Source organism: Scyliorhinus torazame, chromosome 12 (assembly GCF_047496885.1).
Source record: "Scyliorhinus torazame isolate Kashiwa2021f chromosome 12, sScyTor2.1, whole genome shotgun sequence".
Lineage (NCBI taxonomy): Eukaryota > Metazoa > Chordata > Chondrichthyes > Carcharhiniformes > Scyliorhinidae > Scyliorhinus > Scyliorhinus torazame.
Window position 1 is genome coordinate 51320484 of NC_092718.1, and position 288358 is coordinate 51608841.

The window sequence follows — 288358 nt, forward strand, 5'->3', positions numbered from 1 at the left end:
AAGCCTTTTACTTTGATGCTCTTTCTCACTATCGTCATCACTATCATCCAACTGTACGTTTCCCTTTACGTCTGCTAAATTTAACTGCCTGTCATGTTTCATGGCCATTTTCTGAAGTTCAAACTCTCTCTCTTTATCTTTTTCCCTGAACTGTATCTCCATTTCTCTTTCTTTTTGATCTGCTAGGGCTATTCTTTCTTTTCTCCTTTCTTCTCTATCCTTTTCCTTTTCCTCTCTCTCTCTTTCTTTTTCCTCTCCGTCTCTTTCTCTTTCTTTTTCCGCTCTCTCTCTTTCGTATTCAAGCTGCTTTAATTCTTTCTCATGTTCCATTTGTTTAATTTGCAACTGAATTTTTGCCATTTCCAATGAGTCAAACTGTATCTCAGGCAACTTTAAATGCTTAGCCACCGCCATAATTACCTCATCTTTTCGCATTTTGTCAGGTAATGTTAACTGCAATGATTTTGCCAAATCTAACAGTCTGCTTTTGGTCTCTGTCCGTAAGGTACTACGTGTGACTGTCTCCACCCCCAAAAACTTCTGAGTCACTGAAAGAGACATTGTCTCCAACACACTCCCTAATTAAACTAGAATACCACACCTGAAAAGCAACCACAATATACTCATCCCTCACTGTCTTTATGTTCATTCAGCCAATCCAATAGATAGACTTTTATCCCCCACGAGCCCCCAATTTGTTATCGGCCAGGGTTTAGAGGACCCCAAAGTATATCGTGGAGTTCACCTGACCCACAACTTTTAATAGATTGTGGTATGGGGAGCACACGGCCCACTCTACAGGTGTGGTACAGCAGAAATGGAAAAGTATTTTTTAAAGCAAAACAATGTTTATTCTATGAACTCAAGTTAACCTTTTTAAAACATACAATGAACATCTTAGCAACCATTAATTCAAATACAACCCCAAAGAATACAACACTACGTAACCCTTTAAGCTTTCCTTTTAACATCCATAAGACTTAAAACACGTTTCAACAGAAGCACATTAGGTTTACATTCAATACTGAGAACATATATAATTCTGAATTCACCAAATGATCAAACGATAGTCTTTTGATGGCAGAGAGAACAGCAGTCCACCTGCTTGGTCTGGCTTCAGCTCCAACACTGAAAATGAAACTAAAACACACCCTGCAGCAAACAGCCTAAAATGAAAGTAAAACGCTGACAGACAGCCCAGCTCCACCCACTCTCTGACATCACTGCAGTAGTAAATGCCCATTTCTTAAAGGTAATCTCACTACAGATATTTGTATACCCACCCATTTATAAACACCCATTTCTTAAAGGTACTCTCACATGACAGCTGTGCATGTTATTTGATTCTTGTCATGATATGCAGACATGCAGATAATGATATACAGATAGGCACAGGCAGGCAGTTAATGAACACAGAGAACAGGACATGACCAATGAGCAGGCAGGATACTCAGGGGTGGTATCTCACTATAAAAGGCACGAGGCACTCACACTCCGCCTCTTTCCACTGATGAACATCTGCAGAGTGAGTCAGGGTGTATTTACAGTATCACACCTCCAACATGTGGCTAAGAGTTAGTCTGGATCAGTCAGACAGAGCAACCGCACTTAGGTTAGCAGAGAGTCGAACTCATAGAAAACTGGGCTAACTGTGCTACTGGTTCAATAAATCAGATTGAACTAACTTCAAGGTCTGGTGTATCTTTTGGTTAAGACTGCATCCAGTTGCAGCCTGTGTTATCCCAGAGTACATAACACGACAATTCTGTGAAGTCGTCCACTTGATTTGGCTAACCTGCATTCTTCAACCAGTATAACCAAAACAGATTAAAAGTTGAGTTATCCCACAGTTGCTTGTAGAATCTGACATAAATTGATAGCCATGTTTGCTTAGATTTGTGCACTGGTATATTAGAAGAATGTGAAATATGCTGACAAATGCAAATGATCCCAGATCCGTATTTCCTCTGTTTTTATGCACCACCAGTACTCTGTAAATCTTCAGGCTCAAAGAAACGTTTACCTGCATGCATAATTGGAATGATATTTGGAGATCACTGTCAGAGCCCAGACCTGTTCTGTGGCCAATGCATGATGATTTTTCTGCAGCCCATCAGGAAGGCTGTGGGCCTTATTTTGAAGAGTGCAGGCACACCTGCCACCTTGGACTCTTGAGAATTGTCATCCTGCCTTTATTAGGCACTGAAATGAAATGAAAATTGAAAATGAAATGAAAATTGCTTATTGTCACGAGTAGGCTTCAATGAAGTTACTGTGAAAAGCCCCTAGTCACCACATTCCGGCGCCTGTTCGGGGAGGCTGTTACGGGAATTGAACCGTGCTGCTGGCTTGCCTTGGTCTGCTTTCAAAGCCAGCGACTTAGCCCTGTGCTAAACAGCCCCTGTGTTGCATCGTCCTGAGCATTGTGCGTCTTTCTTGCATTGTTGTGAAGATGCCGGCGCTGGACTGGGATAGGCACAGTATGGAGTCTTACAACACCAAGTTAAAGTTCAACAGGTTTATTTGAAATCACTAGCTTTCGGAGCGCTGCTCCTTCATCAGGACTTCACCTGACAAAGAAGCTGCACTCCAAAAGATTGTGATTTGAAGTAAATCTGTTGGACTTTAACCTGTGAGACTTCTTACTGATTTTGTGTTGTGTGTGAGCAACATTTCACCTAAAGATGATTGTTTCAAAGTGCTCAAAATCATGAGGGGTCACGACAGGGCAGATAGGGAGAAAACTGTTCCCATTGACAGAAGGATCAAGAAACAGAGGACACAGACTCAATCTGATGGAAAAAAGAAACAATGGCAGCATGAGGAAGAGCATCTTTAGGGAGTGAATGGTTAGGATATGGAATGCACTGCCTGAGCGAGTGATGAAGGCAGATTCAATCAAGGCCATCAAAAGGTGGGCGGGTGGGGGTTGGATGATTATTGAAGAAAATAAATTGGAGCGCTATGGGGAAAAAGACAGGTGAGTGGGACCCCTTACCACTACCTGGACTGGTCTGTGACTTGAGTTCCCCACCATTATGCTTGACCCTTAACGTCCTCAGACCAACTACTGACAGTCAATAAATATCGCCTTGTCAATATCTCCCACATCTCCAGAACGAATTATAAGTGGAATTGCCAAGGCCTTTAAATTACTGCCCATCTACTTAAGTCTTGTTTCACCAAACAGAAGCTGCTTGTGAATTTCAACGCTAACATTTGTTTCGACAGTATAGCCAAAATGTTGAAAGGTCACCATAAATTGTTAAGCTGAATAAGGAGGGCAGGAAAATCGCTGACATCCACAAAAACAACAGCAGCCAGAAGTAAAACCTATGTCGCCGAGCATGAAGAATGGGAGCTTAGCCGCGATCAACATCTGGAAAAATAAAACTGAAAAAATATTATCAAAAGGAAGAAAATTATTTCAATTAAACAAAGGAAGAGGTGGAGGGGGAAGAGAGAAGTCAGTAGCCAAATTCCATCGTTTCCACTATAATCATTTTTAATGGAGATCTATTTTCCTTCAAATGTTTTCATTGCTCAGAATGCATCTTGCAATGTTTGACCTGAACAGTAGATTAGCCAGTGTTCAGTAATTAAAATAAAATAATTTCCCATATTAAGTTAGTAAAACAAATCTACATCCTGAACATATGGCTGCCATAAATGAGCAGGCTGCTTTAGATTCCACTTTACATCAGTAATGTTGATTATTTGCTTCATTTATAGTTTAACATACAATTAGTATTTGATACAGAAAAAGCATCACATTGAACAGAGTCATGTGATGGACGCAGCAAAATTAGTTGACCAAGCCATTCTTACCAGCACGATCAGTTTTGGCTAAAGCAGCTCATTTTCACCTATGGATAACAGCAGCAGTACTCAAGGATTAGCAACCCTCCGCCAACCCTCAGCTGATTGCAGCCGAAGTCATGACCTCAGCGGAGGGAGAGAAATAAGACCATAAAACATAGGAGCAGAATTAGGTCACTCGGCCCATCGGATCTGCTCCGCCATTCAATCATGGCTGATATTTTTCTCATCCCCATTCTCCTGCCTTCTCCCCTGATACCCTTATTAATCAAGAACCTATCTATTTCTGTCTTAAAGACACTCGGTGATTTGGCCTTCACAGCCTTCTGCGTCAAAGAGTTCCACAGATTCACCACCCTCTGGCTGAAGAAATTCGTCCTCATCTCTGTTTTAAAGGATCGTCCCTTTAATAAATAGTTTGGTCGTGAGCATTCCTGATCTCCTATCAAGGAATTGCTGGAAGAGTCCTTGGAGGTGAGAACAGGATTGGGATGACTGCAGGTGGACCAGCATCGATCCTAATTCAAGCCCATGCATAAAGAATAGTCACTTAGTCAAAAGCCTGGTCTTTTCTGTAAAACTATTCGGCCGCCTTAGGACAGGAGGAAGGGAGATATTTATTTTCAAGGCTTATGTTATCTCTGATAGCTTTCCAAGGTCAAGTTTGCCATTGCTGTCATACTGAATGTGTCTTTGATGTTCAAAGTTTAGATTTCCCCCAGTTCTTGGTTGAGGCCTACACCCAATCAATTTTCTACAAAATGAAGAAGCATCTTGCATCGACCAATGAACTATGCCATGTATTGATCTTTTAGCCGATGCCAGGCGATTTGGCCTGGGTATGAGGCCGGGATTCTCCCTTCTAGGGACTAAGTCCCCACGCCGGCAGGAAAACCATCGCCAACGACTCCAGCGTCAACGGGCCCCCAAGGTGAGGAATTCTCACCTGGCTTGGGGGCTAGTTGGACGCCGGAGGAGTTGCCGCCGCTCCAGTCGGCGCCGAAGGAACGGCATGAGTTCACGAATGCACCAAAGGACCGGCATGATCTCGCGCATGCGGGGAACCGCTGGCGTGTTTTGGTGCATGCGTGGGGGGTTCTCTTCTCCGCACCGGCCATGACGGAGCCCTACAGGGGCCGGCGCGGAAGGAAGGATTGCCCCCATGCCACAGGCCCGCCCGCAGATCCCGATCGCGAGCCAGGCCACCGTGGAGGCCTCCCCGGGGTCGGATCCCCCCGCACCTCCCCCCCTCCCGAGGACCGCCCCAGCCGACTTACCTGCCAGGTACCGCCATGTGGGACCATGCGTAACCCATGCCGGAGGGACTGGCCAAAAACGGACGGCCACTTGGCCCATCGGGGCCCGGAGAATTGCCAGGGGGGCCTCTGCCATCGGCCCCAAACCGGTGTGGCGTGAACCCCACCCCCGCCCAAAAAATGTCGCCGGAGAATACGGCAGCCGGCGTCGGCGCAGAGGGATGAGATTCGCGCCGCCCTCCAGGGATTCTCCGACCCGGCGGAGGTTCGGAGAATCCCGCCGCGGTATTTGTGAAAGCGGTCGGAAGTTTCATATATTGGGCGAAATTCTCCTACCCGCCCCGCCACATTTCTGCGCCGACCAGCCGGCGGGAGTCTCCGTAACACCGGCCGGTCAATGGGGTTTCCCATTGTGGGGCACCCCCACGCCGTCGGGAAACCCCCGAGCGCCAGCAGAACGGAGACTCCCGCCGGCGGAGAATGACGCCCATTATTGCACTATATGGGAAAGAAGAGACCAGAAAAAAAAACAACACTGTTGGTGATTTGTGGATCAATTGTTCACGGTATTACAATCTTAACCAGGAAGAGATCCAGGCCTCAGAAATAGGCACAAAGGTGATTAATAACTTGCTGCTGAACTGGTACAAAAATGTAACATATTCAGCCCTTTTGTACGATATCACTTCTGCTATAATATCATATAATCCTTTTCAATCTGCTGTATTAGACGTTTCCTTTTCTGAGTTTCTTTGGATCTTTCACGTTAAATAAAAACGAATAATCCTTTTTGCACAATTCAGAAAGGTTTCGCCACAGAAGTTATCGTTCGCAAACAGCACTGACAACATGTGTGGTGTCAGTAATACTCAGGAGGATAGAGGTTGGATGCTCTAAAAAGCAGACTAGTTAAGAAAGTGAAAAGTCAGTATGCCTGACAAAAATTCTTATTCAAAAATCATCCTAACCCCTGCTAATCATCCTCTCTTGCGCACCCCAAAAATTATCTTCCCCTGCCCAACCCACCCTCCCTGCCCCAGTACCCTCATAACCAAGTTATTCTAGGTCAGATACAAGGTGGGTTTCCTAACCCCCCCTCCCCCGCACCCACCCAACATGCACAGGCAGAGTGTTTACATTTTAATGACCATAAAATAATTGAGGTGCCTCTCCAACACTATCAACTTGCATTTATATAGAAACTTCATCCAGTTTTCAGATGTACACCTACTCATGTTTGCACGTGGTCATCTCAAGGGCAGCATGGTAACATATTGGTTAGCACTGTGACTTCACAGTGCCAGGGTCCCAGGTTCGATTCCCAGCTTGGGTCACTGTCTGTGTGGAGTCTGCACATTCCCCCTGTGTTTGCATGTGTTTCCTCCGGGTGCTCTGGTTTCCTCCCACAGGAAGCATAGGGGGGATAGGTTTAAGGTGCGAGGGGCAAGGTTTAGCGGAGATGTACAAGGTGAGTTTTTTACACAGAAGGTAATGGGTGCCTGGAACTCGCTGCCGGAAGAGGTGGTGGAAGCAGGGACAATAGTGACATTTAAGGGGCACCTTGACAAATACATGAATAGGATGGGAATAGAGGGATAAGGACCCAGGAAGTGTAGAAGATTTTAGTTTAGATGGGCAGCATGGTCGGTGCAGGCTTGGAGGGCCGAAGGGCCTGTCCTTGTGCTGTACTTTTCTTTGTTCTTTGTTCTTTGTCCCGAAAACCTGCTGTTACGTAATTTGGACATTCTGAATTCTCCCTCTGTGTACCCGAACGGGGGCCGGAATGTGGCGACTGGGGGCTTTTCACAGTGCAGTGTTAATGTAAGCCTACTTGTGACAATAAAGACTATTATTATTAGAAGTAGGGATGCGCAACAAATGCTGGTCTGGCCAGCGAAGCCCACATCCCGTAAAACTGAACAATATTTTTTTAAATACCAGAGTCATAAAACTGCAAAGTTTAGCCAACTGAACAGGTAGGGGCTCTGACCGACGATCAAGCAAACTCTTCGATAAAAAAAGTCTCTGTTGTTGTTTTGAGACCGATTCCTCTAAGCAACAACAATTAGCTACTAATTGGCCGAAGGATGTGACTGTTTAGACTACTTCTCCTTGGGGACTGATTGAGCAGTTAGAAGATTTATGTTTGGGTCCAGTTTGATATTTTTAAAGGAATTGGCCACATTAAACGCAGCACCATGTGAACAGCAGACAACTTTCCTCAAGGTACCAATTAGTTAAAGGTCGTTAAAATGTAAACACTCCTCCACTTATTACATAAAACTACCTTGTGCATTAAATAGCATAACATTGCTGTCACCATAAAGCAATATATCATCCAACTTACCATGAGAAATGTCACTGGGAATCTGCCAGTAATTACATAAGAGTTTCAATCCAACCACGGTTTCAAATTACGTTCCGAAACCACTTGATTTCAGGATATGTAACTCATTCTTAAATAGATGTCAACCTACATATAGGATACAATCTTTCACTGGAAGTTCTCAGCGGTTTGGGTTCTGTTACATCGGTAATGGTGAATGTTTCTCGCTCCTTGCTCAGTATTCAAGACCCAGCAAAATCATGCTCAATTTACTATTTTTAAAGATGGTTTGTTTTCAGTGCAAAGGTTTTGTCTGGATGGATATTCTGTTGAATTATATAAATCTGGTCCGAAAGGTGCCTTTAATTCCTTGTGTAGTGAACCAAATTTGTGAAAAACACATTGGATTGCAATTGGACATAGGCATGAACACAAGGCATGTGGCATCACATGGCATCACCTAATATACCAGTGGGACTGAATATTAGGTTTTGGTATAACGAGCAGTAAATGAGTTTCTTCCTATTTGGCCTCCATGACCAAGTCCTATTTCAGCTACAGTGCTGTTCAGGCTGCCTTCATATTATTTCTCATTCAGTGCGTTTTCTCCCCTGCTGGAAACAGTGGGCTGTCAATTCATTCACAAATGCAGCACACAGTGGAACTTTTAACATAGCTGCAAGCATGAAGTTTGCCTGATCCAACATGAAATATTTTTACCTCTGACTGCCCTGGAAGTTGGACAGACCGTAACATCAATATTGCTTCAAGATTCGCAATTAGGAATTGGAACTCTTCCCAGCATTGTCTTCCTCTGCCTGATCAAGTTATTGCTTATTTTCTGGGAGCCATTGAAAACAATTAGTGGGACATTCAGCTATCAGCTTTTGCATGTTTTACTGAGAGAACTTATCTCAGCAGTCAACTAGGATTGACTTGATCGTGTTCAGCTCTTCGGTAGCACAGCTGACTCGCAAGTTAGTGCATTTTGGCAAGAATATTCTGAATTTGGCTCCCTTCCAAAATTCACCTGGCTACATTGTTCTGGTTTATGAAGCTTGTACGATCAGTGCATGGATCATTTATTCCGCAGTAATATTTTTCAAAGAAGATACTTTGTGTGACTGGATGCCGACTAGGTTAAACTACTGCTGTCATCGTGCACAAGATATTTAAGAACATGCTTCAGTTAATGGAAGAGATAATTAATGGTAAGACTCTGGAAGGCTAAGAAAATCTAAGCAGTGTCACAATACCAGTTGGTGTTATAACTGGACGGGAAGATCCCAGAATGGAACCCTGGCTCAAAAGATTATTTACTTTTGTTTTATGAAACGTGAAGTAACAGAGTCACAGGATCACTAATTTCTTTTAAAAACAAGAAAAAAACATTTATTAAACATGAAAAATTGGATTATAATACAATGCTTCTCTACTCTACCTTTAGCTTAACAACTACACACACAGAGTTTTAGGATTGACACAGATTACAAAGTACATTTTAAGCTACAATAGTCTAATTGACACAATGTCCCTTTTAAGCACAAAATGACTGTGGTTCAATACACACTCCGTTCTGAACCCAAGTTAGTGTTTGTGGATGTCTCCTCAGAATTCTCCCAGATGATTGCCACGTGAGGGTTTCCAAACCCCACTCCCAAAAACACGCTTCTTCTCTCATAATAATCTTTCCCTAATCAGTTTGCATTCTGAAATCCAGTCCTGGTTTTCTAAATGACACTGTTAAACAAAGCTTCCACTCAGCTTTTAACAGTATGTCTAATAATAATTATAATAATAGTCCACGATTTCAAGCCAACTACTTTAGGATTTCTTTGCCTTGACTGCTTGTAATTGCTTTAACACTTGGTTCCCGAGCTGTATTAAAATGGCATCAGAAGTTTGTTTTACTTTTAAAGGCTGCTGTCACACTTTAACCCTGGTTACTGCAATTGTCTCTCTCACTCAGGCAGCTTGGTTTACACTTCCTTGAATTCTTCTGAAGATACTTTGGTCTCTGTTCATTTAACTCCAGACTTCTTGGATACTTCCCTTCATTTCTCTCGTTTCTAAAACTAGCTGGACTTTAGATTTCTGGCATCTGTTTTCTTAACCATTGTACTCCATACTCCATTGTATAAATTCTCTTCTAGCAAGGCTGAGAGAGATGCTCCCTTCTAAATCAACTGCTTCTAGTAGATCTATGAGAGCTGCCTTCTCTATAGAACCTTGGTTAGGCCACACTTGGAGAATAGTGTTCAATTCTGGTCGCCACACTACCAGAAGGATGTGGAGGCTTTAGAGAGGGTGCAGAAGAGATTTACCAGAATGTTGCCTGGTATGGAGGGCATTAGCTATGAGGAGTGGTTGAATAAACTCAGTTTGTTGTCACTGGAACGACGGATGTTGAGGGGCGACCTGATGGAGGTCTACAAAATTATGAGGGGCATAGACAGAGTGGATAGTCAGAGGCTTTTCCTCAGGGTAGAGGGGTCAATTACTAGGGGGCATAGGTTTAAGGTGCGAGGGGCAAGGTTTAGAGTAGATGTATGAGGCAAGTTTTTTACATAGATGGTAGTGGGTGCCTGGAACTCGCTGCCGGAGGAGGTGGTGGAAGCAGGGACGAAAGTGACATTTAAGGGGCACCTTGACAAATACATGAATAGGATGGGAATAGAGGGATATGGACCCAGGAAGTGTAGAAGATTGTAGTTTAGTCGGGCAGCATGGTCGGCACGGGCTTGGAGGGCCGAAGGGCCTGTTCCTGTGCTGTTCTTTATATCTCCAATGCTACAAAATTAGTTAAACTAAAACTTAAAAGTTTCTCTACCATACAAGGCCCCAGGTGCTAAGCACCACCCACATGCTGATGTCTTTTATTTATTCTTCAGGCCGTATCCCTCTCTAAGCAGTGTTGGAAGTTAACTAATCCCCGCACATACAAACAACTTTGTCCAGCATGAATCTAACTATAGGTTTCACCCTTCCCAGCACAGAAATATTAAATGAAACCTATAATTTATTTCTCATATTTACCAATATAAATATAAATTCCTTTACACTACCTTTGTTTTTCTGACAACAGACACTCCATTACAATACTGTGAAGTGCTGCACTGTCAGAGGTGATGACATTTGGATTAGACATTTGCTGCGATTTAGCAGCTGCATTAGCCACAGCCGCAAATCCTGTAACGGCCGCTAAATATCGCGAGAGGCCAAAAACAGGATTTGCGCTGGCAAGATCTCTGAACGAGATCTTCCCCCTCTCCTGCTGATGACAGAATCAGGCTCACACCCACGAATGAATGAACATTGCATGAGCGGGCTTAATGCCTCTATTTCCGTCCTCATCCTAACTTCCCATCCAGCTGCCGTGATGTCACAAAAACGAAAACCAGTTGAGATGAACTCGCCAGGGATGCACAGGTGAGTATACCGCCATGGTGGTGAGGGAAATGCCCCCGCACTGGGAGTACCCCTTTGCAGTGTTGCCTGGAAATGCCCCTTGGCACTGCCAGGAGCCCTCTGGGGAGCTCCACTTATCCATTGGGGGGGGGGGATTGTCCTACTCCCTGGGGGGTGGGGGGAACTCGATGTCTATGGGGGAGTCTTTAAAAATGGCACCTTGATCTTGAGATTCCCTGCATTGCCAGCTTTCTAAGACCTCACCCCTCCAACTGACTGTGTGAATCTCGCTTCCCCTCTGAAATTGTACAGAGTGTTGTTCAATACAGAGAGAAAAGCCGGTTGCACAGCCTGCGAGCTTCATACTGGTTTCCTCACCTGAGCCAACATTCTGCGCATTTCTGGGAAGATTCCGGTCACTGAATCTGTCTGCCTCTTCAGGAAGAGAGAAAAGATCCCATGGTTCTATTTAAAAAGGAGCAGGGGAGTTGTCTCCAGGGAGGTCGGGGTTTGTGTGGAGTGGAGGGGAGGCTTGACTAACATTTACACCTCAACCAATACCACCAGAAGCAGGTATCTGGCCATTACCTGCTTGTGGGAGCTTGCTGTGCATAAAATGGCTGCCATGTTTTCTACATTATAATGATGACTACACTTTAAAAGTCCAGCAACAAAAAGTTACGAACAGCAGGCAACCCTTAAGGCAAAATCAACACTTTCTCATTGGAAGCAGGCACAAAATGACTGTGGGATTTTCATTACTGCAGCTTTGTTAAATTACTTCTTCGTAATTGGACTAAAATCTGGGGATTTAGAAGTTTTGCCGAGCGCTTTTATACTATTTCAACCAACTTAAATTGCAAAGGACCCACAATGTTCAATACCGTGCTCATCAGATAGTTGAGGAGACCTCAGTCCTCAGCACCCAATGCACCCAGGGTACATCTGAGCACACTTCACAGTCCAGTGTGTCGGACCCATCGTAAACATCTGGAAAGGTTTTGCCTGATTGCTCTTAGCAGCAAATACTTAAACCTATTCTTGCAAATGTGTTACAATTTTGCTACAAATACTGACCGGTGAAAACAGTTTTCTGAGCCTGAGGAATGCTTATTTCAGGGTGATATGCACAGCTTACAGGGGTGGAAGCCCATGTGAGGGATCCCACTCCCTTTACATTACAATAATGTGCCTGCACAGTCGATCAAATATTGCAGAGGGAGACTATTAAACTATTAAGACCCAGGAAGCTGAGCGGGAAAGTGAACGAAAATTTATTTATGGGCACAGAAATTCTGTCCACGGCAGCGAAAATCTTTACAGAGTACAGTCCCGTTGGGACAACCAACATGCCTTCCCTATCTGGGCCGGCTTTTATACTAGCTTCTTTGAGCGGGGAAGCTCATATTCCATGAGAACAAACAGGAGATCAATCAGGGTCTCCCCATGGGCCTCGTGGGGGTGGGGGTTATTTATTGCTTTCCACACACCCCTCCCCCCAAGCCCGAATGTTCCTCCTCTGCCACAAACTGAGGAAGCCTTCTCCGGCGCTTTGCATCGGTTGTGCTTCAGCCGGTGGTGGGCCTGGGTCGGATGACGTATAGAGGTTTGTAAACTGTCTCTTCCAAGGCGACCTCCGGAGGGAAACTGCTGGGAGTCTGACTCTGGAAATGATGTTGTCTGTGAGTACGGATGCTTCAGTGTCCATCTCCGAGCCACAGTTGTCATCATCTTGATGGCCTGGGCTTTGGGCCATGCCACGTTGCACCTCTTGGCTGCTGAGGTAACAACCTCCCTGGCCAGGGGTACTCTAGATGGGCTCTTGTCTTTTAAGATGGTTGATGTGATATGGGGACTGTTTTCTGCAACACAATTTCCGGGAGCCAAAGAGCACCATCTCCGAAGTTCCAGACATAAATAGCGTTCCCGGGTTGAAAATTTCTCCTTGGTGTCCTGTGGGCAGAATATTTTCTTTGAATTGTAGCATTTTCTGGTCTTTTGTAGGTACGCAGGTGGCCGTTCGGAGGTATCCTTCAAAACACGCTAACCAGTGTTTAAAAGTGGACGCTGATTTTGCCGCATGGGGGCTGATTCGAAGACACTCCGGAGTGATTCGGAGCTCCATGTTTTATAAAGTCTGCGTAATAAATTGTAGCACAATCAATCACTCACGAGATGAGAAGAGAAGGAGTCAATCGATGGCTTTATTACGCAGACTTGTTCCCCAGCAGCTTTTAGCAGGTAGTGGGCCGTATGGTGGTAGGGGTTTACAGAATCGGTACCTGGGATGCCACTAACACAGCGGCTATGCTCCGATATCAAACTACTGGCACTATTTACAATGCCACTTTTACTGGGCAACTGAATTATTTACAGAGGCATTTCTTGCTTTGTTATAATGATTCGATGAGTCGAATCGGTGCCCAGGTCGTCCTCCCCGATTGTCTCAGCCCCGGCGGAGATGCAGGCGCTGACTCGGGCACCGTCGTCTCTGGGAGTGTAACGATGTCTCTTCCTGTTTCACTACCCCAAGGCGGGGCCGGGGGAAGGACCGATCCACCCAGGAAGGGGGCAGCTGTGGGGCACGCCGGTGGGAGGGAGGGGGTGATTGGTGCTGGGGGTGTGTGTGTAGATTCGGCGGTGCCAGGTCCCTCAGAGAGACCGTGTCCTGTCGGCCGTCGGGGTACGCCACGTAGGAGAGTGAATCTCCTGCCGGCCAGGTAATGCCTTCGGTGTCGCACCGCTTCCACTATGTACTGGGCCTCCTTTTCCACTGAGGAGTGGCGGATTTCTGAGGTGTGGAGGGTGCGTGAGAAAAAGGCCACGGGTCTGCCCGCTTGGTTAAGGGTGGCCGCCAGAGCCACACCGAATATGTCGCTCTCGACTGTCGTGTTGGGTGCTCTGCTACACAGACGAACTAACACGGTTGCGGATGGTACAACTCAGTTTTATTACTAACAATATTTACAATGGTAAACTGGTTACTGTGGTTTGTTCATTACCCTTGAATCTGTGGACCTATCCCTAACACAATCTCGGAGTGGCACTCAGCACATGGTGGATGTCTGAGTGGCTTGCTGTAAGCTCTGTGCCCTGAGCTGTCTCCTGCTGTAATGAACAGGAAGTGTCGTGTTCCCCGTTTTATAGTGTGTATGCTCTTGCCTGTGATTGGCTGTGGTGTTGTGTGTGTATTGATTGGTCCGTTGATCTGTCCATCAGTATGCATGTATGTTTGCACCATGATGTTTACCTGAATATCATGACATCCCCCCTTTTTTACAAGAACATGTGCCTATGTGGTTATAAATAGAGATGTGTACTGAGTGCAGTTGAATGTGTGTGTGTGCAATATCTACAGCATGTACATGAGGCTAAACTATATACATGGGGCGATGTCAGGTGCGACATAGCTACGAGGTTGTACCATAAACAAAACACGTGGAAATGTTAAACGTCAAAACGAACTCCTGTAACGACAAGGAAAAAGAGAAACATATTAACACAGTGGTATGATACATCAGTGAGTTCAATGTTCAAACAGGCTCATAAGTCCAGCCTAGTAGGTGGGCGACGGATTTGGGTTGACCGTTAGGGTGGCACACCATTCATCACCTGGATTGACGCTGTTCACTGGCATCGGCTGGTGGGTCCTGCCTGGAGACATCCGGTTCCTATCAATGACTGCAACACGGAAGGCGGCCCAGTCGTCTGTGTCACTGGTTGGATATCGCCTGGGCACGACTCGTAGTACGGAGGGTGAATGGTCCGCACGTCCCTGCGAGGTTGTCAGAATTGGGGAGCGTTGGCAGGTTGAGCTGCTCGACACAGGCAGCGTAGTGGCCCATCTTGCCACAGCGGAGGCATTGTCGTTTTTTTGACTGACGGACAATGCCGCTTTAAATGTACGGCTCCGCAGTTGCTGCACGTTGTGACGTCATGGCGTTCATTGCGCCACCGCGCATGCGCAGTTCGGTCTTGCGTCGAGCGCGCCTGCGCATCACGTCCTTCTGCGTCAATATCTTTTTTGGCGCACACAAACGCGGGAGGCCGCGGAAAGCGCGCAAAATGGCCACCCTCGTCCGGGCCGCAGGCCGGAAGGAACTCGATCGCCTGGACCCGTTCGGCCTCGTAGGATGCCTGCCTTGCCGATTCGGGCACGTAGGACCCCTGCCGCACCGATTCGGCTGCTTGAAATTGGGAGTAGCGGCTGGTCGCGTTTTCATGAAGGACACAGGCTTCGATTGCAGAGGCTAGGGTGAGGCCTTTTATTTTGAGGAGCTGCTGGCATAGGGCGCCCGAGGTGACCCCAAAAACAATCTGGTCCCGAATCATTGAATCGGAGGTGGTGTCGTAACCGCAGGACTGCGCGAGGATACGGAGGTGTTTAAGGAAAGATTGAGTCGAATGATTCGACTCAATCTTGCAGGCGCTGCTGGAAGAGATACCTCTCGAAACTCTCATTTACCTCGACGCTGAAGTGTTGCTCGAATTTGAGAAGGACCGTCTTGTACTTGGTCTTGTCCTCACCTTCCTCGAACACCAGGGAGTTGTAGACATGGATGGTGTGTTGCCCTGTCGTGGAGAGGAGGAGAGCGATTTTTCTGGTGTCCGAAGCGCTCTCCCTTTCGGTGGCTTCCAGGAAGAACTGGAAGCGCTTTTTGAACAGCTTCCAATTGATGCCGAGGTTTCCAACGATTTGTAACGGCTGCGGCGTGCTGACGGTGTCCATGGCGCAGGATGGCGGATTCCTGAGGATTCGTAGGTAGGTCTCACAGTTACCGGGTTCCAATCCTGGTACTATGTCGTGTTGGGTGCTCTGCTACACAGACGAACCAACACGGTTGCGGATGGTACAATTCAGTTTTATTACTAACAATATTTACAATGGTAAACTGGTTACTGTGGTTCATTCATTACCCTTGAATCTGTGGACCTATCCCTAACACTATCTTGGAGTGGCACTCAGCACATGGTGGATGTCTGAGCGGCTTGCTGTAAGCTCTGTGCCCTGAGCTGTCTCCTGCTGGAATGAGTGGGAAGTGTCGTGGTCCCCGTTTTATAGTGTGTATGCTCTTGCCTGTGATTGGCTGTGGCGTTGTGTGTGTATTGATTGGTCCATTGATCTGTCCATCAGTATGTATGTATGTTTGCACCATGATGTTTGCCTGAATATCATGACATCGACTTGGAAGGGGAGGGAATCGTTGATGGCGTGCATCGTGGCCTTTGCGATATCCGCTTTGATGCGGCTGAAGGCCTGGCGGGCCTTTGTCGACAGGGGAAAGACAGTGGACTGAATTAGCGGACGGGCCTCGTCCCCGTAGTTGGGGACTCACTGGGCATAGTAAGAGAAAAAGCCCAGGCAGCATTTCAGGGCCTTGGAGCAGTGAGGGAGAGGGAACTCCATAAGGGGGCGCATGCGTTCTGGGTCTGGGCCTTTTATTCAGTTTCGCACTACGTAGCCGAGGATGGCTAGACGGTCGGTGCTAAACACGCATTTCTCCCTGTTGTAAGTGAGATTCAGGGCATTTGCGGTCTGGAGGAATTTTCGGAGGTTGGCGTCGTGGTCCTGCTGGTCGTAGCCACAGATGGTGACGTTATCGAGATATGGAAACATGGCCCGCCAACCGTACCTGTCATTCATTCGGTCCATCTCCCGTTGGAAGACCGAGGCCCATTAGTGACGCCGAATGGAACCCTTAAAAAGTGATAGAGCCGCCCATCTGCTTCAAAAGCCGTGTATTTGCGGTCGCTCGGGTGGATGGGGAGCTGGTGATAGGTGGACCTAAGGTCCACCGTGGAAAAGATCTTGTACTGTGCAATCCGATTGACCATGTCAGATATGCAGGGGAGAGGGTACGCATCCAGCTGTGTGTACCTATTGATGGTTTGACTATAGTCTATGACCATCCTCTGCTTCTCCCCGGTCTTTACAACTACCACCTGAGCTCTCCAGTGACTATTGCTGGCCTGGATTATGCCTTCCCTCAGCAGCCGTTGGACCTCTGACCGGATAAAGGTTCGGTCCTGGGCGCTGTACCGTCTGCTCCTAGTGGCGACGGGTTTGCAATCCGCGGTGACGGGATTGGCGGGTCAACGTTGAGGGTCGCAAGGCCGCAGATAGTGAATGGGGGTATAGGGCCGCTGAATTGAAACATTAAACTCTGGAGGTTGCACTGGAAATCCAACCCCAGGAGTGTAGCAGCTGGAGTGCACCGTGAGGTTCACGATGCAGAACCCTTTGATCTCTACAGAATGTGATCCTGCTGCCAGGAAAATCTTTTGATTACTCGGGTGAATCGGAAGGGAACAGCGTCTTACCGTATCGGGATGTATAAAACTCTCCGTGCTCCCAGAGTCGATCAGGCAGGGCGTCTCGTACCCGTTTATGAATACCGTCATTGTTGTCGTTTGGTGAATTCGGGGCCGCGACTGGTCCAAGGTCACTGAAGCCAGTCGCTGTTGCTGCATCGGGGGGTTTTCCTCAGGCCCCATGGGGCCGTCCATCCCAGGGTCCTTAGCCGTCAGCCAAGATGGTGGCATCCACGGGTCGCACACGGTCGGGGGTGGACAAGATGGCGCCGCCACCCATTGATCGCACGTGGCCGGAGGAGCATAAAATGGCGGCGGCCATCCCTCCCGCATGGAGTCCGGGACCCAAGATGGCGGTGGCCGCACATGGATCGTTGGGGGAGTTGAGATTGGGGTCCTGGTTCTCCCCCGGAGATTGCAGCGACCCCACGGGCCTGGCGATCCTGGCACTGCTACAAAGTGCCCCTTTTTGTCACATCCTTTACAGAGGGCTGAGCAGGCCGGCCAGCGCAGTCGGGGGTATTTCGCTTGCCCACAAAAGTAGCAGCGGGGCCCACCCGGGTGATCTGGCGCTCTGGCAGCACAGGCCTGCGGGGGAGCAGGGGGTGCTGGGGGTTCGGTCGCGGCGGGGGTCCACTTTGCCCAAGGGGCTGCCACGCGCTCGGGGCCATAGGCACGGGCGTTCTGCGATGCCACATCGAACGAGATGGCAAGGGCCCGTGCCTCCTTGAGGCCTAGTGAGTCTCTTTCCAGCAATCGCTGGCGAATTTGGGACGAAAGCATACCTGCCACGAAAGCATCCCGAATCAGTAGCTCCGTATGTTCATTAGCCGGAACCGGTGGACAGTTGCAATTTCTCCCCAGTATTAGCAGCGCACTGTAGAATTCGTCCAGCGATTCTCCGGAGATTTGCCGTCTCGTCGCGAGCTGGTGGCGTGCGTAAACCTGGTTGACGGGCCGAACATAGAGTCCGCACAGCATGGCGAGTGCCGCCTGGTAATCGTCCGCGTCCTCTATTAGAGTGTAGATTTCCGGGCTCACCCTGGAATGCAGGACCAGCATTTTCTGGTCTTCTGTAGGTACACAGGTGGCCGTTCGGAGGTATCCTTCAAAACACGCTAACCAGTGTTTAAAAGTGGCCGCTGATTTTGCCGCTTGGGGACTGATTCGAAGACACTCCGGAGTGATTCGGAGCTCCATGTTTTTTAAAGTCTGCGTAATAAATTGTGGCACAATCAATCACTCGCGAGACGAGATTAGAAGGAGTCAATCAATGGCTTTATTACGCAGACTTGTTCCCCAGCAGCACAGTTACAGAATGCGGCTGCTGGGAGAACCCGGGCTCTTATACTCCACCTTACTGGGTGGAGCCAGTAGGCGGCTGATCCAACCGGGACCCGGCGTCTATCCACCAATAGCCTCTCGGCATCACAGGGTACCGTAATACCCCTAATGCATACCACCACATGCATGTTTTGCTACAGCTCGACTTTTCTTCCCAAACTTGGGAAAGTCAGACTTAAACGGGTTTGGAGGTGCCGACCTATCAGCAGCTCCGCCGGTGCTTCCCCAGTTATGACATGTGGCATGGTCCTATAGTGAAAAAGAAATCTCATCAGGGAACCCATGATCTGCATCCACATGCCCTTCTTGAATGTTTGCACTGCCTGTTCGGCTAAGCCCTTTGAGGATAGGTGGTACATGGCGGTCCAGATGTGTTTTATCCCGTTTCTGCACGCACATGTGGAGAACTCCTCACTCGTGAACGGGGTCTTGTTATCAGTGCCCAGCACCTCTGTTCATGGAGTTTGGCACAGATCGGCCATGATCTCATTAAATGGCACGACAGGCTCGAGGGGCTGAACGGCCTCCTTGTATTCCTATCTTCCTATGCTGTCCTGCAGGGGGGACCTATACCATTGGGATGGTCTCCACCTGAACCGAGCTGGGACCAGTGTTCTGGCGAAAAGAGTAAATAGGGTGGTCAATAGGACTTTAAACTAGAGATTGGGGGGAAGGGAAAGTCAGGGAACCAAGAGGTGAAGTAATCAGTGGGAAGCGTAGCTGCTTAGAATACAAAAAAGCACAAAAAGACAGAACTCGGGAGAGGGTACGATAGTCCCCATCCCACAAAATATGACACAGTGTATGGAAAGTCTCAGTAAACCAAGGTCCACCACACTAAGAAAACAAAAAGGGACGGTCAATAGAGAATTAAAGGTGCTATATTTAAATGCACGCAGTGTACGGAACAAGGTAGATGAGCTTGTGGCCCAGATTGTGACTGGCAGGTATGATGCGGTAGGCATCACAGAGACGTGGTTTCAGGGGGTTCAGGACTGGCATTTAAACATCCAGGGATCCACAACCTATCGAAAAGACAGAGAGCTGGGCAGAGGGGGCGGGGTTGCCTTGTTAATTAGGAATGAAATTAAATCAATAGCACTAAACGACATAGGGTCAGATGATGTGGAGTCTGTGTGGGTAGAGTTGAGGAACCACAAAGGCAAAAAAACCATAATGGGAGTTATGTACAGGCCTCCTAACAGTGGTCAGGACCAGGGGCACAAAATGCACCACGAAATAGAAAGTGCATGTCAGAAAGGCAAGGTCACAGTGATCATGGGGGACTTCAATATGCAGGTGGACTGGGTAAATAATGCTGCCAGTGGACCCAAGGAAAGGGAATTCATTGAATGTTTACAGGAGGGCGTTTTGGAACAGCTTGTGATGGAGCCCACGAGGGAACAGGCCATTCTGGACTTAGTGTTATGTAATGAGCCGGACTTGATTAAAGATCTTAAAGTAAGGGAACACTTAGGAGGCAGTGATCATAAGATGGTAGAATTCAATCTCCAATTTGAAAGAAACAAGGTAGAATCAGATGTAAAGGTGTTACAGTTAAAAAAGGTAACTACAGGGGCATGAGGGAGGAACTGACGAAAATCGACTGGGAGCAGAGCCTCGTGGGAAAGACAGTAGAACAGCAATGGCAGGAGTTTCTGGGAGTAACTGAGGACACAGTACAGAGGTTCATCCCAAAGAAAAGAAAGGTTATCAGAGGGGGGATTAGGCAGCCATGGCTGACAAAGGAAGTTAGGGAATGTATCAAAGCAAAAGAGAAAGCCTATAATGTGGCAAAGTGTAGTGGGAAGTCAGAAGATTGGGAAGACTACAAAAACAAACAGAGGATAACAAAGAGAGAAATAAGGAAAGAGAGATTTAATATGAAGGTAGGCTAGCCAGTAACATTAGGAATGATAGTAAAAGTTTCTTTAAATACATTAAAAACAAACGGGAGGCAAAAGTAGACATTGGGCCACTCCAAAACGACGCTGGTAATCAAGTGATGGGAGACAAGGAAATAGCTGAGGAACTAAATAAGTACTTTGCGTCAGTATTCACAGTAGAAGACATGAATAATATCCTAACAATTCAGGAGAGTCAGGGGGCAGAGTTGAATATGGTTGCCATCACAAAGGAGAAAGTGCTAGAGAAACTAAGAGGTCTAAAAATTGATAAATCTCCGGGCCCAGATGGGCTACATCCTAGAGTTCTAAAGGAGATAGCTGAAGAAATAGTGGAGGCGTTAGTTATGATCTTTCAAAAGTCACTGGAGTCAGGGAAAGTCCCAGAGGATTGGAAAATCGCTGTTGTAACCACCCTGTTCAAGAAGGGAACAAGGAAAAAGATGGAAAATTATAGGCCAATTAGCCTAACCTCGGTTGTTGGCAAGATTCTAGAATTCATTGTTAAGGATGAGATTTCTAAATTCTTGGAAGTGCAGGGTCGGATTAGGACAAGTCAGCATGGACTTAGTAAGGGAAGGTCGTGCCTGACAAACCTGTTAGAGTTCTTTGAAGAGATAACAAATAGGTTAGACCAAGGAGAGCCAATGGATGTTATCGATCTTGACTTCCAAAAGGCCTTTGATAAGGTGTCTCACGGGAGACTGCTGAGTAAAATAAGGGCCCATGGTATTCGAGGCAAGGTACTAACATGGGTTGACGATTGGCTGTCAGGCAGAAGACAGAGAGTTGGGATAAAAGGTTCTTTTTCGGAATGGCAACCGGTGACGAGTGGTGTCCCGCAGGGTTCAGTGTTGGGGCCACAGCTGTTCTCTTTATATATTAACGATCTAGATGACGGGACTGGGGGCATTCTGTCTAAGTTTGCCGATGATACAAAGATAGGTGGAGGGGCAGGTAGTATGGAGGAGGTGGGGAGGCTGCAGAAAGATTTAGACAGTTTAGGAGCGTGGTCCAAGAAATGGGTGATGAAATTCAACGTGGGCAAGTGCGAGGTCTTGCATTTTGGAAAAAAGAATAGAGGCATGGACTATTTTCTAAACGGTGACAAAATTCATAATGCTGAAGTGCAAAGGGACTTGGGAGTCCTAGTCCAGGATTCTCTAAAGGTAAATTTGCAGGCTGAGTCCGTAATTAAGAAAGCAAATGCAATGTTGTCATTTATCTCTAGAGACTTGGAATATAAAAGCAGGGATGTACTTCTGAAGCTTTATAAAGCATTAGTTAGGCCCCATTTAGAATACTGTGAGCAATTTTGGGCCCCACACCTTAGGAAGGACATACTGGCACTGGAGCGGGTCCAGCGGAGATTCACACGGATGATCCCAGGAATGGTAGGCCTAACATACGATGAACGTCTGAGGATCCTGGGATTATATTCATTGGAGTTTAGGAGGTTGAGGGGAGATCTAATAGAAACTTACAAGATAATGAATGGCTTAGATAGGGTGGACGTAGAGAAGTTGTTTCCATTAACAGGGGAGACTAGGACCCGGGGGCACAGCCTTAGAATAAAAGGGAGTCACTTTAGAACAGAGATGAGGAGAAATTTCTTCAGCCAGAGAGTGGTGGGTCTGTGGAATTCATTGCCACAGAGGGCGGTGGAGGCCGGGACGTTGAGTGTCTTTAAGACAGAAGTTGATAAATTCTTGATTTCTCGAGGAATTAAGGGCTATGGAGAGAGAGCGGGTAAATGGAGGTGAAATCAGCCATGATTGAATGGTGGAGTGGACTCGATGGGCCGAATGGCCTTACTTCCGCTCCTATGTCTTATGGTCTTATGGTCTTAAAGAGACCGAGTAGTGACTTATGATTTGTGATAATGAAAAAGCACCGGCCATTGGCTTATTGATGGAATTTATTTACTGCATATATAACAGCCAAGCCTTCTTTTTCAATCTGCACATAGTGGCGTTCCTTCCCTGATTGATCTCCCCTTTGATCTCATGGAATATGATCTGCCCCATTCAAAAGAAGCGAGTATAAAGGCAGGCCCAGATAGGGAAATCATGTTGGTTGATCCAACGGGACTGTACTCTGTGAATATTTTCCAGCAGGTTCTGGAAGCATATGCGATGAGATGCTCTGTCCCATCGGCCCATCTATGGGATAGTAGCGCCCCGACGCCATATGGAGAGGCGTCACAGGTGAGGATGAGCGGCTGGGATGGATCAGAGAGGACCAGCAGCTTGGAGGACGATAACTGTCTGTTCACTCCTGCCAATGCTTAGAGAACTCCCCTAGCCCACTTCTGGTTCTTTTTAAACAAGACATGAAGAGGTGCCAGCAGGGTGGCCAAGTTTGGAATAAACTTCCTGTAATAATTTACGAGTCCCAGAAATGATCTCAGTTCTGTGGTATGTTCTTTGATGCCTGAACATTTTCCACAGGGTGTAAGTCGTCTTTATCCACCGGATAACCCGGTATGTCACAGCCTTTGCATGGAAAACACACTTGCCTCTCTTCACATGGACACCTACTTGGGAAGAGTGTCCGAGGACCTCTTCGAGATTGTCCATGTGTTCTTTTGTAGTGGTCCCTGTGACGAGGGTAGTGGGTGCCTGGAACTCGCTACCGGAGGAGGTTGTTGAAGCAGGGACGATAGTGACATTTAAGGGACATCTTGACAAATACATGAATAGGAAGGGAATAGAGGGATACAGACCCAGGAAGTGTAGAAGATTGTAGTTTAGTCGGGCAGCCTGGTCGGCACTGGCATGGAGGGCCGAAAGGCCTGTTCCTGTGCTGTATATTTCTTTGTTGTTTGTTCTTTGAGTACTTCATCTAAATATACTGCCACTTTGGGTAGCCCCTGGAGGATGACTTCCATCACCCTCTGGAAAATTGCACAGACGGGAGAGACCCCGAAGGGAAGGAGAGTGTATTCGAACAGCCAGTCTCCCTGTGGCTATTTACTATCACAATGCGATGTCTAATTCAAACTGAAGATATGCGTGGCTCATATCCAATTTGGTGAACGAGCCAGTTTTCCATACAAGTCCTCCACATGCAGCATGGGGTAATGGTCCTCTTTACAATCAGTTTATAATCCCCACAGAGACAAATTGTCCGGCTTCATTATTGGGACAACTGGTGTGACACATTCCATGAAACGCACAGGGCGTATGATGCACAAACTCTCCAAGCGATGCAATTCGTGACCTTTGTGAGAAAAGGTTTACAGGACCGGTCAAACCCTGAAGAATCTGGGCTGGGCCTTTGGGTCCACTTAAATGCATGCCTTGGCTCTTTTTATCTTGCCTAGGTCCTTCTGGAATACCTCCAGGATGGCGCTTATTCTGCCGATTTTGGTTGCCTTGGTTGCGGTGCGTTCTACACCCACAGGCTTGGCAATGTTGTCGAAACTCCCCCTTGTTCTCTGGGAGGTGTCCCGTTGTCCCGTGGTGACCCTCGATTGTTGGGTCCGGCACGGTGTTGTATTTTTGGTTATGGTTTTGATGGTGATCTGGCCATTCGAACACTGCTCTGGAATGCTGCTAGATTCTAGTATGAGGGTTGAGCAACACTATGGACACTGTAGTCCATGGAACCTTGGTGTTCCTGAACACTTTTTTCCATGATTTCACGAGACAGCGCTAGCTCAATGGTTCGCTTCAAATCAAGCATAGGCTTCCTTAACAGCTTTCTCTGCGTGGCCATGTTATTAATTCGGTACACCAGCCAATCCCTCAACATCTTGGAAAAGGATGGCCCAAACTCACAATGCTCAGCGTGTCGAGTCAAAAATTCCAGAACCGACTCACCCGGAGTCCACACAGCACTGTTGAAACATTACTGTTGCATGATTACTGACGGGTTTGGATGGTAATGGTTAGACACCAATTGTATCAATTCATCAACAAATTTAGAACCTGGAGCAGCTGGGTACGTGAGGTTTTGTATAATGCCTAAGGTTGGGGCCCCACAGGCAGTGAAGAGGATTACCTTCTGTTGGCCCTCTCCAGCAATGCCATTGACCTGGAAAAATTACCTCATCTGCTCTGCATACTGGGCCCGATCTTCCAGCTCTGCCTCGAGGCCGCTAATTTCCCGAAGAGCGGCATGTTTAAAAGACAGTCCAATGCGTTGCTGCACAGAAATCCTCCGGAGTGACTGAGATGTCCAGAATCGAAATTAAAGTTTATTTTACCTCGCCGCCAGAATTTTTAAAAATGTTTTTATATAAATTTAGAGTACCCAATTAATTTTTTTCCATTTAAGGGGCAGTTTTAGCGTAGCAAATCCACCTACCCTGCACATCTTTGAGTTGTGGGGGTTAAACCCACGCAGACATGGGGAGAATGTGCAAACTCCACACGGACAGTGACCCAGAGCCGGGATAGAGCCTGGGACCTTGGCGCCGTGAGGCAGCAGTGTTAACCACTGCGCCACCGTGCTGCCTACCTTGTCACCAGAATTCAGACCCAGGAAGCTAAGCGGTAAGGTGAACACAAAGTCTGCCCCCAGCAGCAAATATATTGACAAAATATGGTCCCCTGAGCACAACCCATCTGCCAGTCCCTGTCTAGGCCGGTCTTTATATTAAGTTCTTATGAGCCTCAACTGGGTGGGCCTCCGCCCACTAGTGGGGAAACTCCTATTCTGCAAGTTCCATGGGGAGATCAATCAGGGTATTCTCATGGGGTTATTACAGAGACATTCCCAACCTTGCATTTCTTGTTATTGTTCCTTTGCCAGGAGGCACTCGCTGTGAGAGGCATCCAAATGAAGTGGCCCTTGAGCACTGCTCAAATCACAGCCTCTAACCCTCAAGGTCCATGATCCACTGGAGGCCTTCTCAGAACAGTCTTTGAAAGGCCAAAGTAGGTCCCAACCACAGCAGCCAGTGCTGCTGCTAGAAATCTTTTGGGTATACAGCGGTAGTTGACTCTCCCCTCTCAATTGCAGGAATGTGGCACTGCCACTGGCTGAGGGTAAGGTGGATGAGGGTTTTGGTAGTCAAAGGAGCCACAACCTGCACTTACACATGGAATCTGGCCCTTGAAGTTATTGCTCTTTGAACTGAAACTAGTCCACGTTGCCATCACTCAACCATAGCAACGGGAGGAAACCTTTCTGTTTCTCCATTCCATTTTGAAAAAAAGTATCACAATTACTGGGTTTGATTTTTTTGTTTCCCAGGTGAAAAGCTGAAGTGAAAGTTGACAGTAATAAGAATACTGGTCCAAACTGGTCTTATATATCTTACAATGGAATGCCAGTGAAAACTGGGTAATACGAATACTGGTCTGAACTGGTTTTTCTCCGACTGGGTGCCAGCAGCTATAACCTGCTGCCGATCCACAATTCCAGCTTTATTACCCTGGTGGCTAATTGAAGATCCATCATAATCTCTCCCCACTTTTTTTTATACCATACAGTCTCTGTACATGAGAATAGACACCTTATTCTGTTTTTTGCCAAGTATCATCATACAGAAACAGGTTCTGCCCAACTCGCATGACGGAACTCAGAGTCAACGATTAGGACCTCAGGAAAATATGGGACGAGGTTCCTCCGAATGGATTTGAAATCGGAACATATTGCCTGCCTGTGATTCGGCAGACAACCCACTAAAATAAAAAGCAGGATCAAAAATATTTGTTAATGCAATGAAGTAACGATATTCAAGCCCCTTGAATTTTCCATTCAAATTGGTGCTTGTTCCTAAGAGCCCATATCCTAAGATGATGAAACATAAAACTCTACTCCAAGGCAGTGCCTGTCTTATAAAAGGTTTTCTATTACAGATAACAATATAACAAACAGTAATACAAAGAGTTCAGCTCCCAGTTTGACAAAAGCCGAAAATCAATTGAAAACACTCTTAGAAAATGCCAATAGTCACCTCCAATCAGAAATGTTTAACAGTTCATGGCCATCTTAACAATATATACATGACTGACAAAAGGGGTATTGTCAATAAAACCTTGGCTAACATTTTTTTGAAGTGATAAAGGTTCTCAAGCTACTGATGTTTTAAAACTATTTTCTGTGCAGGGCACAGTTCCAGAGAAGGTTCAGGTTTTGTTTAATCCAGCCGCCATTTGAAATCTCCATTTTGAAAAGACTTCTCACAGATAATCAAGGCTTAATTTTTTTCTCTCACAATGTTGTACTTTGGCATGGTGACTTTGACTTTATGACCCCATTATCTTACAACCAACCTCTTTATGTGCAGCGAGGGAGAAACAAAATCGGTTTGAACCTTCTTCGCTTTTTCAGTTTTCCTTTCGTCTTCTGTGGCGAAGTGATATCAAATCCACATTGCGGTGCCCATATTTTCAGTCAGTCTGAAACTGAAGTGCGCAAACTGAATCCGCCAGCAACTTGGAATCTAAAATATAAAGAAAATTTAAACAAAAGAAGTTTGTTCTGAAGGTAATGGATCACGCTGAATGATCCTGCCTCAATAAACCCTTTTATCAGCAAAATAAAAGTTTGTTTCTTCCCTGTGAGATAGGTAGAAGTAGAAAGTGCGATTAAACCACCGCGTTACACCCAGCGCGGATCTGGGTGCGCTGGTCAAAAAGCGGGAAAGGTCAAAATCGAGATCTGCGCCTGGCATGAATCAGTTTGCCATCTAAACGGCCCGCTCCTGATGGCGAGTTCCGGATATTACCCAGCCGTAACCTCACGGCCAGTGATGGCGCGATCCAGGGGCAAAATTCTCCCCAAACGGCGCGATATCCGCCGAATGGCGCCCAAGCGGCGCCAATCAGACGGGCATCGCGTCGCCCCAAAGGTGCGGAATGCTCCGCATCTTTGGGTCCGAGCCCCAACATTGAGGGGCTAGGCCGACACCGGAGGGATTTTCGCCCCGCCAGCTGCCGGAAACGGCCTTTGTTGCCCCGCCAGCTGGCGCGGAAATGACATCTCGGGGCGGCGCATGCGCGGGAGCGTCAGCGGCCGCTGACAGTTCCCCGCGCATGCGCAGTGGAGGGAGTCTCTTCCGCCTCCGCCATGGTGGAGACCGTGGCGGAGGCGGAAGGGAAAGACTGCCCCCATGGCACAGGCCCGCCCGCGGATCGGTGGGCCCCGATCGCGGGCCAGGCCACCGTGGGGGCACCCCCCGGGGCCAGATCACCCCGTGCCCCCCCAGGACCCCGTAGCCCGCCCACGCCGCCTTGTCCCGCCGTTCAAAAGGTGGTTTAATCCACGTCGACGGAACAGGCAATTTATCGGCGGGACTTCGGCCCATCCGGGCCGGAGAATCGAGCGGGGGGGGCCCGCCAACCGGCGCGGCCCGATTCCCGCCCCCGCCGAATATCCGGTACCGGAGACTTCGGCAACCGGCGGGGGCGGGATTCACGGCAGCTCCCACCGGTTGTCCAACCCGGCAGGGGGTCGGAGAATGACGCCCCTGATCACGATTCCGTGAGATCTCATTAGAGCGTCTGAAATCTTGTAAAAGACCCGGTCTCGTCACAACCCGAGGTGGGCACGACGAGGCCAGTAGATCGCACTCCCGAACTCCGACCCAAATTTGCTGTCTATTTTATATATCTCAGAGAAATGCAGAAATGGCACTAGTTTCTAAGTGTGACAGGTTTATTTACAAGAGGCTGGATTCTCCGATTTGAAGACTATGTCCAGACGCCGGTCTGGGAACTGTGGCATTTTGCAACCATAAAATCAGTGCAAAACGGCCACCGATCCTCAGTTTGGCGGGGGGCTAGCTGGTCGGCACCCAGCTCTAGCTGCCGATACGGCCGGAGAATTGCCGGGTTCGTGGCCGCGCATGAGGACGCCGGCGGCCTGCAGCGGCCGTGCCGTGCAACATGTCGCTGGCCGCATGTGGACCCAGCCTGCCAAATAGTGCCCCCCTTTGGCCAGGCTTCCCATCCCTGGACCCCCTCCCACCAGTGCCCCCAGCCCCTGCCATAGCCTCCCCTGCCCGCGGATCGGCTCTCCCCTGATTGTGGTGGCGCTGGACTCAGTCCGCAGCTGCCACGCCGAGTTCCTGAAAGAAAATAGCATGAGAGACCCACGCCGTCAGGAACTCGGCTGGTCAGGCCGAGGTAGCATCGGGGGTAGGGCCTCAGGTAACGTCCATACGGTGTGCAGTATACTCCTGGAGTACGCCATTTTGAAGGGGGCGGAGAATTGCAAAAACGGCACCGCCCCCGATTTCAGCGCCAACGGGGATTTTCCAGACGATCGCCGAACGCGATTTCGGCGATGGAGATCGGAGAATTCCGCACAGGAATTTTAAAACATCTACACAATCACAAAATGTCTGTACTCATGCTTGCAGCCCAGCTTCTAGAAGCTTCTATGGTGTCTGGTTATTTAGCTTGGAGTCCATACCCAGGCTTAATCAGTCAGGCAAAATGAGCATAGATCAGTCACCAGACACACATAATCAAACACAATTCAATTAAACACACTAAAACTCACCTTCAACCCTTTCCCAGTTGTGGTAGAAATGGGACGTTGGATGGGTGACCAAGCCACTCCAAGCAGGACGGTTCGCACTTTAAATGAACCAGTGAGACAGAGGGCCTCTTTGTTATTCTCCGTTTGAAATGTAACTGTTGACAAATGTTGACCAGTTAAACCCAGCTGAGGCCAGTCAGATCCAGAATGTTGGTGACTTTTCATTTACCAGCTGAATCCAGCATGCCCACCTAGGCAACATCATCACACTCAAGCGCTATTCCTTCTGTCCTCCTTTGACTTCCTCTATGAGGTCTCTCACAAGGCCTCCGGTTGAACCATACAGGCCTCCAATTCACCTCAAGGTCTCAAAGCTCCCACTCAATGTATCCCAGGCAACCAATCCTCCACCCAGACTCTGGAATCTGACCATTCCTTGCACTTGCCCTTTTTGCTGCTATCTCTGCAGTTGTTTTGTGTCTTGCGCACAGCACTTAAGGCTTTTGTTTTAAAATCGGTGACTAACATGGCTGCCTTAACATGTGGTAAGGCTCACTTCCAAATATGGTGTTGAGCTTAAGTTAAATTGATGCCACCTGGGTCTATGTGTACAGACATCCCCCCCCCCCCCCCCCCCCCCCCGGGGGACTGAGACAATCGCTGTCTTTTGTCCTGAAAAGGCCCATTCAGGTCAGGAAATCTCTTCTGGATGGTCTCAAGATGTGAGCATTGACAATTCTTAGCTTGGAATGTGGCAGTATCCATGCTACTCACCAGAACTGACTTTATATTAAAACATATGTTAACTCTATATTAAAAACTGATGAAGCCATGTATTTCTTGTAAACCATAAAATTGATGCTACTTATCGCAATAATGTCTTTCAACAAGTACTGCAGACATTACCTTTGGAAAAGCCCAGCTGCAGTGAGCTTATTAGTCTAATGGCCTTGTCTAGTGGCCTTGCCAACTACGGGAGGCTTCTGTTTGTCTCGAAATGGATGTTGGTGTTAATCTAGTATCTTCAGAAGTAGAGGTCTGCTAAAGCCTCCCTAGAACTCCCTAAGTAAAAATCCTATAAAAGTTTAAGCAAAAAGCTGTGGAGGTAATTGCTTCAAGAGCTGTTTAGAAGATTGCTAAGCATTTACCTGACCAAGCCGCTGCTGTTATCTCAACTCATAGAGTTCTGCTCTTGGTTGAGTATTGAATTCCGAGACTACTAGCCGTTGTAAGTATGAATTGTTCATAGCTTAAGTAACTATGTAGTTAGGGAATTCAAGGGCTGACTCATCTATATCCTGTATTTGCCGAACTGTATCATTTACTAAAAACTTGTATTACCCTTATTCTTTAAATAAATTGTGTATATATTTTACCATACAGATCCGTGTCTATTTTCATAAACAAGTGTGACATTTAACTAAGGCTCATCATATTCTCACCTCTGAGGCTACTGGGGGATGACTTACCCATACCCGGCTCTCAGAATAAGAAAGATTTAGCTGCAGTTAAGGATAAGATAGCCCCCTAAGTGATAGTCTCTCTTGTATACCGAAGGTAGTGAAAGCAAGGAACATTGTTGATACTATAATTAGACATCCCAAACAGCGAGTCTTACTTTAAATATTGACAAGACCTTGTCTGGTAGCTTACAACCTCAACTAATCAGGAAGACCTTAGGTAGAATACTCCTCGACTGTCACAGGAATCTTTTCTTTTATCCTTTTGAGACAATGTGGCAGTTTGAATCCATCTTTTGCAGCATTTTAATGTCCATTCAGCCCTTGAATCCAGATTTCTGGATTCCTCAGCAAGGAACCAGTTTTCCTACCTGTCAACTACTCACCAAGGAGACCAAATGGATTTACAACAACAGCTGGGAAGGCTTTAATGAATTGATCTGAAGAGCTTCAGCCATAGAGAGGCGAGAAGCTACAATTCAAAGCATTTCTTCTCTCAGAGAGCACTGTCACTGTTTGACGACTAAATGTCAACTGCATGGAAGGCACTACACCTGTCTAGCACTTCACTTGCCAACAGCAGCATTTTGAGGTGGGTGGGAGGTTCAATTCAATCCATCATGTCTGCACCGGCCATCAAGAACCTACGTACTCTAACCCATTTTCCAGCATTTGGGCCGTAGTCTTGTATGTTATGGTGCTTCAAGTACTCATCTAAATGCTTCTTAAATGCTGTGAGGGTCCCGCCTCGACCACCCATTCAGGCAGTGAGTTCCAGTTTCCTGTCACCCCCTAGGTGAAAATGTTTTCCTTAAATACCCTCTAAATCTCCCACCCCTCACCTTAAATCTATGCACCCTAGTAATTGACGTCTGTACTAAAGGGAAAAGTTTCTTCCTTTCTGCCTTATCTAGGTCCCTTGTAATTTTGTGCACCTCAATCTTGACCCTCTCAACCTTCTCTGCTCTAAGGAAAACAACTCCAGCCTAACCAGCCTCTCTTCATAGCTGAAATGCTCCAGCCTAGGCAACATACTAGTGAATCTCCTCTACACCCTTTCTAATGCAATCACATCCTCCCTATAGTGTGTCAACAAGAACTGCACACAGTACTCATAACCTCTCTGCTCTTATATTCTATAAGGGCAAGTGTACCGTACCGGCCTCCCCGAAAAGGCGCAGAATGTGGTGACTAGGGGCTTTTCATTGAAATCTACTTGTGCCAATAAGCGATTTTTTATTATTATTATAATACCACATGCCTTCTTAACCACCTTATCTACCTGTCCTGCAGCCTTCACGGATCTTTGGACATGCAACCCAATGTCCCTCTGATCCTCTGTGCTTCCTAGAGGCCTACCGTTTGTTGTCTATTCCCTTGTTAGTCCTCCTAAAATGCAATCTCCCGGAACAATATCTTCTTGGCAGTGGAGTAGGTGGAGCACCTTGCCAATGATCATAGAAGTTACAGTGCAGAAGGAGGTCATTCGGCCCATCAAGTCTGCACCGGCTCTTGGAAAGAACACCCTACTCAAGGTACACACCTCCACCCTATCCCCATAACCCAGTAACCTCACCCAACACTAAGGGCAATTTTAGACACTAAGGGCAATTTAGCATGGCCAATCCACCTAACCTGCACATCTTTGGACTGTGGGAGGAAACCGGAGCACCCGGAGGAAACCCACGCACACACGGGGAGAATGTGCAGACTCCGCACAGACAGTGACCCAAGCCGGGAATCGAACCTGGGACCCTGGAGCTGTGAAGCAATTGTGCTAACCACAATGCTACCATGATGCCCAATGGTTTATAAATTGCCCATCACTAGAAGACCACCATCTCCCCCACCCTTCAGGTATTTGTGTACTCTGTCCTCCCGCAAGGAAAGAAAGCAGAGAGGTGCAACAGTCAGAAATGTCTGGTGGGGCGAGGAAAGAAAGAAATCTTGTTGAGGCATGGATGCAAGAGGGCAATATGCTGAGACTGGGTCTGAGTGGGTGGGAGGGAGGGAGGAGTCGAGTACAGGAAGAGGATTGTCTTGCTGCAGTTATGCAGAGCTTTGCTGAGGCCACACCTGGAGTATTGTGTGCAGCTTTGGTCTCCTGATCTGAGGAACGTTGTTTTTGTTATAGAGGGAGAGGAGTGAAGGTTTACCAAGCCTGACGTATGAGTCGGTTAGAACTGCATTCGCTGAAGTTCAGAAGAATGAGGGGGAACATCATAAAAACATATAAAATTCCAATAGGACTAGACAGCGTAGATGTAGGAAGGATGTTCCAAATGGCGGGGGAGTCAAGAACCAGGAATTACAGTCTGAGGATACAGGGTATACCATTTAGGACTTAGACGAGGAAAAGTTTCTTCACCCAGAGAATGGTCGGCCTGTGAAATTCACTACCGCAGAAAGCAGTTGAGGCCAAAACATTGTATGTTTTCGAGGAGTTAGATATAGGACTTGGCGCGAAAGGGATCAAAGGATATGGGGTGAAGGTTCGATCAGGCTATTGAGCTGGCTGTTGGGCAGCCACTAATAAGCTATTCAAGTTCATCACAGCTATGTGCAATGGCGGCACGCGTAAGGGAAGAATTTCAGCCAAGTTGATCCACGATTTGGGAGAGTAAATCTGTCAAACTGTTCAACATTAATGCTTACTTTATTTAGATGCTACGAAGGAATTTGATCCTGTTCATCATTATGTATAATTATGCCCAGAACCACCAAACTCTTAATCTTGGAGGAGCTCATTTGGTATTTGTTGCACCTAAAGCTCTTCAGTGCAGTATAATTTCCAAAATGAATGAAAGACTATGCCTTACTAATTGAAAACAGCAAGCACTTTACATAAGCTGTAACATGAAATGCAAGAAGGCTAATGCCATGGCAACAGACAATACCTCCTGTCAGTAGTTAATTGCGTTACATTTAGGCATGTGCACCAGTTCAATTTAACCTGATGTTGCTTCACTTAGAGCACATTACACTCAATCAGCCAGTTACCTAAAGATTGCAACGACCAGTTTCTGCAATTCACCTGTGGGTCGTTTGGAAATTAACATTTGACAGAATATTCCTTTTCTTGCAGAGATATTGTAGTTTTAGGAATTATTGCAAATTTGGATTGTGATTACTAATTATTTTCTAGCACAAATGCTGCGTTCTGCATTGCTATTTTATGTCCATTGGTCACTCTCAACTACCTTTTTTGATTTTACAAGCAACGGAGCTCTATAGCCAGGTCAATGGTCGGCAAAAGGGTTGTGCCACTACTTGAGCACAAGGAGAGCACCATCAAGCTGTTCTGCTGCCAATCGGCACCGGAGTAATGTCGCCAATTAATAATGATGCTTTTTAGAGTCGCCAGGTATTAAATGATACCACCACAAGGCTTTACCGGATATCGATCAAAGGACCACACAACCAGTTAGTCAGTTCAAGTTCAAAGATGGTTTATTTACACAAGGATTACTTCGACATGCAACACAAAACACTACAAGTCAAACTACACCTAACAACTACAATGACCTACACTTAACTTCAGGGCAACCGGCTCTATGCAGATGGACAACGCCTTTCTCCGGATCTTGCGTGGCTGGTTGGAAGAAGTGGCTCTGTTTCTGCTAGGCTCATGCATCTGGTAGCGATCGTTGGTCTTGAACTTGTCTGTCTGGTCGTTATGCTGCACTTGGGTTGGCATAGGGCGGATCCAAGAGAGTGCCAGTGCGCCGGGACCAAAAGAGACTGAACACATAGCAGTGTCTCTTTTTATCCTTCAGGGGTTTCGCGCTCTTTTGGGCGGTCCTTAGCTTTGGACCCAATAATTCAGCAGACTTCGATTATTGCCTTCGATTTTGGCCAATAAAGGGCAATAAAGGCAATAAAGGCCTTGATGGCAGGGCGTGTCCCGAGCGGTCACTAATAAACACCCATTTCTTAAAGGTACATGTCTTAAACACCCATGTCTTAAAGGTACTCTCACATGACATCATCTAGTCTGCTCCGCCATTCAATCTTGGCTGATATTTTTCTCTTCCCCATTCTCCACTTCTCCCATAACCTCTGATCCCCTTATTGATCAAAAACATATCTATCTCTGTTTTGAAGACATTCAGTGATTTGGCCTCCGCAATCTTCTGCAAGCTTTCTCTCATTCATTTTTTTAAAAAACCTATTGCACTTCGAGCTTTTCCCAGTTCTGATGAAATATCATTAAACGGGAATGCTAACCCTGTTTCTCTCTCCTTGAACGCTGACCGATCTGCTGAGTAAAAGAAAAACATACATTGAAGCTCTGATTTACTTTTTTATCAATAAATTTAGAGTACCCAATTATTTTTTTCCAATTGAGGGCAATTTAGCATGGCCAATCCACCTACTCTGCACATCTTTGGGTTGAGAGGGTGAGGCCCACGCAGACACAGGGAGAAGCCCCGTTTATGACGGAAAAGGATATCACACGTTCCGAGGGCTTTACAAATCAACTTGATTCAAAGGCACCAAACCATTACAATAGAAGGAACTGCCAGTCCAATGTTGGAATGTACCAATGTGTTAACTGCAGTGACAAAGTTCAGCAATTGGTAACGTACTAACCACAAGGGAGCTTCGCCAGTTATCTATAGAGACTGACAGGTAAGTGCACTAGATTCTGCGGAACTGGTCTGAGGCCTACCGATCTCTGATATCCTTCACTTCATCTTCGAGCACATTAAACCATCCCTCCTCCCCCTCCAGGTCCCTCCAGGTCCCTTACCCTAAAAGGGTGTTATAGACCAGTGATTTCCCTGGAAAGGTCCACAATCACACTTGGCAAAATACTGCAGTCGTTTGCCATTGCAGTCTACAGTCTGCCTGACCAGCAAACTCTCTCCTGTTTTTACCATCTGCCATCAGGTGTACTGGACAGATATATAAACTGATCACCAACTTGCTTGGCCATATCATGAATGCACTTTCCTTGCCATTCAAGTCCTGAAGCGGGACTTGAACCCAGAGCTCCTGGCTCAGAGGCCTCTCTACCCTTTGGACCACAAGACCTCTTGACCTTCTACCATTCCATACAGAATTGAAAGCAATTTTTGAAACAGTAAGTCTTTAGAAATGAACAAATATCTGCTCCATATTTTCTTTGGGCTGAATTAAATATAAAGAAATTAGATATCAGAAATCTGTAGTCACAACAATATTAAAAATATATAGTGAACATTGAAAACATAAAATAAGTTTTCGCCACTTTAAGAACACCAAGTTCCATTTAATCCCAATTCCAAACAGTCAGTGAAGGGGGTATAAAAGAAGGAAAGTCAGCATAAATTCGATTGAGGCATAGTCAAACGGCTCCAACTTCCCAATCCCAATGTGGACCATGAAAAATTAAAAAAATTAAAATCGCTTATTGTCACAAGTAGACTTCAAATGATGTTACTGTGAAAAGCCCCTAGTCGCCACATTCCAGCACCTGTTCGGGGAGGCTGGTACGGGAATTGAACCCATGCTGCTGGCCTTGTTCTACTTTACAAGCCAGCTGTTTAGCTCACTGTGCTAAACCAGCCCCTGTGGTTTATCAGTCGGTTACCATCTCAGTCGGTTGAAAAAAGGTCTCCTGCGGCCTAGACGAAGTGGTCAGGGTACACAATGCATAATGCCGGTGGTAGCTCCACTTCAACCTCATTGCCAGTGTAGGAACCAACAGAGTGAGCACACAGGAACGCACAGTTGGATGTAAAAAGAACACAGGTTTATTCACAATCTCTCCACTCCACAAAGGGCCTCCTTCCCTGACCTGCATTCAGGACAGAGTTCATATACTGAGAGGCTCCACTTCTTAAGCAGGAATGCACACCCCTGTTTTGTATCCCAGGAGGTCACAGGGAACCAAATGGCGCACACCCGGTGACCTACAAGGGGGTCATAACACAGCCATTGCCTGGAGCGCAGCAGTGCTTTTGGGATCACAGGAGTTCCCAATCAGCCCTTACATCATGGCATACCTTAACTAAACAGCCAAATGCCAACCCTCAACCAACACCGGCCGGGGTAAATATTTTACTTGTTGTCAGGCTATTAAATTGCAGTTGCATTTTCACCACAGCATGAGAAAAACTGAACAATTTTCATTCCCTTTGGGCTGAATGGGAATGAAAGGCAAGCGGTTTCTCTTACAAACAAACAATCCACAGTTACTTTTACAGCTGGGGAGCAGAAAACTCAACCCATTAAATCCAAAATCCCCTCCGAGTTGTAGTTTCATAAATACTTTCAACTGTTTAGAGGACATGTGTACCTAATGCCGATAACATAAGGCTGACTTATAAATGGGAAGGCAAAGATTGTCAGTGCAAAAATTAACAAAAATGATTGCAATTTCTCGAAATAATTTATATTTCATTGGCTCCCAGAAATTGTTTCCACAATCATCCACTCTGAATGTTAGCTCAAGAATGACAATTTTAATCAATGTGCATTTGACTGTAACTCGCCAGTCCACTGTTCTCCAATATATTAGTCATCAACCACATGTGACTAATTAGGAATTCCAATGTGGATAACTGTTTTTCTAATTAGTAAATAAAATAATAAGGATGTCACTCTTCAGGCTGGGATCTCAATCCCCACGTGTACCTCAGCTGTTCCTTTGGTGAAATGGTAATACTGTGCAACAGCCTCTCTCATCTTTGTGACTGCTCTACATCCTGAATGAAGGTAATGCTTGCTAAGCAAATATATACACGGGATGTATTCCTAGCTGTTATATAAATGTATGCAAGGACATTTCCACAAATAGTGCATATAACTAGAAATGTGTCCCATAGCCACATTTGTGAGGTGTGAGCAATTTCTATTGGACAGCACCGGCCAAGCGAATGTGCAATATTGATGTGTATTATCAGATAGCTTAATAACTGACCTTAGCTTCAAGTCATAATGGCTGAGAATTGTAATGTAAAATTACAGTATTGCAGATCTTAAACTCTTCTATTTAAAATAAATGGGTTGTTGCTTTTGTTAAGATAGGAGAGAACAGAAGGGTGGCATGGTAGCACAGTGGTTAGTACTGTTGCTTCACAGCGCCAGGGTCCCATGTTCAATTCCGGGCTTGGGTCACTGTCTGTGCAGAGTCTGCACGTTCTCCCTGTGTCTGCGTGGGTTTCCTCCGGGTGCTCCAATTTCCTCCCACAAGTTCCGAAAGATGTGCTGTTAGGTGTTTTGGACATTCTGAATTCCCCCTCAGTGTACTCGAAAAGGCGCCGGAGTGTGGCGACTAGGGGATTTTCAGAGTAACTTCATTGCAATGTTAATGTAAGCCTACTTGTGACACTAATAAAGATTATTATTATTATAGAATTGTTCATGTGTTTTTGCATCCATAATTAGGGTTCGTGGTCTTACATTGAATTAATTGGAATTCTACAACACATAAACAGGCCATTCAGCCCAACAGGTCTATGTTGGTATTCATGCTTCACATAAGCCTCCTATCACTCTCTTTAATCCACCCCTAGCAGCATACCTTTTCCCCCTTTCGCCTTCCTGTACTTATCCCTCCTGTACTTACCCGCCTCCCCTTAAATGTCCTATGCTAATCTCCTCAATCAATCCATATAGTAGCCAATTCCACAATCTCACCACTCTGCTAATAAAGAGGTTTCTCCTCAATTCTTAGCTGTATTTATCAGTGCCTATCATATGTTTATGGCTCCTGGTTTCCACAAATGAAACTATTGTCCCTACATCTACCCTGTCAAACCCAGTCATAATTAAAGACCCCTATCAGACAACTTTGCTGTTACTATTAAGTGGTTATAGTATAACCATCTTAACATGGGCAATTCCTTATTATCATTAATCTTAATCTATATGGATTCAGTTCTTTCTTAATGTTAGTTGTGTCCTTTGTCTCTCCTGTCGTTATGTTATCTCTAAACCTTCTTATTTCTCTATCCTTCCCAAATGTGTAATATCCTGTAATATTTCACTGCCAAACCTGTTCTTTATGAAGCCATGTTTCAATTAAGCCTGCTACATCTGGTTCATCTCTATGGATTACTGCATGACATATCTCATGAAAAACACTGGTGGATTTTAAACTTATCATTTCAGGTGCACTTTACTTCTCGACTCCCAGAGGCAGTGAGAATGCCTGTTTCTCAGCAAATCTGAGTGGTAACAAATGATTTGCTGCAAAGAATCCCTTACCCTGATCGAAGCCAGACTGTGAACCGAAAGCAATCATTGTTCTCCATCCATTACGCATTAATGCATCAAAGCATCTATAGTTGGGGTTATTTAGACATCTGTCTCTGTGGATTGTGTAGGTGTGTAGAATGGAATCTCAGGAGCCAAATCTGCTGAGGTAATGTCCGTGACAGCTGTGGGACATGTCACTCATTGACAGCACCTACCATGAGAGGTCATGTGCTCTGCCTATCACCTTCTCGCCATTGAAAAGCTTTTCGGATTCGGCTTGAAACCTTGGGCCGGATATTCCTCCCTTGCTCGTGAAATGTGAGTCGGGCCCAATCATGGCTTTTGAAGCATACACCTGACTCATGACTGGTTTTACCTGGAATTTCCACTTTTTCAAGCAAGGAACAGGTTCCATGTGCTGTTTGTGAGCTCGAATACAATTACGGAAGGATTGTGGGAGGAGTGAAAGAGGAGTTTGGGTGCAGACGTGGGTTGGTTAGAAAGCCTGCCTCGGTTCTCAGGCACAGCAACCCAGCTCTAAACATCGTACTTATGCCTCCTCAACTTTACTCATCACCCACCCTGTCCCATTCGCCCTCGCCCTTGTGGTCCTGTATCACCCCATGCCCCACAATGCCCCCACGTGTCTTCCATTCACCTAGTATCCAGTATATACAGTTCTCAGGTGTGAAGTAATAGTAATGAGTGCAGGCGAAAAATAATAAACCTGTAACTATCCAATAAAACTCTCATTCAAAACTCTGTTATTTAAAGTACAAAAAGAAACTGTGGCCCCATAGTAAAAAGGCTTAATCTCTTATGAAGTTATTAAGTTGTGTAAACATAGAACTATATATTCTTTGCTTATGTTATTAGAACCTTTTAAAACTGTCAACCACTCCTGCGATTAACTGTGTCAAAGGAGCTGGGAGCTCAAAGGTTTTTGGAACTCAGCCAAACATTCATTGTGACCACAACTATCAAAACATTAATTTTTCAGCTCCAGAAGTCCCGAAGCCAAAAGAACAGATGGTGTATTTTCCATTTCAAAACAGATTTCCAGTCAATCAATGGAATTGAGCATGTGGTAAGATTTTTTCCTAACATTCAATAGCATAGCATTTTCTTTTACGTAAAAGATATCCAGAGATTTAAGCCTCAGTCCGAAACACGCCAGGAGAGTTTTTCAGCACAATTCTGAATGCGTATGGTACTTTACCCATTGTGATAAGCATTGTAATGCATATTAACACTTAGACAATGCTTTGCAGGACAGAGCCGTATGAGCAATAATTGCACTAAAAACAGTGACATTTGAAGTTATAAAAATACTCAAATGTTTACTGATCAGAATATTCCAGACTCCTCAGCAGGCTTCTCCCAGTAGTCACAAACTCTCAAAACTGTCTTTTCTTCAGGGCTTCCAAAACCCGAATCATGAAAATAGCATGGGGAACAAAATTAACATTTTTATAATCCTCACAATGCTGACCCCGACCTCAGAAGAGGAGCATGTGTGTCTTGTACCCAACACCTTCCAAACCAGCAAAAAGGCAAGATGAAAATAGCACTGAAATGGGTAGGCGGAGGAAATTTATTTTTGTAGTCTAAACGTTGACAATGTCAGGTCTCGCGACCCGATTTCCACCTCCACTGGGAGATAAAAATCCGCCCATCATGTCAAAGAAGTTGCCTGGCTTATCGATGTGAAAATGCAGAGCCCCCCACTGTTAGTGCAGACACAGAGAATTACCTCAGCAAAGTCCAATTCCATTTCCCCATTAATGTGCACGTATTTCAAACACCCACTGTCAAGCAATCTTTGATTTATGCAGCAATGGGCAACAACACTAAGAATGGTCCTTTACAGACTCACACGTTTCAGAAACCGGTAAATAAGAAATAGAAGCACAAATAGAAACAGGCTCTCTGGGCTCAGGGATCCACGCAGTCCTCGGCTCAGATTTTCACTCCTGGACCGGGTGCGCAGTGACAAGAAAATATGGGAAAGCACCCGGCTCTGGAAACCAAACCTGTAATAATGGCCACCTGCCGGTTGGATTTTTATTTTGGGGTCAGGGGTGTGGGGTGGTGGGGTCGGGCCCACTGCCCCCGGAATGAATGTAGAGGCTGCCTGCTGGGTGAAGAGGTGGTCTGAGTGGAAGACCTCCCTATGTGCTCAGGCACTGTGTTAAAATACATTTTTTTAAACTGCTCTCCAACCCCCAACCCTCAGCACCCCTCACGCACCTACACACTCCCTATGGCCATCCATGCTAGCTCATGCCCCGCTACCTACCCCATGTGGCCTTTCATACGCCCTGTGCAATTTCATGGCAGCTCATGCTAACCCATTCCCCCCCACACATCATCCAATGCACCAAGTATCCTTTGACAGTTCGTTGACCACTTTGACAGCTTTGGCAGACCTTTGACAGTTAAATGAAAGCTGGACAGTTCTTTGACAGTTCCTTGCCTGCCCAACAGTTCTATGAAAGCTGAACTATTCTTTTGCAGCTGGACAGTTCTTTGACAATTTGATAGTTGCAATGGGTTTGTGGGCAAAACATGCATAGTCACGTTCACTTTCAACAATCCCCAAGGATTTCTTACCTCTCGCAAAGGTGTCCTGGGACCTTACCCAAAAGACACCTTACATATCCAAAGAGGTACCCTGGCTATCCAATTAAATCCACCAAGTTCAGACCTCCTCTAACCTAGCCTAATCCTCACACTCCGGATTCAACATTCCTGGCCTACCAAAATCCGACTTCAGTGGAGGCAGCTGGTGATATAAATGGCAACTTCCTCCATGAATCATGCATGTGCAAACCATGGCCATCTCCAATCCTGCCCTAAACCCACTCCTCTGAAGATGGGAAATGCTAGTTTTGTGGGGGAGGGGTGTGGAATTTCTGCCATTTCTGGGATGTTCAAAAAAATGGAGAGGCTCTTTCTCAAGGTGAAAATCTGGGCCCTAGAGTTTTATGGAAACTAACTTCAATGGATTATTGACTTAAATTGAACAAAAGAGATGTGTAACCAGCAACTAGCCCAATATTGGTCATCTTACACTACCACCAAAAATTAACATTTTGCCCCCTATAGATTCAACAGTGCTGCTCAAAGATTTGATTTCCTCTCGATCTTCCTATGTCTCTCAGTCCTTCACTTGCTTCAATGGACTGTGTCCCACAATGTTATTAACTTGCTTATCAACATCTGCTTGCAGTTTCCAGAAAATATAATACTTCCTTAGATTTACAGAATTATTAACCCACTCTGTTAACTTCGTTTTCCAGCCTCTGGCTGTCAATAACACTTGCTTTTATATTCTCTCTTGCGAATCCTATATCATTGTTGCAGGGTTGATTGGAGCATTTGTTCCCTAAACCTATTTGGAAAGTCTTGGCACCAGTCCATTTGACTTCAGTGTGAAAAGTGCTTCAGATTCCGACAACTCCTTATCATTCCACCACCAGTAACATCCTCGGTGTAGGACAATGTCGCAACTGATATCTCTCCTTCCTTGTTGTTAATTGATTGTGGTACTGTTGCTAACTTTTGGTTGGTTCTTAATTTGGCTCTATTTAATCACGTTTGCTCAAGAGTCGCCAGGTATCTTTCGACACTGCCACAAGGTTCAGAACCGAATACTAATCAATGACTCGATACACCAGTTAGTAAGTTCAAAAGCAATGCTCATTTATTTACACACCGTCAAATCTACTCATGTATAAACTCTACAAAACTAAACTACCACTATTACTAAGGCCTATACTTAGCTTCGGGCACCCATTCAGTCAGAGGAACAATGGCCGTTGCTTGGTTCTGAGGCTGCTGGGTTGAGCTGTTTACAGGGTAGCAACTAGGAGCGTCTATCTCGTAGCATGCGTTGACTTGGAACTTACTTGGTCTGCTGTAGCTGCTAGGCTGGTCTCTCTCTTCGCTGAGAGCCAAAGCCAAAGGAGAGCAGAACTCCCTTGGGGGATACCTTTTATACCCAAAAGGGCTTTGCGCTCTTTTGGGCGGGCCTTGAACTTGGCCTCAACTAATTGGGTCTTTCCCAATCATCGGTATCGATTTTCCTCCAATAGAGGGGTGGTTCCCTGATCGCTGGGCGTGTCCTGGTGACTGTCAGTCTGCTTTGTCTTAGCTTCTTCTGGCGCCGGGGAGTCTGTCCTAACATTGTGTATCTAAATGTTTCCCTTTTGTCCCCGGAGATGGCTCTTTAGTATGTAAATCGTTTGGTAGTTTCTGTCCTGTCTGAGCGTTCAAGGTTCTAATCAACAGACAGGGCTTACACCTGCTTGTTTCTTAGCATTGTCTAATTTTCCCTGCAGTCTTTGCAAGTGTCCATTTTGTAATCGGGATGTGGCCATCCCAGATGGCTACAGTACACAGTTCTTTACCAAATAAACCTCTAATCAAGTGTCACCAGCACTACCCTATTGAAAATTGTGTCGTTAATAAAAACATATTAACTCTCTTTGCATCCTCGACTTATTTAGAAATTTAACAGTCCTAAGTAGAATTGCTATGGCAGCTCATTTGAATAAAGGAGCTGAACTCACATGACTAGAAACATTACTAAAGAAACTTTCAATCAAATTTATTTCCAAATATGTATCAATTCACCTTTATAGGTACAGATGTAGCTTTGGCCACGGTGTCCAATTTACGTTCTTCTCAATAAAAATCAGAAATTGGGAGAAAATGTTTATCACCATTCAATGTAATTTGTTTGCATTCGTATTGAGTATAAAACACTTCCTTGAACATGGTCATCCTCCACCAATCAATTCATAGTTTTTGACCCTGTCTTTTATTTGTTCTTTCACAGGATGTAAGCTTTACCTATGTGGTCCAATATTTAAACTTCCCCAGTTATGAAAAATTGGGATGTGGGCGTCACTGGCTAGGCCTGAATTTATTGCCCATCCCTAATTGCCTGAGAAGGTGGTGGCAAGCTGCCGTCTTAAACATCTGTCGTCTTTGTGATGCAGTTAGACTCACAGTGCCGTTAGGAAGAGATTTACAAGATTTTGACCAGAATACAATGAAGGAACGGCAATATAATTCTAGGTCAGGATGGTACCAGGAAATAAATTTGCGGGTGATTTTGTTCACATGTTTCTACTGCCCTTGTCCTTCCAGGTGGTTTTGGTCCTGAATTTGGTAGGTGCTGTCAAAGGGGTCTTGGTCAGTATCTGCAATTATAGCTGGTACACACTTGTGTCACTGTGCATCATTAGTGGAGGGAGTGAATGTTTAAGGTGGTGGATGGGATGCCAATCAGGTTTCTTGAGTGTTGTTGGAGCTGCACTCATCCAAGCAAGTGGAGAATACCCCATCACAGTCCTGAATTGTGCCTTGTAGATTGTGGACAGGTTGTGGGGAGTCAGGAGGTGAGTAACTATGTTGAGAATTTCCAGCCTCTGACCTTACTATTAAGCTATTTTTCTGATAGGGACGGGTGGTTTTCAAACAGTCGTGCCCGATTGGCTTCAGCAGTCACAGGATGTGGAATTTTACGTTTGTTGAAGAGACTGGAGAGGTCATTCTCAATCTTGCTTTTTGACTTGTAATCACAATATTTATACGGCTGATCTAGCTCATTTTCTATTCAATGGCAACCTTTAGGATGTTGATAGTCGGGGATTCAATGATGGTAGTGCCATTTAATTACATGGGGCGATAATTAAATTCTATGTTGCTGGAGATGGTCATTGTCTGGAATTTGTGGGGTGTGAATGTTACTTACCACTTATAATCCCGAGTCTGAATGATGCAGGTCTTGCTGCATTTGGAAATGGATTGCTTCAGTATCTGAGTCACAAACGGCACTGAACATTGTGCAGTCATCAATGAACAATCCCACTCCTGATCTTATGATGGAATGAAAGTCATTAATGAAGCATCTGAAAATAGTTGAACCTAGGCACTATCCTGAGGAACTCCTATTGCAATATACAGGGACTGTGATGATTAACCTCCAACATCCATAACTACCTTCCTGTGTGCTAGTCATGATTGCATCCAGTGGAGAGTTTTGCCCCTGATTTTCATTGACTTCAATTTCGCTCGGGCTCCTTGATGCCACATGTTGTCAAATGCTGCCTTGATATCAAAAGCATTCAACCTCATCTCACCTCTTGAGTTTAGCTCTTTTGTCTATGTTTGGACCAAGGCTGTAATGAGGTCAGGAGATAAGTGGCCCTCATGGAACCCAAACTGAGTGTCAGAGAACAGGTTATTGTTGTGCAAGTGCCACTTGATATCATTGTCGACGACAACTTATATCATTTTACTGATGGCCTGGGGTAGACTGATGGGATGGCACTTGGTTGGTTGGATTTGTCCTGCTTTATGTGGACAGGACAATTTTACCCATTTTGGGTAAATGCCAGCTGGTTGTAGCTTGTCTTGAGATGCAGTTTGTTCTGGAGCACAGTTCTTCACAGCTATTTCATTGCCACTTAACAGCCACATCCAGCTGTCACCAGTATTTTACTCGGACTGTAAAAGGGCTTTTTGTCGGCCCCTGGGCCCATCGAAGACACTCCCCCTCCTTCAAGGGTTATCCGCCCTTTAGCCCCCCCCCCTTATCGCCATGACAAGTTGGTAGGCCTTGCTGAGACAACGCAGACACGGACCGGACTTCTTGGCCTGGTAAGACTACCTGTAGTATCTGCAGTGGCCATCACTCCCAATGGCGCTGCTGGGATTATAGAGCTGCAGGCCTTTTGATTGTTTGGCAGCTCTGAAAGGCTGGACTACCTACTGCGAGAGGGGCAGCGGTCTCGCCTTGAAGTGATTAACAAGGCTCCCAGTGTTAAATTACTGTGGGGCAGCCATCAGGATAATGGATGGGCTCCTCCTGCAGCTTTCTACCGAAGGGAACTTGGATCACAGAAACCTATACAATCTAGACCTGAAACAAAGAGCTCTATGAAATTCTGCCCATTTGTAAAATCTATTAGCCATTAGAAAGCAGTTATTTGGTGCAGTAGTGGTGTCCGTACCTGAGTCAGAAGTTCAGGTTAAAGGCCCACTCCCATACCTGATGACGAAGGAAGGTGCATTTGTAACATGCCCAAACTTTTAAGTACTTCCAGTCAGGGGCTGGTTTAGCACAGGGCTAAATCACCGGCTTTGAAAGCAGGCCAGCAGCAAGGTTCAATTCCCATACCAGCCTCCCCGAACAGGCACCGGAATGTGGCGACTAGGCTTTTCACTAACTTCATTTGAAGCCTACTTGTGACAAGAAGCGATTTTCATTTCATTTCATTTTCATGTATGCTTGTGCCAAGCAGTAAGAGCAGGTGAGATTCCTGGTCAGCCACTTGCAGGAGGCAAGGGCTAATCATTGCAGTACTTTGCCAAGCAGAACCATGCCATGGATCAACACATGGAAGACCACAGTCGCCAATGACAACTTCGGGCATGGTGACTGAAGAAAAGAAACATTAGCCATTAATCAAAATGACAGCAGATGGTCATTGTTCAAAAGTCAGTTTTACTAAGCACAAGTTCAACAATAGACAAGGCAGAAGAGTTTTACTTATGAACATATCCTTGAGGGAGGTGTGTCTCTGATGGGCCCAAGGGCAGACAAAGTAGACCATTTCCTGTCCAGGTAAAATACCATGATGGCTGGATCAGGCCCTTAAGTGGCCATTAATTAGCACTGAAGAACTGTGCTCCAGAACTAGCTGTGCCTCTAGCCAAGCTGTTCCAGTATAGCTACAACCAGTTGACATATATCTGGAATGGGCAAAAGTGCTCAGGTTCATCCTGTCTGCATGAACAGGACAAATCACCGTTCCATCAGTCTGCTCCAGAACATCAGCAAAATTATGTTGAGTGTCATCAAAAGTGATGCCAAGTGGCAGTTACACAGCAATAACCTGTCACAATGTCCCAGTGACATCATCCCTTTCACACATCCATTGCATATATTGAGAGGCAATATTAATTTTAATAAATCTTTTATTGTTTGGTAACTTGCATTTCCTGGGCCCTCTGCACTTATGACGACAATATGCAATTGTACTCAGTTGCACTATAAAAGAGTGACCCATGGCTGTTCTTCTCACTGACCTGTTAGGCGTGTCCAGCAATTTCTGTTTTTGTTGCAAAGTAGTCTTCTTCAACTCCACATTTATTGTTGTCACACTATATGTCACACTATATTTCCAATGCTATGCAAGCAAACCTTTTTATCATCACCCTGTAACAAGCCAAAATGATCAGAAACCTTCTTTCCATAAGTAATAGGAATCGTGTTGCCTTTTTTTCAATCACAGCCTTTCTTTATGTGTCAGCTAGCATAGCTTTCAGAACAAAATGAAATATAGGAAGTCCCTGCGGCAGCCATTGATTCTTTTGAATTTTAGAAAACCAAACAGCAAACAAATCACAGTCAGCCAACCACTTAAAGCACAAGTTGCCCTCTCTACGCAGGAGTTCGGCTGAACGAAATAGAGCACCTTTGATTCAGTCCTGCCTTCCTGTGGGATAGCTACGCTTGAACAATGAATGGAGGTTTGGTAAAACAAAACGCCTCCAACTTGATCCTTAAGGATTATTCAGTCCTTTGAACCATTTCAGGAGGCTAGTTTCTAACTTAAGTTAGACATAATGATGGACATCACCCAGACAGATGTGAGCCAGATTGTTTCCTGCTGCTCCTAGCCCATTCTTAGGCACATTCTCACTCCATACGCATGTATCTTTGATCCAACAAATGACAAAATTAGTAAGGCTTCCTAATATACTAAAAGTCACATTAACCTGGTCATTGAAATGATGTATTTTCAAGGGAACACTTTGAAAATGGAATGATGAACTACAAACCAAAGTTACAACAATTGGCCATCATGACCCAAATGCTGCAAAGGTTTGAAATCTGGAGGGTGAAATTGGTTACTGCCAATGACTTCACAGCAAATCTGTAGCCCTAAGAACACTAGACATGTTTAAAGAAAAGTGAGCCATGGATTTGCTGTCAGCTCATTTTCTGCTAATGCCATTGACCAATTCTCTCACTTATTTCAGTTTAACCAGTTTTTAGTGCTGTATGAACAGATCGAAGATTAATGCTCAGATCTTGGGAAGTCAGCAGGAAGCCATGTTCAAAGGCAGCAGAGGGCAGAAATCACCGATTTGGTGTTCCAGCCCCATGTCTCTGACCTTTTCATCTGCCTCCTAAGAGTACACAACTGCATCATAAAACCGGATTGCTGCAGTTTATTAGTGTGAAGTTCTTCTGTCCTGAGGCCCGAACTGGCCCTAATATATGGAAGTTCTTTCTCTTCTAAAAGCAGTCATTACCAATTCTAACATGAGGTTCAGTGGGGTTTCTTTCTGAGCTGGCTGTTGTAATGATATGTATATAGACAGGTTAGTGAAGGGTTAGTTATTACATCTCGGCGTAAGTTAAATACTAGAGGGCACCACTGCTTCTCTGTATTTAAGTCAGACCCGGAGGGAATTCTGGGAGTAGATTAGGAGAAAGCACGGTGACGGCATGAGGAGAGGATTAGATTAGACAGAGTTAACATGAGGGTAGACCATAGTGTAGTTAGTGACTATTTGGATTATTGATTACTGATAGACAGATTCAATATCCCTTTATTATTAACTGTAGCTCAGTAGAGTGTGCAAACTTCATTTAATTAATAGTTTTACAATAAATTAGTTTTGTTTCAATCTTTCGATTGGCGGCTTTTTGGTCAACAACGCATCAGATCATTTTGGAAGAAAAGACAAAGAACACAACATAGTACCACAAATGGTGATATAACAACTGTGTCTCTATTTTAATATAAATCCATAAAAATAAAAATGGAATGTAGAATAGGACTCCACAATGACCTGATTGGTGGCATGAAGGTTTCATGATCTATATCTTGGTGAGCAGGGGACAATTTCAAAGTCTGAGGATAACACAAATCTTGAAAGTATAGCAAACTGTGAAGAGGATGGTGGAGGACTTCAAAAGGAGATAGACACATTGGAGGAGTGGGCAGATAGGTGGCAGATGGAGTTCAATGTGGAGAAGTGTGAGGTTGCATTTTGGTAGGAAGAATATGGAGAGACAATCTAAACGAAGGGTAAAAAAATTCTTAAGAGGGTGTAGGAGCAGAGGTCATATATCTGCATAAATCATTGAAGGTGGCAGGACAGATGGAGAGAGAAGTTAATAAAGCAGATCCTATTCTGCGTTTTATTATTAGGGGCACAGAGTACAAGGAGGTTATGCTGACCTTATATAAGGCACTAGTTAGACCTCAACTGGAATATTGTGTACAGTTCTGGGTGCTGCACTATAGGCAGGATGTGAACACATTGAAGAGAGTACAGAAAAGGTTCACAAGAATAGCTTCAGTTAGAGGATAGATTGGAGAGATTAGAAATGTTCTCCTTCGAGAGGAGAAGGCTGAGAGAAGATTTGATAGAGTGTTCAAAATGAGGGACTGGACAGAATAGATAGGGGGAAATTGCTCCAGCTCGGAAAAGAATTGAGAATGAGCGAGCACAGATTTCAAGTGATTTTCAAAAGATGCAAATGTGATGTGAGAAAAAACTTTTTCACACAGCGAATGGTTCGGGTCTGGAATGCACAGCCTGGAAGTGTGGTGGAGGCAGGTTCAATTGAGGCATTCAGAAAGGCATTAGACGATTACTGGACAAGAAACAATGTGCAGGGGTATGGGGAAAAGGCAGGGGAATGGCATTCTGTAACGATGCACGTTTGAAGGGCTGGTGTGGACACGATGGGCCAAATGACCTCCATCTGCACCATATCACTTCTGTGATTCCATGATGATCACGTACCCAATTGTACCTGATGCAATTTAAAATGCAATTCCTAGAAGGTTCAAATCTAAAATAAATTATCTGAACGGCATTGAAGAATGAACGTCTTCATCTTTTCAGCTCAAATTCTTCAGGGGGCACAGGTGCATAAAAGTTTAAAATGCAAGAAATATAGAAAAAATCCATCTGAAAGAAAAAAAAGACCAGCTGAGTGTCAGGTTTAGAATTGGCACAATTTCTACACCTAAGATGATAACACGTCTTTCTCTTTTCACCCACTGACTGACTCACTGTGCATTTAAAATGTTTTAGATTTGAACATACAATGTCAATTCAGAGTAGGAGTACGATATTTGGCCCCTCAAGCCTGCTCCACCATTCAAAAAGCTCATGGAGGGATTCTCCGTCCCACCGCACTCGTTTTCTGGTGCAGCGTGCCCCCGCTAGCAGTGAGATTCTCCATGGTACACTGCCCATTAGTATCTAGAGATGTACAGGTTAGGTAGATTGGCCATGGTACATTGCCCCTTAGTGTCCAGAGGTATGCAGGTTACGTAGATTGGCCGTGGTACATTGTCCCTTAGCGCCCAGAGATGTGCAGGTTAGGTAGATTGGCCATGGTGCACTGTCCGTTAGTGTCCAGAGATGTACAGGTAGGTAGATTAGCCATGGTACATTGCCCCTTAGTGTCCAGAGGTGTGCAGGTTAGGTAGATTGGCCGTGGTACATTGTCCCTTAGCGCCCAGAGATGTGCAGGTTAGGTAGATTGGCCATGGTGCACTGTCCGTTAGTGTCCAGAGATGTACAGGTAGGTAGATTAGCCATGGTACATTGCCCCTTAGTGTCCAGAGATGCGTATTATAATTCTATTATTCTCGGATTCATCTCTGCCTTAAATGGGAGATTTGCTGGGCGGGATTCTCCATCGGTCGACGCCGGAATCACGGCAAGCGCCAATTTCACGCCACATTGCAATTCTTTGTTGCCTCAACAATGGCGTCAATGCATTCCACTCCGCACATATAGTAAATGTTGTTGGATTATCATTAGCAGGCTGGACCCGGTATTCTACGGGGCCTCCGTAATTCTCCGCCTCCACTGGGACTAATTCCCGACGGCGAGGTTCACTTGCGCTTTTAAAAATTGTGAAACAGGCGCCCTGGCTGCTGAGGGGGAGAGAGGGGGCACGGAAAGGGGGCAACATCGCCATAGCTTGCTGACAGTTGAGCCGTTGACCTGGGGGGCTTCAGCCAGGGCTGGGGGAATTGGGGGGAGGTGGCCAGAAGGTGGGCTGTGGGGTTGGGTTGGACGTGTTCCAAATGGAACACCATTTCCACAGCCTGCAAGGCAGCCATGCAGCTGTGTACACTGCTGAAGGTCCACTGTGAACCTAGGGCCCATAGGGAATGGGTCCCCCCCCCCCCCCTCCGGCCACCTCCCCAGGGGCCCCTGGCCCCAGCTGGCCCATCAGCCATATGGGCGTGCTCCACCGCCACAGGTGCCATCTTATTGGCTGGGATGGTGCATGTGGGGAATGAAGTGCGTCTCTGCAGCTGCAGCATGTCAGCTTCCAAGGTGTCAACCGTGAATCCCGCACCATTTCTCATTGGGATTGATTGTGTTCCACGTGGTGCCAGTGCTAGCCCCTCAACAGTCACCAAATCGGTCCAGATGCGGCACCAGTTTTGCTGTTATGGAAGTCCACGAATCCTGCCCCGGTGTCAACACTTAGCCTCAGGAACAGAGAATCCAGCTGCTTATTTTTAAACCGCCCCTAGATCTAGTCTCTCTCACAAGGGAAAACATCCCTTCAACATCTGCATCAGCAAATGCATCAACATTTTCTGGCTGTACTTCAGATTTCCAGTGTCCGCAGACCTTGTTCTTTGATAAGTTTGCTCTCCAGGGTGGTGCCGGCTCCATGGCTTGAGGTCAACTTCTTTTAACCATGCTTTTATAGTGCCAGTTGTTTAGTTTAGATAAGAACAGATCAATATCCATGCATCAGTTTGCCTGCTCGCATTGCTAATTCCCACTCTCTTATCCCTAAGGCAGGATCAGAGACCCAGCTCTCATGGGTTTCCAATGCTGCCACAATCTGACTTCAACAACCATCAGCGTAAAACCATCTTAAGTGTACTTTACCTGTAATTAGAGATTAGTGTCTTTATTGCTCATATGTCACTAAACCTGAGACCAGTCCTAAGTGCTGCTGAAACACACATCACATGGAAGCATTGCTCTGCCTGTTCGCCAATTCTACATCATAAGTTCAATTAAGTCATTTAGGAATACTACAGGACTGCGGAGAGATAATGAAGGGTTAAAATCTGCTATAACACACACTAATGTGCTCAATAATGAGATTGAATTACGCTTGCATAAGTCGTTAAACTCCTTTGCATATCTAAAGGATAACTATTGAATAAGTGCCAGTACAAATACAAGCGAGAAGCACAGCTGCACTGTCAAATGTGAAGTTGGTCCACATGTCCCTAAAATGTTTTCGAATTACTTTCAGCTCACATGTCCAGTTTAATACACTAGGCATCAGCCTAATGGTTTTCCTCCCTATCTGTCTGAGTAAAAATAAGCGCATTTTACTTGCTGCAAAGAAGTGTAGTTTCTTTCTTTTGTTCACTAGCTCTCAATATAAAGGACAAGCATGGATGAGATGTTGAATCAAAGCCCTGTCCTGCCCCTCCCAATGAACATGGATGATCCCAAGGCACCAATCCCAAGAGGGAGCAGAGGAGGTCTTCTTAATGCTCTGACCAATAATCATCCCTCACCCAACACCACCAAAGCAGACTACCTGGTCACTATCATATCGTTGGTCGTGGGAGTTTAATGTGTGCAAATTGGCTGTTGTGGGATTTGAATGGTTCCATTTAAATGTATGCCTTTCTTATTGAAGTGCAGTACCCAAATATTAAACAAAATGACATTTTGGCAGCCACATGTTGGTTGGGGTTTTATAAAAGTGCGGCAAATCGAAGAAGGTCATTCGGTTTAATTTATTGTGATGAATGTGCGATTTTCAGAGATATATTGTGACATGTGTATCTGGAGCAGTAATGGTTAAAAGTCTGGGCTAGTGTGTATGTGACTGCTGCAGTAATGTTTTTTTTAAATCCTGGTTTAAAAGAAAGACAGGCACTTTGGCTGCAGAATGTGCAATTAAGACATTGTAAAAGTAAGATAGTAATTCATTCCAACCATGTATATTATTTACCGAAATTGAGCGAATGGAAATTTGATAATAGAAAGAAAGTAGATAATTAGAGACATTGGACAGGATTCTCCGTCCAGCGATGCCAGAATGGGTGTGAGCCGTAAATCGTGGCCTGCACGGGCGCCCGACAGATTGTCAAGCTCCGGTGCCTGACAGTGGTGTCAATGCATTCTACTCCGCACATATAGCAAACGCCATTGGCATAACGTCAATGGGCCCAAACTGACATTCTCGGGGACTCCTGAAATGCTCCGCCTCCGCCAGGAGGAATTACTGACAGTGAGGTTCACTTGTGGTTTTAAAAATTGGGAAACAGGCGCATTGGCTGCTGAGGGAGAGAGAGAAGGTAGGACATGTTCCCAGAGGCACGATCATGGGCTGCCGGTTCTGCCGCTGGCAGTGCTGGATGGGGGAGGCGACTGCCAGGGCGTTGGGGGGGAGCGGAGTAGCGGGGTCTGAGGCTGCAGTGGTGACAGCAATCAGGGCATGGGGCATGGGGCCGTGGTGACCTCCCCCGGGACTGGGGTATGCATCACGGACCGCCATTGTCATGGCCTACAAAGCAGCTATCTTGCTGCGCACCCCACTGACCGCCTGCCATGGCCCATGGTTGCACAGAGTTACACCGGCCGTATGGGTGCCCCCACCCCACCACCCCTCACTCAGCCCCCCCCTCCACCCCACCAACCAGCCACCAAAAACCAGACACTATCCGCCAGCAGGGCATCACTGGGCCCACCCAAGGGGGACGCCAACAGTAGCTTCTACAGGAGAACATCAGGTGGGGGCCGCAGTGCATGCCTCCGGCAGGTTGGGGCAGTACACCTGCCAGCAGGGATGGGTACCAGGGCCAGAGGCCTGCGCTGTACCGGACACCGACCGGGCCAGGAGTACGGTGTGGAGGGCAGAGTGCCAGGGGGAACGGCCGGGATTGGGTGTGGAGATAGTGGGGGAGGGTTGTGGGGGGGGGGGGATGATATGCAGGGGCAGGGGTTGCAGTGCAGGCTGAGTCCACTGTGTAGCTGTTAGACCAGGTTAGGAACGGGGATTCACACCATGCAAACAATGGACTTCGGAATCCAACCAGGAATGATGAAATGAAATGAAAATCGCTTAGCCCTGGGGGATGCACTGAGATTGTATGAATAGAAACTGCTCAAGGAGAACTCTGCAGCAGTGGAGCCTGCCCAGAGGAACAGGAGGCAACTGGAGAGGATGGAGAGTCGGCCGCCCAACAGGCCGAGGTGGGAAGGAGGCACCGCATCAGGCCTCGTAAGTACCGACTTCTGTCATTCTTGGACCTGCCAGACTGGGCATGCCATTGAAGACAACGGCTGAGCAGAGAGACTGTGCGACATATCTGCCAGATCATGGCACACATGGCACCGTGGGGCAATGGGGGAGGACACCCACTTCCAGTGGCCATCAAGGTGACGGTCGTCCTGACCTCTACACCACGGGGTTTGTCCAGGCGCCGAGTGGGGATCTGTCCAGGAATTCACAGACCTCGGTGCAAAGTGAATCTTTGCCGTCACTGAAGCCCTATATGCTCAGGGCTGAAGCCCAGGCAGCTCAATACATCCATTTCAATGTGGGCCGAGTCTACCAGGATGCCCGGGCAACGGGGTTCGCCGCAATCAACGGGATGCCCCGGGTCCAGGGGCTGATTGACAGGATGCATGTGCCCCTGTAAACACTTGCAGATGACAGGCTGCTCTAGACCAACCAAAAGATGTTCCACTCGGTGACCATCAGCCGCACATCATGCACGTTTGCACCCGATACCCAGGCAGCTTGCACAACGCCTTCATCCTGGCACACTCGACGATTCCTGACATGTTAGAGACCCCCCCCCACACACACACACACAAACACACCTATTCAGTTGGGGTGTTGGCTCCTGGGTGACATGGGTTATCCGCTGCGGTCGTGGATGATGACCCCTATCTGGAGGCCACCAACTGACGCTGAGACCCACTACAACGACGCCCATGCAGCGATCAGGTCCGTGATCGAGCGGTGCTTCGACCACCTGAAGATGCAGTTCAGGTGCCTGGAACGTTCTGGAGGGCCCTCCAGTATGATGCCGAGAGGCTTGCCGCATCGTGGCGGTCTGCTGCATCGTCTACAACATCGCACAGCAGAGGGGTGATGTGCTGGAAAAGGAGGACCTCCAGGCCCTGTCCGGTGAGAAGGATGTGGAGGAGGAAGATGGACAAGACATAAGGCTCAGGCATGCATGGAGGATGATGACAACCCGCTCTGAGATGAGCTCTGGTGCTCGGCATTAATATGATGAGATCTGACTCCTTCCCACGGTAGCACTTTCCACCATCTACCTGGGTGATCCCTGCATGCGAGCTGGCCATTCCATCACACGGTCCCATCGGACCACTGGGTGGCGGTGGTGGGGATGGTTGGCCAGGGTAGGGAGGGTGGAGAGCCCAGGCCACCCACAACGTCCACCCAATCCAGCACCCACACCCCCTCTCTGGCCAGCCCAGACCAGTCCACCCCTCACACCCAACTGACAAAGCTTTGAGGCAGATTGTAACAGGGGTAACAGGTGTTTAATGTGACAATGTATATACTGATTTGTGTCCTAACCCCTATAACTAAACTGTGCCCTGTACCCATTCCAACTTAACTGGCTTCTAACTTTCTGACCATATGGGCCCTAATGCTACATCTAGGTGCGTCCCCAGATGGTACAGCAAGAGTGGAGGCGGACTTGTGATTCCCACCCCTGCGAGCTGGGTCCCCGTTGGCGTGCGTCTTCTGGGGCGACCGGACCTGGAAGGGCCTGTCTGCATCTCAGGTGTCCCAGGTGGCGTGGTGCCAATAAGTTCCACCGGCTGCCTACCAGATGCACCAGGGACAGGATGGAGGGGGGGGGTGAGATGCTGCGGCATTCCGGCACCTCCCTGCAGGAGTCACCGGAATGGGCCCCATCACATCCTCCTCCTTCGGGGTGCCTGATGGCCCATGGGCTACTCCATGGGGTGGGGGTGCGAGCAGAGCTCACCCTTGAGGCTCCCCCACCACCTGGCGCTGCCAGTCCTGGAGGCCTGCTATGGTCTCGACCAGGGTCTGCATGGTCATGGCCATGGAGCACAGGCAGTGGACCATCTCCGTCTGGGACTGCACCACATCACACTGTGATTGTGCCACCACCTTCTGGGTATGTGTCACATTAGCCAGTGACTGCGCCATTTCCCTCTGGGACTGGGCCACCGCCCTCTGCATCTATGCCACATCAGCCAGCACCTGGGCAATGCCGCCGACGTCCCCAGCCATGGCCTGCTGTGGCTCTGGGACATGGTCGCTTGTGTGTCGGTAACCCTGATCTTGGCCTCGGCCTGTGCCTGCACTGAATGCCTCAGGTCTTGGACATGCTGATCCCGAGCCAAAACCGTCACCCCCTATGCCTCCACCACAGCGCCACGCATGCGATGTTGACCTGGATGGAATGCATGGTCGGCAGCATCTCCTGCTGCTGTACGCAATTGGATTTGGGAAGCCAGAGGATTGAGAAGCCTCTAAAAGCGAGCTGAGGACAACTAAAATAGCAATGGGGGGAGGGGAGAAGATGAAATATGAGTGCAAGCTAGCTAGTAATACAAAAGAAGATAGGAAGAGTTTTTTTCAAAATACAAAAGGTAAGAGAGAGGCAAAAATAGACATTGGACCACTGGAAAATGTGGCTGGAGAAGAAATAATAGGAAACAAGTAAATGGCAGAGGAACTGAATAGTTACTTTGCATCAGTCTTCATGGTGGAAGACACCAGTGAGATGCCAGAGCTCCAGGAGAATCAGGGGGCAGAGAGGTGAATGTAGTGGCCATCATTAAGGAGAAGCTTCAGGGGTAACTGAAAGGTCGGAAGGTGGATAAATCACCTGGACCAGATAGACTACACCCCAGGGTGCTAAAAAAGATAGCTGAGGTGATTGTGGAGGCATTGGTGGTGATCTTTCAGGAATCAGTGGAGGCAGGAAGGGTCCCAGAGGAATGGAAAGTGGCTAATGTAACATCGCTGTTTTCAAAGGGAAGGAGGCAGAAGACGGGAAATTATAGGCCGGTTAGCCTGACTTCGGTGATTAGAGTCCATTATTAAAGATGAGATCGCGGAGAACTTGGAAGTGCATGATAAAATAGGACTGAGTCAGCAAGGCTTTGTCAAAGGGGGGTCATGTCTGACAAATCAGTTAGAGTTCTTTGAAGAGGTAACAAGGAAGTTAGACAAAGGAGAACCAGTGGACATGATTTATTTAGATTTCCAGAACGCCTTTGACAAGGTGCTGCATTGGAGACTGTTAAATAAGTTAAGAGCCCAAGGTGTTAAGGGTAAGATCCTGGCATTGATAGAGGATTAGCTGACTGGCAGAAGGCAGAGAGTGGGGCTAAAGGAGTCTTTTTCAGGATGGCAGCCGGTGACTAGGGGTGTGCTTCAGGGGTCTGTGCTGGGTCCACAACTTTTCACAATGTACATTAATGATCTGAACAAAGGAACTGAAGGCAGTGTTGCTAAGTTTGCAGATGATACAAAGATCTATGGAGGGACAGGTAGTATTGAGGAAGCAGACAGGCTGTAGAAAGACTTGGACAGTCTAGGAGAATGGGCAAAGAAGTGGCAGATGGAATACAATGTGGAAAAGTGTGAGGTTATGCACTTTGGAAGGAGGAATGGAGGCATAGGCTATTTTCTAAATGGGGAAATGCTTAAGGAATCAGAAACACAAAGGGACTTGGGAGTCCTTGTTCACAATACTCTTAAGATTAAAGTGCAGATTCAGTCAGCAGTTAGGGAGGTATTAGCATTCATGTCGAGAAGGCTAGAATACAAGAGCAGGGATGTACTTCTGAGGCTGTTTAAGGCTCTGGTCAGACCCCATTTGGAGTATCATGAGCAGTTTTGGGCCCCGTATCTAAGGAACGATGTGCTGGCCTTGGAAAGGGTCCAGAGGAGGTTCACAAGAATGATCCCTGGAATGAAGAGCTTGTTGTATGAGGAACGGTTGAGGACTCTGGGTCTGTATTCGTTGGAGTTTAGAAGGATGAGGGGGGATCGTATTGGAACTTACAGGATACTGCAAGGCCTGGATAGAGTGGACATGGAGAGGATATTTCCACTTGTTTGAAAAACTAAAACCAGAGGACACAATCTCAGACTAAAGGAACGGTCCGTTAAAACAGAGATGAGGAGAAATTTCTTCAGCCAGAGGGTGATGAATCTGTGGAACTCATTGCCGCAGAAGGCGGTAGAGGCCAAATCACTGAGTGTCTTTAAGACAGAGATAGATAGTTTTTTTTAATCAGGGGTTATGAGGAGAAGGCAGGAGAATGGGGATGAGAAAAGTGTCAGCCATGATTGAATGATTGAATGGGGGAGCAGACTCGATGGGCCGAGTGGTCTAATTCTGCTCCTGTGTCTTACGTTCTTATGGTCTTACGGACTCCTCCAACTGCACCTGCAGGTGCTGGATGTTTGCTGACAACCCCTCATGTCGTCCCTTGCTCTGCGACTGCATCTCCGCAATTGATGGGACTGTCCGTTCTAGAAGCCCAAAACCCAGCTGGGCTGCACCTACTTCCTGAGGTTGGCCCAACATCCGACTGTCCGCCCCCTCTGGAGTTCCTACCTCATGCTGCTGCACTGGATCGGCTGTGTGGTGCGCAACAGATAGTCTCCCAGGAGTCTCTTCAGTAACGTGTCCAACTGAAGTGAGTGTCTCAGGGATGGTGGAGGGAGTTGGAGATAGCTGTGATGGGAAATCAGTGTCATCATCCTCGAGCTTTGGGGTCTCCAGAGTCTCAGGCAGAGGGCTGCCATCTAGGCTACTCTGTTTGTCACTGCTCGGCTCATGGTGGGGCGGGGGGGGGGGGGGGGGGGGGGGGGGGGGGGGAACATAAAACAATATTGTTAAAGATTCTGATGCATACTGCTGGGGGTGGGTAGCTGGTGGCCTCAGTGGTCAGGGCACCCGGTCATGGAGGCCGGTATGGGTGCCGGCATGCTGTGCAGGGTGGGGTTCAGCCGCCCTCCAGGTTGGGGGAGGGGTGTCAGGTTACGGGTGTGTGGGACGGGTGTTGGTGCAAGGGGCACACTGCTGCCTACTCACCCTGGCTGCTCTGAGGAGGTTGTGCAGATTTGTTCGGCTCTGGTGGCTGGTCCGGACAGTGTTGCCCATGCCACTGACTGCCTCTGCCACCTGCGCCCAGGCACAGTTTATGGCGGCAGCTGGCAGTCTCCTTCCCGGGCCATCTGCCTCTCCTCGATGGAGTTCAGGAGGGTCTCGAGCTCTGCGTCCTTGAAATGTGGGGCTATGCGTTTTGCTGCCATCTTGTTGGCTGGGATGGTGTGTGTGGGGAATGAAGTGTGCATATGTGGCTGCAGCTTGTCAGCCTCCTGAGCGTCAATCGCGAAACCGGCAAATTCTGGTATCAGGAGAACCTGATACTGATGTAACAACTAATGTATCTATGATGCAATGTCACATGATCAAGTAACCAAAATCTGGAGAGAAACAGAAGTACAATCTCACATAGAGTGCTGAGATGTCTACAGATCTATAAACAAGTGAGAATGGGTTTTATAAATATCATCCATGGTAACAATCTTAGGTGAATTGGCAAATGCTAAAGAAACCCTATCTGGACTCAGAATTCAAGACAAAACATGGTGGCAGCGAACAGAGAGTAAAATACACAGAAGAAGTCCAAGTGAAGACAGCAGACCTGAAAAGAAGAAGAAGAAAAAAGAGTGAACACTCACCTGAGAACAGAGTATTGTGGGTGCAACAGATACAAGCTGACATACAGATCCAGAATCTGTCAGGCAGAAGGCAGAGAGTTGGGATAAAAGATTATTTTTCGGAATGGCAATCGGTGACGAGTGGTGTCCCGCAGGGTTCAGTGTTGGGGCCACAGCTGTTCTCTTTATATATTAACGATCTAGATGACAGGATTGGGGGCATTCTGGCTAAGTTTGCCGATGATACAAAGATAGGTGGAGGGGCAGGTAGTATGGAGGAGGTGGGGAGGCTGCAGAAAGATTTAGAAAGTTTAGGAGAGTGGTCCAAGAAATGGCTGATGAAATTCAACGTGGGCAAGTGCGAGATCTTGCACTTTGGAAAAAAGAATAGAGGCATGGACTATTTTCTAAACGGTGACAAAATTCATAATGCTGAAGTGCAACGGGACTTGGGAGTCCTAGTCCAGGATTCTCTAAAGGTAAATTTGCAGGTTGAGTCCGTAATTAAGAAAGCAAATGCAATGTTGTCATTTATCTCAAGAGGCTTGGAATATAAAAGCAGGGATGTACTTCTGAAGCTTTATAAAGCATTAGTTAGGCCCCATTTAGAATACTGTGAGCAATTTTGGGCCCCACATCTCAGGAAGGACATACTGGCACTGGAGCGGGTCCAGCGGAGATTCACACGGATGATCCCACGAATGGTAGGCCTAACATACGATGAACGTCTGAGGATCCTGGGATTATATTCATTGGAGTTTAGGAGGTTGAGGGGAGATCTAATAGAAACTTACAAGATAATGAATGGCTTAGATAGGGTGGATGTAGGGAAGTTGTTTCCATTAGCAGGGGAGACTAGGACCTTGGGGCACAGCCTTAGAATAAAAGGGAGTCACTTTAGAACAGAGATGAGGAGAAAGTTCTTCAGCCAGAGAGTGGTGGGTCTGTGGAATTCATTGCCACAGAGGGCGGTGGAGGCCGGGACGTTGAGTGTCTTTAAGATAGAAGTTGATAAATTCTTGATTTCTCGAGGAATTAAGGGCTATGGAGAGAGAGTGGGTAAATGGAGTTGAAATCAGCCATGATTGAATGGTGGAGTGGACTCGATGGGCCGAATGGCCTTACTTCCGCTCCTATGTCTTATGGTCTTATGGTCTTAATCCAGACAGCAGTGAGTACAGATCAGAGCCTACAAGGGCGATTGAAGCAGCAACAGATCCAGAGCTTAGGACAAGCACGGAGTCCATATTGCCATTCCCATTAATGTTCTGAAGCAATGAAGACTCACAGTAGATTCAACACTGAAACAATTGGAGGAAGAGAACCAGCCGACGAAGAACAGCTCCAGGTTTGCATAAGGAGGAACAAAAGTATTAGGCCTGTACATTACTCTCTGCAGTCAGGGCTATTGCAGATGATGTAATCACAAGATTGGGAGTCAATGAGGCTTCAAGCTCCCATGAAGAAGTCCTCCAGATATTTGACGCGTACTTCAGTGTTCGAAAGAAATTGATCAATGAGCAAGCAAAACTTAATAAGAGAGAACAAAACTGGGTGAATGCATCGATTAATTCATAAATGACCTGCACTGGCTTTCAGAGAATTGCAATTACAGAATCCTCAGAGATGAATGAATACACAACCTTATAGTAGTTGGGATCTTAAATGAAATTCTATCAGGTCTCTTACAAGCAAGAGAAGATTTAATTCTCAAAAACCACGACACATTAAGGTTCGGAAGCTAAAGAGAGCAGCTATTCATGGGGAATGTGATGTCTCTCGGAAAAAATGAGTGAAGCCATTCAATATGTCGGACCATAAAGAGAAAGCACAGCAAAGCAGGAGCCTTCAAAATTAGCAAAAAGTGTGCCAACTGCTTGTATACTTTGGGAATTGGTCGGTGGAAGACGTTATTCATCCCCAAAAACCTTTTTCACTCATTGGTTAAACCTTATATGGGCGGCGCGGTAGAACAGTGATTAGCAACTGTTGCTTCAAAGCGCCAGGGTCCCAGGTTCGATTCTCGGCTTGGGTCTGCGTAGGTTTCCTCCGGGTGCTCCGGTTTCCTCCCACAAATCCTGAAAGATGTGCTGTTAGGTAATTTGGACATTCTGAATTCTCCCTCCATGTACCCGAACGGGCGTAGGAAGGTGCTGACTGGGGGCTTTTCACAGTAACTTCATTGCACTATTAACCACTACCACTATTACACGTGAGAACACCACCCACCAGGTACGCGGTACATACTCGTGCGACTCGGCCAACGTTGTCTACCTCATACGCTGCAGGAAAGGATGTCCCGAAGCGTGGTACATTGGCGAGACCATGCAGACGCTGTGACAACGAATGAACGGACATCGCGCAACAATCACCAGGCAGGAATGTTCCCTTCCAGTCGGGGAACACTTCAGCAGTCAAGGGCATTCAGCCTCTGATCTCCGGGTAAGCGTTCTCCAAGGCGGCCTTCAGGACCCGCGACAACGCAGAATCACCGAGCAGAAACTTATAGCCAAGTTCCGCACACATGAGTGCGGCCTCAACCGGGACCTGGGATTCATGTTGCATTACATTCATCCCCCACCATCTGGCCTGCAAAATCCTACCAACTGTCCTGGCTTGATACAATTCACACCTCTTTAACCTGGGGTTACCCCATCTCTGGATCTGTAAGGATTTAATCACCTGCTAATGGTCGCATTCCTAGCATTGTTTGGCATCTTTGAATTTGTCTATATATGTGTTTCTGGAACAGACCTCTTCATTCACCTGAGGAAGGAGCAGCGCAACGAAAGCTAGTGACATCGAAACAAACCTGTTGGACTTTAACCTGGTGTTGTAAGACTTCGTACTGTGCTCACCCCAGTCCAACGCCGGCATCTCCACATTATCAGCACTATTAATGTAAGCCTACTTGTGACAATAAAGATTATTAATTCCTGGTCATGGTTCATCAAGGGAAGAACATGGCAATGGAACGAGAGCAGTCCTCAAAATTCTACAAGAAGCAGGTTTGACATTAAATGACAAACTTGATTTTGCAAAGCCTATGATAAAATTATTAGGGCACATTGTTCTGGTATTGGGAATTACCACAGAAAAACCAAAGTGATTCGAGAGTTCGAACACCTAAAAACATTACAAAACTACAAAGATTTCTTAGGATAGTCAATCAAGTAGGCATGTTCCCACCAAACTCGGCAGAAATCAATGAGCTCTTCTGACAACTGTTGGGTCAAAGTCAACAGTGATGCTGGAACATGGACCAGCAAGATGCTTTTGACAAGATCTAAAATCTCCTAATTTCACCAGAAATTCTTGGGCACGATGTTCTCGAGTTGCCAACAATTGTTGCTCCTGATGCATAGTCTACAGGCTTGAGCGCGGTGTTGTTCCAAATTCAAAAAGATAGATAAAGAAGACAAGTTTATTAAAGACCTCAAGGTCTTTCAATGACATGGAAAGGGTACTCAACCATTGAAATAGAAGAATTAGTAGTCATATGGATGTGCAAGACCTTCTCTGATTATGTCATGGGATTAAGGTTTAAAATTGACGCCAATCACAAACGTTTGGTCATAATTCTGAACATAAATGAGATTGCAAAAATGCTGTCTAGAATTCAACGTTTCAGACTGAGACTCGTGAGATATGATTCAGTTACTGAATATGTTCAAGGGAAGTACCAGACAACGGCAAATGCATTATCAGAAATTTGAGTCGAAGGAGACAAACTGGAAGATTTAAATTTTATTGAGGAAGTGGAGGTATATACGTCACTCGTTACTAAAAACTTACCAGCCATGGTAAAAAGATTGCAAGAGATTAAGAAGCACAATTGGAGAACAACAATGTATCCAAGCAAAAAATAATATTGTCAGAGCAGATGACTAACTGATATTCCATCAAGCCAATACTTCACCAATACTTTGAACAAACAAAATGTCCCACACGTTGATGATTTCTTAGCTTTTAACGACTGACTTTTCATCCCTAAAACACTTTCAATTGAAATTCCACAGAAAATCTATCAAGGTCACGTGGGGATAATGAAATGCTGAGTAAAAGCCCTGTCGTCAGTCTTGTGACCAAGAACCTGCCATTCCATTAAAGAGATAATTTCCGATTTTCTCGCCATGTAATGAATGGCCAGTAGCAGAGCAAATCACTGGCACCATTCATTTTTCCTTCCAAGCCATAAGAGAACATGTGAATAGATTAAGTTGAGTTTGAATGCAAAAAGGTTTGAAGTAGTTATTGACTGCTACTCCAGGTGGCTTGAAATGAGTGGCCTGCACAGCATCACATCATTAAGAAGCATCTTCATGACACATGGCATCTCTGACATTGAGGTATCGGACCTCGGTTTACTAATGACCTGTTCTAGAACACGGTGTACGAATATAGTTTCATGCATGTGACACCCAGCTATCCTCAGTCGAATGGAGAAGCAGAGAGTTTGAATAATCAAGAAATTGATGATTAAATAACATTAACTTAGCCCAGCTTAAATGCAGAACCTCACTTAAAAAACAGGACCTAACCATTAATATTGATAGGAAGACAGCTGCGAACACAACTTCCAGCTCTACAACGAACATTACAACCTAACATTGTCCCAGATGATCACGAGAGAATTAGGAAGCACGATGAGCAACAAAGAGAATTCAAGGAATGAATATGAGAGTCAAAAGTGCTGTAGTCTGGGAAGAGAATGTGGATACGAGACCAACAGAAGTAAGGCACAGCAATAGAAAGAGCTCTAAGGGGCCAAGATTGGATAGAGCCAAAATGGATCAAGGAAATATAAAAAGGAACTGAGAAGCCGAATATAATTGGGAAGGAAACCAATGGAACTTGAGACTTATTATCCAAATCTGGATGGAGACAAAGAACCAGAAACAAGTAGAAACTCTGCAACACTCATATTGAACAGCAAATGAGCACAGTTTCCCTCAACCTCAAAATGAAGTCAGGAGAAGATTGATAATATTGGTCAAGGCATCTCAAATACTAACCCTGTGAAGTCTGAGACTTTGAGAAGAGGTGTAGCAAGATGTACATAATTGGGATAAAGACTTGGGAGCGAGATGTGAAGCAAAGGGTTAAACTCAGGAGCAGTCGGTACTGATGCAACTATTGATGCAATGTCACGTGATTGAGTAACTGAGATCTAGAGAGAAAACAGAAGTACAACCTCACATAGACTGCTGAGATGTCTTGTGATATGTAAACAAATAAGAATGTTTTTTATGAATAACAGTCTACGGTAGCCTTCTTAGGGAAATAGGCAATCTCTCAAGAAATCCCAAACTCAAGACAAAACAGGGGCAGTACATGCAATGAAACTATGCACTCTCAAAGCTACAGTTAATTGCAACAAATGGAAAATCACAGGATGGAAGCATTCGTTCTCAATACACAACCCCAGCACTAGCTTGGAGAAGAGAATTAGAATTACACCCAGGATACGTCTCTCACTGTTTACATTAGCTTGCTTCCAGAAAAATAGTTTTTAAATTCATTATTTGATTCCTGGGAGTAAACTCATTGAGCTGCAAACTGATCTAGATACAATACAGTTACTCTTCTGCCAAGCTCAGAAATGCCATCTCTCTACCGGAGGTAAGATTGTTGAGTTGAAATATATCGAAAAGCCAGACTGCTAGAAAACTGAAACTGAGGAGGAAGAACAGATAGAAATGCATTACAGGTCAGTGAGAGGAAATTGGGCTAACTTTTCCACTGAGCAGGTGATGCAACTGAAATTTTACTCTTTCAGATGCTGTCACATCAGATCAGATAGTACCGCCCATATAATTTGCTTAATTGCATGATCCATATATATGTATATCTTACTTAATTTGGGTCTCTAAAATACTGATTTTCTCCCAGTAATCTTGAAGTTAATATGAAGGAGAATTAGACAGAGTGTACAATGGGTGGATGCTTGGAGTATAATTTGCCTCAGACAACAATGAGAGGTAGTATTCTAAGAAAACAATTTGTTGACTTACAATGGCTCCTGGTTCTTTAATGTCCACAATTTAAAACTATTAGCCTCATATTTAACACCCTCTAAGATCTCACTTCCACCTACTTATTAATGTATCCTACAGACCCTGTACCCCTGAACTTTTTGTTCCCCTCACCTTGACTGCCTTTGCATTCTCCCATTCTTTCTTCATAACACTGGCAGCTGTAAGCTCAGCCACCTCTGTCCTTTCTCTAGAATCCCTGGCCTAAATCTATCCATTTTACTCTGTTTGCCTTCTCCTTTAACATCTTCCTTCAAATTCAAGCTTCCGATCATCTCTAATAAGTATTCCATTTTTGAGTTTGCATCTCTGTGAAGCACTTTGGAACCTTCCCATATGAAGGAGGGGCCTGGATAAAAACAAGTTCAAATCACTTAAACCCTGCGAGATTATCATTTAAGCTAGTGAGATGTTTATGTAAAATGTCACATTCTACACAAGACAATAAAAGAATATTCAGTAAAGTCAAAAAAAATGCTGCAAAAAAATCAAGAATTATAAATATCGGTGGTTATTAAATGGTGGTTAAATATATTTATAGAAGAGAAATGTTCTTTCATAATTCTGAGCGTTCAGCTATGAAACCAGGAGAGTCCATTTCAGGAAATCTGCTATTTCCTTTCAGTTCCATTTACATGAGGACATTATTATTTAATATCTTTGTGAAAGACCTCCCATACTCTGCTACAGCATGGGGATTTCCAGGGATGAATTATTATGATTGCTGAAAGGAATTGTGTTCTATAGCCAGCTTATATCTTATAACCATTATCACAATCGCATTTAAACTATTTAATAAGACATATTTTAAATTAGTTTTGAAAAGTCTGATTAAGTCTTAAATGAAGAGACACAGTGAATGTGACAATAGTGCTGTCGATATTGAAGCAATTGTAAAACATCATGAAGTAAACGTCGGGGCTGAATTCCGAGATTGACTACCAGCCGCCCACATGGGATATTGGGACCAACTGCATGTGATTTTCCCCATCTATTATGCATGAAGCATTCTCGGCAGAAGACAATTTCCCAATAAGGGTTGTCAGCACACTCTGTTCCCCACAGACAACACAAACCTGGGGATTCTTCAACCCTCCGCCATACTTTATTGAATATTATTGGTTGATGATCAATCTGGGCTATTTATCAATTTTAACAGGTTCAAGAAAGCAGCTCACCACCACCATCTCAAGGGCAATTAGTATCAGGCAATAAATGCTGTCCTAGCCAGCGACGCACACATCCTGCAAATGAATTGAAAAACAATTATGAGGAAAGATTGAAGGCTGTGTGCAGTCACCTGATAGAAGTGCTTTGATAACAAAAGAGTTTCATAGGACAGGTATAGAGAATCGTGAAGCAGCTGAAACCCAGTCACAAATACAAGAAAGTCACTAATAAATCCAAGAAAGAATTCACCAAAAATACTTGCATGAATAACTGAATTGGTAGTTAATTGAGGAAAAAGTCATACCGTGAAAGAGTTGGAAAGGAAGAAAGAGGTGTAGGGTAGTTGCACTAATTAGAAATAATGCAAAGGCAGTTAAAAAAAAAGGCATTTGTGGTGATTGTTCCTTTAAGGGCAACACAGCAGAATAAGGGTCACCGGGCTTGGGTGACCAATCGGGGCTCAGAGTGTGGAATTACCCCATGGTGAGAACGGCTCAGAGCCAGTGACATTTTGCGAGCAAGCTACAGCCATGTGGCTGCTGTACAATTCTTATAAATACATTTTGTTTTCACCAATGAAGTCAATGAGGTTAACATTCACGTGATATCAGCCTCAGTTGACCAAGTCTCTGTACACGTGTGATGTCAGGGAAATGTGTTTAAATCCTTAATTGAAGTGTGCAATGTAAGCATTCCTCACCCTTCTTCCTTAAGACACACCATTGAGAAGGCTGTTCATCAACCTTGATATTCTAGCAGCATTTGTCTCTCGTCAGTGGTAATAGCGGAAGATAAGATATGCACGGGTGGAGGAGATCCCGAACCATGTCTTCATCTCTGTGACATCAGTACTTTTCATCATTCGCTGGCAAAGTCTTCTCAGACATCACTCTTGTTCCAGAATGGATACTCAATTCCCAGAGCGAGAACATTCCCAGGGTACTGTGAGCCAATGCAGAGATCATGGACTGGCGATTCATAAGTCTACAATGTGCAAGTATAAATGCAAGACTTGCTCTTGCTGTGAGTGATTGGACATTCCCTGAGATGAAAGGGAAGGCTAAGAGAGATATGTCCACATGCCCCCCATAACCTTATTCTTTCTGGAACCTGTCAGCAATTAAAGTGTCGTGGGCACGTCTCTCATGTCTTCCTTTTTCCGTGGCTTTGTCACATTCACACTGACCCTCAGTAGTCTCTTGGAGATCCTGCACCTCTAGATCTTCATCCTTGAATGAGATTTCATCCAACAACCTCAGCCACTTTCTATTGTGCTAGGTAGGGATCCAACCCAGTGGAGAGTTTTCTCTCTGATTCCCTTCACCTTCAATTTTACTGGGACTCCTTTATGCAAAACTTGGTCAAATGTTGCCTTTGGCCAATGTTGCCTTGGTCAAGTAATGCCATGGGCAGTCACTCTCACCTCAACTATGAAGGGGACATAAGCACAAATGTTAATATTACTGGGACTAGTAATCAGAGGCATGGAATAATGCTTCAGGGACATGAGTTCGAATCCCACCATGGCAGCTAAGGGAATTTAAATTCAATTAATTCATAAATTTGGAATGACATAGTTAGCCTTAATAGTGATGACCATGCTGTCGTGCTAATCTCCTTTAGGATGGAAATCTGCTGTCCTCACCTGGTCATGCCTACGTAAATCTCCAGACATCCAGCAATGAGTCTGACTCTTAACTATGTTATGGGTGAGGCGTTTTCAGCACCCCAAAATGTATCATGGAGTTCAACCAACCTCTCCCTTTAATGTATTTGTTGCTTTTCCTAGCACACGGCCTTTTCCCTAGGTGTGGGATTACAATTATGGACACGTGGGTTTTTAAACACAAAACAGTTATTCCATGAACTCAACTTAACATCTTAAATAAACATTGGATCTCATAACACCCCTTACTTCAAAGATAACTCAGAAAATATTGCAACAGTAAATAATTTCTTAAAATGTTCCTTCAAACTTCCAAGAGACTTAACACCTTCAAACAAAATCACATCAGGTTAAAGGCTTGACTTTAAATCACCCAAATGATCCAGAGATGGTCTTTTATGTCAAACATCACAGCAAATCCAGCTCACTGCAAAACACAGACACTCCCCAAGCTCTTTTCAATCTGCCAAACTGCAAAACAGCAACAGCCAGGCACTTTTAAACTGCTCTTAGCAAAACCAGCCAGGCCCTTTCCCAAACTCCAAAACCCATCTGCAAAATGGCTGACCTAAAGCCCAGCTCCACCCACTCTCTTAAAGGTACATTGCTTAAACATCCATGTCTTAAAGGTACTCTCACATGACAACTACCATCTGAAATAGCCTAGCAAGCCCCTGAGCCGCTATGTTTACAGGATAAGGTGGAGTAAGACAGAAGGAAGCTTGCATGGTACATAGACCTCTTAGGCCAGAATGGCTGAATTTTCCAATCAGCTAGGCTCCACTTTACATTTCAGCTGAAAGGAAGAATTAAAACTGTTGGACGCTTGCTGAATATTTTAAGCTAAAGAATTCGTTTGACTCCACAAAATTTACACATTTCACAGAAGGGACAATATGCCACAGTTGCATTACAAAATTATTCTGGGAAAAAGAGATTTCAAATCAGATAGATGTTTTTAATGTCTATTTATGGAACTTTCACTCGGAATTGATGAATTCTGAAATGGTGACTTGGAAGATAAACAGTTCTGAACTTAAACACCCACCATCTATGATTCATACACACAGAAATACAGATTGTGAATTCCCTTTGTCCTCAGGAATCACTGACAGAATTGGTAAGATGAGGGTACGTACAGGTAAAGTAGAAGAGGAGCTGGCCACTGTAAACAAAGTGAAAAGAGATGAGATGTGATCCTCATAAGGACAGTTGTGCCAAATTGCAGGTGTTTCTGAGACGGCGTCATGTCATTTCCTTCACCTACCCAGAGGGGCATCTTCTGTTATGTTTCCCTCTGCCGAATAGGAGCGCACGATGCACCCCTTTGTATCTGCGGTGCACTCTGGTAACAGAGGAGGGAACCACAATTGATCATCGTAGAATCATAGAACTACAACAACAACTTACAACAATAGCTTATATTTATATAGAGTCTTCAATGTAATAAAACATCCCAAGACACGTCACAGGAGCATTATAAAACAAAGCATGACAATGAGGCATTATGGAGATATTGGGCACGATTCAGCAGACCTAAAACTAATTCCACTATCGTGCGTATTAGCGGGGTATTTTCCAGCAGCTGCAGCACTGAGAAAAACCCCGATATTCAACGGCACTTTGCCGGTTTTTTGGCCTTGGGGAGTTTCTCTCTGCCGAGGCCGCATGTAGATTGATTTCCTAGAATGGCTGTCTGCAGATCGGGGCGCCATTTTGAATGGCAGCCCCGATCTTTTCCTCCTCTGCAGGCATCACCCCCTCCCCCCCAAACTTGTCCCCCGCTTTATCACACCCTCAACCCTCCAAACTTCTCCAAGTGCAAGCCCCCCCCTCCCCCCCCCCCCACCTAGTCAGAGCCCTGGCAGAGCCAACCTGGCACCTGGGCACCTGGCACTCCCAGCCTTACACCCTGGCAGTGACGCTAGCACCCTAGCCGTGCCACCCGAGCAGTGCCAGGTTGGCCTGTCTCTGAACATCTGGGGATCTCCAATGGCCTGAGCGATTTCCCCTGAGGTTGCATTACGCGTGGTCCACGTGTGTGTGGACCAGTACTAAATGGCATCTGGCAAGGTCACCCAAGCGCAAGCATTGAGTATGGGGCACCAGGTGAATCCGCATCCGGGTATTTATATCAACCGTTAGGTTCATTTAAACATGAGGGCAAGATCCACATCGAACCGGGTGAAGCGAGTTGGATGATTCGCAATCATTTTTTAAAAACTTATTGTACCCAATTCTTTTTTTTCCAATTAAGGAGCAATTTAACGTAGCCAATTCACCCATGCTGCACATCCTTTTGGATTGTGGGGGTGAGACCCATGCAGACTACAGGGAGAATGTGCAAGCTCCACACGGACAATGACCCGGGGCCGGGATCGAACCCGGATCCTTGGCCCCGTGAGGCAGCAGTGCTAACCACTGCACCAGTGTGCCGCCCAGACCCGCAATCATTTCAAGCTAACACCCTTTCAACCCTTTAGCAATTAGACCTGCAAGCTCCTTGTTATAACATGCCTGCTTAACACTGACTGGGGACTAATGACAATCCCACAATCCTTAGGGAGTATGAGCTTCCCCAATGAGGGGGGCAGAGAAATCATTAGCAGAGCCCCTACATAAATAGAGCTGGCCAGTATGGAACCAGCTGGAGAGAAGTGAGCAGCAAGGGAGTACTGCTGCTGTTGTATATATATGTAATTGTAAATAAATGTTATTTCTTTCTATTCTACAAACTCGTGCTGGAATCTTTGTGGCCCTCACAAAACTCCTGAAGATGTTTTTTATTCATTCACGGGATGTATTGCCAACATCTATTGCCTATCCTTAATTACCCTTGAGAAGGTGATTGTGTACTTCCTCTTGAACCGCTACAGTCTATGTGGTGCAGGTACAGCCACAGTGCTGTTAAGGAGGGAGTTCCAGGATTTTGATTCAGCGACTTTGAAAGAATAGCAATATGGTTCCAAGTCTGGATGGCGTATGACTTGGAGGGAGACTTACACGTTCCCCTGCCTCACAGCACCAGGGGCCTGGGTTCGATTCTGGTCTTGGGTGATGGTCTGTGTGGAGTTTCGACGTTCTCCCTGTATCCGCGTGGGTTTCTTTCGGGTGCTCTGGTTTCCTCCCACAGTCCAAAGATTTGCAGGTTAGGTGGATTTTCCATGGTAAATTGCCCCTTAGTGTCCAAAGATGTGCAGGTTAGATGAGGTTATGGGGTTACAGGGATAGAGCGGTGGAGTGGACCTGGGAGTGTGCTCTTTCGGAAGGTTGGTGCAGACTCAATGGGCCAAAAGGCCCATTGAGTCTGCACTGTAGGGATTCTATAGATCTGCTGTCCTTGTCCTTTGAGGTACGAGAGTTGGGAAGGTGCTGCCAAAGGAACCTTGATGGGTTGCTCAAGATTGCTCAGAGAGGTGTAAGAAAGGAGGTATTCTCAAGAATCCTTTAGTACCACTGTCGCAGCCAGCAATGTTGACATCCTGCAAAGGCTATAACACTCCCCATAATCGAACATTGTCATCCTGTTTGACAAACCATGAATAAAAACCATCTCCTAGGTCCTGTATACAGTTCAATTTCATTGAGCTATTGAGGTTTGATTAAGTTGACCTGCTCTATGCCAGAATCCATCCTCAACAGTGATACAAAGTTGGAAACATAGAAATTAGGAGCTGGAGGAGGCCATCAGCCCTATGAGCCTGCTCCGTCATTTATTATCATCATGCTGATCATCCACCGCAATAGCCTAATCCAGCCTTTCCCCCATATCCTTTGATCCCCTTCGCCCCCAAGTGCTATATCTAATTGCTTCTTGAAAACACACAATTTTTGGCCTCAATGACTTCCTGTGGTATTGAATTCCACAGGCTCAGCACTCTCTGGGTGAAGAAATTTCTCCTTATCTCTGTCCTAATTGGTCTACCCCATATCCTCAGACTGTGACCCTTGACAGATCTCTGCACACAGCCACCATCGGGAACATCCTATCTAGTCCTGTTAGAATTTTATAGGTTTCTATGAGATCCTCCTCATTTTTCTGAACTCCAGCAAATACAATCTTAACCGACTCAATCCCTCCTCATACATCAGTCCCGCCATCCCAAGAATCAGTCCAGTAAACCTTTGATGCATTCCCTCTACAGCAAGAACCTTAGCTAAATAGACCAAAAGTGCACACAATATTCCAGGTGTGGCCTCACCAAGGCCCTGTGTAATTGCAACAAGACATCCCTGCTCCTGTACTCGAATCCTTTTGCAATGAAGGCCAGCATATCATTTGCCTTCTTTATCGCCTGCTGGACCTGCATGCTTACCTTCAGTGACTGGTGTACAAGGACACCCAGGTCTAGTTGCATATTCCCGGCCATTCAGATAATAGTCTGCCTTCCCGTTTTTGCTACCAAAGTGGATAACCTTGCATTTATCCAAATTATACTGCATCTGCCATTCATTTGCCCACTCAACCTGTCCAAATCACACTCAAAAATCTCTGCATTCTCTCACAGTTCACCCTCCCACCCAACTTGGTGTCATCTGTAAATTTGGAGATATTACATTTTGTTCCCTGATCTATTAGATTGTGAATAGCTGGGGTCCTAGCACCGATCCCTGCAGTACCCATTCAATTCCTCCCTCTCACTAAACCTTGCATTCCCAACGTTGCTAGTATCTTATTTCTGTCCTCATTTGTGAAGACAGAACCAAAGAATGTATTTAGTTGCTCAGCCATTTCTTTGTCCCCCATTATAGATTCCCCTGTTTCTTATTGTCAGGCACCTACATTTGCCTTTACCAATCTTTTTCTCTTCCTGTACTTATAGAAACTGGAACAAATCAGTTTTTATGTTCTCTGCAAGCTTACTCTCATACTCTTTTATCCCCTCCTTAATCAATCCCTTGGTTCTTCTTTGCTGAATTCTAAACTGCTCCTTATCCTCAGACCTGTTGTCTTTCTTGGCCAATTTGTATGCTTCTTCCTTGGATCCAATACTACCTCTAATTTCCCTTGTACACCGTGGATTGACCACCTTTCCCGTTTTAATCTTGTGCCAGACAGGAATAAAAAATTGTTGCAGTTCCGCCATGTGTTCCTTGAATCTTTGCCACTGTCTATGTACTGTCTTCCCTTTAACTAATGTTTCCCAATCGATCAAAGCCAATCCACCTACCCTGAACATCTTTGTGGGGGTGAAACCCCCAGACACGGGGAGAATGTGCAAACTCCACATGGACAGTGAACCGGGGCTGGGTTCGAACCTGGGTTCTCGGCTCCGTGAGGCAGCAGTGTTAAGCACTACACCACCATGCTGCCCTTCTTCACCATCTTGATAGAAAAATCTATCATATTATGGTCACTCATCCCCAAGGGGACTCGCGTCACAAGATTGCCAATGATTCCGTTCTCAGTACAAAGTACCCAGTCTAGGATGGCCTGCTCTCGAGTTTATTACTCAATATATTGGTCCAGAAAAACATCCTGGAAACACTCTGTGAATTCCTTCTCCACAGTATTGTGACTAATTTAGTTTGCCCAATCTATATGCAGATTAAAATCAGCCATAATTCCACATATTCCTCTTTCACATGCATCTCTAATTTCCTGTTTAATGCCATTCCCAACATCACCACTACAGTTTGAGGTCATTTGCAACACCCACTAACTTTTTTGTTCCTTGGTGCTTCTCAGCACTACCCACACAGATTCCACATTGTCGAAGTTAATATCCTTCCTCACTGTTGCGTTAATTTCCTCTTTAACCAACACTGCAACTCCACCGTCTCTTCCTCTTTGTCTGTCAAGAACAAAGAACAAAGAAATGTACAGCACAGGAACAGGCCCTTCGGCCCTCCAAGCCCGTGACGACCATGCTGCCCGACTAAACTACAATCTTCTACACTTCCTGGGTCCGTATCCCTCTATTCCCATCCTATTTATGTATTTGTCAAGATGCCCCTTAAATGTCACTATCAGCCCTGATTCCACCACCTCCTCCGATAGCGAGTTCCAGGCTCCCACTACCCTCTGCGTAAAAAACTTGCCTCGTACATCTACTCTAAACCTTGCCCCTCTCACCTTAAACCTATGCCCCCTAGTAATTGACCCCTCTACCCCGGGGAAAAGCCTCTGACTATCCACTCTGTCTCTGCCCCTCATAATTTTGTAGACCTCTATCAGGTCGCCCCTCAACCTCCTTCGTTCCAGTGAGAACAAACCGAGTTTATTCAACCGCTCCTCATAGCTAATGCCCTCCATACCAGGCAATATTCTGGTAAATCTCTTCTGCACCCTCTCTAAAGCCTCCACATCCTTCTGGTAGTGTGGCGACAGAATTGAACACTATACTCCAAGTGTGGCCTAACTAAGGTTCTACACAGCTGCAACATGACTTGCCAATTCTTATACTCAATGCCCCGGCCAATGAAGGCAAGCATGCCGTATGCCTCCTTGACTACCTTCTCCACCTGTGTTGCCCTTTTCAGTGACCTGTGGACCTGTACTCCTAGATCTCTTTGACTTTCAATACTCTTGAGGGTTCTACCATTCACTGTATATTCCCTACCTGCATTAGATCTTCCAAAATGCATTACATCACATTTGTCCGGATTAAACTCCATCTGCCATCTCTCCACCCAAGTCTCCAAACAATCTAAATCCTGCTGTATCCTCTGACAGTCCTCATCGCTATCCGCAATTCCACCAACCTTTGTGTCGTCTGCAAACTTACTAATCAGACCAGTTACATTTTCCTCCAAATCATTTGTATATACTACAAACAGCAAAGGTCCCAGCACTGATCCGTGTGGAACACCACTGGTCGCAGCCCTCCAATTAAAAAAGCATCCTTCCATTGCTACTCTCTGCCTTCTATGACCTAGCCAGTTCTGTATCCACCTTGCCAGCTCACGCCTGATCCCTTTTGTACTAGTCTACCATGAGGGACCTTGTCAAAGGCCTTACTGAAGTCCATATAGACAACATCCACTGCCCTACCTGCATCAATCATCTTAGTGACCTCCTTGAAAAACTCTATCAAGTTAGTGAGACACGACCTCCCCTTCACAAAACCATGCTGCCTCTCACTAATACGCCCATTTGCTTCCAAATGGGAGTAGATCCTGTCTCGAAGAATTCTCTCCTTCCTAAATACCGAATACCACTGGACGTTCAGTTCCCATCACTAGTCGCTTTGCAGCCATGTCTCCGTAATCCCGATGATATCATCCATTCACCTCTATTTGCACGATTAGTTCATCCGGTTTATTGCGGACGTTCTGGGCACAAAGCCTTTAAGCTTGTCTTTTTAACATTACTGGTCATGCTCCCAATATTTTTCACTGTGGTCCTGTTTGAATATGGTCCTTGGTGTCTCTGCCTATCACTTTCTTATTCCCCTTTGTGTCTTTTGTTGTTGTCCTTGTTTCCTCCTCCTTTGACTCCTTGCACAGGTTCCCATTCCCCCCCACCTTTTAGTTGAAACCATTCCCCAGCCAGTCTTGAAAATACTCCCCCTAGGACATTAGTCCCGGCACTGCCCAGGTTTAACCGATCCAGTTTGTACTGGTCCCAACTCCCCCAGAACCGATCCAATGCCCCAGAAATTTGAAACCCTCCCCCTCACATCATCTCTTCTGCCACATATTCATCTGATATATCCTGTTATTTCTACTCTGCCTAGTACGTGGCACTGGCAGTAATCCTGAGGTTCCTACCTTTGAGGTCTGACTTCTCAACTTTCTTCCTAACGCCCAATATTCTGCTTTTAGGACCTCCTCCCTTTTTGTACCCCCTCCAGAATGTCCTGTAACCACTGTGAGATATCCTTGACACTGGCACCTCGAGTCTCGTTTGTGGCCACAGAAACGCCTACCTATCCCCTTTACAATTGAATCCCCTATAACTATTGCATTCCCGCACTTTTTACTCCTCTTTGCAGCTGGTCCAACCTGGAATGAAGAACCTGTCGTATGAGGAACGGTTGAGGACCCCGGGTCTGTACTCGTTGGAGTTTAGAAGGATGAGGGGGAATCTTATTGAAACTTACAGGATACTGCGAGGCCTGGAGAGAGTGGACGTGGAGAGGATGTTTCCACTTGGAGGAAAAACTAGAACCAGAGGACTCCATCTCAGACTAAAGGGACGATCCTTTAAATCAAAGATGAGGAGGAATTTCTTCAGCCAGAGGGTGGTGAATCTGTGGAACTCTTTGCCGCAGAAGGCTTTGGAGGCCAAATCACTGAGTGTCTTGAAGACAGAGATACATAGGTTCTTAATTAATCAGGGGATCAGGGGTTATTGGGAGAAGGCAGGAGAATGGGGATGAGAAAATATCAGCCATGATTGAATGGTGGAGCAGACTCGATGGGCCGAGTGGCCTAATTCTGTCCCTATGTCTTATGGTCTTATGGTGCCATGATTTTAGCTGTTTCTGCTTTCCCCTGCAAGGTCATTCCCCTCAATGGTATCCAAAGCAGTATGCCCACAGGAGATTCTTGCACTGCCTGCCTAGTTCTCTTACTCTACCTGGTGGCCATAAATTTCCTCCTACCTGTGGAGTCTGAGCATGTGACATGACCACCTATCTATACATGATATCCATTACACTTTCTATCTCGCATTTGCTCCACAGCGTCCTCAGCCGCCACTCCAGTTCTGAAAACTGATCTTCCAGGAGCTGTAGCTGGATATACGTTCTGCACTTGTGCTGGCCCCGGACACTGAAAATGTTCCCGGCATCCCACATGGAGCAAGAGCAGCAAAGCCTCCAATGTCAGACACCTATTCATTGACTACAGCTCCGCCTTCAACACCATACTCCCTGCTAAGCTCATATCAAAGCTTCAAAACCTAAGACTTGGCTCCTACCTCTGCAACTGAATCTTCGACTTTCTAACCCACAGACTACAATCAATAAAGATAAACAACAACTCTTCCTCCATGATAGTCCTCAATACCGGGGCCCCACAAGGCTGCGTACTTAGACCCTTACTATACTCCCTATACACACACAGCTGTGTGGCAAAATTTCTCTCCAACTCCATCTACAAGTTTGCTGATGATATGGCCGTAGTGGGTCAGGTTTAGAACAAGGTGAGTCAGAGTACAGGAGGGAGATAGAGAACTTAGTGGCATGGTGTAATGACAACAATCTCTCCCTCAATGTCAGCAAAACTAAAGAGCTGGTCATTGACTTCAGGAAGCAATTTATCGTACAGACCCCTGGCTGCATCAATGGCGCCGAGGTGGAGATGGTTGACAGCTTCAAATTCCTAGGTGTGTCCATCACCAACAATCTGTCCTAGTCCACCCACATCAATGCTACAACCAAGAAAGCAAAGCAGTACCTACACTTTCTCAGGAAATTCAGCATGTCCATATTGACTCTTACCAACTGTTACAGATGCACAAAAGAAAAATCCTATCTGGCTGCATCACAGCCTGATATGGCAACTGCTTGGCCCAAGGCCGTAAGAAACTACAGAGAGTCATGAACATAGCCCAGTCCATCACGCAAACCCGTCTCCCATCCATTGATTCTGTCTGCACCTCCCGCTGCCTTGGGAAAGCGGGCAGCATAATCAAAAAACCCTCCCACCCGGCGTATTCATTCTTCCAACATCTCCATCGGGCAGGAGATACAAAAGTCTGAGAACACGCAATAGCAGATTCAATAGCAGCTTCTTGCCCGCTGTTACCAGACTCCTAAATTACCCTCTTATGGACTGATCTGATCTCATCACACATCTTCTCTATTGAATAGTACTGCACTCCTGTATGGTTCACATGATGTCTGTGTCTATGTATTTACATTGTGTATTCATGTATGCCCTATGTATTTTTCATGTATGGGATGATCTGTCTGGGCTGTATGCAGAACAATACTTTTCACTTTACGTCAGTACATGTGACAATATACAAATATAACATCCAACATCAATGACTTACACATTTAAATTAAACCTTTGGAGGATGCTTGATTTCAGATTCTATGCAATTTGCTAGGGCCCTTCTTTCATGGTCCTCGTTACTACCAATTGTAGCCCTTCCAGATTATATGGGGGCAATTCTCCAAAATGGAGACCAAGGGCGTCATTCTCCGACCCCCCGCCGGGTCGGAGAATGGCCGTTGGCCGCCGTGAATCCCGCCCCCGCCCCTGCCGAAGTCTCCGGTACCGGAAATTGGGCGGGGGTGGGAATCGGGCCGCGCCGGTTGGCGGGACCCCCCGTTCAATTCTCCGGCCCGGATGGGCCGAAGTCCTGCCCTGAAATTGCCTGTCCCGCCGGCGTAAATCAAACCTGGTATTTACCGGCGGGACCAGGCGGCGTGGGCGGGCTCCGGGGTCCTGGGGGGGGGGCACGGGGCGATCTGACCCCGGGGGGTGCCCCCACGGTGGCCTGGCCCGCGATCGGGGCCCACCAATCCGCGGGCGGGCCTGTGCCGTGGGGGCACTCTTTCCCTTCCGCCTCCGCTACGGCCTCCACCATGGCGGAGGCGGAAGAGACTCTCTCCACTGCGCATGCGCGGGAAACTTTTAGCGGCCGCTGACGCTCCCGCGCATGCGCCGCATTTCCGCGCCAGCTGGCGGGGCAACAAACGCCATTTCCGCCAGCTGGCGGGGCGGAAATTCCTCCGGCGTCGGCCTAGCCCCTCAATGTTGGGGCTAGGCCGCCAAAGATGCGGAGCATTCCGCACCTTTGGGCCGGCGCGATGCCCGTCTGATTGGCGCCGTTTTTCACGGCGGCCAACGGCCATTCTCCGACCCGGCGGGGGGTCGGAGAATGACGCCCAAGGTCTCCCCAACTGTTCATGCGCAAAGCTCACTGTCTCACATGTGGCCAGGCTATCAGCACTCTGGAACAGCTCAATAGGCATCAAGCTCGTACTCACATCTTTACTATTGACACAAAACCTGCTGCAGCAAAACTTTGACGTTATTTCTCAATCTACAATATGTCTTGAATTTTGAATACCAGTAGAAGTTCATTGAGAACCATTCGACTATGAGTGGTGCTCTCTGCCAGATGGTGCAAGAACTTTGAACTTTGTCCGAGTGTAGAGCGGTTAAACTACTTGTTGAATAAAAGTTGCTGGAGCTCACATCAAAGAGAGAAATCACTCACATTAATATTGTGTCTTACATATTGTCAGGAACTCCCAAAGAGATTCTAACCAATTAATTACTTTTGGGCAGTCACTGCAGTTTCAAGGACAATGGCAACAGTTAATTTGTGCCGAGCAAGGTTCCTCAAGCAGTAAATGACCAGGTATTCTATTTGCTGGTTGAGAGAGGAAAGTTCATCAAGACAGTGGAAGGCTCCCAGCTTGTCTTCAAATAGATTCAAGGGATCTTTTAGATCATGAAGAAGTCAGACAGGATATCCCGTCTGTGAGGTGAATCCCCAAAGGCTGTTCAAGGTCTATTCAGTTTGGATCAGTGTCGGCCTCAGTCATTCCAAGCAGCAGTCTTGAACCTGCAGTTGAAGACTTAACAATGATGAAACACAACATTATCAGAGATGATCAGGCTGACTAGGCCATGGAAATGCATTAGACTTTCCCTTAGCGTACCAACAGAAATGGCAATTAATAGCCAATTAATGGCCTCCTCCCACCCTTACTGGCATTTTACCCACAGCATGGGGAAGTCCACAGCATGTGGGAAAGAGGGAGGCCTCCTTCGGAGGAGACCCCCACCCCTTTAACCGCCACCAGCCCCTTGAGCCCCTCAGATCTCAGATCTTCAACTTACCAGGGCTCTTCAGCATGGTGGGGCTGCCTGTAATCCCTAAAGTGTTCAGCAGTTTGATTGATCTTTGTTTGATTACGTTAGTGTGTTCTCTGTTCTACTTAAATATACTTACTTGCTTGAGCCATTGGGTACCACTCGAGAGCTCAAAATGAATAACATTCTAGAACGAAGAAAGGTTCGGAGCAGAGACAGGATTCTCCAACCCCCCGCTGGTCTGGAGAATTGCCGGGGGTGGCGTGAATCCAGCCCCGCCGCCTAACGCCAGCTGCCGGATTCTCCGGCGCCGGTTTTTCGGGGGGGGGGGCGGGAATCGCGTTGCATCGGACGGGGGCCGTTGGCAGTGGCGATTCTCCGTCCTGCGATGGGCCGAGTGGCCGCCCATTTTCGGCCGGTCCCGCCCGCGTAAATCAAACCAGGTCCGTACCGGCGGGACCTGGCTCTGCGGGTGGCCTGCGAATTCCTCGGGGGGTGCGGGGGGATCAGGCCCTGGGGTGGTGCCCCCATGGTGGTCTGGCCCGCAATTGGGGTCCACCAATCCGCGGGCGGGCCTGTGCCGTGGGGGCACTTTTCCCCTCCGCGCCAGCTGCTGTAATGGTCCGCCATGGCCGGCGCGGAGAAGAACCCCTCTGCGCATGCGCTGGGATCACGCCAATACATGCGGGCGCTCCCGCCCATGCGCCAACTCGCGCCGGCCGCCGGAGGAATTTTGGCACCGGTTGGCGCGGCGCCAAGCCCTTTGGTGCTGGCTGGCGCGGCGCCAACCCCACCGCCGCCGGTCTAGCCGGAGTGGTTCATGCCACTCCTCGGCGCCGGTACGATCCGCCCCGTCGGTTAGGGGAGAATCCTGCCTTTGTTGAAATCCTATAAATTCTGCGATACTTTAAAGTGCTGTAAATAAACCTGTTGAAGTTTTGAAACACGTGTCAGCTCTGTACTTCTCTGAGATAAATCAGACATCTAAGATATACAGCAAATATAGAACATTTGGTGGAGGGGGCTGGAAACTGCTGTCACATGTATAATCCAGCCTATTCACTCTGTTTCTCTCTCCACGGAGACTCCCTGACCTGTAAAGTAATTCTAGCATTTTCTGATTTTCTTCTCATGATTTGATTCTTTATTTGACCATTCCCCTTTTGTTTTGCTTTGCATCATCATTCCATTTTTAATTAATCCCCCTGCCTCACAGATCTTCCTTTTTGCTCTGTTCTCCTATACCACTTATTCTTGCTTTAAATATGTTAATTTCTTCTAGATCTGATGAATCATCGACTGGAAGCATTGGGAGGAATGTAATGACCCTCCCGTCCCCAACCACGGAAAGAGGGCGAGGTCAAGTGATCGGATGGGAAGGTACAGGGTGGAGCCACCATTGCTTTCCCACCTCTCTCCGATGTGGTCGAGGATCAGAAGGCTCATGGACAGCATAATCACCCAGAGACCAATTGAGACCCTTAAGTGGGTACAAAAGGGCTTCATACTGCTGTTGCTAATAGTTAGCCATGCCACACCACACAGACCCACCAGCAGGAAAACTCAAGTGGGTTGGCCTTGGGCCTAGTAGGGCCCTCTTTTCCAGACTCTATTCCTGATGCAGGCAGCCATCACCGGGAATGGAGGGACCCAGCATAAGATGAACCCTCTGCCGCATAAATCTGCTTCCTTCCCTTCTCTCTGCAGGGCTCCCAGTCTGGCACTGATGAACCCACCCCACTCATTTTTGCTCTTGGATTCCAGCACCAATCCTTGATTTAAGCCGTATTGAAATAGTGGCAATTGGCACTGCTGCCAGAGGAGCTGAGAGCACTGGAGAACTGCCAACGTTGAATTGGCCTGCAGGTCTCAGGGGCGGGGACCTCGCCCCTAGGTACTTGGATTTCCGGGTGGCAATTCCCCTCACAGGAACCTGGAAGCCCAATGCTTGGGATTAACCCCACTGGGTCTCCCGAGAATGGCTGTGGCAGGGTTGCCACTGCTTTTCCAGCCTGTAGATGGGCCCCCTGCCGTGACTATAAAATTCTACCCGTTAACTCTGTATCTCTCTCAACAGATGATGCCTGACCTCCTGAATATTTCCAGAATTTAATGTTATTCCGGTTTTGAGCATGCACAGTTATTTTTCTTTTCTACTCAACATTAATGTTCTGCAGCAACCTCCATTTTACTGAGCAAAGTATGCTAGAAATGAATTTAATGGTTAAACTGGATTTATTGTATGATTGATGTTTCCCCACAACTTGAAAGAAAAGTTATTGATAGTGTAATGTTTACTTTAATGATATATTCAGTCTAACAACACACTCACAACGAACAAGGATCAAAGTTTTATTCCACAGTTCACAAATACATTGTCAATATTATTGATGTAACCATTATTTTTGATGTGCATACTATCATACCCCAATGGATCTGCACTTTCATTGTGATGTACAAGTGACACACACATATGTTTTGAGTGAAGAACAAAGTAAAATAACCTGTGGACTTTTAATTGCAGTACTGTGGCACTTAGCAGCTATTGATTGCATGGCTACGCTAACCTGAATGGGTCACTGTTGCTGTTAATACTTGCTTCTCAGTGAAAGAGCAGCAAATGACATTTTAATGTCAAAAACTGTCATGGGGAATTTTAAGCAGATGTTTTTTAAAAAAAGCTATGAATATAAAGGCCACTGGATAGACAGAAGTGGAAACAGTATTTTTTTTGACTCACCATTGATTTAGCCAGAGACGTACAAAGCAACCAATTTCAAAATGTAGAGGTCAATTTGTAAGGAAAGTTTAAATCCTGTCTGGTGCAGTTAGTTAGAAACATTTGGTGAATTTATCTTTCAAATGTTTTAACTCGCTCGAGCCCTGCCATATGTCAAAGTGACTCAAGGCAGCTGTTTCGCATGCCAGTATTAAATGGGAGCTCTGTCCAGTTTTAAGAACAAATGGTTATTTGCATTCAAACCAATCAAAATATGCTGAAATCAAATCAGACAATGTTCAAAATGCTCAGCAGGTCGGGCAGCATCTGAGGAGAAATGAAACTGGTCGGGATTCTCCCTTGTGTGTCCGCCTCGCTACCGCTGCCAGCGAGGGCGGAGAATTTAGCGCTCAGCCAAATCTCCATTCACTGCGGTGGGAACGGACAATCTCGCCAGCGTGAAGGAATGCAGAATCAAAGTCACTAAGTTGACCTTTCGGGCCGATGACCTTTCATTGGAACACTATTTTAAAGTTGGGTGGTGTGATGTACTAACATTGACATTGCACCTCTGGAATTTAATTCAAATTCATATTTTTCATCATGAAAACTTTCTCAGTCATTAAGACACCCCTTTAAACTTTTCTTTTTGACCAAGCTTCGTTTGGAGCATAGAATCATAGAATCCCTACAATTTAGAAAGAGGCCATTTGGCCCATTGAGTCTGCACCAACCTCCCGAAAAAGCACCCACCTAAGTCCAATCCCTTGCCCTATCCCTATGACCCAGCGAGGCTTTGGACACTTAACAGGGTCAATCCATCTAACCTGCACATTTTTGGACTGTGGGAATAAACTGGAGTACCCACGCAGACATGGGGAAAATGCGCAAACTCCACACAGTCACCCGAGGTTGGAATCGGACCCGGGTTCCTGGCATTATGAGGCAGCAGTGTTAACCACTGTGGTACCATGCCGTCAATCTGAGCTAACATGTCCTAATGTATCTTAGTGTCAAACCTGCTCTGATAGCACGACTGTGAAGCACCCTGGGACATTATGCTATATTAAAGGTATTAGATATTAAGGGAGGTAGTGGCTTAGTGGTATCGTCACGTAGACCCAGGGTAATGCTCTGGGGAACTGGGTTTGAATCATTCCATAGCACATGGTAACATTTGAAGTCAATAGAAGTCTACTGATGTCCATGAAACCATTGTCAGTTGTCATACAAACCCATTTGGTATGCCAATGTCCTTACTCTGTCATCAATACCTGGTGTGGCCGACATGTGACCCCTGATCTACATCAATGTGGTTGACTCTTAAATGGCCCAGCAAATCACTCAAGGGCAGTTTGAGATGGGCAATAAGTACTGACCCAGCCTGTGACACCCACAATCCCATGAATGAATAAGGAAAGAACCGGTAAATTTCTCTTCGTTTTATCTCATTGGAATGTTGCCATGTTCCAAACGGACTCGAGGCAGGTGCTCTACAAGTTGATATTGTTGTTGCTGTTGTATCATTTCAACCAGTTCCCACAGGCTACTGCTCCATGGTACAAAAACATTGATAACTGAGCATGTATTGGCAGTAAAATTGATTCAGTCAGGCCATACGAATGTTTGGCGTGAGAAATAGCAACATTAACACTCGTGTAGCATGATGTACTCTTGTTACACAGAGGTGGCAATCTTTACTCTGCCTTTGCTCAAGGCAAGTCTGCCCTGCAAGAGTTTAATACTGTGACCAAGTAACAAAGGTGAAAAAAGCATTCAACATCAGGGTATTGACATCCAAAACATTACTGATCACAGAAATTTGACAAGGAAGGCAGAATTTGAAAACAAAACTACTGAATATTTTGAACCATGGACAACATTTCCAAAGGAATAAATACATTGTAATTATAGCTGTACTGAGACAATATATTGTCCATTATAGCCAAAGATTGTATCGACAACCTCACTCACACAGTCTATTGATAGATTGTATCAGATTCCTTTCTCCTCTATCTCATGGAGGTGCTAATCAATTTGGCTTTCTGTTAGCCCAACAAATTAACCTGTTAACTCCTTAGCTTTTATATCTCAGATAAAGCAGAGAATGTGCATTTCTTTTCCCCCAAGCACATTTAATTATTGGTGAATATCTTTATAATTTTCAGAATCTTATGACCAGATTTTCACAAATGTGCCAGATTAAAGAGCGACAATCATCATTACAAAAGTATTTGGCATATTTAAAAAACGAAAAGTCATCGGCCGGAATTCTCAGGCCGTTGGGATTCTCCTTTTACGTAGTGGCATGCCCCTGCCTGTGCATTTCCTGGCGGCGTGGGGTGGCTTCAATGGGAAATCCCATTGACAAACGGCAGGAAGAGAGAATCCCACCGTCAGTGAATGGTGAGCCGCCGAGAAACTCATGTCTAGGGGACCAGAGAATCCTGTCCATTATAGATTTCATTGCAGGTGCAATCTTGGGCAATTGCTATGACAGTAGCATACAGCATCAACTGTATGGGCAGGATTTTATGTTTTCTGAGGTGTCCCAAATGTACCCACCAGAAAGGTAGGTGGCAAGCTCATCCCCTTTTCTCAACGAGTTGTGCCTTAGCCAGTTTGTGCTCAGAGGGGTGTTAATTGGTTCAGGGCGGCACCTCTGCCAATCAAATGGCTGCATTTTTTTCTGGTCCCCATAGCACCAATCAGAGTGGGGGTCATTGCTGGGACTGCTGCAGGCCCCAACAGAAATACCCGTTAGAGTTAGATGGAGAGGTCAGTTGTAGGGGTTCTTGGCAGGGCCAGGCTAGGAGGCTCCAACGCGATGGGTGAGGTGGTGGTGTGTACTGGGGTCAAAAGGTCAGAGTAGAGGGGGAAAACGAAGTGGGGGAGCAGAGCTTTGGGGGGCATCAAATGGGCCCAGTCTAGAAAATACCCCTCCTTCCCTGCCAATAGGACCTGACGGGCTCCAAACGAGGCTGCTGCCTCGGGCTGCCACAGGATAAAGAGGGGTTGGGGAGAGGCCCCTGAATGGTCATTATGTGACTCCTTAAGGATCTCATTGGTCAAATCAAAAGGGCTCGTGGGCAACCTCGCAGCTCCCCCACCATATGTAAAATTGCAGTGGGGTGGGGGGAATGTCAGGGGAGGGTCTCATGGCATTATGCCCAATATTTGCCCTTTGCCCTCCTGCCAACCCACCATAAAATTCTGCCCTATGTTTCTCATGAATCAAATGAAGATCACACATATAACTTTAATTTAAAACTATTCTTGCATTTCATTAAACAGTTTGACCAATGGTATTTCCAAATCACATGTCGGGATTGTTTGCCTCGTGTCAATGCACTATTTTTCATTCCTGTCCATCATCCCTTGACTCAGTAGAAACCAAAATGGTGAACCGCTTTATTTTGTAACAAGCGAGAATCTGGAGGCTGAGTGCTACAATTCAGTGGCCAGTCTGTGATATATAAAAATCTATACAGGCGGTTACATAGATCACACTGTGTCAAGTCCCCTAGTGATTTTTTGTAATGATCGGCACAGAAAACAAGTCTACCCTAGAGGAACAGAGCATGTCATTTAATGAAATGCTGTCTGTTATTAATGGAGTGCTGTTGGATTGAAACAGAATCTGGCCTAGGGGAAAGGACAGTACTTGAGTCTTGAGTTAAGTGTTTTTGTCCTTCTAGCTCTATTTGTCTGAGAAGGGGCAGCTAAAATAAACTCAATACTTTTAATCCAGTGATGCTTTCTGTTGTACTTTGTCCCTCCAAGGTTCCATTTAGGAACAGATTAATTGAAAAGCTTAGAGCATCAAGGCCTTACTTGTATTCAAGCAAAGTCATCTGTAGTTCATACAACAACAGTGATTCATCGAATACTGAAGGCCATACATGTCTATCTCCCGATTTGTTTGATCTGTTTTTTTTGAAGAAAGATGTTCAAGTATTCATCAATTCCCATTGGCCAATAATGTGGTGGCAATATTTTTCAAAGGCTTATTGTAGTTGGAGAAAAAAACCTTGGACAATTCAAATTATTGAACATCAACAAGTTTGATGGAATTATGACCACTGCCTACATTGAATCAAATCTTGATTTATGCATTGATTTTAAAAATATAGCATTTATTTATGTAGCTCCATCCACAACCTCAGGATGTTGCAAAGCAATGTACAACCAATTAAGCATGTTTAAACTATAATCACTGTTTGAACGGAGAGAATGCAACAGCCAATTTATGCGCAGGAAGGTCCCACAAACTACCAATGAAATAAATCACCAGATACTCCTCTATAAAAAAAAATGTAAACTCGCCATTGTCACAGTTGACCATAGGCTGCTTTCCCCTTTGAGGGGCTGTAGTGAAGTTGATGACGGATAAATGTTGGGCAGGTCACTGGCAGAACTTCCAAACTCTTCTTTGAATAGTATCGTAGAGTCCTTTATGTCTACTGTGAGAGAGCAGATAGGGCCTCAGCTTTATCCAAAAGACACGTTTAAACGTTGAATGAGAGGTCACACCTCTGAAGTTGACCATAAGCAGATAACCTACTAACTTGTTGATATAGGAAACTTAGACTAACCCAAGGCTGATACCTATTACAGCATATATTGGTTCATATTTCATATGTTGAAATATAACGACAAACAGACTTACTTGTACTTGATAACTTGCCAATTTACATGTCAACTTGGCGCAGCTGTAGCACACATCCCTGTACGTTAGACTTGAGCCCCAATCCAGATATTTGAGTATATAATAAAGTCTAAAAATAAGGCAGAGAGACTGCTTTGTGGAAGAGATAGTAGAAAAGGCCTGAAACTAGAAACCCCGCCCACAAACACGGCACCTGCCATTTCCGTGGGGATGGGAATCAGCTTGGTTCGGGACTCACAGATACACGATTCGCAGAGATACATAGAATCATAGAATCATAGAATTTACAGTGCAGAAGGAGGCCATTTGGCCCATCGAGTCTGCACCGGCTTTTGGCATCCTACCCAAGTCCACACCTCCACCCTATCCCCATAACCCAGTAACCCCACCCAACACTAAAGGCAATTTTGGACACTAAGGGCAATTTAACATGGCCAATCCACCTAAACTGCACATCTTTGGACTGTGGGAGGAAACCGGAGCACCCGGAGGAAACCCACGCAGACACGGGGAGAAAATGCAGACTCCGCACAGACAGTGACCCAAGCCGGGAATCAAACCTGGGACCCTGGACCTGTGAAGCAATTGTGCTAACCACTATGCTACCGTGCTGCCCTTTGTTGCCCATAGAAATCAGCAGTGCTTCCACTCATGTGATTCTGGTGTGAGAGGTGTCTGAAATGCAACATGTACAGATTGGACCTGATAGGAACAGATCTGAACTTTTGTGGGTTCGTTTGGACAGGCAGGAGAGCCTTTAAGGCGAGGTAAAGTACTCCTTTTGATATGGTACCCAGCCACCTATGGGTTAGGTCAGGTGTCCTCTGGGAGAGGTCTACTGCCCTTTGGAAGAGGTATGGTGCCATTTGGGATCCTAAAAGGAGGCATGAATGTGCTTAAAAAGTGTATAACCTCATCAGAACTGTTTAAATCATTGTACCTGTGAAAAACAACTACCAAAAGTGCTGAGGTGATCTGTCAAGAGGAACTGTCAAGCTGTCAAGGCATTTCAACCTCCCATCATTAACTTTGTTAATACCCACACAGCATTGTTTTTCAAATAGTTATAGTAGGCTGCCTGTAATTTCACAGTTTGATTGGCAACTCCAAGATATTATGAAGTCTTTGAAATGGGACTATAAATTTGAATGTGTGCTTTTATAAGGGATTACGTCATTGATTGAAGTCTTTGTTGGTGTAAGAGATAATGCACTTGGAGGTAAATATAATAAATGGGCTTTTATGAATGAGAGGTTTTTAAAAAGTTAAAGGGTGGGATTTAACTAAATCGGAACAAAGTCACGTAACCCGTGCATTTTTACCCAGCACTCACAGCGCCGGGAAACACAATGCTATATAATGGCACCCCGGTTATAGCGGGCCTCAGCAGGGAACGTGCGACCAAGGCAGCACATAACCCAGGGAGCTCTGCTCACTGGAACTCCTCAGAGTTGTGACAGCGGGCCGCCAGTTAAAAATGGCGTCCTGAACACAGGAATCCCTGAAGTGTATTCGGGTGCCAAGCTGGCAGTACCGGGGTGACACCAGCAGTGCGAGAGTACCATGCTGATCCCCGGGGAGACCCTCACAAGTGCCATTCTGTCTGGTCTTCATTCGTAGAGACCAGTACTGAATGGCGCTCACCCAAAGTCTCTGAGGCAAAAAGGATAGATCCCAATGCTTCGGGCACCTCAGCAAACTGCACATTAAAGTGAGACTAGCTGTCTTGTTTTAATATGCTGATTTGCCTAAACGTGATCCTGCCCACAGAGAGCAGGGTCTCCAGGCTTCTATCGGACACACTGTGCCATGGTGAGCAGCTTTTTGGGTGCAGCATGGCCACTAGATCATGCCCATAGTCTGCATGAACACTAGGAACTTTATTTTATGCATCTCAACATGGGTTCTGAGGTCTTCCCACGGCTGCCATGGTGGGTTCGCATGAGTTGGTACTAAGTTGGTATAGGGGCTATAAAGGCTTATAGGGTTGGGTCACGGGCATGTGGTAGCATGCGTGGAGCATATGAAGAGGAGAGGAGTGCATGCGGTGAGGGTTGGAGGACTGTTAATTTTTTTCAAACTATGATACAGTGCCGGATCACCAAGGCAGGCTTTCCACCCAGCCTGCGTCCAAACCTGGCATCCCCTGCCCTTGTTCGGGGGTCAGTCGAACCCAAATCCCAGGTAACCCCACCCCGCAAAGAAAATACCACCATCTGGGCCACTTTCTCCCAGATCAGGGCTGCAGAGTCGAGAAATGTCCTGATCTGGGTGCAAAACTTCAGACCTAAGAGTCCAGGGTGTAGTGAGAATAAATACCGTATAGCTGGTGGTACTGCCTTTGGACAAGTGTCAAACCGAGCCCATTTCAGCTGAAGTAAAGGATCCCACTATCTTTTTCAAAAATCAGTAGGGGAATGGTCCTGACCAATATTTCTCCCTCAAGCAACCTCACCAAAATTAGGCATACATGTTATTTATCTCATTGCTGTCTCTAGGGTCTTGTATGTAAAAACGCTGCTGCATTTTCCTAAAAAAAAACGAAGTGGGCACATTTCGAAAAGTTATTCATTGCTTGTAAAGCACTTTGGCACACACTGAGGACACAAATGCTATATAACTGCAGGTTGTTTCCTTCATTTGGAGAGAAAAGAAAGCCATGTTTGCCATGAAGGATATCTGCCCCCATGACAAGAGCTGGATTGGAAAATTTGACCTCCCTCGCTTTGCGCAGCTGGCTTTCACAATCGCACATTTATCAAAATCCCAGGGCGGCATGGTGGCGCAGTGGTTAGCCCTGCTGCCTCACGGTGCCGGGGACCCGGGTCACTATCCGTGTGGAGTTTGCACGTTCTCCCCATGCCTGCGTGGGTTTCACCCCCACAACCCAAAGATGTTCAGGTCAGGTGAATTGGCCACGCTAAATTGCCTCTTAACTGGAAAAAAAATGTAAAATGAAAAAACCCCATTAAATAAGATTTTAGGAACAGAACAGTTTGGAGGTCTAACTCTGATCAGGCAAATGCTGAACTTGACATAATGAATACATTATTAGAGCATTGCAAATATGTTTAAGAAACAGCTTGGCTCTGTCAGAGAAAAACACAGCAAATTTTGGACTCTCAAAATTAGACAAAGCAAATGTCTGATTATAATGTTAATGGAATTGAATCCCAATTCCCATTTGTTCCTTCCACTATCAAAGAAACAATTGACGTGTATTTTTCTTTAGGCTTTAAATGTAATGACTATAGATAAGTACATTATTAAGCAGTAATTGCTGATTCAAACATCAATGCCTTCAATGTTTGCCATACATTTCAAAAAAATCTATGCAGTCGCTAATGAAAAAATGATTGTTAAAGCCCAATTAAGGAGAGCTTTCTACAAGCTTATCTAAGGTAGCAGGGTCATTTGAGTCCTCTAGCATTGGCCATTCCTGTCCTTTTGCAAGTTGGTTCAAGGCTGTCATAATATCCACTCATGTGTATAATGAGATGCAGACAGGCAGTGATTGACATATAGGATGACCAGTAAGCATACAACACAGCACAGCCAATCACCAGACAGGACACTACCACTATAATGCCAGAGGGCACTAGGTTTCCTGCTCTCTCGGGACCCAGCTACTGAGACAGTCAGAGTCCATGAGCTAGCAAGCACAAACACTATGCGGTAGCTAGTAAGTCTGGTCAGGTTATTACAAGGTCATTAGTCAGATCAGTATTGTGTCGACCCACAGCTGAATATGTACAGCAGTTCATCTAGTTGAATAAAACAGTGTTGGATCTTCTCCTGTGTTAGACGTCTGTTTCCAACTTCCCTGCATCGAGTGCAGTCTACATCGAACCAACCTGCCTAACATATCATGGCACCAGAGTGATATTGATCTTGACGGACCTACCTCGAGTGAATCAGCATCGACCAGCAAACAGCCATCCAGCGAAATGGAAAACATCCAGCCTCCTCCGCAACTCCGCATCTCCGGCAACCTCGGCGCAAACTGGAAAATCTTCAAGCAAAAGTTCCTCTTGTACATCGAGGCCTCCGACCTCGAGGCAGCATTGGATGCCAGGAAGATTTCTCTCCACTGCGGAGGACTACGCCATCCATATCTACAATTCACTTACGTTCGCCGACAGCGAAGACAAAACGAAATTCAAAACAGTCCTGCTGAAGTTCGACAGCCACTGTGACACTGAGGTGGATGAGAGCTTTGAATGGTACATCTTCCAGCAGAGGCTTCAGGGTAAGGATGAACCTTTTCAGTCCTTCTTGACCCATCTCCGCATCCGAGCGCAGTCATGTAACTATGACTCGACGGCTGATTCCATGATCCGGGATCAGGTCGTTTTCGGGGTCCACTCCGACTCCCTGCGGCAGCAGCTCCTTAAAATCAAACAGTTGACCCTCTCTGTCGCTATCGAGACGTGCGTTGTCCATGAGCATGCCAAGAATCGTTACTCCCACATCAGGGCGGCAGAAACTGAAAAGCTGGCAGAAAGGGGGGCATTGCACAGATGCAGGGCCTGAGCATCGAGGAGAGTGGCCGTTTTGCGTGCTTTTCTCGGATCCCTGCACATGTGCGCCACAACCGAGTGGACGACAAAACAAAAAACCCGACTGCGCAGGTGCGTACGTCGGCCGACCGCACTGCGCATGCGCAATGCGCACGGATCACGCTGACATCAGAGTCATGACGTGTCCGAATTGTGGCTCCACCCACATAAAACGGCAATGTCCGGCAAGAGGACGCCGATGTCTCCAGTGTGACAAGCATGGCCACTACGTAGCCCTCTGCAGATCCGCTCCACCACTCAGCAGCCAGCAATCCCAGCTGCGGCGCAGAAGTATCCGCTCAATACAACAAGGCATGCCAGATTCTGATCCCGACAGCCCAACGGACCCTGATGTTGACTGCCTCAAGTCTCCATATCGGGTGGGCATCATAACCACACATGAGCTGGCCTCCACCACACCTGCGCAACGCCTCTCGATCCTCAGTGTGGATCCTGACGATGAGTGGTGTGCTGTCCTCACAGTTAACAAGGCTCACATCCGATTTAAACTGTACACCGGCGTGTCTGCGAACCTCATCTCACAATCCGACCTCGCCACCATTCGAGCCCGACCAAGCATTCTTCAACCGGCCTGCCAGCTCCTTGACTACAATGGAAATGCTATAGCTGCCAGTGGCTCATGTCAACTAGGGGTATCCAACAAGGCGATCAAGGCAACGTTATGATTTGAAATCGTCAGGCCTGACAGGGCGTCCCTGCTTGGTGCTCGTGCCTGCAAACTCCTGAACCTGGTTCAGCGAGTCCACACCATGTCATCTTCACCGGCGACGACCTCGCCCGATGGAAATTTGCAAGCCAACATAGACGACATTATCACACAGTACCACAGTGTATTTGATGGAATGGGCACGCTCCCGTACCTATACAAAATACTGCTCAAGCCGAACGCCACCCCTGTAATCCATGCACCACCCCGGGTGCCAGCGCCCCTCAAGGATCGTCTGAAAAAGGAACTACAGGACCTCCAAGACCAGGGCATCATCTCGAAGTTCACGGAGCCAACAGACTGGGTCAGCTCCATGGTCTGCGTAAAGAAACCATCAGGGGAGCTCCGCATTTGATTTGATCCCAAGGATCTAAACCGCAACATCATACAGGAGCACTACCCGATCCCGAAGCGTGAAGAGTTAACCAGTGAGATGGCTCATGCCAAATTCTTCACTAAGCTGGACGCCTCCCGGGGCTTTTGGCAAATACAGCTGGACGCATCCAGTCGCACATTGTGCACGTTCAACACCCCGTTCGGCCGCTACTGTTACAACCGCATGCCTTTCGGTATCATATCTACCTCCGAAGTGTTTCATCGCATCATGGAGTAGATGATCGAGGGGGTACGGGTATACGTGGACAACGTGATCATCTGGTCCACAACGCCCCAGGAACACATCGCTCACCTCAAGCAGGTCTTCCAGCGAATTCATGAACATGGTCTCCAGCTCAACAGGGCCAAGTGCTCATTTGGTCAATCTGATATAAAGTTTCTAGGTAACGACATCTCGCAGCAGGGTGTGTGGCCAGACGCCGACAAGGTCTTTGCGATCAACGCCATGAAGACCCCGGAGGACAAGAAGGTGGTCCTCCGCTTCCTCGGGATGGTCAACCTTCTCAGGAAATTCATTCCCAATATGGCATCCCACACCACGGCCTTCCGCCATCTCGTCAAAAAGTCAATGGAATTCCAGTGGCTGCCCACACATGAAGCGGAATGGCGAGAGCTGAAGGCAAAGCTCACCACAGCCCCAGTTCTAGCGTTCTTCGACCCAAACAAGGAAACCAAGATATCAACTGATGCAAGCCAGGACGGCATTGGGGCGGTACTCCTCCAGCGAGATAACTCCTTGTCCTGGGCTCCAGTGGCATGTGCCTCCAGGGCCATGACGGCCACTGAGCAACGGTATGCCCAGATCGAAAAGGAGTGCCTGGGTCTCCTGACAGGAATAGTCAAGTTTCATGACTACGTTTACAGCCTGCCGAAATTCACAGTGGAAACGGACCACAGGCCTCTGGTCCACATAATCCAGAAGGATTTAAATGACATGACACCTCGGTTACAGTGAATTCTTCTTCGACTCCACCGCTATGACTTTGAACTTGTCTACACGCCAGGCAAAGAGCTAATCATTGCTGATGCCCTATCCCAGTCCATCACCACACCATGTGAACAAGTTGACTTCATCTGCCACATAGAAGCGCAAGTGCAAGTGTGTGCCTCCAATCTCCCAGCCTCTGACGAATGGGTTATCCAAATTCATGAGGAAACGGCCAAGGATCCTTTACTGCAGTGTGTGATGCAGCTCCTTACCCATGGCTGGCAGAAGGGACAATGTCCCTGATTCTTTAATGTTAAAGACGAGCTGACGGTTGTGGAGGGAATCCTTCTGAAACTCGACAGGATTGTTATTCCTCAAAGCATGCAGGCTATGGTGCTGGGTGAACTCCATGAGGGTCACCTTGGAGTCGAGAAATGCCGACACAGAGCTCGGGAGGCGGTTTACTGGTCCGGGCATTAACTAGGATATTGCCAACACGGTCCTCAACTGCCCCACCTGTCAGAAGTTTCAACCGGCTCAACAGAAGGAAACACTGCAACAGCACGAGATCGTGAGATCTCCGTGGTCCAAAGTAGATGTAGACCTTTTTCACGCCAAGGGGCGTGACTACGTACTCCTGGTTGACTACTTCTCCAGGTACACAGAAGTGGTGAAACTGTCCGACCTCACATCGAAGGCGGTCATCAAAGCCTGCAAAGAAACGTTTGCCAGGCACGGGATACCGCTCACGGTAATGAGCGACAACGGTCCATGCTTTTACAGCAAAGAATGGTCTGATTTTGCACAGTCCTACAACTTCCGTCACTTCTAGTCCCCACTACCCGCAATCAAACGGGAAGGCCGAGGAAGGGGTCCATATTGTCAAGCGGTTGCTGTGCAAAGCTGCAGACTCAGGCTCCGACTTCAACCTGGCAATGCTGGCATACAGGGCAACCCCACTGTCCACTGGGTTGTCTCCAGCGCAGATGCTCATGAATCGCACTCTGAGGACCATCCATGGCACAGCCATCCATATTCCAGACCTTGACCACCTCACGGTACTGCAAAAAGTGCAGCAGTCCCGGACCCAACAGAAGGCCACATATGATGCTCATGCCACGGACTTACCTGAGCTGGCTCCAGCCGATCGTGTTCCCGTCCAGTTGCCTGAGGGCGGTTGGTCAGCCACACCTGTTGTTGTCAAACAAGTTGCCCCGAGGTCTTTTGTTGTTCGCATGGCTGATGGCTCCCTGCTACGGCGCAACTGATAGGCATTGCGAAGAGTTCCACGCCCACCACCTGACCGCAGTGCTCCGCCGGCTATCATGCTTCCTCCGGACGTACCCTGCCACGAGGCCACCGATCTGCCAGCGATCCTGCCGGCCACGCAACCACCGCAATGCAGCGATCCGACCTCTCCACGTGCAGGCGGCTCCTGATCCACCTCTGCGGCGATCGGCAAGAATTTGTCGCCCACCACAAAGACTGAATCTGTAGACTTAACTTTTGCAAATTTTTGTGACTGAATCCATCAACTTAACTCTTGTAAACATTGCTGAGTTTGCAAAGTATCTGCACTATCGATTCCTTCCCATCTACATACGTTTGTTCAATCACCGTTTGTATAGTCAGGATATATATATATGTATATATACACACCTCAGTATTTATTTAACTCAAAGAAAAAAGGGGGGAGATGTCATAATATCCACTCATGTATATAATGAGATGCAGACAGGTAGTGATTGACACATAGGATGATCAGTAAGCACACAGCACAGTGCAGCCAATCACCAGACAGGACACTATCACTATAAAGCCAGAGGGCACTAGGGGCGGAATTCTCCCCCCCTACGCCGGGTGGGAGAATCGCCGGGGCGCCACGCGAGTCCCGCCACGCCCTCCCGACGCCCGCACGTGATTCTCCCACCCCCCCAAACCGCCGCGGCGCGAATCATGGCTGGCCGCTGGGAGAATCGCCGCTTGCCGTTGGTAATGGGCGAGCGGCGATTCTCCGGCCCGGATGAGCTGAGCGGCCTGCCCAACATGACAGGTTCCCGCCGGCGCCATCCACACCTGGTCGCTGCCGGTGGGAACAGCGCGGGAATGCTGGGGGGCGGCCTGTGGGTGAGCAAGGGGGGTTCCAGCACCTGGGGGGGCTCAAAAGGGGTCTGGCCCGCGATCGGTGCCTGCCGATCGGTGGGCCGGCCTCTCTGAAGGAGGACCTCCTTTCCTCCGCTGCCCCGCAAGATCGATCCGCCATCTTCTTGCGGGGCGGCCGCGGGGAGGACGGCAACCGCGCATGCAGGGGTGATGTCATTTACGCGGCGCCGGTTGCGTCATTTACACGGCGCCGGTCCTAGCCCCCCGGGGGCGGGGGAATAGGGGGCTGGGAACGGCCTCCGACGCCGGAGTGAAACACTCCAGGGGCGAAGTTCTCCCCCAACAGCACGATGTCCGCCGACTGGCGCCAAAAACGGCGCCAATCAGACGGGCATCGCGCCGGCCCAAAGGTGCGGAATGCTCCGCATCTTTGGGGGCCGAGCCCCAACATTGAGGGGCTAGGCCGGCGCCGGAGGGATTTCCGCCCCGCCAGCTGGCGGAAATGGCATTTGTTGCCCCGCCAGCTGGCGGAAATGGCGTTTGGTGCCCCGCCAGCTGGCGCGGAAATGCGGCGCATGCGTGGGTGCGTCAGCGGCCGCCGACAGTTTCCCGCGCATGCGCAGTGGGGAGAGTTTCTTCCGCCTCCGCCATGGTGCACAGGCCCGCCCGCGGATCGGTGGGCCCCGATCGCGGGCCAGGCCACCGTGGGGGCACCTCCCGGGGTCAGATCGCCCCGCGCCCCCCCCAGGACCCCGGAGCCCGCCCACGCCGCCTGGTCCCGCCGATAAATACCAGCTTTGATTTACGCCGGCGGGACAGGCAATTTCTGGGCGGGACTTCGGCCCATCCGGGCTGGAGAACTGAGCGGGGGGTCCCGCCAACCAGCGTGGCCCGATTCCCGCCCCATCCCAATCTCCGGTACCGGAGACCGGCGGGGGCGGGGGCGGGATTCACGGCGGCCAACGGCCATTCTCCGACACGGCAGGGGGTCGGAGAATGACACCCCAGTTTTCACTCCGGCCTCGGGACTTAGTCTCCCGATGGGAGAATTGCGCCCTAGGTTTCCTGCGCTCTCGGGACGCAGCTACTGAGACAGTCAGAGTCCATGAGCTAACAAGCACAAACACCGTGCGGTAGCTAGTAAGTCTGGTCAGGCTACTACAAGGTCACTAGTCAGATCAGTATAGTGTCGACCCACAGCTGAACATGTACAGCAGTTCATCTAGTTGAATAAAACAGTGTTGGATCTTCTCCTGTGTTAGACGTCTGTTTCTAACTTCACTGCATCGAGTGCAGTCTACATCGAACCAACCTGCCTAACACATCAAAGCCCAGTATGGGTCCTTTGCTCAGGGCTATGAGCCATGGCCAAAAGTAGTAGAACCATAAGAACATAAGAACTAAGAGCAGGAGTAGGCCCCTTGACCCTGCTCCACCTTTCAATAAGATCATGGCTGATCTTTTTGAGGACTGAACTCCACTTACCCGCCTGCTCATCAGAACCCTTGATTCCTTCACTGTCCAGCGAATCTTCGGTGGTGATGGCAGAAGAGCGTAAAACCTTAAGACTACTGGCTCACTGGCTACTTACAGTCAGAGAATCCATTAGTCAGAATTCAACCAACCCGTTCACTCAGGTACAAATCCCATTATGGTCCCTAATTCTCATGAAAGGGCCATAACGGGATTCGCACCAACGATATCTCAGTTTCAGATAGTCACCATCCCCTGCCATGTGAAAGAGCGTGAACCTGATTTCCATAATTTTTCATACATTTACAGATACTTACCAGGCTTGACGCCGTAACGTTCACCCACACCTTATCCTCCCACCCAGTCAGCATGGCATCATGCTGGTGCAAATCACTGCTGGTTTTCAAAAACTAGAACTTGGGTGCGATTCAGTGGACAGAACCTAAAGTCCACCTTCCACCCAACCTTCGCGAGGCCATTGGGACCTTCCCCCCCCCCCCAACCTACTTCTAATGGGAAATGTCCCCCCAGGCCTGACCCATGGCAGTGTCAACTTATCACTCGGGCACCCTGCCACTGCCAGCCGAGCACCCTGGCAGTGCAAGGGTGGCAGTGGCAGGATAGCAGGATAGCGTACTTGAGTGGCACTGTCAGGGTGCCAGGCTGGCAGTACCAAGCTGCCCAGGTGCCAGGAGAAATGCCAAGGCATTAGCCTGCCTTGTCCATGACCTCTGATGGCCTGCGAGACCCCAAAGTGCCGTTACACCTGGTCCACGTTTGAGGAAACCAGTGATAAACGGTGCTCTAGCAAGGTCTCCCAGGCATGGCTGTTGACCCCTGGGCGTTGAGAGCAGAAGGCGCCTGGGTGTTTAAAAGAGACTATAGTTCATTAAATTTGCTCATCTGGATCACCCGCAGCAAGGGCAAGATTCAGATTGCGCCAGGATCGGCCCGGTGCAGAGCCCAATTTGGGCTCTCGCGTGATTCCCCCCCTTGTGCCGGGAGCTACGTGGTCGCTGCATCGCACCCCTAGTCATGGGCACGTCGGAGGTATGGAAGTAAACATACCCTTTAGTTGGTGAGGGACAAGACCGTGTAGTGCTCTGGCAGTGTCAGTGTGCCAGTGGAGCAGTCCCAAGTTTGCACCGCCAAGGGCAGGCACTCTGGGGAGCCCCATAAAGGGGTTCCTCTCATGTGTGTGGGGGGCGCGGGCCCATTGGTTGGTGCGGAGTGCATTGCAGTGGGGGGGAGCCAGAGACAGTGGAGTAGTGCAGTGCCAGTGAAGGAGAGGGGTGGCTGTGCAAGTGATAGGGGGGGTAAACTCTGAAGCTGGTGGGGGGAGGGGCGGGGTTAGTCAGGTCACACCAATTCTTGCGTGGTGTGGGGGAGGGGAAGTGCCTGAATTGTGCTTGGCTTCCCGCATGTGAGGATTGGAGGGTTTTCCCCTTTCTGCCGGGGGTCCCGATCTCCATGGGGAGGGCAATCCCGATCCTGGGGGGGTGGGGGATTGGTCCCATTTTCCATGAGGGGGGTGGAAGTTGGAGGGTGGCCTTTAATGTGACTTTGAGATAATGGGCGACCTGATCGCAAATGTCAGGTTTCGCCGGTGTGTTTAGGCACCGCCCCCTCGCTGGCTTTCTGATCCTTGCCAGCACTTTGAAATTGTGCTCCGTTAGCAGTAAGACCGGCGAGAATTAACCTCGTAAAGTAACATGGGTGGAGCCAGTTTTGAAAGGATCAGCACTGTGCCATCAGGACGTTCAACCCATCTCAGAGGCTGGGGCCGGAATTCTCCGGTCGTTTGCGGGCGGCGGGATTCTCTGGTCCTGTTGGCCGAGCCCGCCGCCCCCCCCCCCCCCCCCCCCCCCACGCCCCACCCCAGATGCCCCTGCCAGTTCCATCAGTGTGGGGTAGCTTTAATGGGAATTCCCATTGACAGCGCGGGAATAGAATATCCTGTCACCAGCGAATGGCGCAACACCTCCTGCTGCCGTGAAACATGGGCGAGATTCTCCGACCCCCAGCCGGGTCGGAGAATCGCCGGGGCATGGCGTGAATCACGCCCCCGCCGGTTGACGAATTCTCCACCACCGTATATTCGGCGGGGGCGGGAATCGCAGCGCGCCGGTTGGCGGGCCACCCCCCGCGATTCTCCGGCCCGGATGGGCCGAACTCCCGCCGCTAAAATGCCTGTCCCACCGGCGTAGATTAAACCACCTTCCTTACCGGCGGGACAAGGCGGCGCGGGCGGGCTCCGGGGTCCTGGGGGTGGCGTGGGGCGATCTGGCTCTGAGGGGTGCCCCCACGGTGGCCTGGCCCGCGATCGGGGCTCACCGAGCCGCGGGCGGGCCTGTGCCGTGGGGGCACTCTTTCCCTTCCGCCTTCGCCACGGTCTCCACCATGGCGGAGGCGGAAGAGACTCTCTCCACTGCGCATGCGCCGCCCGGAGGTGTCATTTCCGCGCCAGCTGGCAGGGCACCAAAGGCCTTTTCCGCCAGCTGGCGGGGCGGAAATTCACCCTGCGCGGGCCTAGCCCCTTAAGGTTGGGGCTCGGCCCCCAAAGAGTCCGCATCTTTGGGGCGGCGTGATGCCCGACTGATTTGCGCCGTTTTGTGCGCCAGTTGGCGGACATCGCGCCGTTTCCAGAGAATTTCGCCCCATATGTCTGTGGAACGGAAGCAAAAAATAATTAATCAATTTATCTTATCCAGAGTCAAAGCATTTCATATCCAACACATTCTTTCTGAATTTGCTGTTGCTGCAGTTTACAAACAGGGTTCAATGAAACAGCAAATGAGATGGACAGTTGTTAATCTGGTTTTTTGGCAGCACTGATCAGAGAATGACCATTCACTAAGATAGCAGAGGAACTCCCTGCCCTCCTTTAAGTGCTATTATGGAATGTTTTACATCCAGTTGTAGACACGGCCCAGTTTAACATTTGTCGAAAAGAGGATGCTGGAAATACACAGCAGTTCTGGCAGCATCTGTAGGGAGAGAAAAACAGAATTACCATTTCGCGTTCTTTTGGCTCTTCATCAGAACTAAGATGAGGGAAGACCTCTTTATACTGTAGCTGGAGGAGATTGCAACAAGAGCATATCAATATTAACAAGAGATAGATGACATTCATATCCCTACCTACCATCACAGAAATCCATTACAAGTTAGAGATAGTACGAGCTTCTAGAATCAAAGCTGAGTTCCCCTTTCAGTGAGGTTTCCATCAGCTTTAAGTAATGGGAAGAGGATGATCCATGAGTCATCTTTTGCAGCATCCCATCTTTCTGCAGGATGCTCTCCTCAAGGTGGATCACATTAGGATGCAGTGTAGTTATTATAGAAAGCCGCTGATTCCACTTAAGAAAAGTGATCTGGATTGATCGCTGCTGGAGAAACCCTAAGGCCGTAAGACGTAGGAGCAGAAGTAGGCCATTCGGCCCATCGAATCTCCTCTGCCATTCAATGAAATCGTGGCTGATCTGATATAATCCTCAACTCCACTTTCCCGTCTTATCCCCATAACTCTTGATTCCCTACTAAAAATCTGTCTATCTCAGCTTTACATTAAAGCTGCATCAAAGAACGTGGTGAGGATGGAATGGTTATTAAGGAAGTAGATTTGATGATGACTGCCGATTCAGGGATCACCCTCACTGTCAATGCTTCAGTTACTTATAATAATCTTTATTAGTGTCACAAGTAGGCTACTGTGAAAATCCCATGGGCACCACACTACTGGACCTGGAGGGAACCCACCCAGACATGGGGAGAACATGCAGACTCCACATAGACAGTGGCTCAAGCCGAGAATCAAACCCAGGACCCTGGCACTGTGAAGCAATAGTGCTAACCACTGTATTACCATCACACCCATGGCTTCCACAATGTGGATTGTGACTACATGATGGCTCTGTTAGGCTGGCCAAAGTTTCACCTCCAACTCGCTTTGGCTGCGTGGGTTTTCTCCGAGTGCTCCGGTTTCCTTCCACAGGTTAGGTGGATTGGCCATGCTAAAATTGTCCCTTCGTGTAGTTTAGGTGGGGTTACGGGGATAGGGTGGGGAAGTGGCCTTGGCAGGGTGATCTTTCAGGGGGTCGGTGCAAACTCAATGGGCCGAAGGGTCTCCTTCTGCACTGTGGGGATTCTATGATTCTCTGACAAGGTGCGGTGGTGGTGGGGTGGGGGCTACGGGTGGGGAGGAGTGTATTGAACTCAAAGTTGAGTCTTGAGGGAAATGGATGCACTGATGGTGTTCCTGGCCTTTCAGAAATCAGTGATGCTGAGGTTTAGGTCTTCTTCTAAGCTTTCATGGTGAACCGTAACCCCTTCAAAAACCACTGATTAGGCCATGTTGTGTCGGTATCACACCCATTTTCACCTTAAATTGTTGTTTGGTCCCTAACAACTGCACTGAGCCCTCAGGCAAATATTCAAATAACACTGCAACCTGTTTTGGACGGCCTTGCTGGCAAATCATTTTGAGATCCATTTGAGTCAGGGTGATCGCAATTGATTGATTTTTTTTGTTTTTAAAAAAAATCTTCCACCTTTTGCCAAATTCTTCAGGGGCAGGAGAACAAACATTGCAATCAGAAGCAGAATATATGGGCTGGCTTTTCCCTGTGAACTTCTGAACCCTGATGAGAGAGAATGGGTGGAATTCACCCATCTTGCCCATGGCGGGTTTGATGGTGGGCGGGATAAGAAAATTCAATGCGAGCTGAAAAGCTGGAACCCCACCGGCGTCAAAACATTTTTTAATTCCCCCAATAGCGGGTTAATGGCAGGTCAGTTTTCCCACCTCCTAGTGGAATGAACAATATTGGCCTTCATTTGCATCTCATAAATGCTCATTAAAATAGCGGATCACACCAACGGTGTCAGACCCTTTTGAAAAATAGTGGCGTGCACAAGACAGACCTCAGCTCACACGAGATTTAGAGGTGAGTGCAACATACATAGCCGATCTGCCGCAGCACTGCATCACCCCAGATGCACTGAACGCCACTCCGCTGAGGAAGACTGCTTCATGCCCTCCAGCTCCATGTTGAGCTGGTATTTGTGGGCAGTACTGTGCTGCAGGACTCACAGACCCTTGGCTCCAACGGTCCAAATTTCAACTGGTGGCAGGGTGCAAGGTAAGGTGAGGGTCGAGCTGACGAAGACAACAGGGGCAATATGGAAGGAGGGCTTTGAAAGGGCATGGGCTAGAAGGGCTAGAGGGAACAAAGACAATCAGAGGTTGAAGAAGGTGGATGAGGACAATGAACAATTGATGGCAAACGAAAGACCGAGGAGAGGGAACCAACAAGGTTGCATGAAATGCTCACAAACAAATCAAAGGGATTGATTACTGGAAGGATTGCACAAAGAGTCCAGTTTGGATGGGTTGACGTCCATGTGGGGTATAGGCACCTCGCAGGTAATAGACTCAGGGAGGATGGTTGAATCAAGGTACAGATTTCTTCATGCGACTTCTAGCATTTCGTCCCTGGGTTCCAGACATTCTGCATGGTCTTGTGAGGGCAGGTGGGCTGGAGAGAGTGATATGACATTGATAAGGACACTGGGAGTCCACAAAAAGTAAAATAAGAAGCAAAGTTTTATTTACACAAACAATACGTACACCACCCTGTCTGTTCCATGCGGATATTATAATGAGTGTTCTGGACTGGTGTTTATATATGGCACCGGGACTTTCAAACCTGCGAGCTGACAGCAGCCAGGTGAATGAGCTGCCAGCTTGCCAGGTGATTTAGTGGGGAGCTCACACATGCATAATTAATGAGGTTCCAAGCACAGAATTTGGCATGGGATCCCGCCATTGTAGCCAGCAAGAAAGATACCACCAGAGCCACCCGCCATCCCGCACTTTGTGCAAAATTGGAGAATTCCACCCATAGTCACTCAATGGCACAGCCAATGAATGGACAGAGGATAGACGTGCTGTCCAACTAAGTACGGCGGGCAGGCTGTCAAAGCTGGAGGACCAAACAGTGGCCTTCCAGCTTGAAGACAACAACAAGATCACATGACAGGTAAGTGAGGGGGAGACTCTTCAAGATGGAGGTGCCCTCTCTCCAATTATTTTGACTTTTGAATTAAAAATGGCTTTGCTCAAGGCCAGCATTGTTGGGCAGCATAGGGAAATCATAGGAGGGCCTCTACATCAATCTGGAGTGCTGGCTAACACTACCCACCCCCATCCTCCACCCCACCATTTACCATGGGGAAACCGCCTCGAGGAGGGGAATAAACTGTTGAATTATCTCCGGCTTCTTCCGGAACCTGGAGGCTGAAAATCCCAGTTGGCCTCCTTCAATTGGTCTCAAGTGGCCACCGTGTTTGGGCAAGTACCAGCATTAACCCCACCCCAACCATTCCACTTCCAGGAAAATGGGCCAGGGGCCGTCTTGAGCTGGGGAATCATTAATTTTAGTGATCGCCTGTCTCTATTTCAGCCCCCAGCATGGGTTCAATATCCAGGTTTATTGGAGCCAAGGACTTTCCCGTCCAGTAATGGATACACAAAGAACAAGAGTCAGAGAGCACTATAAGACAGAAACTATGGACTGAATTTTTCAGCACTTCCTGCAGGATCTTCCAATGGTGAACTCCTCAGCGGTGGCAGAAGGTACAAGGCATGCAAAACGGCGAGGACATCGGCACGACCGGAAGATTCCATCCCATGTCAAGACCGGAAGATTCCATCCTATGTTAATATAATTGTCTCAAACTAAGCTTACCTAGTAACTGAGATCCCTGTTTCACAAACTCAATATTAATAACAGAGTGATATTGTTTTTTGTGATGGTAGCCTATAGGACAGTGAAGCACTAATGCCAAACACTCATAAATGCATTTATGTATATGAGTTACTGAGTGGAAAAATCAGTCTGTTAATCCAGAGTCGATTCCATTATAACCAGAGATAGTATAAAGGCAGGGTTTGAGTCTAATGAAATGTTAGATATATCAGGGAAGTTTTATCAGATACCAACATCTTTTGGAACGATGCTCCAATAAGTATGATAAATGTATTTTCAGCAACTAAAATAAAGATTCTTGACAATGTTACAGTACATATACTGGTACTCCAATGTAAATTAGTAGTTTTCGATGCTCTGAGCTGCAATATTTGGGTCTCGTGTGAGCAAACATCCGTTTTGTATAGGTCTGTAATCACACAAAACGGCTAGTGCTGTTCTCCATTCTACATAACTGTACAATACCAATCTTTTCTGACTGATATTCCACGCATTAACATTGGTAACCTAAAGCTATTCTAAGCCATGGATTCATGTCAGCTATGTCCAGTAGGAGATTGCTAACAATTCATTTTGTATATGACCCTCAACTGCCCTGATATTTGACTCACATCAGATGTCGTTAGGTGTGATTCTAAACCTATGCTTTCAAGGTAAAGAGTGATGACATATAGTAGCCCAGTGTATCATCTAGCCCCAAGAAATGTTTTAGAAAAAAGCATCTTTAACAAGAAGTAGTTTCTTACCCTCTAACCCACCATGGTAATAATGACCTTTAAGTAAGAGCTACAGCTAGATTGCAAGCTTTTTGTTGCAGGATGTGCCATGGAGCAAGTGTTATACTAACATTTTCGCTTCCTCAGGCTATCAAATGAAAAAAAAGATATAAAACCTCTTGTCAGTTTGCATAAAGGTATCATGGGTCAGTTTTAGCTCTCCTGTAATAAATAGCTTGACAGATTTATGGATTTAATTATTCTGTTAAGTCAGTTTGACTTCTTTCTGGATAAAGAGATAGAGCTGTACATCAGCAGCAAAGATGAAACTTTACATATTATTTAATTTGCTTTTAGTAAACATTTCTTTCCATTTAACAAAATTTCGGGGCTGTCAAACATCAGGGCATTTTTGCCAGTGTAAGTAATCATTTTGATTCTTTGCTGAATTTATACTGGGAGAACTTCGATAAAACCTGCTTTGTGCAGACCCACCTTGCAAAAGTTCAGGCTTTATTTTATTTCACCAATGGTTATCCATTTAATTGCGATTGCATCTTTTAAATGTAACCTTCGACTTGTTTCTTGAGGGGTTCAAGCACCTCATATTTGTGTAAACTAATTCTGAAGCGCTTGACTTTTTATTTTCACGATAACCTCACATGAAGCAGGAACAATAAATAGCCTACGGTCATGGCAGTGCTTCCCTACCCTCAGCCCTGACGAGAAAAATATAAAGGTGGCATATTTATTGCAAATTAGACAAAGGGAGTTGGAGATGAAAATTTGGCCAGCCTAACAGAACCATCATGTAGTCACAATGCACATTGTGGAAGCCATGGGTGGGATGGAAGCACAGTGCCAAGGTTCTGGGTTTAATTCTCGGCTTGGGTCACTGTCTGTGCAGAGCCTGCATGCTCTCCCCATGTCTACATGGGTTCCCTCCAGGTGCTGTAGTGTGTGACTAGAGGTTTTTCACAGTAACTTTATTGCAGTGTAAGCCTACTTGTGACATTAATAAAGATTATTATAAGTGATTGAAGCATTATTGACATTGCGGGTGATCCCTGAATCAGCAGTCACCATCAAACTTACTTCCTTCACAACCACTCCATCCTCACCACGTTCCTTGATGCAACTTTAATGTAAGCCTGAGATAGACAGATTTTTAGTAGGGAATCAAGAGTTATGGGGATAAGGTAGGAAAGTGGCATTGAGGATTATATCAGATCAGCCACAATTTCATTGAATGTCAGAGGAGACTCAATGGGCCGAATGGCTTACCTCTGCTCCTATGTCTTATGGCCTTACGGTTTCTCCAGCAGCGATCAATCCAGATCACTTTTCTCAAGTGGAATTAGCGGCTTTCTGTAATAACTGCACTGCACACTTCCTAGGACCTAATGGATTCAGAAAATCATGTTGTACATAGTCCAATGCAGTGCTCTGAGCATCATTTGCAAACACTCCATGAAAAGCTATTAGCCTGGCATCGCAGTAATCCATGCAAGTTCTTGAATAGCCTTCTTTAAAAGGATGTATTTTTGTATTGCACCACCGTAAAACCATTTCTTTCATGAGCAACCTCTCTTCATTTTCATGACTGTAAAGGATTAAATATGAATGAATCCAAGAGTATTGGGACTATTCTTCAGTGATATTTTGGTCAGATTCTTGTTCCATAATTAATTATACATTTGAACAGTCTTAGGTTTGTAGTCAAACTACTGTGTTTATGAGTTGACAGTCAAAACAACCTACCCTACTTTTCTACACAATTTCTCCTTTTATCTTCTTGCCCTTTGACTATTGTTGTATTGATTTTCAAAATTGCCGCCACACATTTATTCCTTTTTGTTTTGGTAAGAGTTTAAAACAGTAACGTATTGGTACCTTATCATTGTAGTGTATTTAATAGATGGAGCAGTTGAAAATGGGTTTTGCCTCTTGGAGCCCAACAATAACTCAGGCCATTTTGAAGCAAAAATGGGATCTATCCACTTTTTAAAATTATTTTTTATTTTTGGGACGTGGGCATCACTCATGAGGCAACATTTATTGTCCACCCCTAGTTGGGCTGAGATTATTAAGAGCCGACCCCATAGTGTGGAACTGGAGTCAGATATTGGAGGGACCAAACTTACTTCCTTCCCTTAAGTGAAGCAGTTGAGCTTTTGTAACAGTCCTTCTAGTTATTTCCTGGTGCGAGTTGCAAAGTTTACTATTTTTTTTGTTTGAGAAGAATTTTAACTCAAATTCTGTGTCTTTTTATTAATGTGCCATTGCCACTAGGCTACCATGCTCTATAGGTCTCCAAAGGACAGTATATATTTCCAGGACAAAAGCAGATAAATCCCAAGGAAAAATAAATCATGTTGCATTTGCAAGCAATTGATCCATCTCCTTGGAGAAGAACAATCCTGGTATTGCTCTGAGGTGAAAGTATGAACAAACAGAATGAATTATGCAATCTCTACAGTGCAGAGGGAGGGCATTCAGCCTGTCGAGGAGCTGCCCTATCCCCATCTAACCTTTTTGGATACTAAGGGGCAATTTAGCATGGCCAATCCACCTAACCTGCACATACCGTGGGAGGAAATCGGAGCACCCATAGGAAACCCACGCAGAAACGTGAGAGAGAGCGTACAAATTCCACACAGATGATCACCCAAGACCGGAATTGAACCCAGGTCCCTGGCACTGTGAGTGAGAAGCGCTGCCATCGTGCCACACAAACCCTGCCTTCAGGTTCCGTCCCACTCAATTGATCAAAAATGTCCCAACTCGCAAGGTTGAAGTCTTTCAGAGGACCATTCAAAATCTGGGAATGAACATTTGTCCTTGTTAGGACTGCTTTCTTGTGCTAATTCATTTAATTACTTTAAACACCAGAGCTCACAGGCATCAATTGCAACAACGGCAGAGATTTTTAATGACCACATGCTACACAATCCAACATGTGTACACAGACAAATTGTGCCGCACAATTCCTGCATGATTACACAACTAAAAATGGCATCCCGATCGCCGAGGCCCAGAAAAACATCCCCCACCTACCCCCAGTCGAAGCGCAATATGGGAGGGTGCGCCGGACCCCCCAACACCCGCGACGAGCAATCCTGATGCGATCGCGCGCGCGCAAACAATACCAGCTTCATGGCACCATGGCAGTGCCCCTTCCAGCTGGCAATGCCACCTGGGCACCTTGGCTGTGCCAGGCTGGCACTCAGGTTGCACTGTCAGTGTTCCAGGCCTCCAGCTGCGTGCCTTTTGGGCTGGGTAGTACCCCTGCACTGCTGGTGCCACCTGGGCAACCTGGCAGTGTTACCTGGTGTTCAGGTACTCTCCCATAGTGCGTTCAAGCTGGGGAGAGGTTGGGGATCGCTTCAGGGGCCTCAGAGATCAGAATGACATTTAAAAAGGGCGACCTGATCTCTTGCTACACTGGGGAGTTCCGGCAGATCTCCCCACTGTACAAAACAGAGCTATGTGAGGCCTTGGCTGCGGGTTCCCTGTTCAGGCTCCTTACATAACGCGAGGCGCCTTGAATAGCCATGTGTTTCCCGGCACTGCGTGCGCTGCAGAACATGCGGTTAACCGCATTCGCAAGGAGACTTTGTTCCCATTTGGGTGAATCATGCCCTTAGTTATATTTTTGGGCCTTGGGGAGTTTCGCCCCGGTCTAACCCACACTTAGAAATTATTCTCAGCATGGGGAGTCGAACCTGCCGGTGAGACCAGCTCCTCAGAAATCTGGGCACCATTTTGAAATGGTGCCCAGATCTATAAGTGAACTTGAGAGACCCCACACCCCCACCCATGGATGATGCCACCCCTGAAGAGCTGGGCATTATTCCCACATCCTCTCCTCCCTCCCCCATGGGTTGCTGAGCGTCACTTTCATGACCCCCCATGCTCCCTTTCAAGGCCCCACCTCTTTCAGGACCCTCCTACACCCTCCCAACCTTTATGAAGCTGTGGGTTCCTTCTGCACTCGTTTCGTACGCCCACTTCACCCCTCCCACCATTCATACACGCCTTCACCCCTCCTTTCATGGCCCATCTTAGGCCCTGACCCTTGGCAGGGCCAACCTGGCACCTTGCACCTTTGCAGTGCCAACCAGGCACCCTGGCAGGTTGGCACTGCCTGGGTGCCCTGGGGAGTACTGCCCTGCCCTGTCCCCTGGGGGACCTGAATGGCCTCTAAGTCCACCGGAGTGGCTATCATGCCTTGTCTCCGCTTGTGGAGACAATATTAATTGGCGCCAGGTTGAGCCTCCCCGGTGTGGCCGGTGACTCTCGGACGCCGGGAGAGTGTGGCCTCAAATAGGCCGTGCATATTTAAATGTGTCTAATGGATAACTTAAGTATTATTGTCTGGATCACGCCCAGCGAGGGAGTAATCCAGATCACTCCAGGTGCCATGGGCCAAGTGACTCGCACATGGTTTTGCGCACAGTGCAAAGCCCGATTTGGGCCTCTTGGCGCAATGCTGGGCACAACGCAGTGCAAAGATTTTTACAATAATAATCTTTATTATTGTCACAAGTAGGCTTACATTAACACTGCAATGAAACTACTGTGAAAATCCCCTAGTCGCCACATTCCCTACCTGTTCGGGTACTGTAGCCATCTGGGATGGCCACGTACAACTAGGTACAGAGAAACTCGCAAAGCCTGGCGGGTAAAATGGACAAGGCAAGACTCAGGCAGGCTCAGAGCCTGAAATGTATATTTGCAAGCAAGAAGTCCAGACGGTATCGAAACTCCGACCAATTAGCATTTTGATGGGGCCGATTAGCATTTGATGGCCCATCTTCACCAAACAAAGGACCGGTACAGTCCCAGACATTTTGGCGCCACTCCCTGTTCAAGGGAAGCGTAAACACCGGGGTCATTGACCGCTTGGGACATGCCCAGCCTTCCAGATCCCCGCCCACTTATTGGTTAGGAATCGAACAGAGTGATCAGGGATCACCCAATTAGTGGGGCCCAAACTGAAGGACCACCCAAAAGAGCGTGAAAACCCCCAAATATAAGAAGAAGAGTTCGCCATATGTTCATCCTCTCTTGGACCTGCCGCCCCGGCCACAACCATTTCCAATTGCAGCAACACCAGAAACAAGTCCAAGTTCAATGCTCGCTACCAGACGGATGAGCCTAGCTGAGCAGCAGTTACTTCTCCAGACTCTATAGATCCAGAATCGAACAGCGGCCACTGTTCCTCTGACCTAAGCCGGGTGCCTGAAGTTAAGTACAGGTTGTCTTAGTCGATAGGTGTAGTTAACTAGTAGTGTTTATGTTGCATGACTAATTGTGTGTAAATAAAGTACCCTTAACCTTGAACTAACTAACTGGTGTTTGGCTCTTTGATCGATAGCCGATTGTACCTTGTGGTGGTATCATTTGATACCTGGCGACTCTGAGCATTAGGATATAGATATCAAAAGAAAGGAGGGCAAACTCACTGATTGCCATAATTGGAACAGAGCCATAGAAAAAGACAGGAAAAGAAAGTCGCAACTTACACTGAGGGAGAATCCAGAATGTCCGATCCACCGAACAGCAAGTCTTTTGGGACGTGTGAGAGGAAATCACAGCACCCAGAGGAAATCCACGCAGACGTGGGGAGAACATGCAGACTCCACACAGACAGTGACCCAAGCTGGGAATTGAACCTGGGACCCTGGCGCTGTGAAGCAACAGTGCTAACCACTGTGCCACACCCAATCCTGTGTTTTCAGCCACTAATCATTTTGTTGCTGTGGTTCTCTGGCCCACTTGAATTCTTAAATCATTTTATTTGGAGGGGGCCAATGATCAGGAAGCATGCATTTAAGGTAAAGGCAGAAGGTATAGAGGGGATGTGAGGAAAAACCTTTTCACTCAGACGGTTGTGGGACTCTCTGGAATTCACTGTCTGAAAGGCAGGCAGTGGCACAGACCCACATTTAAGAATTTAAATGTGTATTTGTGATGCCAGGGCATAACAGGCTATGGGTCAAGTGCTGGAAAATGGGATCAGAATAGCTTGGTTGCGATGCTGGCAGTCCTCAGGTTCCCAAGTGCCAGGTTGCCTGTGCCAGGGATCGGGCCTGGAGACGGGTCCTTGCCCATAAGATATAGGTGAGGTAGGGCTCAAGGAACCCAGAAGAGGTAAGTTGGGCAAAGTGGAGGGGTCCTGAGTCTGCGCTCAGGGGGTCGAAAGATCTAAAAATGGCACCCCGACCCACGAGTAGTCACCGTGCACTGGCGAGCTGAGCAGGAAATGGTTTAAAGATTCGCTTCAATGGGGAGTTCCTCACCGAGGCCAAAAAGCACAGCAAAGTGCTGTTAAATAGCAGGGTCTTTCTCGTCGCTACACTGCCAAGAAACATCCTGCTAAAAGCACCATTCAGTGAACTTTAACTTGAGTCCACTAAATCAGGCCCTGTGACCAGATGAAACATAGTGACCAGAACATCATCTTCTCAGACTTTCCAGGCATGGATGAACGACTTTCACAAACTCCTTCAACCCCTCATCCTTGCCTTCGGTCTGCGACCCAGTTCAGCAAAATTGAAAAGCTGTTTTAACAAACAGTGGGAGCACACAAAGAGTGCGAACCCACATTCTTTGAAAGCAAATCTGATGAAACGGCTTCTGGGTTTCAGGAGCCTCCGTGGCAAATTGGCCATGAAACGTATAGAAATAGCTTTCATGCCTTGTCTGTTTTCTTGACTCATAGTTACGGCTGTTTTCACTGTCACAGTTGAAGCTTTCAACGTCTAATTGTCTATTGGAATTCCAAAGGTAGTCAGCCGAGCATGGCAGTCTAGGAAGAATCCAATTACAATGTTGCTGGTATCAGTTGACACCTGCAATTATAGTTGAGCAACTTGTGGAACATTGTTTGCAATGGGATATGGTCATCTTTCAGGTTGTGGCTGGCAATGCCTGCACGACACATTGAAATAGGCTCCATGCAGGGAAACAAAGATAGCTTTATACACAAAGTAATTGGCACTATTGCTTTAAATTGTGCTTTCAAAGGAACACAATATCTTGATGACTGAAAGTTTACGCTCTTAGGGGTATATTGCTTTACAAGAGAATTTCTTAAGGTGACTTCCAAATGTGAAGCAGAGTATTGTAGAGACAGTAAATGGCACACAGAGAGAAAAAAAACTAAAGTGCCTTCAATGTACCCAAAGTGCTTTACAGAAAATAGCCAGAGCAATGGATGCCAAGTCAAGGGAAAGAGCTAGGGAGAGGCGACGAACAATCAGGAGATAAATACAACTCTGGAAGAGGATTTTAGGGATGAAGAGAAATAGAGTGGCAGAGGGATTTCAGGGGCGTCATTCTCCAACCGCCCAGAGGGTCGGAGAATGGCCGTTGGCCGCCGTGAATCCCGCCCCCGCCGGTTGCCGAAGTCTCCGAAGGGAGAAAAGTCGGCAGGGCGTTAATGGCGCCGCTGCCGCGGAGAATGTCACGGGTCTGCGCAAGGCAGCCGATTTTCGGCCTGCCGATATTCTCCCTTCCGGATGGGCCGAAGTCCCTTCGACATGATGACCGTTCACGTCGACGTAAATTAAACCTCCTTTTCATCAGCGTGACCCTGTGCTCCAGGTTCACGCCGACCAGCGTGGAGGTGAGTGACGGCCTGGGGGGTTGGCTCTGGGCAGGCGATGACGTGGCAGGAGTCTGAATGCTTGAGGAGAGGTGTGTCTCGGGTTGTGTGTGTGTGTGCGGCGGGGGGGGGGGGTGGTGGATAGAGTAGGCTGGGCTCCGGGGGAGTGCCGGGAGGGGGTCCGTGCCGGGCAGGGGGATGGGGGTGTCCGTGCCGGGGTGGAGGTTGGGGGGGGTCCGTGCCGGGGAGGGGGATGGGGGTGTCCGTGCCGGGGTGGAGGTTGGGGGGGGTCCGTGCCAGGGAGGGGGATGGGGGTGTCCGTGCCGGGGTGGAGGTTGGGGGGGGGGTCCGTGCCGGGGTGGAGGTTGGGGGGGGTCCGTGCCGGGGTGGAGGTTGGGGGGGGTCCGTGCCGGGGAGGGGAACGGGGGTGTCCGTGCCGGGGTGGAGGTTGGGGGGGGGGTCCGTGCCAGGGTGGAGGTTGGTGGGGGGGGTCCGTGCCGGGGTGGAGGTTGGGGTGGGGTCCGTGCCGGGGAGGGGGATGGGGGTGTCCGTGCCGTAGTGGAGGTTGGGGGGGGGTCCGTGCCGGGGTGCAGGTTGGAGGGGGGTCCGTGCCGGGGAGGGGGATGGGTGTGTCCGTGCCGGGGTGGAGGTTGTGGGGGGGCTCCGTGCCGGGGAGGGGGATGAGGGTGTCCGTGCCGGGGTGGAGGTTGGAGGGGGCGTCTGTACCGTGGTGGAGGTTGGGGGGGGTCCGTGCCGGTGTGGAGGTTGGGGGGGGGGTCCGTGCCGGGGAGGGGGATGGGGGTGTCCGTGCCGGGGTGGAGGTTGGGGGTGGTCCGTGCCGGGGAGGGGGATGGGGGTGTCCTTGCCGGGGTGGAGGGTGGGGGGTGGTCCGTGCCGGGGTGGAGGTTGGGGGGGGTCCGTGCCGGGGAGGGGGATGGGGGTGTCCGTGCCGAGGTGGAGGTTGGGGGGGGTGGTCCGTGCCGGGGAGGGGGATGGGGGTGTCCTTGCCGGGGTGGAGGTTGGGGGGGGGTCCGTGCCGGGGTGGAGGTTGGGGGGGGGTCCGTGCCAGGGTGGAGGTTGGGGGGGGTCCATGCCGGGGAGGGGAATGGGTGTGTCCGTGCCGGGGTGGAGGTTGGGGGGGGGGGGGGTCCGTGCCGGGGAGGGGGATGGGGGTGTCCGTGCCGGGGTGGAGGTTGGGGGGGGTCCGTGCCAGGGTGGAGGTTGGGGGGGGGGGTCCGTGCCGGGGTGGAGGTTGGGGTGGGGTCCGTGCCGGGGAGGGGGATGGGGGTGTCCGTGCCGTGGTGGAGTTTGGGGGGTGGGTCCGTGCCGGGGTGGAGGTTGGGGGGGGGGTTCCGTGCCGGGGAGGGGGATGGGGGTGTCCGTGCCGGGGTGGAGGTTGGGGGGGGGGGCGTCCGTGCCGGGGTGGAGGTTGGGGGGGGGGTCCGTGCCGGGGTGGAGGTTGGGGGGGGTCCGTGCCGGGGAGGGGGATGGGGGTGTCCGTGCCGGGGTGGAGGTTGGGGGGGGGGGGGGGTCCCTGCTGGGGAAGGGGATGGGAGGGCAAGTGAGTTGGTCCACCTGGCCAGGTGTCAGCCTCCAACAGTTGGACCCATGCGGTCCATGCCACCTGGCTGGGGGGAGGAGGGGATATGGGCAATGATGACATGTCGTCGTTCCCCTCCCCCCACCAGGCCGTCATGTTTTCAGATCATCCAGCGATGCTGGCCGCCGTGGTGGCAGCCGCTCATGTCTATGTTGCCCTGGATGAGGAGGAGGAGGAGGAGCGTGCCCGAGAGGCGGTGCAGGCTGCTGCAGAGGGGCAGGCGGCAGCCGCCCAGGCTGGAGGGACACCCGACCGACAGGACATGGATGGGGAGGAGGACGTCGCGGCCCCACGGCAACGGAGGCACCCGAGGGCGCCCCGTGTGTACCGGCCCAGGCAGTCATACCAGGACCTCACGGACAGGGAATGCAGGAGGAGACTCCGGATGAGCCGGGAAACCGTGGCACACATCTGCCACCTGCTGGCACACCTGCCACCGCGTGGCACTGGCGGGGGACACCCTCTCCCCGTGTCCGTCAAGGTTACGGTGGCCCTGAACTTTTATGCAACCGGGTCATTCCAGGCACCGAGTGGGGACCTGTCCGGCATATCGCAGACATCGGTGCACCGGTGCATCCGGGCAGTGACAGATGCCCTATATGCCATGGCGCACCGCTACATCCGCTTCCCCGTGGACCGGGCCAGCCAAGATGGCCGGGCCGTGGGCTTCTCTGCCGTGGCCGGGTTCCCCATGGTCCAGGGCGCGATCGATGGGATGCACGTCGCCGTGCGGCCACCTGCAGATAACAGGGCCGTGTTCACCAATAGGAAGGGGACATATTCGATGAACGTACAGGTGGTCTGCCACCACCGCATGATGATCCTGCACGTCTGCGCCCGTCACCCAGGCAGTGTACACGACTCATTCGTGTTGTCGCGGTCATCCATCCCCGGCATGTACGAGGGACGCCATCCCCGGCTGAGGGGCTGGTTGCTGGGCGACAGGGGCTACCCATTGCGATCGTGGCTGATGACGCCTGTACGGAGGCCACGCAATGAGGTGGAGAACCGCTACAATGATGCCCATGTAGCGACAAGGGGAGTGATAGAGAGGTGCTTTGGCGTGCTGAAGATGCGTTTCAGGTGCCTGGACCTCTCTGGGGGCGCCCTCCAGTATCGGTCAGATAGGGTCGGCCGCATCATTGTGGTGTGCTGCGTCCTGCACAACATAGCCCAGCAGAGGGGCGATGTGCCGCAGGCAGAGGAGGGCCAGGTGGAGGAGCAGCAGGAAGAGGCGCAGTCCTCCCCAGATGAGGGGGATGGGGTAATGGTCAGGGCAGACGGGGTAGACACAGGCGGGTAGCTGTCCACCGTTACCGGCTGGCCCAGCGGGCACGGGACAGACTGATAGACGCCCGCTTCACTGACTAGATGGGCGTGGGAATCGGGTAGTATGGCCACAGACCGCACACCATGGCAACAGCCGACCACCCACACCCCCCACCCATCCACCCACCCAGCACCCTCACCCCCCTCCCCAACCCCACCCACCCCACCTGCATGCACACCACCCCCCCCCACCCCCCCCATTGCCGATCCACCTGCGGCACAACGGGCCGGGCTCACACAGTTGCGGATGGACGCGTGTCTATCGCAGGCCATGGAGGATGATGACAACCCGGTGAGCTCCTGGCTCTACATCGTTGGACTATGTCTGACCCATGGCCACAGTACCACCATCCACCCGGACCATCCCTGCATGCGGCTGTGACACTGCAGCGCACGGTCCCGTCCTCTGCCCGGGGGATGTTGATGGCGGCCCAGGGGGAAGGGGGCAGACTCACCTGGGGCTGAAGTAAGACCACCCCTCACACACACACTTGTGCTCAACGTATATGACACCCCCGCACACTTTGGACAGAGCACAAAGGCAGCTTCTGTAGGTGTAACATTGACTTTAATAACCAAAGGAGTTCATGCACGTGCCCTAGCCCCTAAAACTCATCTGTGCCCTGCAACCGTGCCAACTTACTCAGTGTCTAATTGTTTGGCCTTACGGGCCCTTTGACTACGTCTACGTGGTTCCCCAGACGGTACAGCAGAACTGGAGGTGGACTCCTGTGATTCCTGCCCTCTGACACTGGATCCCTTTGGCGGCCGTTTCCTGGGGCGTCCTGGCCTAGATGGGCCAGGCTGCGGCCCGGGCGACTGGGATGGCGAGCTGCCAGCCTGTCCTGCCCGTTGCCCACCCGATGCACCTGGGACGGAAGGGGGGGAGTCCGAGGTGTCGCGGTGCACCGGGACCTCCCCTACAGAGGGAGCCGGGACGGACCACACCACCTCCTCCTCCCTCGGGGTGCCCGATGGCCCCCAGGCCTCTACATGGGTGGGGGATGTGAACGGACTGGCCATCCGACGCCCCCCCGACATCTGGCGCTGCCAGTCCTGGAGGCCCGTGCTGGTATCGACAGGGGTCTGCAGGTTTGCAGCCATGGAGCCCAGGGGGTTGGCAAACCCTGTCTGTGACAGTGCGACGCCGGCTCGCACATGGCCACTGGCGCCGATGCCCTCAGCGATGGCCTGCAGAGACTGGGCCATGGCCTGCAGAGACTGGGCCATGGCGTGCTGAGACTGGGCTATGGCGTTGAGCGCCTCTGCCATCTGGCGCTGGCCCTGGCTCATGGCCTCCTGTGAGAGGGCAGCCATTTCCTGGGCCACAGATGCCGCCTGCATGGAAAGCCCCAGGCCTCGCAAACCGTTCCCCATGTCTGACACCGTCGCACCCATTGCCTCCACCGCGGACGTCACCCGTGCGGTGTCGGCCTGGGTGGCATGCATGACCGGCACCACTTCCAGCTCCTGGACGCGGGTGGACTCCTCCACCTGCGACCGCAGCCGCCGCAAGCCGCCCGTCACCCTCTTCGCTTGTCTCCGGGTCGGTGGTTGCATCGGATCTATGTGTGGGTGTGGTAACTCCAGGAACCCGGGATCCATCTGGGCGGCAGATGTTCGCTTGGGCTGGGCTGCCCTCCGACCGCCCGGCCCCTCTGCTGCTCCTACCTCCACCTGCTGTACCGGGACGGCTGTGTTGTGCGCACCAGTGAGTGTACCAGACGCCTCATCACTAAAGTGCCCAACCGAGGTGAGTGTTTCTGCGATGGTGGAGGGTGTTGGTGACAGCAGTGGCGTTGTGTCGTGCTCTTCGTCCCACTCTGAGTCCATGGCACTTTGGGGTGGGGGTTCGTCTCCACCCAAACACTCTGTGTCACTGTCCGGTATTTCATCTTCCTGGGTAGTGCTGTCCCGGGTAGTGGTGTCCCGGGTAGTGGTGTCCCGGGTAGTGGTGTCCTGGGTAGTGGTGTCCTGAGTAGTGGTGTCCTGGGTAGTGGTGTCCTGGGTAGTGGTGTCCTGGGTAGTGGTGTCCTGGCTCGGATGTGACGGGGGCCTGTGGCTGCCCCCCTCATCGCTGGGTTGTCGCTCCCGCATGTGACGGGGGTGTCGTCTCCCTGTTGCTCCAGGTCTCTCCGTCTCCCGTGGTGTGCGAGGGGCATCCTGCGGGCGGTCTGCATCTGCGGGGATGGGTGCCTGGACGTTTGGTCCTGCGATACACAATGAAGCATGCATGGTTAGACATCAAGCAGTGATCAGGTGATACGGGGGAGGGGGATATAGGGGAGGGGGGATATGGGGACGGGCTGTCGGTGGCTCACTTGCTACTACGCCCCCGACCTCTGCATCAGCAACCTCCCGGTCCTCAGGTCCACCAGCCAGTTCCGGGGCCCTTTCCTCATGTACGGTCAGTGGCCTCTCATCAGCGGGGCCTCCTCCAGTCCTCACATGCTCCCTATTGTTGTGTGCGCGCTTCTCCTGTGGGGGGGGGGGGTGGCAGGGGTAGAAGGCAACACTTTTAGGCAGGTATATGAATGCACGCCATCGGTTGCGCGTGCATTGCAGAGGTTAAGGTTAGGGCTGGATTCACTTGGGGATATGGGGGAGGGGGGGATATGGGGGAGGGGGGATATGGGGGAGGGGGGGATATGGGGGAGGGGGGATATGGGGAGAGGGGGATATGGGAAGGGGGATATGGGGGAGGGGGGATATGGGGAGGGGGGATATGGGGGAGGGGAGGATATGGGGAGGGGGGAGGGGGGATATGGGGGAGGGGGGGATATGGGGGAGGGGGGATATGGGGAGGGGGGATATAGGGAGGGGGGACATGGAGGATGGGGGATATGGGGGAGGGGGATATGGGGGAGGGGGGATATGGGGAAGGGGGATATGGGGAGGGGGGATATGGGGGAGGGGGATATGGGGGAGGGGGGGATATATGGGGAGGGGGGGATATGGGGGAGAGGGGATGTGGGGAGGGGGGATATGGGGAGGGGGGATATGGGGGGGGATATGGGGGAGGGGGGATATGGGGGAGGGGGGATATGGGAGAGGGGGGATATGGCGGAGGGGGGATATGGGGGAGGGGGGATATGGGGAGGGGGGATATGGGGGAAGGGGGGATATGGGGGGAGGGGGGATATGGGGGAAGGGGGGATATGGGGGAGGGGGGATATGGGGAGGCTCACCCTGCCTGCTCTGACGAGGTCGTTCACCTTCTTGTGGCACTGGGTGCCTGTCCGTGGTGTCAGGGCCGCAGCGGTGACAGCCTCTGCCACTTCCCTCCACAGACGCCGGCTGTGGCGTGGGGCAACTCTGCGGCCGTGCCCGGGATACATGGTGTCCCTCCTCTGCTCCACCGCGTCCAGCAGCGCCTCCACATCGTGTGACTCGAACCTCGGGGCTGAGCGGCGGCCAGCCATCCAGTCGGGTGTTGCGGTCGGGTGTTCCGGTCGGGTGGGGGGGAGCAGCGCGGCCTTATGAGCCGTCACGCCGTGCGGCGCGTATGACGCTGCACGGCGTGAACCACTGACCAAGCGCGGATCCCGTTACGTCGCTGCTAGCCCATTTCGGGCCGGAGACTATCGACCCATTTTTCTGACGTGACGCAAGTCGGATTTGCGCCGTTTTTTGCGCCGATCAGCGGACTTTCCGCCGATAACGGAGAATTTCGCCCCAGAAGTCTCAGCGAATAAACCTAATGTGACTCAAAGCACTGCCACCAGTGAGAGGTGCTACATTTGGCGGCAGAGGTGGAGTATCAAAGAATATAGCAGGAAATGTGAGTCCAAACATCTAGTGAAATGTTATTTGAATTAATTTCCTTGTACAAAATGTAACTGATTGAACCACACAATCATGAATGGTTGATTCAAGGGGGTGTCATCGGAAAGTTCCCAAACCCTGATACCATGAACGCTATTAGCTTCAAGATGCCATCAAGAATTTCCTCATGGCTCAGATCGGAACTGGGATAACATTAAGCAAAACAAACCAAAAATTCCAAATTTCATCCTTCATCTGCGCTGAGTTATCTAATCTCAATCAAGGTAGGAGCTGGAATATATTAATTTAGCTCAGGGGTCCTCGAATTATAGTTGAAAAATCAGTTCCCACTCCTGACTAGTATCCAGTGAGTTACCAGGTGAGAACGCAATCAAGATGGACCCCAATATCCTTTACCTTAAATTACATTGAATGTACAGCACAGAAACAGACCATTTGGCCCAAATAGTTCAAGCCAGTGTTTATATTTCACACGAGTCTCCCCACACCTCACTTCGTCAAAGCCCATCAGTGTAACCTTGCACCTGGCTCTTATGAATTTATCTAGCTTCCCCTTAAAAGCATCCCTGCTATTCCCTCCTTAACTACTTGGGGAAATGTGTTCCACACTCCCATTACTCTATGGGCAGAGAAGCTTCTCCTGAATCCCTTATTGGATTTATTATAGTCAAATAAAACCCACACGAAGATATTTTTAGCCAGCTGAGTAGGCAAACAGAGAATTTAATATTTCATAGCTCACTTCATGGCATATCACATCTTGGGCATGATTTAAACATTTCTAATTGTCATTTTGGGCGAATTTGGTGTGTTTCTCATTGACCTTTTGGTGAGATCCACACCAGTATTCACCCACACACTTAGGGAGCGATTTAACGGAAATAAAACAGAGGGCTGGATTATTCGGCCGCGCCCGCCGCAAGATCACCATGATGGGACGGGATCCAGTCACCTGAGGTAGAAATTGCTAGGCAGGCGTGGCCAGAAAATCCCGCCCAGAGCCCCATGTCGGGCCCATTTAGCCGGGTGTTTCAAGGCACTTGCAGTTCTGTCATGTGAGAGTACCTTTAAGGAATGGATGTTTATAAATGGGTGTGTATATAAATATCTACAGTGAGAGTACCTTCAAGAAATGGGTGTTTCCCACTGCAGTGATGTCAGAGAGTGGGTGGAGCTGGGCTGGCTGTCAGCTTTTTACTTTCATTTTTGAGCAGGCTGCAGGGTGTGTTTTAGTTTCGTTTTCAGTGTTGGAGCTGAAGCCAGACCAAGCAGGTGGACTGCTGTTCTCTCTGCCTTTATTTGGTGAATTCAGAATTATAAATGTTCTCAGTAGTGAATGTAAACCTAATGTGCTTCTGTTGAAAGGTGTTTTAAGTCTTATGGATGTTAAAAGGAAAGTTTTAAGAATTACTTAGTGTTGTAGTCTTTGGGGGTTGTATTTGAATTGATGGTTGCTAAGATGTTCACTGTATATTTTAAGAAGGTCAACTTGAGTTCACAGAATAAACATTGTTTTGCTTTAAAAAATATTTTTCCATTTCTGCTGTACCACACCTGTAGAATGGGCCGTGTGCTCCCCATACCACAATCTCTTAAAAGTTGTGGGTCAGGTGAACTCCATGCTACACTTTGGGGTTCTCTAAACCCTGACCCAGAACAGTGCCAAGAATGATCCAGCTATTAAATGGGACTCTGCTTCTGGGCCTCGGTGAGGAATGCCCCACCAAGGCAGCACTTAGTCCCATTTTCTGCACTAACGAGCGTCGCTTGCCAGTGCAGAAAGAAAGCGAGACGCCATTTTTAAATGCTGCCCCATCTCTCGACGCCAATTCAGACTTCAGAACCCCCCAACACCCAATTAGGGGGTCATTAAGATTCCGGCACCTCACTTAATATGGGCAGGGCACCGCACCAGCCCAACCCTGCATGGGCAAGATGTCACCAGGGCAACGTGGCACTGACAGCCTCACACCCTGACAGTGCCCAAGCCAGCATGGCAGTGCCACCTGGCACCTTGGCATTGTTAGGATGCCAGGCTGGCAGTGCCAAGATGCCTGTGTGGCATCAAGGGTGCCAGGGTACCACCTTGCTGAGAAAACAACCCCCCAAGGGCCCTCGAGCGCCCCAAGTGCCGGTACGCCTGGTCCACGTTTGTGGAAACCAGTGTTAAACAGCGCCCACTTGGGGCCTCCAAGGCAAAGTAGTTTGATCATGAGTGCTGGGTAGATCCAGCATGCACATATTCAAGTCTGGCTAACTGCTCACTTGAATATGCAAATCTGGATCCCACCCATTCATGATGCTTCACGAAATATCGTTAGATCTCACAAGGCGTGACAAGACCAGTAAATCTCGCAAGAGGCCTCGCGGGGGATTTAACAGCCTTGTCGCGTCCCGAGTCAGGTGCGACGAGGCCAACAGATCGCGCCCTTAGTCATCATTTTCGACCTTGGTGAATTTCTCCACAGTGCAGCCGACACTTAGAAATGTTTTCAGCAATGGGGAGCTGAACCTGCTGGCAAAACCAGCTCCTCAGTGATCGCACCGCCATTTTGAAAGGCATGGCTCAGCCTGTGATGACCATGGCTGAGGACCTTGACATCATGTCCCAGTCACTGAGGGACATGTCCCATATGGAAGTGAACATTGCCGAGGCACTGTAGAGCACGCTCCAGTTACTGAGGGATGTGGCCCGGCGCAGGTGGACATTGCCGGGGCACTGCAGAGCGTGGACCAGTCACCAAGGAGCATCGCTGGGGGTGTCAACACCAATGTGCAGAGGGCTGGCAAGGCCAGATGACTCAGATACCTCAGGAGCTCATCCCAGCTGCCCTTCCATCCCATGGAGACCCCCCAGGGCGCAATGGGCATAGCCAGGGAGGTGGAAGCATTGGAGGCCAACCCACAGCCTGCCAACAAGGAGACAATGGCGGTTTCCAGTTCTTCCAAATGCCCCCTTCTGACACTGGTGTATTGCAAGGGCAGTGGGCAGAACAGGGTGGCACAGCGATGCCAGTGACAATGATAAGTCAGGGGCTCAAGGGCCTCCAGAGGACACTCGCCAAGGGCATCAAAGGCCACAGTGCATAAAAGCAGTAGGCTGCCTCCACCTCTGATGTGCATCCTGGGGACAAACCTAGCTATAGCACTAGACCACATATGAGCAAGAAGAGAACGAATCACTGACTGGGCACTTGGGGCACTCGGGGGGAGCGGCGGGGGTCACTATGTATAGAATGGGGAAATGGGAATATCAAATGTGCACTATTGAAACATGTTACACCTGATACTAGTGAAGCCTCTGTCACATCAATCTGCACAGCGGGCCTGCCTGCTCCCCCATCCCTGTCGCCCTCCACTCCCCCACCCCCACCCACCCCCAGGCACAGTGGTCCAAGATCAAAAGCTCCCAATGTAGACCACGTTCAGAGGATGGGAGTGAATATTCTGGCTCCACCTGCGAGTCCGCCCCAGGATCATAATCTATTCCCTCTTCCTCAGCCGAGGCTGCATGTCCCACCTCCTCCTCCAGCATGTTGAGCCGCTGTTCTGCCATATTTGGTGAGCACAGCACACCACCAGAAAGCAGGAGACCCTCTGGAGGGTGTACTGTAGTGCACCACCAGAGCGGTACAGGCATTGGATCAATATACTGAACTAACAGTGCACCACTCAATGGCAGCACAGGTGGCAAAATGGGCATCATCATAAGGTGTCTCTGCCTCGATCTCCGGCTTCCACACTGGCATCATCAACCAGGACCTCAGCAGGCACGCCTTTCCCCCCAAGAGCCAACTCGTCATCGAGGCATAGTCCTCGAATACACCATGGATCTCCGCGTCTCCCAGGATGTCACTGTCATGCACGCTCCCTGGGAAGCGTGCATACATGTGCATGATCCGGAGCAGGAGGTCACACATGCGTTGAACATTCAGGGAGTGGAACCCCTTCCTGCTAATGAAGGTAATCCCTGATGCCCCGGTGGGCACAAGGTGACACGCATGGCATCAATTATAATTTTATAATAATAATCCTTATTGTCACAAGTAGGCTTACATTAACACTGCAATGAAGTTCTGTGAAAAGCCCCTAGTCGCCACATTCCGGCGCCTGTTTGGGTACACAGAGGGAGAATTCAGAATGTCCATTTCACCTAACAGCACGTCTTTCGGGACTTGTGGGAGAAAACCGGAACACCCGGAGGAAACCCATGCAGACACAGGGAGAAGGTGCAGACTCCACACAGACAGTGACCCAAGCCGGGAATCGAACCTGGGACCCTGTAGCTGTGAAGCAACAGTGCTACCGTGCTGCCCACCTCCTGGACCTGCGGCATCCTGGCAGAGAATCCTGCTGCCCAGGCATCTTGGTGGGCTTGGTCCAGCTCAAAGTTAATATAGTCTGATGGCCAGGCATACAGGGCAGCCGTGACTTTATGAATGCACTTTTGGGATGTATCTTGTGATATGCTCCTCTCACGAGCGCTGGAATGAACGAGCTGCATAGAAGTTCAGGAATGCGGTGAACTGAGTTAGTAGCCTCCTTCTTCTCCTCCTCCTGGGGTGCCAGGCCTGTGAGGACATGGCGCAGGTGCCGCGCTGTCTCTTTGTTGAGATGGAGTATCCCGCAGCACATGCTGTCCGTTGAAAGACCAAGGACACCTGTACACCTTGGGTCGTAGCTGGCGTCTCCCTCTGGGTTCTTCCTCGGTCTGATGGGCAGCCGGGTCTTCAGGGTGTGCAGACGCCCTCTGCACATGAGGTGCCACCTACAGGCTGTGTTGACGCTGCTGCCACCTTCTCGGGTATCTGGTTGCCTGGGTTGCCACCAGCACCGTGAGACTGACATCACCAGCCTTTTTGCTGTATTTGTAAGGAATTAGAGAAGGAGACAAACCAACAATCAGTCAGGGCTTCCAAACCCCCCCCAATCCTCCCCACCCTTACGTGTCCTGCCTTCTCTCAGAGTGCCATCCAGCGTGCCAGTAGTGCTGGAGAACCTCACTCTGCACACTCACCCCTGGTCACAGCAAGAGCACCTAGACCCTACACCCCTGCCAGGTACATTAGGGAGACCATACTCAGGTGCCCTCCCCTGATCCACACACCATTACCCTTTGGGCATGAGGATATCCCTAGTGCTGAGTGTTTGATTGTTGGCTGCTGCCTCTATGGTCTGATGCTTTTAGAGATCAGGCAAACTGTTCAGGCTTCAAAGTTTGATTTAAATGCAATGCAATAATCATCGTCTGAGACATGGCATGTGTACCCACGAGAAGTCACTTGAGAATATTTTGTTGATTGAACGGTCAACAGTAACAAAGATTTGAAAATCAACTACGTAACATTCCACACATAGCACGAACCATTAAACAACAAGGAAACATCACTGATTCCTATTGGTTCCAATACAAAGCTATATCAGCTCATTATCATAGAATCATAGAATCTAAGGCATGGAGACAGTCCTTTCGGCCCAAACTGTCCATGCCAACCAAAAAGCCCATCTACGCTAACCCCATTTGCCTGCATTTGGCCTATATCCCTCTAAACCTTTCCTATCCATATATCTGTCCAAATGCCCTTTCAGTGTTGTCAATGTCTCTGCATCAACCACTTTCTCCGGCAGCTCATTCCACATACGTACCACCCTCTGTGTAAACAGATTTCTCCTCAGCTTCCCATTAATTCTTTTCCCTCTTAACCTAAACCCATGTCCTCTATTTCTTGATTCTCCAACACTGGGAAGAAGACTAAGTGCATTCATCCTACCCATGCCTCTCATGATCTTATACACCTCCATAAGATCACCCCCTCTGTCCCCTGTGCTCCAAAGAAAAAAGTCCTAACCTGTCCAATCTCTCCCTGTGACTCAGTCACTTGAGTCCTGGCAACATCATTGTAAACCTCTTCTGCACTCGCTCCAGTTTAATGACATCTTTCCTATAGCAAGGTGACCAAAACTGAACACAATACTCCAGGTGTGGCCTCACCAACGCCCTGTACAACTGCAACATAATTTCCCAACTTCTATACTCAATGCCCTGACTGATGAAGGCCAGCATGTCAAAAGTCTTCTTCACTGCCCTATCTATCTGTGACACCCACCTTTAGAGAACCGTGCACCGAACTCCAAGGTCACTCTGTTGCACGATACTCCCTAAGGTCCTGGCATTCACTTTGAAAGTCCTACCTTGATTAAACCTTCCAAAATGCAACACCTCACATTTATCTGCATTGAACTCCATTTGCCATTTCTCTGCCCAATTCCCCAGCTGATCAAGATCCTGCTGCAATTTTTGATTACCTTCCTCACTGTCTACAATACCATCTATTTTAGTGTCATGTGCAAACTTACTGATCATGTCTTGTACATTCTCATCCAAATCGTTGATTTAGATGAAAAACAGCAATGGGCCCAGCACTGACCCCTCAGGCACACCACTAGTCACAGGTGTCCACCATTACCCTCTGCTTCCTACCATCAAGCCAATTGTATATCCAATTTGCCATCTCTCTCTGGATTCCATGTGATCTGACCCTCCAGAGAAGCCTACCATGTGGAACTTTATCAAAGGCCTTACTGAAGTCCATGTAGACTATGTCTACTGCTCTATCCTCATCAACCTTCCTGGTCACTTCATCAAAGAACTCTAACAAATTTGTACGGCATGATCTCTCATGCACAAAGCCGTGCTGACTATTCCTAATCAAACCCTGTCTTTCCAAATGCCTGTATATCTTATCCCTCAGAATCTCCTCTCGTAACTTACCCACCACAGATGTTTGGCTTACCGGTCTACAATTCCCAGGTTTTTCTTTGCAGCCTTTCTTAAATAAGAGCACAACATTTACTACCCTCCAGTCTTCTGGTACCTCAGCCGTGGCTAATGATGATGCAAATATCTCAGCCAGGGCTCCCCCAATTTGTTCTCTAGCCTCACGCAGTGTTCTTGGATAAACCTGGTCAGGGCCAGGAGATTTTAATACGTCCATCATCTCCTCTACTGTAATGCGAACTGTCCCCAATATATCGCAACTAACCTTCCCAGATTCCCAAGTCTTCATGTCTTTCTCCATGGTAAACACAGAGGAGAAATATTCATTTCACCCACCTCCTGCAGTTGCACACATATATGTAAGTTATCTCATGCCCTTTTTTGCCCTCCTAATTTCCTTCTTGAGTATACTTCTGTATCCCATGTACACCTCCAGGGAATCCCTTGATTCCAGCTGCTAGTACCTGAGTCAAACCTCTTTTTCCTAGCCAGGGTTTTGTCATCCAGGGTTCCGTACTCCTGCCAGCCTTGCCCTTCACCCAAACAGGAACATATAGACCCTGAACTCTCGCTATTTCACTTAAAGGCCTCCCACTTGTCGGAGGTCCCTTTGTCCCCAAACAAGCTACTCCAACTGACCCTTGCAAACTCCTGTCTAATCCCATCAAAACTCACCTTACCCCAATTTAGAACTTGCACCTGTGGATCATGTTTTGTCCCTTTCCATAACTATTTTAAAATTAATAGAACTGTGGTCACTGGCCCCAAAGTGGTCCCTCACATCAGTCCCTTGCCCTGCCCTATTCCCCAAAAGTAGGTCAGGTTTTGTCCTTTCCCGAGTAAGATCCTCCACATGCTGCCTGAGGAAATGTTCCTGAACACACTTAACAAATTCCACCCCATCTAAGCCCTTAACACTATGGCAGTCCCAGTCTACGTTAGGAAAATTAAAGTCCCCCCTACTATGACAACCCTATTACTCCTTCAAGTCTCCCCAATCTCCCTGCATATTTGTACTAATTTCCGTTGACTATTTAGGGGCCTATAGCACAACCCCATTAAGGTCACCATCCCCTTCTTATTTCTTAGTTCCACCCACAAAGCCTCGCTGGACGATCCCTCAGTTATTTCAACTCTGACTACTGCCGTGATGCTCTCCTTAATCAAAAATGCAACTTCCCCTCCTCTCTTTCCTCCACCTCTGTCCCATCTAAAGCACCTGTACCCTGGAACATTAAGCTGCCAGTCCTGTCCCTCCCTTAGCCATGTTTCAGTTATGGCTATAATATCCTAGTTCCACTTACCTATCCATGCCCTGAGTTCATCAGCCTTACCTGTCAGCCCTATTGCATGGAAATAGATGCAATTTAATCCAACAGGTTTTCCCTGCTCCCTGCTGTGCTTCTGCCTATCACGTCTATTCAGCTTGCCATTGCTGAGTATTGCATCTCCTTTCAGCCCCTATTTGCTGAGCAACCCATCCCCTGCCAATCAAGTTTAAATCCTCCCGTGTAGCAGTAGCCAAGATGCCCCCAAGGATATTGGTCCCTCCCAGTTATAACAAAAAAAAAAAATGGTTTCACCCCTTGCAGGTTCCTCAACAGAAATGGAGGATAAGACTGAAAATGTGTTATCATGTTCAGAACCGTGTCATAGAAATGATCCATTCATCAATGTGTGACTTGTTCCACATATCAGTGCCATTTTCCATCCTGGAGCCACAGCTGTGCAGGCCCTTCCAATCTCCCCGGACCCAAATCCTGGCATCCACACATTCCACTGGCGCTCAAGGTATAGTTAAACATCCTTGACTTCCAGCATGTTTAACCCACAGTGGTGTGCCAGTTACATGCAGCACTTACCACACCAACAACAAACGCATCAGCCATCTGTGAAAGCATTTCTTCAATGGCGTCATCAGGTGGCCCGTTTGGATCAATGTCATGCACCAGGTCTTGCAGCGTCTTCTTGCTTCAAGCCGGATTGTCTTCTAGACTCATACGTCCCACTGAGCCCGGTGTCCCAGGACCCAGGCATCTTAGAAAAAATTGTCCTTCTTTCCGGCTACAAAGAAGGAAGGAAAAAGCAACAGCAGCGTCCAGGATTCTAAAACCACCAGCAGCAAGCAGCAAACACAAGCTGCAGCTGTGAAGTGTTCTCCCAACTAACAAGGCCAATTCCTTATTCGCAATAGCCTTCAGCTGCGAAGCTAGAGGCTGCTCACAGTCAAAGGGAGTTAAAGTTACCTTCAGCAAATAAATAATAACAGGGCTCTGTTCTAGAAGAGTTTGATAGGACAGACAGGCTGGAGCTGTGGTTGCCCCTGTTATGGGTCTCCACAATATTTAAAGATGGCTTGAAGGCCTCACAGATGAAAACCCCTCACCTCTAGGGACAACCACCAACCTGGAAAGCTTCATCCCCATGACTAAGTCCAACCTCCCTGAGGTGTCTTCAACCCCCCAGTGGCAGCAGCTCCAGTGCCCTTGAGTTATATGCAGAAAAATGGAAATAGCTACTCACCTCTTCAGCTCCCCTCAGCAGCCATTGCGCCAACTTCACGTTTTTAAAAAGGAGTACAAATCGACGCCCACATGATTTCTCGCTGGGGAGCCGGTTAATTCCTGGGAGGTCATTACATTCGACTTGAATCCCGCTAATGAGATGGAAATCGATGCAAATGAGGGTTAATGGTATCTCACCATCAGCTGCAGGGGCCGTTTAGATAGCAAACTAATTCGCACCCTACGCAAATCCAGATTTTGGCCTATCCCGCTATTTAACCAGTGCACCCAGATCTGCAGCGGGCGCAGTGCGATAGCTAAATCACAGCCATTGTCTCTCGCTTTCTCTAATGGAGAGAGATGCCTTTGGTCTTTTGTGAATGATGGCTAATTACTTTATCTTAATGAAATCCCAAAACGTGACTTAGAAGTGCAAATAGTATTTAATAAAAGGCCAGAACATCACTGGGTGATGGTAATATATTGATTGATTTAAATAGGCATCCACTATTCAGAGATGTGGATTGAGCAAAGGTGCACAATTTTCAAGATCTGTCTGACAGCCTCATCTATAACCATAGATATCAAGGGGGCAACAATTAGTTGATTAATCAAACATTAATTGACTACAGCTGTAGACAATTAAAATTTTATTACAAATTAGTTTTAAGATGCGTCTTTTCCCTTGCCCAACCCCCTTGCCAAGGAGCTGTTTTATTTACACCCATTTCATACCACTTTCTTGCTCTAAATGCAATAATAACCATGTCACTCAGATTACGTGAAATCACTTTGATTTTTCAAAACAATTATACAATAGTAACATAATATTGACATCAAAACTTCAAAAGGTGAAATAAGTTTCAGAGTGCCATGAAATAAATTAGCAGACATTAATAATCATCTCACTAAGCCCCACGGGATCTTTATTTCTGTTGTTTCTACAAAGCATCCTTCCTGTAATATGTTTTGAGAAGGTTTGTGCTTTATCTTATTTTAACATATCGAGCAGATCATTTGATGATCAGTCATCCGTTAAGACATTGTTCTATGTGAATGATTCATATCTGGACAATTTCACAAAGTGAGACCTCAAATGCAAAATACTTGACTGGATATTTTAGAATTATTAAGCATCCTTAAAGGCAGATTTCAGATCAAAAAATATTTTATTGGATGAGAGGTATTTTGGGATGTCCTGAAGACAGGAAAAGCTATTTGAGAACAGTGGCCCGAATCTTCTGAGAAGCTGCATTCGTCATCGAACTGCTGCTCCTCGCCAACCACTCCCCCGACCCAACCCCCCCGGCTCTACATTTCTTGCCGTGGTCTCTCATCCACTAGGCTTTCCCAGAAATGTAGAGCCTAGTGTCCGTCAAAGAACCACATTAGATCGCACTAGCATCGGGGGGGATATGGAGGAGGGGGTCGGTTCAGAGGGACCAGACCCGGGGAATCAGGTCAAAGGCTGCCAGCATGTGGGGCTAGATCTGGGGGCTTAGGTCGGGGGGTGTCGTTTGGGGGAGGGGGGGGCGGTTGTGTGTGGGCTGTCGTTCAGGTCTGGGCATAGTCAAGTTGGTGTGGGGTCAGGCCTAGTCGGGTCAGTGGGGTCAGTCGAGGAAGGGGTGGGGTACACCATGGGGGTCAGGTGCTTGTTTGTAGGCCTGGGAGGTCGGTGATGTATCGTGAGAGGCTCAGTCTGGGTGTTTCAAATAGTTACTCTAGAGTTAGAAGTGACTTTGTTTCCTTCTAAATCTTTCAGAGTAACTATGAGAGTAAAACATGGGGAGGCAGTGGCGTAGTGGTATTGTCACTGGACTAGTAAACCAGAAACCCAGGGTAATGCTCTGGGGATCCAGGTCTCAATCCCGCCACTTCAGATGGTGAATTTTGAATTCAATAAAAATCTCGAATTAAAAGTCTAATGATGACCATGAAACCATTGACCAATTGTCGTAAAAAACCCATCTGGATCACGAATGCCCTTTAGGGGAGGAAAGCTGCCATCTTTACCTGGTCTGGCTGACATGTGACTCCAGACCCACAGCAATGTGGTTGACTCTTAACTGCCCCCTCAAGGGTAATTAGGGATAGGCAATAAGTGCTGACCCAGCCAGCAATGCCCACATCCCATGAACAAATAAAAGAAACTGGCAAAACCACCCAAAGTAAGCAATTTAAATCATTTGTCAGATGTTTCCCATTGTAGCACAATTGTCTTCTGGGCAATTGCTGGGTAAACCCTTACCTGGGAATTTCCTACAGGGATTCTCCAGCGCATGATTAGGATCTCCGCCAGCACCCCCCCCAAAACACACAAATCCAACATTGGAGAGCCATATGCACCATACTCTTTTTTGGCACAAGCTGCCATATGAGATAAGTATAAAGGTAAGTGGAAAGGGTGAGTGAGGTGGTTGGTGGGCAGGGTAAGGAGGTTGTTGAGGTGATAAGTGGATAGGATGGTAGGTGACCTGGGGAGGTAGTCAGGTCAGGTTGGACGGGGTAATCATGTTGGGCTCTAGTCAAGTCTTGCCAGGTTGGGTGCGGAGTAGTTAGGTTCAGGCAGATAGTCGGGTTCGGGGATTGTTGGGAGTCACTGGTCGAGAGGGTAGGTTGTGGGGGTAGTCGGGAGTCGGGGTGGGGGGGTAGTTAGGGGTCAGTTGCATGATTTGGTGGGAGCAGGTTGGTGAAGGGTGGTCAGTTCTGTAGTTACCGAGGATTTACACTGGGATTTTTCTGTTTAACATTTCCTGGACAACTATCCCGGTAAGTACATTGGAACTGTCCAAAGTCTCTGACGCTCAGAGACGTCCAGAGGGTCCTGGCAAGCAGGGGAATTTTCTATTGGAAGTTCAAACTTACTGGACAATTCCCACGGAGGTCAGTGCGTTGAAACGCCCACAGGTTCCTGACCTGACGATCCGGAGAATGGAAAATTTGGACAATTGACATCTATTTGCCACGTCTCCATTACTTCTTTAGGAAGCAAAATACTTAAGTTAGATAACTACAATAATTACGGATATTGAAATACATAAAGAGAAAAGAAGTGTAGTTGACTGGATCAAATTCTGGAAAACTTGTTTTGTTTTAATGACTGCTGGACTTTAGATTGTTACTGCTTCAAAATAATAACGGTAATAGAATTTGACTTTGAAAATATCATTTTAGGGACCTTCAAATCATTTGCTTGAAATCTTATCTCCTTCCAGCTCAGCAACGAGGTTCCTGAGTAAATGGGTTCAATTCTCTTCTCTCGCAAGTCGGGAAGACATTTCATAAAAGCCATGGATCTAAAGCCCCTTCGTACAATTTCAAAATTGCAATATCTCAGTTTTATTTCAACCTGGGTGGTCTCATTAATACTTTGTCAAGTCACAGTGCCGGCTGACGGATAAAAAAAACATTTGTCAAACTGAAAAGTAAATAAAGACATTTGAGATTTACCAGAGGTGATCTTAAAAGGGTTTCCTGACTGTGAAAATATATAGGATTGATGTAGCAACATTTAATAAGATTATATCTTGCTTCAATTTGTTTCTAACAGAAATGTAAGCTACAGCATAGATTTCCAATGAGCAATAAACTCAAATACCGAACAGCTTTTTAAAAAAAACCTGGGCGTTACATAACACTATAATATCATTTGGGCATTATTTCTAATCTTAAATAAATATCATCATCTGGCTCCAGGGAATATGTTGTGTGCGCAGAGGAATGTATTCCAGCTCTTGGATCGCACTAGAACTGCTGATGTTGGAATATAGATTAGAGGGAGCAACAGAAATACTCAGCAGATTGTGATTGTCTTAGTTTAGAGCCGATAGGGCACTCAAGATGCGAAAACTGTCTCTTTTAATTTCTCTTGCATTTAGAAACGTCCCACCTCTCCGCGTACAGATGTTTTGACTAGCAATTGCACTTAAACTGGTCAGATCTTTGGATTAATGATGGATAATTTGCCGCAGGTTGGTATCGCTCAGACTCAGCACTCTCTCACACCAGCCCCGCTGCCATATGGGCCGAGGCAGCTGTTCCGATTAGTTTCTATGCCCAGATGTGTCAGATGAGACATCTCCGTTAATCCACAGCGGCACTGGTACTCTGTGGTGTACATCATACTGTTTGGCAGCTAATTACTTTGATGGTGTGTAGAAATGAGAAACTGCATGTTGTAAAAAAGGACTTTTACAAACAGCAGAACGCCAGCTGTCACTGGATAGCCCCGTGTTACGTGATTGATGTGATTTGACCACAAACCTTTCTTCAGCCGAGCATCCAGATTATACAGTTCAAACAGATTTTGCTCAAAGTAATGTTTGAATTAACCTGTTAACTTTGAGGCAACTTATGTGCCGTTTGTTAAACCCAACTTTTAACTTAAACAGCCTCAAACGGACTAACCCAGTGCCATGCGTAAAATTAGCTTCAGTTTTGAATGGTTCGGGTAATTTAATCAACTGAAGTACACACTACTGTTTAAATCTTAATTGTGCAATAAAAGTAAACTCACTTTAATATTTGAGTTAAGCTAAAAACAAATAGCAGAGGTTCTTGTGTAGGAGGGTGGCATTCGATTAGTAGCTGCTGTTTTACTCAACTGACGCAGGGTAAATCTTTTTAATAAAAACAGTAAATGTTGGATAAACTCAGTAGCTCGGGCAACAGCTGTGGATAGAGAAACAGAGTTAACATTTCGAGTTCCGTATGATTCGTTTTCAGTACTAAAGAGAGGGGAAAATGCGATGGATGTTATGCTGCGGGAGAGGAAATCCTTTTAACTTCAATGTAGACTTGAACAAGTTTGAATCCCCTCTGTCTAATGGCAAAGGGGGGTAAGTTTAGCTCCGCGGGGCCAACAGCACAGTTTCAATTCCCATACCAGCTGAAGTTATTCATGAAGGCCCCACCTTCTCAACCTTGCCCCTCACCCGAGGTGTGGTGACCCTCAAGTTAAATCACCACCAGTCAGCTCTCCCTCTCTCAAAGGGGCAAGCAGCCTACGGTCAACTGGGACTACAGCAACTTTACCAATGGAAAAACTGAACAATTAGCTCCAAATATGAATTCATCGTGCCAAAAAGTATAATTTCCTGTCTCCAACAAAGAAAACACCAATGAAATCTTCCACATTGTTTCCTGGTCGAGCAATTGTTGATTACAAGAGGGCAGCACGGTGGCGCAGTGGTTAACACTGCTGTCTCACGTCGCAGAGGTCCCAGGAACGATCCCGGCTCTGGGTCACTGTCGTGTGGAGTTTGCACATTCTCCCCGTGTTTGTGTGGGTCTCGCCGCCACAACCCAAAGATGTGCAGGCTAGGTAGATTGGCCACGCTAAATTGCCTCTTAATTGGAAAAAAATAATTGGGTACTCTAAATTTAAAAAACATATATTGATTACATTCTTGTTTCTGTTTCTCTGTAGGCTAAATTTAACTCGGAACAGAATATTTATTAAAAATCACACATGGAACACCCTATTAAGAAAAATGATATTGAATCCTTTGGATACACCCATAGTGATTTACAGCACTGTCTGCTCAATGCTGTATCAATGTAAGAAAGAATGGCAGTCAACAGCAGTAGCGGCTCAGCAATGGAATGGGGTGCCCTGACAATACATGAATGAACTGTGCTCATCCACCCTTCCCCGTGTTAACATTGGATGACCGCAGCCCCTTTCTGCTCAAGGTCGCAGGGTACTATTGATTATACCCCACAATGTTATGAATGATGAACCGTGGTTTGAGCAGACCCCCATCCCAGGAACTCGCCTGACACCATCACACTGGGAAACAGGACAGAAGCTTTGTCCCTGCAGGTTACCAGAAAATATCAGTCATTTTTCAAAGACGTACACACCAGCTGGACTGAACGCAGCTTAGAGCAAACATGTGGCTTGTGGGACAGTGATTTATTCACTTTTTGTCAGGTAATACCTTCAAACGGACAGTCCTGGTACGCGGACCCAATGTATGCATGCAGAACTAATGCAAACTGAAGTTTAGATGTGAGATGTTAACTTTAAGCTCGTACCATGCTCAAGGTAAATGTGCATCATAGCCAAACACATTGCTTTGCATTCAGTCACCAAAGAGTCTAGTTAAAAGTTTACAAAATGACCAGTGGATGCAAGCAAACAGAAGAAGATCGGAATAGAGTTCACACGACAGGCAAATCATAACGAGCAGAAAAATATCGTGACAAAATGAACTGCTGAATAAAGCAAGTTGACTTGTGAAATATGAAAAATATTTCATGCATGACTTTGGTGTTTCAGCTCATAAGCCAGAATTATTTAAATTGATTCTTCCGGGGGCGGGGAGTAAAGAAAACAACTGCACCCACGACAATTTGGTCGTTTTCGGGGTCTCAAGGTGCTTCAATGGAGATTAATCAGGCGACAATGAATAACAAGAAACGGAAAGAGATATCAGCCAAAAGAAACAGGAGGGAGATGGAACGATGGGGAGGTTTAGGGAGGGAATTCCAAAGCACGGGGACCAGGCTGAGGTCATTTTTCCAATGGTCGGGCAAAGAGATGAAAAGGAGACCATACTTGGAGAAACAATGAGTTTGGAGGACCTGAGAGTGCATTATAGGGCTGGAGGAGGTTACATAGACAGGGAGACATGAGGTCATGGAAAGATGAGAATTTGGAGATGTAAAAGAAATATGGAGGTGTAGAAGTGCTGGCTCCCAATGACTGGCGACCAAGGAATAATAACAACAATTGTTTATTCAGCACTCTGAGCAGCTCTTACATGCTCCTGCTCTGTGGGCACTCAAGGGAGAACGCCTGCACTCCCTTCACATGACCCTTTAGGTAGCCACATCATCACGTCATCACATGACCACTCGACCTGCAGAAGGTGTTGAGGGATAAGGAGTTAATGTGGACCAATGAGAGCAGAAATAGTATGAACGGTATTTGGTCCAGGATTGGATAGCAGAATTTTGGGTGTGCTGGTATCTATTGAGGATGAAGGATGGGAGACTGGCTAGAAAAACATTGAAATAGTAGACTCTCGAAGTGAAACAGGCAATGAATGAGGGTTTCTGTTGAATTGGACTGAGGCAGGGAGGGGTGAGGCTGGCAATGTTCTAGAGGTTGGAAGTCCGAGGAGGCGATCTTGTTGACGGAGCAGTTTTCAAGTTGGAAGCTCGTGCAAGTTTCAAGAGGATGTTAGGGTTGTAAACGGTGCATTTCGGCCTGAGACAATGGTTGAGGAAGGGGTTGGAATCAGTGGCAAGGATATTGAATTGTGTAACATCCCAAAGATAGTGGCATCAGCCTTTTCAACAATTAACTGGAGGAAATTGATGCTCACCCAAGGCTCGATACTGGACGAGGAGTCTGAGAGTACAGTTGGGGGAATCCAAAGGTAACGGCGCAAAGGCGGGAAGAGAAACGTTGTTGAAAATACTCTGGCTACAATCAGATAGGTTAAGAACAGAGCAAATTCAAGGCACTCACTGAGTTAACAACAACGGGAAAGCGTTTGGAGGACCATGTTTCTGATCACATGAAAGGCTGCTGAGAGGTTAAGGATGATGAGATGGTGGAAAAGAATATCATTTGTGACTTTGTTCATGGTCTCCTCAGTGTTGTGTATTATTCCATTATCTGTATGCTGTGGAAAGAATGAGTCTGAAGCAAGCCTGTACCTTAAGATCGATTTATTTCCAAGGCTGCAGGGTAAAGCCACAGACTCTTTCAATCCCCCCCCCCCCCCCCCCCAACACCCAACACTCGAGGAATGAAACCCTAATAGTTACCCAATTGGGGAAAACTGCTCTGGATCAACAAATTAAAGCGTATGCTCTATTGCAACACAATTCCAACATGAAGACTATGGCGAAGTGAAAGAGGTGATTGAAGAGATGCAAACTTGAAGTTGCAGAAAAGGTGGCCACGGATTTCGGAGATGACAACAGATTCAAGGACATCAGACAGGGAAAGAAGGTTGAAGGTTGAGCTGTAGATATCATTGCTGGTGGAGTTAAGGGTGCATTTTTTGAATGGAGAGTAATAATAATAGTTTTGAAAGGGAGTACATGAGAGGGTGTGTGTGAGTGAATGTGGGGAATAAGAGTGAGTGAGTGAGTTTGGGAGAGAGAGAATGTGAGGAGGTGTATCTGGTTCATTTGCAGGATTCCCACTCACCCTCTTTCCAACACACTAATACACAATCAAACCCACTCACAAAATGGGTGACGGTGAGGAGCATCAAGAGATTAGGAATGGGCTAGACAGACTCTGTCCCTCTCACACTCTACTGTTGAGCATTATTAATTTCTTCTTTTAAAATCTCCATTTATTGCTTTGACATTCTATGTTTTGCTGACTAAAACAAATGCAACAGTATGGTGACGTTGGGCAGTCATATCTTACAATTGGCGGCAAAATGGCAATTGTAGACCGACATGTCTGGTGCCAGCTGATTTCCCTTGAATCCCTTCTCTAAATATTCTTTGTTTGAAGCATTAGATACCATGATAAGGAAACTTTGAAAGAAGCCACCTCATATTGTACTAAAACGCCTTGCATGATGGCACAGTGCTGTTGCCTCACAATGCCAGGGACCCAGGATCAATTCCGTCCTTGGGTGACTATCTGTGTGGAGTTTACACATTCTCCCTGTGTCTGCGTGGGTTAGATGGATGAGAATTATCGGGATAGGGCGAGGAAATGGGCCGAGGGAGGGTGCTTTTTCGGAGGATCGGTGCACACTTGATGGGACAATTGGCCACTGTAGGGATTCTATGGGAGCCAATAAAGCAATTGACAATGCATTTTTAAGAAGTCACTTGCTAACAGGAGTTGATGTCGTCTGCCCATTATAAATGAACAGGCACAGTCTTAAGTGGCAACTATGCTTGAACCAAGAAAAAATCAAGGGCTGAATCACAATGCCATCATTATTATGGAATATGGATGTCAACTGAGGTTTGTGCTAGTGCGAAACTAAGAGCAGAAAATAGTACAGCACACAAAACAAACAGGGAACCAGTAACTCTGGTAACACATGAGGTTTTGGCTTCTATTTGCTCGGCTACTGTCAGAAGGTGCCATTTTTGCTAAATGGAATTGCTGCTCCTTTTAAAATTATTTTAAATTCCTCAACACTGATGTTGTAATTGCAGCTCGCACGTTTTCAGTCAAATTACATGAGCTGCTGCAATTATATTGTTAATGTCTTGTTCCTGAGGTATTCACATCCTGCCTAACAGTAAGAATGGTAATCTACAAACTCTGTTTAAATGCGTAACCAGACAGAACAGATTGAAACCAACTTCCTAAGCAGGCTGAGATGCATGAGGTAAAAAATCTAAGCTTTACAATTTGCAATCTCTGTGTGGTTTCTTTCTTAAAATGTCTCCATAAAAGATACAAGAAAGAGACATTACAGGCATGCATGGGTACAACAAGGCCTGTGTCAAAGGAGCAATGAGAGGTTCCTGCAATAGCGCAGACAACATTATAGACCAACGAGAGAGATTCCATGTATTGAACCTCCATCTCTATTTTTAAACTCAATAAGTAGTGTGCTATGCAGTAGACATGACCATCATTTTTTTTTTACTGTCGGTAATACATCTTTTATTCATATTTTATCATGACAGCTTACTGGCCTTCACATTCTAGACTCTGAACTCATAGAACAAAGCATGCAACGAGGTAAGAATTCATGTCAATTTGTCCTCACCTTGATAGGCTGAGCTTGGATCTAGCAATCGCTCCAGTGCAGTGTGACATTATGCAGAATGTCTAGAATAGAAAGAATTAATGTAATATCATAATTGACCACTAGATGGAGCTAGATGCAGAACTATATAAAGCACTGACTCCAGGCTTCTGGGAGAGAGCTGGAGTGAGTGCAGAGAGGTCCAGAGAGTGCAGATTGCAGTTATAGGTAGAGTGTAGGGACTAGTGTTAGTAGAGTGTAGATTAGTGGGCCACACAGCTGGTTTGTGATCCAGAACAAGGCCAGCAGCATGGGTTCAATTCCCATACCAGCTGAGAATTCTGAATTCTCCCTCTGTGTACCCAAACAGGCGCCAGAATATGGTGACTAGGGGCTTTTCACAGTAACTTCATTGCAGTGCTAATGTAAGCCTACTTGTGACAATAAAGATTATTTATTTATTATTAGATTATTGCTTGCTATAGGAGTAAGTGGTCGAGCTTTAATAAGCAGTGTAATAAATGTTAGCTTTGTTAGCTTCTGTGGTCTTTGTGAACACTACGACATCCATCCGGACAATAAGAATCACAAATAACACGCCAGGCAGCACTGAAGTAGTTCAGCAATGTTGGACGTGCCGCCTTTCAGATGAGATGTTAAACCAAAATCTTGTCTGCCATCTAAGGTAGCGTTGAATGTCCGATGGCTTTATTGCTACAAAAGTATTAAAATCTTTCTCCCTGATGTCTTACACAATATGTCTCCCACATTAAGCATCACTGAAACCAATTGTATGATCATTATCACTGCTGCTTCTGGGAGCTTGCCATGTGCAAATTAGCTGCCATGTTTCCTATATCACAATAGTTACGACACAACAAGTACCTCATTGGTTGCGAAGTGCTTTCAGATGTCCTGGTGTTTTGAAAGGCATAAAATGTAAACTAGTATGCAAAGACGTGCAGGTTAGATAGATTGGCCATGATAAATTGCCCTTAGTGACCAAAAAGGTTAGGAGGGGTTACTGGGTTACGGGGATAGGGTGGAAGTGAGGGCTTAAGTGGGTCGGTGCAGACCCGATGGGCCGAATGGCCTCCTTCTGCACTGTATGTTCTATGTTCTAATAATGAAAGGCCATTTGGCCTTCTTGAGCCTGTTCCTTCAAAAAGACAATGTATAAGTTGCATTATCATGAATTCTGTTAAGTTATTTGATCTCTGAAGGGAGGAGAATGCCAATGGAGATAAACGTCTGTGAAAATTCCTCCTCCTCCAATATCCTGACAGTATTGAAGTGAAACCTTTGGAAATTAGTCTCACATTACATTATTCAGATCTGCCCTTGGAGATACATATCGCATCTTGGCAACAAAGGAACATTTGTTGGATCATTTAGCCCTAGCCTGGCAATCATCTATTTCAGATATTAGACAGCACTTTGTAAAGGAGGTGAATTGATCCTGAATTCTAAGAGTCATCAATCTTGGTTTAAGTCTGCAACCACAGTCATCTGAAGGATATTACACTTAATAATAACTCTTACAGCAAACTACACTTTCACATTCTTCAAAGGAAATGACATTTAAAATGCTTATATGAATATTAGACAGTTTTGAGTCATTTCTTCAGGCTCAACTTTCCAAAAATGGTATGATGGTTCACACGGAATGCAAGTGATGGTGTTGAGAAGTGCACTCACGAAACAAGATGCTTAGCTCATAGAGTCACAGAGTTTTACAACACAGAAAGAGGCCTTTCGGCCCATCATATCTGCATCGGCTATCAAGCACCTATTTATTGTAACCCCATTTTCCAGCACTTGGTCCATAGCCTTACGTGCAAGGGCATTTCAAGTGCTTATCTAAACGCTTCTTAAATGTTGTAAGGGTTCCAGCCTCTACCACCCTTTCAGGCAATGAGTTCCAGATTCACAACACCCACTGGAGTAAAACGTTTTTCCTCAAATCTCCTGCCCATTATCTTAAATCTTTGCCCTCTGGTTATTGACTCCTCAACTAAGGAGAAAAGTTTCTTCCTAACTACTCTGGGCTGGGTTCACTGATCACTGGTGCCAAAATCACATCCAGCGACGGGTGGAGAATCCCCGATTATGACGAAATCGGGGGTGGCGCGCTTTTGCGATGCTCCGCCTCCTGGAAAACGGCGTACCGCGCGCCATCCATGGCCTCCGAACGTTGGCTGAGGCCCGTCCCGTGATGCTCCAGCCCCGACCAACTGAGTTCCCGACGGCGTAGGACATGTGTGATCTCACCCGTCAGGAACTTGGCATGGCTTCTGCGGACTCAGTCCAGTGCCGCCACAGTCAGGGGAGAGACGATCCGCGGATGAGTGGGGGCATTATTCGGAGCTGGGGACACTGTGGTGGGGTAGTCCGGGGCGCATGAGCCAGTCGAAGTGGGGAACTATTTTTGTGGGCCGGGTCCGTGGGCTGCGTCCGACATGAAGCATGGCGCGGCCACTGCAGGCCGCCATTGTGCGCATGCATGACCAGGCACCCAGCAATTCTGCAGGCCGTATCAGCAGCTTGAGCTGGAGCCTGGCTGCTAGCCCCACCCCCCCCGCCCCCACCCCCGGAGCAGGTAATCAGTGGCCGTTTAATAATAATATAATAATTGCTTATTGTCAAGTAGGCTTCAATGAAGTTGCTGTGAAAAGCCCTAAATTCCCACATTCCGACGCCTGTTCAGGGAGGCCAATACGGGAATTGAGCCCGCACTGCTGTCCTTGTTCTGCATTACAAGCCAGCTGTTCAGCCAACTGTGCTAAACCATCCCCTTTTGTGGCAGGTTACCTGGCGTAAAACACCAGTTTTCACGCCGGAGTGGGGAATTAGTCTCCAGAACGGAGAATCCAGCCCCCTATTTATGTCCTGTTAGGGGATAACCAAGATATAGAGTGGGATTCTCCAGACCCGCTACAGCGAATGAGAAATTTGACTAAGCGCCAAATTCTCCGTCCTCGCTAGTAGCGGTAGCGGGGCGGACTTGCAACGAAGAATCCCAGCCATACTGCGGGCTGCACAGGAACAGCCAGTGGTATCAGGGAATGGTGGCATCATAAATCTCAAATCTATCTTGCAGCCCATTGGTCAAGAGGGATTGGCCCCTGCTTACACCAAGGGACACAGTAATGCATGAAGTTGTAATATCCCCCACTGAACCTACGGAGTGGGAATGCTTGTCTTCCCCGTGCTCCTTGCAGAGTACAAGCTCTCCCATTAGGGGAGGGATATCTTAATTAAACAATGTATATTTGGTCGGCCAATAAGACACCGACCAGAGAGGAACCCGGTAGGGATCTACCAGATAGTGTACTTATCGTTCCTGTAAATAAAACTTTGTTCTTATTTTACTCGGTGTGGACACCCATGTCCTCATTAAAGAAGTATTGAATAATTCCTACAAAGGTGATATAGTAGTGAAAGATATTGAGCACACCAGCGATTTGCCTTACCCATACAGAGCATAAAACTACTGACACTCTTAAAATCCACCTTTGCTAGTGTAGATCTAAAATAGATCTTTCTTTAATCCAGTCTATATTTAGGGTTGACTTGTGGACCTGAAAACTCTACAAGGTAAACAAAGCTGATAGATTTGCGGCCAAGGTTTATTTCATTTCATTCCCTTTCTCAGTTCCCTTTTAAAGCTTTCCGCAAGAAATAGCATTCAGCTGCAGTGAGGTTGTGTGGCCTGGTGATTATAATCCATGCTTTATGTAAGTCTTGTGCTTTATTAAGACCAGGTTTCACCTGGTCCTAATAAAACCAAGAATGCAAAGCATTAAAGGGCAGTAACACCGAGATTGAGTGTCAGCACAAATTAGACATGCGAAAATCAGGTACGCTGGGAGTGCAGGTGTGAGCCTCCCTCGGACAGAGAAGCAAATGAAAAACATTGACATCAGCACAAAAAACCCAGTTATAAGAGCTGAAAATTGTGCCCTGTGAGTACTGACACAAAACAAAGAATGGACGCAGGGGAATTTATAAAGGCCCTCAGAACTCCAGCATAATTGCAGTGTGTATCAGCAACACAGGGTGAATGGTAAATAACCAAACTAGACTGTTAAAGTCATTCAAGTGTGCGGAACAATAATTCCTAACAATGGTGTTCACAGCCACTGGACGCTTTACCAGTTAGCTACACGTCTTTCGAAAACAAAAGCAAAATACATCCAAGACAAATAAATACTCACCATTGCAGATATTTCCAGGATGTTCTGACAATGTGACAATATATAATTCTTTAAATTCATAAGGGGCAACAAATGTGACAGAAAATAATATTGTACAAAAGCCAATTGGCCTAAAAGAATCAAATTAGCTTAATATGCTATCTGGGAGTAGTCACCAATATGTACATTCGTACAAGGGAAGACAACGTCAAGCCATCACTGACAAAAACCACCATGGGAAACGAATGAGGAAGAAGAACCAGGCAGTGAACAAGAACTCTACCTTTGGGTAGAGCACATCTACCCATCCATCTATCCGTCCATGTTTGAACAGGCTTTGTCCATTCTTGAACTTACAGCAGGATTTAAGCATGAGTTCAGACCATAAGACCAGAATCAGGCCACTCGACCCATGGAGTCTGCTCCGCTATTCAATCATGGCTAATATTTTTCTCACCCCATTCTCCTGCCTTCTCCCTGATAACCCTTGATCCCCTTATTAATCAAGAACCTATCTATCTCTGTCTTAAACACACTCAGTGATTTGGCCTCCACAGCCTTCTGCAGCAAAGAGTTCCACAGATTCACTACCCTCTGGCTGAAGAAATTCCTCTTCATCTCTGTTTTAAAGGATCGTCCCTTAAGTCTGAGATTATGTCCTCTGCTTTTAGTTTTTCCTACAAGTGGAAACATCCTCTCTACATCCACTCTATCCAGGCCTCGCAGTATCCTGTAAGTTTCAATACGATCCCCCCTCATCCTTCTAAATTCCAACGAGTACAGACCCAGAGTCCTCAATGCCCTTCTGTGCTTCAGTGAGCTGGTATGAAGCCAGTAGGGCTTTTGAGATATGCTGAGTGTCAGTAAAGACAAAATATAACTTCCTTGGCAGGGGACTGTCGGCTATAAATGTCGAAAGTTGTTCACTATTTTAACTGATTAAGTGGACAGAAGGTGACAAGTAAAAGATACAAGGAATTCATTATAGGCCCTCGGTATAATAAGAAAGGGCTTATAGATACAGTAAACACCTACTTGAAGCTTTTAGATAAGTAGCGGGATTGTCCCTCAGTGGGATCCTCTGTCCCAGCAGCAGCGCACCCACGCGTGCACGTTTCCCAACAGCGTGGCGTGGCCCACAAAGGGAAACCCCATTGGCCGGAAGTTTAATTGTTTTTTTAAACTCAGGTAAATACTCCTAGCCTGAAGTTAGACCTTTTGATTCCTCAAACTGTTCTGAAACCTTTGTTGACACATTTAGATTTTCAATATCGTGCAATGTGATGTTTTCAATGAAGCATTCATTCCTTTGTTGCGGGCACTCGTTTAATAAAGAGGAGCTGGTGTTGTTAAATGTCCAAATGGAGAGAGATGTCACTTCAAAAGGTTTACAGGAGCCAATGCTGCTGGATGCCCTGCTGAGTATTACTATCATTTTTTGTTTTCGGGATCTTTCTGTTCTGTGTCAAATACCTGCAACTCCTGAAGTTTACTTTTGTGTTCAGAATTGCGCTTGTGAATTGTGAACCCTTATTGCAGCGAGGAATGTGGTCAGCACAGTGTGTGGAAATGGACTGTGTTCCATTTTGGCCTTGAGCATAAATTATAGGCCAGGATGCAGCTCACTGAAGGAAATTGGGCTGTGAGAATCTCACATTTGCAATAGGGCCTGTTCAATCTTCAGTCCAGGTACATTAATGGGTGGTATGTGCATCAGGCCTTTACAATCCTTTCTACTGGTCTTTGCATAAGGATTTTCCTCAGAAGATTCTCCCAATTGGCTGATGCAACTTTGCCAGAAGACCAACAGCAGCACTGGCAAAGGGAGGGTCAGCACCGAGGGTGCATGCAGCCTGGCAGCTTTCAATGCTTGGCCTGGTGCCAGGCAAGGGGGGGGTGTACCTCCTTTACAGCCCCTGTGCTCATTATTGGAAGCCGCCCTCCCAAGGCCACACCAACCCATGTTTCCCTTCACCGCCTGCCCCGGTGACCTCGGGCCTCCACCCCATACCACCCCCCCCCCCCCCCATCACAATCCTCCCCCCCCATCACAGTCCGCCGCAGCAGGAGTACTTCCTTTTCCCTTACCCCAACCCCGCCCTCCCCCACCATCACTTACCTTCAAACCACCTCCATTTATTTCCATTGGGGGACTGGCTATAGTTCCAACAGTGGCCTCTGCTCTCGGTGGCACTGTTGGGATGTAGGGGCTGCCAGCCATTTCATTGGCTGACAGATGACGGAGAGAGGCCTTACTCCCCAGATGGGGTGGAAGTCCCTCCTGAAGCCAGTTAATGACCCAACGGCTGTTAAATGGCTACGGGGAAAGCCGACAAAGCAGGGCAGTCTCACCATTGACTTTTAGATTGGAGGAGATGGGGACCCCACCCCGGCATAAAATCCATTTCAGAGAGTCATTCAAATTCACACAACAAGACCATTCAATTTGTCATAAGAATTTCAAAATTATTATTATTATAACTTTCTGCATTTTCACCATACTTTCATGAAGAAACTCAAATCACTGAGCATTTCTGCTACTGCTATTTTACCAAACACTTGAGTGAATCATTAACTTCAGCTCAGAGAACATATTTTCTTTCAGATTTCAATATGTTAGTTACACTTTGCACTGTATTCAAATTCTGTCAATAAACCGTCATCTTAAATAATGCAAAGACAAAAGGCATTTGACAACAAGCAACAAATACCATTGACTTTGCATCAAAATTGGCTTTGGACAGTGGGGTGATAAAATGAGGATGTTTAAGAGGAACTGATGGGGTGGGTGAACAGGAGCTATTTTTTCTGGTGGGGGAGTTCTGAGCAAAGGGGAATAACCTTAAAATTAGAGCTTGGTCATTCAGGGATAAGGTCAGCAAGCAAAAGGTCATGAAAATCTCGGACTCATTTCCCCAAAAACCTGTTGAAGCTGAGACATTAATTGAAAATTTCAAAACCAAGATTTATAGGTTTTTGTTAGGCATGGGTATTAACAATTCTGGAATCGAGGTAGACAGGTGACGCTTTGACGCAGGTCAGCTGTGACCTAATTGGATTGCAGAAAGGGAACGAGGGGCTGAATGGCCTCCTCCAGTGTTCCTCTGCCATGCAAACAAAAACAAGGGGCGGGATTCTCCGACCCCCCGCCGGGTGGGAGAATCGCCGCCCCCACCATCCCCCTAATTCTCCCGCCCCCCAAAAACCAGCCCGGTGTGAGTCGCGCCGCCCGCCTCGGAGAATGGCGCAACTCAATGGACGCTGGGGCTGCCCGAAATCTCCGGCCCTCGATGGGCCGAAGTCCCGCCCATCTGTCGCCAGTCCTGCCGGCGTAAATTGGAGTAGGTCCCTTACCGGCGGGACCTGGCGGTGCAGGCAGTCTCCGGGGTTCGTGGGGGGGCACGGGGGGATCTGGTCCTGAGAGGTGCCCCCCCACGGTGGCCTGGCCCGCGACCAGGGCCCACCGATCCGCGGGCGAGCCTTTGCCATGGGGCACTCTATCCTTCCGCACCGGAGGCCGTGGTCCTCCACCATTCCCGGTGAGGAAGTGAATCCCTCTACGCATGCGCGGGGATGATGCCAGCACGCACTGACGCACACACGCATGCACCGACTCACGCCTGCTGGCAGAGGCCCTTCGGTGCCGGTTGGCATGGCACCAAGCCCCTTTCCCGCCGGCCGGCGGGGCGCCAACCACTCCGTGGCGGGCCTAGCCCCTGAAGGCCCCGCCGGGTAGGGGTGAATCCCGCCCAAAGTGTTTATTTAAATGCGTCCATATTTTAACAGAAGATTCTTTGGGGTACAACTAAAAAGGTTTAGATCTGAAATGTTTAACAAGCTTTTGTACCTATTAAACAACTGGTAGCCGGTGTGAGAAATGGACTGAATTCTTCAGTGCCGCAGCTGCGTGTTTCTCAGACGCGTGCCATTCGCTGGCGGCGGGATTCTCTGCTCCCACCACTTGTCAGTGGGATTTTCCATTGAAGCCACCCCACTCCGCTGGGAAACCCACGGGGCCGGGGGGGGGGGGGTGGGGGTGCACAACCAGCAGGAAAAGAGAATCCAAATGGCCGGAGAATTCCAGCCATAGAGCAAAGGTTTCACGAACTGACTCAGAACCCAGGCTGGGATTCTCCCCTACCCGGCGGGGCGGGGGGTCCCAGTGGGATGGAGTGGCGGGATTTCTCCGCACCTTTAGGGGCCAAGCCCTCACCTTGAGGGGCTGGGCCCGCGCCGGAGTGGTTGGCGCGCCGCCAGCTGGAGGGAAAGGCCTTTGGCGCCACGCCAGCCAGGGCCGAAAGGACTTTGTCGGCCGGCGGAAGTCCGTGCATGCGCGGGAGCGTCAGCGGCGCATGCGCAGGGAGGGGGTGTCTCTTACGCGTTGGACATGGCGAAGGCTGTGGCCCCAGTCTCTCAACAAATGAAATAAGCAGCACCAATGCAACTAGCTGGCTGTTTGGCGTGTTGATTAGCATTCCCATCGGTGTCATCTCAGTGCTGTAATTTAAAATGTTTTCACTTTTACTTTCTCGCTCCTGAACCAGTGGTGCTGGAAATGGAAGGAAGAGATTTCACATTTAACAGTGGCATCCTTTGCCAAAATTCCCAGCTGGCTGATGGCTACATTTTCCCCCATGCACCTAAAGGAACTCAATTAGGATTGCCTAACAAGCACTTGCTCATATACAAAATAATTCTTGAAAACGTTCATGGAAATATGTGTAGATATGGCATGACTAGAGTTACCATTCAGTCATAGACAAGTCAAAACTCCACAATCGTAGGAAGACTGCTGTGAATGTTCTTAATTAATGAGGCAAATATAGGAGATATTTAACTGTTGCTGGTGGATGAGGTGAGCTGATCACAAACCTGCCTTTATAAATCCATATATTTTATACATTTGATTAGTAAACCTCAGTTAAGGCGGAAGATGAACTCTTACCCTTTATAAATCATGTTGTTAAGCAACTTGTGTTTTTTATCAAGTTAAAAACAGCTAATGTGCACCAGGAAGACCTTTTATAAATCATTGGATTTGTATATGGTGTAAACCTTTATCAGCTAGCACTGACTGTTCACATTAATCTCTTTGTTATATCTGTTGGACAACATTGGGGTCTTGGTTCTGTCAAATTGTAACTACAGTTACTTATTCAGGTTCAAGTCAGATGTGAAATGAGACAACAGTAATCAGCTATTTAAAGTGGCAGCTTAAACTGATAATGAAAGGTCACTTGATTTTACCAAACCGTTACACATATCTTTTCACATCCTTTCATAAGGTGGAGGTGTGGGGATATGGTGGGTGCTCTTTCCAAGGGCCGGTGCAGACTCGATTGGCCTAATGGCCTCCTTCTGCACTGTACATTCTATGATTCAATGATCTATCTTTGTCAATATACATTACATATTGACTTCGATCATATTTATACGTTCTTTATAAAATCAGTAACTTATCTGTACTGTCAACACCTCAATTTTAGCATCCTCATCCACGTGCCGAGATGCAAAAAATTGTCCCGCCGTCGGGAAATGGAGACGGGATCTCATGTTCCCCACTTTCACGGTGGGTTAATGGCGGCTCGGCCTTCCCGCTGAAGCTCATTGGGCACCAAATTTATATCCCATTCATGCTCATTAAAACCCCATCAGACCAGAATCTTCGGTCTCCATCAAATCATCCCATCCTCTAGTGTGAATTTACGATGTTCCACTTCACCACCTGACAGACATAGCGTGCACCTGGTGAGCAAGAATTTTAAAGCATTTACCAACGGGTCGATGCTGCCTGCAATACTGGAGATGACTTCAGATATGCTTGCACAGGGAAGGCACAAAGTAGGGGGAGGGGGGTTCTGGGGGGAGCGGGGGAGGAGTAAGACATGAAGGGGCTAGGGAAGGGAGGAAAGTAGTAAAGGAAAGGTGGAGGGAGGGAGGCATGAATGGACAAGGGGAGAGAGGCAAGTATGAAGGGATGAAAGGCAGGTATAATGCTGAAGGTGTTGGGGGGTAAGACAAGATGGGAAAAGTGGGGAGTGAATGCAGAGGGGGCCATGGGGCCATAGTGTTTCAGATGGATGAGTCCATTGAGTCAATGTTGGAATCTTGGAAGGAGAGCTGAGGGTGCTGATGATAGGAAGCGATGGTGACAGAGTGGGGAAAGCAGGAAGTGTAGGGTAATAGGGTCAAGGTTTGGGTTTGCTGGGTGCAGTTTTCATCCAGAGGATAATTGAGGGGGACAAGGATGGTGACATGGACTACAGCAGTGGGGAGGATCTTGGTGGGCATAGGAACAGTGATCGGTGTAGGCTCAATAGGGAAGGAAGACATGTTCCAGTTGACAGTTATTGGTTCCAAGGCAAGAGGGTAAAGTTTACTGAGAGAAGAGTGAAGGTCACATTGGGGAGATCGATGGTGATGGGGGATGTTGGTAGGTGACGGGACAAGGGTAAAAGGTGGTGGAGTCTCCCCTAGATATATGGCATGCACCATCTCGAGACAAAACCAACTCCAGAAAAAGGCAACGCCCCCGATGTCCAAGTGTAAAATATCAAAATTTAAGGAGGATCTTCTGAAGTGCATGGAGCTGAAAATCAGCACAACTTGCCAACTAAAGGGAAATCCTAATAATCATGTGAGACTGAAAATAGCTTTTTACTTTGAGGTGAGATTTTTACTTTGTAATTCCTCACTATCTGGTGAAGCACAAGACAGCAGGTCTGGCCCAGTGCATTCTCATCATATGAGATCCCCTCAGCAAGGTGTATAGCCATCATTCACTCTGAACTACTTGACATTGGCTCCAGTCAGGGGTAGGGAAGGAGGGAGGGGGGAGGGGGTGTCTACAAGGATGATGTAGGTGAATGGCAGCCAACGCTCAACTGCAAACCTCCACCCTCCCAGGGGAATGGACCAGCTTGACAAGGGCTCATGTGGTTCGTCTTTTTATTTTGTTAAGGTCCCTCTATAGCGTGTCAGCGGTAATGGAGGCAAGTGGAACAGTGTCAGTGGGTGTTCTCTCACACATACCAGTCATCACACTTATCAAAGAGCGATGTGTCCATATGAACCATGTATTAGGGGGAAGAAGACCCATCCTTGATACCCCCTGGGTGGGGTAGACGGGCATGATCATTAAAAGAACTAACAGGAAGAATGAATCCAGGAGTAGGGAAACAATTGATAAACAATGCAAGCTAACATATATTTATAAGTGCCAAAACTATATACAATGACTGAAAACACATGCCACCAGTATTAATTCAATTCTTCTTAATTTTCCTAAATCTACTATTTCATCTGGGTGCATTCCCAACATCTGCAGCAAAGGTGGAGGTAGCCTGCTGACTACTATGCCCTATTGTTTGTGATGACATTGCTGGGCGCCCTCTGGAGCTCTGAGGTCTCCCACTCAGAAGCATCTGGCCTCAGAGGCTGGAGCTGGTGTGGTCACAGGCAGAGGGGATTGGGAATGCCTGGATACCCTTGGAGGATGACCCCAGGTTGCCACTTGACGCTCCTCCTCCCTTTGAGTGCCTCAGGGCCTCTCCCTGATTCCTTGAGGAGGAGGTGGGAACCTGAAAGGAGGTTGAGACGCTTTGTTCCACTCTTGCATAGCTGCTGCAGAAGCACACCCATGGCTAGAATGGAGGGCAGGCTCAGGCGCAGATTCACCAGAAGCTAAGAAGACCAGGGTCTCCATGGCCTAGTCCTGCTCCTAATTCATATGCTTGGATGGCACCTGCCATCCTCTCCATGGAGAATTTCATGCACTCACATGATGAAGGCACAATATCAGAGAGTAGACGGAGGGACTGCTCCATCCCTCATGCCGCTTTGTTGAGGGACTCTGCAACCACTGCCTGATGTTCCCCTGCGTCTCTTTGATGTTCCAGCACCTTTACCACAGCTGCTTCCAGGGACTAGCCATCTGACTCAGACTTAGGGGCAACCTCCCCAGCTGTTCTCCAAGTGTCAGTGAACTTGGCTGTCACTGCTTCCACCTGCTGTGGACATGCGTCTGTGCCGTGAGCAGCAGACTGTATTGGTCAGGCATGGGGGGTTTGGTGGGAGGTTGTTGGGGCGGATGTCAGTTGGCTGGGAGGTGTGGAAATCAGGTGCTCAGTGAGGTGGTGATCAGTTGGGGGGTGTACAGTAGGGACGTGAGGGTGTCATATGTTTGGGGGTTCCAGGTGTTTGGGAGGGTAGGCAGTAAGTGGAGCTGCGGGTCAGTTAACCAGGGGCTCGGTTTGTCAGGGTGGGTGGGGAGGGTCACATGATGGTAGGGGTTTGGGGGGTCCGGTGGTTGGGGGGCTGATAAGTGGGTGGGTTGTCAGTGGGTTGGACGTGCAGTCACTTGGGATGGGTGGTGTTGGGGGGGAGGTGGGGAGTCCTGTGAGGGTTTAGTGGCAGGGGACAGTGCTATAGTTACCCGGGAGTTAGAATTGATTTTAATTCTAACTTTTTCTGGGCAACTATTCTGGTAAGACAGTCTGAACTTTCCAAAGTTTGCTATTCGAATCGTAATTTCCAATAGTTCCCAGTGCAGGGAAATTCCCAATCAGAAGTTTGATCTTCCCAGGCAATTGCCTTGCAAACCTTACCCCAAAACTTCCAGGGATTGCAGTGATTCCCCAGTTCATCTTTCGGTAACTCCCACCCCTTCCACCTCCACATCCACCCACACTCCAGTTACAACGCCTCAGAGCTTGGAGGTTACGGGCCCATATTTTAGTTTTGACTACATTTAAAATAAGCTACCTCTGTGCAATAATTGTGATAATTGTTCTGTCTTTTTGAGCTGTCTTGTAAATATGTATAACATACAATGCATACTGAGCCCCCTGCTGCAGCCCACTTCTAACATTTCAATACATATTGCATCCTCACCAACACAGATGCCCACCTTCAGCCAATTTGATATCCTTCACGTGATATCAAGAAATGACTGCGCACATTGGGCACAGTAAAGTCTAGGAGCCTTGATGACTTACTGCGGATGTAGGGAAAACTTTACGGTAAACTTGAGCTCCAGAACTAACCCCGAGCCAATCTGCTCCAGTGCAGCTACAACACTGGCATCTACGTGGCAAAGAGGAAAATTACCCAGAAATGCTCTGTCAGCAAAAAGCGGGACAAACTCAACACAAACAATTACCGCCCAACCAGCCTATTCTCAATCATAGTAAAGTCATGGAAGGTATATAAACAGTGTTATCAAACGGAACTTACTCACCAATAGCGTGCTCATGATGCTCAGTTTCCACAAGGACCACTTGACTCCTGACCTCATTACAGCCTTGATCCAAATGTGGTCAAAAGAGCTGGATTCTCGAGGTGAGGTGAGAGTGCCTGCCCTTGACATTAAAGCAGAATGTCAACAAGTGTGGCATCAAGGAGACACAGTAAAATGAGGTCATTGAGTAAATTGAAGGAAAAACTCTCCACTGATTGCAGTCAGACCTAGCACAAAGGAAGATGTTTGTGATTGTTGGAATCTCAACTCCAGGACATTTTCACATGTATTTCTTAGGGTAGTGTCCTAGGCCTAACCACCTTCAGCTGCTTCATCAATGGCCTTCCTTCGATTATAAGGTCAGAAATGGGGATGTTTACTGATGATTACGCAGTGATTAGTTACAATTCCTCGGGTAATGAACATAGAACATAGAACATACAGTGCAGAAGGAGGCCATTCGGCCCATCGAGTCTGCACCGACCCACTTAAGCCCTCACTTCCACCCTATCCCCGTAACCCAATAACCCCTCCTAACATTTTTGATCACTAAGGGCAATTTATCATGGCTAATCCACCTAACCTGCACATCTTTGGACTGTGGGAGGAAACCGGAGCACCCGGAGGAAACCCACGCAGACACGAGGAAAACGTGCAGACTCCGCACAGACAGTGACCAAGCTGGGAATCGAACCTGGGACCCTGGCGCTGTGAAGCCACAGTGCCATCCACTTGTACTACCGTGAAACAGTCAGTGCAAGCATACAGAAAGACCTGAACAGCATTCAGGCTTGGGTTGATAAGTGGCAGGTAACATTCACACCATACAAGTATCCAAACAATGATCATCTCCAACAATAGAGCATCTAACCACTCTCTCAATGTTCAACAGCATTTGCATCATTGAATCCCTCACTATCAACACCCTGCGGATCACCAGAAATATATCTGGATCAGCTCCATTCAGTGGCTACACCAATCATTTTCATGTCAGGGTCGCGACCTGCTGGTCGGTGTCGGGAGGGTCGCGGGACCATCGGACGCGGTGTTCCCGATCGCAGGAAGAAGTGCCCAATGGCCGCAACCAGCTTTCAAAAATGCCAGCCACGATTGGCTTTCTGAATGCCAGCTGTCCTGCGCATGTGTGCCCCATCAGCAGTGTGCAGGCCTGGAGCCCAGCGATGAAGAATGCCTCCTCCTGACGTCAGCGTTCTGACCCAGGAACAGATTCTTTTAAAAAATCGATGGAGTCTTCACTACAGAAGTTGCGGCAGAGAGAAGGTCACATGTCCCATACACTGACATCACGAGCTCTGGGCGCGAGAGAGATACACTGACATCACGAGCTCTGGGCGCGAGAGAGATACATTGACATCACGAGCTCTGGGCGCGAGTGAGATTATTCCATTTTGTAGCTGATGTGAGGTCCAGGACCTCTGGTGAACAACCCTTGAAGAAGAAGCTGAAAACAGGAATAAAGCGGTAAAAAGATGATTTCTTGAGGTATGGGTTTATTAACTGTGCCACTGCATGTAAAGTTCATGGGCTGGATTCTCCGAGCATCCGCGCCAAAATCACGATCGGCGCAGGGGAGGAGAATGGCCGTTTATGCCGATATCCGGTCCGACGCCGCTCCCGCGATTCTCCCGTCCCCGAACTACGGTGCGCGGGTAGGGGACATTGACAGAGGGCCCCCCCCCCCCATGATTCTCTGAGGAAAACTGTCCGAGTTCCCGATGGCATGGTTCTAACCACATGTTGGCCGTCGGGAATGGCCAGTGGTGGCTGCAGACTCAATCCGCGGCCGCCCTGGTGGAGGGCGGGGGTTCCTTCACCGGGGGGCCCTCATGGCAGCCAGGCAAGCAATTGGATGGTACTAATCCGCGGGCTCGCGCGATCTCGGGGGGACCTATTTCTTGCATTAGGGTCCACAGTGCAAGTCCGCCATGTCGCACGGGGTGGCCGCCGCAGGCTGCCGCCATGTGCATGCGTGGACTCCCGACCGGAAATGCAGGGCCCCGTATCCACAGCCAGATCTGCGAGAAGCAGTCCGGGGCCCTGCGAGCTTCCTGCAGGTTGGAGAATCACTCTGGACTTTCTTAAGGAAAGTCCAGAATGAAACATCGGGGGCGTCATTCTCCGCCGGCGGGAGTCTCCGTTTTGCCGGCGCCCGGGGGTTTCCCGACGGCGTGGGGCTGCCCCACAATGGGAAACCCCATTGACCGGCCGGTGTTACGGAGACTCCCGCCGGCGGGTCGGGGCAGAAATGTGGCGGGGCGGGTAGGAGAATTTCGCCCCGGGTTTTGACGCAGGCATGGGGACATAGTCCCATTTTTGGAGAATACAGCCCCACGTGTGTTACATGCAGGGAAATTCTGGCAAATCAAAGATCAAAACCCTCAAAACTTCAAAGGCAGTTCAAGACTAAGCATAGCGAGTTCGAGAACAAACCTCTTGATTTTCTTTCAACAGATGCAGTGAGATCTTAAATCATCAGTTGAAGTCCTTAGCAGAAATGTAACATTGAATGGTAAAGCAAGTGAGATCATGAGGACCAAGCAGGCTCACCTTTCACATTAAAGGTAAGCGAAAATGGTGGGTCGTGAAGTTCGGCTGGCGTGGGTCATGAAGGTCGGTCGGCGTGAGTCGCGAAGGATGGCCGGTTGGTAAAAATGGATCTGGACAAAAAGGTTTGAAAAACAGTGGGTTACAGGAACAGGTTAGATACTGAGTATTCTGTGACTCATGGCTCATACCCTGACTCCTCAAATGTAATTCACCATCTACAAGGCAGAGGTCAGGAATGTGGTGGAATACATTTGCTTGGATGCGTGCAGCACTAATGACACACAGAAAGTCTGACACCATCCCAATCAGCACCCCGTCTGCCACCTTATTCTCCCTCTCCACTACTGACGCACAGTGGCAGTGGTGTGTACCATCTACAAGATGCATTGCAGTTCCATCATTGTTGTTCCCTCACAATCTTGGAATTCCCTCCCTAACAGCACTGTGGTGAACCTATACCACAGGATCTGCAGCGGTTTAAGAAGGCAGCTCTCCACCACCTTCTCAAGGGCAATTAGGGATGTGCAACAAATGTCGGCCTTGTCAGCAACACCTGTATCCCATGCAGGAGGAAGAAAAATTATCCATGTACAAACTTATACAATGTAAATATGGGCTTCCCCAGGTTTTTCAATTTCTTCCCACAGTTCAAAGATGTTCAGGGCAGGTGAATTGGCCATGATAAATTTCCCCTTAGTGTCCAAGGATGTGCAGTTTAGGTGGGGTCGCGGGATTGGCGGGGAGTGGAAGGTCTGTGTAGACTCGATGGGCCAAATGGCCTCCTTCTGCACTGTAGGATTTCTATGAAATACCAATTATATGATCTTGCCAATGTGAGATTTCATAGAATTCATAGAATTTACAGTGCAGAAGGAGGCCATTCGGCCCATTGAGTCTGCACCGGCTCTTGGAAAGAGCACCCTACCAAGGTCCACACCTCCACCCTATCCCCATAACCCAGTAACCCCACCCAACATTAAGGGTAATTTTGGACACTAAGGGCAATTTATCATGGCCAATCCACCTAACCTGCACATCATTGGACTGTGGGAGGAAACCGGAGCACCCGGAGGAAACCCACCCACACAGGGGGAGGATGTGCAGACTCCGCACAGACAGTGACCCAAGCCGGAATCGAACCTGGGACACTGGAGCTGTGAAGCAATTGTGCTATCCACAATGCTACCGGAATGCTAGAGGAATCTCGTTGAAATTATGCCATCAGACACAAATATATGTAGCTGCTTAATGTATTCAAAATTTCTCCTTACATTGCTTGAACATAAGTAAAGGTTCAATGCATTTAACATTTGAAGTCCTTGGCAAATAAAGTCACATTTATTATAATGTCAAGGTTAGAGAGGGTACAGATGAGATTTAGCGAGAATGGTACTATGACTTCAGTTCTACGGAGAGACTGGAGAAACTGTAATTGTTCTTCTTTAAGTAGAGAAGGTTAAGGGGAGATTCAATTGTGATATTCAAAATTATGAAGGGCTTTGCTTGAGCTTTTTATTCATATATAAAAAGCAAGAGGGTGGCCAGGGAAATGATTGGATAACTTAAGGACAGTGGGGGGAATCTATATGTTGAGCCAAAGGAATGGGTGAGGTGCTAAATGAGTCTTTTGCATCAGCGTTCACCAAAGAAAAGGACTTTGTGGAAGATGATCCTTGGGTTGGGTTTGAGGATAGTCTGGGTCATGTTGACATCAAAAAGGAGGAGGTATTGGTTGTTTTAAAAGATATTAAGGTATATAAGTCTTCTGGGCCTGATGGGATTTACCCTAGAATACTGAGGGAAGCAAGGGAGAAAATTGCTAGAGCCTTGACTGACATCTTTATATCCTCATTGGCTACAGGTGAGATCCCAGAGGATTGGAGAATAGCTAATGTGGTACCGCTGTTTAAGAAAGGTAGTGGGGATAATCCAGGAATCTATAGGCCGGTGAGCCTCATTTTGGTAGTAGGTAAATTATTGGTGAGAATTCTCAGGAACAGGATTTATACCCATTTGTAAACAAATGGACTGATTAGGACTAGACAGCATGGTTTTGTGAAGGGGAGGTCGTGCCTTACTAACTTGATCGAGTTTTTGAGGAGGTGACAAAGATGATTGATAAGGAGAGGGCAGTGGACGTCGTTTACATGGACTTCAGTAAAGCCTTTGAAAAGATGCTGCATGGCAGACTGGTACAAAAGATGAAATCACACAGGATCAGAGGTGAGGTGGCAAGATGGATGCTGAACTGGCTCGGTCACAGAAGGCAGAGGGTAGCAGTAGAAGGGTGTTTTTCTGAATGGAAGGTTGTAACGATTCCATAGGGATCGGTGCTGGGGCCTCTGTTGTTTGTAGTATAAATAAACGATTTGGAGGAATATGTAGCTGGTCTGATTAGTAAGTTCGCGGATGACACCAAGGTTGGTGGAGTGGCAGATAGTGTTGAGGATTGTCAGAGAATACAGCAGGACATAGACAGGTTGGAGACTTGGGCAGAGAAATGGCAAATGCAGTTTAATCCAGACAAATTCCAATCCCGGCGGATTGGAAATTAGCAAACGTGACACCACTTTTTAAAAAACGAGGTAGGCAGAAAGCGGGTAATTAGAGGCCAGTTAGCTTAACTTCGGTGGTAGGGAAGATGCTGGAATCTATCATCAAGGAAGAAATAGTGAGGCATCTGGATGGAAATTATCCCATTGCACAGACGCAGCATGGGTTCATAAAGAGCAGGTCATGCCTAACTAATATAGTGGAATTTTTTGAGGACATTACCAGTGCGGTAGACAATGGGGAGCCAATGGATGTTATATATCTGGATTTCCAGAAAGCTTTTGACAAGGTGCCACACAAAGGTTGCTGCATAAGATAAAGATGTATAGCGTTAAGGGTAAAGTAGTAGCATGGATAGAGGATTGGTTAATTAATAGAAAGCAAAGAGTGGGGATTAATGGATGTTTCTCTGGTTGGCAATCAGTAGCTAGTGGTGTCCCTCAGGGATCAGTGTTGGGCCCACAATTGTTCACAATTTACATAGACGATTTGGAGTTGAGGACCAAGTGCAATGTGTCCAAGTTTGCAGAAGACACTAAGATGAGTGGCAAAGCAAAAAGTGCAGAGGATACTGGAAGTCTGCAGAGGGATTTGGGCTAGGGTCTGGTAGATGGAATACAATGTTGACAAATGTGAGGTTATCCATTTTGGTAGGAATAACAGCAAAAGGGATTATTATTTAAATGATAAAATATTAAAACATGCTGCTGTGCAGAGGGACCTGGGTGTCCTAGTGCATGAGTCGCAAAAAGTTGGTTTACAGGTGCAACAGGTGATTAAGAAGGCGAATGGAGTTTTGTCCTTCATTGCTAGAGGGATGGAGTTTAAGACCAGGGAGGTTATGCTGCAACTGTATAAGGTGTTAGTGAGGCCACACCTGTAGTATTGTGTTCAGTTTTGGTCTCCTTACCTGAGAAAGGACGTACTGCTGCTGGAGGGTGTGCAGAGAAGATTCACTAGGTTAATCCCAGAGTTAAGGGGGTTGGATTACGAGGAGAGGTTGAGTAGATTGGGACTGTACTTGTTGGAATTTAGAAGGATGAGGGGGGATCTTATAGAAACATATAAAATTATGAAGGGAATAGATAGGATAGATGTGGGCAGGTTGTTTCCACTGGTGTGTGAAAGCAGAACTCGGGGGCATAGACTCAAAATAAGGGTGTTGGAGGGAAGAAAAAACTCAAAGTCTGTTCTCGACCTCGTGGTGTTGGTAAAACTTTGTTTAATTCGGAAAAACTGTGTGCACACAGGAGAGATAAATTTTGCGACTATCCTGTTGCTCGCAAAAGTCAGCTCTGCCTGTCCTCAGAATTACATGCATATATATTTAAAGTTCTTCGGAGTCACAAGCAGGTATTGATGTCACTCAATCATTCGGAATAATACAAAGTGATCAGTATGCGTATTTTCTGGTCCCCGTAATGGGAAAACGATTAAAGAATACAATGTTGCCTTATAATCTCATGGGTTTGTGCTTAACATATTTAACTTGGAGAAGAGGTGCAAATGTGTTGGACAATGGATCCCTTAGACTTACTGGGACCTCCTGTGTTTCCCTTTTCATATTCAAATGCTCTGTGAGATGATTAAATCATTTACAATGTGGGTGACTTTAACCCCTTGCTTGCTGGTTTTGCTTGGTATATGTTTAACCCCTTGCCTGCTGGTTTGCCCTTGACCTGTGCTATTACAATACTTTGAGATATCTTTATTATACTAATCCTGACACATATAGCAATTTCTTCCGCTAACAAAGGGGAAGTAGATTTAGGACTGAGCTTAGGAGGAACTTTTTCACCCAAAGAGTTGTGAATCTATGGAATTCCCTGCCCAGTGAAGCAGTTGCGGCTCCTTCATTAGATGTTTTCAAGATAAAGATAGATAGTTTTTTGAAGAATAAAGAAATAAAGGGTTATGGTGTTCAGGCGGGAAAGTGGAGCTGAGTCCACAAAAGATCAGCCATGATCTCATTGAATGGTGGAGCAGGCTCGATGGGCCAGATGGCCTACTCCTGCTCCTCGTTCTTATGTTCTTAAATGTGAGGTAATGCATTTAGGTAGGTTTAACATAGAAAGGAAATATACAGTAAATGGCAAAAGTCTTAGGAATGTAGAAAGTCAGAGAGATCTGGGTGTACAGGTCCACAGATCTTTCAAAGTAGCAACTCAAGGTAGTCAAGAAAGCATATGGAATGCTTGAGTTCATTGGACAGGGCATTGAGTATAAAAATTGGCAAGTCATACTGCAGTTGTATAGAACCTTGGGAAGGCCACACTTGGAATATTGTGCACAATTCTGGTCACTACACTGCCAAAGGATGTGGAGGCTTTGGAGAGGATGCAGAGGCGGTTTACCAGGACATTGCCTGGTCTGGAGGGTGTTAGGTATGCGGAGAGGCTGGTTTTCATTGAAACAACGGGAGGTTGAGAGGGCGACCTGATAGAGGTCTACAAGATCAAGAGAGGCATGGATAGAGTGTATGGGCCCACTCTTTCCCAGGATGGAGGGGTCAGTCACTAGGCGGCACAGATGTAAGGTCCGTGGGGCACAGTTTAGAGGAGATGTGCGAGGTTTTTTTTACACAGAGTGGGGGTGAGTACCTGGAGCATGCTGCCAGGGGAGGTTGTGGATACTTTAACGGCGTTCAAAAGGCATCTCAACAAATACATGGATAGGATGGGGGTAGAGGGATACGGCCCTAGGAAAAGCTGAGGGTTTTAGCCAAGGGTGGTTTCATAACTGGTACAGCCTTGGCGGGCTGAAGGGCCAGTTCCTATGCTATATTTTTCTTTGTTCTTTGTTCTCATAATGAGAAACTATTTCCCGTGGGTCAGCAGTCAGGGAATACAGATTTAAGGTAATTTGCAAAAGAACCAAAAGAGATAAGAAGAATTTAATTTTAACACAGGGAGTGGTTCTGATGTGGAATTAACTCTGAAAATATGGTGGGAACGGTTTCAAACCATCAAAAATAATCAGCCAACTACTGAAGGGGAGGAATTGCAAGGTATTGGATAGGAAACAATGGAGTGGGCCTACTTGGCTAGCTCATTCAAATTGTCACAGATGTAATGGTCCTCCTCCTTCAATTCATCATTCTGTGATTCCATTACCTTTGAAATGACAGTGAAGTTTTATGCAATCTCATTGGTCAGTAGTATTCCCCTGGCATTTTGACTGTTAATTACAATTTTCAACATCTCATTGGCTGTCTGGAAGCAGGCCATTGCCTTGGTTGTTGTGTTGCGATTTCGAGAAGGCTTTGGGCCAGCGCTAGTTTGAGACTAGATTAAGGGAGGCGAGGTTGGGGGAGTGGGGGGGTTGCGCAGTGGGAAGGGGGTGCGATTGGCCGGGAGGGTCAGTGGGCTGCTGCAACATATGCACCAATGGCTATTGGTCCCTGGTAACCATGCAACTATTTCCATAGAAACCACTGTCAATTGATTTTTAATGCTTTAATTGGTCACAATTTAACTGAGAAATCTCATCTACCTTTGTTCCCATAGAACCCTACTGCTTACATTCACAGGCAGGTGTCCTTAGAGAGGGAGCACACAGCCTCCGCCGGCATGATCGAGGCCTTCTGTGGTCGGGGGGAGGGGGCAACACCATGGGGATTGGGCTGTTCTATCAAACCCTTTAATGACATTTTATTTTGGTGTTTTAGGTTTCCTTTAGGATTCCGTTTGTTTTGATAATTAAGGGGCTGCCTTTTGATTTGTCCCTTAATTTGTTAATTCAGTTCAATTGTTTTACCCCAAAAATAATGTAACCCAACTGCTGTAGTGAAAAAGGGCATTAAAATGATAAAATAACATAATATAGTGATGTTTACTGAACTTCAAGTATGCCATTGCTGCATAACCATTGTTACAATTAGACCAGACATTGGGAGGATTTGCTCAATATTGTATTTCTCTTTCTTAGAAAATTGATTATAACATTAATGCCTGCATCTCCCATGGAGTTGCTTTACCGTGCTGCCCATTTTTTAAGGATTGTCCCCTCAGTTTGAGGCTGTGCCTTCAGGTTCCAGTCTCTCCTACTGGTGGTAGCATCTTCTCCACGTCCACGCTATCTATCAGACCTCTGCACACAATTAAGGGCTGCACAGTGTGGTGGTGTCAGAAGGATGGCGCATGCACAAATTTCAAATTTCTGCAGTCCCAGGGAGTGTGTTAATCGGCATGGGGTGTCCATAGGAAGTGTTGGGCCATATTCATGGCGATCCCCATCGCGCCTCCTCTCCTTGAGCAAACACTCTCAGGGCATCCCTGTCAAAGGGACTTGGGAGTCCTAATCCAGGATTCTCTAAAGGTAAACTTGCAGGTTGAGTCCGTAATTAAGAAAGCAAATGCAATGTTGTCATTCATCTCAAGAGGCTTGGAATATAAAAGCAGGGGTGTACTTCTGAAGCTTTATAAAGCATTAGTTAGGCCCCATTTAGAATGCTGTGAGCAATTTTGGGCCCCACACCTCAGGAAGGACATACTGGCACTGGAGCGGGTCCAGCGGAGATTCACACGGATGATCCCAGGAATGGTAGGCCTAACATACGATGAATGTCTGAGGATCCTGGGATTATATTCATTGGAGTTTAGGAGGTTGAGGGGAGATCTAATAGAAACTTACAAGATAATGAATGGCTTAGATAGGGTGGATGTAGGGAAGTTGTTTCCATTAGCAGAGGAGACTAGGACCCGGGGGCACAGCCTTAGAATAAAAGGGAGTCACTTTAGAACAGAGATGAGGAGAAATTTCTTCAGCCAAAGAGTGGTGGGTCTGTGGAATTCATTGCCACAGAGGGCGGTGGAGGCCGGGGCGTTGAGTGTCTTTAAGACAGAAGTTGATAAATTCTTGATTTCTCGAGGAATTAAGGACTATGGAGAGAGAGCGGGTAAATGGAGTTGAAATCAGCCATGATTGAATGGTGGAGTGGACTCGATGGGCCGAATGGTCTTACTTCCACTCCTATGTCGTATGGTCTTAATGTTTGCTTGTGGCTATTGTGATTAAGAGAATGCCATTATATGTTTTCTCCAGGCTTGATGGATGGCAGACAATGTCTAGTTTGCACAGGAGCGGCCAACAATTTACTATCGCTCCTTGTTCAACAGACAGCCCTGCAATTATTCCTTGCAAAAAGGCATGTTTTTCAAGCTAACTACCTGTAGTAATTCTGGTTACAAGCAGCATGCTGGTGTCCATGACAGAGAGTGCAGTATCTTGCCTTAAACCTCTGCTTTCTTTTACATATGTTATCATTTAAATAATCCACAATGGCTGAGTACAAATTAATACAGTTTCACATTTCTTCCCATCTCACCCAGCTGTGTTGATTTCAGCAATGCCATCTCAAGTCCTGGCATGTTTACATAGGCAGTTTCCATTTTAGTTTGGATTTTAGTTGTCTGTATTTGCAAAATTGGGTCCGAGGGGGTGGGCATTTCGGGGGAGTATAGAGTCATAGATTTTACAGTGAGAAGGAGGCCATTCGGCCCATCGAGTCTGCACCGTCCATTGGAAAGAGCATCCTACCTATGCCCACACCTCCACCCTATCCCCACACTATCTCCGTAATCCCACCTAAGCATTTTTGGACATTAAGGGCAATTCAGCATGGCAAATCCACCTAACCTGCACATCTTTGGACTGTGGGAGGAAACTGGTGCACCCGGAGGAATCCCACGCACACACGGGGAGAATCTGCAGACTCTGCACAGATAGTGACCCAACCCTGGAATCAAACCTTGGATCCTGGAGCTGTGAAGCAACTGTGCTAACCACTGTGCTCCCGTGGTTAGTAGGGGGAGTTGGGGTTCAGAGGCTAACTCAAATGTGGGGCTTTTGTAAATTATAATGGTATGTACAGATTTGTTTATGTTTATTTTCATTGTCTATGAAAAAAAAGTCAAATAATATTTTTGTTTTTAAAGTGTGAATTTTCAAATTTACAACAGAGAAAATATTTACACAAATATCGCACCAAAAACATGAAACAGGAAGTAAAGTTCTATTGTGAAAATTTATTGCAGTTATAAGATTTTGTTTTTAGCATATTAAAGGTACATAACATGGGTAGGTGACCAATTGGGAATCTTTAAATATACAGATGAACCCCCTGTGACATTGCGCCTGGCATTTGAAAAGTGGAGCTTGGATAATGATCAGAGTTGAAGGAGTCAAATGTTGATGGGATATTACAATTAGTCTCAAAAAGTTCCAAAAACCGGTTTGACAATTGTAGGCATTCCAGAACAGAGATTTTGCAGCAGGCGGGAGGGAAATTCAGACATCCCTACTGAAATCTAAGTTTGTGAAAGAAGAGGGTGACAAACCCAATGGATGGAGGCCTGACTCAGCACAGCCCACTGTTGGAGAGAGGTTGAGCGGGAAATCCCATAATGAATGATGGCTTAGAATGTTGAGACACAAAAATCATGAAAACGGAAATTCAACTTTTGCACACAATATTGTTCATATATTTTCCAAATAAGGGGCGATTTAGCGTGGCCAATCCACCTACCTTGCACATCTTTGGGTTATGGGGTGAGACCCACGCAGACACAGGGAGAATGTGCAAATTCCACATGGGCAGTGACCCAGGGCCGGGATCGAATCCAGGTTGGCGGCGGCATGAGGCAGGAGCGCTAACCTCTGCCTCACCATGCCGCCCATCACAATATTGCTCATATAACAGAATGTGTAATGTACATAATGTAGTAAATATGTGAGAAAAATTGTAGAATGTGGCTTGGGTTATCAATGCGGATCCAACTGTTCTATGTCGATGTTTATGATCCACATAAACCTCCCATGTCTCTTCATCTAACCCTATCAACATATCCTTCTATTCCTTTCTCCCTCATGTGTTTATCCAGCTTCCCCTTAAATACATCAACGCTATTTGCTCAGCTACACCTCAGGGAATGCCACATTCTCACCACTCCTTTGGTAAAGACGCATTAGCGTATACTAAATACATAATTACAACTATGTAAAGCATCATAAGCCATGTTGTACCTTCTTGTCAACTGATGTTGTCGTTCTGCGTAGTGAACATCACATCCAGTTGTTGAAGCAGCTTCCGGAACATCAGGTCTTCACTGCCTCCCGCAGTCATTAACATTCTCCTCACAGCACTCCATCCCAGCCACGGAGTGTACAATAAGATTCAATTTAATTACTTCAAAATCAGCATTATAGAATCATTTGGTATAATCTTCTGTGGTGCCCTCATCTTGTCTATACCTAGGAGTGCCCTGACGTAAGGAAAGTTGTTGCCACTTGTCATAATATGATCTGCTTGAAATTAGCTTTGCATATGACAGGAGTGTGTGCGAAAGCAAGATGCTATATGTTATAACCTGCCTACTGACGATTGGCTGGGGACTAATGATTATCCCACAATCCTATGGGAGTATGAACTTCCCCAATGAGGGGGGCGGAGAAACTCCTACTATAAATAAGCTGGCCAGTCCAGGAACCAAGAGGAAGGAGAAGGTAGCAAGGGAAGTTACTGCTACTACTATGTATATATTGTTATAGTAAATAAACTTTATTATTTTGTATCCTTAAAACTCGTGCTGGATTCTTCGGGGCCCTTACAAAACTATAGAACGTAGAAAATGTATGCCACAGTAAGAGGTAAATTGGCCCATCATGCCAGATGTAACAGAATGATCCAGGCTCGCCCGACTTTCCAGCTCTTGGCCCATGGCCCTGTAGATAAAAAACTTCAAGTGAGCATTGCAGTATTTTTTAAATGCAACGAGGGTTTCGGCCTTTACCTCCCTTTCAAGCAAGTGAGTCCTGGTCCTCCACCACCCTCTGGGTGAAAACAATTCTCCTCAAGTCCCCTCTAATCCTTTGACTGATTGCTTTAAATCTATTCCTCCTCGTTATTGACCTCTCTGCTCAGGGAGAGAGCAAAAAGGCAATATTTACTTGTCACCATCTGAGCCTCATAATCTACTTAAATATTTGATGTTTCATTAAAATCACTCAATGGTTCCCTCCCCAGCACTCATTACACCACTGGATAGCTCTCTCACCATATTGTGGGAAAGTGCAGAATCTAATGCTGGTTTTTAATATTGAGGTTTAGAGCTGGGATATAGGCAGGGGGGGACTTGGTGGGAAACAGCTGCATATGTTTTTTCCGTAAGTGATGAAGATCTGTCTTGTCCCTCGGGAATTGAATTAAACCCACTGCTGCTTCCCATCTTTTATAAATAAACAATGTATTTTTTTAAAAACTGGGAAGAGTGAGATTTAAACTGAACTTTTCAACTTGATGCAGATTTGGTATTAGTGGCTATCATTTCTGTCAAAAGATGAGACTGAAGTGAGACAAGTCTAACTTCCTCCACTTATTGCAAAACCAGAAGGGTCCTCTGTAGATGGGCTAATTGGTCTTTGATGCCATCATTGTGCCCGTTATATCCATTCTAACCTTAAGCATGATCAGGGAAGCTGTGGCAGCTTCGATGCTGGACTAAACCTGTGGGAACAGCAACCAGGGCCAGATAAGCTTTAACATAAAATATCATAGAATCCCTACAGTGCAGAAAGAGGCCATTTGGCCCATTCAATCTGCACCGACCCTCGAAAAGAGCGCTCTGCCCAGGTCCACTCCCCCATCACCCCACCATATCCCCGTAACCTAACCTGTACATCTCTAGACACTAAGAGGAACTTTAGCATGGCCAATCCACCTAACCTACACATCTTTCGACTGTGGGAGAAAGCTGGATCACTCGGAGGAAACCCACGCAGACACGGGGAGAATGTGCAAATTCCACACCGACAGTCACCCAAGGCCGGAATCGAACTCGGGTCCCTAGATTTGATTCCGGCCTTGGGTGACTGTCTGTGAGGCAGCTGAGCTAACCACTGGGGCACTGTGCTGCCCCGGTATCCTTTATACCATTTTCTTCTGGGACAGGTAGAATAGCAGTGGAAGCAGAAAAACCAATGGAGCCTGGCCATTAACATCATCCATGCCTGTGAGCCCAGCTGGGAGTATGAATCAATCCCACTGTTTCAACTGGAGGGGGTGATTGCTCCCCCAAATTCAATTGCTCATGGTCTCCGCCAACGTTAGCTTCCATGCACATTGCATTGAACAAATCTTGACTTGACAAAATCTGTGGCTAACATCATAGTTTGAACAACAAACCTATATATTGGAGTTTACATTGGCAATTGTATGCAATGTCTTCAAAAGGCTCTAAACCCTCAGAATTGGACAGAAATCTGCACTTTTATGTCAAGTAACTTAGGAAGAAAGCACTGTAAGAGTTATAATTATACAGAAGCACGAATAAACCAGCGGAGCCCAACTTGCACCAATTGAACTATCTTTTGACTTCAATGTAACAAAATGCTTCAATATTCTCATTGTTTTTTCCACCCCCTGATTCCACTAACTAAAGTTATACACCACCATGAGTATTAGGCCCAATGGACTTGTCGCCCACAACTGCAACACAAATCTAATTGGATGGGTTAACTGAAGAAAATAATTGCCAGGTGCAGTTTTATTTATTTACAGGCTGTTCTGCCACTGTAGACAGTTCTGTCATTCAAATCCACCTTCGAAGACAAAGAAACTGTAACCCAGGTACCTCATTTGAAGCTGTATTTGTACCTGTGGGGCAAAGTAAATCTGCTTCAATAGCTAATTCTTCCAACTGTGACACCACAATTCGACAACATTTAGAAATAAGGCTCTGATTATGTCCTACAATTACAAACTCCTGCAAAAGGAAGATGTCTGCCAAAAAATCAATATGAAGAGAGGTGAGGTACATCCCTTTGAAGCAAGTACCGACACTCTAGATTCACTTGTGCATTTGTTACTGCCTCCAAAATACAACAGCCAAAGACTTTTCTTCAGTATTTGCTACAAAAGTCCCATTCAAAATTTATTACGCTACTTGTCCTAGCTAGGATTTAACATTCAAAGATCAGAGTTCTGGGCGAAATTCTCCTCAAACGGCGCGATGTCCGCCGACTGGCGCCCAAAACGGCGCCAATCAGACGGGCATCGCGCCGCCCCAAAGGTGCGGAATGCTCCGCATCTTTGGGGGCCTAGCCCCAACATTGAGGGGCTAGGCCGATGCCGGAGGGATTTCCGCCCCGCCAGCTGGCGGAAACGGCCTTTGCTGCCCCGCCAGCTGGCACGGAAATGACATGTCGGGGCGGCGCATGCGCGGGAGCGTCAGCGGCCGCTGACAGTTTCCCGCGCATGCGCAGTGGAGGGAGTCTCTTCCGCCTCCGCCATGGTGGAGACCGTGGCGGAGGCGGAAGGGAAAGATTGCCCCCACGGCACAGGCCCGCACGCGGATCAGTGGGCCCCAATCGCGGGCCAGGCCACCGTGGGGGCACCCCCCGGGGCCAGATCGCCCCGCGCCCCCCCCAGGACCCCGGAGCCCTCCCGCGCCGCCTTGTCCCGCCGGTAAATAGGTACTCTAATTTACGCCGGCGGGACAGGCAATTTATCGGCGGGACTTCGGCCCATCCGGGCCGGAGAATCGAGCGGGGGGGCCCGCCAACCGGCGCAGCCCGATTCCCGCCCCCGCCGAATATCCGGTACCGGAGACTTAGGCAACCGGCGGGAGCGGGATTCACGGCAGCCCCCGGCGATTCTCCAACCCGGCGGGGGGTCGGAGAATGACGCCCAAAGTGCTCATAGCATGGAGTGAAGCTTGCCCAGAGAGTACACTTTAATTTTCCATTGAAAACAAAAACTAAAACCTTCCCAAGTTCTACTCCTAGCATGGCAGCTCCCTTCTGGCAGCCCTGGCATACACACTTCCCTACACAGGCTTTCGTCAGAATTGAGACTGTGGCGAATGTAAGGAATTGTTATATTTTATATATATTTTTTGCAGTAATGTTATTAAAAACCTGGGTTAAGATGCATTTAGACAATATGACTGCTAGAGCGGTGCTTAAGTTGTCATAAGAGTGGGGTAATCATTGATTTGCAGGTGACGTGTTCTGCTATTAGATTTTGAGAACCTTTTACTCGCTTACAGATAGCTAGCTAATGGAATATTGTTTAGGTTTGAAGAACCCCTGAGTGTCAATAAATTATGAGCGATTTTGTGTTTGGTCCTGGCTAAAGAAGTCAATGGGCATCTTGTAAGAAGTGACAAAAGACTGCCTTATGGTTTGGGTACAGATGATGCAGTTATTGGGAGGAGCCAGGTCTATCTGAAGAATCAGTAGGTCCTCGAACTCTAATTTGGGCAGAAGTATTTCAGTTTGATCTTGAAAGATTTTCTCTCCAAAGAGTCTGCACAGAGAAAATCAAGTAAAACCCTGGCTGTTAACTTCATTCATGAGTGGTATTCAATTTGTTGGTTTGCTCAATTGAAATATAGTGGCAGATTTAGGAAATAAGTTAAGTGTTCTTTTACTTAAGAAATGTTGTAACTGTCAACTGTAAATATATTTATTTGTTGCTAATGTGTTAATTCTGTGATTAAATTAAAGTTTGTTTTGACATAAAATATACCAATGGTCAGTGTTATCATTCCAATGGTGCAGTAACATTTCCTCACAGTTTTACAAATTGAAAATAGTTGCATTTTCATTTTGCATCTTAATAAGAAAGAATCAATCCTCGATCGATCACAAATATGCCTAAACAACACTGTTTAGTTTGTGGTTTGTAGATCCTGGACTAGACCTTGAATCCTGCATAAACTTGAGCTCATCCAAAACTCTGGTGATCACTTCTTGGCAGGGATTGTCAATCGCTCATAAAAACAAAGAACAAAAAAAATTACAGCACAGGAACAGGCCCTTCGGCCCTCCCAGCCTGCGCTGATCCAGATCCTTTATCTAAACCTGTCGCCTATTTTCCAAGGACCTACTTCCCTCTGTTCCCTGCCCGTTCATATATCTGTCTAGATGCATCTTAAATGATGCTATCGTGCCCGCTTCTACCACCTCCGCTGGCAAAGCGTTCCAGGCAACCACCACCCTCTGCGTAAAAAAATTTCCACGCACATCTCCCTTAAACTTTCCCCCTCTCACCTTGAAATCGTGACCCCTTGTAATTGACACCCCCACTCTTGGAAGAAGCTTGTTGATATCCACGCTGTCCATACCTCTCATACTTTTGTAGACCTCAATCAGGTCCCCCCTCAACCTCCATCTTTCCAATGAAAATAATCCAATCTACTCAACCTTTCTTCATACCAGGCAACGTCCTGGTGAACCTCCTCTGCACCCTCTCTAAAGCATCCACATCATTCTGGTAATGTGGCAACTAGAACTGCACGCAGTATTCCAAATGTGGCCTAACCAAAGTCTTATACAACTGTAAATAGGGCAGCACGGTAGCATTGTGGATAGCATAATTGCTTCACAGCTCCAGGGTCCAGGTTCGATTCCGGCTTGGGTCACTGTCTGTGCGGAGTCTGCACATCCGCCCCGTGTGTGCGTGGGTTTCCTCCGGGTGCTCCAGTTTCCTCCCACAGTCCAAAGATGTGCAGGTTAGGTGGATTGGCCATGATAAATTACCCTTAGTGTCTAAAATTGCCCTTAGTGTTTGGTGGGGTTGCTGGGTTATGGGGATAGGGTGGAGGTGTTGACCTTGGGTAGGGTGCTCGTTCCAAGAGCCGGTGCAGACTCGATGGGCCAAATGGTCTCCTTCTGCACTGTAAATTCTATGATAATCTATGATAATGGTAACATAACCTGCCGACTCTTGTATTCAATACCCCGTCCGATGAAGGCAAGCATGTTGTATACCTTTTTGACCACTCTATCGACCTCCGTTGCCACCTTCAGGATACAATGCCACCTTCAGGATACAATGGACCTGAACTCCCAGCTCTCTCTGTACATCAATTTTCCCCAGGACTCGTCCATTTACCTTTACCTGAATGCTCGTAGTATTCGGAATAAGGTAAATGAGTTGATGGCGCAAATCATCGTGAATGACTATGATTTAGTGGCCATTACTGAAACATGGTTAAAGGATGGTCACGACTGGGAGTTAAATATCCAAAGGTATCAAACTATTCGGAAGGACAGAGTGGATGGTAAGGGAGGTGGCGTAGCTCTGTTATTTAAGGATGACATCCGGGCAATAGTAATGGATGACATCGGTGCTATGGAGGATAAGGTTGAATCCATTTGGGTGGAAATCAGAAATAGTAAGGCGAAAAAGTCACTGATAGGAGTAGTCTATAGGCCACCAAATAGTAACATTATGGTGGGGCAGGCAATAAACAAAGAAATAACTGATGCATGTAGAAATGGTACAGCAGTTATCATGGGGGATTTTAATCTACATGTCGATTGGTTGAACCAGGTCGGTCAAGGCAGCCTTGAGGAGGAGTTTATAGAATGTATCCGCGATAGTATCCTGGAACATTATGCAATAGAACCTACGAGGGAACAAGCGGTCCTAGATCTAGTCCTGGGTAATGAGACAGGATTGATTCAGGATCTCACAGTTAGGGATCCTCTCGGAAGGAGCGATCACAATATGGTGGAATTTAAAATACAGATGGAGGGTGAGAAGGTAAAATCAAACACTAATGTTTTGTGCTTAAACAAAGGATATGACAATGGGATGAGAGAAGAACTAGCTTAGGTAGACTGGAAGCAAAGACTTTATGGTGAAACAGTTGATGAACAGAGGAGAACCTTCAAAGCGATTTTTCACAGTGCTCAGCAAAGGTTTATACCAACAAAAATGAAGGACGGTAAAAAGAGGAAAAATTGACCGTGGATATCTAAGGAAATAAGGGAGAGTATCAAATTGAAGGAAAAAGCATACATAGTAGCAAAGATTAGTGGGAGACTAGAGGACTGGGAAATCTTTAGGGGGCAACAGAAAGCTACTAAAAAATCTATAAAGAAGAGCAAGATAGATTATGAGAGTAAACTTGCTCAGAATATAAAAACAGATGGTAAAGTTTCTACAAATATATAAAACAAAAAAGAGTGGCTAAGGTAAATATTGGTCCTTTAGAGGATGAGAAGGGAAATTTAATAATGAGAGATGAGGAAATGGCTGAGGAACTGAACAGGTTTTTTGGGTTGGTCTTCACAGTGGAAGACACAAATAACATGCCAGTGACTGATGGAAATGAGGCTATGACAGGTGAGGACCTTGAGAGGATTGTTATCACTAAGGTGGGAGTGATGGGCAAGCTAATGGGGCTAAAGGTAGACAAGTCTCCTGGCACTGATGGAATGCAACCCAGAGTGCTAAAAGAGATGGCTAGGGAAATTGCAAATGCACTAGTGATAATTTACCAAAATCCACTGGACTCTGGGGTGGTCCCGGCGGATTGAAAATTAGCAAACGTGACACCACTGTTTAAAAAAGGAGGTAGGCAGAAAGCGGGTAATTATAGGCCAGTGAGCTTAACTTCGGCAGTAGGGAAGATGCTGGAATCTATCATCAAGGAAGAAATAATGAGGCATCTGGATGGAAATTGTCCCATTGGGCAGACGCAGCATGGGTTCATAAAGGGCAGGTCGTGCCTAACTAATTTAGTGGACTTTTTTGAGGACATTACCAGTGCGGTAGATAATGGGGAGCCAATGGATGTGATATATCTGGATTTCCAGAAAGCCTTTGACAAGGTGCCACACAAAAGGTTGCTGCATAAAATAAAGATGCATGGCGTTAAGGGGAAAGTAGTAGCATGGATAGAGGATTGGTGAATTAATAGAAAGCAAAGAGTGGGGATGAATGGGTGTTTCTCTAGTTGGCAATCAGTAGCTAGTGGTGTCCCTCAGGGATCAGTGTTGGGCCCATAATTGTTCACAATTTACATCGATGATTTGGAGTTGGGGACCAAGGGCAATGTGACCACGTTTGCAGACGACACTAAGATGAGTGGTAAAGCAAAAAGTGCAGAGGATACTGGAAGTCTGCAGAGGGATTTGGATAGGCTAAGTGAATGGGCTAGGGTCTGGCAGATGGAATACAATGTTGACAAATGTGAGGTTATCCATTTTGGTAGGAATAACAGCAAAAGGGATTATTATTTAAATGATAAAATATTAAAACATGCTACTGTGCAGAGAGACCTGGGTGTGCTAGTGCATGAGTCGCAAAACGTTGGTTTACAGGTGCAACAGGTGATTAAGAAGGCAAATGGAATTTTGTCCTTCATTGCTAGAGGGATGGAGTTTAAATCTAGGGAGGTTATGCTGCAACTCTATAAGGTCTTAGTGAGGCCACACCTGGAGTATTGTGTTCAGTTTTTGTCTCCTTACTTGAGAAAGGACGTACTGGCGCTGTTGGTTGTGCAGAGGAGATTCACTAGGTTAATCCCAGAGCTGAATGGGTTGGATTACGAGGAGAGGTTGAGTAGACTGGGACTCTACTCGTTGGAATTTAGAAGGATGAGGGGGGATCTTATAGAAACATATAAGATTATGAAGGGAATAGATAGGATAGATGCAGGCAGGTTGTTTCCACTGGTGGGTGAAAGCAGAACTAGGGAGCATAGCCTCAAAATAAGGGGAAGTAGATTTAGGACTGAGTTTAGGAGGAATTTCTTCACCCAAAGGGTTGTGAATCTATGGAATTCCTTGCCCAGTGAAGCAGTAGAGGCTCCTTCATTAAATGTTTTAAAGATAAAGATAGATAGTTTTTTGAAGAATAAAGGGATTAAAGGTTCTGGTGTTCGGGTCGGAATGTGGAGCTGAATCCACAAAAGATCAGCCATGATCTCTTTGAATGGTGGAGCAGGCTCAAGGGGCCAGATGGCCTACTCCTACTCCTAGTTCAAATGTTTTTATATTCTTATTGACCGTATATTCCGCTCTTGAATTAGATCTTCCAAAATGCATCACCTCGCATTTGCCTGGATTGAACTCCATCTGCCATTTCTCTGCCCAACTCTCCAATCTATCTATATTCTGCTGTATTCTCTGACAGTCCTCCTCACTATCTGCAACTCCACCAATCTTAGTATCATCTGCAAACTTGCTAATCAGACCACCTATACCTTCGTCCAGATCATTTATGTATATCACAAACAACTGTGGTCTGAGCACGGATCCCTGTGGAACACCACTAGTCACCTTTCTCCATTTTGAGACACTCCCTTCCACCACTACTCTCTGTCTCCTGTTGCCCAGTCAGTTCTTTATCCATCTAGCTAGTACACCCTGAACCCCATACGACTTCGCTTTTTCCATCAACCAGCCATGGGAAACTTTATCAAACGCCTTACTGAAGTCCATGTATATGACATCTACAGCCCTTCCCTCAACAATTAACTTTGTCACTTCCTCAAAGAATTCTATTAGGTTTGTAAGACATGACCTTCCCTGCACAAAACCATGCTGCTTATCACTGATAATTCTATTTTCTTGCAAATGTGAATAAATCCTATCCCTCAGTATCTTCTCCAACAGTTTGCCCACCACTGACGTCAAGCTCACAGATCTATAATTCCCTGGATTATCCCTGCTCCCCTTCTTTAACAAAGGGACAACATTAGCAATTCTCCAGTCCTCCGGGACCTCACCCATGTTCAAAGATGCTGCAAAGATATCTGTTAAGGCCCGAGCTATTTCGTCCCTTGCTTCCCTCAGTAACCTGGGATAGATCCCATCCGGACCTGGGGACTTGTCCACCTTAATGCCTTTTAGAATACCTTCCTTATGCCAACTTGACCTAGAGTATTTAAACATCCATCCCTAGCCTCAACATCCGTCATGTCCCTCTCCTTGGTGAATACCGATGCAAAGTACTCATTAAGAATCTTTCCCATTTCCTCTGACTCCACACATGAATTCCCTCCTTTGTCTTTGAGTGGGCCAATCCTTTCTCTAGTTACCCTCTTGCTCCTTATATACGAATAAAAGGCTTTGGGATTTTCCTTAACCATGTTAGCCAAAGATATTTCATGACCCCTTTTAGCCCTCTTTTTTTGGGGGTATGAAGAGAAGTGCTGTATCTTTCAGTGACTCATGAACAAGGGACTGTTTAGCAAGGGGCTGCTTTAGCACAGTGGGCTAAACAGCTGGCCTGGAATGCAGAACCAGCAGTGTGGGTTCAATTCCTGTACCGGCCTCCCCGAACAGGTGCAGGAATGTGGCGACTAGGGGCTTTTCACAGTAACTTCAATGAAGCCTACTTGTGACAATAAGCGATTATGATATTACAAGGACATGTTAGCTTTCAGTGACTCATGAAGAAGGACACCTTTGTCCCAGCCTCTGTTTTTCTGATAATGCACTCGAATGGCGCGGCAGTGTCCTGGGATCCACCAGGACCCACTGGCAGTTTCAGGGTAGAGAAAGTTGGAAACCTGCTCGCTTCCAACTGACTGCCCATAAAGCTCCTTGAGGAGTTTAGAGGGTAAGAAGACGAGTTTCAAATCACGAATGTTCCAACCCAAACAGTTTGGTGCACGTAAGAGAGCAGCTGTTGGATTGAAGCAGGAAACAATTAAGTAATAACTTTAATAATCAAAGTCTTTTGTCATCGGGTGATTTTGTACCAGACCAGGCGCTGCACTTTCCAGCTGGTCATTTGGTCACTTTTGTACTAAGTGATGCTGATAGCACTCTGATGTGTTCATTCCTCTCTTCTGCAAGGCTTCGGCAGGTCTTATCATGGCTGCCATCTTGCTTTGACACTCACACTCTGTAGGAGGCTCTCACCTCCTGGTACAACTCAGAACCGCTAATTTGGCACCAGCTGGCCACCAGCCCAATTAAGACATAGACACTTGAAGATTGTGACGCAGATGTTGTGTGCGATCAGGTCACAGAAATTATTCAAGTGTCATGTCCCCCACCAGGTTTGGAAATCCAACACTTTAACTCACTCCAAGTTCCATTCACCCATTTACTTGGTGACCTACAGTTGGCAACACGTTGAATTTAAATCTTTATTTTTAAATCCTACCCTGGCCTCTCCCTATCTCTGTAACCTCCTCCAGCGCTAAAATGCTCTGAACTTGCTGTCTTTCTCCAATTCTGGCCTCTTTGCTTCGGATCTGTTAAGATTCCTAGGAGCCTTCACCTTTGCCAGTTCAATGTCAGGTATGGAGTACGGAGTCAAAATTTAAATTCTCATTGTTTGCAAACCTCTCCATGAACTCATCCCTCCCTATCTCTATAATTTCTTCCAGTGGTACGCCCTGTAAGAACTCTGTGTTCTTCCAAATCTATTCTCTTGTGGGTCTCCGATTTTCAATGTGCTATCATTGACAGCTGTGCTTTCTGTGGCTGCTGCATTGCTTGCTAAACCTCTTTACCTCATTATTCTACTTTGAGATATTTCTGAAAACCTAACCCTTTGAGAAAGCTTTTGAACACTGCCTTAATATCCACTGTGAAGCAGGATTCAAGCACATGGAATGAATGAAAGTTTGAGGACAGTTATCTTTTATTGTACCAACATCAAGCCTATGAACACATTTGTAAAGGAACAAATTCTGAACAATGGGTGACTGTTGCTCGGTATTACAGAATATAGAAAAATGATTCACAGCTCGACTCCCTGTCTCAAATCAAAAGTGTTGCAGGTTTGATCATGGTGGGAGGCATGTGTGCCTTGAGTTCTGGAGGAGTGCTGGATCATGATCCCAAACCTTCACCATCTATCCCTTAATCCCATGCGTTGTGCAGCACGGTAGCATGGTGGTTAGCACAATTGCTTCACAGCTCCAGGGTCCCAAGTTCGATTCCCACTTGGGGCACTGTCTGTGCGGAGTCTGCATGTTCTCCCCGTGTGTGCGTGGGTTTCCTCTGGGTGCTCCGGTTTCCTCCCACAGTCCAAAGATGTGCAGGTTAGGTGGGTTGGCCATGCTAAATTGCCCTTAGTGTCCAAAATTGCCCTTGGTGTTGGGTGGGGTTACTGGGTTATGGGGATAGGGTGGAGGTGTGCGGTTGGGAAGGGTACTCTTTCAGAGAGACGGTGCAGATTTGATGGGCCGAATGGCCTCCTTCTGCACTGTTAATTCTATGATAATTTGCAAAATCAGTTTGGGTTTAAAACTGGACTTAACACATAGCAGTGCAACACAACTGAGAGCCTGCATACTTGTAGCACTCCGTTAGTTCCCCTCAACCACGAGAGGCATGTTACCTTGCCAGCCAGACAAACCAGCAGTATCTCCAGTTTCTGGGGGCTCCTTAGACACAGGGGTATTGCTGTTCAGACAGGCCTCGTGGGTCCCACTGGGTGCCCACTCCAGTTCTCCTCATATGGTCTCCGTAGGCAATGGCAGAGGCCTTAGGCTGATCTTACTCTGACTGCTGCTCTTGCTTTAGTCTCGCACCTCATGACCTCTGGCTCTGCAACCCCCAAACATGTCAAGGACATGACTCCCTCCACTGGAGGCGCCCACAGAGGCCCACCAATTGCCCCAGCAGGTGCACTCCCCCACTATTAGCATCTAATGGCGGGGGCTGAGCTAACAGAACTTCCCAGTAGGCAGGGGGAATACCCCAAAGAGGCCAGTACACAGCATCTGCTATTGCTCCCAAGTTGGATGCCGGAAGCAGGGTCCAGCGTGACTTCCTCAGCAACAACCTCTGGATTATCGTGCTGGCTCTAATGCAGATGATATAGTGGATTGTCATGGGCAACAACTGCTGCCAGGGTACCTGCATGATTTGTTGTGTATGGCCGCACAGAAGCTGGACGTTGAGGAATGGACTCTATCCTTATGCTGCTCTGAGATTGAAGCCCTTGCCGCAGCAGCTGGCAAATTTCAGTGAAAACATCCTGGTGGAAGGGTGGATGTCACATGTACTGATCCTCACTGAGGTTCAGGAAAGAGGATTGCTCCCTCAATACCCTGGGTGGATATGGGCCTCCTGCTGGGAACCCTTCTCTCCAAACCCCCCCCCTGGCTCCTCCTCCATCTTCCAGCAGTTTGTCCTGTTCTGTGCTGCCACTGCTTATTCTCCCTGTCATGCTGCAGGTGAAGGGGGGTGCAAACTATGTCTGAAAGCAAGAATCCTGTGCAGGATCTTTAAAATTGGAACAAAGTAGGAAAAACAGAGGCTGGGACAAGGGTGTCCTTCTTCATGAGTCACTGAAAGCTAACATGCAAATGCAGCAAGCAATTAAGGTAAATGATATTGTTATGACTGGACGGGGAGTGAGCTAGCTCTCCTATTCAACTCTCTTGGTTGGTTGCAACAAAAGTTTTTAAAATTTATTTTCCCGGTAAATGCCTTTTCTGATCCAAATGTATTGATTCGTTAACAAGGAACCAATCAAACCAGGTTTTCTTGAGTTAGGGAAAGATTACATTTACTGGTTACTAAACCCAAGGAAAAAAATAATAAAGATGCAATGACACACATTAACACACACACAGATATTAGATTAAGAAAATTAGAATCCAATAAAAAGTCAAAAGGAAATATGATTCGTTTTTGCTTGTCTTTGAGGTAGAAGTTGTTGAACATTTTGCCCTCTTTACGTTAGTTAGTTTCTTGTGGAATTATGGAGTTGACTTGGTTCATGTCTGCACTACTGTTGCAGACACACTTTTAGCATCAATGAGAAAGGGAGAGGGAGATTTTTTATTGATCTTCTTTAGACAATTTCTTACATGTCTGTGGTTAGCTGGTGAAGTTGTCGGTAAATCTCACAATTTCCCATTGTTGTAACAGTATGTTGGCCTTTATTACAAGAGGATTTAAGTGTAGGAATAAAGATGTCTTACTGCAATTATACAGAGCCATGGTGAGACTGCACCTGGAATACTGTATGCAGTTTTGTACACCTCACCAAAGGAAATATATACTTGCCAGAGAGGGAGTGCAACAAATGTTCACCAAACTAATTACTTGGATTAAGGGATTGTCTTCTGAGGAAATATTAAATAGACTGGATCGTTATTCTCTGGGGTTTGGAAGAATAAGAGGTCATCTCATTCAAACATACATTTTTACAGAGCTCGACAGGGTAGATGCAGGGAGGATGTTTCCCATGGCCCGATGGTGGGGCGGTGTCTGGAGCCAGGATGCATGGTGGCAATAGCTAAGGGAAGACCCTGCACAGCCAGAGCCTGCCCCAGAGCAGTAGGGACCAGCCAATGAGACTAAAGCGGCAGCCATCCACCTGGTCGAGGAGAGGGTGCGAAGGTGGCGCCGCATCAGGCCACGTTTATGCCATCAATGCTTGTCCTTCGAGGAGGTGCCGGATGACATGTACCGCAGACAACTCCAGCTCACCAAGGAGACCATCCGACTACCTGTGCCAGGTGGTGGCGCACCTACTACCTCAAGGGTTAGGAGTAGGACTTCTTTCCCGGAGGCTGTCAAGTTGATGGTGACCCTCAGGGCAGCACGATAGCATTGTGGATAGCACAATTGCTTCACAGCTCCAGGGTCCCAGGTTTGATTCCGGCTTGGGTCACTGTCTGTGCGGAGTCGGCACATCCTCCCCGTGTCTGCGTGGGTTTCCTCCGGGTGCTCCAGTTTCCTCCCACAGTCCAAAGATGTGCAGGTTAGGTGGATTGGCCATGATAAATTGCCCTTAGTGTCCAAAATTGCCCTTAGTGTTGGGTGGAGGTGTTGACTTTGGGTAGGGTGCTCTTTCCAAGAGCCGGTGCAGACTCAATGGGCCGAATGGCCTCCTTCTGCACTGTAAATTCAATGATAATCTATGGCTAATCTAGGACAAAAGTTCGGCACAACATCGTGGGCCGAAGGGCCTGTTCTGTGCTGTATTTTTCTATGTTCTATGTTCTATGTTTAAACCTCTGTGTTTCTAGCTCGTTCCAGGGCTCAGGTGGGGACCTGTGTGGTCGGCCGCGCATAAATGCATCCAAGATGTGACAGATGTCATATGCCCCATGACAGCAACCTACTTACATTTTAACCTGTACCAGGCCCACCAGGATGGCCAGACTGCAGGATTTGCTATCACTGCTGGAATGCCCCAAGTCGAGGGAACGTCCCTTCACTGTTTCAATGTGATATTTCTTTTTTCTATTTTCCCCACCAATCATCCTTTGGCCTTCTGTGTTTCATCGACCCTTCTGAATTAGGTGGAGGTTTGTGCAGTAGGTCAATAGGAACATGCAGAAAGCCAGGAGGCAGAAATGGCTTCTATACCATCACTCTGAGGAAGGTATTTCCAAGCTGGAGCCTCCAACGGGTTCTGCACCAGGCCAGGCATTTCAATACAATTTGAACTTTTTGTGACGTTTCCAGCTTGTCCAATCTCGTCTGGCTTCCCCAGAATCCATCCTTGATGCACTATCAATTACGACGAGACGAGAGTAGAATGTAATCAAGGCTTTATTACACAGAGATGTGTGGCCTCCTACAGCAGCTTATGAAATGGCTGCTGTTCGGAGAGCCCACACATTTATACTCCACCTCCTGGGCAGAGCCAGCAGGCAGGGATCTACCCCTGTACCTGTAGGGGCCTTACTGTAATACCCATATATACAATATAATACAACAATGGTGACTACCACAATCCTCTGACTGGCCAAGCGGGAAACAGCAAACAACTTAAATTGTATTTATCAAGGCAAGCACAAACAGCAGAGAAAGGGTGAGTGTGAAACCAAAGAGAAAATGCTGGAAAATCACAGCAGGTCTGGCAGCATCTGTAGGGAGAGAAAAGAGCTAACATTCGAGCCAGCTTTGACAAAGAGTCATGAGACTCAAAACGTTAGCTCTTTTGTCTACCTACAGATGCTGCCAGACCTGCTGAGATTTTCCAGCATTTTCTCTTTGGTTTCAGATTCCAGCATCTGCAGTAATTTGCTTTTATAAAGGTGAGTGTGAGGCCTGGGAGGGAGGGACAGCAGGGCCTGAGAGGGTGAAAGATCAGGGCCTGGGAGGGAGAGCAGATTCTGGGAGGGGGTGGGGGAGAGAGGGGCCTTGGAGGGAGGATGGGAGAGCGGCTCCTGGGAAGGAGGGAGGGAGAATGGGGCCAGGGAAGGGGGGAGAGCAAGACCAGTGAGGGGAGGAGAGTGGGGCCTGTGAGGGGGCTGTTCAAGCCTCGGCAAAAGAGCAGTGAAACGTGTGGGCCTTGGGATGAGTGTGTGAGAGAGGGATAAGTGTGTGAGAGGGGGATGAGTGTGTGTGTGAGGAGGATGAGTGTGTGTGTGAGGGGGATGAGTGTGTGTGAGGGGGATGAGTGTGTGTGTGATGGTGATGAGTGTGTGTGTGAGGGGGATGAGTGTGTGTGTGAGGGGGATGAATGTGTGTGAGGAGGATGAGTGTGTGTGTATGAGGGGGATGAGTGTGTGTGTGAGGGGGATGAGTGTGTGTGTGAGGAGGATGAGTCTGTGGGTGAGGGGGATGAGTGTGTGGGTGAGGGAGATGAGTGTGTGTGTGATGTGCCTTCAATAAGCACACGACGAGTGATGAATGTAACTGAGGCTTTAATAAACTAAACAGCTAGCCTCCTGGCCTCTGGTCCCGAACTGGGGCGGAGGCGGAGACTAGCCACCTTTATACATGAGTCCGACGGGAGGAGCCACAGGCGGAGCCAGCTGGAACAAGCCCAGGCATGTACAACACAACACAATGCAACACAGTGGTTTACCACAGTGTGTGAGGGGGATGAGTGTGTGTGTGAAAATCCAGCAGACCAGCATCACATTTCTCATTTGACTCAAAGAAGCAATAACACTCTGCCCATTAAAAATGACAAAAAGGTAAGACAGAAGTGTTTTTCACAAGAGAACTTTTTAATTATCGTAAATTTATGCATATAAGAAATTAGGCTTTTGTATGTTTGTACCTATTGAGGGAAAACAATCACTCTTTTGTGGTTTGGCTCTTCAACACAATAAGAATGTTTTGCAGGCGTTCCTTCAGCACTCTTGGGAGGCCAAAAGGGTTCTGCAGCCAGGAAAATTTGGGAAACCCTGCTCTTGGCTACATTTGAACAGAGGGCTACATTTTAGCTGAGCTCCCAGACCTATATCCAACACCACTAAGCAGCCCATTGCGATTTTTCTGTTGAATCACGTAAACAAACCTGTAGGCTAATTTTACCATGGGCTTCAGGACCCTGATATTTAAGACCTAATGTGAATTCTTGCTGACAGAGCAGCTTCCACCACCCCTCCTGCCCCCACATTGTGAGGAGGTCACCAGCTCAATGGAGCAGCCCAAATTATTCACCCGGAGGGGTTCCCCACTGCTCTGAAGGATTCAGCATCTTTTCCCAGAAAAGTGTTACCTTTAAATACACGCCCCGAGGGTGCCTCCATGTTAAGATGTCTCAACAGTGCCCTCGAATTTTCTGGGAGTGAGACGAGTGGCTCAATGTTCCATGAGGGAGCCTCCTAATTGCCTGGCTCTGCTCTTGGCATCCCATTAATGATGGGATTGGGCTCCTAATGCTGACAGTCCAATTTGGGCTCTAGAGCCTTGGCAGACCCACTCACGGAGGTGACCACTGCTGAGGCATCTTAAAATGGAAGCACCCTCGGGCACTTATATAGAAAGTTAACACTTTTACAGACAAAGGTACGCAATCCTTCAGAGCAGAGGGGAATCCCCCCGGGGCAATTGTTTGGGTCGCCCCATTGAGCTGTTGACGTCCAGGGTGGTGGGGTTGGGTCATGGGGCACTCTGTCAGCAAGGTCACAAAAATACCCTTGTATGGGGCCTTAATTGACTACGCAGATTGTGGAGTCGACAGACAATCATATTCTCAGCCCACAGGGGACAGTTCACTGCCTGCAGGAATATATTGATGAACCATCCCGCTGCTCACCCACTATTTTCATGGCCCTTCAGCTTCTGTGCATGGAATATTCAACCCTTTGTTCCTTACCAGTGTTATGACCGTGAAAGGCTTTTTCAATTGTTGCTAGGAGACAGTCTTTCCAAAATTATGAGGTGAAATATTACCATTGATTCTGAGGACAAACATAGTTTAATCTTTGAATTTGCTGTGGCCTATGATTATTCGCTCTCACTGGTCATGCTGTATATTGTTAGGAGCAGCACAATTCAATTATCAACTGAAAAGTACATTTTCCTCTGTGTGCAAAGTTCCTTTACGAAGCTGCAATGGTTTAAGTGAAGAATTTCCCTTTCATTCCACACACGCAGAGGAGAACATTCCTCTTGTTGTTATCTGGTTCGAGCAGGGTATACTTTTACCTTGTCTGGCCTCCAATTGAGAAAAATCAAATCAAATAGTTTCAGCATCTCTCAGGTTCCAGAAACGGGCTCATCCTCTGAAGAATTAGAAATTGACTTCCGGCTGTAAACCCTGAGCGCACTCATCAGTGGTACAAAGGTCATTGCCCTGTAGAAATGAGTTGAGAGAAAGTCACCCTTTTCAACTGACAAATGGCCACTTGTGATATAAGAATAAAGTATTATTGACTGCTAACCCCGCTGTAACCTCTTATCGATTGAGTACATTGACAGAACTTTTCAGAACATTATTCTATTCACACAGGAGTTGTGAAGAAGAATATCAGGGCTTAATCCTGTCCTGGTATGACAGTAAATAATGCTTGGTCTGGAGCGCATATTGATGAACAGCAAGGTGGCACAGTGGTTAGCACTGCTGCCTCACCACGCCAGGGACATGTGTTCAATTCCGACCTCGGGTGACTGTCCGTGTGGAGTTTACACATTCTCCCCGTGCCTGCGAGGGTTTCCTCAGAGTGCTCCGGTTTCCTCCCATAGTCAAAAAATGTGCAGGTTAGGTGGATTGGCCATGTTAAATTGCCACTTACTGTCCAGAGATGTGCAGGCTAAGTGGGGTTGTGGGGATAGGGTGGTGAGTGGGCCTTGGTAGGGTGCTTTTTCAGAGGGTTGGTGCAGACTCTATGGGCCGAATGGCCTCCTTTTGCGCTGTAAGAATTCTTTGATTCTATGGAACTATCTTCTATGTTTTTATTATGCAACTTAACAAGTTTCACATTTTTAAGGTACACCTGTACTCATAATGGCCCCCATCTACTCCTTTGCTTGCTTGCATTCTCTACATATATGCCAGCGTTTTCATCTATAGCAGTTCAATAGATCTGCATCTTAAACACTACACAATGTGTTAAATCATTGCAAATGCTATCCACGTTCAGGTAAAAAGAATGGGCTTAGCGTTTTTAAAAGTTACAATACATACAGTAACATGTTTAAAAGATAGAAGGTGCAACAAAAGGCGACCATCTTGAAATATTTTCATGTCACTGTGTTCATAAAAAGCGAAAGAATTTATATAATAAATATATTGGGATTTTGCTTTCATGTATCCATTTCAGTCGTGATGCCTGTTCAGGGGCGGTATGGATTTCTGGAAGTTGCCAACTTGGTCAAATATTTGGCATTTCTGATTCGTTGTGTACAATAAAATTCTCAGCATGAAGCTAGAAGTGTGATAATATATTAAAGCACAACTGCATGAGGTCTACAGTGATCTCCCTTTTATTCTCATTTCACATCAAATTCCCAATGGAAATAAATGCAATAATTCAACCACGCTGAATGGAAATGGCTCTCAAAATATGATTATCCAGAAAAAAATCTAGTACAGTTCTGAAGTGACACAGGTTTGTCGAGCAATTTGCTTTACTTACGAGTGAAGCTTTGAAGCATGAAAATGGATTAGAAACAAATGCTAAGCTATAGATGTTCAAAATTGATTCAGAGCGGGTAGATTTTTGTGATATGCAATGTGATACCAGTTATTTCCATCCATGAAACAAAAAAGGTACCTCCCAATACTTGCTGAGGAACATTAAGTCATTTTCCCACTCGAGACTTACAGATTGATGGCTTGGAGCTTTGCAGTAGTAAAGATGGTGAAACAATCAGCACTCACCAGCATTACCCTGTGAAACAACAGCTATTTCTGGTATGCACATGTGAACAATCAAACTCGGAAATCCAGACATTGCCATCAGCGATTCTCCGCTCATTCAGATGGTGTGCTTTTGAAGTCCTCATCTGATGCGAATCTCCACTTTTTGCACATCTAATCCTGCTGAAAAAGGTACGCCCTGTTGAATGAGGTGGAACTGGATTTGTACCAGTGTTATACGTCAGAATTATTGATGAATGACATCTCTGGCCCTGAAAAACAATCTTTGTAAATTGTCAAATTTCTCCACAGTAATAAAAAAAATCCATAGATTTTTAATTTTTTTATGTTTGTTTATGATATTTACCTTAATTGCGTGTATATGTCCCAATCTTTATTTGACTCTGTAAATTGATTAAAATATGAAGGATAATTAGTACATTTTAATTCCTGGTTTGCTGTCTGTGAGAATTTGTCGCTGTGATTGACTGCTTCACTTGATTAATGACATCACTTGTGGCTAGACACTGGAGATCCCCGATTGGCACTCGAATGAAATTTAAATTTGGAACAGTGAAATTCAGCGAGATCACTCGATCCTTGTGGGCTGCTTTCTTTGAAGTCAGCTGCGAGCTCCATCATTGCAATGCTGACTACAAAATATGGGCTGTGGACATGAAATGTCGGCAAAATTATGATTGCAGTGTCAATGTCCCCTTTAACAATCTTATTTCTTAATTTCTCCCATGTGCTAATTTGGATTGAATGTGCGCAGATAGAGGAGTGAAACTGCTAGAGACTGAAAACCAACTTTCTTGGTCAGAAGTTATTGGGAAAGAGCAAGCCCTTTTCCTTGTTAAGGTGCATTAAGGATTAGATGCCAATTGTGGCCACATTTGACCAGAAAGATCAAGAAAAAAAATGTAAATGGAGAAAATGAAAGCTGGGTTTGGGTTAGAATAGAAACCATTTATTGGAGAGGAAGGGTTATATTAGCATAGCTTTTATAGAATAGATTCCAAAGGAGATGGCGGCACCAGTTTGCAAGTTGTACCAGTTTTAGGAAAGTTAACACTTGTAAAAATTCGATTATTTTTATTTGTTTGACCCTGAGCATATGTTGTTGCTGTTGGGCCACACAGACTGTGATCCATACATGGGTTAACGGACAGGGAACTAATGACATCGGGAAAATTGCGCCGTGGATTTTTTTGCTTTGCTGGTGCAACGTCAGAGGAAATTTCAATTCCCTGTGGCAACGGGGTTTGGGTTAAATGAGTAGCGGGAGAAACTCTGAGAAGATTCATCCCCCATTTGTTGGCACAGCATCTCTCCTCTGGAATCCCATTGTTCATATGTAAAGTGTCAGCTAAGTGAGTCAGAGGTTTGTGGGTTCAAATTCCACTCCACTTGAACACAAAACCTAGCCTGACACTCCCAGTGCAGTATTGTTGGCAGGTTAGCTCGACAGCTAGTTCATGATGCAGAGCGAGGCCAACAGTGTGGGTTCAATTCCCATACCGGCTGAGGTTATTCATGAAGGCCCTTCCTTCTCAACCTTGCTCCTTGCCTGAGGTGCGGTGATCCTCAGGTTAAATTACCACCAGTCAGCTCTCCCCCCTCAAAGGGGAAAACAGTCTATGGTCATCTGGGACTATGACGACTTTCTCACCTTTAGTACTGTTTGCATGTTGCACTGTTCAGGCCTGTCTTTGTGAAAATACATTAAATTAACACCCTATCTGTGTTCTCAGATGAATGTAAGATAGTCCATGGCACTATACAAAGTAGAGAGGGAGAGTTGTCCCTGTCTTTTGGCTAATATTTAGCACTCTACCAACATCATTAAATCAGATGAGTTGGTCATTATCACATTGCTGCTTGTGAGATCTTACTGTGCACAATTTGGCTGCTCTGTTGCCTACATTATGACCTCATTGGCTATCATTCAAAATGTGACACTCTATGGTTTTGAAACAGATGACATTGGCTGGGATTTTCTTGTCCCGCCGGGATCTTCTGGTCCCGATGATAGGCAATGACTTTTGGCTAGTCTGCCACTTCCTCTGCCGCAGGACAGCCATGGTCGGACTGGAAAATCCTGGCCATAAATACAAGCAGCAGAATTCTCCATCAGCGGGATACTCCAGTCTGCCGTCAGCGCACCCATGCCCCTGGGTTTCCCGACGGCATGGGGTGGCCACCATGGGAAACCCCATTGGCCGGCTGTGGAAACGGACAGTCTCACTGCCGGCGGGGGCGTGTCGTGCAGGAAAACGCAGCAGGCGCACCGGAGAATTCCGCCCAGGTTCTTTCTTTCTAATTAATATTCACAACCAGTTTATTGCAAAAAGGAACTGTACACACAATCCTAGGTTTGTAACTGAACAGCTCACGCAGCGAAGGCTCACACACTGATGGACAGTAGTGTTATGATTGTGTTTCACTGTCTGTGCGGAGTCTGCATGTTCTCCCCGTGTGTGCGTGGGTTTTCTCCGGGTGCTCCGGTTTCCTCCCACAGTCCAAAGACGTGCAGGTTAGGTGGATTGGCCATGATAAATTGCCCTCAGTGACCAAAAAGGTTAGGAGGGGTTATTGGGTTACAGGGATAGGGTGGGAGTGAGGGCTTAAGTGGGTCAGTGTATACTCAATGGGCCGAATGGCCTCCTTCTGCACTGTATGTTCTATGTTCTATGTTTCAGATTTACAGGGGATGTACTGCTTGACCATCCCGTCATCTAGTCGGCCTTAAATATATTAGTGATAAAAAACAATGGCCTGGATTCTCCGTTCTGGAGCGAGAATCGCGACAAATTTGCGCTGCCACTGGGATAGCAAACAAGAAGGTTATGCTAATGGACCGCACGCTGCCCATGTGCACCCCGCCCGAGTCCTGAATCATCAGGCGTCTGATTTACTGGGGTCAGAAAGCCCGTTGAGAGGCTGACAAGCTGGAGAAGCTTTTAAGCTCTCCACGCAGCCCACACTCTTATTGCAGCCAACAGGATGGCAGCTAAGAGACTCGCTCCCAGATTTCTGGGTGCCGCCATCGAGGAGAGCCATTCTTCACCAAGGTGGGGAGGACACAGCAGCTAGCAATAATGAACAAAGCCTGGGAGGGAGTGGAAGGAGTAACCCCCGACACATGTCCTGGCTTCTGTAGCCAGGTGTCCTGCTCGCACATGCCACCAGCTAGAAACTCTCCCATAAAACTGGCATGCTGGCATCTCACTAGTCCTTTATGTTTCCCCAAGGATAAAGCTGGCCATAATCGGAGGCAGCATCAGAAGACAGATGGGGGCATCACAAAAATCGGGTGCACATCCCCTTTGAAGAAAGGGCCATAGAACTCACTGTTCCAAGGAGAGGGCAGTATCTCACATGGAGTTCGGTATGTGGCGAGGAAGTGAGAGTCCAATGCAATTCAGAGGCGAAATTCTCCGATAGCGGTGCGATGTCCGCCGACCAGCGCCAAAAACGGCACAATCAGAATCCTCCGCCCCTTGACCGTCCGGGCCCAACCTTGAGGGGCTAGGCCCGCGCCGGACTGATTTACGCCCCGCCAGCTGGCGGGAAAGGCCTTTGGTGCCCCGCCAGCTGGCGCGGAAATGACATTACCGGCCAGCGCATGCGCGGGAGCGTTAGCGTCCGCTCACGGCATCCCCGCGCATGCGCAGTGGAGGGAGCCTCTTCCGCCTCCGCCATGGTGGAGACCGTGGCGAAGGCGGAAGGAAAAGAGTGCCCCCACAGCACAGGCCCACCCGCGGATCCCCGATCGCGGGCCAGGCCACCGTGGGGGCACCCCCCGGGGCCAGATCGCCCTGCCGCCCCCAGGACCCCGGAGCCCGCCCGCTCCGCCTTGTCCTGCCGGTAAGGCAGGTGGTTTAATCCACGCTGGCGGTTCAGGCATTCCAGCAGCGGTGGAATTCGGTGCCGGAGAATTCGGCAACCGGCGGGGGGTCGGAGAATCTCGCCCCAGATGTTCCTACCTCATGTGAGTCTATCCTCTCCCACAGACCTGTCCTTCCTAAGATCTGGCCCCATGGCTTTTGTCTTCATCAGACGATGCCGGGCCTTTTGGGGTCACACTCCCCTCCAGAACCTCAGAACACACCCGAGCAAACCTCCAGGGAAGACACTGACTTCTCAGCACAGCTTTCAGCAGCACCATTGACCACCTCAGTGGCCTCCTGGGTCACCCTCTGGTGAGCACCATACAGGCTGCAGCATTTCAGGTGGAGGCAAAGTCTCCCAAGGGAGAGGACGGTCGGAGGGTCAGAAGACAGATGTCGTGCCTCTGGAAAAGATGATCCATCTCTGGTGCAGATGCAGGTCCTGAATCTACAGGAGGGATGCCATCAATGTTCCAGCACCTGCAGGAATAGCTGGAGGAATCCAATCGCCTTCAGGCACAGGAGATGTTACCGACAATGTGCGGAATCCAGGCCAACGCCGAAAATGTGGCATCCGCGATGGAAGGCCTGGGGCAAGAAGTCAAATTCATGTGTCAGGATGTCCAAGGCTTGGGGCAGAATGCGTTGCCCATAGCTGAGCCGCGGGACAGGAGGGCCCACCCATGGGCAGACATTTGCCAGGTGCAGATGGGCATTGCTGTGGCGCGACAGAGATTGGCTCATTCACAAACGGTCATGGCTGAGGGCATCGAGAGCATTGGCTGGGCTCTGACTGGCCTTAGCCAGTCGCAGAGGGACATGACTGAGGAAGTGAGGGACATGACCGAGGCTAAGAGAGACATGGCTCACTCGCTGAGTGGCATGTTCCAGTCACAGAGCTCCATGGCTGAGGGCATCGACACAATGGTTTTGACGAGGGTGGGCCTTTAGGAATGGCAGGGCCAAGTGGTGGTGAGGCCTCTGGAGCTCAACCTGGATTCCCCTCCATCACATAGAGTAGCCGGGGGGGCGGGGGGGGGGGGGGGAGCGGTGGGGGAGGGGGGGTGCAAGCGAGCACCCCTCCCTCCCCCTCCCCCCCTTCCCCCCCCACCCACCCCCCTGCCCCAAGGGAGGTGAAAGTGATGGGGGCTGACCTGATGCCTCTCGCAGAGGAGGTGCTGCAACATCTCAGCCCTTACGATTCCCTCCGCACCACACCACCTGACACTGCTATGTCTCTGCTGGGCAACAGGCAGAGTAGAATGTGCGATTGGACCAGGGTTTCCTGGGGTGGGTGTGGGGATCCTCCCATATTGCATTCTGGCTGTGGGTGGGGGGGGGGGGGGTGGAGGGGAGGTGGCGTCGGGAATTGTCTGGGGGGCCTTGGAGATCAGGAAGTAGAGCACCCCACTGTACAAGACCATAAGACATCGGAGCAGAATTAGGCCACTCGGCCCATCGAGTCTACTCCGCCATTCAATCATGGCTGGTATTTTTCTCATTCCCATTCTTCTGCCTTCTCCCCATAACCCCTGGTCCCCTTATTGATCAAAAACCTATCTATCTCTGTCTTAAAGACACTCAGTGATTTCTCCTCCACAGCTATCTGCAGCAGAGTTCCACAGATTCACCATTTGGCCTTTTAGAACATACCACTTTCCTCCAGGGAGTCTCGTGCCTCTTCGCTTTTCAGGCTGAGCCCTGATTCCAGATTCAAGCCGCAGTTACATAATAACTGCAGTCCTCATGCAAAGCAATACCATTTTGCTTGGACGCTGCAATTACATAGCCGTAGCTGTATTCACTGGAAAGATGACAAGCTTCTTTAAACCGCAGTAGTATTCATTTTCCTGTCTGGAATTGCAACTCACAACCTACTGTATCCGCTTTTAATTGTGACCAATCAGACTCCACACAATTAGATTTTAGAGAAGGGTAAATGTGTTGTCTGACCAAAACTCATTTTATAATATTTCAGTCATGATGGGGCTGACACCAAATTAAGACCTGTGGCTAAATTTGACCTTATCTGGGCAACATTGCTTTGGGGACAATTCGTCCTTATAGCCCAAAACATCTTCAAGTGGATAGCAAGCACCACCTGTTACTCCCTGGTCAAATCGTCCAGCGTCAAAGCCGGCATCTCTCAACATCTTGGATTTTATCCCAGTTTTGGCCTGGATCACTGCCACTCAGTTTTCTCTCAAGCGTTTCTCATCACTTATAAAATCAACATGAATTTAACGTTGCCAAAATTCCCTTTGATTAGGTAGGGTTGCGGGGGAATGGGCCTGGGTAGGATGCTCTTTAAGAAGGTCGGTGCAGACTTGATGGGCCAAATAGCCTCCTTCTGTTCTGCAAGAATACTATGGTTCTAAAGTGCATGCGAATATTCAGTGGTGCTTGTTTTACAACCCCTAATTGGGCTCCAAGTCTCACCCCCAACCTTTCACTAAAGAATTTCCTCTCTGATTGTTCAGTGGATCATTGTACGACTATTCTTTTCCATACTCCTCACAAAGCTTCATGTCCGAGTGTGACAATTATTTAAATAATTTTAGAACCACGCAATGTTTGAACAAAGACAATGTTATAGTTACACTTATCAGAGAAATTGTCCAGTAATGAATAGTCTGACTCTAACTATGAATAATCTAAAACCCTGCACAGGCCTCCAAAGATGCTTAATGGAATTTTCCATTTTTTTCCCCCAGAGTGTTGGCTCAGGCGAGGAAAGGGGTGTGTAGCTCATGTGTCGCTGCACTGTCAACTTTTCCTGCCATATTTTTGAACACTTTGAAAAAGAAAAGTCTGGAGGTGTGGCTTATGTCATCACTGTGGCAGGGTGAGGCCGGAGCAATGCAGCAGCAGGGAATCCTGAAATTGGGGCGCCATTTTTAATTGGCACCTCATCCTCCGATATAAAAAAAGGAGCTTCCCACACATGCACAACGGGAACCAACCTCTCTACAATAGAGATCCCCAGAGGGCCCCCTGGCACTGTTCCCTGGCATTGTCACCCTGGCATGTCCTCCCCCCCCCCCACCCCACCCTGGGGTTATGGTTACATGTGTTCCCCCGTTGGGTTCTCTTCGACTGCTTTACATTTTTATGAAGCAGTTGTTAAACCTCGCCGACATGACGTCACACCAGGGAGGGGGTAATTCGAATTGTTGGGGGGAACGGTATGGCAGGAAAGCCCTCTACTTATATGGAAATGTATTAAAATGAGGTTCCTGCCCTTTCTGGACAGGAATCTTGTTACATCACTGGTGAGGGGCTGGCAAAATTAGAAATTGAGATCATAGAATCATAGCATCCGTACAGTGCAGAAGGAGGCCATTTGGCCCATCGAGTGTGCACCGGCCCTTGGAAAGAGCACCCTACTTAAGCCGACGCTTCCATCCTATCCCTGTAACCCATTAACATCCACCTAACTTTTTGGGCACAAAAGGGCAATTTAACATGGTCAATCCACCTAACCTGCACATCTGCACGTCAGACAGAATCCCATTTTCCGATTCTTGTCAGATTTTGCGCCCACGTTACCATTTGTGATCACGGTGGACTTGGGCGCAAATTTACACCCACTGTCTACAGATTCTGGCACACCATGGCCTGCTTACTGGGCCTTGGTTTTGCTCAGTCATGGATTCAGATTTGAATGAGGCCAATAAGTCCATAAGAATTGACCACATTTTCTGTCCAATCTTGTCACCATGTAGCAGCCCTTCCCCATTTCCTGGGTGAAGTCAAATAAAAAATCAATTCAGGAATCCTCGCTCAGCCCTTCAACCCTATCTCTCACAGAGGATCCAGGAAGCCCCAAATAATTTTCCGGAATGAATAATCCTATCTTCGATAAGGTGCGAATTCCATCCAGTGTCTTCGTGAAGGACTGTAAACAGTCAATCTTCACTGGCTGTTTATTTCGAATCACTGATTCACCACAGTGCAGAAGGAGGCCATTCAGCCTATCAAATCTACACTGAACTAGGCCCACGCACCCACCCTATTCCTGTAACTCAGCAACCCCACCTAATGTTTTGGACATTAAGGGGAAATTTAACATGGCCAATCCACCTAACCTCCGCATCTTTGGACTATGGGGGAAACCAGAGCACCCGGAAGAAACCCACACAGGCACAGGGAGAACGTGCAAACTCCACACAGACAATGACCCAAGGCTGGAATTGAACCTTGGTCCCTGGCACTGTGGGGCACGTGCTAACCACTGTGCTGCCCCAGTCAGCAAAACCAACTTCTGTTCAAATCAATTTGGAACTTTGGAAATTTGATGTTACAATCAGCCTTAATCAATCCTTCTCCTTCAGGTACCATGCCGCCATTTTAAAAGGACTCACAGGTCGTTAATCAACCAGTTTGACCAATGTTACAAAATCACCTTCTGTGACCATTAAATCCTGAAGTGGGACTTCAGCCACGAGCTTCTGATCTAGAGGTAGGGATGCTACCCGCTGTGTCGCAAGACTCTTCTTCATCTGCATATTATTTATTCTATTCAGACTATAAAGTTAATAAAATATGAAAATTAAATGAAAATCGCTTATTGTCACAAGTAGGCTTCAAATGAAGTTACTATGAAAAGCTCCTAGTCGCCACATTCCGGAGCCTGTTCGGGGAGGCTGGTACGGGAATTGAACCGTGCTGCTGGCCTGCCTTGGTCTGCTTTAAAAGCCAGCGATTTAGCCCAGTGGGCTAAACCAGCCCCTATATCTATCAATTCATAAAACACCCATGGATCGACACTACTAAATGTTTCAAGATAATGTACAAAATATGCCTACAGAGTGCGCGAGGTAGATGTTGAATATTACTCTGTCTATATGGCTTGTGCTTCCTGTCGTAACCGTATCCTGAGATAACTGCCTCTTATTCGTCTGATATTTCCATTCTCTAAGCTGTCCACAGCTTCTCTGAGGGACATTCTCCAGATGATGTTGAATTTTCGGGAGGCTTAGGACTGCCTAAACGCATTTGATTTAGATCCCAAAATATCATAAAAGCTGCCTTTCCATCTGGATTTCAATTAGGTTGCGGGGTTGAAAGGTTTATTTTATTACTCTTCCTTCATATCTCACTTTGCCCACTTGGTCAATATAACTGTTAAAATGTACACATTTGCAGAATTTGAAATATGAGCATAAAGCTGAAGTGAAGGAGTGTCTCTCAATCCACATTTGTTCTGGGTCAACTGATCTTGGCCAGCACTCCAGTTGGAGGTGTGACAAGGGGCTTCAATGACCCCAGTCATAGAATTTATAGAATTCACAGTGCAGAAGGAGGCCATTCGGCCCATCGAGTCTGCACCGGCTCTTGGAAAGCGGATCCTACCCAAGGTCAACACCTCCACCCTATCCCCATAACCCAGTAACCCCACCCAACACTAAGGGCAATTTTGGACACTAAGGGCAATTTATCATGGCCAATCCACTTAACCTGCACATCTTTGGACTGTGGGAGGAAACCGGAGCACCCGGAGGAAACCCACGCACACACGGGGAGGATGTGCAGACTCCGCACAGACAGTGACCCAAGCCAGAATCGAACCTGGGACCCTGGAGCTGTGAAGCAATTGTGCTATCCACAATGCTACCGTGCTGCCCAGTCTGATTCCTGCCTCCTGACTCTTGCTGATAAGCATGTGTGTCTGGACATTTCTCTCAAAATAAAATCAAGCTTTATAAATTCAAGCCTGCTAAATACTTAGGACTGATCAGAAAGAGTCTTATTTTATCACTAGGCTCAACGCGTTTACAATAAATAGGCCCATCTACAGGGGTAAAATAATGCCAATCAAAAAGCTTGGGCTTTACTGTCCAATCTAGTTGTCTTAACTTTGGTTCATTTGGTAACATTCTTGCCTCATCGTCAGAAAGTTGCGCTGTTAAGTCCCATTCGAGAAGCTATAAGCAAAAAATTTAGCCTGATAGCTAGGGCAGTGTTGAGGGAGCATCCAGGTGACCAGCTCTGGCTAAAAGAATTAAGAGACATTTTGCCGGGCGGTGGGGGTAAAGCGGAGGTGGTGCTGCTGACATGACTGTGGGATTTGGATGGGGAGTGTTTGGTATAACAGGAAAAGTTGGGGTGGTACGGGACAATGAGGTGAGGGGACTGGCGGGGGGAGTTGACGAGACCTGAGGAGCAGAGGGGTGAGGGTTGGGGGAAGGGGGAGTTGTGGGCAGGACTGTGCTCCCGTAGCCCGCCTGGAGCCCAAACTTCCCGCCTGCCAAAGCTAAAGCGTGAGCCACTGCTCCATCTGCTCCCGCGTGGCTGTGTGGGCTACTGTCTGCACACGCGAGGCAGCTTAGTGTGTACGCGCAGGCAGGAAGGATGTGGACACATGTGAAATCTTGGACAACACACATCCCGGGAAGGCCTGAGCTGGAACAGGGGACACAAAGCCAAATTCCGAGATGCTTGGTTACCCTGGATGTGTCCTCAGATAAGATGCGGTACTGAGGACCAGTCAGTTCTCTGAAGTGAAAACAATCCATGGTCACGGTTTAGAAAAAGAACAAAGGAGTTTGCCCCAGTGTCCAGGACAGTCATCCAGCCATTATCACATCACAGTTTGCTGCGCACAGATTGGCTGCTGTGTTTCCGACATTGCAATAGTGACTGCACATCACGAGGTGCTGAGTCGGTTATAAAGCACTTTACAGCCTGCGGATGCGGAAGGCTCTATATAAATGCATGACTTTCTCCTTCATCGCAAAGACGAAAAGAAACCGTTTGAACAAGGTGGCTAAGGACAGACGCCAGCTGTGGAACTTTATCCAGTGTGAGACACCCGCTTTGGGAGATAACAATGTAGGGCGGGAGGTGTGGAAACCTGGCTTGGAGTAGTGAGGACAAGAAATAAAATTCAGTTTTGAATTCCAATTTGAAAAGTGTAATGACTTCATCACCGGTTTAATTGGGAAATCCAAGAACCATGCCGGTTGTCTGAAGGAGCGCTGCATCTCTGCAAAACAGTGCAGAGAAACTAATGAAGTTCTGAGGTATAATTGAACTGAAGAACATGGATTGTAACCAATTACTGTTAAATGGCCTATAATGAGCAGGTGACACATCTCACTGTTTCCAAATGTAATCTTGCCGGACAGGATGTTTTCCCTTCCCCCAAATGGAAAGATTTAATTCAGCAGGTTTACAGCTTTTAATTACAGGACAAAAAGAGCATTCAAATGCAGAGCTTCCAAAGGACAATTTTAAAAGCTCCACAATCTAGCCACCCTTTCCCTTTTGGTTGGCTATATTTCAAACTCCATGAGAGAAATATGTTCCTGTTCCTAATTTCCCACAAGCTGAATTATAATAAAGGTTGTGGTTCAATTTGGAGTCACTGTTTTACAGGTAAGATAAGACTAAGAGTTGAATGTTAATTAATTTTTTTAAACCTTCTGCACAGTCCTGAAATGATGACAAGAGTTAGCTTTGGTTCCTGAGTAGCATTCGGGTCTTTGAGCTGGAGGGATGTGTGTTAGCGCGACACTCAGAAGCCAGCAAATAGAGGCAGTTAAGAAAAAAAATTGTTCGTGGGACGAGGGCGTCGCAGACTGGGCCAGCATTTATTGCCCATCCCTAATTGCCCTTGAGGGGGCAGTTAAGAGTAAACCATGTTGCTGTGGATCTGGAATCACATGTAGGCCAGACCAGGTAAGGACGGCAGATTCCCTTCTCTAAACTAAGTGAACCAGATGGGTTTTTAAAACAATCAACAATGGTTTCATGGTCATCATTAGACTTTCAATTCTAGCCAGATTTCTTATTGAATCCAAATTTCACCAGCTGCCGTGGCGGGATTTGAACCTAGGTCCCCAGAGCATTACTCAGGGTCTCTGGTTTACTAGCCCAGCGGCAATACCACTATGCTACCGCCTCCCCGCCAGTGGGGTTCTCACGTCCGGTTGAAGTGGAGCACTGATCCTATCCCGCCCATTTCGCAATGTACCTGGCAGGTTGTCTTGGCAGAGTGAGGTAAGTCATGTTAACATCAGTCCTTGATATGGACAGAAGACAATCTGGTGACTGGAAATGAGGTGGAAGAAATAGCTTGCCCAGCTTTGACAAAGAGTCATCCAAACTCAAAACGTTAGCTCCTTTTTCTCTCCACAGATGCTGTCAGACCTGCTGAGATTGTCCAGTATTTTCTGTTTTTGCTTCAGATTGCCTCTCTTCATCCGCTCAGAACGGAAGAGAGAGGGGAAAAAAATCATTGCGAGATTTCTGGTTCACAGATTAGGAAGTAAGGCTTTCACCCACACTATACCTTGCCACTATCTAACTGCAACCCCCACCCCATCGGGCGGTTATTTTATTTCCTGTCATAAACCCATCTTTTACCCCGCGTAGCTCACCTGCTGTCCAATCATTGCGTTTGCTGCTTTGATACCTTTGATCTTTTATTTCCTGTTCACGTACCTTCACCCCACTGACACAGTGAGCACTTCCCTTTTCTCTTATTAATTCAGTCCCCGCAGGATCCCCTTTCCCCAGTAAATGCACAGTTCGGCCTCTTCTTGCCCATTGCCCTATAGCAGCATGGAACCCCATGAGAATGGCTTCAGTCTCACGGGAAATGGCTGGACCCATGTGAAAGCACAGTCTCACAGTATTTGCGGGATTCATGATGAAGCCAAAGATCAAAGGAAGCTGGCTGACAGACAATGTTAATAATCATAGTTGAAAATTTGCAAAAAAATTCTCAATTGACTGGTTGCTGCACAAGATGTGCTTTCGCATTGCATACTACATTGATCTGATTTAATTTGAAGCAATCTATCGACTGTTTCACTCCATCATTTGTAATAAGAGTGGTCTTCCGTACATTGCTTGTAGCTGAAGTGATATCACTGGAGGGGAATGCCTCAGGGGTCTTAAGTTTGCAGAATTAATGAATATCTATGAAGCTCACAGCGGACTGTTTTCTCATTTAGGTTCGATTCTCTCCTCATTTAGGTTCCTTGTTTGTAAACTGAAAGAGTTTTAATGCAGAAAATCCTCAGATGTGTTGTACACAAGGATTCTGATTTGTGGTATTATGCTGGGACAGAGAATAGAGGGTTTTGTTCTATTCTTTGGCATCCTTGTGTAAGGAGTGGGCCTTTCATTCTCTCTTCTCTATGGCACTCAATAGTGCCAGCATTAACTGCAAACTGCTAGCTGCAAGTTCTTTGATGTGGGCCCTAGTCACTGCCACAGATGGGCCCTCATTGGAGGGTGATAGTAGAAAAATAAGGGTATGTGTGGGAGAATATGGGATGAAAGCAGGGGCCAGCCACAATTTGAACAGAACTTTGCCTGTTCATTCTTCCGACCCTGGCTTCTGATTTTTGGAGGGCGGGGCATAGTGTAATCTGTTAGATCTCTACAACTGACCATGAAAAAACCTTTTCTACATAAAACGCCTATTGTTCCTTTTATCCTTACAATTCTGGAATGAGTCGGTAAGGATAGAGGAGCAAGGCCGCGTTTACATTTTCCATTTTTGTTTTTACTAGTACTCATCAAAAAAAAGAATTAAACCAAGGGGTACACACACTCATCATGTACACAGAGGCAGGTCAAAGAAGTGAACTATTCACACCATTCTAATTCGGTCATTCATTTTTGGTCAACTATCTGATTTAGACTCAGCAAATGCAGCATTAGGTGGTATCATATAATCCACGTGTCATTAACGGAATCATACTTTGATGAAATTAGTTTAATCCCATTGTCAATTTCGGCCTAGCAGGTTAATTCTACCATTTGAACTTCTCAAACAACTTCAGCTAGCTGGAGTGGAATTAATGTGGAATTTTATATCTGCAAGACTGCTGTTAATTATTCAGATGAAGCACACATTATTCTGATGAGATGTTTATAATATATCAGACTATTGGTATAGCATTTTATTTCCATATTGTGGAGGATTAAGTCACTTCAGGACATTGAAACATTTATATTGATTACCCATTAGGCCTTTTACTTCACATATTATTGTTTATTCAATGCATGAAGCATGTCAAGGGGGTGGATCATATGGTTCCTCACGATGTTGGACGTGTGAATATTGTATGTTATACACACAGCCTATAACAGGTGCAGTGCAGAATTACCTTTCAGAAATCATAGTTTGCCCAAATCATCACCATAATTATCTATAGTGAGGTTGAAGATCAATAAATGAAATGTTTGACACTAATAGCACTTAATATACACTCACCAACTAGTCCTTCTGTTGAATCCATCTACAAATGACTTATCATGATCTTTATCCTTGCAACCTAACCATTTCTCTGGGATGTCCATTGACTATTCTAACCCAGGGGGTTAAATGTCTGCCAACTAAACAGGTTCAGTCATCTGCATTTTCTGACCTGATTTTTGGACAGTTTATAGATTGTGTTTATAGACAGCTTTGACAGTTTACAGACAGTTTATGAGTCATCCAGACTCAAAACGTTAGCTCCCTTTTCTCTCCACAGATGCTGTTAGACTTGTTGAGATTTTCCAGTATTTTCTGTTTTTGTTATAGTTTGCAGATCAGATAGCTCCAAGGGTGAAGACCTTTAATGCAGATTTACACCCATTTCTCCCCAGATCGCTGTTCTGATTATCTGATCACGTTTGCAAAGTATTGTGACGGTGCCTATCATTTTGTAGGTGGGTGTACACAAATGAATACACAATGACATGATAATGTTTTGCATCATATTCATTTATTAAACACAGGTAAGTGTCAGCCAGAGTGTTAGTGGATGGCAGTCTCACATCTGGGTCAGGATGTTGAGGGTTAATGTCCCATTCTAAAGATTTAAGATCAAAATCTAGCCTGAATTCCAATTCAGTACAGAGGGTTAGAGGTAATGGGTGGGATTCTCCATCCCGGGATGCCCGGATTGCGTTCCCCAATGGGACGGAGAATCGGGGAAAATCGGGATTGATGCCGGGCGCCAATCCAAACACGATGCTCCGACGCCACTACTGGAAACGTGAATGAGGTCCACAATGCCTGCCGATGGGGAGATGTAATTAAATGCAAATGGGTCTTAATGACACCTTTGCATCTATTTAGCTGGCCCGGCGCACTATGTTCAACCTCCCGTGATTCTCCGGGACCAAGAATCACGTGGGTGCGGACCATTTGTGGTTACAGCAAACATGAACCTAATGTGGTGGACCTTACAGTGGGCCAAGGGGACAACGGTTGCTCCCTTGGCCAACCGCAAGGTCCACCATGCCAGTGCCACGCTGGTAGAGACCATCCAAGCCCATCCGAGGGCCAACCCCCCAAAAATGTACTGCCTGTCCACACCCCCTCTAGCAGACCCCCCCACAGAGATCCCTATAATATGAGCCCCCTGTAATAGGGAGATTCCCCCAGGGCCCCTGTAATAGGAGAACCCCTATACGGATCCTGTAATATGGAAAGACTCCACAGGGAACCCTGTAATAGGGGGATCCCCACAGGGACTCCCTGCCTAAAGGAACCCCCTTCCACAGACTCCCCCCCCCCCCACACACACACGCAGACCCCCCAGAAAAAGGACCACATCAAAGAGATTTAATGCTAAGTGCATTCCAATAATTCAAGGGTGTGATTTCACGGCACTTACCTCTCTTTGATGTGGTCAACGTTTACAAACATTGGGGTTTCACCACTTAGGCCACTGAAGTATGAAAGGGTATGAATGGATCAAAGCTGCAGATGGTTTTTAACAAGCTGTCAGTCACAAACCATACCTCAAAAGCTATGAATGGCTTGCAGCTAATGGATCTGTGGGAACCAGGCGCAGACACAGCTGCTCTCCTTCGAGGAATGGACATGTAGTAAGGGCTATAATGCTTCCATTGCCCCTGTCTAGACTGCTCTCTAGTTCCCAGACAGGGGTCCCTTTTCCAGGGGAGAGGGGGTTTGGGGTCTGTGGAGAGGGTTCCTTTAGGCAGGGGAGCCCTTGGGGTTCCCTTATTACAGCGGTCCCTGGTTGTCCCCCTATTACAGTAATCCCTGGTTGTCCCCCTATTACAGGGGACCCTGGGGAGTACCCCTATAGCAGGGGTCCCGAGGGGTGGCCTATTACAGGAATCCCATGGGGGACAGGTTGGGGGTAAGGGGGTAAGGGGTCTGCGTGTGTGTGTGGGGGGGGGGGGGAGTCTGTGGAAGGGGGTTCCTTTAGGCAGGGAGTCCCTGTATTTGGGGGTAAGGGGGGATTCCAGATTGGGTCACCCCCATACTTGGGGGTAAGGAGTGGCAGGCCGTGGGACTCACTATCAGTCCGCCTGCTCAAGATGTGAGCCCAAAAGTGGGATTCCCTGGGAATCCCTCGTATTCCCCGCCATGCATAAATTTGCATGGTTCCTGGACAAGGAACGCATCATGAGGTGAGCTAGGCAGACGAGGCGATGCACTTGGGAAGATGTTGACATTCGGGTGTCCCAAGACCTGGGAGCTGAGCTCGCAAAGAGAAGGGCGAGCTTTAATAAGGTCAAGTCGGCCCTGTACAAGAAGGGCGTAAAGTTCGGATTACTGTACCCGGCACGCCTATGGGTGACCTATGGGAGCCGTGAGTTGTACTTTGGCTTGGCAGAGGAGGCAGCGGACTTTATGAAGGAGAATGCACTGGCAGGGGAAGGAGGACATAAGAACGTAAGAACTAGGAGCAGGAGTAGGCCATCTGGCCCCTCGAGCCTGCTCCACAATTCAATGAGATCATGGCCGATCTTTTGTGGACTCAGCTCCACTTTCCGGCCCGAACACCATAACCCTTAATCCCTTTATTCTTCAAAAAACTATCTACCTTTATCTTAAAAACATTTAATGAAGGAGCCTCTACTGCTTCACTGAGCAAGGAATTCCATAGATTCACAACCCTTTGGGTGAAGAAATTCCTCCTAAACTCAGTCCTAAATCTACTTCTCCTTATTTTGAGGCTATGCCCCCTAGTTCTGCTTTCACCCGCCAGTGAAAACAACCTTCCCGCATCTATCCTATCTATTCCCTTCATAATCTTATATGTTTCTATAAGATCCCCCCTCATCCTTCTAAATTCCAACGAGTACAGTCTCAGTCTACTCAACCTCTCCTCGTAATCCAATCCCTTCAGCTCTGGGATTAACCTAGTGAATCTCCTCTGAACACCCTCCAGTGCCAGTACGTCCTTTCTCAAGTAAGGAGACCAAAACTGAACACAATACTCCAGGGGTGGCCTCACTAACACCTTATACAATTGCAGCAGAACCTCCCTAGTCTTAAACTCCATCCCTCTAGCAATGAAGGACAAAATTCCATTTGCCTTCTTAATCACCTGTTGCACCTGTAAACCAATTTTTTGCGACTCATGCATTAGCACACCCAGGTCTCTCTGCACAGCAGCATGTTTTAATATTTTATTATTGAACTTGGATTGAGGAGGACTGAACTATGTTGTGAAAAACTTTGGGTTTATGTTGTTCAGATTTCTTTCGTTTGTTCCGTTTTTTCAGTTCTGTTTGAGGTAAGGTTGGTATACAGTGCTTTGTTAAGGGATGAGGGGTGAGTCTCTGTGTTTGGACCTTGGGAGGGATTGTTTGTTTTTACTTCTTGCCTTTTTTTCGACTGTTTCAACTAAGAGCAGGGGGAGGAGCATCAGTGGGGGGTAGGATGCTAGGCGCCATGGGCGGGGGCTGCCAGACTAGCTGGGTGGGCTAGTTCATGGAAGCAAAGTGGGGGGTGAGCTGAAGATCGATGTGGGGGGATGGAAGAGGGAGTGGGAGTGAGGGAGTTGGGTGGGGGAATTAGATTGTTGACGGGGAGGGGACTTTCAAAGTGGAGGAGGAGGAGTGTTGATGATGTTAGTTGCCCGAGGGCGGGCCAGGGGAAGTGCGGGACTTGGGCCGCAGACTGGCCTGGAGAGGTTATGGTTGATCGGCAGGGGAGGGGCGCGGGGTGCACCCCGACCAGGCCAGTCATGTGGAACGTTCGGGGACTGAATGGGTCTGTCAAAAGGGCCCGTATGTTCGCGCACTTGAGGCAACTGAAGGCGGACGTGGTCATGTTGCAGGAGACACATCTGAAGATGGGGGACCAGATTAGTTTAAGGAAGGGATGGGTTGGGCAGGTGTTCCATTCTGGATTAGACTTTAAAACGAGGAGGGTGGCAATCTTGGTTAATAATCGGGTGGTATTCGAGGTGGGGAATATAGTAGCGAATATAGAAGGGGTAGATATGTTACGGTTAGTGGGAAGTTGGAGGGGATGGCCATGGTATTGGTAAATATGTATGTGCATAAGGTGTATTCCCGGATAAACTTCTTTGTGATGGACAAAACGCTGCTGGCTGAGGTGGTAGATGCTGAATATTCAGCAGTAGTGGTGTCAGACCACGCTCCGCACTGGGTAGACTTGCAAGTTACCAAAGGAAAGGTCCAGCACTCGCAATGGAGATTGGATGTGGGGCTATTAGCAGAGGAGGAGGCATGTGTGTGGGTGAGGGAGGCCATTCGGGGATATATAAAGATAAATGACACGGGTGAAGTTTCGGCCTGGGGGGTTTGGGAGGCACTGAAGGCGGTTATTAGTGGGGGGAACTCATCTCAATTTGGGCCCATAAGGAGAAGGCTGAGTGGGGGGAGTTGGTCAGACTGGTAGGCAAAATTTTACAGGTGGACAGGAGGTACGTGGAGTCTCCGGATGGCGGGCTTTTGAAGGGGCGTCAGAGACTGCAGCTGGAATTTGGGCTCCTGTCCACGGGTAAGGCGAAGGGACAGCTGAGGAGGGTAAAGGGGGCGGTGTATGAATATGGGGGAAAAGCCAGCAGGATGCTGGCGCACCAGCTGAGGAAACAGGAGGCGGCGAGAGAGATTGGGAAAGTGAGGGGGGGAAGGTGATTCTAGATCCGGCGGGAGTGAATTATGTGTTCCGGGAGTTTTATAGTAGATTGTATAAATCGGAACCCCCAGCCGGGGAGGAGGGTATGAAACGATTTCTGGGGGGGGGCTGGAGTTTCCGAGGATAGATGAGGAGTTGGTGGAGGATTTGGGAGCCCCAATTGGGGGTGGGGAGGTTATGGACGGGCTGGAGACGATGCAATCGGGTAAAACCCCGGGACCAGACGGAGGCCCGGTTGAGTTTTATTAGAAGTTTTCTGGGCTGTTGGGGCCACTCCTGGTAAAGGCTTTTAATGAGTCGAAGGAGCTGGGAGTGCTCCCCCCAACGTTATCACAGGCAATAATTTCCCTTATTTTGAAGCGGGATAAGGATCCGGAGAGCTGAGGTTTGTATCGGCCAATCTCCCTGTTGAATGTGGATGCAAAGCTGCTGGCAAAGATCTTGGCCACACACATAGAAGATAGTGTTCCAGGGGTAATAGGGGATGACCAGACGGGATTTGCTAAGGGACAGCACCTAATGTCAAACATTAGGCGGCTCCTAAATGTAATAGTGATGCTTGCAGAAGGGCGCGAGGTCAAGGTGGTGGTGGCTATGGATGCAGAAAAGGCCTTTGATCGGGTGGAGTGGAAGTATTTGTGGGATGTCCTGGGAGGTTTTGGGTTCGGGCAGGGATTTGTGGATTGGGTCCGGTTGCTATATCAGGCACAGGTGGGGAATGTAAAGACAAACCGGGTTCGATCAGAGTATTTTAGTTTGTGTCGGGGGGCGAGACAGGGGTGTCCAGTCTCTCCACTACTGTTTGTCCTGGCCATACAGCCTTTGGCAATGGTGCTGAGAGCATCAAATATTTGACGGGGATAGTGAGAGCGGGGGTGGGGAGGGGGGGAGGGGTGGGGGGGTGGGGTGGTGGAACATAGGGTCTCACTCTATGCAGATGATTTGCTCCTTTATAAAAAAGACCCGTTCAGGGGAATTGCAGGAATTATGCGGATACTGGAGGAATTTGGTTGGTTCTCAGGTTACAAACTGAATATGGGCAAGAGTGAGGTTTTTGCGATCCAGGCAAGGGGGCAGGAGAGGAGACTGAGGGAGATGCCGTTCAATGTGGTGGGAGGGAGTTTTAGGTACCTGGGGATTCAAGTGTCAAGGGACTAGGGTCAACTTCATAAACTAAATTTGGGCAGGTTAATTAAGAAAATGAAAGGGGACTTCCATAGGTGGGACATGCTCCCGCTGTCATTGGCAGGGAGGGTACAGACTGTGAAAATGACAGTCCTCCCGAGATTACTGTTCATGTTTCAGTGTCTTTCACTCTTCATCTCCAAGGCATTTTTTAGGAAGATGAATACGGCGATCTCGGGTTTTATATAGGCTGCGAAAGCCTTGAGGGTGAAGAAGGTCCTTCTTAAGTGGGGATGCGGGCAGGGGGGCTTGGCCCTTCCGAACTTTATTAATTACTACTGGGCGGCCGATATATCGATGGTTAGGAAATGGGTAGTGGGGGAGGGGTCAGAGTGGGAGCGAGTGGAGGAGGCATCGTGCAAGGGCACATGCCTGAAGGCTTTGTTAACGGCACCTCTGCCATTCTTGCCAGCTCGATACTCCACAAGCCCAGTGGTAGTGGCAGCCCTGAGAGTGTGGGGACAATGGAGGCAGCACATTAGACTGGAGGTGGCGTTGGTGTGGTCGCCAATCTGTGATAATCACCGGTTCGCTCCGGGAGGGCTGGACGGGGGCTTCAGGTGGTGGCAGCAGGCAGGGATTGAGAGGTTTGGGGATCTCTTCATTGAAGAGGGTTTCCTGAGCCTGGAGGAGCTAGAGGAGGAGTTTGAGTTGCCGGGTGGGAACGGATTCCAGCACCTGCAGGTACGGGATTTTGTCCGGAGACAGGTCCCGAATTCCCTCGCCTCCCACTAAGGGGACTACAGGATAAGGTGATGTCCAAAACAGGGGTTGGGGAGAGGAGGGTCTCAGAAATATAAAAGGAACTGATGAAGTGGGATCGGGTCTCAATTGTGGAGGTGAAGAGGAAGAGGCAGGAAGAGCTGGGAGGAGAGTTGGAAATTGGGTTATGGGAGAAGGTCCTGTAGAGAGTCAATGCATCCTTAGCCTGATCCACTTCAAGGTGGTCCACAGGGCTCATATGACTGTGGCCTGAATGAGTAGGTTTTTTGAGGAGGTGGAGGATAGGTATGGGCGGTGTGGGGGAAGTCCTATGAACCATGTACATATATTTTGGACGTGTCCAAGGTTGAGGGCATTTTTGCAGGGATTTTCAGATGTCATGTCAGAGGTCTTGGAAGGGAGGGTCGGAAGATTCGGGAGCCCAAAAGGGGAGAGAGGCTGACGTTTTGGCCTTTGCGTCCCTGGTGGCCCGGAGTTGGATTTTGCTGGGATGGAAGGACTCAGAGCCTCCAAAGTCGGAGGTTTGGGTCAGTGACATGGTAGGGTTTCTTAGGCTAGAGAAGATTAAGTTCGTCTTAAGGGGTTCATTACATGGGTTCGCTCGGATGTGGCAGCCGTTCATTGACTTCTTCAAGGAAAATTGACCGTCAGCGGGGGGCGGGGAAGGGGAGGCATGGAAGTGAAGAATAAGGGGAGGGAATCTAATGTACGGGTAGTTAGGATTTAGGCCTGGGGGAAGTTGAGTGTGTCATCGTGGGTTTTTTGCGTGTGATGGATCTCTCTGTTGCTTAAAATGTAAAAATGTTAAAATTAGAAATGCCTCAATAAAATATTTTCTCTCCCCCCCCCCCGCCCCCGGCCAACAGCACGGCTCTCAGCCCAAGTGTGACAGCGTTGGACACAGTCCGCAGCCGCCACGACAGGTTCATGATTTGTGTGACCACATGTGTCCCAAGCCATTGGGAACTCGGCCCATCGGGGGCGGAGCATCGTGGGTGGGCCGGCCGATGTGGCGCCAATGGCATTGCGACTGCGCATGGCACGCGTCACGATGGCGCCATTTCGGAGGGGCACAAAGCATGGCTGGCTGGCATCAAACCGGCACTGGCCCCGATTTCGGCGTCGTGGCCCATTCTCCGCCCGATCGCCGAATCTGGGGCGAGATTCTCCGACCCCCCGCCGGGTCGGAGAATGGCCGTTGGCCGCCGTGAATCCCGCCCCCGCCCCCGCCGAAGTCTCCGAAGGGAGAAAAGTCGGCGGGGCGTTAATGGCGCCGCTGCCGCGGAGAATGTCACGGGTCTGCGCAAGGCAGCCGATTTTCGGCCTGCCGATATTCTCCCTTCCGGATGGGCCGAAGTCCCGTCGACGTGATGACCGTTCACGTCGACGTGAATCAAACCTCCTTTTCATCGGCGTGACCCGGTGCTCCAGGCTCACGCCGACCAGCGAGGAGGTGAGTGACGGCCTGGGGGGGTTGGCTCTGGGCAGGAAATGGCGTGGCCGCAGACTGATTGCCTGAGGAGAGGTGTGTCTCGGGTTGTGTGTGTGTGCGGCGGGGGGGGGGGGGGGGTGGTTAGAGTAGGCTGGGCTCCGGGGGAGTGCCGGGAGGGGGTCCGTGCCGGGGTGGAGGTTGGGGGTTGTGGAGGGGGTCCGTGCCGGGGTGGAGGTTGGGGGGGGGGTCCGTGCCGGTGTGGAGGTTGGGGAGGGGGTCCGTGCCGGGGTGGAGGTTGGGGGGGGGGTCCGTGCCGGGGTGGAGGTTGGGGGGGGTCCGTGCTGGGGTGGAGGTTGGGGGTTGTGGAGGGGGTCCGTGCCGGGGTGGAGGTTGGGGGGGGGTCCGTGCTGGGGTGGAGGTTGGGGGTTGGGGAGGGGGCCGTGCCGGGGTGGGTGATGGGAGGGCAAATGAGTTGGTCCACCTGGCCAGGTGCCAGCCTCCAACAGTTGGACCCATGCGGTCCATGCCACCTGGCTGGGGGGAGGAGGGGATATGGGCAATGATGACATGTCGTCGTTCCCCTCCCCCCCACCAGGCCGTCATGTTTTCAGACCATCCAGCGATGTTGGCCGCCGTGGTGGCAGCCGCTCATGTCTATGTTGCCCTGGATGAGGAGGAGGAGGAGGAGGAGGAGGAGGAGCGTGCCAGAGAGGCGGCGCAGGCTGCCGCAGAGGGGCAGGCGGCAGCCGCCCAGGCTGGAGGGACACCTGACCGACAGGACGAGGAGGGGGAGGAGGACGTCGCGGCCCCACGGCAACGGAGGCACCCGAGGGCGCCCCGTGTGTACCGGCCCCGGCAGTCATACCAGGACCTCACGGACCGGGAATGCAGGAGGAGACTCCGGATGAGCCGGGAAACCGTGGCACACATCTGCCACCTGCTGGCACACCTGTCACCGCGTGGCACTGGCGGGGGACACCCTCTCCCCGTGTCCGTCAAGGTTACGGTGGCCCTGAACTTTTATGCAACGGGGTCATTCCAGGCACCGAGTGGGGACCTGTCCGGCATATCGCAGACATCGGTGCATCGGTGCATCCGGGCAGTGACAGATGCCCTTTATGCCATGGCGCACCGCTACATCCGCTTCCCCGTGGACCGGGCCAGCCAAGATGCCCGGGCCGTGGGCTTCTCTGCCATTGCCGGGTTCCCCATGGTCCAGGGCGCGATCGATGGGATGCACGTCGCCGTGCGGCCACCTGCAGATAACAGGGCCGTGTTCACTAATAGGAAGGGGACCTATTCGATGAACGTACAGGTGGTCTGCGACCACCGCATGATGATCCTGCACGTCTGCGCCCGTCACCCAGGCAGTGTACACGACTCATTCGTGTTGTCGCGGTCATCCATCCCCGGCATGTACGAGGGACGCCATCCCCGGCTGAGGGGCTGGTTGCTGGGCGACAGGGGCTACCCATTGCGATCGTGGCTGATGACGCCTATACGGAGGCCACGCAATGAGGCGGAGAACCGCTACAATGATGCCCATGTAGCGACAAGGGGAGTGATCGAAAGGTGCTTTGGCGTGCTGAAGATGCGTTTCAGGTGCCTGGACCTCTCTGGGGGCGCCCTCCAGTATCGGTCAGATAGGGTCGGCCGCATCATTGTGGTGTGCTGCGTCCTGCACAACATAGCCCAGCAGAGGGGCGATGTGCCGCAGGCAGAGGAGGGCGGAGTGGAGGAGCAGCAGGAAGAGGCCCAGTCCTCCCCAGATGAGGGGGATGGGGGCAATGGTCAGGGCAGACGGGGTAGACACAGACGGGTGGCTGTCCACCGTTACCGGCTGGCCCAGCGGGCACGGGACAGACTGATAGACGCCCGCTTCACTGACTAGATGGGCGTGGGAATCGGGTAGTATGGCCACAGACCGCACACCATGACAACAGCCGACCACCCACACCCCCCACCCATCCACCCACCCAGCACCCTCACCCCCCTCCCCAACCCCACACACCCCACCCGCATGCACACCACCCCCCCACCCCCAATTGCCGATCCACCGGCGGCACAACGGGCCGGGCTCACCCAGTTGCGGGTGGACGCGTGTCTATCGCAGGCCATGGAGAATGATGACAACCCGCCTCCGATGAGCTCCTGGCTCTACATCGTTGGACTATGTCTGACCCATGGCCACAGTACCACCATCCACCCGGACCATCCCTGCATGCGGCTGTGACACTGCAGCGCACGGTCCCGTCCTCTGCCCGGGGGATGTTGATGGCGGCCCAGGGGGAAGGGGGCAGACTCACCTGGGGCTGAGGTAAGACCACCCCTCACACACACACTTGCGCTCAACGTACATGACACCCCCGCACACTTTGGACAGAGCACAAAGGCAGCTTCGGTAGGTGTAACATTGACTTTAAAAACCAAAGGAGTTCATGCACGTGCCTTGGCGCCTAAAACTCATCTGTGCCCTGCACCCGTGCCAACTTACTCAGTGTCTAATTGTTTGGCCTTACGGGCCCTTTGACTACGTCTACGTGGTTCCCCAGACGGTACAGCAGAACTGGAGGTGGACTCCTGTGATTCCTGCCCTCTGACACTGGATCCCTTTGGCGGCCGTTTCCTGGGGCGTCCTGGCCTAGATGGGCCAGGCTGCGGCCCGGGCGACTGGGATGGCGAGCTGCCAGCCTGTCCTGCCCGTTGCCCACCCGATGCACCTGGGACGGAATGGGGGGAGTCCGAGGTGTCGCGGTGTACCGGGACCTCCCCTACAGAGGGAGCCGGGACGGACCACACCACCTCCTCCTCCCTCGGGGTGCCCGATGGCCCCCAGGCCTCTACATGGGTGGGGGATGCGAACGGACTGGCCATCCGACGCGCCCCCGACATCTGGCGCTGCCAGTCCTGGAGGCCCGTGCTGGTATCGACAGGGGTCTGCAGGTTTGCAGCCATGGAGCCCAGGGGGTTGTCGAACCCTGTCTGCGACAGTGCGACGCCAGCTCGCACATGGCCACTGGCGCCGATGCCCTCAGCGATGGCCTGCTGAGACTGGGCCATGGCCTGCAGAGACTGGGCCATGGCCTGCAGAGACTGGGCTATGGCCTGCTGAGACTGGGCCATGGCCTGCTGAGACTGGGCCATGGCCTGCTGAGACTGGGCTATGGCGTTGAGCGCCTCTGCCATCTGGCACTGGCACTGGCTCATGGCCTCCTGTGAGAGGGCAGCCATTTCCTGGGCCACAGACGCCGCCTGCACGGAAGGCCCCAGGCCTCGCAAACCGTTCCCCATGTCTGACACCGTCGCACCCATTGCCTCCACCGCGGACGCCACCCGTGCGGTGTCAGCCTGGGTGGCACGCATGACCGGGACCACTCCCAGCTCCTGGACGCGGGTGGACTCCTCCACCTGCGACCGCAGCTGCCGCAAGCCACCCGTCACCCTATTCGCTCGTCTCCGGGTCGGTGGTTGCATCGGATCTATGTGTGGGTGTGGTAACTGCAGGAACCCGGGATCCATCTGGGCGGCAGATGTTCGCTTGGCCTGGGCTGCTCTCCGAACGCCCGGTCCCTCTGCTGCTCCTACCTCCACCTGCTATACCGGGACGGCTGTGTTGTGCGCACCAGTGAGTGTACCAGACGCCTCATCACTAAAGTGCCCAACCGTGGTGAGTGTTTCTGCGATGGTGGAGGGTGTTGGTGACAGCAGTGGCGTTGTGTCGTGCTCTTCGTCCCACTCTGAGTCCATGGCACTTTGGGGTGGGGGTTCGTCTCCACCCATCCACTCTGAGTCACTGTCCGGTATTTCGTCTTCCCGGGTAGGGGTGTCCCGGGTAGTGCTGTCCCGGGTAGTGCTGTCCCGGGTAGTGCTGTCCCGGGTAGTGGTGTCTCGGGTAGGGGTGTCCTGGGTAGTGGTGTCCCGGGTAGGGGTGTCCTGGATAGTGGTGTCCTGGGTAGTGGTGTCCAGGCTCGGATGTGACGGGGGCCTGTGGCTGCCCCCCTCATCGCTGGGTGGTCGCTCCCGCACGTGACGGGGGTGTCGTCTCCCTGTTGCTCCAGGTCTCTCCGTCTCCCGTGGTGTGCGAGAGGCATCCTGCGGGCGTCGCATGCTGGAGGGTCCAGGTCTCTCCGTCTCCCGTGGTGTGCGAGAGGCATCCTGCGGGCGTCGCATGCTGGAGGGTCCGGGTCTCTCCGTCTCCCGTGGTCTCCGAGGGGCATCCTGCGGGCGTCGCATGCTGGAGGGTCCGGGTCTCTCCATCTCCCGTGGTGTGCGAGAGGCATCCTGCGGGCGTCGCATGCTGGAGGGTCCGGGTCTCTCCGTCTCCCGTGGTCTCCGAGGGGCATCCTGCGGGCGTCGCATGCTGGAGGGTGCGGGTCTCTCCGTCTCCCGTGGTCTCCGAGGGGCATCCTGCGGGCGTCGCATGCTGGAGGGTGCGGGTCTCTCCGTCTCCCGTGGTCTCCGAGGGGCATCCTGCGGGCGGTCTGCATCTGCGGGGATGGGTGCCTGGACGTTTGGTCCTGCGATACACAATGAAGCATGCATGGTTAGACATCAGGCAGTGATCAGGTGATACGGGAGAGGGGGATATAGGGGAGGGGGGATATGGGGACGGGCTGTTGGTGGCTCACTTGCTCGTGGGGCCCCGACCTCTGCATCAGCAACCTCCCGGTCCTCAGGTCCGCCAGCCAGTTCCAGGGCCCTTTCCTCGTGTACGGTCAGTGGCCTCTCATCAGCGGGCCCTCCTCCAGTCCTCACATGCTCCCTGGTGTTGTGTGCGCGCTTCTCCTGTGGGGGGGGGGGGGGTGGTGGCAGGGGTAAAAGGCAACAGTGTTAGGCAGGTATATGAATGCACGCCATCGGTTGCGCGTGCATTGCAGAGGTTAAGGTTAGGTCTGGATTCACTTGGGGATATGGGGGATATGGGGGAGGGGGGATATGGGGGAGGGGGGATATGGGGGAGGGGGGATATGAGGGAGGGGGGATATGGGGGAGGGGGGAATATGGGGGATATGGGGGAGGGGGGAATATGGGGGATATGGGGGAGGGGGGATATGGGGGATATGGGGGTGGGGGGATATGGGGGAGGGGGGAGTATGGGGGATATGGGGGAGGGGGGATATGGGGAGGAGGGATATGGGGGAGGGGGGAATATGGGGGATATGGGGGAGGGGGGAGTATGGGGGATATGGGGGAGGGGGGATATGGGGGATATGGGGGAGGGGGGATATGGGGGATATGGGGGAGGGGGGATATGGGGGAGGGGGGATATGGGGGAGGGGGGATATGGGGGATATGGAGGAGGGGGGATATGGGGGAGGGGGATATGGGGGAGGGGGGAATATGGGGGATATGGGGGAGGGGGGATATGGGGGATATGGGGGTGGGGGGATATGGGGGAGGGGGGAGTATGGGGGATATGGGGGAGGGGGATATGGGGGATATGGGGGATATGGGGGAGGGGGGATATGGGGAGGGGGGATATGGGGGATATGGGGAGGGGGGATATGGGGGAGGGGGGATATGGGGGAGGGGGGAATATGGGGGATATGGGGGAGGGGGGATATGGGGGATATGGGGGTGGGGGGATATGGGGGAGGGGGGAGTATGGGGGATATGGGGGAGGGGGGATATGGGGGATATGGGGGATATGGGGGAGGGGGGATATGGGGAGGGGGGATATGGGGGATATGGGGAGGGGGGATATGGGGGAGGGGGGATATGGGGAGGGGGGAATATGGGGGATATGGGGGAGGGGGGATATGGGGGATATGGGGGTGGGGGATATGGGGGAGGGGGGAGTATGGGGGATATGGGGGAGGGGGGATATGGGGGATATGGGGGAGGGGGGATATGGGGGACATGGGGGAGGGGGGATATGGGGGATATGGGGGAGGGGGGATATGGGGGAGGGGGGATATGGGGGATATGGGGGAGGGGGGATATGGGGGAATATGGGGGCTATGGGGGAGGGGGGAATATGGGGGAGGGGGGATATGGGGGATATGGGGGTGGGGGGATATGGGGGAGGGGGGAGTATGGGGGATATGGGGGAGGGGGGATATGGGGGATATGGGGGAGGGGGGATATGGGGGAGGGCGGAATATGGGGGATATGGGGGAGGCTCACCCTGCCTGCTCTGACGAGGTCGTTCACCTTCTTGTGGCACTGGGTGCCTGTCCGTGGTGTTAGGGCCACAGCGGTGACGGCCTCTGCCACCTCCCTCCACAGACGCCGGCTGTGGCGTGGGGCAACTCTGCGGCCGTGTCCGGGATACAGGGCGTCCCTCCTCTGCTCCACCGCATCCAGGGGCGCCTCCACATCGCGTGACTCGAACCTCGGGGCTGAGCGACGGCCAGCCATCAAGTCGGGTGTTGCGGTCGGCTGTTCCGGTCGGGTGGGGGGGAGCTGCGCGGCCTTATGAGCCGTCACGCCGTGCAGCGCGTATGACGCTGCACGGCGTGAACCACTGCGCAAGCGCGGATCCCGTTACGTCGCTGCTAGCCCATTTCGGGCCGCAGACTATCGGCCCATTTTTATGACGTGACGCAAGCGGGATTTGCGCCGTTTTTTGCGCCGATCGGCGGAGTTTCCGCCGATAACGGAGAATTTCGCCCATGATTTTGGTGTCGGCAACGGAGAATCTCATCCACAGTCTTCCAAACAGAAAATCCCACCCAATGTCTTTCTGATGAGATGTTCGAACAAGGCTCCATCTCGCCTTTCAGCTGGATGTCAAAGATCCCAGAGCAATATTCGAAGAAGAGCAGAAGAGGTCTTGCTAGTGTCCTGGCCAATATTTATCTGCCAACCAACATTTAAAACAAACTATCTGGTCAGGATTGTCTTTGCTGTTTGTGGTGCCTTGCAATGTGCAAACTGGCTGCTGCATTTCCTGCAGCACAATATTCATTACACCCCAAAAGTCCTTCAATAGATGCAAAAGACTTCGGGACACCCGAACATCCCCAAAAGTGCTACTTAAATGCAATGGTTTCCTTTTTTTGTTCACCCATCCATGTAAACTGGGCAATCAGTGTTTCAATGTACTGAGCTACTATCAGAAGTCAGTTTAAAGAAACCACTGGGCTGGATTCTCCTGCCTCCCAGCCAGGTGTTTCTCAGTGGCGGGAGGTGGCGGGATTTTCAGTTCCCGCCGTTGTTAATGGGAATTCCCATTGAAACCACCCCATGCCGTAGGGAAAACCATTGGCGGGGGTGCGTTGCCGGCAGAATCAGAGAATTCCGCCACCAATGAGTGGCCAGAGAATTCCGGCCCATTAGCAACAGTGCAAATTCATCAGGCCAGTGCTGGACCTTCCCTCTTTTTCAGGATTCTGCTGCCATAGGGATGCCGTGGGATTTTCTGTGAGAATTCCTCTGTAGGGAGGAGTTTACAGCCCTGTTGCGGTGGGGGAGTTGGGTCATAAAATGCAGCGAGCCAATCAAACGTCCATTAACTGCGGCGTAAAAACCACACTGGTGGGAGGGGCTGTAAAACACCGCCCTCTATCTCTCTTTCTTGAGAGAAGAGGAGGGTGATTGGGAGTGAGGGGGTGCCAGGCAGATCAGGATGCAACTGTGGCACCTTATAACAAAGCATTGATACCTCCTGTATGAGAACATCTATATAGAGGGTCAGAGGAAAAATGCCAAACAATATGAACAAACTTGCATTTATATATTGGCCGGAATTCTCTAGTCATCACAATTCTCTTTTCCTTCTGGCCACGCACACCCACCCATGGGTTTGCCAGTGGTGTGGGATGGTTTTAATTAGAAATCCCATTGACAAGTGGCAGGAGGGTAGAACAGTGAGATAATTGTTGGATCACTGGTTGGCTGAGGGATAGGCTTTGGTCACCCCATTTGGGATCTTTGTGTCCACCTGAGGGGGTAGACAGATTGTCGGTTTGAACCTCATCCGAGATGGTTGACTTTGTTGTGGTTTCAAATTTCCCCTCTCTCTCTGCTCCTGACAGCCTTTGACTCTCTTGTCTGTTGAAAATATGTCTAATTCTGCTCTGAATGAATTCAATGGCTCAGTCTCCGCTCTCTGGGGAAGAGAATTCCACAGACTAACTATCCTCCAAGAGAAATATAATCCTCCTCACCTCTGTCCCAAATGGGAGACTTCTTATTCTTAAACTGTGCCCTCTAGTCCGAGTCTCCCCCACACGTGGAAACATCCTCCCGGTGTCGACCCGATTGAGTCCTCTCAGGATCTTATATGTTTCAACAAGGTCACCTCTCATTTTTCGAAACTCCTATGGGTAAAGGCCCAACCTGTTCAACCTTTCTTCATAGGATAAGCCCTTCAGACCATCCTCTCTAGCATCATTGCACCTCTACACAATCCTTGGACTCCAGCACAGACATAATGAGCTACATGGCTCCACAGTGGTTAATAGTGTGCAAACCAATGGTACTTTGAATGCATACTTCAGGTTATATACCTGATTTGCAGATTTGTGCCTTTTCTCCTTATTTCGCCTCACATTTACGAGTGCCTTCCCTTTGCACAGGAGCACACAAATGTGCCATTTATGCCACTAATGATTTGAGGGAGATGGTGGTGTTGTGGTATTGTCACTGGACGAGTAATCCAGAGACCCAGGGTAACACTCTGTGGACCGTGTTTTTAATCTCACCAAGGGAGATAGTGAAATTCAAATTTAATAAAAATCTGGAATTAAGAATCCAATGATGACTATGAAACCCATTGTCGCAAAAGCTCATCTGGTTCACTAATTGCCTCTAGGGAAAGAAATCTGCCGTCCTTACATGGTCTGGTCTAGCCTACATGTGACTCCAGACCCATAGCAATGTGGTTGACTCTTAAATGACCTCTGTTCCAGGACAATTAGGGATGGGTGATAAAAATGCTGGCCCAGTCAGCAACACCCACAACCCATGAATTAATTTTTAAACAGCATTCCCTCTCTGAACATATGGTGAGATAGGTGCTGAGCTCTCCCAGTCTACTGATTTCCTCTTTGCCTCTGCAATTCAGTGTCAGTTGCTTAAGTATTTTCAGGCTCCCATCCCTTCACTTTCCTCCACCAGTTTTCCTAGCTCCTGGTTCTGCTTTTCACACAGCAGCAGTGTGCAGATCGGTCAGCATGCTTTAAAATCAGAGATATCTCTGAAATGAATAAAGGAACTTTAGGTATCTTTCCCAAATGTCCAGGCTGCACCCCTTCAAGGACATATTTCAATGTAACTGAGGCAGAATGGAAAAGAAATTAGGTCTACACAAATATCCAACAGGATTGTGAAACTGAGCCTAATAAAACAAGTAATTAATATGTATCAAAACCTCATGTATAGCGGCCATTGCCATCATTAATTGCAAGTCATTGGCTTATACTGCTGTTCCCATCAACACCAATGCGTGATTCTTGGTGAACGCTCTGCCCTGTTTTCCTTGAGGCAAACCAGATGTAGCTGATCTTGTAAACCTTTCATAATGGCGCTGTCTTGGCTTTTAATGTCACTTCCACCGTAGACATTTGTGCTGACCTGTGCAAACACCGGTTGTTACAAAGTGACCTGTTGTAAATTAGGGGCAAAGTTCAGGTGACAAAGGGCAGAGGTGAGGCAGCTAAATAAGGATGGCGGCCTTGTTGGCTGTTTTAAGTGACCTTCCCTGAGTATGTGTGAGCACTGCTTTTGTTTCTATTAGCACTGGTATGGATTCAACACAACCAGAGGCGAAAGGGGTCACTGGCATAAGTGTTGGGAAGCAAAGAAAGATCCATAACTGCTTACAGACTTGCCCCAGTGACAACTCCTTTGACACATTTTCAAACTAAATATTTCAGATGTAGTGCCCAAAGCCTCCAGGGGATGGAATCTAAGGACTGCTGGGAAATACAGTACTTGTTTCAGCAATCAATTATTAACACAATCATTACAGAGCATATTATCCATTCTTAACACTCTTAGTTATATAGCAGATTGTTCAAATCAGTGCATACAATATATAACTTTTAAAAATATCTGCCAAGCACCTGAGGTTGTAGTGTTCTTACAATTCAGGAGGAGACGAATATGACAAGCAGATGTGGATTCGCCCTGCTTATTGAGAGGGAAAATTTTATTATTTTTATGCAGGCCGAGAAAGCAGTGCTGATTATTTTGCATTGGTATTTGTGGGAAGCTGTTCTGTGTGCCAATTGGTTGCCGCGTGTCCGACATTGCCACAGCGACAAAGGCTCAGATCATTGCGCGATGGATAGCCTTTCCATCATGGCAAAATGTTGGACCACTCCGGATATCCAGTCCCCGTGAATGGCGCATCCTGGGCTGGATTCTCCGGTCGCCGACGCCATAATTGCGTTCAGCGACCTGGCGGAGATTCCAAATTCCTGACGAAATCGGGGACGGCGCCGCTTTCGCGATGCTCCTCCCCCTCCAAAGCGGCATACTCACAGAATGCGCCGCGCCACGTATCAACAGCCTCAGGACATTGCCTGAGGCCCGCCCCCCGATGCTCTACCCCCGACCGGCCGAGTTCCCGATGGTGTGGGTCACTCATGGTCTCACCCGTTCGAACTCGCTGTGGCGGCTGCGGACTCAGTCCAGCACCGCCACAGTCGGGGGAGGACCGATCCGCGGGCAAGGGGGGACATTATTCAGAGCTGGGGGCACTGTGAGAGGGTGGTACGCAGCGCGCGAATTGGCCGAAGGGGGGGACTATTTCATGGGGTGGTCCGTGAGATGCTGCCGCCATGAAGCACGGCGCGGCCGCTGCAGGCTGCCGCCGTGTGCATGCGCAGCCATGGGCCCGGCAATTCTCCGGTGCATATCGGCAGCCAGAGCCATGTGCTCTACACTGCTGTCCTGCTAGCCCCCAGCAAAACGGGGAATCCATGGGCGTTTTGCGTCAACGCCACCATTCCCACACCGGCATGGGGTCATAGCCCCAGAATTGGAGAATCCAGAACCCTATTTTCATAGGAGCAGGCCTGGAGACGGGTCGGAATGCACAGTTTACGGAGGCAACTGGCCATTTAAATCACCAGCTGCCTCCACAGTAGGACAGCACGGTAGCACAGTGGTTAGCATGGTTGCTTCACAGCGCCAGGGTCCCAGGTTTGATTCCTAGCTTGGGTCACTATCTGTGCGGAGTCTGCACGTCCTTCCCGTGACTGCGTGGGTTTCCTCCGGGTGCTCCGGTTTCCTCCCACAATCCAAAGATGTGCAGGTTAAGTGGATTGGCCATGCTAAATTGCCCTTGGTGTCCAAAAAAAGTTAGACTGGGGATAGGGGATAGAGTGGAGGTGTGGGGCTTAAGTGGGGTGCTCTTTCCAAGGGCCGGTGCAGACTCGATGGGCCTAATGGCCTCCTTCTGCACTGTAAATTCTATGTCCACTTAAGTGGGATTTTGGTAAGCCAGGGGTATGAAATCCAGAGTGTGCAGATGAGACCTGGTCTGAACTTGGTGGATTCATTTGGATAGCCAGGGATATCTTCCTTTTGGATAGGTAGAATACCCAATTGGATATGTTCCTGGGACACCATTGGGAGAGGTGAGTCTTCCTTAGGGAGAGGTAAGATACTCATTGTGATACGTAAAGAACCCATTGGGAGAGGTAAGGCACCCTTTGGGATTATTAAATATCAACACGATTGTGCATAAAAGTGCATAAACTCATTGGAACTGTCAAAACTGCCAAAGAACTTTCAAAACTGTCAACGTTGTCAAAGAGCATGCAACCTGTCAAAGAATTGTCAAAGCTGTCAAGCTTGTCAAAGAACTGCCAGGTTGTCAAAGAGCTGGTGTCAGAGCTGTTAAAGCTGGCAAAGAACTGTCAAAGGATATTAGATAATTTGGCATGGAGGGGGTAAGGACAAAGGGTGTTGGGTGGGAGCCATAGATTGGCATGAGTTGGCACTAAGTTGGCATAGGGGCTGGAAAGGGCCATGAAGATGTGGGGGAGCTTAAGGGGAATGACAGGCCATGGAGGTGGGTAGATAGGAATACGTTGGCATAGGGCATATGAGGGGACATGGGGATGTGGCCAGGGGCATGCAGTGGCATAGGTTGGCATGAATGCGGCATGGGGATTGTACGGGGATGAGGGGTGTTGAGGTTGGAGGATTGTTTTTTGTTTCAATCTTTTTTAAATTTAATTCAGCAAAGTACTGGAGCAGAGAGGCAGGCTTTTTACCCAGCTTACCTCTGCACCTGGCAGCCTTCGCACTCATTCTGGAGATGACAAGCCCGATTTATAATCCACCCCATCCCCCAGAATGAAAACCTGAACTGTGGGTGACTATTTTTAAAGGTCGAGTTCACAGAGCTGGAATTCTCCCATCGCTATCCACCTGATCCAGGAGGAAAAATCTGCACCTAAGTTGCAATATGTTTTCATTGGCTGTAAAGTGTTCTGACATGTCTATGGATCCTGAAAGGCGCCAGACTAATACTAGTCTTTCTTCTTCTCATTCTTCCTATTTTCTTCCCCTCTATTCCTCTCTCTCTCTTTCTCTGTCTCTTTTTTTCTTTATCTCGCTCTTTCTTTCTTTCGCTCTCTATTTTTTTTATTTCTCTCACTTTTTCTCTCTCTCTCTGTCTCTATTTTCTCTTTCTCGCTCTTTCTCTCCCTCTTTCTCTCTTTCCCTCCTATTCACTTTCTCTTTCTCGTTCTTTCTCTTTATCTCTCTCTCACTGTCTCTCTTTCTCACTTTCTCTCTTTCTCTTTCCTTTGTCGTTTTCTCTCCCTCTCTTTCTTGTTCGCTGTCTCTATTTTCTCTTTCTCTCCTATTCTCTTACCCTCTTCTCTCTTTCTCTCTGTTGCTTTTTCTCATTTCCTCTCTTTCGCTTTCTTTCTCTTTCTTTCTCTCTCACTCTCTCTGTTTTTCTCTCTCTGTTTCTTTCCCTCATCTCACTTTCTCTCTTTCACTCCCTTTCACTCTCTGTCTCTCGTTCTCTTTATCTCTCTTTCACTTTTCCCTCTTTCGCTCTTATTTTTTCACTTTTTCTCTCTTTCTTTCCCTCTGACTCTCTTTCTCTAACCATCTTTCTCTCTCTCTCTTTTTCATCCTTTACTTCTTTCACTCTCTTTTTCTCTCTTTCTTTCTTCATTAGATGTCAGTGACCTAGACTTTTTCAGTCTGTGTAACGGTAACTCTCCCCTTTCAAGGGCAAAGATATGGACACAAACAAAATATGGGAACTTTCTGTCCATGCATCATACCTAAGGTGGGGAATTTTGGCCACCAGGGTGGCCAGTCCCTTCCCGCCCTCAAAGCCCAGAACCTACCTCACTCAGGGATCCCATCACTCTGCTACCACCGAGCATGGGTCGCACCCAATTGGATTGACCAGTAGCCCCCACAGGACAGCATTCCTGTCCACTGAGGCATGGAAGTCTAATCCTCAGCCTGTTGACATCCCCCCCCCTCCCACCCCCACACGCACTCCCCAATCCCCCAACCACCATCACCACCACAACATGTTATTGCTGCGGGGCAGGCTTTTTAACAACCCGGTACATTAAGGACCAACTTGTCTTCCAGAAAGAGGTGAGCAATATGCTGCTCACTCCACCCCACCCACTCTGCCCCCCACCCCTCAGCCCTCCCTCACCAACCGCCTATAAAATCCAGTCCAAAATGTTTCTTAGTTTCACTCTTGAAATGTGTGGCTCTGGCTTTTAGACTTTTAGACTAGCTTTTAGACTCTCCAGCCCTCGCCAAACCTCTGCCATGTTGGATAATGAGTGCACCAAGAGTTTGAGTAATAGGAACTAGTCAATAAAGAGTGGCTATAGCGTCAGAGGATCGTAGCATGAGTACCATTCCAGTGAAAACCTGGAGTTTGAGACATTGTTATTGAGAAGAGGGAACTTCGACAGTAAGGGAGACAATTATAGGGAAGTTGAAAATGAAGGCCAAAAACTACACTGAATTTCGAAGAGATTTTGGAATGTTGTATCTATTACATAAACCGGTTAAGATTAAAAGTCTATATAAAATCAGATAATATAACAAGCCAGATACAATGGGAGGTTTTGTTCAGTCTGTAATAGTAATATTTAAGAGAATTGTTTTTATAAATATTCGCTTGGTAATGCAGGACTTGAATATTTGCTGAAAAGAGACATACGTTGCTAAAGTCTTGCACTCATCAGGACAAATGCAAGAATACCAAATTTCAAACAACCACAACAATTTATACTACAGGATAAAAGGGCACTGGTTGGTTGGTAAATCAATTCTGATTCTGCTTCTGCTACAGTTGTGTCTTCCTAACAGACTAATATCTGTATTCCACCAACATTTATATGGGTAGCACTAGTTAAACCAGATATAACCTGCTGAGTTGATATCCTTATAATGAAAATTTATAAATGGAAATAATCTAAAGATTGGTCTCGAATATTCCCAGTTATGGGACCATGACTATTTCCTTTGGCAGCTTGTTCCATTGTGGGATTGCCCTTGGGAAGAAAGATCGTTGATTCACTGTCTTGGAAACAAATTGTCTTTGTCATATTTGTGAATGGCTACCTCATGTGAGTCATAGAATCATAGAATTTACAGTGCAGAAGGAGGCCATTCGGCCAATCGAGTCTGCACCGGCCCTTGGAAAGAGTACCCCACTTAAGCCCACACCTTCACCCTGTCCAGTAAACCATTAACCCCACCTAACCTTTTTGGACAGTAAGGGCAATTTAGCATGGCCAATCCACGTAACCTGCACATCTTTGGACAGCGGGAAGAAACCGAAACACCCGGAGGAAACCTGCAGACACAGGGAGAATGTGCAGACTCTGCATTGACAGTGACCCAACCCAGGAATCAAACCTGGGACCCTGGAATTGTGAAGCAACAATGCTAAACACTGTGCTACCGTGCTGCCCAATGTGTTGCCATTACTGGAGGGTGCCAGCTATTTATTTCTGCCAATTCCCACCAGTCCATTCCATATTTTATAGAAACTTGTCAGTCTATTTTTCTCCTTCCTTTGCTCTAGTGATTCTTATTCTAAATTTTTGATTGGCCAAGGCATCGCCATGGTAAAAGCAAAAGAGAGCCCCCCAAAATCACCGGTAAGGCACAAGGCTTGAACATATGCTTTTAGTTTGCAGAAGCCTGGTCCCTGTGTATGCATGTTACCTTAGTAACATGTTTCGCTTTTCAGCAATGTCCTATTTCTTTATAATTCACTATCTCAATTCATTTCCTGCTCAATAATCAGGATCCACCCAATGAAGAAGAATTCATTAAATTTGCAATCAAATCTTCCTACAAGATTCAGTTTCTTGAATCACGTAAAGAAAATGCTGAAGTAATTGTAAAATAGTCACTGAAGTCAGGCCGACTGCACAGTTCAATTGGGAATTAGCCATGTCTAAGGCAATAGTTCATCAATGGGTTATTTCTTCATTTGGAATAATTTTGTTGCACTGTTAAATGTCCACCATTGCTTAACAGAAGCACTACGTTCCAGCACAGTGCCAAGTTGTCTCACATTTTTCACATCTTGCCGCTTAGTATCTAGTTCTTTCCTGTCTCACATCCCTTCTGCTATTTCTCTCTCATACTCTCTCCTATTATTGTTTCCCCTTAGAATCCAGAAGGAAGCCATTTGAACCATTGAGTCTGCACCAATCCTCCGAAAGAGCACTCTACCTAGGTCAACTCCCCCGTCCCATCCGCATAGCCTTGCACTATGATCATAGCCAATCTACCTAACCTGCACAACTTTGGACATTAAGGGAAATTTAGCACAGCCAATCCACATAACCTGCACATCTTTGGACTGTGGGAGGAAAACGGAGCACCTGGAAGAAACCCACGCAGATATGATGAGAACGTGTAAATTCCACACAGTCACCCAAAGGCGGAATCGAACCTGGGTCTCTGGTATTGTGAGACAGCAGTGCTAACCATTGTGCACCATGCCGCCCCTCTGTTTCTGAAACTGAGATTTGTTATTGAGGTAGCTTTTTAATTTTGCTTCATTCAATAGTGAGCCTCTGTGAACGTGCCTACTTCTGAACAGGTTGGTTTGGGTCAATTATTTGCCCATTTCACAGGTATATCTCAAACAGGTCGTATCTCAAAAAACGATGAAACAGTCTACAGAAGGGAGATAGATCACTTTGTTTCATGGTGTACCGAAAACAACCTCTCTCTAAATGTTGGACAGACCAAGGAACTGATCATCGACTTCAGGAAGTGTAGCATGACACACACTTCCGTCTGTATCAATGGCTCCGAAGTGGAGATTGTCGATAGCTTTAGGTTCCTGGGGGTCACCATGACCAACAGTCTGTCCTGGTCCACTCAAGTAGATGCAACAGTCAAGAAAGCCCAACAAAGTCTCTACTTCCTACGGAAGCTAAAGAAATTCGGCATCGACTCTCATGAACGTCTACAGATGTGCCATAGAGAGCATCCTATCCGGCTGCATTACAGCTTGGTATGGCAACTGCTCGGCCCAAGATAGCAAGAAACTGCAGAGTGTGGTGAACTCAGCCCAACGCATCACATAAGCTTGCCATCCTCCCATTCATTCTGCCTACACCTCCTGCTGCCTCAGGAAGGCAGACAGCATTGACAGAGACCTCACACCCAGGTTTTGCCCTCTTCCAGGCACTTCCATCAGGCAGAAGATACAGAAGTCTGAAGACCCACACATCCAGACATAGGAACAGCTTCTTCCCCACAGCTACTAGACTCCTCAATGACTCTCCCTTGGACTGATCACTATAAGAACACTATTCACAACGCCCTATGCTGCTCTTGTTTGGTCCTTATTCCGCACTGTAAACAATCACTACTTGTTGATACCATTTGTCAATGTTCTCTGTTGATTATTCTTTTGTCTACTATGTACGTACTGTGTACATTCCCTTGGCCACAAAAAAATACTTTTCACAGTACTTTGGTACATGTGACAATAAAAATAAATGAATCAATCAATTTAACAGCTCAACCAAGCAGCTAATCTTCATGTGGCAGCCTAGAATGAGGCTGTTAAACCTTTTGAGGCCAAGAGTTTTGAATGGAAGCACTACCAGAAAGGCGCAATGATATAAATTGCATTCAGAGGGCAGCATGTTGGCACAGTGGTTAGCATTGCTGCCTACGGCGCTGAGGACCTGGGTTCAAATCCTGGTCCTGGGTCACTGTCCGTGTGGAGTTTGCACGTTCTCCCCATGTCTGCGTGGCTTTCACCCCCACAACCCAAAGATGTGCAGGATAGGCGGATTGGTCACACAAAATTGCCCCTTAATTGGAAAAAATAATCGGGTAATCTAAAAAAAAATTTTTTAATTGCATTCAGTTCCCGGCCACTCGGAAGAAGTGGCCACACTCCAACATGTAGACACAGTCAAGGAAAGAGTTAGGAAGGGTTAACATTACCTATTTCAAATTTCAGAACTTTCCCATCCACCATTTGACTGGGCAACTGTGATTAAAATGTGTAATTTCAGGGCAGCATGGTGGCGTAGTGGATAGCACTGCTGCCTCACGGCGCCGAGGTCCCAGGTTTGATCGCGGCTCTGCGTCACTGTCCGTGTGGAGTTTGCACATTCTCGCCATGTTTGTGTGGGTTTCGCCCCCACAGCCCAAAGATGTGCAGAGTAGGTGGATTGGCCACACTAAATTGCCCCTTAATTGGAAAAAATGAATTGGGTAGTCAAAATTTTTATTTTTAATGTGTAATTTCTCAGGGCCCATTCATCACAGCAGAAGTACTCGGTTAAAAACACATTTCATGGTGACATCTGGACATGTTTCCAGACTCGCTATGGCAGACTACCTGTGAAGCCACATTAATCGGTCAGCACTTTCCCATCCATCAGGATCCAGAGATCCAGATGCATTTTCCAAGGTCTTTCCGGATTTCAGCCGGATTGATTTTAAGAGCTCGGCGAGAAAGGTCCACAACTGCATATCTCTCTCTGACTGTGGCAGAGAAAGACACAAGTTTCAACTTCTCGAAACCCACAAGGCACTTATCTCTTCATTGCATGTGTGCTCTTCTTTAAAGTCAAGTGACCACTACCCACTTTGTCAAGCCAGATCAATTGATACAGTTTGCAGCGCTCCCACCCAGGTGACAAAGAGAGCCCTCAAACCTCATCGGATTTAACAACTTCCCCAGGGCTAGCATTTGCAACTATGTGGTCTTGTTTTCCCCAAATGTAAGCCCTCCCGCCCCGACTCTTGCAAAGCTTTTAATCCCTTTGAATGTGCAGCTCATTTATGACAACAGGCTCGGCTTCTTGTAATTCAGTTCATAACATGGGAGGTCCCATGATGTTTTGTCACATCAGACTCTCAGTATTGTTACAACAATTGAAAAAGGGATAGAAGGGAGGCTCAAGATTCATCCTTATAGGACTACAAGTGCTGCAGAGATCTACGATGAAACACAGATGAAGACACATCACCAATGAATTGGGATATTCAAGGAAGGGTTCAGTTTCTGGATGGATACAGTGCTGCTTCCTCTCACCAACCTCTCTATGCTGCATTGAAATCCTTACTCCTCACAGCTATCGCCTCCTACTGGTATCATGCCCTAAGAGGATGTTGGGGACCTTGGACTTCCATTCAATAGGCCCATGATTGTGCTTGGCAAAGTACTGTGATGCTTTGCCATTGCTATCTGCAGTATGGGCTGACCTGGAAACTCTTCTGCCATCAGGTGTACTGGAAGCATTTAGAGGTTGATAATCAACCGGTTGGCCACATTATGAAGGCACCTTCTGTGGCCATTAAGTCTTAAAGTAGAACTTGAAGCCAGAGCTTCTGGAGCAGAGGTCGGCACATTTCCAACTGCGCCACAAGACATCCCAAAGCAACATTACACCCCAATCCTGAGCATCAAGATCAGCACATTATCCATTTCCCATTGCCAGACAAGAAAACCAAACTCCAAACAATGCTTACATCAAATATTCAAGAAAACGTTTACGACTATTTACACAAGAATTATTTGTTTCTGTTCCCATTTGCACTCCATGTGGTCTGATGCACTTTTCTCTGCCCGATTCTGGCACTCCTATGTACCACCCAATCACCTGTCCTCTGCAATGTTGACAGCCGTTATAAGGTATTTGGTTGACTTTCGTACCTGATTCTTCAATGAAGTGAATGGTTTGCAGCTGCTCCTGGAATTGCCATTTTCTGCAGGCTCAAATCCTGTCAGACATTAGCGCACTGTAGAGTACCTCAACTATTTGCTGCACATAGTTGGAGATGCCATACTGAACTTTATTTTGTGTCTTGCCCACTTCTCGCGTCCGTCTCTTCGGGGCTAGGTCCCTTGGATCATTATCCATTTGCTCTGCAACAAGGGGATGATATGTCTTATGCCTCTAATAGGTACATCAGGTTGCACTTCATACCTGCAAGCTCTGCTGATCAGCTAGCCGAACGTCTCCTCAAGAGACTCACTGTCAAGTGTTACAGTACCCAGACCAGACCCCAATTTATATTAGGAAACCGGAGGAGACCCCAACAATCTTTTAATTTTGTAAACTGTGAGGAAACGAGACTTAATTCCAGGAGTGATTCCACTGACAACTAGGGATCTTTTGTATTAAAATAAACTTGATTATTACCACAGGACTAATTCCATTAACATCCAAGGGAAAAACAGCTTTTCAATTATCAGTTGAACAGTTTTTATAAAGAATAAAGAAAGGTCTTTGAGTTTATTTTGCCATCTACTTCTATCCTTTCAATTGAACAAAATCCACTCACACTAGTCAAATGCAACATATTAATAAAGTTAACACTCAGTGGCTTACAGATTTAATTCACAAAGGTCTTGGGAGAGAAGCTTCAGAGGTCATTCTGAAAAACACACCTCCTTTCTTCAGAAACCAGAGCAGAACTCTGAAAATTGAAACTAAAAACAGTAGAAAAGGGGCAGAGCTGAAAATGAAACTCAAAACCAGACCCAGAGCCTCCCATGAGTGACATCATGGCCTACAGATGTCCTGCAATCAATGAAAGTGGTAGTTGACTAAGAGACTGGAGATACAGAAAACAGTAAATAAGAAATGATGAATGTTCTGATGCAACCCTAGATACACAGAGACTCCTACACTCCAATTTCAAACTGCCAGACTGGAGTTAAAGCCAATTATCATCTTTGCTTCCTCTTCATGTGTTGGTTAATGTCAGGTGATGTTGTCTGTCCATGCTTTTGGGTTTCCTACCATCGAGTGCTATCTTCGCTACAGGAGAAATGCTCAGTGATAATTGGATCTTCCAATTTCGCCTGTGTCAGCTCATCTGCCGCTGAAACCCTCATCGTGTCTTCATTACAGTTGGACTTGACTGTTCAAACACATCTCCAGCTATCTCCCACATTCTATATCCCATAAACTTGAGGTCATCCAAAACTATGCAACTTGTATCTTTAACTTACATCGAGTTCCCCTGTCACACCTCTGCTCACAGTCCCCTCATTGAATTCTTTGAGGATGTGGCAAGACACATTGATGAAGGTCGGGCAGTGGATGTGGTGTATATGGATTTCAGTAAGGCATTTGATAAGGTTCCCCATGGTAGGTTCATTCAGAAAGTCAAGGGGCATGAGATACAGGGAAACCTGGCTGTCTGGATACAGAATTGGCTGGTCGAAAGAAGACAGCGAGTGGTAGTGGATAGAAAATATTCCGCCTGGAGGTCGATGACCAGTGGTGTCCAACAGGGATCTGTTCTGGACCTTTGCTCTTTGTGTTTTTCAACACTTAGCCTCAGGATCAGAGAATCCTGCCCAGGATTCTTGGAAGTGTGGAGGAACAGAGGGATCTTGGGGTCCACGCACATAGATCCCTCAAAGGTGCCATGCAGGTTGATAGGGTTGTTATGAAGGCGTATGGTGTGGTAGCTTTCATTAATTTTTTAATAATTGTAATTAATAATTTTTAATTTTAAAAATTAAATTATTTCAAAAATTATTATTAGGGTTGTTATGAAGGCGTATTGTGTGTTGGCTTTCATTATCTGGGGGTTTAAGTTCAAGAGCCGCAAGGTTTTTCTGCATCTTTATAAAACCCTGGTTAGACCACATTTGGAATATTGTGTCCAGTTCTGGTCGCCTCATTATTGGAAGGATGTGGATGCTTGGGAGAGGGTGCAGAGGAGATTTACTCGGATGCTGCCTGGACTGGAGGGCATGTCCTATGAAGAAAGGTTGAGGGAGCTAGGGCTTTTCTCACTGGAGCGAAGAAGGCAGAGAGCTGACTTGATAGAGGTGTACAAGGTGATGAGAGGCATGGATAGAGTGGATAGCCAGAGACTTTTCCCTTGGGTGGACATTGCTGTCATTTGGGGATTCAATTTTAAGGTGATTGGAGGAAGGTATAGGGGAGATGTCAGGGGTAGGTTCTTTACACAGAGAGTGGTGGGTGTGTGGAATGCACTGCCAGCAGAGGTGGTGGAGTCAGAGTTATTAGGTACATTTAAGCGACTCTTGGACAGGCACATGGACAGCAGTAAATTGAAGGGGTGTAGGTTAGGTTGATCTTAGATTAGGATAAATGGTCGGCACAACATCGTGGGCTGAAGGGCCTGTAATGTGCTGTACTGTTCTATGTTCTATGTTACATGTTCTATGTTCTGTGTTTTTTGTTCTAAGTTCTATTTCTGGCTGTCTCTCCGTCTGATTCGCCAGACTCGCGGCGTAGTTTCTCAGCCCTAACAAGGGGGGGCTGCTTTTAAATGTTCCCTCACCACTCACTCCAAGTAAACACACAAGCATGGTAGCGTGCAGCCCTGCTCCTCTCTGTGGCAATGCTGACCTGGTCAGGATTCTCAATGCTGTCAATGCAATTGGGGCAACCTGCTCCCCCAACAGGGTTGGAAGACCAACAGCAGGGTCAGTAATGCCACCTGGGAAGCAGTGGCAGCGGCTGTCTGTTCGGGCAACATGGCATGGAGGAGGAACGCCAATATCAGAAGAAGACCAAAGACCTCCCCCGAGCTGCAAAGTTAAGTTATCACCTCTCTCCTGGTATCAGTTCCGCCTGGCTCCCTTCAGATTCCTAGACCCCTTCCTCGCAAATCACTGGCTGACATCTCGCATCCTCCCCACATCCGATCCTCACATTTGTACCTCAGAACTTACTGGCACCCACCAGCACAACCCATTCATGTCCAAGTGCGGTACCCACACATGACACCTACTATAGATACCCCTGATCCATCAAGCGTGTGGCTCACAATATCCTCTCTTTGTCCTCGCAGGAGAACTTAGCCCACAATAAGCAGGAAAGGGCCAAGACGGGGTGCAGAGTCCCAGAGATCTAAGTACTCAGCCCCGATGAGAAACGGCCCTGGAAATCCTGGGATTAAGCAAGGAGAGCAGTCACCGACAGCGAGGTTGGCCTGCACCAGAGAGGTGAGGATCCACTGACCCTTCACCCAGGTGACCTGCCTCAAGTGAGTACTTTGTGTCAGACAAAATGATCCTTCTTGCTCACTGACTACTGTTCCATTGTCTCGCAGGGTCTCCATCCAATGAGGCCAGGCCATCTGGAATCATTTCCCCCACCACCACCCAAGGGACCTCAGAGGAGAACTCTGAGGAGACCATCAACGAGTCATCCGGGAAGCACAGTGGCGCAGTGGGTTAGCCCTGTTGCCTCATGGCACCGAGGTCCCAGGTTCGATCCCGGCTCTGGGTCACTGTTCCTGTGGAGTTTGCACATTCTCCCTATGTTTGCATGGGTTTCGCCCCCACAACCCAAAGATGTGCAGGCTAGGTGAATTGGCCAGGCTAAATTGCCCCTTAATTGGAAAAAATTGATTGGGTACTCTAAATTTATTTTTAAAAAGTCATCACAGCTATCACACCCCACCTTCCACCCATGTAGTCAAACACACCTCGGTGGGCAGCACTAGTGGACAGGCTTCCGGGGCACAATCTGGTGAGCACCACATACCTGCTGATGCACATCAGGTGGAGGCAGGAACATCCAGTGGAGACAGGTGTCGGAGCTGTCTTGCACGCTCCTTGGGTAGCGGGCACACTCGTGCATGATACGGAGGTGGTGGTGGCACAGAATCTGAACATTCAGGGAGTGGAACCCCTTCCTGTTAATAAAGGGTTCTCCCGAGTGCCCCGGTGCATGCATGGTGAGATGTGTGCCATGTATTGTCCCATGGACCTGGGTATCCTGGCGATGGTGGATAATCCTGCAGCCCGGGCATCTTAGTGGGCCTGGTCCAGTTCAAAGGTGATTTAGCTGCTTGCCCGAGCATACAAGGCATCGGTCATCTCCCGGATGCACCTGTGGGTTGCAGCTTGTGAAATGTCGCACAGGACCCCGATTGAGTCCTAGAATGAGATGGTTAAACAAAGGTTCAGGGCTGCAGTGGCCTTCACAGCAACGTGGAGCAGCTGTTCTCCTCCTCCAAGGGATGCCAAGTCTACGAGGACGTGGTACAAGTGCCCCACTGTCTCTTTGTTGAGACGCACTCTCCTGCGGTACATGCTGTCCATCATCTCATCGAAAGACCAACGACTCCTGAACACCTAAACACGTGGGCGGCATGGTAGCACAGTGGTTAGCACAGTTGCTCCAGAGTCCCAGGTTCGATTCCTGGCTTGGGTCACTGTCTGTGCAGAGTCTGCATGTTCTCCCCGTGTCTGTGTGGGTTTCCGCCGTGTGCTCCGGTTTCCTCCCACAGTCCATAGATGTGCAGGTTAGATGGATTGGCCTTGCTAAATTGTCCTTCATGGCCAAAAAGGTTAGGTGGGGTTACTGGGTTACAGGGATAGGGTGGGGTGCTCTTTCCAAGGGCTGGTGCAGACCCGATGTGCCGAATGGCCTCCTTCTGCACTATACATTCTATGAAAACCTTTGGCTGTCACTGGCCTCCCACTCTGCATTCCTCCTTGGCCCGATGTGCAGCCGGGTCTTCAGGTATTGCTGCGGCCCCTGCACATGGGTGCTGCCTCCAGCCTGCAGCGTCGCTGCTGCCTTCTCCTGCGCCTGGCTGCCTGGGCTGCTACCAGCAACGCGATGGCAGCCACTGCGGGACCTACGCCTCCATCCATTTTGATATCTGTGAAGAATTGGAGAAGTAGAGAGAACGATAAACAATTAGGTCTTCCATCCTGGGACCCTCAAATCCCACAAGCCTCACCCACCCTTACGTGTCCAGCTTTTTCTCAGAGTGCCATCTAGTTGTGCTGGCAAACCTCGCTCTTCACACTCACTCCCGGCCACATCAGGAGCCCCTAGACTTCAAACCCCAGACCTCTGACGGGCACATTAGGGAGACCGTGCTCAGGTGCCCTCCCTGAATCCACACACTTACCCTTTGGTCACGAGGATATCCACACTGCTGAAGCCCTGTTCTTTAGTGTTTGTTAGTTGGCAGCTGCCTCTGTGGTGCTGGCACTTCTAGAGTTCAGGCACACTGTTCAAGCTTCAGCATTTAATTGAAATGCGATGCAAAAATCATCCTCTGACACATGGCACGTGTACCGTCAATAAGTTACTTGAGAGTTGAGGAGTGTGAAGTTCTCTCACAACTAACAAGGCCAATTCCTCATTTGCAATGGCCTGTAGCTGTGGAGCTAGAGGCTGTTCACAGTCAAAGAGAATTAAAATTACTTTCAGCATAGAACCGAGAGCAGGACTCTGTCCTGGAAGTGTCTGGTAGGACAGATAGGTTGCATTGTGGTTGTCCCAGTTCTGGATAAGATGACTTGAATGCCGCACAGACACATAGCCCCTCACCTGCCCAGCCCAGGGGAAACCCCCAATCTAGAACGCTTCAGCCCCCCAACGAAGTCCTACCCCTGATGGGTCCCCCACCCTGCCCACCCCCACCCTCGAGCACTTGGGCAACGACTCCAGTTCTCTTGAGCTGCATGCCCAAATATGGAAATGACTACCCACCTCCTCAGATCCCCTCAGCAGCCATTGCACCAGCTTCACATTTTTAAAAAGGAGTACTAAACAATGCCCGCATGATTTCTCGCTGGGATGTTGGTTAATTCTCGGGAGGCTGCTGCATTCGACTTCAATCTGGCTAATGAGAGTGAAATGAATGCAAATGAGGGTTAATGATATGCACTCCATTTTTGGGTGCGATCTGGACCTCGCCATCAGGAGCGGGCTGGGTGAATTGCAAACTGGTTTGTACCCAGCGTGAATCTTAATTTAAGCCTTTTCTGCTATTTACCCGGTACGCCCAGAGCCGCGTTGGCCACAACGTGCGTGGTTAAATCGCACCCATAGGATATCTTGGGATTCTCTCTAATCCTTTCTGTCCCCTCTTTGCTCTCCTAATTGTTTTCTAAAGTTGCCCCCTGCACTTTTAATACTCCACTGATTTGCTCCCTTTGTACCTGCTAAAAGTCTCTCTTTTATTTCTTATCCAGTACTGAATATTCCTCGACAACCAGACTTCTCTGAGCTTGATGCTCCTACATTTCACCCAAAGGGGCACATGTTGGGCCAGTACTCTCCCCATTTCCTTTTGGACAACCCACCATTGCTCTGCTATAGATTTCCCCACAATAAGCTGTTCCCAGTCTATTCCGGCTTGGTTCCTCAGAATTAGATCCAGCACTGTGTCGTCCCTTTTGGACCTTCTGCATATTGATATCAAAAGCTCTCCTGAATACATTTCAAGAAACCCCCCTCTAAATCCTTTACACTATGACTGTCCCAATTAATTTTGGGGAAGTTGAAATCCCCCAGTATCCTATTATTATTATTGCACACCTCAGTGAATTGTCTACATGTCTGCTCCTCTATTGAGCGTTGACTGTTTGGGGGGCTATAATACAGTCCCAGCAATGTGACTGCCCATTTTTATTCTGCTCTACCCACAAAGCCTCATTTGAAGACCCTTACAAGATACCGTCCCTCCTTACTGCGGTAACTGATGCCTTAATTAATAACGCAACACCACCTTCTCGTCCTCCCCTGTCTTGCCTGAATATCAGATACCCCGAAATGTTGAGTTGCCAGTCGTACCCCTCCCTCAACCATGTCTCTGTGATGGCAACAACATCACAATTCCACGTGTTAATCCATGCACCTAACTCATCAGTCTGACCTATAGTACTCCAAACATTAACATAGAGGCCATCCAGCCTTGCCTTACTCTCTTGGAACTCAACATGGCTGAACTCACTCTGTCTTCGTTTCTTCACTATAGTATGGACTGTCCCAATTGTACTCACATTCTGTGTCCCCTCCCCCTGCTAAACTAGTTTAAACTCCTCCCAGCCAAGCCACTCGCAAGGACGCTGGTACCATTCTAGTTCAGGTGCTGACTGTCCCACTTGTACATGGTCCACTTTTTGCAGAAACTGTCCCAGCGTTCCAGGAATCTAAACCCCCCCCCCCCCCCCGCACCTTTAGGATACCCTGCAGCCGTTATGACATCCCTGACCCCAGGGGGGCAACACACCACCCTGGAGTCACATTTGCAGCCACAGAAACACCTGTCTGTTCCCCTAACTAATGAATCCCCTAATGATATCTCTCTTCCCTCTTCCTTTCTTCTTCCTCCCTCCCTGTACAGTTAGACTGCTTGTGGAGCCAGAAGCTTGGCTCTGACTGCGCTCTTTTGAGGAGCCAGTTTCATCAGTTTCAAACCATCATCAGTTTCCAAAATGGAAAACTGATTTGAGAATGGGACCCCAGGGGACTTCTCCGCTACCTGCCTGTTTCTCATGGACTGCCAGGTGGTCACCCTTCTTTTCTCCAGTCCCTTGAGCTGCAGTATTACCACATCTCTAAACGTGCTAGCCACGTAACTCTCAACCTCGAGGATGTCTCCAGCCACTGTTCGAGATCCGAAACCCGGAGGTCAAGTTCCTGCAATTGGGAGTGCTTCGCGCACATGTGGTCATCTAGGATGCCGGCAGGATCCATCACTTCCCACAACATGGCAGGTCACACATTCCATTCGGTTGCCCACACCTGCCATGTCTTAAACTTAAATGTACTTTGTCTTACTTGCTAACATGTCAAATGTCTTTGGGCGCGATCTATCGGAAGAAGCACTAAGTGCAATTGCGAGCGTGATTTACCGGATGCTTCCCGACGTCCGGCCCTGCGAGGCCATGACCAGTATCTAACGTCAATTAGGGCTGGTTATGATCCCCCACGGGCTTCATGGCAGAAATAGCCGTCCCGCCAGCTGATTCGCCTGGACCACGCCCAGCAGCTCCCCGCATCTCCAAATCGGAGATGCCGACCTAGCCAAACTGCTGGATGCAGTGGAGTCGCGACGGGACAACCTGTTCTCCCAAGGGGGTCGGAGGGTCAGACAGAGGTCAGCTAATGCCACCTGGGAGGCAGTGGCAGCACAGGGAATGTAACCAGGAGGACTGGCATCCAGTGCCGTAAGAAGTTAAACGACCTCCACGGGGCCGCACAGTGAGTTAGCATCGGCCCCCTGGTACTGCACAACCCCCTCCAGCATAATACCATGCCTGTGCCCCAGCACACACTGGCACACTCCAGCACGACTCATCCATTCCCAGCAGTGGTGCCCATGCCTGTCTCCCGTGAGAGCCCCACACCCCCACACCTCCCCGCAATGCATGAAGCGTGCGGCTCACTGTTCCCACAGGAGAAGTTAGCCAGCAATAGATGGTAAAGGGCCATGATGGGCAGCAAGGTGCCAGACATCACAATACTCTTCATCCAGATTACCTGACATAAGCGAGTTTTGCATGTCAGACATAACGATCTTTCCCTCTCACTGACCACGTGTCCATTCTCCCACAGGATCCCCATCTGATGGTGCCAACACATCGGGGTGCACCCACAACCCCTCCACCCCTCTCTGCCCCCCTCCCCACCCTGCCAACCGCCTTCCAAGAGAACACCTCGGAGGAGAGCTCTGAGGATGCCACCATCGAAGTGTCACAACTGTCATCCCCACCTTCCAAAAGCGCAAAGATACACACCTCGGTGGGCAAATTACTGGACAGGCTTCTGGGGCAGGATTTGTTGAGCACCACACAGTTGCCAATGCACATCAGGTGGAGGCAGGAACGTCCAGGGAAGACAGCAGTCGGAGATCTACTGGTTCTCAGGATCCAGCTAGGTCCCAGTCCGATGCCGAGGTTCTGTGCGTGATTATCCCAGAGCTGGTACAGACACTAAGGTGCAGCCATGAGATCCAGGAGGGGATGTCAGCGCCACCCTAGCAGGTCCATTGCCAATTGGTGGAGTCCCATAGAGTGCGAGCACAGGAGATGGTGCCGGCAATGCGTGGCACCGAGGCCAACACTGCGAGGGTGGCGACCGCAATGCTGAGCTTGTAGCACGAGATCAGCATGAGTGGTTGTGTCCAAGGCATGGCTCAGTCTGTGATGGCCAAGTCTGAGTGCCTCGACAGCTTGTCCCAGATGCAGGTTAGCCTTGCCGAGGCACTGCAGAGCCTGTCCCAGTCTCACATGGACATTGTCGAGCCACTCCAAAACGTGGCTCAGTCACAGACGAGCATTGCCGAGGGTGTCAACATCATGGTGCAGACAATAGGGAACCACCAGGACTAGCAAAGCAAGTTGACCCAAGGTCCTCTGGAGCTCACTCCAGCTGCCCCTCCATCCCCAGGGGACCTCCAGGGTCCTAAGGGCACTATCCAGGACAAGGTAGCGCCAGAGGCCGAACCGGAGCCTTCCAACCAGGAGGTGACGGCGGCCTCCAGCTCTCCCGAGTTCCCCCCTCAGCAGGGCAAGTGCCACCAGCATGTTGGCTGAGGCTCTCCTGCCCCAGGCCCTACAGAGCACGTGGAAAATAGCAGGCTGCCTCCACATCTGATGCTAATTCCTGGGAGACCTAGACATAGTGGCAGAGCACAGAAGGCTACGATGATAGAGGATCACATAGAGGAGAGGAGCGGCACCATTATTGGCTGAGGCCATTTAGGGTTTCAATTGTACACCATTAAATCACGTTACACCCGAGACATGTGAAGCCTCTGTCTCATTATTCCACACTGAGGGACAGCCTGCACCCCACCCTCTGTTGCCCTCCGCTGTTCCAGCCCCTGGGGCAGAGATGGAGACGTGAGGGCAGGTGGGGGAATGGTAAGGCCAGGGGGAGGTGGGAAGGGAGAGGGGAGGTGAGGTGACGAGAATTGCTTGTGAATGAGTGTGGTGAATGTATTATACCAATAATCCACCAGTGTATCAGTACCATGCTCTGCCTTTGTATTTGCATCTATGCTATGTTGTTGCCCTTGTGGGCTCCACCTATGGGCCATTGTATGGCATTATCCATAGGGGAACATTTTGGGACATGTATGGGCTCTGTCCATGGCTCCTCCCCTTGAGGGGGGGGGGGGTATAAAGAGTAGTCGACCTGTAGACGGCGCACAGTATTGTATCAGTCACAGGCAGGCACTGTTCTAAGTTGATTATAGCCACAGTTTACTTTTACTCTTGTCTCGAGTGAATTGATAGTCGCATCAATTTAATCAACTTAAACGCAACTATGGAATCGGCCCTCAAACCTGACCGACTGGAACTCGATCCGCAGGCCGCGAAGGCGAAATACATTTTTTCACACTGGCTTCGATGCTTCAAGGCCTATCTCACAGCCGCCTCCACGCCTTCCGTCACTGACGAACAGAAGCTGAGCCTCCTCCACGCACGGGTGAGCCATCGAATCTCTGTTCAACTCGACGAGGCCTCCTCCTACACAGTTGCCCTCGCGATGCTCGAACGCCTCTATGTACGGCCCATGAACGAGGTCTACGCACGACACATCCTCACCACTCGCTGCCAGCATCCCGGGGATTCGCTAGATGACTAACTACGCGACCTCAAAGCCCTTGCACGCAACTGCAATTACCGGGCCGTTACGGCCACTCAGCATATGGAACCCGCCATCCGAGACGTCTACGTGGCGGGAGTCCGGTCTAATTATGTGAGACAGAGCCTACTCGAAAAGGAGGCCCTGGACCTGGGGGGCTACCCTGCTATTTCTGCGGCCAGTCCCAACACCCCCGGCAGCACTGCACGGCCCGCAACGCGATGTATGGCATCATCCATAGGGGAACATGTTGGGCCATGTATGGGCTCCGCCCATGGCTCCTCCCCTTGGGGGGGGGGGGTATAAAGAGCAGTCGACCTGTAGGCGGCGCACAGTATTGTATCAGTCGCAGGCAGGCACTGTTCTAAGTTGATTAAAGCCACGGTTTACTTTTACTCTTGTCTCGAGTGAATTGATGGTCGCATCAATGAGGTTCTCCTTGGTCCTCCAGGAATGCCGGGCACTAGCCGCTTCCTTCTGCCCTCCATCCACTGGCTGCTGCCGCAGGTCATCCCCGGGCTTGTCCTCCAGCCCCTCCTGGTCCAACCCCTCCTCTTCCTCGTCCTCACATGAGGCCGCATGTTCCTCCTCCTCCACCTCCAGCATGTTGCCCCGCAGGGCACAGCAGACAACCACAAAGCGGGGGGTGTACTATAGTGCACCACCAGAGTAGTTGAGGCATCAAAACTGCTGTTAGAGCAGTCTGATGCACTGCACAATGATAACTCAGTGGCCACATGGGACTTGTATCGGGTTTCCGCATCGGTCTCCGGCCTCCGTACTGACGTCATTAGCCAGGACCTCAGCGGCACACCTTATTCCCCAAGACCCAACCCATCATCCTGGGGTGTTCCTCGAAGGATGTCGGGATCTCCAACTGCCCTAGGATGTCGCTGTTGTGCACACTCCCGGGGAAACATGCACACACGTGCATGATCTAGAGGTGGTGGTCACACACAAGTTGAACATTCAGGGAGTGGAACCCCTTCCTGTTAATGAAGGGCACTCCCTGAAGGCACATGCATGCCATCTATTACCCTCTGGACCTGGGGCATCCCGGCGATGGCAGCGAATCTCACTATCTGGGCATCTTGTTGGGCTTGGTCCAGGTCAATGTTTATGTAGTCGACTGCCCAGGCAAATAGGGTAACCTTGACTTGACGGATGCATTTGTGGGCTGTAGGTTGATATATGCCACACAAGTACTTTTTCCAGCCCTGGAATAAACCCAAAGGTCAGGGCAGCGATGACCTTGATGGCCAGCTGGAGCAGGTATCCTCCTCCTCCACTTGTGACAAGTCCATAAGGACAAGTCATAGGTGCCGCACTGTCCCCTTGTTGAGGCAGAGCCTCCTGCAGCACATGCAGTTTGACATCTCCTCAAGTGACCAGCGCAACACCTGTTCAACTCCCCTTCTGGGTCTCTTCTTGGCCTGATGGGCAACTGGATCCTCAGAGTGTGGGGCGGGTTTATGCACATGGGTGCCACTTCGAGTCTTTGTCAGCATTGCTGTCGTCTTCTCCAACGTCTGGCTGCCTGGACTGCTATCAGCACTGCGAAGGCAGCTGCTGCGGAGGCTACAATACCATCCCTAATGTGATGTTTGTAAGGAATTGAAGTAGGTGAGAGACCGACAATCAGTTATGACTTCCACCCTGGAACCCACAGTCCCCCAAGGCTCCCTCATCCTTACGTTTCCCGCCTTCTCGCAGGACGCCAACCAATGAGCCAGTTGTGCTGAGCACCCAGCCCTGCAGAGGCACCCATGGCCACAGCAGAGGTCCCTGGGCACTGGGCCCCAGACCCCTGCTGGGCATGTTACTTGGACAGGGATCAGCTCCAGAGTGCCTGGGCTGATTGCCCGATTTCCAAGATGGCTACTCACCTCCTCAGATGCCCACAGCCATTGCGCTAGCTTCAGCTTTTTAAGTAGGTGTGCTAAAGGGGCCCGGGTGATTGCTCACTGGGGAACCTGTTAGATCACGGGAGGCTATGAGGGGTCCATCCTGTCAACCATATGGAAATTGGCCACAATTGGTGTTAATTGGTTTCTTGCCACGTTGAGCCTCATGCAGAACCCGCCAACGGGAGCAGGCCGGTGAGATCGGAAACCGATCGCAGCCCAGAACAGATCCCGATTTCAGTCTCTCACGTGCCGGGTGCAACTCAGCTGTTTGATCACACCCTTAGTCTTAAAAGATACTCCTCTTACATTAATTAGTCTAATTCTACTTTGACGTACTTATCCTTGTATTACTTATTATAATTACTTATCACTTTACTATATTAAGCTGGCTCAGACTTTTACTTATTCCCGGTGCTTCTCTGTTAATTTTTTTCAACTACAACTGATTGCAGGACACTAGACTGCTTCACTGTGATGCTGACTGCAGGACATTGTTCCCAGACTGCTTCACTGTGACGCTGACTGCAGGACACCATTCCCAGACAGCTTCTTGTGAAACTGACTGCAGGACACCATTCCCAGACTGCTTCACCGTGACGCTGACTGCAGGACACCATTCCCAGACTGCTTCACTGTGACGCTGACAGCAGGACACTGTCCCCTGACTGCTTCACTGTGATGTTGACTGCTGAATACCATTCCCAGACTGCTTCACTGTGACGCTGACTGCTGAATACCATTTTCAGACTGCTTCACTGTGACGCTTCTGCAGGACACCATTCCCAGGCTGCTTCACTGTGACGCTGACTGCAGGACACCATTCCCAGACTGCTTCACTGTGACGCTGACTGCAGGACACCATTCCCAGACTACTTCACTGTGACGCTGACTGCTGGACACCATTCCCAGACTGCTTCACTGTGACGCTGACTGCTTAATACCATTTTCAGACTGCTTCACTGTGACGCTGACAGCAGGACACCATTCCCAGACTGCTTCACTGTGACGCTGACTGCAGGACACCATTCCCAGACTGCTTCACTGTGATGTTGACTGCTGGACACCATTCCCAGACTGCTTCACTGTGACGCTGACTGCTGAATACCATTTCAGACTGCTTCACTGTGACGCTGACTGCAGGACACCATTCCCAGGCTGCTTCACTGTGACGCTGACTGCAGGACACCATTCCCAGGCTGCTTCACTGTGACGCTGACTGCAGGGCAGCATTCCCAGACTCCTTAACTGTGACACTGATGGCTGGACACCATTCCCAGAGTGCTTCACTGTGCCCTAACTGCAGGACACTGTACCCAGACTGCTTCACTGTGACGCTGACTGCTGAATACAATTCCCAGACTGCTTCCCTGTGACGCTTTCCGCAGTACACCATTCCCAGACTGCTTCACTACGCGCTGACTTCAGGACACAATGCCCAGACTGCTTCACTGCGACGCTGACAGAAGGACACCATTTCCAGACTGGTTCACTACGACGCTGACTGAAGGACACCATTCCCAGACTGCCTCACTGTGATGCGAACTGCAGGACACCATACGCAGACTGCTCCACTGCGACGCTGACTGCTGGACACTGTTCACAAACTGCTTCACTGCGACACTGACTGCTGGACACTGTTGCCAGACTGCCTCACTGTGACACTGATTGTAGGACACTATTCCCAGACTGCTTCACTGCGACCTGACTGCAGGACACCATTCCCAGACTGCTTCACTGCAACACTGGCAGCAGAACACTATACCTTGACTGCTTCACTGTGACGTTAAATGCTGGACACCACTCCCAGACTGCTTCACTCTGATGCTGTCTGCAGGACACCATTCCCAGACTGCTTCACTGCGACACTGACTGCAGGACACCATTCCCAGACTGCTTCGCTTCAACGCTAACTGCTGGCCACCATTCGCAGACTGCTTTGCTGTGACGCAAACTGCTGGCCACCATTTCCAGGGAACTTCACTGTTGCGCTAACTACTGAACACCATTCCCAGACTGCTTCACTGGGATCACTGCTGGACACCATACACAGACTGCTTCACTGCGACCTGCGTGCTGGACACCATTCCCAGACTGCTTCACTGCAACACTGACTGCTGGACTCCGTTCTCAGACTGCTTCACTGTGACCTGATGCAACCATCAATTCACTCAAGGACTCGTGTCGGAGTAAAACAGTGGTTTTAATTAACTATCAACTTTGCCTGCCTGCGACTGGTACATACTGAGGACAGTCCCACAGGCCAGCTACTCTTATACTCCTTCAAAGGGGCGGAGCCCGCACATGCTCCAACATCCTCCAACATCTCCCCCTGTGGGTGAAGCCATACAATGGCCCACAGATAAACCCACAGGGTTAATAACATAGAACATAACTGGTGAATTAACTGTATTTACAAACATAGAACATAACTGGTGAATTAACTGTATTTACATTCACCACATTCACCCCCTGTAAAGAAAAATAAAGTCCGGCGGGGGTGATGGGTCACAAGTTCAGCCGGTCCGGTGCCCGGATCGTACGCTGACCGCCGAAGCACTGGTGTTGCAGCCGCTTCAGGTGGCTGGGGAAGTGGGTCCGGTGCAGCCCCAAGGGTGGACTCCGGGAGCGGCTCTTCCTGAGCTTCATTCCTGTGGACTGGTGTGCCGGGTGGAAGGGAGCGCGGGAGCCAAATGGGCGCGGGGGCGCTGGGCATGGGAGAAAGAGCGGGGTACAGCGCGGGGGGTACTGTGGACGTAGTGGTGGCGGAGCCTGCGGGCGCAAGGTCTCGGAGGGAGACGGTATCCTGTCGACCATCGGGGTGCTCAACATATGCGTAGTGTGGGTTTGAGTGCAGGAGCTGGACCCTCTCGACCAGGGGATCGATCTTATGGGTCCGAACGTGTTTCCGGAGGAGAACTGGACCCGGTGTCATCAGCCAGGGTGGGGGCGAGGCCCCTGAGGTAGCCCCCCTAGGGAAAATAAACAAGCGGTCATGAGGAGTCTGGTTTGTGGCCGTGCAAAGGAGGGACCTAATAGCATGGAGCGCATCGGGGAGGACTTCCTGCAGGTGGGAAACCGGGAGATTCCTGGACCGTAGGGTCAGTAGGACAGTCTACCAGACCGTCGCATTCTTCCTCTCCACCTGTCCGTTTCCCCGGGGGTTGTAACTGGTAGTCCTGCTCGAGGCGATGCCTTTACTGAGCAGGTACTGACACAGTTCGTCGCTCATGAACGACGAGCCCCTGTCACTGTGGACGTAGTTGGGGAAACCAAACAGGGTGAAGACACTGTGCAGGGCTCTGATAACAGTGGGGGTGGTCATATCGAGGTGCGGGATGGCAAACGGGAAACGGAAGAACTCATCAATAATATTGAGAAAGTAGGTATTGCGATTATTCGAAGGAAGGGGCCCTTTGAAATCGATACTGAGGCGTTCAAAGGACCGGGACGCCTTCACCAGGTGGGCCTTATCTGGTCGATAGAAGTGCGGCTTACACTCCGCACAGATTTGGCAGTCCCTGGTTACAACTTTGACTTCCTCGGTGGAGTAGGGCAGGTTGCGGGCCTTGATATAATGGGCGAGCCGGGTGACCCCCGGGTGGCAGAGGCATCGTGGATAGCCCGTAGTCAGTCCTCTTGCGCGCTGGCACGTGTGCCGTGGGACTGGGCACCTGGGGACTCGTTGAGCTTCCCAGGACGATACACTATATCGTAATTATAGGTGGAGAGCTCGATTCTCCACCTCAAGATCTTATCGTTCTTGATTTTACCCCGCTGCGTATTGTCGAACATGAAGGCTACCGATCATTGGTCGGTGACGAGGGTAAACCTCCTACCAGTGAGTGCCTCCAGTGCCGCACGGCTTCCATGATGGCTTAAGCCGCTTTTTCGACCGAGGAGTGTCGAAGTTCAGATGCGGTGAGAGTGCATGAAAAAAACGCAACCGGTCTGCCTGCTTGATTGAGAGTGGCGGCGAGAGCGACCTCTGATACGTCGCTCTCCACCTGAAAGGGGACGGACTCGTCCACCGCGGCATCGCGGCTTTGGCGATGTCCGCCTTGATGCAGTTGATGGCCTGGCGGGCCTCGGCTGCCAGAGGGAAGAGGGTGGCCTTAAATAGTGGCCGGGCTTTGTCCGCATACTGGGGGACCCACTGGGCGTAGTAGGAAAAAAATCCAAGGCACCTCTTGAGGGCCTTGGGACAGTTGCAGGAGGGGGCGCAGATGGTCAGGGTCAGGCCCCAGGACTCGAGGATGGCTAGCCTGGTGGTGCGGAAAATGCATTTCTCCTTATTATAGGTGAGATTAAGTTTTTGGGCGGTGTGTAGAAATCGGTGGAGGTTGGCGTCGTGGTCCTGCTAATCATGGCCGCAGATGATGACGTTGTCCAAGTACGGAAACGTGGACCACAGCCCGTACCGGTCCACCATTCGGTCCATTGCTTGTTGGAACACCGAAACCCCGTTCGTGATGCCAAAAGGGACCCGGAGGAAATGAAAAAGGCGGCCGTCTGCCTCAAACGCCGTGTAGTGGCGATCCTCCAGACGGATTGGGAGCTGGTGGTATGCAGACTTCAGATCCACCGTGGAGAACACGCGGTAGTGAGCGATCTGATTGACCATGTCTGCAATCCGGGGAAGGGGGTACACATCAAGTTGCGTAAACCGGTTAATGGCCTGGCTGTAATCAACCACCATCCGGAGCTTCTCCCCGGTCTTGACGACCACCACCTGAGCTCTCCCGGGGCTATTGCTGGCCTCTATGACTTCTTCCTGCAAGAGATGCAGGACCTCAGACCTAATAAATATTCTGTCCTGCATGCCATATCGCCTGCTGCGAGTGGCTACTGGCTTGTCATCAGCGGTGAGATTAGCGAAGAGGGAAGGAGGGGCGACTTTCAGAATGGCTAGGCTGCACACAGTGAGTGGGGGCAGGGGACCGGCAAAGCTCAGTGTCAGGCTCTTGAGATTACATTGAAAATCGAGCCCTAAAAGGAAGGGGGGGTGGCGCAGAGGTCTGGGAGCACGTACAGCTGGAACTTAGTATACTCAGCGCCCTGTACCGCTAAGGTTACCGTAGTGCACCCTCGGATTTGTACCGAGTGCGACCCAGAGGCGAGGGAAATTGTTTGTTGCTCCGGGAATATCAGGAGCGAGCAGCGGCTTACCAGATCCAGGTGGATGAAACTCTCGGTGCTCCCGGAGTCGAACAGGCAAGGTGTCTCATACCCATTAACCCGGACGGCCATCATTGAGCTCTTGAGGTGCTTGGGTCGCGACTGGTCCAAGGTGACTGTGCTGAGTTGAGGGTAACCGGCGGCGTGGTCGGCTGTGCTGGGGCGGCCCCCCGGTGACTGTCTGAGCAGATCGTACGCGTCGAGCGGTGCAGCAGATGGCGTCCAAGATGGCGGCCCCCGTTGATCAAGCATGGCGGGCGTCGAGGAAGATGGCGTCCAAGATGGCAGTCCCCATGGATCGCACGTTGCCGGCCGCGTGGGGGAGAATGGCCAAAACGGCAGCCCCCGTGAGTCGGGCCTGAGAGTCGGTAGTCCGGGTCTGAGAGTTCGCGTGCTTAGGCTTGGCGAGGCAGACCTTGGCGAAGTGCCCTTTTCAGCTGCAACTGTTGTAATGCGCGTTGCGGGCCGGGCAGTGCTGTCAAGGGTGTTGAAGCTGGCCGCAAAAATAACAAGGCAACCCCCCATGATGAGCAGGTGGGCGCGCACCACAGGCCTGGGGCAGTCTCTGGTAGGGAGCCCATGAGGGGGTCGCGTGTTCGGCAGGAAATGCAGTGAGGCTCTGGAAAGCGACCTCCAGTGAAATCACCAGTTTCACCGTCTCGTCCAGGTCCTGGGCCCCTTTCTCGAGCAGTCGCTGCCGCACAAAGTTTGATCTGACCCCCGCAACGTAGACGTCTCGAATGGCTAGCTCCATGTTCTGAGTGGCCGTAATGGCCTGATAGTTGCAGTTGCGCGCGAGGGTTTTGAGGTCGCACAGTTGTTATCAAGTGACTCCCTGGGGCGCTGGCCTTCTGCTGCAGCTGGCAAAATGACAGGGCACTGGAGGTCATGCATATTTATACTGTTCTCCGTGGGCGGAGCCAGCCGGCAGGAGCTACCGGCGAGCCTGTAGTGCAGGTCCTACCTTACATCTCCTATTACAGTGGATCACCACAGTTCCCAGACTGCTTCACTGCGACGCTGACTGCAGAACACCATTTCCAGACTGCTTCATTGCGACGCTGACTGCAGGACACCATTCCCAGATTACATCACTGCGACCTGACTGCAGAACACCATACCCAGACTGCTTCACTGCAACGCTGACTGCAGGACACCATTCCCAGACTGCTTCACTACGACGCTGACTGCAGGACACCATACGCATACTGCCTCACTGTGACATGGATTGCAGGACACTTTCCCAGACTGCTTCACTGCGACCTGACTGCAGGACACCATTCCCAGACTGTTTCACTGTGACACGGATTGCTGGACACTATTCCCAGACTGCTTCACTGCAACACTGGCTGCAGGACACCATTCCCAGACTGCTTCAAAGTGACACTGACTGCTGGACACTGTTCCTAGACTGCTTCACTGTGATGCTGATACACCATCAATAACACACGACGAGTGATGAACGTAACTGAGGCTTTAATACACTAAACAGCAAGCCTCCTACCTCTGGACCCAAATTGGGTCCGGAGGCGGAGACTTGCCACCTTTATACATAAGCTCCTGGGGAGGAGCCACAGGCAGCGCCAACCTGGACAAGCCCAGGCATGCACAATACAATACAATGCAATACCGTAGTTTACCACATTCACCCCCTGTTTAAAGAAAGTCCGGCGGGGATGAAGTGGTCTTATAGGCCAAGTCTGTCGGGGGCGTTGACTTTCTGCCATGATCGCCTGAGTCCCAGATGTGATGTGGGCGCCGGTGTTGAGACCTGCGCGTCCGGGAGCATGTTGTCTTCTTCTTCACCCAGATGTTGAGTCGGCGAAGGGGGGGAGCGGTGTATGGGTGGAGTTGGTGGTGCTTGTCACCGGTGGGCCTGCGGGTGTTAGTTCATGAGGGAGGTGGGCAAGGATGGGGGAAGATGGTGTAGGGTGGGGGGTGGTGGTGATGGTCGCTGGGGAACCTGCAGGTGTCAGAACCCGAAGGGAGACCGTGACCTGCCGTCCGTCCTGGTGTGCCATGTAGGCATACTGTGGGTTTGCATGGAGGAGCAGGAACGTCTCGGCAAGGGGGTCGATTTTATGGCTCCTCACATGCTGCCGGATAAGGAGGGTCCTTGGCACTGTCAGCCAGGATGGAAGCAAGACCCCGGAGGTGGATTTCCTGGGGAAGGCAAACATACGTTCATGAAGAGTCTCGTTGGTGGCTGTACACAGGAGCGACCGGATGGAGTGGAGCGCGTCGGAGAGGACCTCCTGCCATCAGGAGACTGGGAGACTTCTAGACCATTGGGCCAGAAGGACGGCCTTCCAGACCGTTGCGTTCTCCCTCTCCACCTGTCCGTTTCCCCGTGGGTTATAGCTGGTCGTCCTGCTGGAGGCGATGCCTTTGCTGAGCAGGAACTGACGCAACTCGTCGCTCATAAAGGAGGAGCCCCTATCACTGTGGATGTAGGCGGGGAACCCGAACAAGGTGAAATGACTGTGCAGGGCCTTGATGACGGTGGCAGAGGTCATGTCAGAGCAGGGGATGGCGAAGGGGAATCATGAGTACTCGTCAACGATGTTGAGGAAGTACATGTTACGGTCAGTGGAGAGGAGGGGCCCTTTGAAGTCGATGCTGAGGCGCTCAAAGGCAGGAGGCCTTTACCGGGTGTGTTCTGTCTGGCAGAGAGAAGTGTGGTTTGCACTCCGCGCAGACCTGGCAGTCCCTGGTCACGGACCTGACCTCCTCGATGGAGTAAGGCAGGTTGCGAGCCTTGATGAAGTGAAAAAAACGGGTGACCCCCGAGTGACAGAGGTCGTTGTGGAGGGCCCGGAGACGGTCTACTTGTGCGCTGGCACATGTACCGCGGGAGAGGGCATCTGGGGCCTTATTGGGCTTCCCGGGTCGATACAAGATATCGTAGCTGTAAGTGGAGAGCTCAATCCTCCACCTCAAAATCTTGTTAATCTTGCCCCGCTGTGTGTTATTGAACATGAAGGCAACCGACCGTTGGTCAGTGAGGAGAGTGAATCGCCTGCCAGCCAGGTGATGCCTCCAATATCTTACAGCTTCTACGATGGCTTGGGCTTCCTTTTCGATGGAGGAGTGTCGAATTTTGGAGGCATGGAGGGTATGGGAGAAGAAAGCCACGGGCCTGCCCGCCTGGTTGAATGTAGCGGCCAGGGCAAAGTCCGACGCTCTCCACTTGGAAAGGGATGGACCCATCCACAGCGTGCATCGCGGCTTTGGCAATATCTGCCTTGATGCGTTTGACGGCCAGTCGGGCCTCAGCCGTCAGGGGAAACATGGTGGATTTGATCAGTGGACGGGCCTTGTCCGCATACTTGGGGACCCACGGGGCATAGTACGAGAAGAACCTCAGGCATCTCTTCAGGGCCTTGGTGCAGTGGGGGAGGGGGAGTTCCACATGCGGTCAGGGTCGGGCCCTAAGACTCCGTGTTCCAGGACGTAGCCGAGGATGGCTAGGCGGGTTGTGCAGAAGGCGCATTTTTCTCTATTATAGGTTTGGTTCAGGAATTTAGCGGTGTGGAGGAAGCACCGGAGGTTCTCGCCATGGTCCTGCTGGTCATGGCCGCAGATGGTGACATTGTCCAAGTACGGGAACGTGGCCCGCAGCCCGTACTGGTCAACCATTCGGTCCATTTCTCTTTGGAAGACCGAGACCCTGTAGTGACGCCGAAGGGGACCCTGAGGAAGTGGTAGAGGCGGCCATCTGCCTCGAAGGCAGTGTATTGGTGGTCCTCCGGGCAGATAAGGAGCTGGTGGTACGCGGACGTCAAGTCGACTGTGGAGAAGACTCGATACTGCGCAATCTGATTGACCATGTCAGCTATGCGGGGGAGGGGGTACGCATTGAGCTGCATGTACCGGTTAATGGTCTGGCTGTAATCGATGACTATCCAGTGCTTCTCCCCAGTCTTGACGACCACCACTTGGGCTCTCCAGTGGCTGTTACTATCCTCAATGATCCCCTCTCGCAGAAGTCGCTGGACCTCCGACCTGATAAAGGCCCTGTTCTGGGCACTGTAGCTTTCTGGTGGCGACGGGCTTACAGTCCGGGGCGAGGTTTGCGAAGAGGGAGGGTGGGGCGACCTTAAGGGTGCGAGGCTACAGACGGTGAGGGGGGGGCAGAGGTCCGCCGAACTTTAAGTAAGGCTCTGGAGGTGGCACTGGAAGTCGAGCCCAGGTAATAGGGCAGCGCAGAGATGGGGGAGGACGTAGAGCTTAAAGTTAGTGTACTCTATGCCTTGTACAGTAAGTGTCGCGACACAGTACCACCGGACTTCTACTGCGTGGGATCCGGATGCCAGGGAGATTTTCTGGGTCGCGGGTAAAATTGGGACGGAGCAGCTCCTTACCGTATCTGGGTTTATGAAGCTGTCTGTGCTCTCGGAGTCGAAAAGACAGGCCTTCTCGGGCCCGTTGATCCGGACGGTCATCGTAGACTTTGCGAGGTGGGGCGGCCGGGACTGGTCGAGCGTGATGGAGGCGAGCTTCGGAAGGCGGTCGGTAGGCCGGTCGGAGGTAGCGGTGACCAGCGTACGGTCGGGCAAGCTGGGCTCCCGAGAGGCTGTGGAGTGGTCCCAAGATGGCGGCCCCCATGAGTCGCGCGTGGCAGGTGGCATCGGCGATGGGGTCCAAGATGGCAGCCCCCATGGGTCTCGTGTGGCGTGTGGCAGCGACGATGGCGTCCAAGATTGCGGCACCCTTGGGTCGCACGTGGTGGCCGATATTGAAGATGGCGGCGCCCACGGGTTGCACATGGTGGGTAGCGCGGCAGATGGGGGCGGCCCTGACAGGCAGCAGGCATTGTTGCTGGACCTAGAAGGTTTAGGGGGGGAATCGGGCCTGGCTGGCTTTTGCAAAGTGGCCCTTCTTCCCACAGCCGTTACAAGTTGCGGTCCGTGCCTGGCAGCGTTGTCTGGGGTGATTACTTTGGCCGCAGAAGTAGCACCTCGGGCCTCCGGCGTTGGCGGGCCGCTGCGCAGTGCAGGCTTGCGTCGCACCTGGGTCGGTTGATGGCTGCGCCCACGAGGGTGCTGCACGGTCGGAGGCCCCCATGTTCTGGGACGCCACCTCCAGCGAGTTGGAGAGTTGTACTGTCTCTGGGAAGCCGAGTGTCCCCCCTTCTAGTAATCACTGGTGGATATAGTTAGAGCCCATGCCCGCCACATAAGCGTCCCTGATCAGCAGCTCTGCGTGCTGGGTAGCTGATTTCGTCCGGCAGTCACAGTTCCGGCAGAGTATGCGCAAGGCACGCAGGAATTCAGCATGTGATTTCCCAAGAAGTTGCCGTCTCGTGGTGAGGAGGTGCCTAGCATACACCTCGTTAACGGATTTCACGTATTGTCCTTTTAGCAGCGTTATTGTCTCCGCGTATGAGGAGGTGTCCCTGATGAGGAGAAAGACTCTTGGGCTCACCCGTGCGTGGAGGATCTGCTTCTTCTAGAGGTCTGTGCAGTTTTCGGTGAAGGATGCGAGGTACGCTTCGAAGCAGCTTAGCCAGTGTTCAAACGTTTCTTTAGCGTTGGCTGCCTGTGGGTCCAGCTCCAAGCGATCAGGCTTGAGTGATGAGTTCATCTTTAGGAGTTTAGTGTATTAAATTGATACACCATCAATAACACACGACGAGTGATGAACGTAATTGAGGCTTTAATACACTAAACAGCAAGCCTCCTGCCTCTGGACCCAAACTGGGTCCGGAGGCGGAGACTTGCCACCTTTATACATAAGCCTGAGGGGAGTAGCCACAAGCGGAGCCAGCCTGGACACACCCAGGCATGCACAATACAATACAATTCCATACAATGCAATGCCGTGGTTTACCACACATCCCCAGACTGCTTCACTGCGACCTCACTGCTGGACATCATGCCCATACTGCTTATCCGTGACCTGACTATTGGACACCATTCCCAGTCTGCTTCACTGCAATGCTAACTGCCGAACACCGTTCTCAGACTGCTTCACAACGACACTGACTGCTGGACTCCGTTCCCAGTCAGCTTCACTGGGAGGCTAACTGCAGGACACCATTCCCAAACTGCATCGCTGTGATTAAAGCAAAATATTGTGGATGCTGGAATCTGAAAAAAAAGATAACGGCCAGAATTCTCCGAGCCCGCGACGGGTAGGAGAATCGCCGCTGACACCAGAAATTCCCGCCATGCCGCTCCGACGTCGGGACGCGATTCTCTGGCGACCGGAGAATTGGCGCTCGTCGCGTGCGTGCGGTCAACGCGACGCTGGTTGGGGGCCGCTGATTCTCTGCGATCAACCAGCCGAGTTCCGCCAGCGTGGTTCCAACCCGGTTCCACCCGGCTGGAGCTCGGACCCGCGGCCGCGCTGGCCGTCCTGGTGGGGGGGCGGGGGGGATTAGATTCCGGGAGGTGCCTCCACGACAGCCAGGCCCACGAGCGGGGGCTACCAACCGGCGGGCGTGCGCAATCCGGGGGTCCTACCTTCTTCCGCGCTTGGCCGCTGTATCACTATGCCATGTTGTGCGGAGCCAGTGCGGAAACGGCCACCACACACTTGCACCAGCGTGGAAACCGCCGCTGCGCACATGCATGGACCGGTGCCGGCAATGCAGGGCTGCGTCTCAGCGCTGGAGCGGTTTCCACGCTGGTGCAAGCGTGTGGTGGCCGTTTCCGCACTGGCTCCGCACAACATGGCATAGTGACACAGCGGCCAAGCGCTGGCCCCCTGTGGCCCATAGAATCGCTGGGCCATGAGGCCCGTTGACGCTGGCATGAAACACTCCAGTGTTTATGCCGGCGTCAACACTTAGCCGGGACTTTGGAGAATCCTGGCCAACATTTTGAGTCTGGATGATTCTTTGTCAAAGCTGGAGAGAATTGGAAATCGGTACAAATTTATTTTGTTTTGGGGGGCATGGAGCAGTGGGGCTGGATAGAGGACCAGAGATAGTAGGGATTGACAAAGATGTTTTGGACAGAAAGATAAAGGGAATGCAAATGTCAGAGATAATGACTAAGAAGGGTGCTGATAGTGGCACATAAAGAGATCAGAATGTGTCAATGGCAGAACAAAGGTGAGCAACGTGTTAAAGGACAACACTGAACAGGGAACAGATGGCCCAGATGGGGTGGCGTGGGGGAGGAAGGACAATGGTGAGGGAAAAACAGGTCGATGGAAGAGATGATAGAAATGAAACTGGGGTGAAGGTGGAGGAGAGAGTTCACAGTGAGAAGTTGTTGAACTCAATGTTTAGTTCAGAAGACTGTAACGTGTCTAATCAGAAGGTGAGGTGCTGTTCCTACAGTTTGCGCTGGGCTTCAATGGAACAATGCAGCAGGCCAAGGGTGGGTATGTGGACATGAGAGCAGGACGGTGAGTTGAAATGGCATGCGACAGGAAGGTCAAGGTCCTGTTTGCAGACAGAGTGAAGGTGTTCTGCAAGGCAGTCATCCAGCCTGCACTTAGTCTCTCCAATATAGAATAGGCACTAGTAGGATCAGCGAATGCAATAGACTAGATTGAAGGAGGCGCACGTGAAGCACTGCCTCACCTGAAAAGAATGTTTAGGTCCTTGGATGGTGAGCAGAGACAAAGTAATGGGGCAGGTGTTACACCTTCTGCGATTGCATGGGAAGGTGCCGTGGAAGAGGGAGAGGTTTTGGGGGTGATGGAGGAGTGGATCAGGGTATCCCGGATGGAATGGTCCCTGCAGAATGCTGACGGCAGGAGTGAGGGAAAGATGTGTTTGGTGGTGGTATCATGCTGGAGTGACAGAACTGACGGAGGATGATCCTTTGAATGTGGATGCTAGTGGAGTGAAATATGAGGACAAGGGGGGAGCCTATCTTTGTTCTGGGAAGGAGGTGCATGTGAGACATGTTAAAGGCAAAATTATTGAGTCAGAGAACAAGTTCAGCCAGACGGAGAGTGATGGTGAATGGGAATTTTTAAGGCCTCTGTTGAGGAAGAAGCGGAGAGCCCTCAGATCATCCTGGTGGGGAATGAAGGTAAAGAGTGATTGGACCTCCATGGTAAAGAAGAGGCGGTCAGGACCAAGGAACTGGAAGTTATTGAAATGATGTAGGGCATCAGAGCAATCACAAATGTAGGTGGGAAGGTACTGGACAAGAGGAGCGATAGGAAGAAATGGGTTCGCCGGGCAGCAACAGGCTGACACGATGAACACAGGATTAAACCTATTAACATCCGAAGAAAAAACAGCATTTCAATTAACAGTGTTATGAGCCAGGGTTTAGAGAACCCCAAAGTGTATCATGGAGTTCACCTGACCCACAACGTTTAATAGATTGTGGTATGGGGAGCACACGGCCCACTCTACAGGTGTGGTACTGCAGAAAATGGACAAGTATTTTTTAAACAAAACAATGTTTATTCTATGAACTCAAGTTAACATTTCTAAAACAAACAGTGAACATCTTAGCAACCAGTAAATCAAATACACCCCCAAAGAATACAACACTAAGTAATCTGTATGCTGTCCTTTTCCACCCAAAAGACTTAACAAACCTTTAAACATAAGCACATCAGAGTTTACAGTCACTACTGAAAACATTTATAATTCTTCTGAATTCACCAAATGATCCATAGATAGTCTTTGGATGGCAGAGATCAACAGCAGTGCAGCTCACTTTTAACTTCAGATTAAGCTCACTGAAAAACACAGACACACCCAAGCTCTTTTTCAAACTGAAACCAAAAGCAAAAGTAGAGCTCAGCTCCACCCATACTCTGACATCACTCCAGTAACATGAGCAGCTCCATTTCTTAAAGGTACATTTCTTAAACACCCATTTCTTAAAGGTACTCTCACATGACAACAGTTAAACAGTTCTTAAAACTGTAGTTTCTCATCTACTTCTAAACTTTCAATTAAGCAACATCCACCCACACAGGTTAAATGCCACTTATTATTAGCGTTAACACTCAGTGGCTTACAGATTTATTCACAAAGTCGTTGGGAGAGAAGCTTTCAGAAGTCAGTCTGAGAAACATACCTTCATTCCTCAGAATCCAGAACAGAACTTCAAAAATGAAAAACAAAACTCAGGGCAGGGATGAAAGTGAAACTAAAAACAGACCCAGCCTCTCCCATGAGTGACATCTCAGCCTGCTGAGTTGTTAACCCCTTATTCACAGCTTTAGCAAACATATAATCTGGATACCTTAACCCATGTTCTTTTAATGACATTACTGCAACTGACACATAATATAATACATATAAAAGTTACCCACAACCATCAGAAGTGACAATACCGCCTTTTCCAAACACGCTTACTCTCCTTCATTCACTCAAAACCTCTCCAAGTGACTGTTACTTTTTCCCCTGATTATCGTTTTGATGTTAAACTGACCAACTGCTGTAAATGTCAATGCACATTCTCCTGAACAAGGGTAATACATTTGTCACCATCCAATTCTTTAGGGAAAACTGGAAGATTCAAGCAAGGCATTTCTCTACCCATACCTCCCTTAGCAGCCTGGAATGCAAGTCATCCGGACCAGGCAACTGCCCTCTAAGCATAGCCAACCTATCCAGTACATGCTGTCCGTTAATTTTTGCCCCATCCAGGGGCTGGATTCTCCATTATTGAGATTATGTCCCACGCCGGCATCAAAACAAAGGAGCTTTACTCCTCCGATATGGCCCCCATGGCCTCCGATCGTCCCGCCCCCGACCAGGGTGGCCGCGGACTGAGTCCACAGCTGCCACGCGAGTATCTCGACCTGCAATAGCAGGTTAGTTCCACGCCATCGGGAACACGGCCAGTCGGGGGCAGAGAATGTCGGAGTGGGCCTCTGTCAATGGCCTCGACGGCGTGGCATAATCCCCGGTGATGCCGATTTTTGGTGCCCAGAGAATCGCTGAACCGGCACCGGGCCCGATTACGCCGTCAAACTAGATTCTCCGCCCAGGCGCCGGCCGAGGTTTTGGCATCGGTGTGCGGAGAATCCAGCCCCAGAACTTCCACCATCTCTGCTTGAACCTAAAAAGTCCAATCAGCAACCACTGTGAGTATTATTTTTTTATAAATTTAGAGTACCCAATTCATTTTTTCCAATTAAGGGGCAATTTAGCGTGTTCAATCCACCTAGCCTGCACATCTTTGGGTTGTGGGGGCGAAACCCATGCAAACACGGGGAGAATGTGCAACTGTGAATATTATTAAATATCTTCAAAGTGTTTGTTCTTAATCTGCAAGGTTCTCAAAAAAGACCCAGAATATTTAACATTTGCTACTGAATTAGTAGCCCAGAAGCCTTGTGCGACAACCTTTGACATGAAAGCAATACAGTAAGGAAAACATTTTAATTTATTAAAAAAGCCTGGGGAATCTGCCATTGTGTTCGAGAATGTTTGAAAAGCACTTTTAAGAGTTTGCATCAATTGTAAAGGGATCAATTGGAATTATTTTGGATAATAAGAAATATTGGTCCATGTGACTTGCTGACCCATGACCTGGAAGTTGGACAAACAGGAAGGAAGCTAAGAAAGAAGCCATGTCACTGGCAGATACAAAGAAGAGCTGCAGACACAAGGACACACAAAGGAAAACTTCAAGTGGAGGACGTATGGAAGGTGAACGTATACAGCGTATAAATGAAAACACAAATAAAAAGCAAACGAAGACAGAAAAATGAACATAAATAATTTGTGTGAAGAGAAGAAACCAATTACTCTCAGGAAGAGTTCAGTTTTTCTCTTTGCAGAAAAGGAGACAGGCGATACAGTGTGAGCTGGCTAAAACAGATTTAAAATCTGAAAAGCTGTGCAAGGGATGATCCACTAGCTCATGGAGTCTGCAGAATACGCGCTTCCCCAATAAGGGGTGGGGGACCCTTAACTAAGTCAATATGCCTTAACTAAGTCAGGCACCAACTAGACAAGAGTCAGTAGGGAACTATTGGAGCTGTGTACATAGTTAACATGTTAAATACAAGTAAGTTTGGGGGGGACTGGCCCTATCGAATTTTAGGAACTATTATTGGGCGGCAAATATAGCTATGATCAGGAAGTGGGTTGTGGGGGACGGGTCGATGTGGGAGTGGGTGGAGGAGGCCTTGTGTATGGGCACAAGCTTGGGGGCAATGGTAACTGCACCTCTTCCATTCTCGCCGGCTCGGTACTCCACAAGCCCGGTGGTAGTCATGGCTTTGAGGGTGTGGGGATAGTGGCGGAAGCATATGGGAGTGGAGGGAGTGTCGGTATGGACTCCAATTTGTGGTAACCGTCAGTTTGTGCCGGGGAGGCTAGATGGGGGGTTTTGGAGGTGGCAGCGAACTAGGATCGAGCGGATTGGGGACCTGTTCATTGACGGCAGCTTTCTGTGCTTGCCGGACCTGGAGGAGGAGTTTGAGCTGCCAGATGGGAATGGGTTCCGGTATCTGCAGGTGAAGGACTTTGCACGGAGGCAGGTTTTGACCTTTCCGCTTTCACTGCCTCAGGAGATACAGGACAAGGTAGTTTCAAAAGTGGGAGTGGGGGAGGGGAAGGCCTCAGAAATTTATAAAGAGCTCATGGAGTGGGATAGAACCTAGATAGGGGAAATAAAGCAGAAATGGGAGGATGAGTTGGGCAAGGAACTCGAGGCAGATCTGTGGGAGGATGCTCTGAGTAGAGTCAACGCGTCGTCATCGTGTGGAAGGCTCAGCGTGATACAATTTAAGGTGGTCCACCAGGCCCATATGACTGTGGCCCGGATGAGCAGGTTCTTTGAAGAGATGGAGGTTGGTGTGGGCGGTGTGCAGGAGGGCCTGCAAATCATGTCCACATGTTTTGGGCATGTCCGAAGCTTAGGGGATTCTGGCAAGGATTTGCCAATGTCATGACCACGATACTAAAGACAATGGTGGCGCCGAGTCCAGAGGTGGCGATTTTTGGAGTGTCGGAAGACCCGGGGGCAAGGGAGGCTGACGTTTTGGCCTTTGCCTCCCTGGTAGTGCAGAGACGGATCTTATTGGCATGGAGGGACTCGGAGCCCCCGACATCGGGGGTATGGGTTAGTGACATGGCTGGGTTTCTCAGGCTTGAGAAGATCAAGTTCGCCCTGAGATGATCAATGTTAGGGTTCGTCCGGAGGTGGCAGCCGTTTATCGACTTCTTTGGACAAAATTAAGCTGTCAGCAGATACGATAGTGGGGGTGGGAGGGGGGTAGGGAGGGGTGGGGGGCAGAAGGGGAGATAGCTTAGGTGGGATCAGTGAGAGGAGGAGGGGGCACTGGGGAACTGTGTGTGTGTAAGCCATGTTGGCTGGGTATGGTTGTTGGTTTGGGGGGGGGTGTTATTTACTATGTTATGTTTGCTTTCGAAATTGTTGTAAAAAAAAATTACAAATGTTTAAACAAAAATACAAGTTTGGTTATCTCTACAACGTGTTGTGGACTCCATTCATTGCCCCTTACAAAAGTTGTGTCAGGCACATTTTTGTTGTATCGACTATTGAAAGTGAAATTTATCTTTTTATTTGAAGTATCATTTGCCTGTAATTTGCATAGGCGCTAAATCGTGTTCAAGTAAACCTTGATGGCAAGTTTTTTATTTAGGGGTTATTCAGAAGGTTTGGTTATATTAGTGAACGGTTTTCTCATGGGGATCGTAAAACTGTACTGATAATCTGTCGATGTAAGTTCAAATTGCAGAATTGCTGCTGGGGAATTCAAGTCCAATTCATCAGAAACAAATCTGGAACAAAAAGCTGAATTAGTTAAGGGTGACCATAGAACTATCAGATTGGCAACAAAACCCTTCTGATTCACGAATGTCCTATAGGGAAATAAATCTGCCTTCCTAATCCGGTCTGGCCTACAAATGACTCTAGGCCCCAGCACAGTGGTTGACTCTTAATTGAAATGAAATGAAAGATTAAATGAAAATCGCTTATTGTCACAAGTAGGCTTCAAATGAAGTTACTGTGAAAAGCCCCTAGTCGCCACATTCCGGCACCTGATCGGGGAGACTGGTATGGGAATTGAACCTTGCTGCTGGCCTGCCTTGGTCTGCTTTAAAAGCCAGCGATTCAGCCCTGTGCTAAACCAGCCCCTTGCCCTCTGTAATTGAGCCAGGCACTCAACTGTATCAGAAACAGGTATAAAAAAAACCTGGACTGCAGTGAATCAAGAAGGTGGCTCACTACTAACACCTTCTGAAGGCAATTAGGGATGGGCAATAAGTGTTGGCCTTTGCTGGTGATGCCCACATCCTGTGAATGAATAAAATAAAACATTACAACGTCCCTCAGAAATTCTGGAGTGCTTCACAAACAGCAAACTACCTTTTGCAGAAAATAAAAATCATAATTCTGTAATAATGTTTAAACTATCAACTGGAGTCCATAAAATGAGGGTTAACAGTTCTGGAACTTTCCTAACGTAAATTATTTGGTGTGCTACATCTGCATTGATATCAACTAAGAAGAAGTTCCAAAATTGCCGCACTTTGATAAACCTTAACATCATAGAACCCTGGAATTATTGTGCAGTTAATTAAATAACATTTCAGTGGCAGCTGGTGGAGTTCTGGCCACTTGGTAATGTTGTGTGGCTATTGCAAGTGACTTTTGTACAAAATGTTGTAATTATTTTAGATGGTGACAGGAAATTACTTGCACCTCCAGTAGAAGGTGAACCTGCACCTTGAGAAGAAGGTCAATGAGGACCTCCAGCCTTTCCAAAAAGTGATCATCTAGGGCTGCACGGTAGCACAGTGTGTAGCACTATAGCTTCACAGTGCCAGGGTCCCAGGTTCGATTCCCGGCTTGGGTCACTGTCTGTGAGGAGTCTGCACGTTCTCCCTGTGTCTGCGTGAGTTTCCTCCGGGTGCTCCGATTTCCTCCCACAAGTCCCGAGAGACGTGCTGTTAGGTGAATTGGACATTCTGAATTCTCCCTCTGTGTATCCGGAATGTGGCGACTAGGGGATTTTCACAGTAACTTCATTGCAGTGTTAATGTAAGCCTACTTGTGACAATAAAGATTATTGTTATTGCTGTTATTGTGTGAGAAACAGAGGTGTAAAGGCTCAGAAGTCCATCAAATGGTAAGGTATTTGATCACTCAACAATCAAAGACAAATAATTGATTAAACAATTTAATTGAAGGTAAACAGGAGAAACCCAAACCTAACAGTGAGACATTTTATCCTGTCTTTACTTCAACTCAATACTTGCTTCGTTTTATTTTAAATAATGTACATTCCAATGCAATGGGAATAGGAAATTTATATGTCTTTTTTTTTCTCTCCTCCTTAATTTTCATTTCCTCCTGCGTTTTTGACATTTTCGCCCTCCCCACAATCTGTGCCGGTAAATAGTTAAGGCCCTTGAGCAGAGCCAAGGAGCAGGAGGAGGAGGAGCATTCTCAGAGGCAGAGCGGAGGCAGCCGAGGAGAAGGCCAAGGAGGAGCCTTTTGACAGATGGAGTTAGGTTCAAAAACTAGGATGTGGGGAGCAGTAGAGGAAAGAATCTCAGCCGTTCCTGGTCTCGGAGACTGGTTACCCCTCTTGTCTCCACCAACCCCTGACACACTTACACCCTTCCTCGCCTCACTCCTCCCCTTAGCCAATGTTGCTGTATACTGAGATCATTCAGAAATAATAGTCATGATTGATATAAAGAACCATCGTAATAAAGAAATATTATCCAGGCTTGTGGAATTCGGGGCTAAGTTTTGGTCTTCCACAGTTTAAAAAAATGACAGCATTATTGCTTAATTAATTTCCCATTTTCAGCTTAACTCCTGGCTAAAGCACAGAGTAATCTCACCTCATATGATAAATAAATGTTCAATGTAGAATAAAACGTACGTCGCCTTGAATCTCAGTTACTGTCCAGATAAAGGTTAATATAAAAAACAGAGTTTCATCATCATCAAATGTGTATAGTGCAAATAAGTGTGCCTCCCAGCTATGACCTTTTAGATGTTTACGATGCCAACGATCTATTGTGGAGAAGATCTTCAAAGGGTTCTGTTTTGTTGCAACTGTACCCAATATTCGGTGGTTAAAAATAAACATGGAATTCTGGTCTATTACCAGGGAGATGAGATTGCCACCTATAAATGGTGTAGCACAGACAGTGAGAGAGTCACAGGAGAGGGAAAGACTTCAATTGTACTTCCTGTGGGGCATCTAATAATATTATAGTACTGTATTTCCACCCCCTCCCTCTCCAATAATTGCTGATTATGTTGGTCGTATGAGCCAGCACGCCCGCCTTGCGTTGCTATGGAGTGAAATGCATGCTTAGCGGGGGAAGGAGCGCAAAGGAATAAGTGAGCAAAGAGGTTTAATTTGGGGAGGTTAGAATCCTGCAGGCTCGGGGTCGGAGGTGAAGCTAGAGCTTGCCTCGAACTGAATATGCAGAAATAAAAGTAAATTGCTTGCATCTGGTCCTGACGCCAGCCAAGCGCCGTGATTGGTGCGTCAGTGTGCTCTGCACCTCATCTCTGTTGTGCAGAGGCTTTGACATACCGAAAGCTTGTAATTGGAGTAATTCCGAATTAATGGATGTAAAATATTTCGGAGCTTGGGATAACACATGACAGCTGGCATGAATACTGCTGGTTTATGAATGCAGATGGATTGCACGGAATACAAGCAATGGTCAAGTGTCCCTGAACGTATTGATAAGATTTTTCTAAAAGACAATGTTTACCATTATGGCGCTTTTGAATTTTTATATTTGTTTAGCATTCTTTGAATGAATGTCACAAGTAGTAATAGAGCAAGTTTGATTTACGCTTTGAAATATATCCTATCCTGAATAAATCCCTTTGCTCCATGCCAAATACACTAAGGACAATTGTGTTTAGTAGGCATGAGGTGAAGGCCTAAAATGTCATCAAAACTTTTTCATAAGCCAGTGTTTATATTTTGCAACCCTGAAGATTCCTGTCAGACAATAACCTGACAGAACAAAGGCCCAGGCATCCATTTTAAAATATTGCATTAGAGCAGAGTGAAGTAGTTAATAATGTGCATTCCACATACAAAACTCTTCAACTTGAAAAGATAGAAATAGAATTATTCCTGCTTAGGGGTGTTTTACAGATAAATTAATCATATCTTTGTTATTTAGTATATGAATAACAACGTGTTACTTCAGCCTATGACAGTGAAGGAAGCTTTGTTCCAATTCTCTTTATGTCCGACTGCTTCACTAAGTGCTGACAATGCCACACAACAGAGCAATCGGGAGAACTAGTTAGATTCCATTTCAAAATGGCAAGACATCAGACTCACTCTATATCATTATTAGCATACACTAACTTTGTCACAAAGCCCACAGAAAAATAAATGTGATTGACGCAGATGTGTTTACATGCAGTGTATTTTCTTCGCATGTTTCTGTCATCTGCCGAATAAACTGACAGCAACGAACTGCCACTCAAATCATTACATGGAAAATGCTTTTGTACTCACTGTTAGACTGTCTAGCGATACTAGAAAGGGAGGAACAGTATTCTTTCTGAAAAACACGTTTTACATTATTCACTTGTTAAGATGCAATAATCTTTTGCCACAGTTTGGCTAGATTTCAGGCAAACCTTATATATCTGAGTAACACAAACACACACACACAAACAGATATGGACATGAACACAACCAGAGCTCACATTCTTGCTAAGAGTCTAATGGATGACTAGTTTGGCAGCGATTAAAAGTGACCCATTTAGGTCAATGAAAGGAAGAATGTTACTTTAAATAATAACACTGCAAGCATGAGATGTTGCTACTGATATGCTGGAAAAGAAATCTCCAGTGAATCATTAATATTGCACTTGGATTTAACATTGTATGTTATGTTATTGTTGGCACAGGCAATGAAAAAGGGGATGCTTAGCAGTCGGCATTCACTCTCCTACTCTTGCTCACTTCAAAGGATTGAGGAAAGGATATTTTAAAATCTGAAGTAAAGCATGCATTTGGGAAACATTTTCCTTCATTAGAGTTATACTTAACATTTTTAAGAGTGACCGAGGGTAATGATGTCCTTAAAGGCTCGTCAATATAATCTGCGGTGTTTCAAAATGGCTGATTGCTTCCATGTTTCATACAGTGCTCTCATTCAGATTCATGGCAATATGAAGGGGAGGCTCCAGTCATCTAAAGATGTTCATCCTCCACATGTCACTTGATTGGGAGTTCTTCTAGTTCCTTTGTAGATTGCTCACATCTAATGAAGAGATTTAGGGCAGAATTACTCTTCAAAGATCTGTGACTTTCACTCACATCATGAATCGGGCCATGTTTGGCTTGAAAATGAGGATAACAATATAATAGACTTCTCCCCTATAACGATTGAACTGGAGGGGTGGCATGAGATAATTCTATGCTACACAGCACAAATAAATGGGACACCATTAACAACCATACATGATAATACATGCACACCAGCCCATTACTCTTCAGAGCAACACAACAGCCATTTAAGATCCGGGTGAAGAAGGCATGTTTTGTGAAGTTTACTAGCATCACTGTACTTTAAAAACACAGTACAGCTTATCATTGGAGTTTCAATGAGGGATGAATCAATAGAGAATGAACGTTTGTCCCACCAGTCTATTAGCATGTGGCAGATAGTGTGGGCGACACTGAAACAAGGAAGATAAACTGTGGAGAGAACTGTGCGGTGCAAGCGAAGAAGGCTTCCTGTGGGAGACATAATGCAAGTGGACTGTAATAATACATTATATCGATGCCACTGTCTGTAATAAATTTGATCACAAACTAAAAATGTATGCTAACTTTTCTCCTCATGCTGTGAAGCCAAGGTAATTAGCTAATTCTTTGACTTCAGCATTACTTTGAACAGTTGCTAACTTATGTTGTATGATGTAAACTAAAAATAATGTTACACCTCGGCACTTTAGACTAATGATTATTCAGTCCACCTAATTTCTCTTTGTGCTGCCTTGCTTCCTGAAGCATACTGGATTGGTTATTGGCAGGTAGCTGTCAATAGCTAGACCCGAGAGAGCTTGCTATTTGCACATTGACTGATCAAGTGCTGTTTAATAGACATATAATTGTTAACAAATAACCTTCGATAGACTGTCAGACTTCTGCCTTTAAACAAATGACATTTCACTTTGCAAAGTGCTGAAGTGTTTGGCCTGACAGTAGTCTTTCAGGAAATGCAAGATTCTGAAAATGGAGAGTCAGATCACTGCAAGGGCACAACGGTCAATTACTTTATTATAGAATCACACAGCGGAGGCCATTCAGCCCAGCAGGTCAGTACTTGCAAAGGACCGATTGGTGTCATTCATGGCCCTGAACAATACTTTCAAGTTTTTATCCAAATCTCTCTGCTGTTGAAAGTGCTTCCACCAATCTTTCAGACAGTACATTCCAGATCATAGCAAATCACTAAGTAAAAGTATGTTCATTCCATTTCCCCACTGGTTCTTTTTCTAGTGAACTCAGAAACTCTCGGTAGCACAATGGCACAGTGGTTAGCACTGCTGCCTCATGGTGCCGAGGTCCCAGGTTCGATCCCAGCTCTGGGTCACTGTCCGTGTGGAGTTTGCACATTCTCCCCGTGTTTACGTGGGTTTCGCCTCCACAATCCAAAGATGTGCAGGGTAGGTGGATGGCCATGCCAGAATTGCCCCTTAATTGGAAAAAATGAATTAGGTGCTCTAAAATGTTGTTAAAATTCAGAAACTCGGATCGCTGTCCTTTCCGGTGAGTGTGGTTCATTCCATTTAACACTTCAAATTGTTCTCCTTCCAATAAAAAATCAAAATGAAATTGAGAAGCGGCGACAGAGCATCTCTTGACTTTGAGTCAAAAGAAGTTGTAGATTCATCCTACTCTACTCGAGCACGTCATCTGGGTTGACATCTCAGTGCAGGACTGAGGAAATATTGCACTCTCTTTCAGATGAGACATTAAACTGAGGCCCTGCCTGCTTTCCCAGATTGATGTAAAAGATCCAATGGCACTGTTTGAACAAGAGCAAGGTGTCTTGGCCATTTGATGTCCTGGTGTCTTGAGCAGTTTGACATAGGAAGTGAAGAGGCATTGGAGGCTTTGACGGACTTAAAAATAAACAAATCCCCAAGCCCAGATGAATTGCACCTCAGGCTGCTGTGGGAGGCGAGGCAGCAAATTGCAGGGGCTCTGATGCAATTCCTCTCTGGCCATGGGGAAGCGCCAGAGGACTGGAGAACAGCTAATGTTCCACTTTTCGAGAAGGGTGGTAGAGATAAACCAGGGAATTACATAACGGTGAGTCTCACATCAGTGGTAGGGAAATTATTGGGCGATATCCTGAAGGAGAGAATTAATTTCCACTTGGAAAGGCATGGGGTGATTAAGGATTGTCAGCTTGGCTTTGTCAGAGGGAGGGTATGCCTAAGAAATTTGATAGAATTTTTTGATAAAGTGATTGAGTGTGTGGATGAAGGAAGTGCAGTTGACATAGTTTATATGGATTTTAGCAATGCCTTTGAAAAGGTGCCACATGGGAGACTGATTGAGAAGGTTGAAGGACATGGAATTCAAGGAAACTTGGTGGGATGGATCTGAGACTGGCTTAGTTATAGGACACAAAGGGTGGTGGTTGAAGGCTGTTTGAGTAACTGGAGGCTTATGTCCAGCGGCGTTCCACAGGGATCAGTGCTGAGTCCCTTATTGGTTGTTATATATGTAAATGATACAGATGAGAACGTGGGGGAGAATGATAAGTATGTCTGCAGACAACAACAAGATTGGTAGGGTGGTTAACAGTGAAGAAGAGGGCCGTAGGTTACAGGAAGATATAGATGGGTTGGTCAGATGGTATTTAACCCTGATGTGTGCGAGGTTGTGCACTTTGGAAGAAGAAACAGGAAAAGGGAGTATGTAAGAATGGCAGGACACTAGGAAGCTCAGAGGAACAGATGGATCTTGGGGTACTTGTTCACAGATCTCTGAAGGCAATAGAGCAGGTGAATAGGGTAGTTGAGAAGGCATATGGACACTTATCTTTATCAGTTGTGGCGTAGAATATAAGAACAAGGATGCTAGAGCTGTATAGAACGTTAGTTGGGCCACAGCTGGAGTACTGTGTGTAGTTCTGGTCACCTCACTAAGAAGGAGGTGATTGCACTGGAGGGCTACAGAGGAGATTCACCAGGATGTTGCCTGGGATGGAGCATGTCAGCTATAAGGCTAGACTGGATCGGCTCAGATTGTTTTCTTTGGAGCAAAGAAGGCTGAGGGGGGATATGATTGAGATGTGTAAGATAATGAGGGATTTGGACAGGGTAAAAAGGAAACAGCTGTTCCTCTTGGTTGAGGATCAATTACAAGACGGCATTGTTTGAGGGTGAGGGTGAGGACATTCCACCGGGATTTGAGAAAAGAAAATTCATTCAGAGGGGGTGAGAATCTGGACTGTACTGCCTGGAAAGGTAGTGGAGGCTGGAAACCTCATAACCTTTAAAAAGCACTTGGATGAGTACTTGAAACACCATCACATTCAAGGATATGGGACAAGTGCTGGTAAGTGGGATGAGCGCGAGATTAGGAGTAGTTATTGTCAGTGCCGTAGAGCCTTTTCTGCGCTGTATGATTCTATAACATCTACTCCTCACCCAACAGCTGAAAAAGATAATCGAGTCATTTACCTCATTGCTGTTTGTAGGGCCTAGCTGTGTGAAAGCTGATTACCATGGGCAGAATGAGACATCAGGGGTCTTGCCTGCTGGTGAGAAACCCACGCTGCCTCCTGATGCGCGATCAATTACACTCAAGACGAAGTGATTTCGTAACTGAAGGCTTTAATCTATTAGAACTTGTTCCCCAGCAGCTTCGGTTCAGAAAGTGAAGGCTGCTGGGACGGCACCATCTCTTATACTCCGCCTTCAGGGCAGAGCTATGTAATACAGCCAATGGTAGACTCCTGGGTCTAACCAATGATCATCAGCCTCTTAGGTACCGCAATACCTGGTACTACCACACCTCCTTTCAGGAAGGCCCGTCGAACCATAAGCCAATCAGGCAGCGGCGGGGCATCACCTGGAATCAAGACCCGGCCGGGTGGAAGTCTTGAGTGATGAGAGATGCTGGCCAATCAGAGACTGGTAGCTGTGCTCAGCAAAATCACAGGGGAAGCCGTGGTTGATGCATAGAACACATGTAACAGAGTCCCGGAATCAGGGAGTGACCAATGCCACAGAGAGGTCATGTGAGGGTTGGGGAGGGTGCAGGTTCATGGGGCGAGGTTCACTGGGAGAGGGCTTGGCAGCAAGGGCAGGGGTGTGGCCGTCAGCAGCCCTCCCCTTCCACATCTCCTCTACTGAGTAGAACTGCACTCCAGTATGCTTCACCAGACACCTTTATCTATGTATTTACATTGTGTATTCATGTATGTCTTATGTTTTTTATTCACAAATGGAATGATCTATCTGGTCTGAACGCAGAACAATAGTTTTTACTGTACCTCGGTACACATGGCAATAAAAAAAACCATTCAAATCCAAGTTGCACCCCCTTGATCAAAGGCATTGAGTGTCTTTTATCGAGGAACCCCCACTCCACCACACTCATCACCCCTCCCCCTTCCCCAGGAGTTCACAGGCCCGCCCACCACTAGATTAATACCAGTGTTGCTGGATGAGACCCTGAAGTGGACATTAATTAGATATTTAAGGGCCTCAATTTGCAGTGGTGCAATCGGATCGCCACGGACCTTCCTGCCCAGAACTTAATTCAGGGGGAGGAGGGAAGGCAACAGGATTCCGGTAGGCCACCATCCCGCCCAATTACATGCCTTTCCCACCTTCTCGTGCGCCACCACCAAAAACACAAGATTTGGCCCCACATTTCCAACATTATGGGGGGAAATTTTCAGATTGCAATCGGGGTCAGAGAGAACAGGGACACGGGCGGATTTCCCCATTTTCTCTTGCCGGTGATGTCATGAGGTTTACGCCCACAAAGTGTGGGAACCTCATTTAAATGTATTTATATACATTTTAAAATTATTAACGGGCCTCCGCGTCACATGTTCCTACCTCACTAAATATTCATCCCACGCTGGCGCAAAGATAGGTATAGCCCCTGTGGGCACAAGGACATGCTCAGCAGTGCCAGCCTGGCAGTGCCAAACTGTGCCAGGGGGCAATGCCAGGGGCAGGCCCTTGTGGGAGACAATGGGGGGGGGGGGAGAGAGCGGAGGGCTTTTCCATTAATGGGTGGTGGTGGTTGAGGGAAGTGGGCCCTGAGGGGAGGAATGCCAGCGATCCTTCCGCAGGGGGTGGGGAGGCAGGTGGGTTAGGGGGAGTCCCTGAGGATTGTCGGGCGAAGTGAGGAGCACCAAATGATTGACTGGGGGGGAGGGGAGGAGTCCCCAATACCTCCATGGTGGGATCTGGGGGGGGCCGTTCAGTATCAGTTCCAATCTGATCTCTGTGGAGCTGGTTTCCGGCCCTATCGGGTCCCACTCCAGCAGAGTGACAGTTTAAACACGGCTCAGTCACTTTTTTTCTTTAAAGAGGCTCAAGATCTGGAGAAAAAACTGGTCTATGCAGCTGGAGTACATGCCAATTTGCAGTGTGAGCCTTGCCAAATTCAGGTAAGATTCCACCCTACAGCAGTGACTACTCTTCAGAAGAAAATTTCATTGGCTGTGAAGTACTTTGGGTCATCCTAAGGCGCTCTAATCAACGTTGACTGACGGCTTCCTCTGCAGCAGTAGGTAGGATGGTGTATGTAAGGGGCCCTGCTGAAGGGTCCTCCATGCAGCGTTCAAACCACTTGGGGTTTTTTTTGATTTGAAATGAAAATCGCTTATTGTCACAAGTAGGCTTCAAAATGAAGTTACTGTGAAAAGCCCCTAGTCGCCACATTCCGTCACCTGTTCAGGGAGGCTGGTACAGGAATTGAACTGTGCTGCTGGCCTGCCTTGGTCTGCTGTCAAAGCCAGCGATTTAGCCGTGTGCTAAACCAGAGTTGCAGGCTGAGTTTGTAACTCTGCTTCTCTGAATGATGAATGTCCCGCCTGTCCTTTAACTTCCAACAGGCACAACATTTGGATTGCCATAAATGGTAGAATTATACAGCATGTTACATAGTTGGTTGACACAGTTCCATTGGCACTGATTAATCTTTTTGCTGCATTTTTATCTTGATTTTTCAAGGGACTTAATAAATAACATTTTTAAAAGAACAGGGGTTGTATCCTCCCCTTGAATGTCACCAGTGCCATTCTCAGATTAACCAGAAGCCAGATCATTTATCCGGTCAGCAGATGGGCCAGGGAGATCAGGAAGGTCTCTCGTGCCATCTCTAGTATATAGACAGTTAGTAGCAGGGCACGAGGAAAATTGTCTAGCGTTCCTCTATCGGGAGCGAATGCGTGTGTAGATCAGTTGAAGATGTCGGCCTGGGCTGTGATGCCCTCTGCTCTGGCATCCCCTGCCACCCCCTCCTCGCCACACCCAAACACACAACACCCTGTTGTCAAATGCTGGTGGGGGTCAGAGGGTATGCACTACGGGTAGGCAGAGAGGGTGGCAATGTCATGATCAGATATGCAGGCATGTTGGACAGGTGAGAGAATCAACCGGAGGACATAAGTGATGATTTGGAATTTCTGTGTTGAAACCTTTTTTTAAATTCTTCCAAAAGATGTGGGGAGTTGCTGGCTGGGCCAGCATTTGTTATCCATCTCTAGTGAACCTTGAGAAGGTGATGGTGAGCTGCCTTCCATGCGGCAATGCATGTGGTGCAGGGACACCCACAGTGCTGTTAGGGAGGGAGTTCCAGGATTTTGACCCAGTGACAGCGAAGGAACGGCAAATTATTTCCTCGTCAGGATGGTGAGTGACTTAGAGGGGAACTTGCAGGTGGAGATACTTCCTGTATCTGCTGCCCTTGTCCTTCTAGATGGTAACAGTTTGAATATTCCTCCCCCTCCTCCTTAAAGACTCATTAAAACCCACTTCATTGACCAATCTTTTGGTCACCATAAGACATTGAAGCAGAATTAGGCTATTCGGCCCATCGAGTCTGTTCTGCCATTTAATCATGGCTCATATGTTTGTCATCCCATTCTCCTGCCTTCTTCCCATAACTCCTGATCCCATTATTAATCAAGAACCTACCTCTCTGTGTCTTAAAGACACCTAATGACTTGGCCTCCACAGGCTTCTGCGGCAATGAGTTCCACAGATTCACCACCCTCTGGCTGGAGAAATTCCTCCTCATCTCAGTCCTAAAGGATCGTCCCTTCAGTCTGAGACTGTGCCCTTGGGTTCTAGTTTCTCCTATTAGTGGAAACATCCTCTCCATGTTCATTCTATCTAGGCCTCTCAGTATTCTGTAAATTTCAGTGAGATCCCTTTCTCATCCTAGTCTCTCCTTTGACAGAGAGGCCATTGTTTCATTGATTTTATCATGGTGATGCACTTTGGGCCAATTTGCCATATTACAGGTGTTATAGAAAGAGACCCTGTCATTGTTAAAATAACCTTTTCCAGTTTTGCTCCCTCTGAAAGTCCTCTGAACACTGAGACCTTGACCGAGATATCAGAGAACCTTTGTCTCCCAAAGAAACGTAATCCAGGAAGGCGTCAACTCCTCCAGGATAGAAGGGAAACGGGTTACGGGAAAAGAAAAAAAGATATTGACCTTCTGAGGTCAGGAGCTGCAAAATATACAGGGGAATCCACACCCTGAATGTGTCATAAATGCAGAGATGCTCTTTAAAAATTTGAGAGGGCCATTTGTCACACAGTGCAATCGACATTCATTATAGGTGGTGGATTAACAGTATTCTCTCAAATCTGATTCTTTCACACCTCTTCCAGAAAGCAGCCATATACGTTCGGAAGCATCGCTTGACCCGAGATCAGCACCATTACTTTGGATTAATAAGCACCTTCTCTGACAAAGCAGTCTACACTCTCTAGATGCCTTGTTACCAAAATGGGTTATGGGATGAGGGGGTGGAAGGGGGGGGGGATGAGAAATCATTACATTAAAAGCATACCAAAGGTGATCTCAATCGTGCAATTCCAGGTCGCAAAGCAAATAGAACGGATCATTTTGGCCCGAGCTTTTTAATTTCTACAAGTAAACGGCATGACACCAATGCCGCAGGAGGAGTTTGAATAATACATAAACACCTTACCATATAAAGCAGAATTGCCATAAGAAGACACGCTGAGAATGTGCTCAACTGATTACAATTTCATTACGGCCCTTTTAACCCTTTTGACGCAGAGTCTAAAATATGCAGAGCGCAAGTCCGCAGCGTCATGACAACACCCTGAGCCCTGGATGATATCTTAAATATTACCACTAATTGCATCAATAGTCAGAATATCTACGGAGCACTCACTGGCTCATTTCATAACCCTTTCCAAGTTGATGTGAAATCAATGCAGAGCCTCATTTGTAGATTTCAATGATGAGAAGATGGCAGCTGTTTTTAACATTTTTTTAAAAACACCTTCCATCAAACTTCACTTCACTCCCACTTTTTAAATGGCAGCCATTTTGACCACTTTAAAACAAAATTGTTTGAGACGAACCCTTACCATATTTTCTATTTTCATAAACTTTGACTCTTAAGATATGCTTCGCCTTTTTTTATATAAAATCGAAAAGGCGCATCATACATATTCAAAACATTTTTACTTTGATAGGTGGCCAGTGTGAATCAATCAGTATGACAAAGCCCGAATTATTAGACCTTTGAAGTCGATCTTGTGTTTAAAAAAAGAATCAAGTACAGGATTTTGGAAATGCCCTTTACTTGAGCATGTTATGCAGCAATAGCACCAAGTGACTGATTGCTCCCATCATGGCTCGTCAGTGCCATCTACAGCCGACACTGTATAACACAGTTAGATTAAAATTTAACATGTGCTGCCTGAAAGGGCAAGTGATTGAAGATTTGAGTCACTTTCCAATGATAGTAAAAAAAACGGTTTAAAAGGGGGAGAAAAAAAAAGTAATGTTATGGGGAAAGGAGCAGGGGGAGTGGGACTCCTAGGTAATTCAGAGAGCCAGCACAACATGATGGGCCAAATGTCCCCCTTCAGTGCCAAAGGGGATTTGAGTCTGAAATCAAGTCTGACAGCCAACATCATAATTCCCAATTTACATTCTTTTTTTCTCCCTTGTGTAAGTTATGAAACACATCCAGTAATTTCATTGATTGTGCATTTAATAGTTTCGACCAATTAAAGAAAATGTCCTTTCTGATGGCTGTTACTCATTACCCACAACACTTAAACATGGTGTTATGTCTTAGTTAACCCACAGTTCAACGCTACGCTTTTTAAAACATTAGCAACGTGAATGGAGGTGAATTTAGCTCCTCTGCATGCTGTTGTTGATTTTAAAAAATAAATTCATATCTGCTTGCATGGGTTTCGTCCCCACAACCCAAAGATGTGCAGGGTGGATGGATTGGTCACGCTAAATTGCCCTTAATTGGAAAAAATGAATTGGGCACTCTAAGTTTATATTTAAGAATTTTTTTTTAAATTCATATCTGTGCTATCTTAATGCAACCTGTTTATTTTAAAATGGTGAACAATTGTGAATGATCAGGGAGAACATTCAACCCTCCTTCTGTCTTAAAATTCACTTTCAGCAAAACTGTACACTTTTTATAGTGACAAAATGTTCTTCCTTGCAACTGCTCATTGTTAGAGATTCACAATAATAAAGTCCTCCCACTATGCAAAATGAAAAATGCCATAACAATTAGAGTAGAATTTTTTTTAAATAACACACGCACACACATCTTGCTTGATGTTGGGCTTCAAAAACAAGGATTGCAGCTCACGTCCCTGCATTTTTAAAAACAAGGATTGCAGCTCACGTCCCTGCATTTTTAAATTTACAAGCAAATCTCAGCAGCCGGAGGAAAATTTTTAAAATTGTTTCAAACTCTTTCGGTAGTTTTTGAGACAACATTTGAACGGCAGCTGGTTGTCTGCCGTGTATTCCTGTGGTCTGATTAAAATGTAAAGAAAGTTTGCAAGGGTGGGGGGAAAAATACTTTTTTTTGTGTAAGTTGTGGCTATCATGCACTAACTGGTGGATAATTGAGAAAGGGAGAAAGCGGTATGAATGACAACTCCCATCAGTGGGTCTGCCTGAATAGGGACCATCTGCAGGAGTAAACAGCTGGAAACCCATTATCAATGAAAGAATAAAAATGCCAAAGAAGTTTCAAGATAACCAATCCTTTTTTTTTATCATACTGGGCCAACAAAGGTTTCGTACAATGCTTTTTACCTGCATTCATTTTCCTGGGATGAAGGGAATGTGGATAATTTGGCCTGTTTTGTTTTTTTTGATAGACACAGCCTCCCTGACATGTCTTAAAGGGGGACAATGGAATCTGTCAAACAAGGTTGAGCCAAAACAGTGTGAAGTCCTCAAGGCTATGACTACATTTCGACAGGCCTATTCCTGCAGCCTCGGGCCAAATTTGTAAGGAGAGGGAACTCACAGTGGAGGAGCATTAAAGAATGCAACAATGTTGATTGAATTAGAGGCCAAAATTCCAACTTGCTTTGGACCAGGTGGGAATGTGGCTGAATAGGACCCAGGGCAGAAACCAGAAGTGCAAAACTCTCGTTACCAACTCTTACTGGGTTGCTGCGGAAAGGAGAAGTTTTCTGTGTGCGGAAAATAATTCAAGAAACGGTTCAGCCTTTAGAGAAGGAAACTTTTCTATGTTTACACATGTTTGTTTTCGCTCAGAGGCAGATATCACAGAATTGCTGAATGATAGTTCACAGAGTGCGGACTTATTACAAGGGAAAAAAAGACAGACTCAATTTGGATCCTCACTACATTTGCACTTGTATACCACCCCTCATGATGTGCAAAACACCTTTCCAAGCAATGAAGTGCTAATTAGTCACTGTTGTAACATATGAAATGTGGCAGCTGATTTAGTGCATGGCAAGGTCCCACAAAATTGATGTGCTATGACAAGGAAATCAGTTTTTTCATGTTAGTTGAGGGGTAAACATTGTCGGGAGATTGATAGCAATTTGCTGCTTCGTTGAAATGGCAGTGCACCCATGCTGCATGTTTCCTGGAGGTGTGAGGTGGCCACAATGGGATACTCCATTAGCCAGCTGCGGGAGCGGAGAATCCCGCTGCTGGCGGGGGCGTGCCACGCCGGAAAACGCAGCTGCGGACCTGAGAATCCCACTCAGCATTTCTGACAGTGTAGCACTTCCTTCACGTGGACCTTGGTGTCTGCCTAGATTTTGGTCAAGTTACTGGACTGGGACTCGAATCCATGACCTTCTGACTCAGAGGCGAGAGTGTGACCAAATGACTTCCAGTGGAAAGTCGTTGAGGAAGCCACTATGAATCTGCTGAGCTGGCTATGCAATCAGCTCTGTTCATCCCCAGCAAGGACTGTTTGGATTTTGGGGAGCTGGCCATTTCTTCATTGGTGCTGTATGACACCTCAGTTGACTTGAGAAATGGAAAGTCTCCAATGCAATAATTGTGGAGGAGTCCAAGTCCTGTCTTCCTGCCTTCGAGAAGGTGAAGGTAAACAGCGATCAATGGGCAGGAATGAAAGGGATCATATAAATTCTGTGACTAAGAGTTTAGAGGTGTTTAATGTCCATTGATCCCCACCTTCAACAAATTGAAGCCGGAAGTGAAAATGAAACCCTTAACTTGATGCATTTGCTAACCAAAAGCATGCAGCTGGAAATATTTTGGACTTATTTATATAAATACTACATTTATATTCTGCATTGCTGACCCCCGAATGCTAAACATCTAAAACAATAAAAAGCCTATGATAGATTTTCCAATAAAGTTGGTCCCCAGTACTTAGCCCCTGTATTTCATCAGCCAAATCCACATTCTTGCAGGTGGGTTAGGGATTTTTTGAGATGCAAGCAACGTGTTAGAGACAACAAACATTTTTTTGCCAGAGTTTCCCAATTTGTTCCACAAGCAGAAGTGATTTCTAAACTGTGATTTCTGTTCGGAGTCATGTTGCGTATTCCATTCTGCAGGTTTCGCTGTGTTCAAAGTTTGGCATGACAAACTGCTTTCAAAACATATGCTAAAATGTCAGGCAACTGGCATTAAAAACTGGAAATCTCCAAGGAAAATAGAACAAAGTCTTGAGAGACAGAGAGAAATATTCTTCGCAAGATTAAGAGAGTTTAAAAATATTGATAAATGGTCTGTGTAATGTCACTAAAGCGCCATAAAAAGAGGAATGGGGTATTTGACTTATGTGAAAGTGTTGCATTAAAGTTCCGTTCCCTGAGGAATTAAGAATGTTGGAGCTCAAATACGCAAGTATTCGCATATTTAAGTTGTGCTGTGTAGTGTGGGGGAAAGAGGAGTCATTGCTTCATTGCGAGCAGGTAATTCATTTCCACAACTTCTGTCAATATCAATTGAAGTCCAAATATGGTCATTCTTTCTGCATTTGTGGTTATGTTAGCAAATAGCAGCTACGATTCCTGATGACAACAGTATGCCCCACTCAAAGGGACTTCCTATCATTGGAACAAATGTTAAGATACAAGGACAGAATAAACTAATGGGTACAGAAAACATGGAGGATCTCCTGAATCATTACACACACTCAAAGCCCCATCAGGACCAAAGATTGGTCATTTTGATTTCATGTAAAATGCAGCAATGTTTGATTCCCAAATCAAATTTGTGTTGGTTAATGCATTCGTCACATTCAGTTTGTTTACTTTCAAATTATACCCGTGAAGTGAGATTCTGTAAGTATGGTGCATTCATACAATAAGATTCACAACGCCATTTACACGTACAGAAACATAGAGAGCCAATTTTAATCCTATTTACTTGGTATGTGGCAAGTTAAAATGGCCCAAGTTCCCTAAACACCCTGGAGTTGACCAGAAGCCAACAGCTGACACTTTAATCCACTGTCCTGAGCAGGAGGCAAGGACAGTCACCCAAATCCACTGAGTGTTCTTTTAATGCGAGCATGCTGGGTAGAAGTGTTGGTCAAAACCCCATATTTTTAATCATAATCGTTATCAGTGTCACAAGTAGGCTTACATTAACACTGCAATGAAGTTACTGTGAAAAGCCCCGAGTCGTCACACTCCGGCGCCTGTTTGAGTATACTGAGGGAGAATTCAGAATGTCCAATTCACCTAACAAGCTCGCCTTTCAGGACTTGTGGGAGGAAACCGGGGCACCCGGAGGAAACCCACATGGGAAGAACATGCAGACTCCGCACAGACAGTGACCCAAGCCGGGAATCGAACCCGGATCCCTAGCGCTGTGAAGCAACAGTGCTAACCACTGTGCTACCATGCCGCCCCACAAGGGAAGCTTAAAAATCCAGCGGTATGGCAAGACAGTTAATTCTGTGCGCTTGCCTGCTTGGCAGGTAGCCTCCACCCCATGCCAATTTGTGCAAATTGGCCACCGGCATTTAAATTAAGCCGAAGTTAAAATAACTTTGGGCTTCTATTTCAACCGGCGCAAAAGCTTATCCATGGAAATCTGGCCTCCAGTTTAAACCTTGTAACATGATGGACATGCCTGGTCATTTGTTCGGAGTTAAGTAATGAAGTCATATTTCTAGCCTTCCAAAGAAGATGACGTTGTGGCAATGTCCGAAGTTAAGCAGGGGCATAAATAACTTTTATCTGATTGACTGCCTAGGATATGTGCAACATTTGTATATCCTATTGTATACACACATAACAGCAACAACTTAATGGCACGATCAAACTGTCTTGTCACACTTGACTCAGTGATGCGACGGGATCAGTGCTGGGACCTTTGCTGTTTGTAGTATATATAAATGATTTGGAGGAAAATGTAACTGGTCTGATTAGTAAGTTTGCAGACGACACAAAGGTTGGTGGAATTGCGGATAGCAATGAGGACTGTCAGAGGTTACAGCAGGATTTAGATTGATTGGAGACCTGGGCGGAGAGATGGGAGATGGAGTTTAATCCGGACAAATGTGAGGTAATGAATTTTGGAAGGTCTAATGCAGGTAGGGAATATACAGTGAATGGTAGAACCCTCAAGAGTACTGAAAGTCAGAGAGATCTATGTGTACAGGTCCACAGGTCACTGAAAGGGGCAACACAGGTGGAGAAGGTAGTCAAAAAGGCATACGGCATGCTTGCCTTCATTGGCCGGGGCATTGAGTATAAGAATTGGCAAGTCACGTTGCAGCTGTATAGAACCTTGGTTAGGCCACACTTGGAGTACAGTGTTCAATTCTGGTCGCCACACTACCAGAAGGATGTGGAGGCTTTAGAGAGGATGCAGAAGAGATTTACCAGAATGTTGCCTGGTATGGAGGGCATTAGGTATGAGGAGCGGTTGAATAAACTCGGTTTGTTCTCACTGGAATGACGGAGGTTGAGGGGCGACCTGATAGAGGTCTACAAAATTATGAGGGGCATAGACAGAGTGGATAGTCAAAGGCTTTTCCCCAGGGTAGAGGGGTCAATTATTAGGGGGCATAGGTTTAAGGTGCGAGGGGCAAGGTTTAGAGTAGATGTACGAGGCAAGTTTTTTACACAGAGGGTAGTGGGTGCCTGGAACTCGCTACCGGAGGAAGTGGTGGAAGCAGGGACGATAGTGACATTTAAGGGGCAGCTTGACAAATACATGAATAGGATGGGAATAGACGGATACGGACCCAGGAAGTGTAGAAGATTGTAGTTTAGTCAGGCAGCCTGGTCGGGCTTGGAGGGCCGAAGGGACTGTTCCTTTGCTGTACTTTTCTTTGTTCTTTGTTCTTTGTTTGAGGCTGTTAAATCTCGTGAGAGGCCTCCCGCAAGACTGGCGACGCTCGGAACACCTCGGGAGATCTAACATGATCTCGCGAGACTTTGTGACCTGGATCTCAGCCTCACTGGGCAAGATCCAGATTTATATATTTAAGTGAGCAGCTAGGCTCGGGAACTAACATCCCTGCCTGGAGAACTCACCATGGTGCCATTTATCACTGGTCCACGCAAATGTGGATCAGGCGTAATGGCACCTAGGGGCATTTCCAAGGTCATCGGTGGCCCCCTGGAGGTCGGGTTCCGGGCAGGGTGATACTCTAGAACTCCTGCTGCCACCCAGACACTTTGGCACCATGGCCGTGCTACCCGGGATGCTAGGCTGGCAGTGTCAAGGTGCCAGGCTGGTAGTGCCAAGGTGCCTGGTGTCAGGTTGCCCCAGTCAGGGATCGAGCCCAGGGGGTGCTCTTCCCTTTTGAGGTTTGGTGAGGGGGGTGCTTAAGGACCCTTTAATAGGTAGGTCCGTGCATTGGGGGCTTCCGGAGGCTACGGTGGGACGTCAAGCGTTCGGGGTGGCATTTAAAAATGGCGGCCCATTCTCTTCCTGCACTGACAGCAATCAGTGGGGAGCTGAGGGTCTAATGAGAGGAAGGAAATTAAAGTAATACAATTCAGAGTTAGAGTAATTAACTGGGAGAAAGCCAACTTCAATGAGTAAGAATAGATGTGGTCCAGGAAATTTGAATCAAAGATTAGCAGACCAAACTATAACTGAACAATCAGTGCCAATGGTGTCATAGTTTTGCAGCTCAGAAAGAGGCTCTATGTCCCATTCTGTCTGCACCAGCAATCAAACACCTATCTATTCTAATCCCATTTTCCAGCACTTGGTCCATGGCCTGACATGCTCTGGTGTTTCAAATGCTCACCTAAATGCCAATCCACCTACCCTGCACATCTTTGGGTTGTGGGGGTGAAACCCACGCAAACACTGGGAGAATGTGCAAACTCCACACGGCCAGTGACCCAGAGCCGGGATCGAACCTGGGACCTCGGCGCCATGAGGCAGCAATGCTAACCACTGAGCCACCGTGCTGCCCTTCTAAATGCTTCTTAAAAGTTGTGAAAGGGACTCTTTCAGGCAGTGAGTTCCAGATTCCCACCAGCTTCTGCGTGGGCAGTTTTTTCCTCAAATCCCCTCTCAATCTTCCGCTCCTTTTCTTAAATTTATGCCCCCTGGCTATTGACTCCTCTGTGAAAGGGAAAGGTTTCTTCCTATCTACCCTATCTATATCCCTCATAAATTTGTACACCTCGATCAGGTCCCCCCTCAGCTTTCTCTGCTCTAAGGAAAACAACCTCACCGATCCAGTCTCTCTTCATAGTTGACATGCCCAGCTCAGGCAATATCCTGGTGAGTCTCTTCTGCACCCTCTCTAGTTCAATCACTTCCTTCCTATAGTGTGGTGACCAGAACTGCACACAGTATTCAGCTGTGGCCTAACGAGCATGTATACAGCTCAATCATAACGTCTCTGCTCTTATATTCTATGCTTTGGCCAATAAAGATAAATATCCCATAGGCCTTCATAACCACATTATCTACCTGCACAGCTGCCTTCAGGGATTGATAGACATGCAACCCAAGCCCCTCTGGTCCTCTGTTCTTCTGAGCATCCAACCATTCATTGTGTATTCCCTTGTCTTGTTTGTCCACCTAAAAAGCATTAAATCACACTTTTCAGGGCTAAATTCCATTTACCACAGCTCTGCCCATCTGACCAGCTGGTCTCTCTCATCCTGTAATCTGTCTTTCTTCTTCGCTATTTACCACACCACCAATATTCGAGTCATTAATGTACATTACAAACAGCAAGGGATCCAGCATTGAGCTCTATGGTGCACCACTGGACACAGAGTCACAAAAGCAGTGGCTCTTGTGGTGATGTGCATCAATGTAAATGCATGTAGGCTAGCTAGACACTAGACGGAGCACCAGAAACATCACACACACACAATCAACCAATAGATCAAGTAGATAGGATACGACCAATTGACATTCACAATACACAAGGAGGTGACACGACCACAGGGGGGCATTACACCAACCCATACATAAAGGACACCACACACATGATCTGCCTCTTTCCAGTGGAGACAGTCAGTGAGTAGAGACACAGGGTTGATTCAATATTACACCCTCCACGTGGATTGCAGCAACTGGTTAGTCAGTCTGGGTAGCTATAGTAGGGTTAGCAGTAGTGTCGAACCCAAGTAATAGAAGTGTAAATAGTTTAATAAACATGTTGAAGTTATCTCCACGTCTGAACCTTCCTTTGTCAAGTGCACCACAAGGAAGCCGCTTATGTTACACCTACAACATAACAAATCATGGTACCAGAAGTGAACTGTTTCAATCCAGATAGCCATACCTCAGCATACAGTGACAACCAGCAATGATACCCAGGCAAGATGTTTGAGATCCGGGTTCCGCAGCAGCTCCAGTGCCACGGCGATCTCCGCGAAAACTGGCGGGCATTCCGGCAAAAGTTTGAAATCTTCCTGGTGGCAGCCGAACTAGAAGAAGTGGCCGATCCTGAAAAAACAGAGCTTCTCCTCACCATCGCCGGTTCCAGAGCAGAAGAAATCTTTCAAAAATTCAAGTTCTCCAAGGGGCAAAACAGGAGCGACTTCCAGGCAGTCCTGGACAAATTTGGCAAATACTGTGAGGAAAACACACTCCAACCAGCAGGAAAAGGTAAGAGAAGCGCCAGTACTCACCTCGAGGCCGAAATCCCGGAGCAGAGAACAATTTTGGTCGGCGGCCGTCTTTCTACAGGGACTGCACTTGCGCAGTTGCGCGAGAAGCGCACAGAACGGGAAGGCTTCACATACATGCGCAATCACAAAAACGGCCATCGGTAAAGGAACAGCGATCTGCGCATGCGCAATCGCTTCCTACGTGCTACGTCACATGCGTCATGACGTCAGAGGCCCTGGACCCCGCCCATTTAAAGGGGAAACATCCCAAATCAAAGAAAAAAATCTTTTAAAGCTGTAAAACAACCTTCTTTCACCTGAAATGACAGCACAATGCCTCAAATTGAACCAGGAAATGAAATTAACCTCCGACGAACCCTGCAACAAGCAGTTACCTACACCCAAACCGATGATTCCGACCTTGAATACTTCGATACCGACCTTTACATTTTCTCTGGACCTCGCGAGCCCAATGCCAGCTCCGACGCAAACAGTGATGATATGGTCCGAGAAGACTACGACTCGGACGAACCTTTCACCTTGGGAGGCTACCCCAGTACCAAATCCGAACCACAACTATACGTGTTGCACATTGGCGACCCCCGAATTGAATCCGACGCAGACGCGGATTCGTTCTTCGGATTTGAGGATCTTCAGCCCAGCAGATATGACTTCCCAACTCGTGAGTGCAGGATGATGCTGCAGCCTGAAACCAAGAGACAGAGAGCGGTACAAGCCCACAGAGAGCGGCCTGCTGCCACACAGAGCGTGGTCCACGCACCGCTCAGGGTTCCCGACTCTACGAAAGAATACACACAAGACTCCACACCGCACTCTTTGCACGAACAAGAAGTGACTCCAGTGTCACAAGCCTCCACAGCAAGCTTGTGGACAGACTCCATGATAGAAGGAAGGCAAGACTCCTGAGCACAGGCCTTGCACACACAAGCCGTGACTTCAGTGTCACAAGCCTCCGCAGTGAGCACATGGCCAGCCTCCACGATAGAAGAAACGCAAGACTCCGACGCGCAGTCTTTGCAGGAACAAGACCATGAGGGTCTAGCAACCTCCTCTGACCAACTAGCGGCAGACGATGCAAGTCTGCCATGCTCAAGTAAACAGCAAGAAAACTATGACAGTCTACCACGCTCCAGTGCACAGCAGGACGACCATGACGGTCCATCATGCTACAGTGAAGAATAAAGCGACGATGACAGTCCAAGCCCAAATGAAGGACAACAGCAAGACAATGACAGTCCACCCACATTGTTTGCGCCACCAGATGAAGACTCTGACAATTTACCCAACCCAAGTGAACAACAAGCAGCTACTGAGGATCTACCCACGGCATGTGAGACAAGTGACAACCGCATCCCACTTCCCATGCAAGATGTACAAAGTGACAGACCTCAGCTAGTGTGTACAGAGGCACTCGACGATCACTGTGAGACCACTGGTGACTCCGGTGACACCACGATACATCCACCCTCATTCGCTCGAACCTCTCCACAAGTCAATGCATTCCTGCCTGTTCCGACTCCAGATGTGCAGCTTCAAGAAATCGCAGCTGACTCCAGTGAACCTGCTAAGACTCTGGACGGGGAGAATCAACAAACCAACACTGACTCAGTTAAAACAGACCAGATTCCAGATGGGGAGCAACCAAACGCCGACTCTGATTCATGTAAGCCAGACTTTACTCCAGACAGGGAGTGCCGCAACCTCAGTGATGGCACGCTCAGGGTGACAGCAGATGCCACAATGACAGGAGATGGATCACTTAACAATTACACTGGGTCAGTAATAACAAGCAGTGGCTACAGTCCAAGAGGAATACACCAATATTCACCACAGCTATATCCACACATTTTTTCCACACCAGCAGTGCAGCCAATGACAGCTCATGCTAGACAAACCCAGTATTCAGGCACGCAGCAGCCAACAGTCTATGCAGCATATTCTCAAACAGGCCAGCACTACGGATTGCCCACTAATTGCATCAAGACCGAGGGAGGACTACCGCAAGCGCAATCGCACTACAGACTGGATGCCTTAGTTATTGCCCAGGATTTGCTGCACCCCAGCCTGGTCAGATGGCATATTCCTATCAGATGCAAGGTTCTAGTTTCACATCATCACCAGGTATTTATGCGAGCAGCAATTCTGTTTCCAATTAGACAAGCTTCAACGGTTCTCAGCAGGATCACCCTTCCAGCACAGCATGTGGCCAGAACCAGTATGTACAGTCTTATCCAACGTCAACATATGGCACATCCATGACCTCGAATGATACTGTTGATGGTACCTCTTCAACGTCAACACCTTATCAGCTACAAGATGCCATCCGACAGCACCATCACAAACATCGAAAAAAGAAAGGGACTCCAAATCAGACAGCGAAGTGATTTGACCACTTCTTGGTTCCTGTGGCACAGGAACGTTGATGGCGTTCATAACCAAGCGAGACATTTGACCATGATGATTGATCGTTTTTCAACTCACACAAATGATTTGGACTTATTGTTTAATCACTGTTCCCATGACTTGTATATACCTTACCTTATCTACCTGTTCTTTGTTCAATTTTCTTCAAGTGTACAGAAAATATGAACATATAAAAAAGGGGGGATGTGGTGATGTGCGTCAATGTAAATGCATGTAGGCTAGCTAGACACTAGAGGGAGCACCAGAAACATCACACACACACGCACTCAACCAATAGATCATGTAGATAGGATACGACCAATAGACATTCACAATACACAAGGAGGTCACAGGAGGGCATTACACCAACCCATATATAAAGGACACCACACACATGATCTGCCTCTTTCCAGTGGAGACGGTCAGTGAGTACAGACACAGGGTTGATTCAATATTACACCCACCACATTGATTGCAGCAGCTGGTTAGTCAGTCTGGGTAGCTATAGTAGGATTAGCAGTAGTGTTGAACCCGAGTAATAGAAGTGTAAATAGTTTAATAAACGTGTTGAAAGTTATCTCCACGTCTGAACCTTCCTTTGTCAAGTGCACCACAAGGAAGCCGCTTATGTTACACCTACAACATAACACATCAGCTCTTACCTACTATAAAGAAGAGGTAGTTATAGTACAGTCAAGGTATATTCCCACAAAAGGAAATGTAGGACAAACAAATCCAGGGCCTCATGGATGACAAAGGAGATAGAGATTAAGGTGAAGCAGAAAAAGCGTGCTTCAAAATATTTGCGAAGCTACGAGGAAGAGGCATGGGGCTGGATTCTCCGCTGTCGGCATTCTGGCCCGGCCCCAGCGACATTGGCAGTGCCAGGGTGCCAGGCTGACAGTGCCAATGTGTTCACATGCCAGGGGTCGTGCCAGGGGGCTGTCTCCAACCACCTGAGGGGCTCTAGTGGCCTGTGAGACCCCCCCCCCTAGGTGCCATCACACCTGGTCCACTTTGTGGAAAACAGTGCTCCCATTGTGTCCCGGGCGCAAAGTGATGGCTGAATAACGCCCAAGGCCTCCCAGTGGGACCCTTCCTCTTTTTCACAGCAGAAAGCACTTGGTTGCTTTCAAGGTAGTAAGGAACTGTCAATCATAGCAAGGGTTATATGGGTAGTTCAACGATCCTCTATGCACCTTTCTCTGGAGTAATAAAGCTCTCGACCACTGGCTAATGCAATGTATTAATGCATGAAATTGATTGGAAGATTTGCACTTCAAAGGCTGTCAAGGGATTTGGAGCCCTTTGATGTGGACTTGGCTTTGAAGGAAGCCTCTGACACTTGTAACAGCTGCTGCTTTAAAGGTCTTTGTCTGAAGCAGCAGATATTAGGGAAGGGTAAGTGAAAATGCAGGGAATTTTCACTCTACTGCCTGGACTGTTCTTCAGTTTCCAGGCAGGGATCTCTGATGGGGTCATTGATTGGGGGTCTCTGATGTGTGGGTATGATGGGGTGGTCTGATGGGGCGGGGCTTAAGGGATTGATGGGAGTGGTAAGGTCATCCTCATGCTTGCTCTGGGAAGTGACCTGTCATTCCTGTGGTTGTGAGGGAGAGGATGCTCCTATTTGTCAGCTGGCAGTAGGGCTTGCATTGTGGGGGGGGGCTGCCACCAAACCTTGGTATCGGGCCACCCATTCAAAATGGCGGTCCGATATCGGGATTCCGACGGAATCTGGCATAAGTTAACATGGTAAAGGTGAGAGACTCGCACCTGTGCATTGTCCCTAGCACGAGGGGAGATCAGTAATGATTCTCCGCTGATGGGAGCACTTTGTATCTAGAACAGAGAATCAAGCCCAAGGTCTAGTGGGACAAGCCAGGGAGTAAATTGGGGGAGTTAGTGACTGGTTCCTGAAACTGAAGAGGCTGAAAGTATGAAAATAGGCCTCAAAATGCATACTGCACAAGTGCTAGCTGTGGCGAGTGAGACTTTGGAGTTGAGGTTTGTGTGGAAGTTTAGTGAAAATGGGGAGGTACATATTTTTGTGTCTTGTTTCCCTTACAAAGTCCACAGGTCAATGGGGGCAGGAGCAGACCAGGGCCTGAGAGCTGGGAGTAAGTTGCAGCAGTCCTATATTGAGTGAACACATCCATGCAATATTCCAAGTAAGTGTTTGGGAGGTGAGTATTCTCTCAACCACCTTTTCTGACTTGCTTTGAGATTGAAGGCTAAGTACAAAAACTTTAGTGTGAAAACTAAAGGTCAGTAGTAAAGTTAAAAACAAATTGAAAATCTATTTAAATAAAATAGGGATGCAAAGCCAGACGATGCGTTGTAGCTGCAGCATGTGGGAGATGGTGGACCCCATTATGGTTCATAGCGACAACATCTGTAGCAAATGTTGGTTGCTCGAGGAATTGCAGCTCAGCGTTAATCAGCTGGAGTCTGAGCTGCAGACATTGCGACACATCACCGAGCGGATGCGTAACCTAGACATTGTGTTTCAGGAGACAGTCACATCACTTAGATTAATTACCTTGAGTTTGTTCAGAGGGCAGGGACAAGAGGGTCGTTAACAAGTGAGGCAGGTAGAGAGATCCAGGAGATAGCACGGCAGGAGTCTCAGACCCTGCCCTTTGTCCAACAGGTTTGAGATTCTTGCTTCCTGTGTGGACGAGAGCAGGGACTGTAGGGAAGAAGTGTAAAGTGACCATAGCACCATGGTACAGGGAGGCATTTAAGCTGGAGAGAAAAGAGAAATGGAGTTGGGGATAGTACAGTTAGGGGAATGGACACTGTTCTCTGTAGCCAGGATCGAGAGTCCCAGCGGCTGTGTTGCCTGTCCAGTGCCAGGATTCAGGACACCTGCTCTAGACTGGAGAGGAACTTGCAGTGGGAGGGGGAGGATCCCATTGTTGTGGTACCAACGACATAGGTAGTATGAGGAAAGAGGTTCTTCATAGAGGGTTTGAGGAGCTACGCATTAAATTAAACAACAGAACCTCCACGGTTATAACGTCTGGATTGTTACCTGAGCCATGTGCAAATTGGCAGAGGGAACATAGAATTAGAGAGGTGAATATGTGGCACAAAAACTGATGTGGGAGAAGTCAGTTTCATGTTATGCGGCACTGGCATCAGCACTGGGGGCAAAGTGGGGGCTCTACTATTGGGACAGTTGACATCTGAACCATACTGGGATCAGTGTTCTTGCAAATGCATAACTAGAGAAGTAGAGAGGGCTTAAAACTAAATAGAGGGAGGACAGTCCTGTAGAGAGAATATATAGGTTTACAAAGCAGGAGGATATGACAGCATTACAAGGCTGCTATCAAGTAGTGATACCCAGAGTGTCAAAGGAAGAGATAGATTGTACAAGCATAAAAAAACAGCAACAAATAGGGTCAAAAAGGGAAAAAATGACAAATGGACAAAATTAATAGCTCTTAAGTGTACGTAGCATTCGACACATAATAAATGAATTGATGGCACAAATTACGATTAATGGGTATGATGTCATAGCCATTACAGAGATGTGGTTACAAGGAAATTAAAACTATTCAAGGGTATGTGACTTTTCAAAAGAAAAAGCAAGAGGAAAGGATGGTGGGGTAGCTTTGTTGGTATGAGATGGCATAGCAAGAAATGATCTTGGATCGGAAGATGTAGATTCCATATTGGAGGTAATAAATAACAAGGAGAAGAAGATACTGGTGGGAGTAGTCTATTGGGCCAAACAGTAGCTATACTGTAGGGCAGAGAATTAATCACTAGATAATAAAGGGACGTAAAAAAGACAGTACTTTAATCATGGGTGACTTTAATCTTCATGTAGATTGGAAAAATCAAATTGGCAGAAGTAGCAATGAGGAAGAATTAATTGAGTGTATTTAGGACAGTTTACTGGAACAATATGTTGTGGATACAACCAGGGATCAGGCTATTTTGAATTTGGTTATGAGTAATGAGGCAGTTTTAACAAACAATCTCAGAGTAAAAGATCCCCTAGGAAGCAGTGACTATAACATGGTGAAATTTAGCATTCAACTTGAGAGTGAGAAACTTGGGTCCTAAACAAGTGTGCCAAGCTTAAATCAGGTAATTATAACGGAATGAGCACAGAATTAGTTGCAGTGGACTGGGAAAGGAGTTTAGCAGGAAAGACAGTTGATCAGCAATGGCAGACAATTCTGAAAATAGTTTATGACGCACAGTAAAGATACATCCCAATGAAGAAGAAGGATTATAGGAAGGGGATAAATTAACCATGGTTAGTCTTAAACTGAAAGAAAAAACATGTAATGTGGTATATAATAGTGGTAAACCAGAGGAGTGGGAACGTTTTAAAACCAACAAAAGATGACCAAAAAAAAAGAGGGGGAAGAAAACTATTAGGTTAAAGTAGCAAGTAATTTTAAAATGGACAACAAAGGTTTCTTAAAATATATGAAAAGGAGGGTCAAAGTGAGTGTGGGCCCCTTAGAGAATTAGATTGGGGAAATAATAATCGGGAACCAGGAAATGACAGAGGAGTTAAACAAATGCTTTGTGTCAACCTTCATGGTGGAAGAAATTAATAACATTCCAACAATATGAAACAATCAAGACGCAGAAGGTTTAGAGGAAATAAATACATTAACAATCACGAGGGAAAAAGTACTCAGGAACTAACTGGGTCAAAGGCCGATAAATCCCCTGGGCCCGATGGGTTGCATACCAGGATATTAAAGGAAGTAGCGACAGAGATAGTGGATGCACTGGTAATAATCTTCCAAGAATTCTTCAATTCTGCAAAAGTTCAGAAGATTAGAAAATTGCCAATGTAATACCTTTATTCAAAAAGAAGGGAGACAAAAAAACAAGGAACTATAGGCCAAGTAACATAACTTCTGTCATTGCCCATTCAGGACATAATAGGCAGCACGGTAGCGCAGTGGTTAGCACTACTGCCTCACAGCGCCGAGGTCTCAGGTTCGATCCCGGCTCTGGGTCACTGTCCGTGTGGAGTTTGCACATTCTCCCTGTGTTTGCATGGGTTTCGCCCCCACAACCCAAAGATGTGCAGGCTAGGTGGATTGGCCATGCTAAATTGCCCCTTAATTGGAAAAATGAATTGGGTACTCTAAATTTATTTTTAAAAATACAAAGGAAGTAACAGCAGAGCATTTAAAAATGCATAACATAATCAAGCACAGCCAAAATGGCTGCATGAAGGGGAAATCATGCCTGACAAATGTATTAGAATTCTTTGAGGTGGTTACCAGCAGGATAGATGAAGGGGAGCCAGTAGATGTAATATACTTGGATTTCCAAAAAATGTTCAATAAGACAGGAGGTAAAAAGCTACTTAATAAGAGGCCATGTATTGTGGGTAGTATATTGGCATGGATAGAGGATTAGCTAGGTATAAGTCAGAGAGTTGGGATAAGAGATGCATTTTCAGGATGGCAATCTTTAACCAGTAGAGTGCCACAGAGGTCAGTGCTGGGGCCACACCTATTTCCAATATATATTAATGACATGCATAAAGAAAGTGAATGCTCTCTTGCCAGGTTTACGGATGGCACAAAGATAAGTGGGAAGACATGTGCAGACGATAACACAAGGAGTCCACAGAGGTATATAGACAATTTGATGAGTGGACAAAACCTTGGCAGATGGAATATAATGTAGGAAAATGTGAGGTTATGCACTTTGATAGGAAGAATAAAGGAGCTGAATATTATTGAAATGGAGAAAGACTACAGAAAACTGCAGCACAGAGGGGTTTGGGGGTTCACGTGCATAAAATACAAAAAGCTAGCATGCAAGTTCAGCAGTTAATTGAGTAGGAAAATGGAATATTGGCTTTTATTTCAAAGGGATTGGAATCTAAATATAGGGAAATTATTTTAAAACTATACAAGGCACTAGTTAGAGCATACAAGTAATACTGTGAACAGTTTGGTTCCTGATCTAAGGAAAGATATACTAGCATTGGAGGCAGTCCAGAGAAGGTTCACTAGGTTGATCCCAGGTATGGAGGAATTTTCTTTCATGGAGAGGTTGAGTAGGTCAGGCCTGTGCTCATCCTTACTGAGACATAGGATTCTCAGGGGGCTTGACAGGACAGATGCTGAGAGGATGGTTCCTCTTGTGGGAGAGTCTAGGAGCAGAGGGTATAATCTCAAATAAGAGGTCACCCATTTAAGACAGCGATGAGGAGGAATTTCTTCTCTCAGAGGGTAGAGAATTCTTTACCGCAGAGAGCTGTAGAGGCTGGGTTGTTAAGTACGTTCAAGGCTGATATGGATTGATTTTTAATCAGTAAGGGGAACGAGGATTATAGGGATAAGGCGGGAAAGTGGAGTTGAGAATTATATTAGATCAGCCATGATCTGATTGAATTGCAGAGCAAACTCGATGGATCAAATGACTGACTTCAGCTCCTGCATCTTATGGTTTATGGACCCCTGCTCTTCATAAATATATTACTACAGTCATAGAGTTTTACAGCACAGAAATAAGTCATTCGGCCCATCGTTTCTGCACTGCTCATCAAGTACCTATTTATTCTAATCCCATTTGCCAGCACTTGATCCGTAGCCTTGTATGCTCTGGCATTTCAAGTGCTCATCTAAATGCTTCTCAAATATTGAGGCTTTTATCCTCTACCACCCTTTCAGATAGCAAGTTCCAGATTCCCATCACCCCCCTGGTGAAAAAGTGTTTCCTCAAATCCCCGCTAAATCTCCTGCTCCTTACCTTACATCTATGCCCCTGGCTACTGACCCCTCTACTGAAGGTAAAAATTTTGTCCTATCTGACTGATCTATATCCCTCATAATTTTGTCCACCTAAATCAGGTATTTCCTCAGCCTTCCCTGCTCTAAGCAAAACAACCCCAGCCTAACCAACCTCCCCTCACAGCTGAAACGCTCCAGCCCAGGCAACATCCTGGTGAATCTCTTCTGCATCCTCTCTATCACGGGCGAACTTCTCCCCAACGGCGCGATGTCCGCCGACTGGCGCCAAAAACGGCGCCAATCAGACGGGCATCGCGCCGGCCCAAAGGTGCGGAATGCTCCGCATCTTTGGGGGCCGAGCCCCAACATTGAGGGGCTAGGCCGGCGCCGGAGGGATTTCCGCCCCACCAGCTGGCGGAAATGGCGTTTGTTGCCCCGCCAGTTGGCGGAAATGGCGTTTGGTGCCCCGCCAGCTGGCGCGGAAATGCGGCGCATGCGCGGGAGCGTCAGCGGCCGCCGACAGTTTCCCACGCATGCGCAGTGGGGAGAGTCTCTTCCGCCTCCGCCATGATGGAGGCCGTTGCGGAGGCGGAAGGGAAAGAGTGCCCCCACGGCACAGGCCCGCCCGCGGATCGGTGGGCCCTGATCGCGGGCCAGGCCACCGTGGGGGCACCCCCCAGGGTCAGATCACCCCGCGCCCCCCCCAGGACCCCGGAGCCCACCCACGCCGCCTGGTCCCGCCGGTAAATACCAGCTTTGATTTACGCCGGCAGGACAGGCAATTTCTGGGCGGGACTTCGGCCCATCCGGGCCGGAGAATTGAGCGGGGGGTCCCGCCAACCGGCGCGGCCCGATTCCCGCCCCCGCCCAATCTCCGGTACCGGAGACTTCGGCGGGGGTGGGGGCGGGATTCACGGCGGCCAACGGCCATTCTCCGACCTGGCGGGGGGTCGGAGAATGATGCCCCACATTCTTCCTACAGTGTGGCAGCCAGAACTGAACATAGTACTCTAGCTGTGGCCTAATGAGCGTTCTGTACAGCTGCATTGTAACCTTTCTGCTCTTATATTCAATGCTTTGGCTAATAAAGACAAATATCCCATATACCTTCTTAACCAACTTATCTACCTCTCCTGGTGCCTTCAGGGATCTATGGACATGCACCCCTAGGTCCCTCTGGTCCTCTGTACTTCCTAGAATCCTATCGTTCATTGCGTATTCCCTTACTTTGTTAGTCCTCACAAAATCCATCAACTGACACTTTTCAGGGCTAAATTCCATTTGCCACTGTTCTGCCCATCTGACACTGCTATATATATGGGCCATTGTAGTTGTGTGCAATGTCTCTTTGGGAACCGAGTCATGTGATATGTGTGACATCATCAACTACTTTGCGGGCTTTTGCCTTAGCCCCTTACCAGCCCTTGTGCAGTGAAGACCTATTCGACAAACCTCTGTTAATGTTGCTTTCAGCCCACATGCATTTACAATCTATTTATTTTGCACTCTTCGTCTAAAGATGCTACAATTTACAAAATCCAACCTGTCGATATAATCTGGTAATCTAAGGCTTTCCTCCTCACTATTTACCGCACCACCTATTTTCGTTTCATCTGCAAACTTACTGATCATAGTCCCCAAATTCACATCTCAGTCATTAATTGTCTAGACATTGGTGTACAGGGTATAATTTTAAAACTTGTCATTGATTTGAAGATGGAAGTATTGTGGGTCATAAGGAGGATGTCTTAAAAAAGACATAGATAGGTTGGTAGAATGGGCAGTTTAATTGACTGGTGAAACTTAATGCAGAGAGGTGTGAAGAGATTCATTTTGGTTCAGAAGAATGCAGAAAGACAATGTAAAGTAAATGGTACAACTGTAAAGAGGGTAGAACATAGAACATACAGTGCAGAAGGAGGCCATTCGGCCCATCGAATCTGACCCACTTAAGCCCTCACGGCCACCCTATCCCCCTAATCCAATAACCCCTCCTAACTTTTTTGGACACAAAGGGCAATTTAGTATGGCCAATCCACCTAACCTGCATGTCTTTGGGCTGTGGGAGGAAACCGGAGCACCCGGAGGAAACCCACGCAGACATGGGGAGAGCGTGCAGACTCCGCACAGACAGTGACCCAACGAGGAATCGAACCTGGGACCCTGGTGCTGTGAAG

At 47.9% G+C, this 288358-nt stretch overlaps 1 long non-coding RNA gene across 2 annotated transcripts; it reads left to right on the forward strand.

Moving 5' to 3' along the window:
* Positions 1-34883: 34883 nt before the first annotated feature.
* On the forward strand, positions 34884-222503 carry LOC140386397 (uncharacterized). Of its 2 annotated transcripts, XR_011933603.1 has the most exons (6): positions 34884-34900; positions 36864-36970; positions 39456-39542; positions 154130-154239; positions 191770-191897; positions 221234-222503. It is a non-coding gene; the product is annotated as an uncharacterized lncRNA (long non-coding RNA). The 2 variants fall into 2 exon arrangements; XR_011933605.1 differs by lacking the exons at positions 154130-154239; positions 191770-191897; positions 221234-222503 and adding an exon at positions 76769-78116.
* Positions 222504-288358: the final 65855 nt, after the last annotated feature.